Here is a 237,825-nt window from a genome sequence, read left to right on the forward strand (position 1 = left end):
CATCCCCATTCCGAACCTTATGATGGAGCAAAAGTAATTGAAGAAGCAACTGAAGTTTGGCCGCAGACACTACCCTGAGAAACTTCTTTGGAATTCAGTTTTTTTGCCCATGGTTGGACAAAATCTATTGCAGCAGAAGTGCTGATCCAAAATAATCGTTAGTAAGTGCTGTTCGATACCACTGTTAATGATGCACCCTTCACTTTACTATCAATTGACACTAGACCTGGGGTCTGGTAACCGGCCATTTTGGTGGGCAAATTTTCCAACTTGTTGAGGAAATGTCGGTGTTGTGACTGCACTGAAACAGCTTGGCTAGAGGCATGGATAGTTCAGGGACATAGGCCTTTGGCACTAAGGCTGGGATGGTTTGGGCACAATGCCTTTGTTGCACCAAGGCCACTTAGCCGTTTTCTCGTATCACTTGGAAGACGACAAATTGGTGAACACTGTCATCTGCATTCAGGTGCAGGCAGAGGTAGATCATCCAGCTGGCACTTCTGGCTGAAGATGTTAGCAAACACTTCAAACTTGCCTTTTGCAATTTTGTGCTGGGCTCTGATTGAGGATGGGGATGTTCAATGAACTTCTTTCTCCTGTTAGTTTAATGGTGCAATGCTGTTATGTTGTGGAGTCTAGCATCATGAAAAGATTTCAGGCTTTGTTTAGAACAAAAGGTATTTATTGATAAGCGGAATTGGTACAGGAATTTGTAGCTCTCGGCTGCCCTGGAGCAGAGCTCCAGTCTTTAGGACGTTAACTACATGGCTGAAAAAAGATTCTGACTGAGAGATGACTCCACCCTCTGGGGTGATCACTTACTCAGTTCCAATTGGTCCCTCAAGTCAGGTAATCCACTTCTGCTGTACTGTCTTAAAGAGAACGACACCATATGCATAATAAATGCCATTCACAACTGCATGTGTTACTATTGCAAAGTTTTGATCTGTGTCGGAATACAATTCTGCTGCTTCTGATGGTCCACAGTACAACAGGGATGCCCAGTTTTCACTTGCCAGATCTGCTCTGTATCTATCCCATTTAGCACAGTAGTGTGTCACCCAACATGACAGAATATGTCCTCAGTATGATGGCAGAACTTCATTTCCACAAGGAAAGTGCGTTGGTCACTCCTACTAATACTGATATGTGCATCTGTGACAGGTGGATTGGTGGAGATGAGGATAAGTAAGCTTACCATACCATAATAATCTTAATGATGTGGAGTTGCCGGCGTTGGACTGGGGTAGGCACAGTAAGCAGTCTCACAACAGCAGGTTAAAGTCCAACAAGTTTTTTTTGGTAGCATGAGCTTTCGGAGCGCTGCTCCTTCAACAGGTGAGTGCCTCAGTGCTCCGAAAGCTCGTGCTACCAAATAAACCTGTTGGACTTTAACCTGGTGTTGGTGAAACTACTTACTATAATAATCTTATAAACCTGGTAGTTGTAAACCATGTTTTGAGCACATGTATATATTATTTTATACATATATATTCAAGTATTAAAAAGGCAAAGATGGTTTCAGTTTCATGAAAGGTTGTTTGAGTGTCTTGATACCTGATAGCCTGAATGTGCCGCTGACTGAAAGGTCAGGTCTTCTGGGTTTGTTTGTATAAATACAGTTTTACTGAGGTTCTATAACTCCTGAAGGTAAAGAGATGTGTTAAAAGTTTAGTGATTGAGAAGAGGAAAGCACAAAGTAAAAAAAAATATTGTTGCCTATGGACTGTGGTCCAGGGACACAGAGAAAAAAGACAAAAGTGTGTGTTCAGCATGTGTCAGAGTGAAGACAGGGATTTTAAGTTCTGTGAGAAGAAAACATTACAAGGCTATCGGGAAAGTTGTTGGTTGAATAGTCAGTTATAGAACACAGTAAAGTGATCAGTTTAGCAGGGATGCTTCTGGAAGACTGAGTTTAGAGTGTTTTTTGGGGGGGATTCTTATGGAGAAATGGGAGTTAGGTGAAAAGCATCAAGTGAATGCTCAGGAATTTATTGGAAGAATACAGTTTGCAACTGTGCCAGTTCCAAGTGAGGAATCTTTGTGTGACAAGTTAGTGATAACACTTTACTCGTTTACGTTTCGGTAAAGATATTACTGGGCTAACAGAATAGTGTGAATTCTTGTGTTTGTGTTGAGATCTTTCCAATCATTTTGTCTAGTGTAATAAAGCTCATTTTCTCTCATTTAATAAATATTTCACTCTTCATGTTAAAAGTTCATTAGCAGACTCCTGTGAATTTGCTCAGTAACTTACCACCATGGTTTCTAAAAAGATGTTAAGATCGCTCAAGCCAGGTTACACTCCAGGATCTGACTTGTCCAGCATTGATATGTAGCATATCCAAAGATGTGCAGGTTAGGTTGATTGGCCAGGTTAAAAATTGCCCCTTGGAGTCCTGAGATGTGTAGGTTAGAGGGATTAGCGGGTAAATATGTGGCGATAGGGCCTGGGTGGGATTGTGGTCGGTGCAGACTCGATGGGCCGAATGGCCTCCTTCTGCACTGTAGGGTTTCTATGATTCTATGATCAGGTAGTAACAAATCTTTGCCTGCTTAAAATTAACCAAACAACCAATCTGGATACTGGTAATCAAAGAGGGACTGCACTGGTAAAAGAGAGTTCAAAAACTTTATTGAGCCATGACCTGATTAGAGTATGCCAGATGATAACCAATATTGTACAGAAAGTTGTACATATTTTTACATAGAAAACTTTACATGTCTGTACCATATACATTTTAACCTTCTCCAAATATTTATTTTCTACATCCACAGTGACTAGGAATGCTTGGAACTCTGTGTATCCATATCTTTTTCATTAAAGCCCAGTTCACAGCTTCTTAATAATTAGATTTCAGTATATTTCATTATCCCAACCCTAAACTGATTCATTATTCATATATTTAATTTAACATCAAATTTTATACACAGACAGTAGAACCTACATCAAACATGGAGACAGTTTTATGTCAGTGCAGATGCACCTCAGATCAACCTGCAGTGATTCTAGTTCCAGTTGACAAGATCAATCCTTTTTTTTTAATAATAGGCCCTAGTCTGCAATATACAGTTAGGGGAAAACTTACCTTTATTGACAGGGTAACCATTCCGCTAATTACATTAACACAATGGTCTTAGTGCCTCTTTCCTCTAATAATTGTCCATACATCCCAGGTTCCATCACAACTGCATGAGCAACGTTAAAGAAAATTTAAAAATAAATCACAAAGTCAAAAGCAAAACAACCCAGTGCACACAATGAACAATAGAGTAGCTGTGACTGCAACAAATCAACATAAAATATTGAAATAAAAGAAACCCATTCTGGAAGAATTACATAGTGTTAATATTGTATTTTACAGATTTGTATCTCTGTACAACAGATTTCACAGAAGGATGGTCATTGTATCTTTAATGGTCATGAGTTGTGCAAACAAAAACATAGTTACGTTCAACTGATCTTTCCTAGTATCTGTAACAATTGCAATTTAATTATATCTTCCAACCTGCCTGTAAGATGCTACACGATTAGATTTCCCTTATAGCATATATATTACTCATGGTGTCAAATTCTTCTGCCCAGAAGTTTAAACTACAGTACTCATTTAAATATTTTCTCTACTGTACAATATGCACTGCATCCTGTCCATGTTTGAGTTTGAGTCACCGCATTCTTCTCCACACCAAACTGCATTTCAAAGTGTGACCAAACCATGAAATGCCAAAACCATGCTCAGCACGTGTCAGCACTCAATGTTTGCCTTGAATCATTCAGATAATTAATTCAATGGAATAGAGCATTTTAAACTAAGATTACAGTTCACTCATCTGCATCTTTTAGGCAGGTTACAAACCAACAGAGTTAAAGCACCATCCTTTACAAAAAGATCAAGAAAGGATCGAGGCAGGAGTGAGTAAGTCAAAGTAGCCAACTGCAGCCTGGTCCTTTTCAGATTTATAAACAGAATGCCTTAGCTAAGATGTCAGTCATCATTACTGCTTGGTGGATCCATGCTCTTGGTCTGAAGGATGAGATATCTTAAAGACTATACCAATGCGGAGATAAAATTTGCGTAGAACAGCTCTCAATTCAGGAATCAGATTAAATTGCATAATTTCACACAAAAGGGGGTAGTACTTTGATGCATGGGCCTTGAACTGTAAAGAAAGCAGACAAATGATAGCTAATTAGAATATTGAAAAAAACTGCCTATATCATTACATGGGTCTGCATCCGATATATAAACTTGCCTGTTCACTCTACAGGTGCTACCTGACCCACTGCTTATTTTCAACATTTACAGTTTTCTTCCCCTTTCCTGTTTCGCACTTCTGACAGAAATTCATTTTTTAAGCAATTAGCAGCATATACCTCACTCTGACAAAGCAAACTGTGGCATCAAAACATTGTGGGAATAAATGAGCTTCATCTTCAAAATTAAGCAAGTGATTCGCAAGCCAATGTTGAAAATTATTATTTCAAATTTAGTCTCGTCAGAGACATATCCATTAAAAAATTTTTGAAAAGATTATTTGTTCAAGCAAAAGTTCAAAAAATAAATAACTGGAAACGAGTGGTATTATTCATTTTTGACTTTTCTCATGTATATCGTCCATTAATTAGATCGATTGCATTGATTCTGAAGAGGAGAATCCAAAGATATCAAAAGGAACGGAATGTTAAATTGGGTGGTTATTGGCTGAACTGAAGTGAATAATTGGAAATGAATAAAATAACTGACTAAAAACAGAAAATGCTGGAAAAACCCAGCAGGTCTGGCAGGATCTGTGGAAAGAGAAACGAGTTAACATTTCAAGTTCAACGTGACGACTTCAGTTCCAAAGGAGTCCCACTGGACCCAAAATGTTGATAACTACAGATACTGTCAGACCTGATGAATTTTCCAGCATTTTCTATTTTTATTTCAGATTTCTAGCATCCTCTGTATTTTGCTTTTAGAATAATTCACTATTCTGGTCCACTTTCTTCCTCAATGGGGCTATTTGCTGTCATGTCAATTACCTTAGTAAATAGCCGGATTGTAATCTTTGATTGAGAATTCTTAAAAGCGCCTAACCAAAACAGTTTCTGCATGGTTTCAACAAATCCAGTGATCAATTTACATTTTAAATAATGGTCTGCAGGTAAATGATGTTGAGAACAACATTTGTTAAATGTGTCAATAATTCACAATTCTATTACAGTTGTGAAATATAGATTCACTGTGCGTATTAGTTAAAGCCACTGATTTTTGGTGGCTAGAATCATAAAATCCCTACAATGCAGGAGGCCGCCATTTGGCCCATTGAGCCTGCACCAACAACAATTCCACCCAGGCCCTCTCCCCATAACCCCACATACTTACCCGACTAACCCCCCTGACACTAAGGGGCAATTTAGCATGACCAAATTATAAATAAATAATACAAATTCTACTTCATTAGGGAGGAATATTGGATTTTTCTCTTGTCATTTTGGGACTGTGATTGGATTATTTTATGAGACAGCTGAATATAACTGACCTAGATTAAAGCCTGATGTTAGCACAAAACATATAAATCATGACGCTAATACATCAAAAATGGCTCAGGAAGTAACAATGATTCTCTCTGGTACTTACCTTCTCTCTCCATGATTCACAATTATTCCTCTATTCCTAATAGGAAAGGTTGATGTTTCAGCAAAACATGGACTTTCTTGTAAGTTAAATAATTGGAAGGTAATATATGTGAGATCAAAGTCTTGGAAATAACTGGAGATTAAAATAAAAGCTTACAAATTTTGTAGAAGGAAAAATCCTATCCCAATTTAAAAATTTGTCTTTCAATTGTTCAACTTACAAGAAAGTGTGCCTCAAGTTCTAAAGTCCATGTTATGCTTAAACATCAGCCTTTCCCCCCAGAGGAATAGCCTCACTTCTCTGGCCTAAATCCTGAAAGGGGCCTGATATCTATTTGGTCAATTTATACTATATAACAGGATCAATCTGCTGCACTGATTTTTGACACATATTTAAGTGAGTCAGAATTCTCTGACACATTTCAGTGCAGAGGGGAAGATCACAAGTGAGCTCCAATAATATCATTTACAATCAAGACATAGCTTGAAGAAGCAAGTTTAATTACAGGTTGATAAAAAATTGCATGCTACAAATCAAATGCCAAAAATGTAATGCTGCAAGTTTAATAGTGTTTGAAACTGCTTATAACAGATATGTTTTCAAAATTCAGAAGGCCTCAGCTAAAGGTATTTTTGAAGAAATTATTGCAAGCTGTAATTTAGACTTGTAGATTCTTTCAAAAGGAAACCAAAAGTTAAAATTGAGGACAAGAGAGTTATGACGTGTAGTCAGAGTCAATTTTTTAAAATTCTAAAGCTGATTCTAATGCTAATATATATTTAAAAAATGAATAACTTGCATGTGATCAGTGACACTCTAATGCATGCATAAATAGGCATTTTAATTCTGATTCTTACCCTTTCATCATTTATTTTAAGAACTTTAGTTAAAAAAAGGAGTAGAAGATTGGTCCAGGCTTCCCGGTGACTTTCTGAGGTAAGTGTCAGGAAGTAGCTGAGAGCTTCACTGCAAACACTATTAAAAAAAAATTGCTGGTATCAGTTATAATACACAACATCAGAACACTATATTTAAAAACATATATAGAATGCAGTTGTAAACCTAAAACTCTCTTTGGGTCTACAAATTGAGCTCAACAAAGAAATGTTTGTTGTCCAAAACTAGATTTAGATAGATTGGAAAAATGGGTCAAATATTAGCAAATATCCTTCAATGTAGCTAAATATGCAGTTATAGACTTGATATATTGAAGGCAAAGGGATACAGTACAACAAGGGCAGGTGTGAAAAAAAGGCGGATGGAAGTGACAGATATTCAAGTGTGAAGGGATCGATAACATTCAGGTAGATTATTTGAGGTGATGGGGCCAGTTGTAACTGGAGATTATTCATTTAAACTGTGAAAATAGGGAGTACGGTTGGATGTGTGAAGTGAGGGCTGAATTTTTGCAGCCCTCCCAGGTGAAAGCACATTTTTGGGAAACAAGATTTTGCAGAACTAAATTAAGATTTGGGGTGATATAAGGCAAACCGACTAATGATCAGTTGGGGTCTTCTGGACCTTTGCTGGTCTTTGGTGACTTGGAGTTGAGTTTTTCCACAGAGGTTTACCAATAAGTTGTGTTAGTTTTTTGCCTCTCCTTGGAGATTGTGACTTGAGGGAGGGAAGAGAAGCAAAGGTGAAAATCATGACGAGTCATCCAACAAAAGGTGGGGTAAGTGCATAAAGGATTATTCACCCTGATTGCATAGCTTGCCACCAGCAAGCGAGCGAGCAAGGGAGAGAGAGAGTTGGCTCGGATGATTATGCCCATCTAAAAGCCCTTCCGCCATATTGGGTAGGGTATTTTGTGTCTTAAGCTTTGGCAGGTAGCAAAAGGAAAATGAAATATGGTTTTAGTTTGTACTGTTAGGGATACTGTGTATAAATAAATTGGCAGTAGAAATGATGAGGAAAATAACAGAACAATCTTTATATACACAGGGCCTAGTGACATCTACATTTATTGAGAGCCTTCAATGTAGAAAGTGTCAGGTGCTTCACGGAAGCATAATCAGACAAAATGGACACGGAGCTAAAGGAGATGGTAAGGAGTGGTCTATGCAGTTGGTTTATGGATAAATTTGGATGGGGGAGATGAAAACACAAAAGTACATGAAGGGAATTCCAGAGTATGGAACTTATAGAGTCGGATAGTGGGGTGAAAGGACATGTACAAGAGCACAGAGTTGGAGGAATGGAAAGTTGTTAGATTAGGCAATGTTACAGAAATAGGTAGGGGCATAAGAAGAACATAAGAAATAGGAGCAGGAGTAGGCCATCTAGCCCCTCAAGCCTGCTCCGCCATTCAATAAGATCATGGCTGATCTGATAGTGGGTTCAGTTCCACTTACCCGCCCACTCCCCATAACCCTTAATTCCCTTAATGGTTAGAAATCTATCTGTGACTTAAACATATTTAACGAGGTAGCCTCTACTGCTTCATTGGGCAAAGAATTCCAAAGATTCACTACCCTCTGGGAGAAGAAGTTCCTCCTCAACTCTGTTCTAAATTGACTCCCCTGTATTTTGAGGCTATGCCCCATAGTTCTTGTTTCCATTGTAAGTGGAAATAACCTCGCTGCTTCTACCCTGTCGAGCCCCTTCATTATCTTATATGTCTCTATAAGATCTCCACTCAACCTTCTAAACTCCAATGAGTACAGGCCCAGTCTACTCAATCTCTCCTCATAAGCTAACCCCTTCATCTCTGGAATCAAAGTCATGAAGGGATTTAAACATGAAGGGAAGAATTTTAAATTGGAAGAGACCAGCAGCCAGTGTAGGATATCAGTGACGAGTGAATAGAACTTGATGAGAGATAGAATACTGGCAACAGAATTTGGGGCAAATTGAAGTTTAGAAAGAATGGAAGATGGGGGACCAACTAGGAGGTCGTTGGAACAGTTAAGCCTGAAAGTGACAAAGGCATGCCTGAGAAGGACAATCACAGAGGAGTATTTAGATAAGATGCAATGAGCTTGTGTCTTCACCACTGATGTGTACCTGCACTGTGAAAGATAGAGGTTTTCTTTGGGACGATGAAACCAGTCCCAGCAGAGAAATCATCGCTGGAAACATCAAATTAAAGCAAAAAAATGAAGACATTTGAAAGGACGGAAAATTCTAAAAACATAAAACAAGCGATCAGCATCGGAAGGGGAGATAAAAATATTAAAATATCCTCTTTCAGCCGCTGATCAACCTATAGTTACAATTTGACCAAAAATATTACATCAATCATCCCACAAACCAAAACCTCAACAAAATAAAGCAAGCCTGAAAATTGAAAATACATTATCTTAAGGATATTAAAAATAAAACTTCAGGTTTGATGATCTCCCCTCGTTCCCATTAGTTTTCAAAGTTCTTTCATCAGGATAACAAGCCTCAATGTTGACAGCTGTGCTTTCCAATTACAGTCACAGGAATTGCTACTTACTTTAGTAATCGCTGCTGAACTTCCATCCAAGCATCACGACGATTTTTATCTGTATACATTCGGAATAAAATTCGCAGGCCACAAGCAACACTACTGGTTTCTTGTTTCAAAAGATTAGGCTTTGATTTACCTTTGAATCCTGCATGGATAGAGGAAAAAGAAACACTGGTTTTAAACAAAACTTCTGAACATGCCAATCAAAAAGTTCTGAAAAGAATATCAGTTGCAGTAATTTCCAATTAATCGCAATTAACTTGTGCATCATACCAATGTTCAATGTTTATTTTACAAAGGTCAGTTCTCGAGGCTTTTCCTTGCCTGGTTGATGCTGTGCAATTTTAAAGTTAAATTTTTTTTATTAAGGACTTCCATCTCGCTGAGTGTTTACAGAAATGCTTTTATGCATTGTGGCTTGCCAGTCATGTGACCTCTCTCATCTTTCGTGAATAAGGGCTTTAGGGCTGTAGCTGTTTTACTTGCCAAATGGAACATGGTGTCAGGAGTGTACAGATAACTGAGTGGATTTTGATAGTTGCGAGAGCGCCAGTTGCAAAACGAACAGAAGACAATAATTGATGTTTTAGTCTGCAACTTTGTACAGGAAATTGTCTGCTGGTTAAGTCCACATGGCTTTGGACATTCCAGTACCTGCTTTGATGGGGTTTAAAAGGAATTGGAAATTCTTCCTGTCTCATTGGCAGAATTATGAGGTTGCTGCAGAGTTGAACAAGAAACGTGAGCAAATATTAGCAGCAACTCTATGATCAATGTTGGGGAGTGTTACAAGCTGTATTGTCCTCCGGAACACACTGAGGAAAGAAAAGCCAGACTTATGAAATATTGGAGGCCTTGAAGACTCACTTTGAACCCACTACTAACTTTATTTATGAACACTATGTGTTTAGCAACAGAAGTCAAGAAGAGGGGGATACTGATCAGTAGGTAACTGTTCTCAAGATATCTAGCTGAATCCTGAGAGCTTGGACAACTGAAGGATGATTAAAGATAGGCTTGTCTTAGGGACAAGAGACCCTGCCGTGACAGCATGTCTACTGAGAAGAGAGACTTACTGTGAAGAAGGCTATTGACATTTGCAGAAGCTCTGAGGTGGTGAATCATCAGCTGACGAGTACTGATGAAGCTTTTTAAAAATTTCATGGTATGTGGGAGCCATTGGCTAGGCAGTTATTTATTTCCTATCTCTAATTGTCCTCAAGAACATGGTAGAGAGCTGCCTTCTTGAACCACAGAAGTCTATGGGGTATAGGTACACCCACAGTGCTTTTAGGGAGGGAGTTGCTGAGAGGCAGTCTAGGCCTTCCAATCACAAGACAATGGAGAAAAGGAAGAACAATTTACAAAAAGGCCAGTGGAAATATCAAGGCCAAAGTACTGGATGTAACTATTGTGGAGGATATCACAAGAAATAAAAGAAAGCATGCCCAGTATGGGAAAAATACTCCTCTAACTGCATGAAAGTGAACTATTTTGCTGGAAAGAATAAAAACAAGCATTCAAAAATGGTTGTTGGAGAGATGTTGGACGATGATTCTGACAAATCACTCTATGCCCTGGAATAGGTTGGCACCATTAAGTCTCAAAGTAAAAAATGGTTTGTGACTATTGGAATGATGACTGCATAAGAAGAGCACAAGTTAATGTGAAATGTCAGATAGACACTAGAGCTATGTGCAACATTATGGGCTTCATAGATCTGTGTGAAGTTGTTCAAGGAACCCAAAATGAATCCGTCAGAGATAAAGAGACTGTATGATGCAATGATGCTCATCCAAAGAGGACAAGCTAATCCGAGAGCCCAACGCAACAGAAAGAAGGAAGAACTACAGTTCCAGATAGAAGACACTCAACAAAATCTCCTCAACTCAGCTGAAATGAGTCAAGAGCTTGGACTGGTAACCCTACACATACCAGAGACGACTTGGTGTTTCAACAGCCGTTGACTACAGAACAGACCCTGACAAATTACAAAGATGGTTTCACAGGTCTTGGATGTCTTGGTGAGTATCATCTTAGTGAGGGTTCTTGCTTTCATTCACACAGGCTACAAGAACCTTGTAACAGTTGGATAAGTGCATGACAAAATCTCTTCCAGTGGTCCCTTCTGGATCCTCATACCTGTGACACTCGTGGTCATACCGTTGTCCCTGCCCATCAACCAAATCTGAAGTTCTTTTGTGACTTTCTCCTGTAATAAAGTGTCCAGGCAACTTTCTCCTTCCCTGGTGCATTAATGTCCAAAGCTTGGACTCTTGCTCATCAACTCTGAGTTGAATCCTTAAGCTGTAGATATTGCAGATGTGCTTGTTGTGAATCACACTGATATCCATCGGCTCCCACAGTTGAAAAATCAACTGCCATCTCTATTTTTTTTAACCAAATAAGGCTTTTAGTTTTTAAATACTCAATGATTATTTATATTAAGTACTTTAGTTAGTTAAGCTATAAATTGAAAACAATACGCATATCTCACGGTGCTAGTTTAAACTGCTGTCCCACTTGCCAACCACCTAGCTGCTTAGCTAAGACTTCAGCTTTCAGGTGCTCCTGTCTCTTGCTTCCCCTCTCGGGCTACACCTGGTCTTTATAAAAGATCAGATCAGCACCTCTCCCTTCATTCCTAGAATTCCCTCATTCACCAAATTCCCAAGTTAAGTACTCTGACGAAGCAGTACTCTGTCAAGTTAGTTTAAATGCTACCTACTCCACCTGTGAGCAAAAGCCTCCTATTTTTATACAAATGAGAATTCCAAACACTTGAGACAGACCCTGCAGATCAGATAACCAGTTCCAAGTAGTCACCTAATTTGTAGCACTGTTCAACACAAATTCCCGAGTTAACTATTGTGTCAAAGATGTACTCTGTCAAGCCTGTGAAGTAGACCTTCACACTACTTTTCATTACAAGGCAGCTATTAACTCGGTTAGAAACTGCTCAAGATCGAGGTTGAATAAGTTTCAAGGTATTTATGCATTTATTTATAAGTTTATGCATTTAGATGAAACACCATATATGTGCTTAGAGGCAGCAACAAATGATTATAAAATCAGGTTTGAGCAGATTATAATTGTCATCTCGATCTAAAATTAAGGCAATTGCTTGTAAATCCACCAAAGATTATTTTAAATAGCTGGGATCTTCCATGACATTGCTCATGGTAAGTCAGAGGATATAGAACAAAGAACAAAGAAACGTACAGCACAGGAATAGGCCCTATGACCCTCCAAGCCTGTGTCGATCATGATGCCCAAACCAAACTAAAGAAAAAACCTTTTGCCCTTACTCGGTCCATATCCCTCTATTCTCTCCCTATTCACATACCCATCCAGATGCCTCTTAAATGTTGCTAATGTGCCTGCTTCCAGGCACATTAGCAACATTTGTGCCTGGAAGCAACGCGTTCCAGGCACCCACCAGTCTCTGTGTGAAAAACTTCCCCCACACATCTCCTTAAACTTTCCCCCTCTCATCTTGAACCTGTGCCCCCTTGAAATTGACACTTCCATCCTTGGAAGAAGCCTCTGACTATCCACCCTGTATGTGCCTCTCAATCTTGAAGACCTCTATCAGTTCTCCCCTCAGCCTCCGTCTTTCCAGTGAAAACGATCCTAGTTTATTCAACCTCTCCTCATAGCCAACACCAGGCAACAAACAAGAACAAAGAACAATACAGCACAGGAACAGGCCCTTCGGCCCTCCAAGCCCGCGCCGCTCCCCGGTCCAGGATTGAGTCCTGAATCCAGGATCCCCGCCCAATTTTCCAGCCTATCTACATACTAATATCCTATCCACCGAGCTGTCCCTCACAGCTGCGATGCTTTGTTCATCACAACCTATTAACTCACCCCCACCCCCCCATTCCAGACCATGTGATCTCCAGGGAGAGGCGAAAACCCAGAGTGAAAACCCCAGGGCCAATATGGGGGAAAAAAATCTGGGAAATTCCTCTCCGACCCCCTGAGGCGATCGAAACGAGTCCAGGAGATCACACTGGCCCTGATCGGAAAATGCTTCCCAACCCTATTCATTTCCACTTCCACGAACACCATCTGAATTCCCTGCCCCCGAGACAGGTTCCCAACTATCCGCAGTCTCGCTCTGTACTGGCACCAGCAAGATGATCATAGAATGAAGCCTTGAAACGAGAAACAAAGAACAATTAGCCCGCGCCGCTCCCTGGTCCAAACTAGACCACTCTTTTGTATCCCTCCATTCCCACTCCGTTCATATAGCTGTCTAGATAAGTCTTAAACGTTCCCAGTGTGTCCGCCTCCACCACCTTGCCCGGCAACACATTCCAGGCCCCCACGACCCTGTGTGTAAAATATGTCCTTCTGATATCTGTGTTAAACCTCCCCCCCTTCACCTTGAACCTATGACCCCTCGTGAACGTCACCACCGACCCGGGGAAAAGCTTCCCACCGTTCACCCTATCTATGCCTTTCATAATTTTATACACCTCTATTAAGTCTCCCCTCATCCTCCATCTTTCCAAGGAGAACAACCCCAGTTTCCCCAATCTCTCCTCATAACCAAGCCCCTCCATACCAGGCAACATCCTGGTAAACCTCCTCTGTACTCTCTCCAAAGCCTCCACGTCCTTCTGGTAGTGTGGCGACCAGAACTGGACGCAGTATTCCAAATGCGGCCGAACCAACGTTCTATACATCTGCAACATCAGACCCCAACTTTTATACTCTATGCCCCGTCCTATAAAGGCAAGCATGCCATATGCCTTCTTCACCACCTTCTCCACCTGTGACGTCACCTTCAAAGATCTGTGGACTTGCACACCCAGGTCCCTCTGCGTCTCTACACCCTTTATGGTTCTTCCATTTATCGTGTAGCTCCTCCCTACATTATTCCCACCAAAATGCATCACTTCGCATTTATCAGGATTGAACTCCATCTGCCATTTCCTTGCCCAAATTTCCAGCCTATCTATATCCTTCTGTAGCCTCTGACAATGTTCCTCACTATCTGCAAGTCCTGCCAGTTTTGTGTCGTCCGCAAACTTACTGATCACCCCAGTTACTCCTTCTTCCAGATCATTTATATAAATCACAAACAGCAGAGGTCCCAATACAGAGCCCTGCGGTACACCACTAGTCACAGGCCTCCAGCCGGAAAAAGACCCTTCCACTACCACCCTCTGTCTTCTATGACCAAGCCAGTTCTCCACCCATCTAGCCACCTCCCCCTTTATCCCATGGGATCCAACCTTTTTCACTAGCCTACCATGAGGGACTTTGTCCAACGCTTTACTAAAGTCCAGATAGACAACATCCACGGCCCTTCCTTCGTCAACCATTTTGGTCACTTCGTCAACCATTTTGGTCACTTCTTCAAAAAACACCACCAGGTTAGTGAGGCATGACCTCCCTCTCACAAAACCATGCTGACTATTGTTAATGAGTTTATTCCTTTCTAAATGCGCATACATCCTATCTCTAAGAATCTTCTCCAACAACTTCCCCACCACGGACGTCAAGCTCACCGGCCTATAATTACCCGGGTTATCCTTCCTACCCTTCTTAAATAACGGGACCACATTGGCTATCCTCCAATCCTCTGGGACCTCACCTGCGTCCAGTGACGAGACAAAGATTTGCGTCAGAGGCCCAACGATTTCACCTCTCGTCTCCCTGAGCAGCCTTGGATAGATTCCATCAGGCCCTGGGGATTTGTCAGTCTTTATATTCTCTAACAAACCTAACACTTCCTCCTTTGTAATGGAGATTTTCTCCAACGGTTCAACACTCCCCTCAGAGACACTCCCAGACAACACATCCCTCTCCTTTGTGAATACCGACGCAAAGTATTCATTTAGGATCTCCCCTACTTCTTTGGGCTCCAAGCATAAGTCCCCACTTTTGTCCCTGAGAGGTCCGATTTTTTCCCTAACAACCCTTTTGTTCCTAACGTATGAATAAAATGCCTTGGGATTCTCCTTAATCCTGTCTGCCAAGAACATTTCGTGACCCCTTTTTGCTCTTCTAATTCCCCGTTTGAGTACTTTCCTACTTTCTTTGTACTCCTCCAGAGCTCCCTCCGTTTTTAGCTGCTTGGACCTAACATACGCCTCTCTTTTCTTTTTGACCAGTCCCTCAATTTCCCTGGTTATCCACGGTTCTCTAATCCTACCCTTCCTATCCTTCTTTTTTACAGGCACATGCTTGTCCTGTAGCCCTAACAACCGTTCCTTAAAAGACTGCCACATACCAGATGTGGATTTACCCTCAAACAGCCTCTCCCAATCAAGAGCTGCCAATTTCTGCCTGATCCCAATAAAGTTAGCCTTCCCCCAATCCAACACCTTACCCTTGGGACACCACTCATCCTTTTCCATCACTATCCTAAAGCTAACAGAATTGTGGTCACTATTTGCCACATGTTCCCCTACCAAAACTTTGAAGACCTGGTGAATCTTCTTTGCACTCTCCAAATCTTCCACATCCTTCTGGTAGTGCAGTGACCAGAACTGCATGCAATATTACAAATGTGGCCTAACCAAGGTTTTATATCGCTGCATGATTTTCCAACTCTTGTACTCAATGATCTGACTGATGAAGGCAAGTATGCCATATACCTTCTTAATCACCTTGGCCACCTGTGTTGCCACTTTTAGGGAACAGTGGAACTGCACGCCAAAATCCCTCTGTATGTTAATGTTCCTAAGGGTTCTGCCATTTACAGTATAATTCACACCTAAATTTGATCCTTCAAAATGCATCACCTCGCATTTGTCCGGATTAAACTCCATCTGCCATTTCTGTGCCCAAGTCTCCAATCTATCTATGTCGTGTAGTATCCTCTGATAATTCTCGGCACTATTAGCAACTCCACCAATCCTCGTGTCATCCACAAACGTACTAATCAGAGCCCCCACATTTTCCTCCAGATCATTTATATATACTACAAACAACAGAGGTCCCAGCACTGATCCCTGCAGAACACCATTAGCTACAGATCTCCATGCTGAAAAATACCCTTCCACCGCTACTCATTGTCTCCTATAACCAAGCCAGTTCCGTATCCATCTAGCCAGCCCACCCTGAATCCTATGTGATTTTAGTTTTTGTACCAGTCTGCCATGTGGGATCTTGTCAAACGTCTTACTGAAGTCCATATAAACTACATTCACAGCCCTTCCCTCATCCATTATCTTTGTTACCTCTTCAAAAAACCCAATCAAGCTGGTGAGACATGACTTTCCCATACAAAACCATTCTGCCTGTCACTAACTAGTCTATTTTCGACTAGATGTGCATAAATCTTGTCTTTCAGCATCTTTTCCAAGAGCTTCCCCATCACGGACTTCAAGCTCACTGGCTTATAATTTCCTGAATTACCCTGCTTCCTTTCTTTAACAAGGGAACGACATTGGCTATTCTCCAGTCCTCTGGAACCTCGCCTGTGGTCAGAGAAGATAGGAAGATGTCTGTTAAGGCCCCAGCTATTTCTTCCCTTGCCTCCCGCAGTAACCTGGGATAGATTCCATCTGGCCTGGGGACTTGTCTACCTTAATGAAAGTTAGGATACTCAGCACTTCTTCCTTCAATATAGTGGTGTAGATTTTCATCTTCATCCATGCATGAAAGATTTGTCAAATTTCTCTGACAGATATGAAAATCCAGACTGACCTATTTTCCTTTCAGTGTAAATGTAACTTTATGCCCGATCTAGTCCCTGGGATTTTGGGGGACCACAATATATGAAGTTTGGTAGCTTGATTGTTATTCTATTTTCTATCTTAATTTTCAAGATTATTTTAAGTCACGGGATGCCTTCAACATACAATTCATAGAAATCATAGAAACCCTACAGTGCAGAAGGAGGCCATTCGGCCCATCGAGTCCGCACCGACCACAATCCCACCCAGGCCCTACCCCCACATATTTTACCTGCTAATCCCTCTAACCTACGCATCTCAGGACTCTAAGGGGCAATTTTTAACCTGGCCAATCAACCTAACCCGCACATCTTTGGACTGTGGGAGGAAACCGGAGCACCCGGAGGAAACCCACGCAGACACGAGGAGAATGTGCAAACTCCACACAGACAGTGACCCGAGCTGGGAATCGAACCCGGGACCCTGGAGCTGTGAAGCAGCAGTGTTAACCACTGTGCTACCGTGCCGCCCGGGTTTCTGCAAAACACACAATGATGACTTGTACTACAATTGTGTTAAACGTTTTGGTCATCGTTGTTTGTCTTAGTGGGCAAAAATATATAGCTAATTCATATGCCTATAATTGCAGTCACTTTTAAATGTCTCCTGTACAGGAAAAGTATGCACTGCATATATTAAAAATCAATCTCATGACTTGATTGATTGTTGGAGCAGGCTCAATGGGGCATATGGTTTACATATAATAGTCTGCTCCTATTAAATTCTGTTACAATTAGAATTGAATATGATTGAAATTAATTTCACAAAATATGAGAGAGTAAACCCAACAGCTTATTACTATTATACCATATCATCGTGCAAATATACTGCGCCAGAGATGCTGAATCATATACTTATTTTCAAAGATTGGACAATAATTGCTTTCAAAATTAAATTCATGACACAAGCCATTTCGACTGTGCCTGCGATGCTGGGCATGTATAGCTAACTTTGGCATAATCATTAGACACACATTACTCACCTGCTTTCCATAGTGCAGTCCTTTGCTCATTGTTAGAATTGAAGGACTTGGCAAATCGATGAGATTCGAGTAGGCAGTCCAGGAGCTTGAAAAGCTGTTTTGAAGTTAGGTAGTGATACATTCCCTGGTCTTGTTTTTCAATGTGCACATCAGTATCAATTGCATCTCTCTGTAAATGGTAAAGGAAAGCAATTAATTTGTGCTTTCTCTTATTAGTACTGATCTCGCACATTAACACAACACTTTGCAAGACTTTGAACAGCAACACAAACTAAGAATGAGATGTACCAATGACTGGAGTGTTCATATCTTTCATCTGGGTTAGGAGGATTTGCCATGTTAAATTGCCCCTTAATGTCCCAAGATGTGCAAGTTAGGTGGATTAGCCATGATAAATGCATGGGGTTATGGGGGATAGGGTGAGGTGTGGGCCTGGGTAAGATGTTCTGTTGGAGAGTTGGTACAGACTCGATGGACCAAATGGCGTCCTTCTGCACTGTAGGGTAGGAATTCTAAGTCATCTCCATTATACACTAAGTCACTAAGTCACCCCACAGAAGTAGAAACTAGAGCCACGATTTACTGAAAGTGGCAAAAATGTAGTAAAGCTATCCCATGAAATCTGTACGAGGTCATGCCAAATTTCCAGGTCAGATTTGTTGTCCCCCTACTGCCAATTTGAATAAGTTACTGGCACATGAAATTCTTATCCAGAAAACTTGACCAGTAGAATGGTTGAAAGGTACAAAATCCAAATAGCTAGCAGTTCATCAACAGCTGCAGCTTGCTACAGGCTATGTTGTGGTGGTGACATAAAATTGCTGTTCGTGTGAGGTTGCTGCACACAAACTGACTTCCTTCATTTCCCATCTTTTAACAGTACTTTATTGTCCATGAAGCATTTTGGATGTCCTGATTCATGTACCAGGACACCCAGGTCCCTTTGTACCACGGGGTTCTGCAGTCATTCTCCATTTAAATAGTGTACTACTTTTCTATTCTCCCTGCTAAAGTGGACAGGTTCACATTTTCCCACATTCTACTCCATCTGTCAGATTTTTGCCGACTCACTTAACCCATGGATAAAAGCAAATTACTGCGGATGCTGGAATCTGAAACCAAGAGAGAAAATGCTGGAAAATCTCAGCAGGTCTGGCAGCATCTGTATGGAGAGAAAAGAGCTGACGTTTTGAGTCCAGATGACCCTTTGTCAAAGCTCAACTTTGACAAAGGATTATCTGGACTCAAAACGTTAGCTCTTTTCGCTCCATACAGATGCTGCCATACCGGAGATTTTCCAGCATTTTCTCCTTTGGGCCATGCTTTTCCCTTTGTAGACTCTTTACCTCCTCTTGATAAGTTACCTCCCTACCTATCTTGGTGTCATCAGAAAATTTAGCTAACCTACATTTGGTCCCTTCATCCAAATCCCTGACTTGTACCTCTGTTCTTACAGCGGTCTGAATCAAACCCGTTTATAAAAGCGATTATAAATTTTCTACCCTGTTTGCCATGAGTTTGGAGAGGAGCCATTGCAGCCTGATTAGCCTGATTAGCCCTCACTTTGTACAAGATTTTCTACCATAGCATAAAATATTTTCACTCAGAAAAATAATGAAACAACCTGAGCTGAACCAATGATTTAGTTAGAGTTTAAAAGTAATGTCAGTTGCTACCAGTGACTACATTCCCAAATTATTCTTCCGCTCTTGTGACACTGTATACCCAAACCACTTGGTCAGAGGCCTCAAACTTTCTCCTTCGTCATACTTTGGAGAAAATTTAACTTGGAGGCACAATAGCTTCAATATTAAATAATCTAGAAATTAAAGGATGGTGGAGTTGTACTCAAGATTGTACAATTACAAAATATAATTCAGAATGCTAATGATGTTGTTCTCACAACACAACTGTTCACTAATCCTGTGTTTAAAAGGCTTTGTAACGGTAATAGAATGCCTGATCAGAATAAGGATAACAAATTTGATCACTATTAGGAATTCAAATAATAAAAATGAATAGTCAACAAAGATTACAAGAGAAAAAATCTTGGCTTGACCAATCTTATTGATTTTTTTTCTGAGGAGGTAACAGAGAAAGTAGACAGTGCTAATACCATACATGTAGTTTATCTGGATTTCCAAAAGGCTTTCAAAAAGGTGCTCCATAATAGACTAATAATATCAGAGAATATGCAATCAGGAGACAAGTGGCAGAACTGTGGACCTGTTCGGGTACACTGAGGGGGAACTTAGCATGGCCAATGCACCTAATCAGCACGTCTTTCAGACTGTGGGAAGAAACTGGAGCACCCGGTGGAAACCCACACAGACACAAGGAAAATGTGCAAACTCTATACAGGCAGTGACCCAAGCCAGGAATGGAACCCGGGTCCCTGGCGCTGTGTGGCAGCAGTGATAACCACTGTGCCACCATGCCATCCATGCAGGTTAGGCCGAATGGCCTTTTTCTGCTGCATATCCTGTGCAATCCTATGCACAATTTTTTCTAAACTTACAGATTATTGCTATAATTTGAAAATAAAAACTTTCAGATGACATAATTTCCATAAAAGTGAATTTTAGACTGTTGTATTAACCCAGAATATACCAAGAAGATAACGTTCACAGATAGTGAATTTTTTTTAACTTCCTTTTTTTGTAGGTTAGTTACCATGAAATTTCCAGTCACCTTGACATTGATTAAAAAACTTCACTTCACGAAGAGTACATTGCTGGCCTATACCTGAGCTGCAGCCAAGTTCTCAGCATCCTCCTTTTTGCTTGTTGCAGGAAAGAATACAATATTGTCGATTGTCTGAATTAACTCTAGTTGGACGACACATTTAATGAGAAGTGCGGCGAATAGCTTCTGCTCTGATATTTCTGGAAGAAAGGTTTATTTTATCAATTATCATTTCTGTTTTTGAACTCAGGCAACTGGAAATGCAATGGGTTTCTTATAATTGCTGGCTATCTGGATTATTTAACCAAGTGAATTGTTAAGAAAACAGTAATAAATTACTTAACACAAGGTAAATTCTATGATGTGATCCTTGGTTTAAATAGCTGCATACTGAGTGTAAATCAATTGTTATGGAAAAAAGCTATCATTGTAGTTCATTAGTTTCAGGGGCATGCAGATTTTATTACTATAACCTAGTCAAAGTTTGTTTCTCCCCTATCCGATGGTTCCTCTTTTTTTTGCCTATTCCTCATGTACAAGTCTAAACAGCTGAGCAGCAAAGTAATTTACACCTGAGAGAGAAGTTAAATGCAAGGAAAATTAGCCCAGAAAATTACGTGCATATCTTTACAGCAGGTTGTCACATATTGGCAAAGGTTTGGACATATTTTGATTTCAATATCCTGCACAGAACATTTGAAGAGGTATGATTTTAAATTAGACAGGGATTCCAATATTTAAAACTGTCAAAGTTACAACGTTAGACAGACCCCGTTTCCATTTCTTTGTCAAAAACTTACTTGATGGTGTCTTAGCTTTAGTAGCATCATCACTAACATTGGATACAAGACTAAACTGGCTTTGGCGCCAATCTGAAGGATTCCTCTCGGCACTGGTCACAGACTGTTGGTCATCACCCTTACTCAGAATGTCCACTGACTTTTGAGAAATGGCATCCTAAAAAGGCAACATAAACAATTTTAAATAAAATAATATTTTTACAATAAGGAATCAAATAAACTATTTCATTTCAAACTTCAATTTTGTTACACAATTTTTTATTTTAAACAGTTTTATTTCATGTCATGCACAATTATTACTCAGGCCTAAATGTAGCTAAATGTTCCTTCTACACTAGTAACACATCATTGTTCTGAAGCAATTGACAATGGTTCTACTGAAAAATGAATGATTTAGTATCAAGTTTTGCACACTCATGGAGGAACACCAGCATTGTTGATTATCTGTGAGATGTTCTCTATATTATGTTGGGTTTCTCCGACATAGATACAGAAACCCAACTTTGTATATCTTTAAAAATTTTACCCTGATCATTATTTCTTACTTTTAAATTACATTTCCTCTCAACACTTAACTCTTGACAATTAACATGGTTGACCCTCTGTCTGGTCTCCAGAATAAGAAAATTTTCTTCAGTTTTGGGAATGTGTCCTCATTATGCCAAAGGAGTTTCAAATAGACCACCTGGGACTGTATAGGCCAACATCAAAGGGAGCTACATGAATGCTATTTGCATTTGATAAGCTAACCTTGCTAGGAGGGTCCATGGGTCTGTTAAGATAGTGGCTTCCTCACCAAACCCTCAACATGAATGGCTCCCCCTTCAACCCATAATGGCTGAGACATTAATAGTCCTGCAAACAATGGCAAATTCCAAATGCTGGATAAACATCTTTTGCTGAAGTCACTGTGAAGGAAAGTAGGTCACATGACCCAAGACTCTGGCTTTTTCGACAGTTTACTGTTACCCTTCTAAACTATGCAGCCAGTTTGCTGTTTAACACTCATTTGGCAGGCCACACAGAAGTGAGCTCCGTTCAGATTGGATACTGGTCCATCTAACCAGACTCTACGAGTGTCAGTTCTGTAGATGGTGTCATCTACAGAACTGACACCATCTCTCTGTGCCTACTCCATCTTACAATATCAATACCACCGGAAAAAGTGAATCTCACACCACTGGTCTCCAGCCAGTCGATCGAATGCCTACATGAAAGACTTCTTCATTGGATTCTGATTTTGGGACTTTGGAACTCATGTGAACTAATATTCAACTTTTTTCTTGTGGTCCTTGTACTGTAGACCTACTTTCCTCCATGCCTCCCTTTACTCCGTAAATACAGAGTGAGAAGTTGCGAAGACTCCTTCCTTTTCATGGTTTTTTTTAATATGTAGAAATAAACTAACCTTCTCAGTTAATCCGACCTCGAGTTTGCTGTGAGGATATGAATAAAATTTGGATCATAGAAAAACTGAAGTTAGGAAATAAGATGCACCGCTTATTCTTCAATATAAAAACACCTTCTGTTTACAGACAAGTGGTAAGAGGAAAACAGTGCTGTTTGAACTGACCTCCCTCTGTCTGCACCAGACATTGGGAGCTTACAAAATTTGACCAGAGTCCAAATTTAAGACACAAGCCCAATCTGATACGAAAGGGTCAACCGGATGCCCAAAGGAAAATTTGGTGGCTGGAATGATTTTTTTTCGAAAAACACAGGATATTACCACAGCAAATTCCTTTTCCCTAGCTTTTGATGCACAGATGTAGGTGAAACAAGGAGGCCAAAATGGCAAAACATTAGTCTCCCTAAGCCCAGAGCAACTGAAAGCTGTAGCTCGGAAGAGTTGAAAAATTGAAAAAAAGTGAACTTATTCAGTTGCTGGCAGAGCATTTGGAGCTCACATATCCAACAGAGCCGGTAGATGGGGACCTCAACCCTGACTCCGAATCCCTTTCCTTAGCCAAATTAGAGCCTCAGGATGCAACTAGAATTTCAGAACAGAGAAAAGAAGGGGGAAAGAGAAGCTCAAAAGAGAGAAAAAGAAGCTTGGGAGAGAAAGGGAGAGAGAATTACAGCTTCAAAAATTGGAAATGGAGCTAGCAGCTCAAAGGGAGAGAGAGACCCGACAGCTGGAAACTGCAATGGAAAATCTCTACCCAGTAGCATCCACTATCTCCTTACCGCAGAAACACTATCTATGGTCAAGTATACTAGATTCATTCCCAAATTTGAAGACAGACATGAAGTCATTTTTTACCACTTTTGAAAAAGTAGCAAGACAGCTAAAATGGCATTCAGATGTCTAGATCTTTTTAATTCAAGGGCAGCAGTCAGAGAGAGCCCAAGAAGTCCATGTTGACTCCCAATGTTTCCTCTAATTATGAGCAGACCAAGGCTGCCATCTGAAATGTCTATGAGTTAGTCCTGGAGGCAGAGCGCCAGCATTTCCGAACACTCATATTCCTAACATGCAAAAGAAGCTCACACAGACCTACATCAAGTTTGTACAGCTGAAACAAATTGCGTACCACTGTTGGATCCATTCTTTAAAAATCCCAAGCACCTAAATTTGATATTGTTGGAGGAATTCAAACATTGTTTAACATCTGACCAATGGATGCATAGAGGAGCATAGAATCCTCCCAGCCAGAGGTGCAGCTGTCACAGCAGACTGCTGCTATCTCACCTACAGATCTGGACACTCAGGCAGACCCTTACCAAACCATCCCCATGACCATTGGAAAGATAAGTAGGGTGACTGTTGGAAAGGCCCTCTACCCAGAAAAGGCAACACAAGTGAGGGTGCAAGAAGCCTCTCCACAGCGCGAAAAGAGAATATCCAGAATCAGTGCGTTCTCATTGTATTCAAATAGGCCGCTCCACATGAGTGCTGGACAGTGCAAGGAAAGTCAGTGGATCTCATAGGGCTCCACTGGAGAAATCCCTAAAGGTCGCTCCAATGAGTAGTGCAGCAGAACCAGCAGAGACCCTCATTGAAGAAACTTACCCCTTGGGAGGGCATGGTTCTGTGTGTGTTTGAGCCATACAAACGCCCTAAGAGTTTTCACACATTTGTCCTTTCAGGAACATGCCCCATACCTGTCCCAGGATGTGAGCAAGTCCATGATACTTCTCCAGGGCACAGGGGCCACTCAATCCTTAATGTTGGAGCGCAACATAAACTACTCCCCAAGTCATCTCTGAAGGCCAAGGCACTAATCATCCTTGGAGTTGGAGGAGGATCTGTTTCTTCCCCTCTAGCTATAGTGTGACCTAGTTTCAGTCACTGTAGAGGATTTGTCCCCAAACTACCAGTAGCAGGAATTGATTTCCTCATTGCAAACAATTTGGCTAGCAACAAAGTGTTGGCCAGTGAATGAAAAGAAGCCAACTTCAGTCTTGATTTGATTTGTCACATGTATTAGTATACAGTGAAAAGTATTGTTTCTTGTACACTATACAAACAAAGCATACCATACATAGAAAAGGAGAGAGTGCAGAATGTAGTATTACAGTCATAGCTAGGGTGTAGAGAAAGATCAACTTAATACGAGGTAGGTCCACTCAAAAGCCTGATGGCAGTAGGGAAGAAGTTGTTCTGGAGTCAGTTGGTGCGTGTCCTCAGACTTTTGATTCTTTTTCTCGACGGAAGAAGGTGGAAGAAAGTAGGAATCTGAAAACTGCAAAGAGTTGGAGAATGTTCTGAGGCCCAAAAAGGTGAAACAGAACCCATAACCATTGAGCGAGAGCTTCTAGAATTTAACAAGGTCAAGGTTTGGCCAATAGAATTAAAATAGATCCAGGAAGGGCCAACAGAACTTAAGTCAGACCCACAGAATATCCCAGAGTTAAACATGGACCAGTGCATGGAAAGATAATGAGGGAGATACCCCATGTAGTCAAAGAATCTGAAGGGAAGGAAAATTATTAAAATGGGAAAGCAAAAGGTTAAGGAATTGCCTGAAGACAGGCTGGCAGAAACCTGCTTTCAAAATTTAAACAGGGAGGAAGGAAGTTTCCAAACAGACAGGCAGATAGTGAGTGAGACACCTCATCCAGTTGAAGAGTCACAAGGGAGCTGAACCTCCTCGAGGGCAGAAGTGTTTCAGGGGACATGGACCATGTTTGGGTGCGCCCACTCCCAAGCCAAAAGCATGGAGCCAATGATTGGCTTTAGCCAAAACCTTTACAACAAATTTAAATGGGCCTGGGGAAGTTTCCAAATACAATCTGAGAGTGAGGGTGATGCCTCACTTTGTTGCAAATTAACAAGGAAATACAGTGGGAGCTGATCGTCCACCAGAGTGCAGTAATGTACCTAAAGAAATGGAACAGCTTCGAGGAAAACCCATTTCCAAAGCAAAGGAGAATCCATGAAACAGTAAGTTGAGACTGTAGTAAAGCCAAGCCAATTATCCAACTAACAGAGAAACTACAGAATTAAGGCAGAATTGCAAGGCAATCTGACAATTTAAAACCATCTGTAAAAGCACATCTGGCTACATCACTGTAGTCTGACCTGGTAAGGATGTAGGAGAGACCCCATTCCTAAGGCAATTTCTTTATCATCCAACTCCAGAAAGGCTGGCCCAGGTTCTGGAGAAAATCATGCAGTTACTACAGTGCCAACGTATAGTGCCTAGCAACAGCACTGGAAATCCCAGTTGTGCTCACGCCCAAGCTGGACACTGAAATGACATCCCTGAAAGGCCAAAATTGCCTTAATAAATCCCAATCTTCTGGCAATCAGCTTGGCCACAGTGTCTGAACCCAAAGTTACCACGGTGGACAGGAAAGATTTAAGCTGGATGGAACCACTCAACCCTATGATCAAAAGACCTTCCAAAGCAGGCTGACTGTTATTAACCACTTGGATGCTAACCACCAGACCCTTTAGAAAATGCTTACTGAGGATTTGGATAGGCACTGAGTTCTGAAATCAATGAATCTGCATAGGCCTAATCCCCATGAGCGGCACGGTAGCACAGTGGGTTAGCACTGCTGCCTTACAGTGCCAGGGACCTGGGTTCGATTCCTGGCTTGGGTTACTGTCTGTGTGGAGTTTGCACGTTCTCCCCGTGTCTGCGTGGGTTTCCTCCGGGTGCTCCGGTTTCCTCCCATATTCTGAAAGACGTGCTGGTTAGGTGCATTGGCCTGAACAAGCGCCAGACTGTGGGACAAGGGGAATTTCACAGTAACTTCATTGCAGTATTAATGTAAGCCTTGTGACTAATAAATAAACTTAACAAGTGAAAAATTCAGAACTCTAACTCCCGAATAAACCTTCCCAATAAAGACAGACTTTGAATGCCCCCAGGTCAATTTAAATACTACCTACATTGCACAGAAGGACAATGCCCCTGCTGATGCCCTATCCCAGGTTTAAATTCCAGAAATGCAGCAGGGAACTGACATAGCTGTGTTTTGACTTTCCAGTGTGAATGAGGGAATGACTCCATACCTCTTCACTTCTTTACTGACTGGTTCTGTTTCACAAGATTACACAGGAAAAAATGAAGTAGAATTAATTTTATAGGACTTTCCCTATGCATCGTCCACCAACATTGAGTTCTCGCTCCTCACTAATGCGGTTACGTTAGTGAGGTTTAATGTTTACAGCATGCTTTAAAAAGCCAAAGCCAGGCAAAGGGAACCCGCCAGAGGGTATAATCCTGGGGGTGGGGGGAGAGAGAAGAGAGAACATGTCCAGGCAGTACACCCTAGCACTGCTCTCCCCTCAAGGGAGCTCCATGGGGTGGGGGGGGGGTCCCCAGTGTATGTTTGGAGGTAGGGTTCCTTTGTGTGTGTTCAGGGAGGTCTCCATGTGCGTATGGTTTCATTGTTTTTAAACCAGAGATCAGGGCGCCCTTTAAAAACCACACTCCAATCTCTAGAAACCCGGCATTGCCAGCTTTTTCAGTCACCGCCACCAGTGTGATAGCGTGGGATAAGCCTCTGGGAATTTTTTCTTCGAAGTCCTGGACAATATGGTCAGAAAGGCCGGCTGTGCAGTCGGTGACCTGCACTGGTTTTCTCACCTGGTCCAGCACTTAGGAGAAGAAAAGGAAAATACCGCCCTGCGCCTGTGCAATTTTCCCAGAATGCCTCCATACCAGCCAGCCAAAGCTGTCAGGAAGATACATTATCTTAGATCAAGAGGTTTTCATAATTATTTACAGAAGGGCCTGAAGACAAATTTCACTTTTTCAACAAAATTTACATTATTTTTTTTCAAAACACAGAAAGGCTACGAGTGAGAAAGAAGCAATAGGGCTCTCTGATTACGTACCTGTTGGAGTTTTTTCTGTTCTCAACTTTAGAAAGGGCTTCAAGTTGAGACAAGGTGGTGAGAGAACAGGATACAAGAAAAAATACACATCATAGACGATTTAATGTTAAAGTTTATTTATTAGTCACAAGGCTTACGTTAACACTGCAATGAAGTTACTGTGAAATTCCCCAAGTTGCCACACTCCAGCGCCTGTTCGGGTCAGTGTTAATTGATTTATTGTTCTTAAAAAGTTGAATTTTGAAGGCAGCTAATTATCTCTGACTGTGACAGCTACAAAAGGTTAATAATATTTGCATGGCATGTCCTTGTAGAGATTTAAACGCTTAACAACCATGAGAAGGAGAAATAACAGTTTCCTTTCTCATTCTAATTTATTTCGAATTTTAAAAATTGTTTTTTGTAAGAAAATTAGCTTCTTTCAGGAGAGAGAGAGACAAGTGGAGGAAAGGAGAAATAAATTAAAAGAGAAGGCGCCATTAGTCTCCTGTAACCTGCTCTTACACAGAATCAATCAGGTCAGAGAGTATATAGAAGGTTAAAGATGACATGAGCGAGGAGGAGGGCATAGACTCAGTAGCAAATTGCCATTTTGCAATGTTGAGGATTTGCAGGGTCAAATGTCCTGCAGTCCTGTCGACTCTAGTTATTGCTCACTCATTTAAATAATAATAATTAATTCAAACCTCATTTGAACAGATGAATTAATTACTGTCCTGTAACTCAGTCATTCATGGCTTGAAGCAGTCCATGTCCATATGCAGCGAGACCAGGACAACATTCAGGCTTGAACTAGAATCCCTACAGTGCAGAAGGCTATTCGGCCTATCAAACCTGCACCGATTCTCCAACAGAGCATGTCACCCAGGCCCAATCACTGTATCCCACATATTTGCCCTGCTAATCCCTCTAATTTACCTATCTTGGGACGCTAAGAGGCAATTTAGCATGGCCAATCAACCTAACCTGCACATCTCTGGACTGTGGGAAGAAACCGGAGTACCCAGAAGAAACCCACGCAGACACGAGGAGAACGTTCAAACTCCTCACAGACAGTCACCCAAGATCAGAATTGGACCCAGGTACCTGGCTGTAAGAGAAATTCAGAATAACCTAAGACTAAAAGACTAACAGATTAGGGTAGATTAATTTAGAGTGAAGTCACAAAGTGTCTGGAATATATTTTACAAAGGTACTGTTTTCATAGAGACACATATAATCACTGTTAGAGAATTTAAACATGTATTTTGAAAACATATTATATTCTGCATTAAAAGCATACACGTTGGCTAATGACACACTGCTTCAAAGCATGATAGGATGTAGTCAAGTAAAAAGAACCACATTCCTTGGAACAATGTGGCTATTGAACAAAGGAGAAAAAAAGCTCTTATCAATGTGGGCTCCAGACAGTGCTAGAGGTCCCAGGCAGTTAATGAATTGAACACACATTCCACCCGATAAGAAAGTATTAGGTGACTGTGAGAAAGACTTCCAAAATCCACGAACGCATGTAGTCCCATGCCGTCAGAGGGGAAATGTAATTGGCCAGAGTAAACAATCCATATTAATAATGATTGGCTCATACCCGGCAAGTGGCTTTTGAAAATTTAAAATTGTAATACTGAGAGTGATGTCATTTCAGGAGTAGATTTTACTGCCCCAAATCTCTCTCCCACGTGCATGGATCAAGCTTGGGAAATAAAAAAAATCTTTAACCAGAATACGGTCTCCGCGAGTCTTGTGTTAACTGAGAAAGCCAGCATGACATGGTCTCTGAAAAAAGCTCCACCACTGGCACTGTGAGGCAGCAGTGCTATCCACTGTGTCACCATGCTGCCCCAGCTTATAAGTGGCATGTTACATGTGCAACACACTAGTGCCAGACAATGACCATCTGCTACAAGAGACCACCTCCACTTTACATACAATATCATTACCATGCTGAATCTCCTACCATTAACATCTTGGGATAACCATTGGCCAGAAACGGAATTGGCCCAGCCATATAAATATTGCGGTTACAAGAGCAGGACAGAGGTTGGGAATTCTGGAGTAGTTAACCTCCTGACTCCCCAAAATATGCCCACTATTTAAGCCAGGTGTATGATGGGTGATGAAATACTCTCCATTTGGCTGCATGCGTGCAGCTCCAACAACACTCAAAAAGCTCACCCAGAAAAAAGCAGCCTGCTTGATCAGCACCCCATTCGCAAACATTCACTCCAGCCATCACAAACACAGTGGCAGCAGTATGTACCATTTGCAAGATACACTGCAGAAACTCACCAACATTCCTTTAACAATACCTTTCAAACCCACAACCATCATGGACAAGGAACATCACTACCTCCAAGTTCCCCTCCAAACTTGACACAGTCTTGACTTGGAACTATATTTCTGTTCCTTCACTGACATAGGGTCGAAACCCTGGGACTCATTCCCAACAGCACTATGGGAGTAGCTTCACCACATGACTGCAGCTGCTCAAGAAGGTTGTTCACCTTCCCAAGAGCAATTAGTTATGGGCAATAATGGTGGACTAGTCAGTGAGCCCACATCCACAATAGAACTTCCAAGATATGGGTTAAAAAAAAATTGAATAATGTATTTTTAAAACACACTTGTATTTATGTTGCAGCTTCAATGCAGTAAAACATTCCAAGGTGCTTCACAGAGGCATGATTAATCAAAAATTTGACAGTAAGCCACTTATGATGATACTGGACTAAATTCTTCTATCAACAGCGAAGCAACAGTAATTGCCATTGACCTCAGAGAAAACTGCCCATAAAAGCCTGTGTGTGTGTGTGTGTGTGTGTGCAGGCTTACCCTTTCCTGCATCATTTAAAATCTGGCATCATTAAGGGGATTTCCAGGTGTCCAACAACAAGTGATGATATTAAGTTCAGAGCAGCCAATCACATAGAAATATTCTCACAGATAGCAAGCCAATAAGTAAAAACCACTGAACCCCTTCAACTTGCTTATTTAATTTTAAATATAGCTAAATAAATTAATGATTGTGAGACAAGATCATAAGAAATAGAAGCAACAGTAGGCCATTTGGCCCATTGTGCCTGCTCCACTATTCAATAAAATCACAGTTGACCTGATTGTGGCCTTCACTCTAATTTCCTGCCTGCCTCCACAACCTGGTTCCCCCTATAAATCAAAGATCTGTAACTCAGACTTGAATATATTCAATGAACAAGCCTTCACTGCTGTCTGGAAAGAGAGTTCTAAAGACAGCCCCCTGGAGAAAAAAATCCTTGACATGTCTATCTTAAATGAGACAATGACCCCCGAGTTCCTCCAAGTGGGGGCGCGGGGGGATCGTATCTACCCTATCAAGCCTCTTCAGAATCTTAGATGTTTCAATATCATCTCACATCTTATTCTAAACTCCAACAAGTACAGGCCTAATCTGCTCAGCATTTCCTCACAAGCCAACTCTTTCATCCCAGGAATTGGCAGACTGAACCTTCTCTAAATTGATTCCAAGTACATGCCTCCTTAAGTAAGGAGACCAAAATCGTACACTGTACTCAACAATGCCCTGTACAGTTGTAACAGGATTCCCTTACTTTTATATTCCATCCTCCTTGCAATAAATGTCACCATTCCATTTGCCCTCCGAATTATTTGCTATACCTGCATGCTAACCTTTTGTGTTTTATATACAAGGACACCCAGATCTCTCTCTACTACAGCATTCTGCTGTCTATGCAAAATCTGGGCAATGGCAGATAATCAAAAATCAAATAGTCAAAAAGCTTGGTCAAAGAGATAGAGTCTAAGAAATTACTTAGTAAAGGAAAGGTAGGTAAAGAGGTAGAGTGAGGGAACCCCAGAGCTTAGCGCCTTAGCAGCTGAAGGCATGTGCTTTGATGGTGGAAAATTGGAGGAGCACAGATATGTTGTCGGGCTGGAGATTACAAAGATAGGGCGAGTGAGGCTCTGGAGGGTTATCGAGATAGGGATTTTAAAATCATGGCAAAAACAGCAATGCAGGAAAAACTCAGCAGCTATGGCAGCGTCTGTAGAGAGAGAGAAAAAGCGTTGATGCTTCAAGTCCAATAAGACTTCTTTGCAACTGTTCCAAATATGACTTGTTTGGAACAGTTTCAGGTCAGTGAGCAAAGGGGCAATAGGTGAACTTGATTTGATGCAAGTTAGGATATGGGCATCAGAACTTTGGATAACCTTTATTTACAGAGGGTTGAACATAGGAATTAGGAGCAGAAGGCGGCAAATTCAGCCTTTTGAGCCTGCTCCACCATTCAATCAGATCATGGCTGATCTCTCCCTGGTCTCAAATCCACCTCCCCACCTGGTCCCCATATCCTCTTACCCATTTTTTATTAGAAAAATGTCTAATTCCCTCTTGAAACCATTCAACGATTCATGCTCCACCGCGCTATGAGGCAACGAGTTCCACAAATTCTGCATCCTCTGTGAGTAGTAGTTCCTCTTCATCTCAGTTTTAAATCTAATGCCTCTCAAACTATACCTGCGACCTCTTGTTCTAGATTGTCCCATAAGAGGAAATATTTGGTCTACATTTACTTTATCAATTCCTTTTAAAATTTTATATACCCCGATCAGGTCCCCTCTCATCCTTCTAAACTCCAGCAAATACAAGCCCAAATGGTTTAATCTCTCCTCATATGTCAACCCCCTCATTCCTGGAATCAATCTAGTGAATCTCCTCTGAACTGCCTCCAATGCCACCTCATCCTTCCTCAAATAAGGAGACCAAAACTGGACACAATACTCCAGATGTGGTTTCACTAACATCCTATACAATTACAACAACACCTTTCTACTTTTATACTCCAGTCCTTTTGCAATAAATGCCAACATCCCATCTGCCTTTTTTATTACGTGCTGCACCTGCATACCGAATTTCTGCGATTCATGGACGTAGACACCCAGATCCCTCTGCCCGGATGCATTTTGAATCTGCTTTCCATTTAGGTAATAATTTCCCTTTCTATTTTTTCTGCCAAAATGCATAACCTCACACTTAACGACATTAAACTCCATCGGCCAAATTTGGCCCTTTCTCCTCGCCTATCTATATCTGTCTGTAGAATCTTTATATCCTCTTCACCGCCTGCTTTTCCTCCTATTTTAGTATCATCTGGAAATTTTGCTATGTTACACTCTGTCTTTGCTTGCAGATCATTTATATAGATTGTAAACAGTTGTGGTCCGAGGACTGACCCCTGCGGCACCCGCTAGTTACATTGCGCCAGCCAGAAAAGGACCCATTTATCCCAACCCTCAGTTTTCTGTCAGTCAGTCAATCCTCAATCCAATCTAGTACTCTACCCACAATCCCCTGCAATCTCACCTTCTGGATTAGTCTTTTATGTGGCATCTTGTCAACATCTTCTGGAAGTCTAGATATACCACATCCATAGGCTCCCCACTATTCACCTTGCTGGTTACATCCTCAAAGAACTCAAGCAGGTTTGTCATTCATGACTTTCCCTTCATAAAACCATGCTGACAATGGTGGATTGAGCTTTGCCTTTCCAAATGCTCAGTCATCTCGTCTTTAATGGCTGATTCCAGCATCTCCCCACCACAGAGGACCAGCTAACTGGCCTATACTTTCCTACTTTTTGCCTCTCCCCCTTTTTGAATAGGGGTGGCACATTAGCATGTTTTCGATCCATCGGGACCTGACCAGAATCCAAGGAACTTTGAAATATTACGACCATGCACCCACTATCTCTGCTGCCACCTCCTTTAATACCTTGGGGTGCAGGCCATCGGGTCCTGGAGCCTTATCTGCCTTTAATTCCATTAGTTTATTCAATAATCTCTCCCTAGTAATGCTTATCGCTTCAAGTTGCTCTGTATTAACAGTTTTTGGAAAATCTTCATTATTCTCTACCGTGAAGACCGAGGCAAAATATTGGTTTAGTGCCTCCACCATCTGTGTGTTCCACATTAATAACTCACCAGTATCGTCCTCTAAAGTGTCAAAATATTTACTTTAGCTATTCCCTTCCTCTTTATATACTTGTAGAAGCTTTTGGTATCTGCGTTTATCTTTTCTGCTAATTTCCTTTTATAGTTCATCTTAGCTCTTTTGATTCTACTTTTAGTAGCCTTTTGCTGAAACTTAAAATTCTCTCAATCATCCAGCTTGCCACTAGCTTTTGCAGTTTGCTATGTCCTAATTTTTGCCTTTATGTCCTTTTTGACTTCTTTGTCTAACCATAGAATGTTTTTCGTTTTATAATTCCTCTTCCTCTCAGGAATATACTTTAATTAAGAGGTATTCAATATCTCCCTGAACATCCGCCATTGTTCCTCAATTGTGTGTGACCGGTCTAGTCGGGCCAGCTCTTTCCTCAGGCTTGTATAATTACCTCTGCTCAATGTTAAAACTCCAGTGTGGCACTCTGACTTCTCTCGCTCAATCTGAATCTGAAATTATAGCATGCTGTGATCACTCTATCCAAGAGGACCTTTGACAACAAGCCCATTAAGTGTCCCAATATGCGTAGGTTAGGGGGATTAGCAGGGTAAATACATGAGACTGTGGGGATAGGGGCTGGATGGGATTGTCGTTGGTGCAGGCTCGATGAGCCAAATGGCCTCCTTCTGCACTGTAAGGTTTCTCTGATTCTATGAGAGGCTGAATAAACTAAGACTATTTATTAATCCTTCTTCTTTACATAATACTAAATCTAAAATACTAATAAAATAATACTAAATCCCTGGTTGGTTCCGTAACATATTGCTCTAAGGAATAATCCCCCATATACTCTATGAAATCTCCCTTGAGGCTATCTTTGCCAATTTGATTAATCCAGTCTATATGCATGTTAAAATCACCCATGATTACCAATGTGCTCTTTTCACAAACCCTCATTATTTCTTGGTTTATACTATGCCCCACTTTGGAAGTATTGCTCAGGGGCCTGTAAACTACTCCTACCAAGATGTTTTTTCCTTTGTTTTTTTTATTTCCACTCAAATGCATTCAACATGTTGGCTCTTAGTGCCAATGTCATTTTTTATTACAGCCTTGATGTCATCTTTAACCAATAAAGCACCTCCACCTCCCGTCCCATCTTGTCTATCCTTTCAGAATACCAAGTATCCTTGGACATTCAACTCCCAGTCCTGGTCCTCCTGTAACCATGCTTCAGTAATCCCCACCAAATCATACTCATGGGCGGCACGGTAGCACAGTGGTGAGCACTGCTGCTTCACAGCTCCAGGGTCCTGGGTTCGATTCCCGGCTCGGGTCACTGTCTGTGTGGAGTTTGCACATTCTCCTCGTGTCTGCGTGGGTTTCCTCCAGGTGCTCCGGTTTCCTCCCACAGTCCAAAGATGTGCGGGTTAGGTTGATTGGCCAGGTTAAAAATTGCCCCTTAGAGTCCTGAGATGCGTAGGTTAGAGGGATTAGTGGGTAAATATGTGGGGGTAGGGCCTGGGTGGGATTGTGGTCGGTGCAGACTCGATGGGCCGAATGGCCTCCTTCTGCACTGTAGGGTTTCTATGATTTGTTTCTTTTGTGCCGTCAACTTATTGACCTTATTCCGAATACTGCGTGCATTTAGGTAGTGTTTTTCAATACATCTTACTGATTTGTTTTTCCCTTGCAGGATTTTCTTGCGCACTATGTTTTGCACACATTTTGACATCCTTTATTACTATCTGATGGTCGTTAGCCTGGTCTTGTCTATTCATCCTATTAACCTTTATCTTCTACTCACATACTAACCTGATGCTTTGGTTCCCATTCACCATTATACTTCTTGTAGTTTTACCTTTCCCTTAGAAGTGTTGGAGTAGTCAAGTATAGACATACCAAATGCATGGATGAAGATTTCAGTACAGAAGAGCTGATGCAGGGGTGGAATCACCTATGTTATGGAGGTGAAATTTGGCAATCTGAGTGACTGAAGCCAGAATGACATCTCAGTGACAAATGTAACACCAGTGTTGTAAACACTGGTGTCACATTTGGCTCAGCCTCAGACAGTTGCTGAGGAGATTGATGGAATTGGTGGGTGAGAACGGAATTGGTAGCTGGGAAATGGAGCTTGTGGCATTGTTTCAGTTGGAGCAAATTTTTGTTCATCCAATACTGGATATTGGATAAGCAGCCTGACAATCTAGAGATAGCACCAGGAGTTGAGAAGAATTATGGTGAAGTAGAGCAAACAACATGCAGATGAGAAATATGAGGAGTCCAAGGATAAATCCATGAGAGACACCAGAGGTAACAGTGTCGGTAAGAAAAGAAGACATTGCAAGTGATCTGCTGGCTATGACTGAGTTGTTAAGAATGGAGGTGAATTCAGTTCTACCCAACTGGATAATGATGCAGGTGTGTAAGAGCAGGAAGACGTTATCAACTGTGACAAAGGCCATAAACAAGTTGAGAAGGATAAGGAGAGACAGTTTCCCATTGTCAGAATCATAATGGATGCCATTTATGATTTTGATAAGAGCTGTTTCAGTGCTGTGGTAGGAACCAGATTGGAGGGATTCTAACAAGGAGCTCTGGGAAAAATGGGCTCGGATTTGGGGTGTGACAGCACATTCAGGGACTTTGAAGAAAAAAGGAAGTCAAGATTTTTTTTTGAGGTTGATGCTGGCTGATTTGAAGGGACAGTTCCTGAACTGTATTTAATCGAAGATATATATTAATAAAAGCATTTTAAATTGACCCCTCACACAACATAGCCATCAAAATTCAAAGATGGATTGAAAGATCATGCTGATATTTAGAAAACTGGTTGACAGCAGAGAATCTCAAGCCAATATGCTAATTAGAGAAATAATGCAACGCATACCAACTGTTTTTCTCCAGCATCAGCCTGTAACGATGAGTCACTTTCAGTGTGTGAGGGTCGCCATGATAACAATCTATAATACACAAATGATAGCAGAATTAATTCTGTTGCAATAGAAAAATTTATTTTAAACAAAGCTACAACAAAAATATTCTGTTAATACAATCCTCACGCAAAACGGCCTGGAATATAAATGGACATCTTTAGCATTTCTATTCAAATTAGTATTATATCATTTAATTCTGGAATTCAGACAAAAGTGCAAATCTGAATGATGAAATACATCAATTTACGCAATTTACACAATGCAACAATATTTGTAAAGATACGGTGCAGCAAAAGTCATTAATATTGTTGCCCCAGGAAATATTACAATTTCTGCAAAATTACAATCTTTCAGCAAAGGAAAATGCAAATTTGATCTGCTTTCATTGAACACGTCTATCAAATTCAATGAAATCAAACTGGACTTCCACTAAAATTTATATATTGCACATAATGCATAGTGCATTATTTAAGAACCGTAACTTTGATCAGCAAAGAAATGTCCTATTTGAGTACAAATTGAATATTAGGAACTCCTCTCAATTCAGCACGTAAATGCACCAGCTAGTGTGACATTGAGCCACATAAACAAAGATTCAAGGTCTCGACACTGGTTGTGCTAAATTAGCCCCGATCAGCCAAAGTGATAGCACAGACATGGGCTTTAATATTTCTATACTAAGTGGGAATCACCACAAAAGTCAGTCCTGCAAATGGGTTTTAAAAGCTTTATTTGAAGTATACTAACCTCATGCATGTCAGATCTACTAAATCCAACCTAGTTTCTTCCTCATCACACCCATTCTCTACTTGAGGGAGGATAATGTCCACAATAATGTCCACAGTTGGCAGCTAAGTGGCACAACAGAATAACCAGAGTGGACATTATCTTTTTGATTTGTCTTTAGCTTGTGCAGTGACAAGTGCTTTCTAACGGCAATGCCACTCAGATTACTAGCTCGGAGAAAGGAAAATCAACTGCATTGCTACTTCAATGTATTGCAGCACCTAGAATTAATCAACTTTGTACTACTCAGTTTGCATAACTTGGATTAAATTAATAAATATTTTTCAAATTTGAAGAAGGTGAAATACCAACTGCACATAACCTCATGGACAATTTCTACCAAACCAATAAACTTGGTTGACCATATTGCAGGCGGTGGCTACTAAGCAGCAGTATTCTGCAAAATTTCGTAAAGTAAAATCTTTTTTCTTATATTGGCCCATTTCTTCAAGTTTATAAACTCACCTTCGATAATGAGTCTATTGCCATAGCTGCCTTGTATATCAAATTTATGTAATGAAGAATAAATCTTTTACCGAGTGAATTGCTAAATGGTATAGACCAAGAAAGTACCAGGTTCAATGCATAAGCTGAGCGATTGGAGTTGGGGTAGTGGTCCTACAATTGACTTCACTGGCACAGTGGTTAGCATTGCTGCCTCTCAGCACCAGGGACACAGGTTCAATTCCGGCCTCGGGTCACTGTCTGTGTGGAGTTTGCATGCTTTCTGTCTGTGTGGGTTTCCTCTGGGTGCTCCGGTTTCCTCTCACAGTCCAAAGATATGCGAGTTAGGTTGATTGGCTATGCTAAATTGACCCTAGTGTCAGGGGGATTAGCAGGATAAATGTGTGGGGTTATGGGAATAGGGCCTGGGTGGGATGTGGTTGGTACAGGCTCGATGGGCCATTGGCCTCCTTCTGTACTGTAAGGGTTCTATTAAAATCTCTGGGTTAGGTACAGGAGAATTGGTTCATGATTTCTATCCAGCATTCATTACTGAAGTGTACTGTTGGATGAGTACGAGAATAGTTCTTTCAATCATAGCTGAGATGCAACCATTCTTAAATAAACTACTAACACTAACTGCTGACTTCAAGAATGAATATCTGCCAATGGGCTAATCGACACTGATAACCCCGAACCATACACAGCCAAGACTTCGATTCTTTGAGAAGAGGAAAGGGGAGTAAACCAGCGATAAGGAATAAAATCTGTAAAATCAAACATTTAATATTTTAACCATTGGAGACGACACCATCATATTTTCTTTTGCTAACAAATTACTGCAACTTCATGCTGTAAGAAAACCTTTAAGCAGTGATACAAAGTACTTTAAAATCTAATAATACATTTTCTAAAGCAGTCATATAAACATCACGGCACAGGATACAGGGTAAGGAAAATTACAAGCTTTTCCATTAAAGAGATCGCTTACGCATGAGGAATTGTGGTCTTGAAGATGTCCAACATACAGTTGCAAGTTTTGTCCCATGTTTCTGGCAAAAACTTTTCCCCATTGAGAATTACAACATTCTCCAGACAATTAGTACCAGATCGAGCTAGTTGTTCATTATCTGAAAAAATGAGACTTATTAATAAAATATTTTTCCAACAATTTCTGTTTGGTTGCATTCATATTACAGCTATGGCATAGGTGTAAAGCAATTTGACTGTCACAAGAGAAAAGTACAGCAACGCTCCTACAGGAAGTTTCATTTTGCTTCATTTCACAGTCAGGTAAGGTACTTTCTCTGAATTTAAACTACTGTAAAGAGGTGCAACTGATAACATTCCAAACTGATAACTCAATTGCTGTGCAAATTTAGACTTCAACTTAAGCATTTTTTTTTCAGACTACAAGCCACCATGCACCATCCCTCCCGTCTAGATGGTCTATTCCCAAACTTTTCCATAAACTTCATTAATGTCCATCTTTGATCAGCCAGAATGAAGTGAAATTTGAGTAACTTCTGCATCCCATCATCAGGAAGAACAATTGCTTTGATGTTAATTTTAAGTGACAGTGGAGGACCTCTGGTCGATTATGAAACCCTTGGTCTTTAAAATCCGCAATTATGCAGCCACTTACATTTTTAATCAAAGTAGATATGGGACTGCACCTATAAAAAAAGTATATTATACCTTGGAGATTAGATCAATCTGACTCCTGTGCAGACAAAATCATCTCCAGCAAAGTAGCTTGGACTTCACACCATATGGCTTTGAACTTAAATCTGATGGGAAGTCAGGTTTAAAAAGTACTTAGGTAACTTTTCATCCCATGAAAATACCATTGCCTGCATGTACAAAGGGTCGGATTTTTTTCCCTCTCCGTGGCGTGTTTGTCAGTGGTAGGATGTGGCCCGCCACTCGCTGGCGGTGAGATTTTATGGTTCTGCTGTTGTCAACATGGTTTCCCGTTGAACACACCCCTCGCCACTGGGAAACTCATGGAGGGGTGTGCTATTGGTGGCATCATAAGATCCTGCTGGTGTGAACAGCAGCAAGATTTCAATGATAGTTTTTTTCCAGGAATTTAAAGTATGAGGCACAGCTTGTGGTACAACTCTAGAATTTTCTGCTTCACACTTTGATCTCGGGCCATTTGGGTAGTTTAAAAGCCTAACACACCTGGTTATTCTTTAAGTAGTGCAGATATTCAGACATATTTATTATTCCAAATAGGCAAATTTTCAAATTATAAAAACAATAATCCATTACATTACAGGTGATATACAACTCTTGAAATTAAAATTTAAAATATTAATTTTCTATATATATAATACAAACAATACTTTGTCTTTTGAGGGAAGATAGCAAAAACTACCCCTTGCGCTTGTGTTAATACTTATCTGTTAATCTTACCTTGCTGGACACACCAATATAATTGTGCAAATATATCAACCAGAAGGACATCATTGAGTACCTCAAAGTACTGAGTGAATACATCACAGATAGCATAAAGTGCATGGTTACAAGTGGTGGTCATCCACTCAGCTTTCTGAAAAATAAAAATGTTATGTTAATAAACCAAACTCTCAACTGCCCCACACCTTTTGTACCTAACTATTCATGTTGCATATCAGCTGTGTATTAATGGTTACCTCTATAAATCACAATTGTAAATTTGAACAGTAATTTTATTTTGTATCAAATAAGTTATGTTCAATATTTTCTAACTTTTGGATTAACAAGTAATGTAGAAAAAATCCTGTTATCACAAATGTAAGTTTGTAGTTTGCATGTAGGAATTAATTCTATAAAAAACAGAAGTAAGGTTTGGAGACACCAGAGCGTTGGGAGAAATAAGAAATACTACAGTAAAGACCGAAAATTCATCATGCTGCCCCTGAGGAAAACAGAAACATCCCAAAGGAAGGTGTGACCTCTACGATGCTGACCTAGAAGAATGACTTGTAAAAGATCAAACAATCATTGTTAATGCTATGCGTTTATGAGCAATAATCATAACTAACAGTTTAAACATCCTGCAAACTTGTTATTACAAAGTGTTAACTTATCAGTTACACAAGGAATCTAAGCATAAGCTCTCACAATTGCTTTTACTGATCATGACAATTGGACACAATGGAGACCAGCTGATGCGAGAAGTTACTTTAAGACACTTGAATTACTTTTGAGATGTTGAGTTTACTAACTTCAATGGGGCGAACGGGATCAAAGGTTATGGGGAGAAAGCAGGATTCGGCTTTTAAGTTGGACGATCAGCCATGATCGTGATGAATGACAGAGCAGGCTCAAAGGGCTGAATGGCCTCCTCCTGCTCCTATCTTCTCTGTTTCTATTAAACGCATCTACCTCAGCACCTTCCAACAATCAGGATTAAAATGCTGTTACTTCATTATGAAAATTAATAAAGGAATGTGCATGCTCCAGTTCATGGTCTAAACTTTTTAAAAATGTATGCATAGGTGAGTGTGTCACTGGCAAGAACAGCATTTATTGTCCATGCCTAATTGCCCTCGAGAACGTGAAATACCTTCTTGAATAGCTGTAGTCCTGATGGTGAAGCTACTCCCCTTGTGCTGTTTGGGAGGGGGCACCAGGATTTTAACCCAGCAACTTTATATTTCCAAATCAGGTTAGTGTGTAACTAGTAGGTGATTGTGTTCCCTTGGGCCTACTGTTCTGTCCTAGACGATAGAGTTAGTGGGTTTGGAAGATGCTGTTGAAGAAATCTTAGCGAGCTGCTACAGTGCAGCTTTTAGATGGTTCACACTTGGCAGTCACAGTGCATCTGCGGTGGAGGGAGTGAATATTTGAAATGGTGGATGGGGTGTCAATCAAGAGTTTTGTACTGGATGTTGTCCAGCTTAAAGGCTGTTGAAGTTGGGTTCATCGAGGCAAGTGAAAAGTATTCCATTATGTTCCTGACCTGTGCCTTGTAAATGAAGGAAGGGTTTTGGGGAGTCAGAAGATGAGTTACTTGCTAATAGCCTAACCAGTCTCTTGCCTGCTCTTGTAATCACAGTATTTATCTAGCTGGTCCAGTTAAGTTTTTGGTCAATTATGACTCCCAGGATATAGACAGTGGGGGTTTTGGTGATGGTAATACCACCAAATGTCTAGTATTGTTGGCTCAACTCTCTTGCTGGAGAGCTGACAATTGTGTAGCACAAATGGTAGTTGCCACGTATCAGCCCGAGTCTGAATGTTGTCCTGTTTTTGCTGCATGCATTCATAGACTGTATCATTTATCTGAGGAGCTGTGAATGGATTGCAATAATCCACAAACATCCCCACTTCTAACCTTACCATGCAGAGAATGCCACTGATGTCCTGGGGTTAAGATGATTGGCTTCCCACAACTAAAACCATCTTTCTTTATGCCACACAGTGTTGAGATTCCCCCCTATTCACAATGATTTCAATGTCACTAGGGTTCCTCAATGTCATACTCAGTCAACGACTGCCTTGGTGCTAAGGGCAGCCACTCTCACCTCATCTCTGGAATTCAGCTCCTTTGTCCACATTTATATCAAGGCTCTCATGAGATCTGAAGCTGAGTGTTCCTGGAGGAACCCGAAATGAAGATTGCAGAGTCAACATCACTTTGCTGATGACTGAGAGCAGACTTTCCGGGTGGTAATTGGTCGAATTGGACTTGCCTTGTTTTCTGCAGACAGGGCATACCTGGGCAATTTCTGCTTTGTCGGGCAGTGTTGAAGCTATACTGGAAACTTTGGCTACAGGTCTGGTTAGTTCTGTAGCAAAGTCTTCAGCATGAATCCTGGCATGGTGTCAGGGTCCATGGCCTCTACTGTAATAACCAGTTCATTTCTTGGTATGGAGTGAAGCACAAACAAGGTCGTATGTAACTATGACAACAGTAAACTTTCCTTCTTTATCATTCTCAATCTGTCAGCAGCCTTTGGTACAGTTGATCACACCATCTTCGTCCAACGCCTCTCCATTGTTGTCCATCTGGCTGTGATCACACTCTTATCTATCTAATCATAGCCAGAGAATTACTTGCAATTGCTTCTCTTTCTATGCCCACACCATTACCCTTGGTGTCCTCCAAGGATCGATCCTTTGCTCCTTCCTATTTCTGATCTACCTGCTGTTATTTGGCAACATCATCGAAAGGGTTCTGTTGGTTTTCACATGTCAGCACTACATCTCTCAACTCCTCCACTGTTGCTAAATTTTCGTACTGCTTATCTGACGTCCAGTACTGAATGAGCTGAAATTTCCTCGAATTAATCATTGGGAGGACTGAAGCCATTGTTTTCTATCCACAATCCAAGCTCTGTTTCCAAACTACCAACTCCATCCCTCTCCCTGGCAATAATTGGAGATTAAGCCAGTCTGTTCGCAATCCTGGTGACACATCTGATCCCTTAGAAGAGCTTCTGACCTCATATTCGTGCTGACTGCCTAATTCCACTTCTGCAACATCATTTGACTTCACCCTGTTTCAGCTCATCTGCTGCTGAAACATGCATCCATGCCTTCATTAACTCTAGATGTTACTGTTCCTGGTTGGTCTCCCACATTCTACCCTCTGCAAATTTGAGGTCATCCAAAGCTCTGCAGACCATGTCTTAACTTGCATCAAGTTCTGCTCCTCTGTCACCCCTGCACTCATTGAACTATAGTCAACCAGCATTTTGATTTTAAAATTTGCATACTTGTTCGCAAATTCCTCCATGATCTTGCTCCTCCCTATCTCCGTAATCACACAATCCTCCGTGATATCTGCTCCTCTACCTCTGGCGTCTTGTGCATTCCTAATCATAATTACTCCACCACTTGTGGCTGCACCTTCAAATGCCTATTCCCCAAGCTCTGGAATTTCCTCCCTACAGCTCTCTGCCTTCCTCATTTTCCTTTGGAGACACTCTTTAACCAAGCTTTTGGTCATCTGACTTGATAGGTTAAGTGTCTCTGTTACTGCTTCAGTGAAGAGCTCTGGGGCGTTTCACGTTCTTGTTGTTGAATCAAATTAACTAAATACTGACATTTGTAATGGTGGTGCCTTGGAAGGATACCGAGATGGATCATTCACTTGGCTTCTTCTTTCTGTTCATTATTTAATTGTGCACCACTACGGGTTGGTGGTGGTAGTGGGGGGGGGTTGCTAGTTTGCACAACTGTTAATGCAATTTGTGTTGCATAAAGCAAGCTAAATTTTTGGCATTCATGCATGGAAGGTAGTCCCGGGCTGGCCAGCGATCGAGATGGTCACAAACAGGAGGTTGACAGTCCAGGGCCATTGCGCACGCGCGAAGGCTCGCTGGTTTCAGCCTCCTGGGCAGGAATAGGTCCCGCCCCCTGAAATTAAATGTGATTCACACTGGTGGCTTCTGCATTGCACAGAGTGTGGGAGATTCTAGTGCGAATTCTCACTGAAAAAAACAGCGTGAATTACTCCGGTTTTCGTGCAAATTTGACACTTCGAATTTTTTTGGGAGAAACATACAGGAAAGGAGCAGGAGGCGGCCATTTGGCCCTTTCTGCTCCGCCATTCATCACGATCATGGCTGATCGTCCAACTCAATAGCCTAATCCTGCTTTCTCCCCATAACCTTTGATCCCATTTGCCTCAAGTGCTATATTTAGCCACCTCTTGAATACATTCAATGTTTTGGTATCAACTACTTCCTGTGGTAATGAATTCCACAAGCTCACTACTCTTTGGTTGAAGAATTATCTCCTCATCTCCATCCTAAATGGTCTACCCCGAATCTTCAGACTGTGACCCCTGGTTCTGGACTCCCCCACCATCGGGAACATCCTCCCTGCATCTACCCTGTCTAGTCCTGTTAGAATTTTATCAGTCTCTATGAGATCCCCCCTCATTTGTCTGAATGCCAGCAAAAACAATCCCAGCCTAGTTAATCTCTCCTCATACATCAGCCCCGCCATCCCTGGAATTAGCCTGGTAAACCTTTGCTGCACTTCCTCGAGAGTAAGAACATCCTCCCTCAGAAAAGGAGACCAAAACTGCATACAATATTTGAGGTGTGGCCTCACCAAGGCCTTGTATAGTTGCAAGAGCACATCCCTGCTCCTGTACTCAAAACCTCTCGCAATGAAGGCCAACATACCATTTGGTCCTTCTTTACCGCCTGCTGCACCTGAATGCTTACCTTCAGCAACTGGTGCACAATGACACCCATGTCCCTCTGCACGTTACCCTCTCCCAATTTACAGCCATTCAGGTAATAATCTGCCTTCCTGTTTTTGCTTCCGAAGTGAATAATCAGGCAGCAGATGCTGTATGTCTAGCGAGATGCACTGGGAGATCTGGCGAGGATCCACGAGGGTCTGCGTGCCATGGCTTCCGTCACTGAGGAGTCCATGCAGAACATGAGCACTGCATTGACCCTGAGCATCGAGTGCACGTCCTCCTCCACTGAGGGAGTGGCAACTGAGAGGCTGCTTCTGGAGCACACTCAGGGGTTTCGACCTGCAAACCGGGACACCGGCTGTGACCTGTGGAGGTCACTGCCAGTGTGAGCGACTGATAAGGCACCAGGCCTCTCTGTTAGGTGTCTGTCCATTTCTGATGAGCAGGGAGGTGCAGCCGCACCTCAAGCTGGCTGACGAGCTTTCTGTCATCTCTGTGGGCTTCTCTCAGGGTGCTCCAGATGAGGGTAGCAGCTCCTCCGTCCCTTTGTCAGTGACCGTTGCGTCTGAGGATGCCGTGACATCTGAGGGGTGCCCAGCAATGAGGCTGAATGTTCCTTCCCAGCCAGTGCCAACTCAGGCAGTGCTGGTCAGAGGATGCCCACTAAGATTATTAAGCTTTGACGAAGGGCCACCTGGACTCGAAACGTCAGCTCTTTTCTCTCCTTACAGATGCTGCCAGATCTGCTGAGATTTTCCAGCATTTTCTCTTTTGGTTTCATAAATAACATTATTTGCCTTCATTACTTCGAGTTTTCTGTTAGGTCTAGCATATTTGAATGTTGTTCTTATGTCAAGTCACATAAACATGTTCCTCAATTTAATGGGCTGAGTTGGCTGCATGTTTTGTACACTGGCCAGTTGTTGTCCAGGCTTGTAAACTGAGGCCTTTATGTGGTGCAGCATTTTGGGGTGGGCTCTGAAGGAAAGTTTCATTGCTAGTAAGACATTGTCATTGGATTGAGATGGCCTCTGTGCTTTGGATGCCTGGCTGAAAGATCACTGGATCAATGTATCCCTCGCATCCCTGCCCCCGTGAATGTTCATATTGTCTGCCTCGAAGTCCTCACTCTGTGTAATCCCAGGCTCATCCTCAGACCCATCACTGGAGTCATTCTCTGGCAAGTGGTCTCGCCCAGCTCTCTTCAACCTCCACCAGGCTCTCCCTTGTCAGAACTAAATTGTGCAGCACATGACCTCTATGAGGGACACCCACTCTGGAGAATATTGCAACGGTCCCCCAGATTGGTCAAGGCATGGGAGTGCATCTTGCTCGATAGTGGCATCTTTGGCTCCTCCCACCTTAGCTTCCCTACTGGCCCTGCACCAACTGATCCTATGTCTCTCCTCTTAAAGGACTCTGCCTGGGATGGTGCCTGCACTCACCTAGCCTCTTCTCCCTCCTGCCCCTCTCCTCATCTTCAGAGCTATCAGCAGAGTACACTATTCCCAATGGATCAGATGCAGATGACCAGTGCCTTGCAAATGATGGAATACTATGCTCCAATCCTCAGGAGTCTTTGGACAGGAGGTTGGGAATCCAATCGAAGGGAAGGGTGGTCTAGGGGCAGCATTTCTGCTCCTCCTGGCTCATAGCGCTTTAAGGATACTTACCTCTTCCCCCAAAGCTGTCCTCACTCCCTTGAGCTGCCAAGGAAACCCAGCCAGAGTAAAATCTGCAAGGGAAGTTAAATATGCGAGGCCTTGAGCTCATTTAAAATACCAAACGGCTTCATGGAAGCAGATTGGCTGCCTGCCCTCCTGTCCTGTTAACTGGCCAGGTTGGGGGCGAGTTTGAGATTTTCCAAGATTTTACATCCCTCCCTGTCCTAATCCAGTTACATTGGGGAGTTAAAATTACCCTAATAGACTCAAGTGTTATTCTAAGAATGAAGGGTAAATTAGAAGCATTTTTCAAATAGTTATGAGAACATGGAATGCCTTCCCAGAAATGGCAGAAACAATAACATTATTTAAAAAGATTTGAGCAAATATTTGAAAAGGAATATAAACCTACAAGAAATAAGGCAGGAAACTTGACAGAGTTGATTAAAAATGAGAGGATTAAATTTTTAAAAAGTCCCCACTGGCTGAAGGATTGATAAGAGGGTAATGATTTGAAACAATTGGCAAAAAAACCCCAGATGTGATGAGAGTTAAAACTTTTTGTTACGCAAAGATTTGTTAGGAATGGGAATGAACTGCCTAACAAGGTTGGGGAATACAGATTCAATAATAACCTTCAAAAGGGATTTTGAAAAGCACGTAAAGGAGGAAAGAAATTATAGGAACATTGGGAATGAGTGTTGAAATGGGGCTAATTCACTGGCACTAACCCGAAGGGCCAATGGCCTTCTTCTATGCTGCATTGTTTCATGATATGACTTTTGAGTAGCTTGAAGAACTAGAATTAATGCTGTGATTATGTTTGAATGACTTATTTCTGTACTGAAAACTACTGAAAAATGTAAGGCATACACTCAGAGTAACTGCAACTGCTTACCTCGGTCTGCTGTTCTGGAAGTTTCATATTGTCAAAGATTCTAAAAACAATCCTGAACAGATCTTGCCACCAGTGTTTCTCAAAAGTATGACCATAAGTTTTCATTATTTCAAACATCACAGTTAATCCCCTGTGTTAGGATAAAACAAAACATGACACATTATGCTGATCCTGCACATTTCTAAAAGATATCGTTACATATGTGCAGAGACCTTAATTACAGTGACAACTTTATCTATGGCAGTAAAGTTAACTGTGTCTCCCATATGTTACACCAGAATCATGTAACAAAATCCACAGGCTAGCTACAACACAAGCAGTGCTAACCATATGGCTTATAGTCTTTTCAGCTCTGACCTCCTCTCCAATTTGAGTATTTTTAAACATTACTCTTTACTCTCCATTTTGAGCAAAATTAAAATTAAATAGCTCACGTGACCAAAGGTATGGGCAAGCAAGGCTATGGATAATTATTTATAAAAATATCAGGTCAGTACCCTATGTTCTAATATTTACCAAATTGCAACCAAACTATGATTTCAATATAAGATAAAAATATTTAACCTACATTGAATTTTCTCAATTGGCTGTCTTATTCTTAGAAATCATCTAAGATGAATATGGTGAGGTGCATGGGCCATGCTTAATTGCTTCTTAGTGTGCAAAAATGTGTAGGTTAGGTGGATTGGCCATGGTAAATGCATGGGGTTAAGGCGATAGGGCAGGAGGGTGGTTGCTGGATTAGATGAGCTTTCGAAGAGTCAGTGCAGACTCAATGGGCCAAATGGCCTCCTTATGCACTGTAGGGATTCTATGGTTCTTCTTTGGTTCTATGAAGCTATATATTTACTGGGGATTTCATCATAGATCTTCTTTTGTAAAGCTGCAGGGAGCACAAAAACTAACCTTAATGTTCCAAAACCAATATAAATATGTGCGCTTAAAAAGCCACCTTTACATTGGTGTCAGAGATGTATCCCAAACTTCTGTTCTGTACAGGTGACAGCAACCAAAATGAAAACATGCTACAGTCATTAACTCTGGAAGCCCCATTTTTGTATAAGGCAGGACTGTGTGGACACTGTCCAAAGCAAATCTGATAGATTGCACAATTAAGGCAAACACTCAGGAACCAAAAGTACATACACCCCATCAGCACAACTATAAAAGCAGCCTCATTTCATTAATATTTCTTTCATATTAGGTTTGTGTAATTCTAATTTTACTTTTATTAAGTCTCCAATTAACCCAACTGTACAAAAATATTTCTGAGATAGGTTACTAAAATGTTCTAAGACATAGAAAAAACACCCATCTTTTAACATTGATATAATTTAATCCATCCTTCAGGTATCAAGACTTAAACTGCTCCTTCATTTTTATCCTTCAGAATAAAATAATTTGAAATGCTAATCAATAGATTAAATAATTTTAAGTTGCGTTCACAGTCAAAATTGATGAAAATATGCTTGCAAGCTACATATACAAAAAGACCCCAAAGAAATTCTGAATAAAACACCTAAGCAGCTATCAGATATGAAACAGTGGAATGAAAGTATAAACTGCCTATTGGCCTTCATTTTATCAAACATGCACAATCTAGCGCTGGTGCAAATACTGCTTTATTACTCAGAGAAAAAAGATTCTTACCGAGTTCTTACATCTAATTTGCATCTGTTAATTATGCATGACAACTCGAACAGAATTGGAAACCATCCTCTCACCCAAACTCTGTCTTCAGCAGCTACATTCATATCATCGCTGGTGTATTCTTTGAATGCCTGTAATATATATTGAATTTCACAATAATTTAAGCTACTTATGAAAGCACCTATCCTGAATCGCATTATGGAAACTTTTCACCCCAAACAAAATAAAAACGGCAACAAGTTCATCTTTTCATTGATAATTTTTCAATCTCACTTCCCTATCCAAATTAATCTTCGCCATCTTCCTCAGTTAAGACCTTATAAAACTTGAAGCCATAACCAGCCCCTACTCAGTGATGCATCATATTCACAAAATTAGTCACATTATAATGCAGTCTTCAATAGCTTGTTTCAACATTACCATCATTAGTATATCAATGTTATAAATTTGTAGTGACCAATGTTTCACCTGTGGTCTCTCTGATACATATTTTGCACAATGACGAATGAGGCGGATTGCTTCCATACTTGTATCAGGAAAGGCGGCATTGCAGGCAAATTCCGACAAACATTTCACTGCATCTTGAAAGGAATCTATTGTTGCAGGAAAATACTTTGCAAACACGTTCACTGTGAAAATAATTTCAAAAGTGAAATTTGAGTTGAATATTATAAAACATGTAGGTGTACTAAAACTCATTAATAAGTTACTTTCATAGAAATCATCCGGAGCACCCGGAGGAAACCCACACAGACACGAGGAGAATGTGCAAACTCCACACAGACAGTGACCCAAGCCGGGAATCGAACCCAGGTCCCTGGAGCTGTGAAGCAGCAGTGCTAACCACTGTGCTACCGTCAGTACCCTATGTTCTAATATTTACCAAATTGCAACCAAACTATGATTTCAATATAAGATAAAATAAGAAGATACTTTCAAATTGACGACTGATGTCTTGAATACAAAACTCAAATAAAAACCTAAACAGTCACTTACAAGTAAAATTGGATCATTGTGAAAGAAATGTGTAATTTCACTCAGATGAAAACAAGGGGGTTATTATTAAAAGCAACATTTTGGTAGGATTGGGGTATCCTGCTGTAATCAGGAGTTGCTGAACCAATACAACGAAATAGATCTTTCATCCGAATTGTGTTACAAAGATGCGATATATGGAATTAATTTTATATCTCATCAGTTGGTTTCACATATTAACTTTTTTTAAAAAAAGGAATGTTTCACTCAAAAATGAAGACACTGACTTAAAAAGCTGTTAATTGCATCACTGTACTATTTCATGGAGATGTAGGATCTACAGAGACTGCAACAGATGACACCCCTGTAGTGGTGTGAAAAACTTTCCTTCCATCTCATCCAAATAGAAAAATCAACCATGAAGGAATTAACTGCGGAAACATTAAAACTTAATCACCTAGGCCATCACAATGGCCATGAGGAGCTGTGCCAGACATTAGTTGATCAACTTCCTTTTAGAATATACAACTGGCACAGTAGGAGGTCATGTGATAAAACCTTTTATATGGATACTTGAATTTAGGATTGAGCATAGATATTCTAGTTACTGGTGAGTGGCTGTCCCTTGCACACTCTCTTTTTACAATATTATAGCTAAGGTTTGAACACTATTCTGCAGAGTTACAAGCATGCCTACATTCCTACAGCAGATAAAGACTCTCAACTAAAAGTCACTGGATTTCTACAACAGTGTTTCCAGGAGAAAAACTGTTTCCAGCTGAGAACCAGCACAATGAACTCATTCATTTTTTAAAACTTGAAATTTAACTTGGCCAATACTCTCAAAGTTGTATTTCTTTCTGCATGCTTTGAGTTTGCATGCATTACGGGGAACTAATCCCTAAACATAAAGAAAACACAAAGCAGGTACGAGTTACAGTGCTGTCATATTAACAAAATGACCACTTTAGAAGCTAGTGTGTTTTTGGGAGAGAGTGAGACAATTGGGAAGTAACAGCTCCAGTAACAGATGTCTACGAGTTAACCCACAGATGCCTGACCCAAAGTAAACTGAGAGTTGCTATTTCTCGCAAAGGATTGAGAGAAGGAAGATGGATGAAGCTGACAGACATTCTGTAAAGGGGAATATGGAGGAAGGACAGAACAGTCCCCAGGGCTAACATGGGTGTGATCCCAAAATTATTCATACAAGGGGTAGACATTTTGCTTGGGAACAACCTGGCAGGTTGGGGTGTAGTACCCACAAAAAGTCAGGGACAGTCCAAAGAGGCTTAACAGTCTGGAGAAGACTCGCAGAATTCTGTCAGGGTATAGAAAGCTGAGAAAGGTTCAGAGGTCTTATAGGGGGCATTACAACCCAAGAGGATGCGGTGGCCAAGGAAGGGCCATTTAAATTAAAAGAGGCCAACGCCAGGCCAGCAGTATTAGGAAGAGTTAGAATAGAACCTGATGCTAAGTTCACAAGGTCAAAACCAGGCCAGTCAAGTTAAGTCATCAAGGAAATGCTGGCGGAGTTTTTAAAAAATGAAGGGAGTTACTTGAACATCCAGTTGGCAAAAAGAGTTATCCACTGGTATATCAAATGAGCAAGCTCAAATTTTAAACCTCAACAACAGCAGTGTAGATGCAAAGTCTACTAAAGAGGAGAGGTATAGGAGGCAAGACCAGACACCATACCAAGGCTTAAAATCAAGTTACAACCCACTGACTTCCTAGAAATCTTCCGAGAGTGTGAAATTCACAGGTTGTAGAAGTAATCACCAAAGGGTTAGCACTTGTAAGAACAGCCCAGTCCTGAAAATTTCCATAATAACAATTTTGCTGAGCTGCCTGTGTGCACAGATAGTTGGAACTGCAAATTTTCTCTATTCCCACAGGTAACCAAAAGCTAGTCACTAGGAATCTGAGGCTAGTAAAAACTAGTAAAGTCCAAAAGTCCGAGACTATACAAAATTAGAATTCAAAGGAACAGGCATCAGTTTCATTATCATTCCTTATGCCTGACCCCAAAAGAACAAATAAATCCGAAACCCAAATGCAAGGTTAATCTTTTCCAATGAAACCTGGGTTTTGTTTTGTAACAGCTACCAGAAAGGAAACACCCCCCCCCCCCGCCGCCGCCGCCGATCACCCCCTGTGCTGGTCTGCCCCACAACCCATGGACATTGAACCCCATAAGACATAGGAGCAGAATTAGGGCACTCGGCCCATTGAGTCTGCTCCGTCATTCAATCATGGCTGATATTACTGTCATCCCCATAACTCCTGGTCCCCTTATAAATCATCTATCTATCTATCTCTGTCTTAAAGATACTCAATGACCTGGCCTCCACTGCCTTCAGCGGCAAAGAGTTCCACAGATTCATCACTCTCTGGCTGAAGAAATTCCTCCTCACCTCTGTTTTAAAGGATCGTCCTTTTAGCCTGAGGTTGTGCCCTCTGGTTCTAGTTTTTCCTACTAGTGGAAACATCCTCTCCACGTCTACTCGATCCAGGTCCCGCAGTATCCTGTAAGTTTCAATAAGATCCCCCCTCATCCTTCTAAACTCCAACAAGTACAGACCCAGAGTCCTCAACCGTTCCTCATATGACAAGCTCTTCATTCCAGGGATCATTCTTGTGAACCTTCTCTGGACCTTTCCAAGGCCAGCACATCCTTCCTCAGATACGGGGCCCAAAACTGCTCACAATACTCCAAATGGGGCCTGACCAGAGCCTTATACAGTCTCAGAAGTACATCCCTGCTCTTGTATTCTAGCCTTCTTGACATGAATGCTAATATTACATTTGCCTTCCTAACTGCTGACTGAACCTGTATGTTAACCTCAAGAGAATCTTGAACAATGACTCCCAAGTCCCTTTGTGTTTCTGATTTTCCCATTTAGAAAATAGTCTGTGCCTCCATTCCGCCTTCCAAAGTGCATAACCTCACACTTTTCCACATTGTATTCCATCTGCCACTTTGTCCACTGTCCTAACCTGTCCAAGTCCTTCTGCAGCCCCCCTGCTTCCTCAATACTACCTGTCCCTCTACATATCTTTGTATCATCTGCAAACTTAGCAACAGTGCCTTTAGTTCCTTCCTTCAAATCGTTATCCCCACTGATCACCACCGTCTGCAGAGTTCCCCTTCCCCCTTGGCAACCGTCCGTCCCCCCCCCCACCCGCGGAGCTCCTCCCTCCCCGACTGCTGCAGAGTTCCTTCCCTCCCAACCTGATCGCCACCCTGACAAAGTGCAGAGCTCCCTCCCTCCCACCCTGGCAGAGTGCAGAGTTCTCACCCTCCCACCCTGCAGAGCCCTCTTTCCCTCCCTTCCGTCATAGCTCCAGCCCACTCAGGCCCCATCCCCTTGAAAGTGCCCTGGCACAGTTATGGTGCCCAGTGAGCAGTGCCAGGCTGGTCCTGCCCCAGGGGCTTTAATGGCCTCCAATCGCCCTGGCGAGGCCATCATGTCTGATCTCCTGCTGGTGGAGACCATCTGTGATTCTTGCCAGTGAGAATTGCGACCGGCGAGCAGGTAAGGTCAAGTGAGCCCAGACAATAGCATCTGAGACTCACTAGTAACATTTAAATTATGTCATTAATATTTAAAATGGGACCAGCATGATCGGGGGAGGCAAGAAACTGGGCGCGTTTCTTGGTTTTCACATCTCACCCGATTGTACCATTTCAGCTCGTGAAAGTCAGGCGGGACAAGGTCATAAGATCGTGCCCACTGACTTAAAATACTGGTAATTGCATCTGTTCAGCCACATTCCACTTCATGGAGATGCACGATCTATGGGGGCCCAAAAAGACAATGAAAAGCCTCCCTGGAGGTTTGAAAAGCTTCTTTCCTATCTCATCTAAATGGAAGAATCAACCATTCAGGCATCAATTACTGGAACATTAAAAACTAATCATTTTCGCTATCACAAGGCTAACAGGAGCACTGCAAGACAGTACCAAAGCATAATGCCTCTTAATATATTCTTCATTTCCACACATCACTTATCAGGTTGTAACCTACAATAAACAATTCAAGTGCTAATTATTCATCAGTTGGAGAAGATAGTTATAATTCATACTGTTTCCAGGAGGTTCTTCATTGGTAAGAGTGGTTCATTTTTACATCACCTTCTATCCCAAATAAGATCAAATTTTAAATCCTCATCATAGACTCCCCAGTGTTGAAGGAGGCCAAACAGCCCATCGAGTCTGCACCGATTTTCCGACAGAACATCTTATCCAGGTCTTATCCACGTAACCCCATGTATTTACTCCACTAATCGACCTAACCTACACATTTTTGGACACTAAAGAGCAATTTAGCATGGCCAATCCACCTAACATGCACATCTTTGGACTGTGGGAGGAAACCCACGCAGACATGGGGAAAACATGCAAACTCCACACAGAATCACCCAAGGTTGGAATCAAACCTGGGTCCCTGGTGCTGAGGCAGCGGTGCTAACCACTGTGCCTCCCTTATTTAATAATTGCCAGTTACCCTGCCAAGAGAAGTTTCTGGTTTTAAGACAAGGTTCCTAAAGCTTTATCAATCCCGTAACAAACTTATCACTACATGCAAAGAATTTCAAAACATAAGAATTTTAAACATTGTAATTAAGAACCAATTAATTTCCCACTGCATTGAGTTAAACCTGAATGCAGGTCTCAGGTAAAACATGGGGTTAGAACACAGGGCATACAAATAAAACACAAATTTGTGCAAGAGCCTAATATTCCATTTTCAAACATACATGTTATCCTTTAATAATACTTTGGCAAAAATCTATGACAATTTGGGAAGCAAAGAAGTAGAATTGATTGCAGCATTGGGATTTTGTGGCAAAAATCAGGAATGATAGCAACACCACTTGTGCAAAGGTGCAATTACAATGTGACCATAAGACCATAAGACATAGGAGCGGAAGTAAGGCCATTCGGCCCATCGAGTCCACTCCACCATTCAATCATGGTTGATTTCAACTCCATTTACCCGCTCTCTCCCCATAGCCCTTAATTCCTCGAGAAATCAAGAATTTATCAATTTTTGTCTTGAAGACGCTCAACGTCTCGGCCTCCACAGCCCTCTGTGGCAATGAATTCCACAGACCCACCACTCTCTGGCTGAAGAAATTTCTCCTCATCTCTGTTCTAAAGTGACTCCCTTTTATTCTAAGGCTGTGCCCCCGCGTCTTAGTCTCCCCTGTTAATGGAAAGTTATAAATGCAGACACCAGAGTCTGCAAAGGAGGGAGACAATACAGGAAAGGCATACCAATGGGGCAGCACGTGGCACAGTGCTTAGCACTGCTGCTTCTCAGCGCCAGGGATCTGGGTTCGATTCCAGCCTCTGGTCACTGTCTGTGTGGAGTTTGCACATCCTCCCTGTGTCTGCGTGGGTTTCCTCCGGGTGCTCTGGTTTCCTCGCACAGTCCAAAGATGTGCGGGTTAGGTTAATTGGCCATGCTAAATTAACCCTTAGTGTCAGGGGGATTAGCAGATTAAATACATAGGGTTCACAGGGATAGGGCCTGGGTGGGATTGGTGTCAATGCAGGCTCAATGGGCCGAATGGCCGCCTTCTGCGCTGTAGGGATTCTATGTAGCATTTTCATCCTAACTTGATTGTCTGTTTAATAAGCAGGCAAATATAGCAATGACAGTAAGAGAGTCTTGCACATCAAGATGCCAAGTAAGGAGACAACATGAAAAGGAGTAATGAATTGAAATTCGAAGAGTTAGACCATTTAAATTGGGCCAATACTGATGAAAAGAATAAATCATTAATGTCTATCATTGTTGAATGTTCTATTGACAGGAATTGCCTGTTAAAAATCAAACCTATATCATCTTATACAAATAGCTTTATAATGCATGATGGAAGTACTGTTTAAATATATAAAATATATAGACACATTTTCATTACAACATTAATATCTGCATCATCTCTGCAATGCTATGCTTGAGATGTAATGGTTTAAGTTGCAAAACTGTGATATGTAGCAGCAATGTGCAGTATACTACCTGTAAATAAGTGCCAAATTTAGAAGTGCAATCCAAACTGGTTAAATTGGGACCATTTGGATGGACTTCAGAGTCCAGTTCCTTCAGATAAAAATGACATAATTTACAAATTGCCTGATCCAACATAAACTTTCCATAATGTCAAACATTCCATAATTGGGCAAGGATTTTGTGGTTAGACAGGGTACTACACTATCAAAAGCGAGCAATAAAAAAATCCTTCATCCGGGGGGGGGGGGGGAGGGGGGGCAGTTCAATAAAAAGGTTTTATATTTTAATTTGGGATTGAGAAGATCTGAATTTTCTATAAAAAGAATTCATTGAAAAACTACATTCAAATGAATCAATACTTTAGATAACCCACTGAAAATTTCAAGCACTTAATTACACTGAAAATATACTCACTGACAATGTGTCCCGTGGTTTGAAATGCTAGCTCTACTATACTCTCATCTTGATCGGAGGCCGCCAGGTGAAAGACAGAGAAGATATTCTTCCACCCAGAACGAATATTACCAGCCTGCGAGTTAACCATCTGGGCAATGCAGCGAACCACCATGTCTCGGATTGTTGGCGATCTTAGGAATAAAAATATGTTTTATAAAAATGCAATTGAAAGCATGACATATGCAACTATAAAGTTAATAGGCGTATGGCCAATATGCATTTTTTGAAAACATAAACAACATTAAGAGGGGGAAGAGTGTATTGTAGAAATCTCTTAGCTACATGCTGTTCAAGATCATTCAGACATCTATCCTAATTTCATGACAATGATTTCCAAACAAAATCTAAAATATTTTAGCAGAAAATTGAAGACAGACAGCTTTTACATAGAGAGTATCTTCACCAATGTATCTTTCTTGTTAAACTATTTAAAAAATATAGTGATTGCACAGTGGCTAAACCAAACCACATATAACACTTTGGTACAATGCGCGTTCACTGCTTTTCAAACTTAAGCGACTCTTTTTTATTTTTGTTCATCAGCTACAATAGTTTCCACAGACTTTTGATGTGAAACTTGACTACAGAAAGGAAACTTTAAAAAAATCTTATTACCAGGATATAGGATTACCTGTTCTTTTTCATTATGTGTTCAAAAGGTCTCAAGAAATCCTTCTGAAACCTGAAGTTAGCAAGCTCTCCTTTCTCCAAAAACTTCATTGATAACTGCCTTAGAGAGTCTACTGCAAAAATGGCAACATCTTCATTGGGATTGCAGCCAACCTGGTAATAAATGGGAACAAAATTCACAGCATCAATACTGCGAATAAAAAACTATTTCAATCAAATTGTGGTATGTGGTTAAGTAACCACAAAACTTGACAATTCTACATGAAAAAATCAAACATGTCAATGCAAGAATTTTGTGCTTCAGTAATGCACACTGGATATTTCAATTAGAGAATTTTGTGTGACACTGCAAACAAGACTTAATTGCAGGTTACATGATGAGAGCACCAGACCATGGTTGAGAAAGAATTGTTATGACAGAGGGTAGATTGGGTTATAGGGAAAAGCTAGAGCAGTATAGAAGCCAGGAGAAGACTCAGGAGAATTAAAAACCAGAACAGGAGGGATGGCTGGTCGAGTACAGTGAGAAGTTGGGGACATTTGGGTAAAGTAGTTGGACTGATAAGAACAGGTTTAAAGACATGAGAAAGAAAAAGGATAGGTGAGGGGGAAAGGAATGTCAAGGGAAAGGGAAGACAAGACCAGACAACCATATTAAGTTGAAGGATGGCAGGAAGCAGAGCTCAGCAGGAAGTGGATTTCCAAAATACCAGTCCAAGAGATGTTGGCTAATTAAAAGACACCAGAACTGTCAGGGGCAGGGTGGTAAAAGAAAGAGTAACAGTATGAGCGATATTGCAGGACAAGCAGCATTGCAGGATCCGGTGTTGAGATGCAACAGCACAAATCAGGGAATACAAAGAGGCACATGGTCAGGTGCAATGCAGCAAATGCATACTGGATGATCCAAAAGTGATTGGACAGCAAGGTGGAATATGTCAACTGGTGTTATTGCTCAATGACATTGCTTGCAAATGTACAAAATGGTCTCTATTTTTTATGTAAAGAATTTTTTTAAAAATGTAGTGCATTTTAGCGTCTATGCTAATGGCTGCTGTAGATATAAAGGGAACAGGCACTGGTAGGCCCAATAAGGTTAATATTAAAAGCAGGGATGGAGAGCTTGTGGGGAGGAGGAGCAAAACAGATGAGTTGAAAAAATAGCTGAAGTATACAATATATAAAAAAAGTTACAATTGTGAGGTTTGTAAGATTTAGTGTTACAGGACTGTATCTTGTGGTTTATACAATTATCATATTTTGGGACTGTAACTTTAAATTTAGGGTAAATGAAGGAGGTAATGTGACCTGTGCTGCATTCTGCCTCAGTGGTTTGATTGTTAGAGGTAAAAGGATGGCTTAGATTCTTTTATTGAGAAGGTGGTGCAAAATATTTATGCTTGCGGACAATGAGCAAAGTCTCTGAGTTTACAACAAGCAGACTTTGATCTCCCAAGTTCCAGAAAGGTGTTATAGGCATCGAGTTGTAAACAGTCGAGTTGCAACTATCCATTTGCTTCTGAGATGAAAGGGAGTTGGAATCAACTAATTAACAATTTTACCTAGATGCAACGCTTGTGTCATGAAGAAGAGTGCAGAGGGAGCCATTTTCAGCATTAGATTACAAACTTCCCTACAAGCAGGTAGATGGCAAGTTGCCACTTTTGTCTTGTGTGATCTGCAGCCATCTTAGAAGTAGTAACAAGAGATAGAAGCAGCCAGGCCTGTACTTCAAGCCAAGAATATGCTGACTCCTTTTTCCACCATGCAGAATGCAAGCCAGAGCTCGTGCTCAGACTGAAGGCATGACAAAAAAGTCAAGAGGCTTAGAAACAAAAACAAATGGAATACATTTAAAGTGAATTTTAAAATATCCAGATATTTATTTAAAATAGCATTTTTACCATATAATCTCAACATAAAATATTAGCTAATACGTGAAACAGTAGCCAGGGTTAACCTGTGACAGGCAAAGTATAACACCTTTAACTTTAGAAGCTCCTGTCACAACACCACCTATAAATGCAATAAGCACCAAGTGTATGACCGAACATGTGCCTATGTACAAACATTAATATATGATAAAACACAAACATGCCTCATATGTAATTTACCACACAGTAATGAGTGCGAGTTGTTCACATTATCATTTAAGTTAATAAACCATAAAAACTAAACAATTATGTAGACATCCTAAAGTACTTCATTTAGACAATAAGCACACTTAAAATGAAGTCATGATGCATTAATTACTTTCAGAAAATTACCTTATTAAAATGATCTCCAATGACCTCCCATATTCTGGACCATTGTAGTCTGATACGCCCCATGTTGTAATAGGATATCTCAACTATCTTCTGAAGGCTGAACATTCGTGGGTGTGTTGGTGAGGCCAACTCATCCATAGAGACAGCACAAAGCCAGCGCACAAAATCAACTGCAAATGAAAAATAAATACAATTTTTTATCTAATGTGCCAATAGAATAAGCTGACAAGTTAATATTAAAAATGTTGTAATGTTAAGACATACCAATGGCATTTCCATCCAGTCTTGTAGATCCTGTGAAAATTCTGGAATGCAAAAAAAAGTTTTCCATTTTGAACATTATACATGAAATCATGCACACATGGCTCTCAGAATCATGTGCATCTTCAGCTCCAAATAGTGGGAAGAAGATCGAGCTGGCATATTTTCAGAAACAGCAAGAACTTTACTGCGGTGGTAACTGAAATTTCCAATATCCCAATATAAACCAAAATAACAAGCATATAGGGAATAAAGGGAGAGGAATTCCTGAAATTCATACAAGAGAACTTTTTTGATCAATAGGTTTCCAGTCCTACAAGAGGAAAGCAATGCTGGATCTCAGTCTGGGGAACAAAGTGGGACAAGTGAAGCATTTTTCATTGGGCAACATTTGATAAATAGTGATAACAATATTAAATTTAGAATAATGAAAAATTACAATGCAAAGTCGAATGTGAATAAACTCTACTGGAGGAAGTATAATTTTAGTGAGGTGAGGGGGAATCCGGACAGGAAACAAAGATTGCCAAGTAATAGAATAAATGGGAAGAGTTCAAAGCGGAGATAATTCAAGTACAGACTAGACATATTCCCACTGGGGGGTGGGGGAGGAAGAGAAAGGGCATCCAAAGCTGGAGTTCCCTGGATAACTGAAGATATAAAGAGCAAAATTACACAGAAAAAGGAGGCGCATGATAAATATTTCACTCACAATTAAGTAGAGAATTAACATGAGCACAAAATGTACAGGTTAAACAGATAAAGTATATGAGGGACAAAGTATGAGAATAAATTAGGAACGTAAAAGGGAATACAAAAATCTTTTACAAACAAATAAATAGTAAAAAGGTAATCAAAGAAAAGATAGGATAGATCTCAGACCAGAAATGACACATTCTTGTAGAGGTAGTGGGTTTGACTGAGGTAGTAATTTAATATTTTGCATCTGTCTTCAGTGAAAAAAAGATGCTGCCAACATTGCATTAAAGGAGCCAATAGGGAAATTGGAAACATAGAAGAGATACTGAAAAGGTTGGTAGAGCTCAAAATAGAAAAGCCACTGGCTCTGGTTGAGATGCAAAATGTATTGTAGGTGGCTGCTGAGGAAATTAAGAGTGAAAATTATGGAGGCTATGTCCTCAATTTTTCAGTCTTCTTTACATATGGCAGTAATGACACAGGATTGAAAATGTTACTCCATTGTTCAAAAAAAAGGCGAGAAGGATAAATGCAACACAATGACATCTGAATGTCATTTGTGAGGAAATCATTAGACATATTGATACAAAACTGACACTTGGAAAAATAACAGCTAATAAATGAAAGCCATATTGTGTTCAAGACAAATCACGTTTTTCATTGAGCTTTTTTGATTGAGATTCATTTCGATAGAAAGAATGAAGAGAGGTATAAAAACAATTTGGTACAATTTTAAATGGAGTTTAGGAACAGAGGTGGCTGGGGATGTCTGTACACAAATCTTTGAAACTGGCAGGACAAGGTAAGAAAGTTTTTAAAAGGCATCGGGGATCCTTGCTTAATAAACAGGTACTGAACGCAAAAGCAAGAAAATTACACTAAACTTTTATATAACATTGGTTCAGTTCTAGTTGGAGTCTTGTGGCTGATGGTAGCTGGCAAACCTTAAGGAGGATGACAAGAACTGTAAATAGGGAAAAGAGCAGATTTACTAGAACGGTTGGTAAACATTGGGCACAAATTTAAAGTAATTGGGAAAAGAATCAGAAGTGACCTGTGGAAATGTCTTTTTCTACAGCAGTCTAATTACACTGCCTGAAAGACAAGAGGAATCAAATTCAATAACTTTTGAAAGGAAATTGGATGATGCCTTGAAGTGGAAAAGATTTCAAGTGCGTGGAAAGACTGGAAGAATGGGAGCTGAAACCAACATACATAAAGGATGGAGAGGGTGAAAAACTAACAGCTTTTTCCAAATGATTGTCATTTCATTAATAGTGTCATGTAGTTCTATTTCTGTCTTTCCAAGTAAATAATGATTTACTTCTGCTTCGCACTCAAAAACGACTTAATCTACTTCTTGGCTCTGCTCACATTCCAAGTTGCAAGAACCAAACTAAATAATACACACTAAGAATCCAATAACATTGTAATTGAAGCATAATTTAATTTTTGTCAGCACGTCTAGCAGATTTAAAATTTCTTTGTAGCAATTTAAAAATTATACAAAATTAAAAATGTAAGTTTGCAGAGACTTATATTGCTGCTATCAAATACATCCAAAACAACAGTGGCCTAAGTTCTAAAAACAATTCCCCAAATCTCTCTGCTTCTCAACATTACTCTCCTTCAAGATACTCTTAAAATCTACTTCAAGCTTTTGATCATTTGCCCTTTTTGATCTTTTGATCATATCTTAACAGGTTTAATGTCAAATTTGAATGACAACCTTTGAAGTGCCCTGGGACATTTGATTATGTTAAAGATGTGACATAAATATGTTATCTTTGCTACGGATGTTATAATCTTGCATTGTTAAATCAAACATCAGATCGTAAATGTAAGAAAGTCAAAGTACAAGGTGCACAATGTAAACCAAATGAACTACAAAAAAAATGTAAATCTGAAATAAAATTGGTCTTACCTGTCAACTGCAACAACAACACTCTGAGAGCTTGTCTCACCAATGGATTCCTGGATACTAGCTATTTGCTTTCGGTCCACAGTCCCACCAACCAAAGTGCCTGAGTAGGCATAGAAAGAAGGACCTTGGGTTAAATTTTTAAGTGATGCATTTGTAAAACAAAGCTCAATCTGTACTTCCAAACAATTATAGGGAGAAGTAGCAAGAATTGTAAATAGAGTCTGATTAAACAGATAATCACATCAAAATTAACAACAAATAGCTGCAATGGAAATAGGTTTGGTCGGTCTCAATTTGTGCCTCAGAACAAATCAATATGGAATAAACTAGCCCAGATTCAAATGTTTTAATGCCAACAGGAAATAGTTAAATGTACAAAACAATTGTAGATTCTGTAGTTAGAGAAACTATTTACAGAGTACCTTATTGGAAAATTTGAAGTGTCAGTTTGCCTCAGCTGGGTAGGACTCCTGCCTAATTTTAGGATGTCCTGAAGACATGAGAAAATGCTATGCAAATACAAGCTATTTTTTTTCAGGACAACTTTATTAAACCATTCCTCCAATTTACTGCAGTTACTACAGTCTGATACTATATATTGGTTCCTCAAAAATAAAACTCAGCTGGAAACTTATTTCAAGATTTATTCTTCTGGAGTCTCTTAAGCACTCTAACCTGGTCTCAAATTACTGTCTTTTTCCTCCTGCTGTTAATGGGAGAATTAGATCAAGACATGGATGATGAAGACCAAGAAAAATATGAAGACAACAAGAATAAGATTTTGTTGTTTGGGGAGTAAATTCCAGAACAGGCTGCATAAAAAGCACCAGGAATGTCAGGCAGTGAACATGCAACAGACAGCCACTGAAAATGCAGGATTGCACGAAAGGTTAAGTTTCAGTATGCTGAGTTTGATAGGGAAAGGACTTGCCATAACCAATATTCCCATCAAGCTCTATGGGTACTCAATCATACAGAAGCCTGCAAGCCTTGCTCCATGTTAAATACTCTGCATACGGGCAAGCAAAAAGATTTAAAGGTATCATGCATTCAAAAATCTGTCTTTGCGCAACAACAAGGAACACTGGCATAACAGCAAACCCAAAGAAAGTGGGATGTGGTTGCAGTATGTTTATTACAAGCATATCCAAGTGATAAAGCAAACCAACTTACCCAGTCCTAGACTTAAAAACTCATCGGCTGACTGATCTCTAGATCCAGAAACCGATCCTTCTCTACCTCGAACCGTCCCAGAAATGTAGCGTGCTTTTACTCCAGTGCCTATTAACTGGGCCAGTTCCAGCTGACTGATACATTTTAAGATCTATGAATATTTACAGGTTAAGAAAAAAGACAAATTTACAAATTATTTCCAGTGACTCTCAAAATTAAACGACGACACAAAATGAGGTAGTTTAAATGTTTTGAAACACTCTCCAAATTTGCTTTAAAGTCAGTTGAATTACACTGTATAATCTAGCACAGTTAATGTACATTTATTAAATATAATTAATTCATACTATATACATACAAGAGAAATAGAATTTCTACTGAGTAGTCATGATAAAAATGCCTTTGCTGAAATGGGGCGGCACGATGGCACAGCGGTTAGCGCTCCTGCCTCACAGCGCCAGGGACCCACGTTCGATTCCTGGATTGGGTGACTGTCTGTGTGGAGTTCGCATGTTCTCCCCGTGGGTTTCCTCTGGGTGCTCCAGTTTCCCCTCTCAGTCCAAGATGTGCGGGTTAGGTGCATTGGCCATGCTAAATTGTCCCTTAGTGCCCCAGGATGCATAGATTGGAGGGATTAGTAGGGAAAATGTGTGAGGATACGGGGATAGGGCCTGGGTGGGATTGTTGTCAGTGCAGACTCGATGAGCCGAATGGCCTACTTCTGCACTATAGGGATTCTATGATCATTCTATGAAATATCGGACACTGTCATCATACTTGGGGTTGCCATTGACCAGAAACTCAACTATCCAAGTCATATTAATATTGTGGTTATAAAAGCAGGTCAGACGCTAGGAGTCCTGTGGTGAGTAACTCACCTCCTGACTCCCCAAAGCCAGTCCACAATCTACAAGGCACAAATCAGGAGGGTGATGGAATACTCTCCATTTGCGTGGATGAGTGCAGTTCCAACAACACTCAAGAAATTCAACATCATCTAGAACAAAGCACTTGACTGGCACCTTATCCATCACCTTCAAAATTCACTCCCTTCACCATCAACGCATAGTGGCAAAAGTGTGTACCGTCTACAAGATACACTGACTCCTTCGGCAGTACTTTCCAAACCTACCACACTGTCTCTGGTTCAAAATGCTGGAACTCCCACCCGGGCAGCATTGTGGGTGTACCAAACCATATGGACTCACCACCATCTTTCTCAAGGGTAATAAGGGATGGGCAATAAATGCTGGCCTAGACAATGACACCACATCCCAGAAATGAATAAAAAACTTAAACGTACATGGTGAGAACCATAATTGAAAAATGTATAAACTGAGCTAAAACCCAAAAGTAACAATGAACTTATGGCGGATTAGTAATTGCCAAACAAATATCTAAGTAAGCCAGATATTAGAACAATCCTTATCTACTCAAATCAGTCTTCAATTACCCAGAATTTAAAAGATAATAGTGGTGCTTAGCTTTGAAAATCTACGTGTTGGTCCAGGATTCAGCACAAATGTATGGTGCCACAAAATAGTAAAAATATAGTTCATTGCAGACTTCCCCAATAGCAAATTCGTATCCTCAAACTTTCTTATATGTAGGATAATAAACTCTCTGATAACAAGAGAAGGTCGGAGACAAATCAACATAACCACTCTAGCACCTCCAAGCAGTCAGAGAGCTACTGGTTCTCTTTTGGATTTGGAGGTTTAGATGGGGAGCAATTTGTTAGCTATGTCCAGGATGGGTTTTTGAAACAATATGTGGATAGTCCAACGAGAGAGGGGGCCATACTGGACCTGGTATTAGGGAATGGGCCCAGCCAGGTGATCAAAGTTTCAGTGGAGGAGCATTTTGGGAATAGTGACCATAATTCTGTAAGTTTTGGACACTTATAGATAAAGACAAGAGTGACCTTTGGATGAAGTTATTAAATTGGGAGCAGGCCGACTATAACCAAATTGGGCAAGAATTGGAGAATGTGGATTGAGAGCGGCTGTTTGAGGGTAAATCCACACCTGACATGTAGGAGTCTTTTAAAGACCAGTTGATTAGAGCGTAGGATAAGCATGGTCCTATGAAAATGAAGGACAGGAATGGCAAGATTTGGGAACCTTGGATGACAGGGGAAATTGTCAGCTTAGTCAAGAAAAAAAGGCATACGTAAGGTCTAGGCAACTAAAAGCAGAGTCTTTGAACGATATAGAGAAAGTAGGAAAGAGCTCAAAAGGGGAGTTAGGAGGACTAAAAGAGGCCATGAAATGTCGTTGGTCAACAGGGTTAAGGAAAATCCCAAGGCATTTTATACATATATTAGGAGCAAGGGGGTAGCTAGGGAAAGAGTAGTCCCACTCAAGGATAAAGGAGAAAGGTAATGTGTGGAGCCAGAGGATGTGGGTGAGATCCTTAATGAGTACTTTTTTGCATCTGTTTTCACCAAAGAGAGGGACACGAGGAATGTTGAGGCGAGGGAAGGGTCTATGAATACTCTCTGGCAGGTCAATATAATGAAGGAGGAAGTCTTGGATGTCTTAAAGTGCGTAGGGTAGACAAATCCCTAAGGGCCAGATGGAATCTATCCCAGGATACTGTGGGAGGCAAGGGACTAACTATCTGGGCTCTTAATGGATATCTTTGCATCCTTTTTGGCCATAGGCGAGGTTCCAGAGGACTGGAGAATGGCTAGTGTTGTTCCTTTGTTTAAGAAGGGAAACAGAGATAATCCAGGTAATTACAGGCCAGTGAGCCGAACATCAGTGGTGAGGAAGCTTTTGGAGAAGAGTCTGAGAGATGGGATTTATTCGCATTTGGAAGTGAATGGAGTTAGTGATGGGCAGCATGGTGTTATGCGTGGAAGGTCATGTCTCACCAACTTGATTGAGTTTTTTTGAGGACGTGTCAAGAATGATTGATGAGGGAAAGGCGGTGGATGTTGTCTACATAGACTTTAGTAAGGCATTTGACAAGGTTCCTTGTGGCAGGCTGGTACAAAAGGTCAAGTCTCATGGGATCTGGGGTGTGCTGGCTAGATGGATACAGAACTGGCTTGGTCATAGAAGACGGAGTAGCGGTGGAAGGGTGCTTTCTCAGAATGAAGATCAGTAACTAGTGGTGTTCCACAGGGATCCACAGTGCTGGGACCTTTGTTGTTTGTAATATATATATGTGATCTGGAGGAAACTGCAGGGGGTCCGATTAGTAAGTTTGCGGATGACACAAAAATTGGCGGTGTTGCAGATAGTGACGAGTATTGTCAAAGGATACAGCAGGGTATAGAAAGATTGCAGACTTGGGCAGAGAAATGGTCAAGAAGGCAGACAGCATGTTGCCTTCATTGGCCGGGGCAGCGAGAATAAAAGTTGGCAAGTTATGTTACAGCTGTATTAAACTTTAGTTAGGCCACATTCAGAATATTGCGTGCAGTTCTGGTCGCCACACAACCAGAAGGACGGGGATGCTTAGGAGAAGGTGCAAAGAAGGTTCACCAGGATGTTACCTGGTCTGGAGGGTTTTAGGTATGAGGAGAGGTTGGATAAACTCAGACTGTTTTCACTGGAAAGATGGAGGCTGAGGGGTGACCTGATAGATGTCTACAAAATTATGAGGAGCATAGATAGGGTGGATAGTCAGAGGTCTTTTCCCAGGGTGGAAGGGTCGGCTACAAGAGAGCACAGGTTTAAGGTGGGAGGTGGTAAGTTTAAGGGAGACATGCAGGGAAGGTTTTTCCACACAGAGGGTTGTGGGTGCCTGGAATGCACTAGCAGTGGAGGTGGTGGAAGCAAGCAGTTAGCAATGTTCAAGGTGTACCTTGATAAACACATGAATGTGAGGCAAGCAGAGGGATAGAAACCATGTATCGGCACAGGCTGGGTGGGCCAAGGGGCCTGTTTCTGTGCTATATTGTTCTTTGTTCTCAGGGAGAGGCCAGAACAGTGTGGTCTGGAGTGTTGGGGACAACACCTTATGAATTGTTTTCTTGTTTCCTGCCCTTTAGAGATTTTTAAAATTAACAGATTGGCCAGTTGCTGGCTGAGAAAACCAGTGGCAAGCAACTCTACTCATGACCCTCAGAGAAAGTCCCAGCTATCATGATCAAGGGACATGCTATCAATTGTAACAGATGCTAGGAAGAATCCCTGATCATCACAATGGACATCATAGGTTTCTGGATGCAAGAACCCCTCCCCTTCGAGGTAGGAAGGAGCGACTAACGCAGTTTCGGAAGATGGGTCACTCATTGTGATATTTTAATGTGGCAGCATGCCCCCTTTTTTTCTTCATTCCAGTTTTAACACTGGCCAGCTGGTTTTCCCAAGCCTCAGGAAACCCAGCAGCCAAAGAAAGGTCATAGAATCCCTGCAGTACAGAAGGAGGCCATTTGGCCCATCGAGTCTGCACCGACCACAATCCCATCCAGGCCCTTTTCCTGTAACCCCACATATTAACACTGCTATTCCCCTGACATCAAGGGTCAATTTAGCATGGCCAATCAACCTAACCTGCACTGAGAGGCAATTACTCGTGCATGGAACAGGCTAAGTAAAACATTGATAATGAGGAAATGAATGGAACTAAAGAGTGACAAATCCTCAGGAACTGATTACTTCCATCAGAAGGTATTAAAGGAACCAGGGGCACACATTGTTGATGCTCTAACTATAATATTTTAGAGTTGCCTAGATTCAGGAGTTGTCTCCCTGGATTGGAAAATTGCTCATGTCATTCCACTTTTTAAAAGGGTGAAAGAGAATATCCAGGGAATTACAGACCAGTTAGCCCAACATCTGTGGTGGGAAATCGTTGGAGTCTAGAATCAAAGATAGGGTAACTGAACACCTCAAAAATTGTGTTAATCAGAGAGAGTCAGCATGGTAGGTCATGCCTGACAAACGTCACTGAATTTTTTGAAGAGGTGACTAAGGTAGTGGACAGGGGAATGTCAATGGATGTTATTTGTATGGACTTCCAGAAGGCCTTTGATAAAAACCCACATAAGAGACTGTTAACTAAGACAGAAGCCCACCGAATTGAGGGAAAATTACTGACATGGCTGGAAAACTGGTTGAGTGGCTAGCACCAGAAAGTAGGAATAATGGGTAGGTACTCAAATTGGTGGGATTTGGCTGGTGGTGTCCTACAAGGGTGTGTGTTGGGGCCTCAATTGTTCACATTATTTATTAATGACTTGGATAATGGCATAGCAAGTCATATATCTAAATTTGCTGCTGATACAAAGTTAGGCAGCACTGTGAACTGTATAGATGTTAGCGTAAAATTACAAAGGGATATTGATAGACTGGGTGCATGGGCAAAACTGTAGCAGATGGATTTCAGTCCAAGCAGGAATAGGTCCCGCCCTCTGATTTCTGGAGTGAATCATGCTAGTGCACAGAGTATGGGAGATTCATTTTGAAACTCTCGTTGAAAAAACCAGCGTGATTTACTCCAGTTTTTACGCAAATTCGACACTGACAATTTATTTGGGAGAATCACCCCCAAACTATTTCCACTGTTTGGAGATTCTAGAACTCAGGGGCATCATCTAAAAATGAGGATCAGACTGTTCAGAAGAGATGTTAGGAAGCACAACTGTCAGCGGATGCCAGATTGGTTCCTAACTTTATATCTGAGATAGATAAATGTTTGTTAAGCAAAGGTATTAAGGAATATGGGTTAAAAGCAGGTATTTGGCATTAGGCCATAAATCAGCCATCATTTCAGTACATTGTGGAACAGGCTCGATGGGCTCAATTGCCTCCTTCTATTCCTATGTCCTAAGTGCTTTTGTAGCACTGCCTGTGGAGTAAGAGGAGCAGAAAGCTCTGCATTAACCACTCCATGATCCATTGCACTCCATGGCATGTGCTATCCTTCCAGCACTGCACAGCCCATGCCCTCCATAGGCATCTCCTGCTATCTTCACCCCTTCCCCTCAGATCGCTCAGGGCATCCCCATCAATTCCCAACACTTTTCCACTGATCTTTTGAGGCCACACATCAGTGCTTGGCACTCTGGTTTTTACCAGGACCCGAAGGAAGCGCAGACTTTCAGATTTCCTTACTACAAAACTATTTTGCTTCTCCTCCACCGCTCCATTAATATTGTGGTCTTAAGAACAATTTCTTGTCATAGATCGACTGTTAAGCATTTTGCAGTATGTAAATATAAAATAGGATTTTGTTCCATTTATGAAAGTCGTAAATTTTCTGAATTTGCTTATGTACTGGATGGTTCCAAGGAAGGGTGCAGGTTACTGACTGACAATAATCCGGTGTAACTGCCTAGATTTATTATGTTAACAAGCATAGGATGAGACATGTGAAAAGTAATTTTAGAAATTACTGCACATCTAGCACAAATGGCAAAACCATGTTTGAAAGCAGTATCCTAGCCAATCATAACTCTTAACAATAGAAAAATCAGTGATGACAAGCAAATCAATTAATACTCAAAGCAATGAAACAATTATAGCTGTTTGAAATTAGAAAATACCAGGCAACTGACTTCCTTTCATATAAAAATCAGCCAGAACATCACATTATTGTTTTGTTAATGCTCCAAAGACTAAACATTTTGTATAACACCTATTTAAAAAGCCAGAACAATTTAATAAATAAATATTGATGAAAAGCAAACAAGTTTAGAAATTCCATTTCAAAAGCACATAATCTCAATAGAATTAGACAAGCTTCTCCCAGTCTGAGAGAGTAAACATGGTAGTAAATATAAAGACATTTCATACCTCATGCCAGGAGGTCCCAAGATAGTTACCATCTGTGTGAGCCACTGTGATGAGAGTTTTGATAGTATCAATGTTCTTCTGCTTCATTTCAGTGATGCCAGAACTGGCTGTTAATAAAGTAAATCGTGCAAGAGCCTGCACATACGCATCTCTTTCAAGCTGTTAATATAATTGGAGTAATTAAAAGACATTTACAATGCAAAATAAAACATGAGAAATTTTAGTTCAAAGTATCAATGCTCAGAATTTGTCAGCGGCATTCACATCCCATGAATGAGTAAAAATGTAAAATACATATTAGAAGTTATGGTTCCCCAAAAATAAGATATTTTCTGGAAAGATGAGTTGTCAGATGAGCACATCTGTATAATGAATAATTGAGTTTCATAAAGCACAGATTTAACTATTGTAAATCATGGTGGTGTCTTTTTTGCAATCGAAAATCTTAATCTTTTTATCTTGAAAATACTGCATTTAATATGAATAAATTTTAACCTATTATCAACCTACTTAGCAGCTCTGCAATTAATCATAAAATCATAGAAACCCTACAGTGCAGAAAGAGGCCATCTGGCCCCTCGAGTCTGCACCGACCACAATCCCACCCAGGCCCTACCCCCATATCCCTACATTTACCCGCTAATCCCTCTAACCTACACATCTCAGGACACTAAGGGGCAATTTTAGCATGGCCAATCAACCTAACCCGCACATCTTTGGACTGTGGGAGGAAACCGGAGCACCCGGAGGAAACCCACGCAGACACGAGGAGAATGTGCAAACTCCACACAGACAGTGACCGAAGCCGGGAATCGAACCCAGGTCCCTGGAGCTGTGAAGCAGCAGTGCTAACCACTGTGCTACCGTGCCGAAGATTTTAGAATCTTCCAATCCAAAAACAAAACAAAAACAGTTAATGTAGGGTGGACGCAATTTATACATTTTTGTTTTGTTTTACACAATTGTTTTCCTGGTAACAACGTTTTAGGGCAGTTTGAGTAGCTTTAAAATTGTAGTCCTATCTTTTAAACAAAATATTCTGTTGGTGAGAAGAATTTGCAATCTTGTACAAAGGGGTGGGGGGAGGCACCATTACATGCTCAGAACAAACATACTTTAAACAGGTGACTTTTTATAAGGCTAAAAGCAAACATGTATTATTGCTGGACATTTCATTAACACCATGGCATAAAATGTTGTTTAGTTCAACTCAATACCAATTTCTGGTGATGTCATAAGCACAACAAATGGCCTGACAAATATTATCCATATTATTAAATTTTCTTGGCAAGGAACTGATTAGCTTATATGAGGGTGCTGAATATTACCTGAATATTGAAGATACAAGCTGTCCGAATAGCACACCGTATGCCCTCTAGGCAAAGAAAGGCCACCTCTGTATCATCACAATCTTGTAAGCCAACACTGAAAGCTGCCAAAAATGGTGTCCAAGCCAACTATGAAACAGAAAATTTCCTCTTAAAAACTTTTCTGAAAAAATAAACAGCATAGTTCGCCAGCTGATATTCGTAATGCACCATTTCCAGCGCCAAGCTTTTCAGACATATAACTGAACGGCACTGCAATAAAGTAATTCCTTCTTTCTAGTCCTTATTTCACACCAGTGTTAAAATGTACTTTTCCATATATATCAGCAATGAGAGGAAATAAAATCAGCACAAGCTAGAATAGCTCAGCTGTTCAGACAGCAACAGGGAGAGAAAAATATAGTTAACTTTTCAAATTGAGACTTTTCTTAGAATTTAACAGTTTATAACAAAGAACTGCTAGCTCTCAAATATTATATGCTTTTATTTCAGATTTCCAGCATCGGCAGTATGTTGATTTTGTTTTGAAGAATGTTACAAAAGATATTTTAAAGAGACCCCAGGAGTAAAAGATAAAACAGGAAAAACAAAGGGATTGCAGAAAAGATTAAGAGGCAAAATCCAGCTTTTTAAAATGCTGAGAGAAATGGAGACACAGATGCAAGATTCTTATAATTTGAAATTTGAGTGTTGACAGAGAACTTCAGTAGAAAATAATGAAAATATGACCCAATATTATGTGAGCTGCACAGAACTGAATATATTCAACAGGCTCACAGCAAAAGACACTCATGTTGTGTGCGTCAAATCTTTAATGAATGAATAGCAAGCTTGAGGTTGAAGGATAGGTTCAGATGATCAAACATACTATGGGACACAATGGCGCTGAGCTGTTGAGGCCATGTGCATACTAAAGCGAAGATGAATAATTCAAGGTTAGATTTTCTGGTTGTTTGCTCAATTTATTTTGGTGGGGTGAAATAAAGAACAGGGGAAATATGTTGCAACACCTTTCTTCCAGATACCTCAATGGTGATTGGATTGATAATAACTTTCACAAATTTACTTGAAATAATATTTTTGAACTGAGATTTATTCAGATTATAACAAGTCTTAACAGCTTATAAATACATAACAGTTCGATTCTATGGAAGTCTTATTCAAATTACAAATTGACTCAAGATTTAATGATTACATCACAGTAGTAAAGAAACTGAAAAGGTTCAGTCCTCAATGGCAAGTTCAAATTTCTATCACTTGTTCTATTTTGCTCACAGCTCATCTTTGTGTTAACTCAGGGTTATTACTATTATGCAACTCTTTCTCAAGGCTTACTCTATAACCATAAAGCCGGAAAATATATTGAGTTTCCAGATCACTGAGGAAGCTTCACGTCTAACAACCTGCTCTGAAAATTCTGCTCACATTTTGACAGCTGAGACAAACAGCACTGCAACAGCTAAAGACGATCCACAATATTCTAAAACAGCCACCAACATTCTAAATCAAACTACCCACATTTTAAAAAATCAATTCAGCCCATTTCTCAATGTTAACAGATCTTTTAAAAAAATACGAAGATCCAGATTTAAATCTGAAAAACGAATCAGTTCTTCATTGGGTCATACCGAGTACCAAATTTCGTTGAAATTAACTCATTAGCTTTGGAGATATATTGTTTACAAATAAACATACTGACAAACAATAAAAAAATTACCTCCACCCACAGTCTGTGGTGGAGGTAATTATAGAGAAGTCTGTTGTCCAGGGTGTGGGGCAAGTAAATTGCACTTGGGTGGGCTGAGAAGGGAACTATGCCCTGAGAAGAAAGAAGGTAAAAAAGTGACAGGGTTTACTCGACAGAATAAAAAACATTTTGCAATGCATTTCTGTTAGAGACTAATAACTTACTTTAAACATTGGCCTAACATGATCCAAGTGTGTAGCACTGGTAAAAGGTGCTTGCACATGGCTTACAGCTTCCATAAGGGCCTTAGCAGTTTTAGCCATTTGTTCCATCTCCAGGTTATATAAAAGTCTCCGCTGTTTCTCACTGGCTACATCTGCAGAAAAAAAATTCCATTGATTAAAAATGTTAGATATTGGGATCTTGACGAGATTATCAATTTCTCTGTTTGGAACTATTTCATGAACAGTATCACTGTAAGAAACAAAAAACATTGCTTCAAACTCCAATAATTGCAAATGATAAACACCTGAACATTTTATTACGGCATTTGAACCCAACAGCTACATCATAGCTTCTTTGGACACGGGTGAGGTCCCTGAGGATTGGAGGATAGCGAATGTGGTCCCGTTGTTTAAGAAGGGTAGCAGGGATAACCCAGGAAATTATAGGCCGGTGAGCTTGACGTCCGTGGTAGGGAAGTTGTTGGAGAGGATTCTTAGAGATAGGATGTATGTGCATTTAGAACGAAACAATCTCATTAGTGACAGACAGCATGGTTTTGTAAGAGGGAGGTCGTGCCTTACAAATTTGGTGGAGTTTTTTGAGGAAGTGACAAAAACGGTTGATGAAGGAAGGGCCGTGGATGTCGTCTATATGGATTTCAGTAAGGCATTTGACAAAGTCCCACATGGCAGGTTGGTTAAGAAGGTTAAGGTTAAGGCTCATGGGATACAAGGAGAAGTGGCTAGATGGGTGGAGAACTGGCTTGGCCAGAGGAGACAGAGGGTAGTGGTCGAAGGGTCTTTTTCCGGCTGGAGGTCTGTGACCAGTGGTGTTCCGCAGGGCTCTGTACTGGGACCTCTGCTATTTGTGATATATATAAATGATTTGGAAGAAGGTGTAACTGGTGTAATCAGCAAGTTTGCGGATGACACGAACATGGCTGGAATTGCGGATAGCGAAGAGCATTGTCGGGCAATACAGCAGGATATAGATAGGCTGGAAAATTGGGCGGAGAGGTGGCAGATGGAGTTTAATCCGGATAAATGCGAAGTGATGCATTTTGGAAGAAATAATGTAGGGAGGAGTTATACAATAAATGGCAGAGTCATCAGGAGTATAGAAACACAGAGGGACCTAGGTGTGCAAGTCCACAAATCCTTGAAGGTGGCAACACAGGTGGAGAAGGTGGTGAAGAAGGCATATGGTATGCTTGCCTTTATAGGACGGGGTATAGAGTATAAAAGCTGGAGTCTGATGATGCAGCTGTATAGAACGCTGGTTAGGCCACATTTGGAGTACTGCGTCCAGTTCTGGTCGCCGCACTACCAGAAGGACGTGGAGGCATTGGAGAGAGTGCAGAGAAGGTTTACCAGGATGTTGCCTGGTATGGAGGGTCTTAGCTATGAGGAGAGATTGGGTAGACTGGGGTTGTTCTCCTTGGAAAGACGGAGAATGAGGGGAGATCTAATAGAGGTATACAAGATTATGAAGGGTATAGATAGGGTGAACAGTGGGAAGCTTTTTCCCAGGTCGGAGGTGACGATCACGAGGGGTCACGGGCTCAAGCTGAGAGGGGCGAAGTATAACTCAGACATCAGAGGGACGTTTTTTTACACAGAGGGTGGTGGGGGCCTGGAATGCGCTGCCGAGTAGGGTGGTGGAGGCAGGCATGCTGACATCGTTTAAGACTTACCTGGATAGTCACATGAGCAGCCTGAGAATGGAGGGATACAAACGATTGGTCTAGTTGGACCAAGGAGCGGCACAGGCTTGGAGGGCCGAAGGGCCTGTTTCCTGTGCTGTACTGTTCTTTGTTCTTTGTAATGTCATGCTAAAATTTTGTTTATGTTATGAAGCTCCTTGTGTTTGCTATTTCACTTTCTAGATTATTTTGCCTCAAACAGTATCATGTTGAATGGCAATTCCTACTGTATTCAGATTGAATGCTAATGCCCATCCTGATAGCGGACGGTGCGGTGGCACAGTGGTTAGTACTGTTCCCTCACAGCGCCAGGGACTCTGGTTCAATTCCCGGCTGGATCACTGAGTGTGTGGAGTTTGCACATTCTCCGTGTTTGCATGGGTTTCCTCCAGGTGTTCCGGTTTCCTCCCACAGTCCAAAGATGCATGGGTTAGATGGATTGGCCATGCTAAATTGCCCCTTGGTGTCAGGGAGATTAGTTCGGGGAAATGCATGGGGTTGTGAGGATGGGGTCTGGGTGGGATTGTGGTTGGTGCAGACTCGATGGGTCAAATGCCCTCCTTCTGTACTGTAGGATTCTATGATTCTATAACTGATTAAGTTTCTCAAGAGCTCAGTACTATGAATTCATAGTCAGAACAAATCCTAATTTCAAAAAAGCGCAACAATCAAAAAAATACTGCTGTACAAACAACACAATATGTACAATCTGCTGTGAAATGTGATGAGGATTTAAAACATATTTATGGAAAAATGTTGTAAACATTGTTGCAATATACTGTGGTATTAAGCAAGATGTTGGTAAAAGCACAACACTATCTATTTTCTGCACACTTTTCCATTAAATGATGAGAAACATTCAACTGAAACAGTTGGTACGAGTGGATGAATAAGAGGGAGAAGATATTCAGGTCCTCAGTAAGACTGCCTTTTGCAGCATCATAGTGTTGCCTTACTGTGCCCTGTCTTAGCTCATGCTGCTGAAATCCTCATTTCTCTCTTCATTGTCTTTAGACTGGATTCTTTCAAAGCACCCCTGATTGGTTTTCCACACTCTACCTGCCCTAAACTTTGCTGCTTGCAATTTCACTCACACTAAGTTCTGTTCACATGCGCTCGCTGACCTACAACGGCTCAGAGTCAAGCAAAATCTTGATTTTAAAATTCTCGTTATTTTCAAATTCTTCCATGACCCAGTCACTGCAATCACTCCCAATCACTGCAATCTCCTCCAGTGCCAAAACCATCTAAGATATTTGAACTAATTTTCCCCTCACGCATCCCTGACTTTAATTATTCCACAGTTAGTGGTCATGCCTTCAGCTACTAGATCCCAAGCTCTAGAATTTCATCCCTATACCTCGCTTCCTTCCCTTTCCTCCATTAACATTACTTAAAACCGACCTCTTTGGTCATGCCTTTGGCCGCCTGGCCTATTATCTCCTTTTGTGGCTTGAGGTCATGCTTTGTTTTATAATACTCCTGAGAAACACCTTGGGACATTTCATTACGGTAAAGGTGCTGTGTAAAATGTAAGTTTTCATTGTTATATGACATATCTCTAGCAAGAACTGTACACATCAAATGACAACAGACCTGTTCACATTAAGCCTACTGAAGTCCTTGTATAGTCTACTAGCAGTTATCATACCAACTCAGGTTCAGAAGATTTTAACATTAATTGATTAGAATGTAACTTAAACCCTAAGTGAAGGTTAATTGCCAAATGAAAGATAATGGACAGGATTTTCTGGCCTCCCGCGGTGTCTCTCTCATGGCAAGAGGTGGCATGCCATTGGTCGGCGGTGGGATCTTCTGGTCCCACTGCTATCAATGGAATTTCCCTTTTATATCCACCCCATGCTGCTGGGAAACCCACGCAGGAACACGCTGTTGGCAGGACCAGAAAGTCCTGCCTGTGTGAACAGCCAGAAAATTTTGGCCCTAATCTTGGGAAACATTTTTCTTGAATATACGGGTTGATTTTCAAACAAATATCTTACTACTGAATGAGGATTTTCCAACATCACTGTTTTAGTACTAGGCTGATTAGTGACATTTTGATTGCTAATTCATTCACCTTAAATTACTTAATAAAAGAATCTGAGATAGGTACTCATTTATGAGGTAGTGCTAAGTATACTTATTTTCCAATTGGATCTCAAAATTCTATCCATATTCAGCATCAGAAAAATTAATTCCCAGGGTAACAAACAGTATTTCTTTCAACAGTAAGCCATCACTTTGAGCTGGTCACTTGGCTTCATTTTCCTCCAGATGCAAGTTTGTTTTGGTTCACATCTGATGGGTCTTAAGTGTTAATCACTTATTCACTCCAGAAGACTTGTTTTTGCAATTCATAACATCTTATGCTACTGTCGTAAATGACCCACATTGGTGCCAATTCACCCAGCATGACACACGACTCTGAAAAGCAAAGATCATACTAAGGTTGGACCTTCAACTTTCAAAGCCACTTATTAGACTTTTAAGACTTTGAGCATGGAAATATCTGAACAGAATCCTTTTTGATTTGCCCATGGGATGTGTCACTGGAAAGGCCAGCAATTGTTGCCCATTCCTAATTCTTGAGAATGGTACAGCAAGAGCATGATGGCCTCATTACCCAAGGGTTCATGATCAAACCAATTCTTTGCTAGAAGCCAATTTTATATCCAGTGTTCCATGATGGATCTCCTTTGTACTGTGATTCCAAGAAAATAGAAGAGCCCATGTTTAACTGAAACCTTCAGAAGCTGACAAATTCAGTGGAAAGAGACTCTCAGGCAAATTTTGCAGTTCTGCCTGCCTTGGGAATCATCACGGGCAGGACACAAAATTTGACGGAACATTTTAAGGTCCGCTGATCTCAGGTGGGAATTGTCGGCCTTGGGGCGGGTGCAACCAGAAAATCCCACCCTTTATCTTTTTATGTTTTCACAGTAGCCTGATAAAGGAAGTCAGCTCATTTGAGATTATAGTGAGTAAATGAATGGTTGAAGACTATGTTTAAAGAGAAAACACGTTCCATCTTTATTATTTTCAATGTCAAAGCATGTGGGGAAAAACATATGCTTTTTGCTCATCTATCTTATGTACATTAAACTCTGGTTCAAACCCTAGTAAGATTTATTTATGTAAAAATATATACAGCACAGGCTAAGTTTCTCTGGGTCATGCTTTCATTTATTAGGTATTGGACAGCAAAGTAATACGATCTGGATTGGAGGGGACACAAGATCAACTTATAAGAGTGACTGGGGATATGGAAGCAAAGAAAATATTTAATATAAGAAGCTAAAAGCTCCACTATTACTCGAGGAGAGAAACTTCCCAGTGAAAGGCATATTCAATGCAGCATTTCATTTTGAAAGGAAAATCATAGGTCTACTTACTCTGTTTGGAGGACTTGATTGTTAGCTCTTTTGTCTCCTTCATTGAAATTTTCTTTCCTGCTATTTCATCATAGATAGCGGAGAGATATTCTTCAGGTAGATCTTTGCTGTCATTGATTCCTCTATTCATCTTAATATACTGATCTTTTGTCATTTTATTCTTCACCTTTTTAAAAATAACAAGAACAGAAAGGAATAATCTGAATTACTTTTCACTGAAGTTTTGCTTGCAAAACATACCTATCCAGAGCTACATTACTTAATGGCCACTATAATATACCAAAGTCCTTAGTCTAATTCCATGTATATGCATCAAATTTATCAACATCCTTAAGAGCACCAGCAGAGAGACTTAGAACTTCCTTTGGTTCTTTTCAGGCAAGGAAAATGGCAAGGATAGGATGGGCAAGGAAAGGAGCAAATAAAAAGTAGGATGAGTGACAGAGAGAGAACGAAAGAGAGAGGGTGTGTGAGAGAGAGAGAGAGAGAGCGAGTGAGCAAGCCAGAGAGAACATACAGGAAAGAAAACATGGTGTGTTCAAGAGATGGGTGGCAGATGGAGAGATTAATTTTTGAGCTCAGTTGCGGTGTCCTTGGGATTGAACAACATGTGAACACTGTTTAAGCTCACAAGAAAAAGCCACTTGATTGAGGCAGCTAAAGAACCAGCAATTACTTATCACTTTGCAGCATGTATCAGTATTATAGGGAGTATAGAATAAGTGAGTTAGAGTGTAATATAAGAGGGAAAATTGAACCAGCATTACACTCGTGCCACCACACATTCATCAGGTTGCATTGCTTGAAGTTTAAGTTTGATAGATAAAAATCCATTTAGAAATACTTGGGGGAATTATTACTGCATTGATTTCATACCAAACAAGAGTCAACCAATAATCATCTCCAATAAGATAAGAGTCTAACCATCTATCCCTGACATTTAATGGCATGGCGATCATCAATGTTCCCCAATTCAACATCCTGCAGAGCGACCAGACCAAAATCTCAAATACTTTTAATTTCTATTTTTAACATTAATTATAGTCAGCATATGTTTTGCATTGATACAGTTAAAAACACATTGGGCGGAATTTTATGACTGCGACGCACCCAAAAACACGGTCGTAAAGTGGAGCGTGAAGCAATTAGCGCTGGTTTTCGCGACCGACGCAATTTTACAATCCCAGGATTTCCGGCATGGTCAGCCTCTCACTGGGAACGGGTGAGATGCTGGTTAATTTATTTAAATTTACTAAAATGCTCATTTCAATGTGATTAGCGAGCCTGGCAGTCAATCGTCCAGGCTCGTTGCCTTTATGGCCTCTCCGGCGAGGAAAACATCTGCTCCTCAGGAATGGGAACAGTTGTGTTGGCCTCATCGGTGGAACCGGAGGCCATTAAGGCCCCCCCCCCGGGGAAGCAAAGGGCAAGGGGAGGGTGCCCCTTGGCAGTGCCAGACTGGCAGTGTCACCCTGGCATCATGGCACTGCAAGCCTTGCACCTGGGCAATGCCAGGGGGTGGGGCCAGTAGAGGGAGGGTGCCTGCTGCCATTCTGCAGACCACGATCGGTGGGGGTAGAGCAGCAGGGCCACAATCGGTGGGGGAGGGAGGGGGTCCGCGATTGGTCTGGGTTGCGGGGGCTGCATCTCGGGCCGAGGGCCCCTGCGATTGCGAGTTTGGGGGTACTTGAGGCAGCCTGCAGAAGCAGGGGCCTGGCAGCGAACTTTGTCTGTCAGACCCCTGCTATTGTTAATGTGCATGTGCAGCATCAGAGGTCTGCACATGTGCAACACTTCCCTCTACAGGCTGTCAGGCACATTAAGCCCCGCCCACAGGCTTCTGCAGCGAGCGATGGATTCGGTCGAAATTTTGCAGCAAAGTGCGTATTGGCAAGGGGGGTTGGGGGGTGGGGGTGGCTCACACTATATATTTTTCAGTGCTCTAAATTCTATCCAGCACATCCAGTAAAATATAAGACTAAAAATAATGACATAAAAAGAGTTATGCAAAGGAACAACCTTCACCATTCAGTTAAATTACTCCAAAAAGGAGAAGAATGAATTAGTACTGGCAATTTCTTTAATTTGGTTTCTAAACTTAAATATTAAAATGCAAACCTTCTAACATAATTCTGCAAAAGAAACACAGTGTAACTATTAAAATGGGAAGGAAAACAACCATAGTTTTCAAAACCTATTTAGCATTACACTTTGTAGTGTTACAGTATGCTAAAGCTTTGAATCATCCCAAAATACTTCTTATAAACAACACAATGCTACAATTTTCATGAATTTACCTGTGAGCTGTGAAGATCTGTTGTCAGCATTATGATTGAATACGCCAAAACATAAGCTGTGTCTGCACTAGCAAAAAGTGTTTGCCTGAAAAAAGCAATATAAAATATGATTTGTATTATCAAAGCTTTTATAATTTTGAAAACCAATTTATTTACACAATATAAACACATTGCATTGCTAATACTTAAACTCTAACTTACCCTTGGTTACACTCCAGATACCTGGCTGCAAACTTTTCCATCAATCGATCAATTTTCTGAGCTTCTCCTGGAAGACGGAAGCCTTCCAGAAACATACGGAGAGCCGAGACAAAATCCTTCGATGAAAAATCCAACTGGTCCACATAGGCATACATGACCTCTTTATTAAACTTGTCATTATCTCCTACATATTCACCCACTTGAGTCTAAAATAAATAAAAGGTAAATTATTGTTCTATACAGATGTCCATATCTGGAATAAAAACATATTTGTGCTTTTCAGCAGATTTTTAATGAGAAGGTAGCTTTTTCTCTTATCCCTCTAATGCTCCCTCTGCTCCATATCAAAACATGCATCTTTCACTAATTCCTCTCCTAGCTTCTCTCATTCTCTTTGAGTTTATCCTGTTCTTGAAACTCACCTCCTGCGCCCTCAATCCTATTCCCACTAAAATGCTGACCACCCAACTCCTCCTCCTGGTTCCCTGTTGACAGATATTGTTCACTGTTCTTTCAGGCGTTGTCACTTCACCCTTTAAATCTGTCTTCATCACCTCTCAACTCAAAAAACAACTCTTGACCCCAAAACCCTGGCAAATGATTGCCCAATCTCCGACCTCCTGTCAGGAAAAGAGGTAGCTTTAAGTAATTTATATTTGCATTTGTAGTTATGAGAAATATGGTATAGATTTAAGTAAGTTTAATTTTGTATTTGAAAAGGTTAATTACTTCAGTTTAGTTTAGATGCATGCACAGTAATGAGGGTTTATGAGGTAAGCAAACAGTGCTTGAAGGGAAACTAGGTTGTTTCTGAGCAACCAGGGGCCAGTGTGGAACAGAAAGTTAATTGTGAGCTAGAATTAGGAGAAGCTGGACAAGACCAGGGAGTTGCAGAAGGCAGCTTTCCAAAAAAGAAAACACAAGAAAGTCCCAAAAAAATCCAGGAGTGGGGACAAACAGAATGCCACAGGAAGACAGTTAAGTTAAAGGAATGAAGAACAGGAAGTCGAAGGTCCTGTTCAGGAGAATTCAAATGAAAAGCAAAGAAAATGCTCTCAATTAAAGAAAAAACTGCAAGAACCAGATTTAAAGTCAGCTAGATTAGAAGACAGACATTTAAGGTAAATCAAAAAGGTTGGTGGCATCTTAATATAGCCTGTGAAGCAGTGGTGAGATGTTGGAGGGACTTGGTCCCTGAGAAATTGTATTGACGCTTGAATGCGTGTGATAATCCAAGGCAGAGGAATAATGAAAGGAGAGATTGAAATCTTGGAAGTAGATCCTTGGTGAAGGCATCAAAGAGAAAGCTTTATCTGGGGGAAGATTCCAAGTGTATTCTTCAAGAGTGGAGTTTGGAAACCCTCATGTGCAATTTAGAGTTCCAGTGAGGTCATTTGGCTCATAGTGCAACAAGCATCTTGGGGGGAATTTGATGAGAAATCCACGGAAGTTGTTTTGGGTATCATTTGTCACCTCATTTCTGAGTGTGGTGTATCTGACCACATTTCACCTGTTGGATTGCATGGACTTCTGAGAACATTAGAGTATAAGATTGATTTTGTAACTTGTTTTCCACGTTGCTTGTCACTTTCTCAAAGAACGCCAATAAATTAGTCAAACACAATTTTCCTTTCCAAAAACCAATGCTGATTCTGCCTGATTTGGAAAATCATAATGCAATGTCCTGGTATTGTCTCCTTAATAGTGGATTCTAACATTTTTCAATAACAGATGTTAGGCTCACTAGCCTATATTTTCTGCTTTATGTCTCCCTCCTTTCTTGAATAGAGGTGTTACATTTGCAATAAATAGAGGTGTTACAGGTGCCACAGTGTGGCGACTAGGGGATTTTCACAATAACTTATTTACAGTATTAATGTAAGTCTACTTGTGACACAAATAAATAAACTTTTAATTTCTTATCCCCTGCAACCTTTGCAGAATTTAGTGAATTTTGGAAGATTACAATTAATGCATCTATTATCTCTGCAGCCATTTCTTTTAAGGCCACAGGATGATCCATCAGGTCCAGGGTACATGTCAGCCTTTAGTTCTAATCATTTTCTCAGTACCCTTTCTTGAGTGATTGCTTTATGTTCCTCTCTCCCTTTTACTTTATTTTCCAAGTATTCTTGGGATGTTTTTTGTGTCTTCTACAGAGAAGACAGACACAAAACATCTGTTTAACACTTCCACCATTTCTTTGTTTCCCATTATTAATTCCCCAGTCTCACCTTCAAAGAGACAAATGCTAACCTTGGTTATTCTCGTCCTTCTAAACACTTGCAGAATATATTATCGTTCCATCATTTCTCTAATTTTTAGTAATTTGTTTCTAGTTTTTAAATATTGTTCAATCTCCTGACTTGCCACTAATCTTCTCGGTGTTGTATTTTTTTCTTCAATTTGATACTATTCTCAACTTCCTTAGTTAGCCACAGAGGGGGAGGGGGGGGGGGTAGGGGAGGGGCATCCTTCCCATAAAGTCTTTCTTTGTTAATGGAATATATCTTTCCCAAGAGCTGTGAAATATTTTCTTAAATATTTGCCAGTGCTCTTGTTATCCTACTTTTTAAACCTATTTTCCCAGATCACTTCTTGCAGCTGTGCTCATACACTTCCAAGTGTCTTCCGGTTTAAGACACCATTCTTCTCACCCTTAAAAGGAATGTGAAATTCTATCATGTTATGATCACTCTTGAGACTCCTTTACCATGGGATCATGAACTAATCCCATCTCAGTCTAAAATAGCCTGCTCCATGATTGGCACGAGAATGTACTAGAAATTGTCCCAAATACACTCCATGAATTCATAGAATCATAGAAGCCCTACAGTGCAGAAAGAGGCCATTTGGCCCACCGAGTCTGCACCGACCACAATCCCACCCCGCCCTACCCCTTTATCCCTACATATTTACCCGCTAATCCTGCTAACCTACGCATTCAGGACACTAAGAGGCAATTTTAGCATGGCCAATCAACCTAACCCGCACATCTTTGGACTGTGGGAGGAAACCGGAGCACCCGGAGGAAACCCACGCAGACACGAGGAGAATGTGCAAAGTCCACACAGACAGTGACCCAAGCCGGGAATCGAACCCAGGTCCCTGGAGCTGTGAAGCAGCAGTGCAACCAGGTTACCTTGCCAATCTGATTCATCTAATCTAAATGATGATTAAAATCACCCATGATTATTCACCCTTCTTAATAGCCCCCATTATTTCTTGCTATATATTCTGTCCCACAGTGACTTCTTACCTTTGTTATTTCTTATCTTTACCCAAACTGATTCTGCATCTCAATTTTCCGAACTAAGGTTATCTCTCACTACTCTACCAATGTCATCCTTCATTAACAGAGTTACCCCACCACCTATTACTAGAATCCTTAGAAAATAAAAGCAGAGCTGACATGAGGAGAGTTTTGATGATTTAGAATGCACTGACAGAAAAGTAGGTCTAAGCCATGGACAATTACTTAAAGGAAAAATAATTTGCAGCATTATGGGAAAGAATAGGTGAGTAGGACTAATTGGATAGCTCTATTAAACAGAAAGTACAAGCATGATGGACTGAATGTCTCCTCATGTGCTGCATCATTCTACCCCATTTTATCAGCTTATTTACATGATAAAAATAACATATTTGACTAAAACACTGTGGGGCACTCCAGCCAATAATCACTATGTCAAATCATTACCTTTATTCTTTGTGTATTTTAATTCACTGCAAGAAACCTGTGCTGTCTTCAACAAAGAGAAATAATAGTTCATCGGAAGGAAATGTCATGCCTTTCAAAAGCACAGTTTAGTGTAAAAATATGAAGCCAAACTACAATGAATGATTATCCAATAAATGGAAATATTGTAAATCTGCTAGAAAAGGTTTCATTAACCTTTCAAATAACAATTGTAACTTCCTACCGTGTCTAATCTTTCTTCTTGATGCAGAAATTGGGCAATATCCTCGGGTGTAGTGCCAAGCATTCCTTGTTCCTGTAGATACTGTATCCCTCTCTTTGGTTTCTTATTGAACCTGAATGTAAAAAATAGCTGTCTCAAATTCTAAGCACATAAATGGCTGACTGCTGGATTACTAAACATTTCATGTTATAAATTACTAGCTTTAAATTTATCAATACTTCCATTAAAAGATAGGATTAAGAGCAATGAGAAAGAAATATTCATCTCTTTTGTAGGCAGTGGGAAAGGTTTCCACATATTGTTGAAATGACATACAAGCAAGCGGTTTTAGTCCACTCCATGCATCTCCAATATACTATGGTAAATTTTTCACAATTTGCAGAACACCCCCCGAAGACCTAGACAGCCTGGAAGATTTCTGCAACATCAAGCAGCCAGGAAGAGTTCCTGAAAACGCTGGTGTCCTTCAGAGTAGAAGTCATTGCTGCTTCAATAGGCGCATTAAGTTTTGGTTGGGAACATTTGGGTCGAATAATAATGACCCATGGCACCATTGTGCCTGTGTCCAATGCCAATGGGGCCACAAAAAGGGAGTGTGACTGCCACTGATTCTCAAGAGTGGCAGTCACCCAACTATCCTAAAATTTCTTCAAATAACCTTCACAGGAAACTTAGAATCATACAATGCAGAAGAGGCCCACTGAGTCTGCATCAACACGTGACTTCCCACCTAATCCCATTAACCAGCATTTGGTCCATAGCCTTGAATGTTAAGACATACTAAGTGCTCATCCAGGTACTTTTCAAAGGATACGAGGCAACCCACTTCTACCACCCTCCCAGGCAACACATTCCAGACTGTCACCACCCACACCCCCCTAAACCTCCTGTCCCTCTCCGCAAACCTACTTGCACTTCTGACTGGCCCTTCAACCAAGAGGAACCACTGTTCCTTATCCACTCTGTCCATGCTCCTCAATCTTGTACACCTCAATCAGATCACCCCTCAGTCTTTTCTGCTCCAACAAAAACAATCCAAGCCTATCCAACCACTCTTCATAACTTAAATGTTCCATCCCAGGCAGCATCCTGGTGAATCTCCTCTGCACCCCATCCAGTGCAATCACACCCTTCTGATAATGTGGCAACCATAACTGCACAAAATACTCTGGCTGTGGCCTCACAAAAGTTCTATACAACTCCAAAATGACTTTCCTGCTTTTGTAATCTATGCCTCGATTGATAAAGGCAAGTGTCCCATATCCCTTTTCCACCACTCCACTAATATGCCCTTCCAAGATCCCTTTGTTCCACAGAACTTCCTTGTGTCATGCTGGTCATTGAATACTTCCTTGTCAAATTATTCCTTCCATAGTGCATCACCTCACACTTTACAGGATTAAATTCCAACTGCCACGTATCTTGTCATTTGACTATCCCGTCTACATCTTCTTGTAGCTCAAGACACTCAGCCTCATTGTTAACCATCCGGACAATCTTTGTGTCATCCACAAACTTACTAATCTTACTAATACTTCAGATAGGTAATACGGGCAGATTTCCCAAATCATATATGCATCAGTAGTTGATGTTGTTGTCTGTTCTACATAACTTATTCAATTGGTGGTGGAAGATGAGGAAATGAACATTGTGACTCTCTTTAAAGTGAGGTGACAGTGACTGCCCTTGACATCAAGGCAGCATGTGGCATCAAAGGACCCAAGTAAAACTGTGAGTAAATGGAATCAGGGAAGGGGTGGAATCTCTGCTGGTTGGAGCCATACCGAGCACAAACAAAGCTGGTTGTGGTTTATGCAGGTCAATCACCTCACTTTCAGGGCATCAATGCAGGAGCTCCTCTGGGTATTGTCCCAGGACTAACCATCTTCAGTTGCATTATCAATGACTTTCCATCATAAGGTCAGAAGTGGGGATGTTTGCAGGTGATTGCATAATGTTCAGCAGCATTTGTGACGACTCAGATACTGAAGGAGCCCCTGTCTAAGTGCAGCAAGATTTGGACAATATGCAGGCTTGGGCTGACAAGTAGCAAGTAACATTCGCACTGCACAAGTGTCAGGCAATGAGCATCTCCAACAAGAGAGAACTTAAACATTGACCCTTGACATTCAATGGCATTACCATCACTGAATCCCCCACTATCTATATGCTGGGGGTCACCATTGACCAGAAACTGAACTGCACTAGTCATATAAATACTGTGGCTACAAGAGCAGGTCAGAGAGGAGGAATATTGTGGTGAGTAACTCATTTCCTGACTCCCCAAAGTCTATAAGGCACAAGTCAGGAGTGTAATAGAATATAATCCACTTGCCTGGATGAGTGCAGCTCCAGCAACAATCAGGAAGCTTGACATCATGCAGGATAAAGCAGCCTGTTTGATTGGTACAGCATCCACAAATATTTAACTCCATCCACCACCAGCACACAGTGGCAGCTGTGTGTACCATCTACAAGATGCACTGCAGGAACTCACCTGACAGCCAGCAAGTCCAGGAGGCAAGCTGTGGGGGTTACTGATAGTGTGACATAAAGCCAACATCTGTTTAGGCCGTCCTCATGTGTGCGGAACTTGGCTACCAGTTTCTGCTCAGCGACTTTGCGCTGTCGTGTGTCGTGAAGGCTGCCTTGGAGAACGCTTACCCGAAGATCAGAAGCCGAATGCCCGTGACCGCTGAAGTGCTCCCCAACAGGAAGAGAACAGTCTTGCCTGGTGATTGTCGAGTTATGTCACACTATCAGTAACCCCCACAGCTTGCCCCCTGGACTTGCTGGCTGTCCTGTCTGGAGACAATTCACATCTCTTTAACCTGTGCTTAATGCTCCCTCCTCCATTCACTGTCTGTATCTTTAAGAACTGGTTGGCTGTAGAGATTTGCATTCTAATCAGTATTCTGTAACTTGATTTTGTGTCTCTGTGCCCTGTTTGAGAGCAGGTTTCCACTCCATCTGACGAAGGAGCAGCGCTCCGAAAGCTAATGGTATTTGCTACCAAATAAACCTGTTGGACTTTAACCTGGTGTTGTTAAAACTGTTACCGTGGTTTAAGGCGGCAGCTCACCACCACCTTGAGGGCAATTATAGATGGGTAATAAATGCTGGCCTAGCCAATGATGCCCACATCCCATAAACGAGTTAAAATAAGTTGCTGGGATTCTATTTCAATTGAAGACATTTGCTATTATTTACACGTCCATCAACAACTCTAACTATCTACTTTTTGTAAGAATGGAGATAACAATAGGTGAAGACCAAACGTTCTTGAATGTAGAATTTGAAAGGCATTAGATATTACAATATACCAGTTTATTTTGACTTAGATCAGATCTTCTTCTCAGTTTTTCATGCCACTGAACTCAACAGTAAACAGTAATCAGAATGAAGCAAATATGTTTTGTTTTATCAAACTTACAGCTCAATTCCTTGTTCTATGATTTCTTTCTGCTGCTTCAAAACCTCATATTGTTCTGGATTATCTGCACCAGATGTCTGAGTGCTATAGCTGCCAATCCCCGATGATGCTGTGGAGTCTAAGGAATTGATACTCCCATATCGATTTATTGTGTCAGGGTACTTATTTTCATTGTTGTCTTGTTCCGAAGTTTTTTCTTGGCCTACATCCACATAAGATTATTCAAAAGGTTAGAGATCAGTTAATTAAAATATACAATGCAGAAAGCCAACCTTCACAAAACACAATATTAATCTAATCCAAAGTCTGTGGGCTATTTGGAAAATGATTTATAATCTAAAATATTTTTATTTTATTTTCATATGGGGCATTGGAAGAGGTATAGACTCCGTAAATTCTCTCAATTTAAATCCATAATCTGATTCTAGAAGGGCATTAGTAACAGTACACAAAACTAATACACATAAAAACAACTAAAATCGTGACATACTCATTTACACTAATCCTATTCAAGAGGTCCAAACTAGGTAAGAGCTACATTTTTACATACCTGCCCTTCCTGATCAAGATAGCCATTAAGGAATAGTAAAATATGGGTCATATTAAAAGCAAAACAATTGTAACTAAATAATTAAGTTTGGATTTATGTTAAGGATGGTAAATGTTTATTGCAGTCAATGAAAATGCACAAACAATATTTCTGAATGTTAAACAGTTACTACTGGGAATTCAGGTAAGAAAAAATATAAAGCAACATAGGCTATCTTGTGAGAAAGGCCTATTTTTTGTAATTAGCAAATTGACAGACATCATAGTCAGAATTCCAAGTTTGCAAATATACTCAGCATTGCTAAACATAATGCACAGCTCCCTCTGCTTCAGCCCAACCCAAGAGGATCCTGACTGAACTAGCATCCCAGATGAATTGTCAGACCTTTGTCATTAACAAACGAATGTAGTTTTGTTCTACAAATCTATGTCCAGCAACTGACCAATGATATTTCATATCAGACCTTGTCAACTGGGTTCCAGGTAAAAGGTCAGTTTTTATCCACTGCATTGTTCAGATCACATAACACTTAAAGATAATGGCCTAGGTTTTGTGGTCATTAATTCACCTCATAAAAAGCTGCCCACAAGGTTTTGTTGGGTTCCAGAGTGTAGACTTCCTCTTTTCCAGGCAGAAGTTTGAATTTGGTGCATTCTACAAATAATCATAGAATCATAGAATCCTACAGTACAGGAGGAGGCCATTCAGCCCATCGAGTCTGCACCGACCACAATCTCACCCAGGCCCTATCCCCATAATCCCATGCGTTTACTCGAGTTCGTTCCCTTGGACACTAAGGGGCAATTTAGCATGGCCAATCCACCTAACCTGCAAATCTTTGGACTGTGGGAGGAACCGGAGCTCCTGGACGAAACTCATGCAGACACGGGGGGAATGTGCAAACTCCACACGGACAGTGACCCAAGCTGGGAATCGCTGTAAGGCAGCAGTGCTAACCACTGTGCCATCCGTTATCTATGAACAGGGTGAGCAACAAAGGAGCTGATCAATCATACCGAAGAATCCTCACATACAGCAGAGCAGGAAGTGAAAAGGCAAGAAATACAAATTAAATTTAAATCACTGAACCGAAAGTGAAACAAAGATTGGATTGTACAGATGGGACTAAGGGAGAAACCAAATAGAAAAGCACAAACTTTATCTATTTTAGAAAACCTAGAGTATATTTTCTTTTGCGGGAACAAGATCCCCTTGTCTCAAATTAATATTTCAGGACCAGAGAGTTTATAGAATCATAGAAACCCTACAGTACAGAAAGAGGCCATTCGGCCCATCGAGTCTGCACCAACCACAATCCCACCCAGGCCCTACCCCCATATCCCTACATATTTTACCCGCTAATCCCTCTAATCTACGCATCCCAGGACACTAAGGGGCAATTTTAGCATGGCCAATCAGTCTAACCCGCACATCTTTGGACTGTGGGAGGAAACCGGAGCACCCGGAGGAAACCCACGCAGACACGAGGAGAATGTGCAAACTCCACACAGACAGGGATCCAAGCCGGGAATCGAACCCAGTTCCCTGGAGCTGTGAAGCAGCAGTGCTAACCCACTGTGCTACCGTGCCGCCTTATTCAGCAATAATTATGATTTACTACTCAGTTAAAAAATCAGTTATGATTGAACAAAGCTAAAATCTTTCATCCTTTCTCAGTGCAATAATTGTGGGTAATTAGTCTATTAATCTTATGATTACAATCTGTGATGATTCCATTGGCAAAGACTGCACTACGGCAGCCTGTAACAGAGTAGGGTATCAGCAACAGTAATTTTCAGTTTTCCACTTTTAACTGTGTAAATGCATCAGATGCCAGCAATTTTACCCAATAGCAACAGCAAGAATTGACATTCACTATTATTACTAAAGCAAATTCCAGGCCAGATTGAAAGAAATATGCCATTCTTAACATTTTCACTAATTTCTGGCCACACAAGCAATGCATTCGAAGGTGGACATGACCATAACATGTCACCCTTATTCAGCTGCAAAAGAAGATACATAAGAACATATTTTTTCAACTTTTGCGGTAAAACTAACTATTAAAGGCATATCAACTTGCAAATATTCAACATGTACTAGGTACTGCCTTCTCTCACACTCAGGAACATATGAACATCCAAATTAGGAGCAGAAGTAGGCCACTTGGCTCTTCGAGCCTGTTCTGATCATTCCTGATCTAATTGTAACCTCAATTCCACATACTATCTACCCCGATAACCTTTCACCCCTTGCTTATCAAAAATATGTCTAGCTCTGCCTTGAAGATATTCAAAGACTCTGCTTACCGCACCTTTTGAGGAAACAAGTTCCAAAGACCCTTAACCCTCAGAGAAAAAAATTGTCATCTGTCTTAAATGGTCATTTTTAAACAGTGACCCCATTTCCAGATTTGCCCATAAGAGAACAGAGCTACTCCACATTCACCTTGTCAAGACCCCTCAGGATATTATATATTTCAATCAAGTCACTACTAAACTCTAGCATGACCAACCTTCCCTCATGAGAAAACCTTCCAACTCCAGGTATTAGTCTTGTAAAGATTCTCTGAACTAGTTTCACCGTATTGACACTCTTCCTTAAATAAGCAGACCAATACTGTGCACAGTACTCCAGATGCAGTTTCACCAATACCCTGTATAACTGAAGCATAACCTCTACTTTTGCATTCAATTCTCGTTGCAACAAAAAATAGCATTCTATAAGCTTTCCCACTTCCTTACTGTACCTGCATACCAGCCATTTCAAATCATGCACAAGAACAATCAGATCCTTCTGCACCTCCAAGCTCTGCAATCTCTCACCAATTAGGTAATATGCTTTAAAAAAAAAATTCTTGTTGTTACAATCCCAGCTGACATTACTACTGGGTAGAATGGATACCCAGCTGGATAGATTGCAACTTTTTAGATACGTGGATGAACAGTCGTTGGACTGTCAGTGAACTTTTAACAAAGGAATAAAATAATCAAACAAGAAAAAATAATACACTCCTTTTACCCCAGCTATAGCTTCACAGATGTACACAAATTTGTACGGCTAATGCAAGTTACAATTTATCTTACTCTAATGTTCTCAGTAAGTACATAGCCCATGTAAATCAATAGGCAAAATGTGGTCAGACACACCACACTCTGAAACCAAATGAAAGATGCCACCCAAAACAGCTTCTGTGGATTTCTCATCAAATTCCTCCAGTGGCTTGTCACACTGTGAGCCAATTGGCCTCACTGGAACTTTGGCTTCTACACAAGGATTTCCAACTCCACTCTTGAAGAACACGCTTTGGAATCTTCTTTCGAATAACACTTTCTCTTGAATGCCTTCACCAAGGATCCACATTCAGAATTCTAAGCTCCCCTTTTTGTATTCTTCTGCCCTCAAACTCCACATTATTCAAACTTCAATGCAATCTCTCAGGTACCTAACCACGCTAACAGAATACCACTGTTTCTCACGCTGTATTAAGGTGTCAGCAACCTCACGATTATTTTGAACGTCTGGCTTCTTGCTAGACAACTTCTCCAAGCCTGCAGCTCTGTCTTTAACTGGGAGCTTCTCACTGTCCTTTCTTTCACTTCAGTGAACAGTACCTTGTTCAGATTCCGGTTCCTTTTCCCTTTCGTTGCAGACTCTCTGGGATTTTTCCATTTTCATTCCCTTGTTTCTGGAACATTCAGTTCTTTAACTTCTGAGATTTGCTTTCTGTCCCTTACTTCATTATCTTGCCTGTATGGCAGCAGCTGATCTAGCTTCTGGGTTACCTGATTCAAACTGAACTCTTAACTGCTTCCGCTTTTCAGTTTGGGCCTCTGATTGCAAAGCAACAGCTTAGATTTTTTACTCCCTGTAATTATTCTTGTGTCATAAACCCTTAATTACAATGCAGGCAAAGTTTAAAGAGAAACTAAAAGTCATTGACTCGCAGGCACCTGTGTTTAACATGAGGCTGAACTGAACTTTTAACCTTTTCTTAGCACACAAATACAGAAACACAAATTGTGTACCTTATTTCTAACACAAACATAAATTATTTAAACTGTTTCCTAACACCTGTCAAAATGGACAATTTCACATTTTCCCCATATTATGTGCTATTTGCCAGATCTTTGCTCACTCATTTAATCATCTTTTGCCTCCTTATGTCCGCTTCACAACTTACTATTCTATCCATCTTTGTGTCATCAGCAAATTTAGCAACCATCCCTTCAACCCTTTCACGTAAATTGTAAAAAGCTGAGGCCCCAGCACTGATCCATTTGTTACATCTTGCCAACCAGAAAAAGACCCACTTATGCCTATCTTCTGTTTCTTGTCAGCTAGTCAATCTTCTGTCTATTCCAATTCTCTCTCTGCACCCAGTGGTGCACTAAGGCAGACTTTCATCTGTTTCTATAACTTGTAATTTACTGTTGCTAGTTTGTCACCAATCTTCCATCCATACCAATATGTTATCACCCACATCATGAGTTTTTTTTTACAATAACCTTTGATGTGGCACCTTATCAAATGTCTTCTGGAAATCCAAGTACAGTACATCCACAGGTTCCCCTTTATCTGCAGCATATGTTACTTCTTCAAAGAATTCCAATAAATAATGTCTTTATATTATAATGTCTTTAAACATCCTTAGTGGCAGAAGATCTTGCTTACACTACAAAATACAGATATATGACGTTACATCCATTGAAAATGTCACTCTGATGTCAGTCAAAATAAATCAAAATGGTCATTTATATAGCTGCTGAAAACATTCATTTTGCCATCCAATTAGTATTTTTAAGAAACAAAAATCAGTTGAAAGTGATACAATTTCTTCTGATTCTCCCAGAAAATTGCAACTATTCTTTATAGGTTTGCAGCTGAGTGATCACTGTTACCTTGAGAAATGCAAAAACGTTCTTTCCCCAATGAAAGTTAAAAAAATCCCTTTACATAGACAATTGCTGTAGCAATCCTTGATTCCCTAATAGAAATGTTTTAGCACATGTACAAGTGGATTCCCATTATTAAATTTCCATATCCTCCTTCCCACGCCAACCATTTTTGCAAATGTTACTGCTAATAGCTCACACCAAGTGCTGCTCATCCTGTGTCACTGACCTACACTGGTTCCCAGTCCATAAAGACCTCCATTTTAAAATATTTATCTGCATGTTGAAATCCCCCCATCGCCTCACCCCTTATATCTTTGTAACCTCTTCCAATCCAACACCTCTAGGCAACAAGCTGAATTTAAATAATGCCTTGAACATACAACAAAGAGACATTACATTCAGAAAGAAAGATACTATGAGAAGGATGAGCCATCTAAGGGAGTTAAGGATGCATCAAATTGAAAGAAAAGGCATAAAATGCCGCAATGATTAGTGGTAGGCCAGAATCATAGAATGCCTACGGTGCAGAAGGCGGCCATTTGGCCCATCGAGTCTGCACTGACAACAATCCCACCCAGGCCCTATCCCTGTAACCCTATGTATGTATCATTCTAATCCCCTGACACTAAGGGACAATTTAGCATAGCCAATCAACCCAACCCGCACATCTTTGGACCGTGGGAGGAAACTGGAGCACCCGGAGGAAACCCACGCAGACATAAGGAGAACACACACAGACAGTAAACTTGAAGAAATTTAGAAACCAGCAGAAAGATGTCAGAAAAAATATTGAGACCGAAATTAGAATATCAGAGTAAATTAATAAGAAATAAAAACAAACAAGAGCTTTTTACAAGTATATAAAAAGGAAGAGAATAGCTGAAGCAAACATTGATCCCTTAGAGGATGAGACCAGGAAAGTAATAATGGAAAACAAGGAATCAGCAGAGACTTTGAAGTAGTATTTTGTATCTGTCTTCATGGTAGAAGACACTAAAAGCATCTCAATAGGAGTTGAAGAAAAAGGTGCAAAAGGGAGGGAGGAACTTAAAACAATCACTATACCTGGAGAAAAAGTACAAGGAAAACTAATGCAACTAAAGGCTAGATCTAATGGCCTGCACCTTAGGGTATAAGGAGTGGCTGCAGAGATAGTTGTTGCTTATAATCTTCCAAAACGCCCTTGATTCTAGAAAGGTCCCAGCAATTGGAAAACCGCAAATGTAAAGTCTCTAATCAAGAAAGGTGGGAATCATAAGAAGTTAGCTTAACAGCTGTCATTGGGAAAACACTGGAATACATTGTCAGGAAGTAGTAAAAGAACAAAGTAAAGCCAACGTAATTTATGAAGGGAAAGTCATGTTGGACAAATTTATGATAGTTCTTTGAGGATGTAGCAAGTAGGATTCATAAAGGGAAATCAGGGGATGCAGCGCATACGGATTTCCAAAAGGTATTTGATAAAGTGTCACATAAAGGTTACTACACAACATAAGAGCTCATGGTGTTGGAGGTGGTGTATTTGCATGGATAGAGGATTAGCTCACTACCAGAAAACAAAGAGTTGGGATTAAAATGGTCATTTTCAGACAGCATAAAATTCTGTAGGTTGCAGAATTCAGTGATATAAAGGGATCTGGGTGGCTTTATACATCAATAATAGCAAATTGGATTATCTAAATGGAAAGAAATTACAACATGCTGCTGTGCAAAGGGACCTGGGGGTCCTTGTGCATGAGACGCAAAAACACAGTCTGCAGGTGCAACAGGTGATCAAGAAGGCAAATGGGATGTTGGCCTATATCGCAAGGGGGATAGAATATAAATGCAGAGATGTCTTGTTGCATCTGTACAGGGCATTGGTGAGGCCGCAGCTGGAATACTGTGTGCAGTATTGGTCCCCTTATTTGCGGAAGGATATATTGGCCTTAGAGGGAGTGCAGAGAAGGTTCACCAGGTTGATACCAGAGATGAGGGGTGTTGATTATGAGGAGAGACTGAGCAGATTGGGTTTGTACTCGTTGCAATTTAGAAAGCTGAGGGGGGATCTTATAGAGACCTACAAGATAATGAAGGGGCTGGATAGGGTAGAGGTGGAGAGATTCTTTCCACTTAGAAAGGAAGCTAGAACTAGAGGGCACAACCTCAAAATAAAGGGGGGTCGGTTTAGGGCAGAGTTGAGGAGGAACTTCTTCTCTCAGAGGGTGGCGAATCTCTGGAATTCTCTGCCCACTGAAGTGGTGGAGGCTACCTCGTTGAATATGTTTAAATCACAGATAGATGGATTCCTGATCGGTAAGGGAATTAGGGGTTATGGGGATCAGGCGGGTAAGTGGAACTGATCCACTTCAGATCAGCCATGATCTTATTGAATGGCGGGGCAGGCTCGAGGGGCTAGATGGCCTACTGCTGCTCCTATTTCTTATGTTCTTTATGTTCTTATAATCACAAACAAAGCAGTTTGAAGGTGCTGCAAGTAATTAGGATAGCAGATGGAATGTTGGCCTTTACTGTAAGGGGGTGGAGTAGAAAAATAGGGAAGCCTTGCTCCAACTGCTTTGTTTTAATTCTGGAGTTTCATCACTAAATCTCTCCAACTTTCTCTCCACTTTTCATACCATCCTTGAAACACACCCCTTAGATTAGTCACCCAAATGTCATGCTCAACTAGACATCCATTTGTTTTTCCAAACCTCTGCAGGCTCCAAGAACCAGGTCAATGCCAAAAATGCCCTTTTCTAGTACTAAACATGACCTTGAGAAAATTCATTCACCTGGGCCTGAGTCTCCCTGGCAAGGTCAGTATTTATTGCCCATCTCTAATTGTCCTCGGAAGGTGGTGGTGGACTGCCTTCTTGAATACAACTGAGTGGTTTGCTTGGTCAATGTAGAGGGCAGTTAACAGACAAGAACATTGCTGTGCATCTGGAGTCACAACAAACCAGAATAGGAAGGCAGCAAATTTCGTTACCAAAAGGATATGAGTGAACCAGGTGAAGATTATAATAATCCGGCAGTTTCACAGCTAGATGCCAGCTTTTTATTTCAGATTTTATTGAAGTATTGACACAGTGGTTAGCACTGCTGCCTCACAGTGCCAGGGGCCCAGGTTCAATTCCAGCCTTGGGTTACTGTCTGTGTGGAGTTTGCACATTCTCCCCGTGACTGCGTGGGTTTCCTCCGGGAGCTCCGGTTTCTTCCCACAGTCCAAAGATGTGCGGGTTAGGTTAATTGGCCATGCTAAATTGACCCTACTGTCGGTGGATTTGCAGGGTAAATGTGTGGGATTATGGGAATAGGGCCTGGGTGGGATTGCGGCTGGTGCAGACTCAATGGGCCGAATGGCCTCCTTCTGCACTGTAGGGATTTCATGATAAATGTAATTTCCCCAGCTGGGGAAATTTGACCTCCTGTCTCTGGATTATTAGTCCAGGCTCCTAAATTATTAGTTTAGTCACACAATGTTACTTTGTCCTTTCAAAAATTAAAGCAAGAAAAAATAGAAAAGGCAGCAACATTACCACTAAATTAGAGCTAATAACCAGAGTAAAAAACAATGTATATCGGTGATATCTAAAGCAAAACAAAACAAAATTAAACATTAACATTATAATCAAAGTATAAATTCAAAGGAGAACATCAGAAATAGTAGCAAAGTCGAGCTTACAACCCCTCGAGCCTGCTCTGTCATTCAATAAAATAATGGCTGATCTGATTGTGGCCATAACTCCATTTTACTGTCTGTATCCCCTAACCCTTGACTCCCTTGTACACAAAAAAAATAGTGTAGTACAGCCTTGGAAACATTTAATAACTCGTTGTGACAGATCTCTGGGTTAGAATTCCAAAGATTCATGACTCTCAGAGAAATAAGTTCCTCCTCTAGCTTACATTTACAGCCCCTTATTCCGAAACTATCATAGAATTACTATAGTGCAGGAGGCGGCCATTTGGCCCATCGAGTCTGTACAGACCACAATCCCACCCAGGCCCTATTTCCGTAACCCCATATTTTTACCCTGCTAATCCTCTGACACTAGGGTCAATTTAGAATGGCCAATTAACCTAACCTGCACATCTTTGGACTGTGGGAGGAAACCGGAGCACCCAGAGCAAAGCCACGCAAACATGGGGAGAATGTGCAAACTCCACACAGACAGTGACCTGAGGCTGGAATTGAACCCGGGTCCCTGGCGCACCGAGGCAGCAGTGGTAACCACTGCCACCGTGACGCCCCACTATGGTGTCTCCTTATAAATTCCCCCACGGGGGGGAAAATGTCCCTTCAGAATCTACCCTATCAAGCGCCTCAGAATCTTGTACATTTCAATCCGATCACTCATTCTTCAAATCTCCAATGAGTATTGGCCCAACCTACTTTTTTCTTCATAGTACAACCCTTGCATCTCTGAAACCAACCTAGTGAATTTTCTCTGAACTGCCTCCAATGCAATAATATCACTCTTTAAAGAAAAACAAAATGGTACATAGTGATCTAGGTGCATCTTACTCTAGGTGCAGTCTCACCAACAAGTATGTTACTGCAAGGTCAGAAAACAAATGCAATGGAGCAAAAGCAAAATATTGCAAATGCTGCAAATATGAAATATTTAAAAAATGCCAGAAACACTCAGCAAATCAGGCAGCATCTGTGGAAAAATGAAGAATTATGTTTGAAGTTGATCATCTATGATCAGAATTTCAGACAAATGCTGCCTGACTTGGAGTTTTTCCAAGCACTGCTTTTATTTCAATTGATTTTATTCAATTGATTTTATTTCAACTTTTGATCCGGACCTTCAGAACACCCTCCATGCTCTCATCCCACGTACTCGCCGCGTTGGAGGTCTCTACTGCCTCCCGAAGATACACAAGGCAAACACACCCGGCCGTCCCATCATATCGGGCAACGGGACCCTGTGCGAGAACCTCTCCAGCTATGTCGAGGGCATCCTGAAACCCATTGTACAAAGAATCCCCAGCTTTTGTCGTGACACTATGGACTTCCTATAGAAACTCAGCACACATGGAGCAGTTGAACCAGGAGCACTCCTCGTCACAATGGATGTCTCAGCACTCTACACCAACATCCCCCACGATAATGGCATTGCTGCAACTGCCTCAGTACTCAACGCCGACAACTGCCAGTTTCCAGATGCAATTTTACAACTCATCCACTTCATCCTGGACCACAATGTCTTCACCTTCAACGACCAGTTCTTCATCCAGACACATGGAACAGCCATGGGGACCAAATTCACACCTCAATATGCCAACATCTTCATGCACAGGTTTGAACAAGACTTCTTCACTGCACAGGACCTTCAACCGATGCTATACACTAGATACATCGATGACATTTTCTTCCTTTGGCCTCTTTTAAGGTCAAACCAAATAAACAAACTCAAATTAAGTCAGGACAAAGTAAAAGGGGCAGCTCCCCAAAAGGAGGGGGAACAGCCCGAACAAAAATCAAAGTACAAAGGAAACTTAAAGACATCAAATTAAAATGTGATTATTAGGGTCGATAACGCATCCCAACCCCTGCAGTGCCCAACGGGCATGGAAGGCATCAACCGTGCCAGTGGACACCGCATGCTCCCTCTCCAGGGACACCTGGCTGCGAACGTAGCCGCGGTAGAGGGGCAGTCAGGATGGACGTTCCCCTCGATCGCCCGCTGCCTGGACCTGTAAATGGCGCGTTTCGCCAGGCCCAGGAGCAGGTTCATGAGGAGGTCGCCATCCCGACCCTCCCCTCTCCGCACCAGGTGTCTGTAGATCAGGAGCGTGGGACTGAAGTGCAAACAAAACATCAATAAAAGGTTCTTTAGGAAAACAAAAAGGGAGTGCAGCCTAAGGCACAAAGCATAGACATGGTCCACGGTCTCCACAAGGCCACAGAAGGGGCAGTCTTCGGAGCCAGTGAACCACTCATGGTGAACAATCACTGAAACAACTATATGATGACATCAACAAGTTCCATCCCACCATCAGACTCACCATGAACTACTCTCCGGAATCGGTTGCATTCTTGGACACACGCATCTCCATTAAGGACGGTCACCTCCGCACCTCACTGTACCACAAGCCCACGGATAACCACACGATGCTCGACTTCTCCAGCTTCCACCCTAAACACGTTAAAGAAGCCATCCCCTACGGACAAGCCCTCCGTATACACAGGATCTGCTCGGATGAGGAGGATCGCAATAGACACCTCCAGACGCTGAAAGATGCCCTCATAAGAACAGGATATAGTGCTCGACTCATCGATCAACAGTTCCGACGCGCCACAGCGAAAAACCGCACCGACCTCCTCAGAAGACAAACACGGGACACGGTGGACAGAGTACCCTTCGTCGTCCAGTACTTCCCCGGAGCGGAGAAGCTATGGCATCTCCTCCGGAGCCTTCAACATGTTATTGATGAAGACGAACATCTCGCCAAGGCCATCCCCACACCCCCACTTCTTGCTTTCAAACAACCGCACAACCTCAAACAGACCATTGTCCGCAGCAAACTACCCAGCCTTCAGGAGAACAGTGACCACGGCACCACACAACCCTGCCACAGCAACCTCTGCAAGACGTGCCGGATCATCGACACGGGTGCCATCATCTCACGCAAAAACACCATCCACTAGGTACACGGTACATACTCTTGCAACTCGGCCAACGTTGTCTACCTGTTACGCTGCAGGAAAGGATGTCCCGAGGCATGGTACATTGGGGAAACCATGCAGACGCTACGACAACGGATGAATGAACACCGCTCAACAATCACCAGGCAGGAGTGTTCTCTTCCTGGAGGGGAGCACTTCAGCGGTCATGGGCATTCGGCCTCTGATCTCCGGGTAAGCGTTCTCCAAGGCAGCCTTCACCAGACATGACAGCGCAGAGTCGCTGAGCAGAGACTGATAGCCAGGTTCCGCACACATGAGGACGGCCTCAACCGGGATATTGGGTTCATGTCACACTATCTGTAACTCCCACAACCTGCCTGGATGTGCAAAATCTCACGAGCTGTCTTGTCTGGAGACAATACACATCTCTTTAACCTGTGCTTAATGCTCCCTCCACTCACAATCTCTGTACCTTTAAGACTTGATTAACTGTAAAGGCTCACATTCCAATCATTATTCTGTAAATTGAGTTTGTGTCTTTGTGCCTTGTTTGTAATCAGAACTCCCACCCACCTGACGAAGGGACAGCCTGTTCCGAAAGCTCATGACTTTTGCTACCAAATAAACGTGTTGGACTTTAACCTGGTGTTGTTAGACTTCTTACTGTGTTTACCTCAGTCCAACGCCGGCATCTCCACATCATTTATTTCAATTGCCAATGGAGACCTTGTGCAGTGTTCATTCACGAAAAGTTGATGTACTATGTTCACATGAGCAAAAGAATAAAGACAGTAAGAAGTCTCACAACACCAGAATCATAGAAACCGTACAGTACAGAAAGAGGCCATCCGGCCCATCGAGTCTGCAGCGACCACAATCCCACCCAGGCCCTACCCCCATATCCCTATATATTTACCTACTAATCCCTCTAACCTACGGACACTATGGGCAATTTTTAGCATGACCAATCAACCTCACCTGCACATCTTTGGACTGTGGGAGGAAACCCACGCAGACACGAGGAGAATGTGCAAACGCCACACAGACAGTGACCCAAGCCGGGAATCGAACCCAGGTCCCTGGAGCGGTGAACCAGCAGTGCTAACCACTGTGCTACCGTGCTGCCCAGGTTAAAGTTCAACAGATTTATTTGGTAGCACGAGCTTTCGGAGCGCTGCCCCTTCATCAGGTGAGACTTCTTACTGTGCCTGTCCCAATCCAATGCCGGTATCTCCACATTAAGAATAAAGAAAATGCCTTGTTCTTGTGCACTTGCAGTCAGGCAAAGTCACATGCACAATTGCCAAACACATCTTGCAGTTTTGGTCCAAATATTGTCAGAAGCATTGAACTCAAGGGGTGAGATGAGAGTGGCATCAAGGAGTCCTGGCAAAACTGAAGTCAATGAAAATCAGTGTGAAAACTCTCCACTGGTTGGAGTTAGAACTAGCACAATGAAAGATGGTTGTGGTTGTTGGAAGCCAAACATCTCAATCCCTGGACATTGCTGCAGGGTTTCTCAAGGTGGCGTCCTGGGCTCAACCATCTTCAGCTGCTTCATCAATAATCTTCTCTCGATTATCAGGCCAGAAGTGAAGAGGTTCACTGATGATTGCACAATATTCAGTACCATTTGCAACTCCTTGGATGCTGAAGTAGTCTGTGCCCATACGCAGCAACATCTGGACGACATTCAAACTTTGGGCTGTTAAGCAGCAAATAACATCCATGCCACCCAAGTACCAGACAATGACCACCTCCAACAATTGAGAGATTGTAACTATCCCACCCATGACATTCCCATCACTAAATTCAATCCCCACCCTACCTCACCATCCTAGGGGTTACCACTGAGCAGAAACTGATCTGGACTAGCCATTTAAATATGTGGCAACAAAAACAGGTTAGGGCTGAAAGTGCTGCAGAGAGTAACTCTTACCTCCTGATTCCCAAAGGCCTGTCGACCATCCACAAAGCACAAGTCAGGAATGTGATATAATACTCTTCTTGCCTGGGTGAATGTGGCTCCAAAATCACCCAAGAAGCATGACGTCATTCAGAACAAAGCAGCCTAGGTGATGGCACCACATCCACCATTTTGAATATTCACTACTTCCACCACACAGGGGCAGCAGTGTCTACCATATACAAGATGCACTGCAGCAACTCACTAAGGCTCCTTTGACAGTGATATTCCAAACCCATAACCTTAAACCACCTCGAAGGATGAAGGCAGCAGACTCACAGGAACACCACAACCTGCAAGTTCCTTTCTATGCCCCACACCATCCTGACTTGGAATATCGCTGTTCCTTCAGTGTTGCTGGGTCAAAATCCTGGAGCTCCCTAACATGTACCGACGACACCAGATGAACTGCAGCAGTTCAAAATGGGGGCTCATTTTCTGCAGGGAGATTGAGGATGAACAACAAATGCTGACCTTGTCAGCAACACTCATCCCATGAAAGAATAAAAAAATCTGAAGGAGAAAATTAAATGACAATTGTAATAGGCTTTGGCACAATTACTATCGTACAGTATTACAACATACTTGTGGCTTCAGAAAATTCAATTCAGTCTTCTGCTCAATTTCAACTGCCTTAGAATAACATTTTAAGCCTGAAATTCACATATTCACATCTGCTTTCCTTGCATGTGGACTTATTTATGTGAAAGGATACAACATGTTAAATTCAAAATATGTCATTTCAGATTTAATATAAAGACAAAAATATATTCGACTTCTTTAAACCTTTTTACATTTCCTGAATTAATCCCTATAATACATACAAATTTAACACGTAAAATTCAAATTAACAGGCAGTATATAGATTATGCCACAGCTTAATTGATTAGCTTCTACTAACAAACTAGAAATACATGTAGATTTTAAGGACCAAATTAAAAGGCTTCAGACAGAATAAAACAAAAATATCTTACCAAGACTGGTCTGAGAATTTGGATTCACATACAGATCCTTACTCCATTCCACCATACACTTCAAAATGGAGACCAAGCACTCCAAGCCCTTCTTCCTAAGACTGAGCTCCTTAAAGAAAACAATTTGGATACTTATCAGATTCTGACTGAGTAAATCAAGACTTTACATTTTGAATCAACAAGCAACTTATGGTGAAATAGTTTCTTCAGTGTACTGTAATTCATTTATTAAAAAAATATCAGGGACAATTTGGCACCCATATTCACTCTCAGCGAGAACGGCAACGAGTGCAAAATCTCATGAGAACTGGGAAACGCAATTCTTGCCAGTGAGATCGCATTTCCGAATTTCCCCGCCTCTCAAGTGATGTAACAAAGTTCCTCCCCAGGAAATACATTTACACCTGTTTAAAGATCCTCCCCTCCACATTAACCCCACTCAGAATATTGAACAGGTTTAGGAAGACGGAAAACAGTCAAGGGGATCCCACCAGGGCGCCAGTGGGAGAGGGACGTGTCCTGGCACTGCCCCCTGGCACAGGTTGACATTGCCAGGTTTTTACCAACCTGTGCTGGGGCAGTGCCGGGATGGGTCTCTGGGCAGCACCTTGGGAGTGCTGATGCCTGTGAGGGTGGAGAGTGCCCCCAAGATTATGGTTGTAGCGGGGAGAGGGTGGAGCTTGTAGAGAGGGAGTGGAAAATGTCCCCAAAACTGTGGTGGCGGTGGAGGGAGCAGAGAAGATTGGGGAGAGGAAGGAGATAGCCCTAAGACTGCAGTAGAAGGGGGAGATTGGGGAGAAGGTGGGGTTAATGACTGTGGTGGTTGGGGGAGGGTAGAAAGGAGGGAACACCCCCCTGCCTGCGGATGGAGGAGGGGGGGGTGGATGTGGAGCCCTTGATGCTTGTGAGGAGCGGTCCTCTCTATCCATGGGGGTAGAGCTTTAACTCCCTGTTCAGATCAGGGCGCCCTTTAAATATAGTGTCCTGAACTCTGTGGAACCAGCTCTGCCCATAACATTTCCAACTCTAGGGAAATCCTCATTCATATCTTCAAGCACTTTCAGGCTCAACTTCGCCAGCATCCTTTTTGTCAGCCTCCAAACTCCACCTTGGATAAACTAGAAATATCCAAAATACCAGCATTCATATCCTGTAATGCCTGACTGTTGGTTTCACGTGATAACCATTGTCAACTGACACCCCTTTCCACAACAATTAAAAATTCATTTTGATCTTCAAATCCCCCTTTGCCTTAATCCAACCTATCTCGACACAAGCTTCAGCCACATGTGTTTGAGTGCATCCATATCCAGAGTCTGGCCTATTTTATATCACCACCACCCTCTATCCCTTTGCACCTGCACTGCCTTCAACCACTGGCCTTAAACTCTGAAAGCTACAGTTAAATCCTTCTTCCTTGCTAACTTTCCCACCATGGACTTTAGTAAAGCATTTGACAAAGTCCCTCATGGTAGGCTAGTGAAAAAGGTTGGATCCCATGGGATAAAGGGGGAGGTGGCTAGATGGGTGGAGAACTGGCTTGGTCATAGAAGACAGAGGGTGGTAGTGGAAGGGTCTTTTTCCGGCTGGAGGCCTGTGACTAGTGGTGTACCGCAGGGCTCTGTATTGGGACCTCTGCTGTTTGTGATTTATATAAATGATCTGGAAGAAGGAGTAACTGGGGTGATCAGTAAGTTTGCGGACGACACAAAACTGGCAGGACTTGCAGATAGTGAGGAACATTGTCAGAGGCTACAGAAGGATATAGATAGGCTGGAAATTTGGGCAAGGAAATGGCAGATGGAGTTCAATCCTGATAAATGCGAAGTGATGCATTTTGGTGGGAATAATGTAGGGAGGAGCTACACGATAAATGGAAGAACCATAAAGGGTGTAGAGACGCAGAGGGACCTGGGTGTGCAAGTCCACAGATCTTTGAAGGTGACGTCACAGGTGGAGAAGGTGGTGAAGAAGGCATATGGCATGCTTGCCTTTATAGGACGGGGCATAGAGTATAAAAGTTGGGGTCTGATGTTGCAGATGTATAGAACGTTGGTTCGGCCGCATTTGGAATACTGCGTCCAGTTCTGGTCGCCACACTACCAGAAGGACGTGGAGGCTTTGGAGAGAGTACAGAGGAGGTTTACCAGGATGTTGCCTGGTATGGAGGGGCTTGGTTATGAGGAGAGATTGGGGAAACTGGGGTTGTTCTCCTTGGAAAGACGGAGGATGAGGGGAGACTTAATAGAGGTGTATAAAATTATGAAAGGCATAGATAGGGTGAACGGTGGGAAGCTTTTCCCCGGGTCGGTGGTGACGTTCACGAGGGGTCATAGGTTCAAGGTGAAGGGGGGGAGGTTTAACACAGATATCAGAAGGACATATTTTACACAGAGGGTCGTGGGGGCCTGGAATGTGTTGCCGGGCAAGGTGGTGGAGGCGGACACACTGGGAACGTTTAAGACTTATCTAGACAGCTATATGAACGGAGTGGGAATGGAGGGATACAAAAGAGTGGTCTAGTTTGGACCAGGGAGCGGCGCGGGCTAATTGTTCCTGGTTTCTCGTTTCAAGGCTTCATTCTATGATCATCTTGCTGGTGCCAGTACAGAGTGAGACTGCGGATAGTTGGGAACCTGTCTCGGGGGCAGGGAATTCATATGGTGTTCGTGGAAGTGGAAATGACTAGGGTTGGGAAGCATTTTCCGATCGGGGCCATAGTGATCTCCTGGACTCGTTTCGATCGCCTCAGGGGGTCGGAGAGGAATTTCCCAGATTTTTTTTCCCCATATTGGCCCTGGGGTTTTTCACTCTGGGTTTTCGCCTCTCCCTGGAGATCACATGGTCTGGAATGGGGGGGGTGGGGGTAAGTTAATAGGTTGTAATGAACAAAGCATCGTAGCTGTGAGGGACAGCTCGGTGGATAGGATATTGGTATGTAGATAGGCTGGAAAATTGGGCGGGGATCCTGGATTCAGGATTCAATCCTGGACCGGGGAGCGGCGCGGGCTTGGAGGGCCGAAGGGCCTGTTCCTGTGCTGTATTGTTCTTTGTTCTTTGTTCTTTGTTCATTGTGAAAAGCTTGTTCAAAATTTACTTTTAAATTGTGCCTTTGATCAGGTCCATTCAATGTTGTATTTGTTTGTTTTCACCTCTGTGATCCACCTTTTGTTCTTTATATTTAAGGCACCTTATAATTATTTTTGTTACACTAAATGTGGAAACCTCCCTAAACAATTTCTTATCAGTTACAGAGAGTGAAAAAAACTCAAAATATTTACAGTCTATTACCAGAAACACTTGATCAAATTGTTAACTTGAACGTTTTGACAGAACTATTTTATATAAACAAACATGACAATTATTTGGGGGAAAATGTTACCATACATATGCTTCTGTTATCCCATCAGATTAACTGCCTTTTCTAACATTTCTGTACTGGTTCTTAAGCTGATCTCTGCAGTTGGGGAACGGGATTTGCCTCGAGGGAAGACTTTGCTGGTATGTCTTCACCTGCTGTATTGAGTGCAGAGCATGAGGGTGATGATGTACATAGAGATTCAGATGATCAATATATATTTCTCATTATGGTAGGTTGTTATTATGCATACTGCTCCACATTTAACTTCTAACAGATAGAAGACAAAAACTCTATAAAATGCAAAGCTGGTCATCTACAGAGACTTGGAGCAAAAACTCAACATCTAAGACTTCCATACTTAGGTCCCAGGGGCACCCAAGTGTTGAATGTAAAAAAATACTTGAGTAGTTTTTCTAAGGAGATTTTAAGCACAATGGTTGAATCTCCCGGAGAAGAAACAAGAATGTGCTCTCAAAGATGCTGGAGGGATTATCATCACAGACAAAGCCAGAGTAGACATATGTATCTATCGGGCAACAATGTTGAAAATCTTATCTCCATATGTTAAAGGGAACTATCAGTTTTGGTTGTCAAGTTCAGACAACCTTGCAAAGACTCCCGTCAATCAATTTGAAACTGCACCAATTGAGTTCCCACTGGAATGTAGGACCTGCAAACTAAGGCCACGTTAAATCCAGTAAATAGAAATTCTATTGAAGCCTAATTTACATGATATTTCTGTTCTACTGTCATGTAGTCACCAACAGTTTCACGTTTATATATGAAGTATGTTTTTCACAATACCTGCACAGGTGTCATCCCCAGCTCATGACCACCCCGACCTTGGGCTATCTTAGACAAGTCGTTAACCAATCTTTCAAAGATGTTAGCAGCATTTAAGTCACAATCGTAATTTACATAAATGTCCACCACACTTTGAGCATCTGCAAGTTCAATGAAGATTAATTCAAATGATTAATGTCTTTATATTAAATTCCTCAAAAATAATAATGGCCTCAAAAATAAGCAATTACAAATAATCATACCTGCACATATTCTGGTCAGAGTCTGAATTACCATCCATTTGTGATCAAATGAACTTGTAGAAGTTTCCAAAATATAAAGAAAGATTTCCTTGAAGAATACCTAAAATAATAAATACATGTAGTGAAAAGGTGAATCTGTTACAGTATTGGCATCAAACCAAAGAGGGGAAAGCACACGTAAATTTTGTATTCAAGCACCCAAACAAAACTTGGGCAACCAAACGAGTTAAAGTCCTACCTTGCTCATGTAGTTCATGAGTTATGAGATATTTATACAATGTACTGTTTTTCAGAAATACTAAGGGCACAAGTATGTGCTGAGGTCAAAATTCTGGTCTACCAGGATTTAAACTCACATGATAGAAGTGCGGAAGTTAATACTTTACCTCAATCTGCATCTTAAGATGAGTCTTGAAGTTTGACAAGAGAGTGAGGAAGATGGAAAGTGACAATTCAAATACTTCTGGCACTGAAGAGACGCCATTTTTTGATAAAGCCACACAAAGATATTGCTTTATTGCATTGATGAACATCTCATTTGTTCGAAAAATTGGTCCAGCATTTTGCAGAATCGATAGAAGAAGCTGTAGTGAAAGGATCTTTGAGCGTAATTCGTGAGACCTAAAATTAATATTGGCAGAAGTGAAATTGAGAACCCTTCTCTTTTTGAAGGCACAGGTCAAAAATGGCAACCTCATTAGAAACACAAAAATTGACATGTATTACATCACAATTTTTAGTAAAACAGATCTTGCGAAAAAGCAACAATTTACATCCTTCTAAATAAAACTAGATAAAAGTTATTTATTGGAGGTTTGGTCCAAAATAAACCTGCAGACATCCAGATTCTGGAAATACGATCTAACATTTTCTTCGAAAATATATGATCTTAGTTATATTGATCATTCACAATTGGTACTAGCAGAGTTGTTTTCACAATTTCACTGCTTAACCCATGTCTGCTTTCTTCTGCTTGAATTTTGGCCATGTTGTACAAAAATGAACAATTATTATTTTCTGGTCTGATTGAAACTGGCAAAGTGAACTACTGTAGTTAAAGTAAAGGAGGTCATCTGATTTATAATGATTGTTCCGTTCTTTGTTCGAGCACTCCACAACCAATTCCACTGCCTTCTCTTCCCGTGGCTCTGTATCTAACCTTTCTTGAAATATTCATTAAGATTTCATTTAAACATGGAATAGTCTCTACATCAACTAAATACAGAGGTGAAACATTCCATCTTCAACAATTCACCACATAAAAACACTTTTACTAGCCTCCATTCTCAATCTATTTCATTTTTAACCTCCCACTGGAAATGCTCTACCAAAGCCTTTCATAACTTTAAAACCCTTCAATAAATTACCACTTAGATTTCTCACGAGTAGAAAACATGAAGAATATTAGTCTATGTTTTTCGCATCCTCATGATGTCCCAATGACTTTACAACAAATGAACTAAATAATGAAAAGGATAGCCATTATTTCTTTGTAGACAAATGCAGCAGCTAACTTGGGCATAGCTCCCACAAAAAACATCAAGATGAATGGCTGGTTAATTTGCTTTCTCGGTTGAGGGAAAATGTTTGGCCTGGACACCTGAATGTCATGGAAGGATTTTTCTCACATCAGGTTTACCAGGCAAACAAGCCATTGGTTTAATATTTCATCCGAGATAGCACTTTAAAAAATGCAACATATCCCTCAGTCTTGCAGCAAAGTGCCAACCTAGATTACATGCTAAAACCCTGACTCAAGAGGTGAGAATGCTGTCACTGAGTGAAGGGTGACACCAATTTCAGTATCTCCTTGTAACCAGGTTCCTACTGCTTGTGAACCCTGCTGGTAAGTCTACACTGTGCAAGTTTCAATGTACTTTCTGTAATGAGGCACCCAAAACTGTACTCTCTGCTCTCCGCAACATCTGTACAAATGTATTGCTTCTTTGCTCTTATAATTTTTGATTTATTATTGTCACATGTATTAGTATACAGTGAAAGTATTGTTTCTTGTGCACCATACAGACAAAGCATACCTTACATAGAGAAGGAAAGGTGAGAGTTGAGAAAAGGTGTTACAGTCATAGCTCGGGTGTAGAGAAAGATCAACTTAATGCGAGGTCCCTTCAAAAATCTGATGGCAGCAGGGAAGAAGCTGTTTTTGAGTCGGTTGGTACATGATAGCAGACTTTTGTCATAGAATCCCTATAGTGCAGAAAGAGGCCATTCGGCCCATGAAGTCTGCACTGACGACAATCCCACTCAGGCCATATCCCCATAACCCCACATATTTACCCTGCCAATCTCCCTGACACTAAGGGGCAATTGAGCCAGTCAACCTAACTTGCACATCTCTGGACTGTGGGAGGAAACTGGAGCACCCAGGGAAAACCCATGCAGATGCAAGGAGAACGTGTAAACTCCACACAGACAGTTACCCAAGGGCGGAATTGAACCCGGATCCTTGGTGTGGTGAGGCAGTACACCGATGACCATATTTTCTCAAACCTAAAATGTGTTGCAATGTTCATGGCTTGACCTGCAATTCCACTTTCAAGTGGAATGTCGAAGCCAGGAGGAGGAAAGTTAAAGATGAAAAAGACAGGACATATTAAGCTAAAAGTGCAATTATAGTTCGAAACAAAAATCAAAGAAAGACAAATATGAGGGAGAATATTAAAAAGTTTACAACAACAATAATATGTTTCAAAACAAAACCACAAATTGAAAAATGCACCAAGCTACTTCACAATGCAATCAAAAGAACAGATGCCCAGGGGAAAATGTGAGACCAAAAGCTTGCTTTATGTGGTAATTTTGGAAGGGATTAAAGATTGAGGTTGAGATGAAAAGGTTGCGAATTGGGCCTACATTGTTACGAATGGATGGCTATAACTGATGGAAAAAAGAGAAGGAAATGTACAAGAGGCCAGACACAGAGGAATGCTGCAGATGGGGGGCAGAGGGAATATGAGGGGGCGGGAGGATGAGAGGGCGGGAGGACGGTTGGGGGGGGGGGGGGGGGGGTGACTGAAAGGATGTAAATGGGAATATGAGATGGGGGGGGTCTAAAAGGATGTAAATAGGACAATGAGAAGTTTAGAAGAGGCTTTTGAGGTCCCAGAACGATTATTGGACAGAGCAATGGATGAGGAGGATTTTGTGCAGGATACTGTGGGGCAGGAGTTCATAAACTGTGTGTTGGGACAATCAACTGGGGTGATAAATTCCTTCTCCTCTGAGGCAGTAATAGCATCTGTGGAGCATTCACTCTGGATGGGTGAGCCGTCATTCAGCTCCAAGGCACCATGGCATGCACACAATTTTTTTTCTTCCTGAGGTTCAGTGGGCATGGCCTAATGAAAGGAGCTCTGATCACTGCATCCAACAAGAACCTGCAAAATGGTAGGAAAAAAAGCATCACTGCCTGTTCTCCAATTTCCCCTCCCACCTGCTCTCAAGCTTTACCCCCAACTTCCGCAGCACTACCCTGTCCCCTACAGCTTTCTTTCCCCCTCACTTTTCACAATTCAATCCGTTCCACACAGCTTTCACAGCTCTTCGTTCTGCCATCCCACAGCTTTCATAGATCTACCCTACCCCCACATTTCTCAAAGCTCTACCCCACACCCAGTTCTCTTAGCTCTACCGCACCCCCCCAAAGCCTTTACAGCTCTATCCACCCTTACAGCTCCCAACTCAACTCTCCCCCCCCCCCCCCACAGTTCAACATCCTCCCCCACTTCACAGGTCTACACACCCCCCACCCAACACCAAATTCTCTCCCTCTTTCTCTCTGGGATCTCACCAATTTTCCAATGTCAAAGGAGGGTCACAGTGGGAAAACGCTTGGGAAGCACTGCTGTTGGGACAGCTTGCCATCACTCATTACTGATATTTGATTAAAAATGGCTGTGTGAATGAAGAACTGGCAAATAATTGGAATTGCTGGAATTGCTTTAGGTTGAATTTTTTTTATCTTTAATTGTCTATGCTAGTTTTGGTCCATAATTACAAGGTCACAACTTTAAAAAATCAACTAGCTAATGCATACTATACTCAAGTGTGACCTTTCACAGACAAGAGATACAGACAGGATACTGCAATCGTACAAAATTTATATTAAGTGAAGAATCAATTAAAGATGCAGATTATGTTGTTATAATCAAGCACTTGATCCCAGGTGCGAGGCTCAGTATCTAGTTCCCAAACTACAGTACTCTAGACCATTTAAACATTGTTTGGAAAGTTAATAAAATAGATAAGTTTAAAAATAGCTGTTTGGTAGTATAGAACTTGAATATTGGTGAAAGAAGAGACATGCCGTCAAATCTTTTCATCTTGTGCTCATCAAGACACATGCAAGACTGACAAATTTCAAAGGGCACACCAATTTGTACTGCATGATTGGCAGAGAGGTTGCCATAGCAAATGCACCGAAGAGCTGTTGTCCTCCATATTGTTGCTTGTTCAAAAAAGGTGCAATGTCTGGACATATTCCTTTTGCCAAAAATAGACAGGCACATGTACATGATATATGCAGCTTTGATCAAGCGCAAGTGAGCCCGATTGATAATTTTAAATTGGTTGCTAGTGTAATTCTTAGAACACTTTGGCAAGTGCTATCCAACTGCATCTAACTTCAGACTTTATGTTCTGAGTTTTGCAAGCATGGGTTAGTTGAGTATGATCAGTACTATGCCTATTGTGAACAGCCGACAGCATGTGCTGCTTAATATGATCCGCCAGTCATTGGGATGTATGGGTACGTACCTGCATCACATCAGCAAGAAATAGTACAAGATGAAATGCTCCAACAGTATGTCTCTTTTTTCAACAACAAAATTAGAAATTTAATACATGTGAGGTATGCTATTTTTCTGGTCATTGAAAGACAAAGCCACAAGTCAAAATCATCAACTGTTGTCCATCTGCAATACAGCCTATGACATAGAATATACAGCATAGCAATAGGCCATTCAACCTAACACATTCAGGCTTGAAGACAATGCAGTTTTTGTAATTGCAGTTCAATTATACTAGAAAAAATTACAGGAGAATGTTGAATTTTTCAAAATACTAAATTGCAGGATGGAACTGAGTCTTACAGACTAGTGAGATTTCAAATACAATTCCTGGTTTGTGTTGTGTTGGCTGATCCCACCCAGGTTTATAGTGGTGGGAAAAGAAAACAGTCAAGGTTCATTATCTAGTGATATGCTGAAAAGTAGACTTTAGGGAAGGCCATATATCAATCTACAGTCAACTGGAGAAGGTCCTCCCATAATAGTGGCTTTACTATCATTTACAAACAAATCAGACAGTAATGCAGGGAAATTCTGAAGTTGCTATCTGAGATGTGCTACACTTCTGTAAACTGTGCAAAAGCTACATCTCGCCATCTCGCTCCCCATTCAAATATACTGGACAACACAAAATACTTGTATTGACATTGTAGATATGGACTAAACTCGCTACAGTTTGAATTTGTCTGTTCCAGTTAATTGCACTTTTAAATGGTATGGCAAGTCTTAGTTCATGCCAAAAAATGCTCCTTGATACTGAAAATTTACTTCTTAAAGGGTTGTCTTATCCTTTCAATTGCTGTAGATCCTTTTTTAAAAAACGCATTTGTCTTTATCTTTTCTTTCTTTTTGAATCCAATCTTTTTCTCCAAGTTTATTTACTTGTTATACCTGATTTGACATTGAATTAACTTTTTGTTTTAGTCGATCAAGGGGTGCAAGTGTTGCTGGCAAGATCAGCATTTATTGCTCTTCCAAATTGCCCCCGAGAAGGTTTTGGTAAATTCTCTTCTTGAACTGCTGTAGTAGATATGACTCCAACCAGTTGAGAGCTTTCCCTAACTGTCTTGATTTATGCAAAGGCTCCTTGATGTTACACTCATGGCATATTATCAAATGCTACTTTGATGTTAAGGGAAGACATTTTAACCTTGTCCTTGGAGTTCAGTCAGCTCTTTCGTCCATTTTTGGATCAAGGCTGTAAAAAAAGGTCTGGAATCAAATAGTGCTAGCAGAATGCAAACTGAGCATTGATGAGCAGGTTATTGCTTGTCAATGACACCTTCTATCACTTTGCTGTTTATTGAAAGTTGGCTGACGGGGCAATAATTAACTGAAACTGGATTTGTGCTGCATTTGGTGGACAGGATATACCTAGGCAATTATCAATGGGGATAAAATAGAAATGGTCGAGAGCTTCAAGTTTTGAAGATGTGCAGATCACCAACAACCTGTCCTGGTCCTCCATGCTGATGCTATAGTTACGAAAGCCCACCAATGCCTTTACTTTCTCAGAAGATTAAGGACATTTGGCATGTCAGCTACGACTCTCACCAACCTTTACAGATGCACCATAGAAAGCATTCTTTCTGGTTGTATCACAGCTTGGTATGGCTCCTGCTCTGCCCAAAACCGCAAGAAACTACAAGGGTCACAAATGTAGCTCAGTCCATCACGGAAAAGAGCCTCTCATTAATTGACTCTGTCCACACTTCCTGCTGCCTCGGCAAAGCAGTCAGCATAATTAAGGACCCCATGCACTCCAGACATACTCTCTTCCACCTTCTTCCATCGGGAAAAAGATACAAAAGTCTGAGGTCCAGTACCAACCGACTCAAGAGCAGCTTCTTCCCTGCTGCCATCAGAAATTTGAATAGACCTACCTTGCGTTAAGTTGATCTTTCTCTACACCCTAGCTATAACTGTAACATTACATTTTACACTCTCTCCTTTCCTTCTCTATGAACGGTATACTTTGTATAGCGCAAGAAACAATATTTTTTACTGTATACCAATACATGTGACAATAATAAATCAAATCAATTTTTCAGTGTCGGATGGATGCCAGAGCTGTAACTGTACTAGAATAGCTTGGCTAGGAGCATGGCTAACTCTGGAGTACATGTCTGAGGTACTGCAGCTGTAATATTGTTAGAACCCACAGTTTTTGCTTAATCCAATTATTCTAGCTGATTCCACGAGATTCCTCGTTCAGACACAGTGCTGCTTACTAAAGATTCTTCAATCTGAATGGTTAATGCAGAACAGTTGTTTTCTCTCTTCATACATATCCCTGCTGAGGACTGTTGTTTCGCTGACAGCAATTTATCCTGCGAAACCCCACAGAAAGTCAATATACAAGTGCAATTCCACAGCTCACAGCAAAATTTGTCACTTTATATAAAATGAACTGCTTTTATGGGTTATTTAGCTCAATCAAAATCACTTTTGCAAAGGATGAGTAGAAATCCAAAAAATGTCTACATTTGTACCAAAATACACAATGACAATCATCCATTTATTTCAATAGTGATTAATTACATGAAAACATTCAAAATTTCCAAGATTCCTACAATACACACTTGGCTATCTACAGATGCACTGAACTACAATAGTGAGTAAACAAAACCAAACCAGTCTGCATAACTGGTTATAAAGCGGTTTAAAAAAAATAAAACTTGACAAGAGCTACGAAGCCTATCCTTGCGTAATTCAAGTCAGTTGGGGGAAACTCTCAACTGGTTGGAGCCATTTTGTGAATATTCAGCTATTTTGTATTGCAGCAATTAAGTTTGGCTTTAGTTGATAGATTAAAATCAAGAACATTGGAGAAACAAAGCACAAAACATTATCTGCACATCCTTGCCGAAATTATGCAACACTTGCCTCGATCAAGAGCGAAGGAAGTACTTTTGCAATTTGAAAGAGGTCTAAATGATTAAAGTAAATTAACCTAAATAAGATTTAGCTCAGCAATACATTCACCCAGAGCTGCAGAGCTAAATTAAACTTAGCTTGCATTAATTTGTTTCCCTTTAAACAATAATTTGATTTATTTACACTGATGAATCCAGGAAATAGGTGTTACTGTCTGTGTGGACTTTGCACATTCTCCCTGTGTCTGCGTGGGTTTCCTCCGGGTGCTCCGGTTTCCTCCCACAGTCCAAAAGACGTGCTAGTTAGGTGCATTGGCCATGCTAAATTCTCCGTCAGTGCAACCGAACATGGGCCGGACTGTGGCGACTAGGGGATTTTCACAGTAACTTCATTGCAGTGTTAACGTAAGCCTTAATTGTGACTAATAAATAAACTTTAACAGGTTTATTCATTTGTGAGCAGCCATTCATTCCCAACACTAATTCAGTAATAAAAGGCACATTAATCATTTACTTAACGCTCAGCATGATACATAGCGTCAACATACAGAGTAATTATGCAATGCAGCCATCAACTTAGTTCATCTTTCTGAAGCACATACACACTAAAGTCTACATGGCCAGAGGCAGTCCAAGCTACTTCAACTTTGACAAGAACATTTTGCAATTATCTGGCATTTTGCTGGGTTTGCATGAGCCTTGCTGTTCTAACCCTCAACACACAATACCTTGTAATTATATCCATAAGGAACATTGTTTTCTAATTCTACCATAATTTCATGGACCTTATGAAATTTTTTAGAAAATCAATTTTCTAAAGATCTGTAGAGTTAATACTGCCAATTGATAATAGTAGAACAATGAAGAGCTTTGAAATGAATTTGCCATAGTGTTTAAGTCTAATCATGTACAAAGGACTTGTATATGCATGCAGATTATGATTAGAATGTCATTTTAGTTCAAGAAAAATGGCATATGTATTTCTGAATATACATTCATAACCTGCATAATATAAATCACGTTTCACAAAATAAACATTATTTGAGAACATAAGAAAATGAGCAGGAGTAGGACTTTTGATGGAGTCAGCTCCACCTTTCAATAAGATCAGGGCTGATTTTCTTTCACAACTCCACCTTCGTGCGCTATCCACATATTCATCAACTTCCTTAGTGCCCAAAATGCTATTCTCCTCTCTCTTCAATATACAGAACAAGTAAGAATCCATAGCTCTCTGGGGGTAGAGAATTCCAAAGATACACAATCCTTTTGAGTGGAGAAATTTCTCATCTCAGTCCGAAATGGCCGACCCCTGATTCTAAGACTATAACCCTGTGTTCCAGATTACCACAGTAAGGAGTCTAACAACACCAGGTTAAAGTCCAACAGGTTTATTTGGTAGCAAACGCCACTGGCTTTCGGAGTGCTGCTCCTTCGTCAGGTGAGTGGGAGTTCTGTTCACAAACAGGGTATATAAAGACACAAACTCAATTTACAGAATAATGAATAATGATTGGAATGCAAGTCTTTACAGCTAATCAAGTCTTAAAGGTACAGACAATGTGAATGGAGAGAGCATTAGCACAGGTTAAAGAGATGTGTATGGTCTCCAGACAGGACAGCCAGTGAGACTTTGCAAGTCCAGGCAAGTTGTGGGAGTTACAGGTAGTGTGACATGAACCCAAGATCCCGGTTGAGGTCATCCTCATTCCAGATTACCCAGCCAGAGGTAACATTTTTTCAAGCTCGTTAAGGATTTTATATGTTTCAAATAGGTTACCCCTCAATTTTCTAAATTTTAGGGAATATAGCTGATATCTACATGCTCTTTCCTCAAGGACAATCCTTTCTTGTGAGGAAACTGTCCAGTGAATCTTCATTGCACTATCTTGAGGGCAAGTCCTTCCTCAGTTCAGGAGACCAAATGTGCACATATTACTCAAGGTGCAGCCTCATCAAGATCCTGCATATTTGTAATAAGACTTCTGCACTTACATTCCAAGCCCTTTGTAACAAAAACTAACATTTGAATTCTGAATCACTTGCAGTTCATTCATGTTAACTTTTGATTCATGTACAATGAGATCCAGGTCCCTCCAAATACAAACATTTCCCAGTCTCTCACCATGCACTCTGGGATCTTGAGCCCACTCTGTCCACGGAATGACGACAAGGGCTCGAGATCAGCATAACCTGGGAATAGCGAATCTCGCCGGTAGCAATGTAATCAGGAATCTGATTTCAATACATTTGAATATAATTTTAGTATAATTAAATACACTCGCACCACCCAAGACCGATATGGACCCCTCACTGACGCCCAGACGTGAACCAGTCGTGAGATCTCCCTGGGAGCATGAAAATGAGGATAGCCCCCAGGGGAGAGGGACATGGCCAGGCAGTGGCCTGACAATGCCCCCTGGCTCAGGTTGACACTGCCACATTGACACAATTCCCATGCCAACTTGGCAGTGCCATCTCGTACCAGGGGGCAGACCCTAGTGGAAGCTTTATGTGGGAGGGGGAGGATCTCATTTATTTGCGGAGGTAGGCAGGAGTTGATGTCGGAGCTGGGGGATGCCAGTGATGGCCGTTGGGGGGTGCGGGAGGGGGGGGGGGGGGTAGCGAGAGATAGAGCCTTGTGGAACAGTGGCTGGCACTGCTGCCTCAGTGCTAGGGACCCAGGTTCGATTCGGCCTTGGGGTGACTGTCTGAGTGGAGTTTGCAAGTTCTCCCTGTGGCTGCGTGGGTTTCCTCCAGATGCTCCGGTTTCCTCCCATAGTCCAAAGATGTGCGGGTTAAGTGCATTGGCCATGCTAAATTGCTCCTTAATGTCAGGGGGATTAACAGGATAAATATGTAGGGTCATGGGGAGAGGGCCAGGGTAGGATTGTTGTCGAGGCAGGCTTGATGAGCCAAATGGCCTCCTTCTACACTGCAGGGATTCTATGAGCGAGAAAAGAGAAAAGAGAATGACGGCTCGGATCGCGGGCGGTGAGGGAGACTGCCAGCTCTGACTGTGTGGCCAAATTCCATTCCAACTCTATTTTCAAGTTTGCCGATGACACCACAGCAGTAGGTCTGATCTCAAACAAGGGCGAAATGGAGTACAGGAAAGAGATAGAGAATCTGGTGAAATGGTGCAATGACAATAATCTCCCCTCAATGTCAGTGAAAGGAAGAAGATAGTCATTGACTTCAGGAAACGCAGTGGACAACATGCCCCTGGGGATGAAGTGGAAATGGTCGAAAGCTTCAAATTTTTAGGTGTTCAGATCACCAACAATCTGTCCTGGCCCCTCCACACAATGCTATAGTAAATAAAGCCCACCAGCACCTCTACTTTCTCAGAAGCTTAAGGGAATTCGACATGTCCACTACAACTCTTACCAATTTGTACAGATGTACTAAAGAAAGCACCCTTTCTGGGTGAATCACAGCTTGGTATGGCTCCTGCTCTGACCATTGGGGGCGGCACAGTGGCCGGCACTGCTGCCTCACAGCGGCTAGCACTGCTGCCTCACAGCACCAGAGACCCGAGTTCGATTCCCGGCTTGGTTCATTGCCTGTCTGGAGTTTGCACTTTCTCCCCGTGTCTGTGTGGGTTTCCTCCGGGTGCTCCAGTTTCCTCCCACAGTCTGAAAGAAGCGCTGGTTAGGTGCATTGACCCAAACAGACGCCGGAGTGTGGTGACTAGGGGAATTTCACAGTAATTTTATTGCAGTGTTAATGTAAGCCTTACTTGTGTCCAATAAATAACCTTTACTTTTTTACTTTACTTTGACCGCAACGAACTACAAAGGGTTGTGAACGTAGCCTGGTGCATCTCACAGACCAGACTCCCATTCATTGACTCAGTCTATGCTTCCACTGCCTTGGATAAACAGTCAGCATAATCAAGGACCCCACACACCCCGAGCATACTCCCTTCCACCTTCTTTCGTTGAGAGAAAGAGAAAGAAGTCTGGAAAATGTACCAACTGACTCAAGAACAGCTTCTTCCCTGCTGCCATCAGAGTTTTGAATGGTCCCATCATATATTAAGCTGATCTTTCTCTTCACCCTATCTGGAACTGCAACACTATATTCTGCACCCTATCCTTTCCTTCTCCCCTACGTACTCTACGAACAGTATGTTTTGTCTGTATCGCACGCAAGAAACAATACTTTTTACTGTATCCCAATACATATGACAAATATATATCAAATCAAATGTATTCCATCTGCCATGTTCTCGCCCATTCACCTCAATCTGTCTGTTTCCTTCTGTGCTTGTGTTCTCCTCACTGCTTACCTTCCTACCTTCGTGAAACCAGGGGAACATTACACTCAGTCCTCTCATCTAAGTAAATAGTATAAATTACACGTACTGATCACAGCATTGCTTCATTTGTTATAGACTGACAAGCTAAAAATGTTTTGTTTATTCCTACTTGTTGATTTCTGTCCATTAACCATTTCTCAATCTGTGCCCAATATATTACCCTCAATTTCATGAGAGCGAATTTTGTGATAACCTTACAGAATTCTTTTCAAAAATCAAAATACATGACATCTGCTGGTCCTTCATTATCTATCCGACTAGATATGTATTCAAAAATCACTAACAGATTTCTCAGACACAATTTCTCTTTCATAAATCTGCAATTAATTTGCTGAATCATATCCTGATGTTCAAAGTGCCCTTTCACCATGTCCCTAATAATAAGATTCCAGCATTTTGTCAACTACTGATGCTAGGCTAATTAGTATATAGCTCTCCACTTTCTCTCTTCCTCCATTCTTAAAGACTGGGGTTATGTATGCTACATTCGAATACCAGGGAAAGGATCCAAGGAATTCTGAAAAGTCAAAAGCAACACATTTAATATTTATACAGCAATCTCTTTTGAAATCCTAGAATGCAGGTCATCAGATCCGGGGATTTTTCAGTGCTTTATCCCATTATTTTCTGTAATTTCCTCATTCTTGCCCAACCATTGTGTCCTCATCGTTTTCAGCTTTTTTTGGATTATATTGTAATCAGTATAATATAAAGCATACTATACCTGCACACCAGCACCCATTTTGTTTCTGCTAAGAAGAGTTGGTGAATCTCTTGCATTAATTCTCTATATTTGTGAAAATCATTATTTTCTGATCTAAAATGCAATACAAGTAACCAACTGGGAAATATACACGCAAACTAAATAACATTGTTAGAAATTACTTAACAAATATATTTAAATTGTTTTTACTTCCAAATGGTACATTCTTTAATAGTACCTTCGTGAACCTAACTTACTTTGGATCTGGAGGACCATCAGAAAGTGGCTTCATAGAAAGTTTGCATAATGATCTAAAGACCAGAAAAGCATCCTTCTGCAGAATATGAGAGAACTTAGCACTGGAAGAACCTCCTGGGGTCATTCCACATTCCTACAAATGAAGCAAAACCATTACAATATTTTAGTATTTATTTTCTAAGTCTTTTTCGCTTCACAGCTTCATAATTACATGAAGTTATTATATGTCTTGAGAAGAAGGATTTGAGGAATACTTTCTGTACAAAAGTTTCGCAAGATGTCTATTTTAAAAATAAATCACAACATCCACTATTAGTGGGTGTCATTATTGTACATGCCCACAAAGATCCTGCTGTGATACAAAAGAAGCATTTTAATCAACATATTGCACCATTGGCTTCTTTCCTTTCATTTGGGATCAAAATAATTTTAAAGAGAAAAAAAGACATCAATTGATGTAAAGGCAGTTTCTGAATACACTGGTGCTGTGGCTACAAGTAGCTGTTATGAAGTTCATGCAACAACAGCAACTTGTACTGCATGACACATGGATTAATGACCCAGTGAATGTCAATATGTGTAAATGAGCAAGTTGTTTAATTCACATCTACTTATTCCAAGTTGTTCAAGGCCCCAAATATTGCCCATTTTCAAATGCAACCAATCTGATGTAGTTAGTGATTCATTCTTTGTTCAAATATATCTTCAGAAAAACTGTGATGGGCATAAATGCTTTGGGCACAGGCAGCACAGGGCAGAAATCCAGGCACAGGATGGCAGGCGGAGCAGGGATTTGGACAGGGGTGGGGGCGGGGCAGAAATCCAGGTGGGGCAGAGATCTGGGCACAGAGGGGGCGGGGGCTTTTTTTTCTTTCTAACTCATTCAAGAGTAACTATGAACTACCTAAAAAGTTAGCGATTTCAATTGCTTTGTCAAATGGTTCCCAGCGCAGTGTAATTTTCCAGTGCAACTTAGCAGTTCTGGATAAATGCTGGATAAACGCTTGTGTGGGAATTTCCAAGAGGGATTCCCCATCGGTCTCTCCCACCGTCCCTCACTGGGGAGCCGAGATGTTATGGCCCAATGCCAGATGCTATAGATTCTATACAACTCCTGTTTAAAGAATTTGTTGCAAGTGCTTGTTTTTAATTTTCAATTACATCTGAAGAATTCTTCCAGTTTTGTCAGAGATGGGATATACATTAGGATATGTACTTCAGGACCCTGTGGAAGCTTGGCACAGAGACACAAGTGGAAACTGTCCGTAAATTTAACTTCAGAGGGACTGATTTGCATGGCTTGGGACCCTCCATAACCATCTCTGATTCTGTTCAGGGTGGAGACTTGGGCCAGAGAAGTAGGACAGCATACTTAGCCTGGAAATGTTAGGCTGCTTAATACCTGGTCTAACTGTTGTGTAACTCAACGGAGCATCACAACCCTCCCAATCATCCCCCACCCAACCCACTAATCACCACACCTCTGACCGTCTATCTACCCACTCCCAACCAGTCAACCACTCCTCCTACCTGACTATCTACTGACCCAAAAAAATCTCTTCTCAGGCCACACTACTAACCCTATCCCTCTTCCACTGACCAGACCCACTGCACCCCCACCACTTGACTACCCACCACCACCAGCCGGAGAGACTGTGCTGCCCATTTCTGCTTCAGTTGGAATCAGGAGATACAGCTGAAAACAGGTAATATCATCTGGTCAGAGAAAACTCTGTAGGCAGTGGCAGTGCCGCTGACCAGAAAATCTAGCCAATGTGTCTAGCACTAGCCTTCAACAAGCAGAGCAGCCTTGTATTCTATTCAAAGTCAATACTCTAAAAATGGTAGTCACAATTAAATGTTACTTAAATGGATGCAGCATTCTGACTCATTAATTTTGACAATTTATAAACTACAACACACATTGGCTATTCCAAATTTTGCGAACATTTAGTTCACGTTTCATATATTTTGGAATTTTTTTTAGCTTTAAGAGTTAAAGTTTATCTGTGAAAATAGGTGAGATGCAATTAAAGCAAGCTTTGAAACAATTACATTTAAAAAGGTTGGGGCCATGTTTCCTTACATGGGAACATCTGGAAAAGCAACGTATTTAAAATATTGGACCTTAAAAGAAAGGTTCTCTGGTTTCAACTTATCAAGATGTTTATTGAAAAGGTTTGCTGCAGTTTAGACTTTGTGTGGTTTGCAGCTCAATGAAAGAAGATAGCCAAAGTAAATGATAGTTAGATAGACCAACACTGGAAGCAGAGTAAAAAAAAAACCCATTCACTGTGTGGAGTGTGGGTGAGGCTTAATCTCAATTTGAATTTGAGGGAACAGAACATGAAGATTGCTTTGCTTGAAACTAGTGGACTAGTGACTACAGTCATCTCCACAAAGTCTTGTGCCAAAGAAAGCAACAAGCAGTTTAGCTTGGAAGTACTGGAAAATAACTAGAAGGGACTCAGGCATCCAGTTCAGAGATGGTAATTGAGAGTTCTCTCTTTTTAAAATTTTTTAACTCCATCCTTAAAATTACAAAGCTAATACTTAGAGTGGACCAGGCAAACCCATATCCATGCCTTGCTTGCTCCAAAAACCAAATTCAAACTCCAAATCTCCAGAGGATAGTGCCATACTTATGGGTGGCCCCTTATGCAAGTAAATAACTTCAAGAAACCATATTATTATTATGTGATTTGTTTTGTTTAATTAGTTTATATACAATGAAGTTTATGTTGTTTTTAAAAGCCAAATCTTGTGCTGTAGTTCTATTGGTTAAAACAAGATGTTCAGATTTCTATTTACATGTTAATAGTCCCGATCTGGATAGTAATACAGGATAAAGAGAGGAAGCAGATATTTTATTTCAATACATACAAATTCAGGTTTAATAACTCATTCTGTGCTCCATCTGTAAGAAGTCATTGATAGAAGACATTGCTCCAAGCACCCAGAAGTAATACTTGATAAATCTCTGACTTGTCAAAACAGTAAATCAAACATCTTTTAAAATAGGAAGTTATACAGTTAACATATAACATTATAATATCTCAACTGGTTAATGATTTGTGACAACTATGAATTCTAAATGCAGAAGTGAATGAGTTTAGGTACTGGAAAACTAGACTACAAATAGTCGCCTGGATGACAGTGATTTTATGAAATCATAAAATCTACTTTCTAGCATTTGTTTAAAGTTGATATTCTAATACCCAATCAACAGTTATCCCAAAATATCAATTTTAAAAAGGTCTATGAAAAGGGGTTAATCTAATTTTGTATTTGGCATTACCTGAGTGTCACTGGACGAAATTGACAATCTGTCATCAGTCAGAGATGGGGTATATGACACAGAGATTGGAGTCCCTGGAATTCCATTAGAATGAACATTGTCTGTGTCACTGACTGCTACACTTTCATCTTCGAGGGTGCCAGTAGTACTTTCAGAACAACCATTCCCACCTGGCTTCTCTTCTGAATCTGAAAGATAATATTCCAGTTAAACACCACACAAAGCAAAACTTTTCAAAGACTGGGCACCACTTTGAGGAAATGCATGTCAGTAGAATTTATGAGGAAGAACAGTTCTGAACAAAATTACCGTATGGTACTAAATTACTAACAATGTACATTTAATTTCAAAAAAATCAGACATACATAAAAAGATTTCAAACATTCTAAAATAGTGTGAAGCAATTTAAAGCTGTTCTAAATATTGCAGCTAGCAACTTCCAAAAATGGTCAATAAAGTAAAATCCAGTCAAGTCTAGCAACTACAACTTCATGATTTGAAGGCTGCTGCCTTTACTCAAAACTGTGATTGAGTTTCAGGTTCAGCTGGTTTTTAAAAATATATTTTTTGAAGGAGGGGTAGGAAAAACTGGCACTGCCTCACCCACCTTCAACTGCACTTTTTAGTGGCCAATCACAGCAGCATTGAGGATGGTAGTGGGGAGGTCCAAAGCCCACATCGTCCCATCCTCCCAGATGCGTGGTAGGGAGAGTTCCTTTGAAGGAAGAAAATGGGGGCGGGGGATCAAAAGTAAAACAAACAAATTATTTGGCAAAACATTATGACCGAAATCCTTTGCCACGACAATAGTTCTCCATCAGTCAATGAAAGCTGTAGCTTCACTACAAGTGTTCCCAAATTCCAAATGGATAAAACCGCTTTCCCCTTGCTCCAAAAAGTAAAGTTGTGCTGAGATTTCAGTCTCACTTGCACTATCTGGAAAACCTGATTGTGAAGCCATCACATTACAGCCAAGTTGTAATTTACAAGTTTCACCTGAACATATAGTGAAGGCATTTTGAAACCTCAGTGATATTAAAAGCTTCCTACTTGTTGGCTGACATTTTTGCTGACTGAGGTCGCTTTCTGCAGATAAGTATTCTTCTTCAGTATTAGTAAATTTAGCAAAAGGCACATCAAAGCACACATTGAAAGTTACACATATACAACTGTTTGCTATAATGTAAAATTTCAGCTATGATCTATCCACCACCATATTTACTGATATATTTTACCACACAAAAATAGGCAGCATTGTAAACTGTGTAGATGGAATCACAAGATTATAAAGAGATATTGGTAGATTAAGTAAATCAGCAAAATTAAGGAAAGTGGATTTTAATTAAGGCAAACACGAGATCATCCACCTTGAATCTAAAAAGGATAGAATTGAGTACTTGCTAAATGGTGAAAAGCTAAAAACAGTGGAGGTCCAGAGAGATTTGGGCATTCAGAAGCACAATACAGAAAATATTTAAAAAGTTCAATGGAATGCCAGTCGTTGTTGGATATGCAACGCAGAAACAGTGTATGCCAGCAATTAAGCTCCACTCACGTCTCCTTCTGTCTTTCCTCATCTAACTTTTGGCTTAATCCCTTCTCTGACATGGGCTTTTCTAGTCTCTTGTTAGCATCTCTACTATTTGCTTCAATAGTGAGTTTCACATTCTCACCAAAGAAGTTTCTTCTGCATTATTTGAGTTCTTGGTGCTAGTTCATATTAATGACGTTTTGGTCTTCCCAACACTAGGAAATATTCTCTGAGTTTACTCTAATAAAACCTAATAAGTCATCCCTCAGCCTTCTCTTCAAGAAATGAAAGATCTAGCCTGTTCATACTTTTCTGACAGGAACACCCGTTTTTCTGGCATCATCCTTTTAAATCTCTTTTGCACCCTCTCCAGTGCCTCTGTTTTTTTATAATATGGCAGCATAATTTTCTAACAATATTTTGGCTGTAAAGCCAATAGAAACACAGAAGTAAGAAAGCAAACATTTCTGCTGTGGTTACTGATGGAGAAAAGGTGGTCAGAAGGAATGATGCATTAAGAAGAATGAGTCGCAGTTGGATGGGCATCTTAAGAGCAAGAGAGAGCATGCAAAACAGATGGCATTAAGAGTGTTTAACATAGAGGAGAGGCTGATGCCTCAGGTGTACAAATCTTGGGAAGCATAGACTAGAATAAAAGGAGATAGAAATCATACTGCAACAATACAAGCCCTGGTTAGAAGAGTATATTGGCCTTAGAGGGAATGCAGCATAGATTTGCCAAAATGATACCTGGGCTCCAAGGACTAAGTTACGAGTAGAGAATACACAAGCAAGGCTCTTGTCCCTGGGAATTTAGGTGTTTAAGGGGTGATTTGATTGAAGTTGTCAAGATATTAAGGGGAGTAGATAGGTTAGATAAAGAGAAAGGACAAGATTTAGATGGCCAACAATTGGCAGTGGGATCTTCTGGTTCCGCTGCTGTCAATGTGGTTTCTTGGAATGCACCACTTGCTGCCAGGAAACCGCTGGCGGGACCAGGCGATCCCACAGCGAGAACAGCTGGAAATTTCTGGGCAAATTATTGATAGATTAGAATGGTTAGGAAAACTAAGGGACATTAATTGGAACCAGATCTTTCAGGAGTGAAGTTAGAAATCACTTCTACTCAAAATGGATGATAAAAGGTTTGACCTTTTTCCAGCAAATGACAAAGGATGCTTGATCAACTGTTAAATTTAAATCGGAAACTTTTTTTTAAAACTGAAGGCATTACGGAGTATGGGGCAAAAGGTAGGGGTATGGAGTTGGATCACAGATCAGTAATAATCTCACTGAATGGTGGAACAAGCTCAAGGGGATAAATTGCCTAGTCCTGTTCCTATAAATAAATACACTTCATGGTGTGTTACTGAAACAAGGAAATCAAATGGTTCTAGGTTTAATCTACTGGTTTATCTAAATTTTCTCATTGGCACCTTGAAAATTAAAAGATAAATAAATATCATTGCATTAGATGTGTATTGAAAAAGATCATTTAAACCAACAGAAGTCAACAAGTTAAACATCAAGATGAGTTGTCATATGCAATAATTTCAAGACATTATATATTGTTGATTATTTTCCTAATCCAAGGCTCATAAGATTGCAATTAGCTCTCCAAACATGATAGAAAATATGACACAGTACCACATTTATGCTGTAAAATTCTGTCTTGAAACTTCACATACATTGTCTTCCTTGTAATTTGCCTCTGTCCCCATGACAGCTTGGTAGCTTTCAATTCTACCAAATGATTCTACACATTACCTGGTAGTTCTGTGTAACGATGTGGAGATGCCAGCGTTGGACTGGGGTAAATACAGTAAGAAGTTTAACACCACCAGGTTAAAGTCCAACAGGTTTATTTGGTAGCAAAAGCCACACAAGCTTTCGGAGCTCCAAGCCCCTTCTTCAGGTGAGTGGGAATTCGGTTCACAAACAGGGCATATAAAGGCACAGACTGCCTGGACCTGCAGAGTTTCACTGGCTGTCTTGTCTGGAGACAATACACATCTTTTTAGCCTGTCTTGATGCTCTCTCCACTCACGTTGTTTGTATCTTAAAGACTTGATTAGTTGCAAGTATTCGCATTCCAATCATTATTCATGTAAATTAAGTCTGTGCCTTTATATGCCCTGTTTGTGAACAGAATTCCCACTCACCTGAAGAAGGGGCTTGGAGCTCCGAAAGCTTGTGTGGCTTTTGCTACCAAATAAACCTGTTGGACTTTAACCTGGTGTTGTTAAACTTTGTTCTGTGTAACATCAGTGATATTTAATTCTTTGTCTGCCCTACATTTTAAATTTGCTTAGAACAGATGCCATTTTCCTGCTGCATTATTACAATAATTGTATTGCTCCAACTTTACTAATCGCATAACGGTCATCTGTAACCTGTAAACTGTGTTTGACTAGAGATGTAAAATGTACAGTTAATTGCAAAAACAAACTTTAAAATAATCTATACACAAGAAATCATTTCACTTTATAGCTCCTCTATCCAAATTAAACTCATACCGGCAGAAATGAAAAAAAAAACCTCGTGAGGCAAAGGAATCAAAGTAAATGAAGGAAAAACAAAATCGTCATGAGGACTTACATATGTACAACAAAATCATGAAAATAAAGTAATAGATGAAAATGAATACACTACCTCCAACAACAGTGGTCACCAACTCTTGTAGAATGTTCTGTACAATCTCATGTACATTATCCTCAAATTCAAGACCCTCCCCATGACTGCTGCCTGCAATCCCTTTTGCAATACCTTGTATAAGGACAAAATATAAAATGCTCAGAACAAATCAGCCAGCCAGCACTAAATCAAAGAAAAAACAAGCGTGGATAAAACATGCTGCAACATTCTCTCAAGTTAAGGAAAATGAGGCTTAGAGGAAGATTTTTTCTAATGTGGAATCGTAGTAGAGTTTAAATTCTACTTGCATATGCCTTCAGGAATATAATATTGTGACATCAATATAAAACATCAATTCTCATTTTGGTATATGGAATTACCTTCAGTTACACTGGCTTGTCATAGCCAAGTGTTCAGTATCAGTGCAGCTGAAGTGCCTTTGGAGAAAATCCGTATCAGCATATTCCTCCTTCTCTATAACATCTTATCTATAACATCATTTTATATAGAACCTACTGCAATAAAATTGATTTTTCTTCTTCCTTAGTCAATAGATTACAGTAAGGGTCAAATGAAGAGTTGTCATCTCTGTCAGCCAAACAATGGTCCAGATTGTGAGTCAGCAGCAAATGAAGAGTGCTCACCATCCATAACACTTACAGCTGTCCAGAGTTTTAGGCGGCTTTTGCACAACTTATGGAAACTGAGTGTAGCACCCTCAATAGGGGATCTGGGAATTGTACAAACAGGTTGCTGTTTGAAGCAAAAACATGCCTCTTCACCAGACTGATGTATGCTTACTGAAATATGCAGTCTAATCCAGAAAGAACAGGACATTTAATTTAATGTAAAATCATGTACAGGAAGTGAAATAAAGATGGAAAGGAAGATGGAATTAGAGAAATGAGACAAAGAAAAAGTTTAGAAAATACAAAAATCTTCAACCATTATTAAAATCTACAAAATGAGACTCCACACTAATATGTGTTGTTCCTTTCCAGATTGCTGATAAACAATTAAGTTATCACATCATTAAAATTCAGTTACATTTGAGTGGACAGCCCCAACTTTTTCTGGCACATTTACTGGATCACATTTACTGGATCACTGTATTGTGACTTTACACCCTTCATGCTAAATTTCTCGACAAGAAGAAGAAGCTCGTGGAGAAGGGAAAATAATTTGACAACATCTCCCTGATTTCCATGTTGAATTGGCAATTGTTGCTGTCTATTTAGTCCTCAATAATGATGAATACTCATAACTTCGCCATAATTCAAACTATAAAATCTGGGCCAAAGTATTTCAAACCAAACTTCATACGCACTCATGACAAAGTTTGAGTCCCTTTCTAGATTGTAAAAGAAAACATGTGGCACTTTTGAAAGTATAAATGAATAATAAATACATGAGAAGTACAAGACAGATAAAATTATAAGGTCTTAGGTTGCATGAACAAGAGAATTTACTAGCCACTCATTGGTCTTCCTGCCCTGAAAGTACTCAGAAAAAAAGGTCCCGTTGAGTAGCAGTCTAAACATTAATAAAAGGCTCTTACAAAAAAAAAGTGAAATCACTGCCAATCATTATAGTGGTGAACTTCAAGGAGAAAAGACAAAAAAGCATCACCTAGGGTTGCCACTCAGGTTCCTGGAATGGTGCTCCTCTTTTCCCTAAAGACTTTCTGCCTAGGTAGACTTGCTCTCTTTTATTCACTCCTAATAAAGGTAATCTAGGCAAAACCTCCACTGTCTACCTCTTTAATGAAGACACAGAAAACAGCAAATATTATGACAACAGTTTCTAGACAGAAAATAGTAAGTGAACTTTAACTTTAGAAGAGACTTCTATGTCCTCTGTTCAATATTTAATCCCTTTCTTATGTTCTTATGTTCTAAGGCTGGGAATCAATAATACATTTGCCTTCAGTTTTATCAACATACTACTATATGTTTTAGGAGCCCATACAGAAATTCAGACATCCATCTCCCACAATTTTCCATCCAAAAAAAAAGAATAAAACATCATGGAGCAGGGTGTGCCCAGTTCCTCATTTACTCTTCCAGGACACCAAGTTATGTGACAGGCATAATGAAGACAGAAAGTTCTCAGGTCTTATTAGAATGATTCACAACTTTTGTGGCTTTCACACTGAATTATAGTTTAAGTAAAGATAGGGACCTGATTTTCTGCATAGGCACTACATATAGTGGACAAAGTCTTAACAATTACAGTAAATATGGTAAATTAATCATATTAAGGAAAATGTAGCATCCCTCATAGAATTCATTGGTAACTTTGATTTTTTAAAAAACATTTGTGCATATCTATTTGCTTCTTCATAAATATCTTTAAAATATCTAGGCAAAAACTAATTATATCTGAACATCCTCAATCTATTCTATACACTGTGCAGTGTTCTTTCCATTGCCACATAGTATTTCAGTTTTTCACAATTGAATTATCACTGATGCAACATTTTTTGATCTTGATTTATTCAAATCTCAGAGGCAAAGTCATGATAGGCCACCTACCTTCAGTATAGTCTTCCTTATTCTTACAAGTTCAGTTTTCACATATCATAGCATGCAGTCCAATTTTGGGAAAAATCACCTGGATATTTGCTCTTCATGAAACTGGCCTTTGAGCTTTTCAATTGTATTCTCCTACTCTGTTTTAATAATTACCTTAGACTCTTTGTCCAGGGAAGGCAGAAAATAGCAGAACATTGAAAACCAAAAATAAAAGGAAAATGCTTCAATCACATCTGGTCAAAGTAGTAGTATAGTGCAGCCTGAAATGCAGAATGAATTTGAATGCAAAGGTTGTACTTCAAACAAAATGGAGGGGAGCAATACTGAAATTAGGGAATGTAACATTTTCTTCTTATATTCAATCTTCACATGTATAAAACAGTGGTGAAAGGATTTCTGGTCGTGTTTCTAAAAACGTAGCTTCAGAGCAGTTTGCAGCAAATCACCCAAGCAATCAGGACATTTTGGAAAATATTTTTGATTCTATGTTGTTGCCTTCAAGATAGCCTCAAGTAGAGCCGCCATATGTTTGACCAAGAAATAAACACCAGTAGAGAGCTCAAACTTCCTACAAATCCGATATCTATATGCACTTGCACTAAGTAGTGTAATCTTGTACTGGCAGATATCAGAAAAGGGCTCAAGGCACTGGACACAGCAAAGGCTAAAGATCCTGACAACAACCTGCCTGTAGTACTGAAAAAAATTGTGCTCCAGAACTAGCTGTGTCCCATGTCAAGCTGTTCTGGTACAGCTGCAATATCGGCATCTACCCAGTAATGTGGAAAATTACCCAAGTATGTCATGTCCACAAAACGCAGGACTGGGTATCGAATTGAGCCAATTACTGCCTCATCAGACGACTCAATCATCAGCAAGTGATGGAAAGTGTCATTAACAGTGTTATCAAGTGACACTTACGCAACAATAACCTGCACACCGTGCTCAGTTTGAGTTCCACCAGGGCAACTCAGTTCTTGACTTAATTACGGCCTTGGTCTGAACGTGGACGAGAGAATGTCACAGGCAAGTTAAGCGTGTCTGCCGATGACATCAAGGAAGCATTTGACCAAGTGTGGCATCAAGGAGGCCAAGCAAAAGTCAATGAGAATCAGCAGGAAAATTCTCCACAGGTTGGAGTTGTTGCTAGGACAAAGGAGGATATTTGGATTGTTGGAGACCAATCATCTCAGCCCCAGGATATTGCTGCAGGAATTTCTCAGTGGAGTGTATTTGCCCAATCATCTTCAGTATTTTCACTGAACTTTCAATCAGCATTAAGATTAGGACTGAAGATGTTCACTAATGATTGCACAGTGTGCAGTACCATTTGCAACTCCTCAGATACTGAACCAGTTCATGCCCACATGCAGCAAAACTTGGACAACACTCAGGCTTGGGCTCATAAGTGGTAAGAAACATTTGTGCCATGCAAGTGTCAAGTAATGACCAAAAGTAGCATTATTGTCACTGAATCCCACAATATCAGCACCCTGGGGGGGGTCACCATTAATCAGGAAGTTAATTGGATGAGCTACATAAATACAGTGGTTACAAAAGCAAATCAGAGGCTGGGGATCATTTAACACGTAACTCACCTCCTGACTCCGCAAACCAAGTCTACCATCTACAAAGCGCAATACAGGAGAGATGGAATATTCTCCACTTGTGTGGACACTTGAAGGTCCAATAACACTGAAGAAGCTCACCACGATCCAGGACAAAGCAGCCATTTGATCTGTCATCCATCCATCACCTTAAACATTCACTCCCCCCACAACTGGCACACAGTGGCAGTAGTGTGTACCATCTACAAAATGTACTGCAGCAACTTGCTAATGCTCTGTCAGACATCCAAAACTGCAAACTCTTAACAGCTAGAAGAACAAGGGCAGTATACACTATTTGCAAGTTCTCTTCCAAATCACATGCCATTCTGATTTGGAACTAATTGCATTTCCTTCACTGTTATATGGATTGCAGTGGTTCAACAAAGCAACGCACCACCACCTTCTCAAGGGCAAATAGAAATGAGCAATAAATGCTGGCCTTAACAAATGCTTATATTCCATGAATGAATAAAAAAAGGTAATGTTTTGAAATTTTCTGATGCAAGGGAAATTCAGGAATAGGAACAGGGAAACTGCCTACATACCAACTAGTACAAGTTGATCCACCATAAGCACAGACTGCTCACCAACAATGCTTGTTGAGCAAAAGGCAGCTAAGGTCCTAACGTTAAGGGAGAAAAACCTAAGATTTCTAAATTCCAAGGATTGCAAGCCATTTGATATCAACTTGTTCAGGACTAATTCCAGAATCAGAACAAGGCATGGAAGTTTGTAGTTGCCAAATGTTTCATAAATCATGACATGAATGTGGACTATCTTCAATTAATCATGATCAGAAACAGCTGTTCGTAAAACACATGTATTGTAGCTTCACAGTGAGCTTGGAGAGAATGCCCAATCTGTGACATCTTTAAGCTCGATAAGATTATTTGATGTTACTCTTCATTGGAATTTAACTTTGACCTCATCTTCATCTTCAAAAGAAATCATAGCACAAGCTAGAAAGCTCCATCAGTCCCTGCTGAAGCCAATTTTCTTTTTCCTCAACATCCATTATAGCTTTCATATTGAGGGCCTTTTCAGCAAATCTTGGATTACTTTAAAAAACTTCACCTATCACACCCACCTGCTATTGCCAGGAATTTACCTGATTCCTCATAATAATCAGACTAGTAGTAATTTGATTTTGGTGTGCAGTGTACACGAAAGCTTGATTTAACAAACCTTGGAGCAGGTGAGGTGCATTTACTCTAAAGAAAGTTACTTGGACAACTTCTGAACAACAACTAGAACATTCCTCTAGATAGGTGACTCACCATACTTTCAACAACAAATGTGTCACTAAGTGACTTTGAAAACCATGAGGAGCACAGAATATAGCCCTAGGAACCGTTGCAGCTGCACAAAACAGAACTTATTAGATGATGTCCACTATGATTCATATTCAGATAGGAAGATAAAACCTTGTAAAAAAAATGGCTAGCAGAAATAGCTACACAGGAAAATGCCCTGGTTTACTGCAAGCAGTAACTGAAGCACAGCTTTGAATTATGAGGCAATTCAGGTATTGAATGGATGGGTGTGTAGTGATCCGGCACCTTTTCAGCTGAACTTAACTGTTAAGTTTTGGGATAAGTCCTTGAGAGAACCTAAACTGCTATCTGCACTTGACAGTACAAGATAATAATAATCCAGATGAAATAACTGAAAGCCTTGGAAAAGTTAGTCTTTGTGCCTTAATGACAACTGGGGAAAGGCCCCTTGCTGCAGACAGACAGTGGACCAAAGTCTATTCACCAGAAATATGGTGGGACAGGCTCCCAATAGCTCAAGATACAGTCATGATGTAAAGTACTGTGAGCTGTCCTTGGTTAAAATTCAAAGTAATCCTGATGATGTCACCACTTCGAGCTGGAGTTCAGTGTCAGAATTAAATTGTTCTGTGCCTGCTTCTACAATAGAAGGGGCAGGTCTTGGTTAACAACCAAAGTACTTCACCTCTGAATAGCTTTATAACCATCGACAGAAATTAAATGCTTATTCAAATTTTTCCATTGTGTGGAACTCTACAAGGATCTTTGGAAGGAAAGAATTGCAAGTACAATGTAGGGTAAGGCATCTTAACTAAGTAGAGCAGAAAACTTTAAGGGAGGTACTGGCCGACATTCTACTATATATGGAAACTGAACTGAGAAACAATATTGTTTCCCAACCTTATAGTGCACATCTAAGGAAACAAATGATTAATTTCTTTCCTTTAAACTAGTACTTCCCTAAGTCATAAAATGTACAAGAGGCTATAAACAAACTTATTTACTTTTTGCTGCTGTGGCCTGGTCAACTTCCGTTTGTTCATTTTCGGCATTACAAATGTCCGTCCCATTTTCTGGTTCTGCATCCTCTTGAATATGCTTATTCACTTCATTAATGTGGCCTGATTCAGGCACCTGTGCCACCTCAAGAATAGGCTGTTCCTCAAGTCGGCTCAGTTGTGGGGATTCAGGTTCATATTGGTTCACATTGGACTGCTGGAGATGATGCTGTTGCCGAAGTCTCTCTTTCTCCATTTGTTTTACTTCCTGCAGCTGTATGCACAAAGACATGGTTTAGGACTGAAAATGTAGCGCAGTCTTACATGGCTAAGGAATACTGTGTTAGATTTGACAACTTCCTAGCTCAGACAATCACCGGAATTTTACTGCCTCACCTGCCATGGGAATCGGAGAGGACCATGTTAAGGTCCATTGACCTCGGGTGGGATTTTACAGTTTTGGGATGAGCTAGGCTGCAAAATCTCGCCCAGTGTTTTATGAAAGGTGGGCACAAATTTTAGAGGCACGTTCAAGAATTTGAGAGGAAAGAGAGAAAGATGATAACTTTGTTTTCAAAAACAGAGTGGTTGAGAATTTGTTTTTGAAGGATGATGGTAGTTTAAAACGGAAAGTGACAGAGTGCTTGAACAGGGAGGTCCATTTTCAAGGAGGGTAATTGGATAGTCAGTAACTTTGTGGAATAGGATTTAGGAAGCAAGAAGTTACTCTCATGGATGAGATGAGTTTGGAGAGCACAAGAGGGAGGACAAAACAAAAACCAGAGAAAGGTGTGGGATCAGGACAGAGGGGGAAGACCTTTGGGGAATTCTATGCTTTGTGAACAAGAGTTTATAGGGAAACTGCAGAAGCTACCATTGAGGTTTCCACACCTCTTACACACGTAAAAGGCACTAGCTGAAGTCACAAATGAGACTGCCATCGCTGGGTTCCAACACTCTGATTGTAACCAGAGCTTATTCAGCAGTAACACATGCCTCCACGTCATGGACACTATTCCTAGAAAGTTTTATCCTTGGCCCCATCATCTTTTTTTTACCATTTATACTTTGATAATATCCACAAAAAGGTCAGCTTCACGTTTACACTGACATGGCTTAGCGACACCTGTCCATTACCGCTTGTAACCCCACTACTGTGTGTTTTATTTTAAATTGTGGGTTGCAATTGGCTAGTGCGAAGGAAAGGAGACATACAAGAGGTCAGAGAAACAGAGTGTTGAGGGTTTGTAAAATTGGAGAAGGTAAAGATAAAATGAGTGAGGCTATGAATAAGTGAGTGAGAATTTGAAATTTGAGATGTTGAGGGACTGGCAACCAATATAAATTAATGGCTACATGGATGGTGGGTGAGTTGGTCTTGATCTGGAATGAGTTCACAATGCCCATCTACCTCGTTGTGCTTGGTTGTCACATTAGCACCCAATAAGATAAAACAACTTTCTGCCAAACAGGGACGCTTTGCGACGCTGGCCTAAGGCAAAGATGAGCAGCTGAAACAATGGGTTGAATACTCCCATCTGGGGACTCATGCTGGTGTGAGGATGGCAGGAAACCATGCCATACCTTCCGGCCCCAACCTCATTAATTATGCAACCGGGGGTTTTGCACCATATTCCATGGTGGGACAGGTTTGATGGCACAAAATGAGAAGGCACCTAACACCACTGATCATTATTGAGGAAAGATGGATCTCCTAAAAATGACAGATCCCTGGGAATACTCTGAGGCTGGAAGATGGACATCTCGATGACAATGAATCTGGAAGATATGCCTGTAGATGCTCTCCCCCACCCACTGCTGTGGTGTTCCAGGTCCAGGGTTGCTGGCAACCTCCATTCCAGTCAGGCCTTCACCTGCAGGATGCAAATTAGTTTCATGCTGGCCTGCAATGGGTTTCGTAATCCACCATGGCAAGGCGCCAGTGGGAAGATACCGTGGAAGTTCATGCTGGCATGAAACCAATTTTTTGCACACCCTAAATTTGCATTCCTGTCAGCGGGGCCATGGAGAATTCCTCCCAATATGCCCGAATGGTATAGAAGTTGTTGGTTGGGGAACTATGTTTATAGGTTTTTAAAAAATGATTCCAAGAGCTTAACTGCACCATATAACAATGATAACAGATCAGGAGTGACTGAAATGAAGTGCATCTTCTTGACTCCACGTTGTTATTCAGATGCCGCTTCTACGTGCCTTTTGATATGCTGCAATTTGGTGGTCATATACAATCATACTGGATCATGGAGTATGATGTAGCTGAGTACTCATGTTGGGTCGTTTAATAGAAATTTATTAAATACCTGATTCTTCATTATTACAGCTGGTGTCTATGCACACTGGTCTTTAAAATAAGAAAATGAATTAGGACAAAAAAAGTTTTAATGATAAGGTTTTTGGAAGGTCCATGGAAGCGGACAAGAAAAACACTAAACGAGAGTCTGGAGAAGACAAAGTCAAGATTGAGAATTTCAATATCAGGAGGGTTGAAGTAGATGTGGAGATGGGCGATGTTACAGAGGTGAAGACAAGTGGTCTATGCATTGGAGAGAGCTCAACATCAGAAATACCAAAGAAACTATCCACGGTTCCTCCAGCACAAATTCTGTCAATGTGCCTCCAATTCTAATTCCCTCCCCACCCACTGTCGCAATCTGAAGTACGATTTTTTTGTAGCCCCACTGTCCCATTCAACAGAGTTCAGATTCTAGTGCCATACCCTTTTTGTCACAAAGGCCAACTACATCCTTGTCCAGATATATAGAACATAGAACAGTACAGCACAGAACAGGCCCTTCGGCCCACGATGTTGTGCCGAGCCTTATCTGAAACCAAGATCAAGCTATCCCACTCCCTATCATCCTGGTGTGCTCCATGTGCCTATCCAATAACCGCTTAAATGTTCCTAAAGTGTCTGACTCCACGATCACTGCAGGCAGTCCATTCCACACCCCAACCACTCTCTGCGTAAAGAACCTACCTCTGATATCCTTCCAATATCTCCCACCACGAACCCTATAGTTATGCCCCCTTGTAATAGCTCCATCCACCCGAGGAAATAGTCTTTGAACGTCACTCCATCTATCCCCTTCATCATTTTATAAACCTCTATTAAGTCTCCCCTCAGCCTCCTCCGCTCCAGAGAGAACAGCCCTAGCTCCCTCAACCTTTCCTCATAAGACCTACCCTCCAACACAGGCAGCATCCTGGTAAATCTCCTCTGCACTCTTTCTAGCACTTCCACATCCTTCTTATAGTGAGGTGACCAGAACTGCACACAATATTCCAAATGTGGTCTCACCAAGGTCCTGTACAGTTGCAGCATAACCCCACGGCTCTTAAACTCCAACCCCCTGTTAATAAAAGCTAACACACTATAGGCCTTCTTCACAGCTCTATCCACTTGAGTGGCAACCTTTAGAGATCTGTGGATATGGACCCCAAGATCTCTCTGTTCCTCCACAGTCTTCAGAACCCTATCTTTGACCCTGTAATCCACATTTAAATTAGTCCTACCAAAATGAATCACCTCACATTTATCAGGGTTAAACTCCATTTGCCATTTTTCAGCCCAGCTTTGCATCCTATCTATGTCTCTTTGCAGCCTACAACAGCCCTCCACCTCATCCACTACTCCACCAATCTTGGTGTCATCAGCAAATTTACTGATCCACCCTTCAGCCCCCTCCTCTAAGTCATTAATAAAAAATCACAAAGAGCAGAGGACCAAGCACTGATCCCTGTGGCACTCCGCTAGCAACCTGCCTCCAATCCGAAAATTTTCCATCCACCACCCTCTGTCTTCGATCAGACAGCCAGTTACCTATCCAATCGGCCAACTTTCCCTCTATCCCACACCTCCTCACTTTCATCATGCCAACCATGGGGGGACCTTATCAAACGCCTTACTAAAATCCATGTAAATGACATCAACTGCCCTACCTTCATCAACACACTAAGTTACCTCCTCAAAAAATTCAATCAAATTTGTGAGGCACGACTTGCCCTTCACGAATCCGTGCTGACTATCCCGGATTAATCCGCATCTTTCTAAATGGTCGTAAATCCCATCCCTAAGGACCTTTTCCATCAATTTACCAACCACCGAAGAAAGAATAACCGGTCTATAATTACCAGGGTCATTTCTATTCCCTTTCTTAAACAGAGGAACAACATTCGCCATTCTCCAGTCCTCTGGCACTATCCCCGTGATGTGGAGATGCCGGCGTTGGACTGGGGTAAACACAGTAAGAGGTTTCACAACACCAGGTTAAAGTCCAACAGGTTTATTTGGTAGCAAAAGCCACACAAGCTTTCGGAGCTGCAAGCCCCTTCTTCAGGTGAGTGGGGATTCTGTTCACAAACAGAGCATATAAAGACACAAACTCAATTTACATGAATAATGGTTGGAATGCGAATACTTACAACTAATCAAGTCTTTAAGAAACAAAACAATGTGAGTGGAGAGAGCATCAAGACAGGCTAAAAAGATGTGTATTGTCTCCAGACAAGACAGCCAGTGAAACTCTGTGGGGGTTACAAATAGTGTGCCATGAACCCAATATCCCGGTTGAGGCCATCCTCGTGTGTACGGAACTTGGCTATCAGTTTCTGCTCAGCGACTCTGCGCCGTCGTGTGTCGCGAAGGCCGCCTTGGAGAACGCTTACCCGAATATCAGAGGCCGAATCGGGGCTTGCAGCTCCGAAAGCTTGTGTGGCTTTTGCTACCAAATAAACCTGTTGGACTTTAACCTGGTGTTGTTAAACCTCTTACTGTGACTATCCCCGTGGACAGCGAGGACCCAAAGATCAAAGCCAAAGGCTCTGCAATCTCATCCCTTGCCTCCCAAAGAATCCTAGGATACATTTCATCAGGCCCAGGGGACTTATCGACCTTCAGTTTATTCAAAACTGCCAGGACATCCTCCCTCCGAACATCTATTTCCTCCAGCCTATTAGCCTGTAACACCTTCTCTTCCTCAAAAGCATGGCCCCTCTCCTTGGTGAACACTGAAGAGAAGTATTCATTCATCACCTCGCCTATCTCTACTGACTCCATACACAAGTTCCCACTACTGTCCTTGACCGGCCCTAACCTCACCCTGGTCATTCTTTTATTCCTCACATAAGAATAAAAAGCCTTGGGGTTTTCCTTGATCCGACCCGCCAAGGACTTCTCATGTCCCCTCCTAGCTCTCCTAAGCCCCTTTTTCAGCTCATTCCTTGCTAACTTGTAACCCTCAATCGAGCCATCTGAACCTTGTTTCCTCATCCCAACATAAGCTTCCCTCTTCCTTTTCACAAGACATTCCACCTCTTTCCTGAACCATGATTCCCTCACTCGGCCATTTCCTCCCTGCCTGACAGGGACATACCTATCAAGGACACCCAGTATTTGTTCCTTGAAAAAGTTCCACTTTTCATTAGTTCCTTTCCCTGACAGTTTCTGTTCCCAACTTATGCCCCCTAATTCTTGCCTAATCGCATCATAATTACCTCTCCCCCAATTGTAAACCTTGCCCTGCCGTACAGCCCTATCCCTCTCCATTGCAATAACAAAAGACACCGAATTGTGGTCACTATCTCCAAAGTGCTCTCCCACAACCAAATCTAACACTTGGCCCGGTTCATTTCCCAGTACCAAATCCAATGTGGCCTCACCTCTTGTCGGCCTATCCACACATTGTGTCAGGAAACCCTCCTGCTCACACTGCACAAAAACTGCCCCATCCGAACTATTTGACCGACAAAGGTTCCAATCAATATTTGGAAAGTTAAAGTCCCCCATGACAACTACCCCCCCCACACATATCCATAATCTGCTGAGCAATTTCTTCCTCCACATCTCTATTACTATTTGGGGGCCTATAGTAAACTCCTAACAACGTGACCGCTCCTTTCCTATTTCTAACCTCAGCCCATATTACCTCAGTGTGCAGATCCCCCGCGAAGTGCCTTTCCGCAGCCGTTAAACTATCCTTGATTAACAATGCCACTCCTCCACCTCTTTTACCAGCTTCCCTACACTTACTGAAACATCTATACCCCGAAATGTCCAACAACCATTCCTGTCCTTGTTCTACCCACGTCTCCGTAATGGCCACAACATCGTAGTCCCAAGTACCAATCCACGCCCCAAGTTCATCTACCTTGTTCCGGATGCTCCTTGCATTGAAGTAGATACACTTCAACCAACCTTCCTGTCTACCGGTACCCACCCTTGACCCTGATACCTTCCCCAATACCTCACCACCCTCACTGACTTCTGGACTACAACTCCTGGGGCTGGGACAAGGCTGGCAAAGAAGAAGAGCACTCTGGGGGAGGACGACCTCACTGAGCCTGGGGGTCTGGAGTGCTTATACTTCAATGCAAGGAGCGTAGCAGGTAAAACAGACGAACTTGGGGCCTTAATGCGCACGAGGAATTTGGATGTGGTTGCGGTGACAGAGACTTGGTTGAAAGAGGGACAGGACTGGCAGCTGAATATTCCAGGGTACAAGTGTTTTAGGCGAGACAGAGGAGGGGCCAAAAGAGGTGGGGGAGTAGCGGTATTGGTTGGAGAGCATATTACAGCGGTGCAGAGGGAGGACAATTCGGAGGAGTCGTGTAGCGAGTCACTCTGGGTGGAGCTTAGAAACAGGAAAGGCGCAGTCACTATGTTGGGGGTGTACTACAGGCCCCCCAACAGCCCAAGGGAAGTGGAAGAATGGATATGTCAGGAGATACTGGATAGGTGCAGGAAATATAGGGTTGTTGTAGTGGGAGACTTCAATTTCCCTGGTATAGACTGGAAATCGCTGAGGGCAGGGACTCTGGATGGTGAGGCATTTGTAAAATGCGTACAGGAGGGTTCGTTGGAACAATATGTGGACAGCCCAACTAGAGAGGGGGCTATACTGGACCTGGTGCTGGGGAATGAGCCCGGTCAGGTCTTCAAAGTTTTGGTTGGGGAACATGTGGCAAATAGTGACCACAATTCTGTTAGCTTTAGGATAGTGATGGAAAAGGATGAGTGGTGTCCCAAGGGTAAGGTGTTGGATTGGCGGAAGGCTAACTTTATTGGGATCAGGCAGAAATTGGCAGCTCTTGATTGGGAGAGGCTGTTTGAGGGTAAATCCACATCTGGTATGTGGCAGTCTTTTAAGGAACGGTTGTTAGGGCTACAGGACAAGCATGTGCCTGTAAAAAAGGATAGGAAGGGTAGGATTAGAGAACCGTGGATAACCAGGGAAATTGAGGGACTGGTCAAAAGGAAAAGAGAGGCGTATGTTAGGTCCAAGCAGCTAAAAACGGAGGGAGCTCTGGAGGAGTATAATGAAAGTAGGAAAATACTCAAACGGGGAATTAGAAGAGCAAAAAGGGGTCACGAAATGTTCTTGGCAGACAGGATTAAGGAGAATCCCAAGGCATTTTATTCATACGTTAGGAACAAAAGGGTTGTTAGGGAAAAAATCGGACCTCTCAGGGACAAAAGTGGGGACCTATGCTTGGAGCCCAAAGAGGTAGGGGAGATCCTAAATGAATACTTTGCGTCGGTATTCACTAAGGAGAGGGATGTGTTGACTGGGAGTGTCTCGGAGGGGAGTGTTGAACCGTTGGAGAAAATCTCCATTACAAAGGAGGAAGTGTTAGGTTTGTTAGAGAATATAAAGACTGACAAATCCCCAGGGCCTGATGGAATCTATCCAAGGCTGCTCAGGGAGACGAGAGGTGAAATCGTTGGGCCTCTGACGCAAATATTTGTCTCGTCACTGGACACAGGTGAGGTCCCAGAGGATTGGAGGATAGCCAATGTGGTCCCGTTATTTAAGATGGGTAGGAAGGATAACCCGGGTAATTATAGGCCGGTGAGCTTGACGTCCGTGGTGGGGAAGTTGTTGGAGAAGATTCTTAAAGATAGGATGTATGCGCATTTAGAAAGGAATAAACTCATTAACGATAGTCAACATGGTTTTGTGAGAGGGAGGTCATGCCTCACGAACCTGGTGGTGTTTTTTGAAGAAGTGACCAAAATGGTTGACGAAGGAAGGGCCGTGGATGTTGTCTACATGGACTTTAGTAAAGCATTTGACAAAGTCCCTCATGGTAGGCTAGTGAAAAAGGTTGGATCCCATGGGATAAAGGGGGAGGTGGCTAGATGGGTGGAGAACTGGCTTGGTCATAGAAGACAGAGGGTGGTAGTGGAAGGGTCTTTTTCCGGCTGGAGGCCTGTGACTAGTGGTGTACCGCAGGGCTCTGTATTGGGACCTCTGCTGTTTGTGATTTATATAAATGATCTGGAAGGAGGAGTAACTGGGGTGATCAGTAAGTTTGCGGACGACACAAAACTGGCAGGACTTGCAGATAGTGAGGAACATTGTCAGAGGCTACAGAAGGATATAGATAGGCTGGAAATTTGGGCAAGGAAATGGCAGATGGAGTTCAATCCTGATAAATGCGAAGTGATGCATTTTGGTGGGAATAATGTAGGGAGGAGCTACACGATAAATGGAAGAACCATAAAGGGTGTAGAGACGCAGAGGGACCTGGGTGTGCAAGTCCACAGATCTTTGAAGGTGACGTCACAGGTGGAGAAGGTGGTGAAGAAGGCATATGGCATGCTTGCCTTTATAGGACGGGGCATAGAGTATAAAAGTTGGGGTCTGATGTTGCAGATGTATAGAACGTTGGTTCGGCCGCATTTGGAATACTGCGTCCAGTTCTGGTCGCCACACTACCAGAAGGACGTGGAGGCTTTGGAGAGAGTACAGAGGAGGTTTACCAGGATGTTGCCTGGTATGGAGGGGCTTGGTTATGAGGAGAGATTGGGGAAACTGGGGTTGTTCTCCTTGGAAAGACGGAGGATGAGGGGAGACTTAATAGAGGTGTATAAAATTATGAAAGGCATAGATAGGGTGAACGGTGGGAAGCTTTTCCCCGGGTCGGTGGTGACGTTCACGAGGGGTCATAGGTTCAAGGTGAAGGGGGGGAGGTTTAACACAGATATCAGAAGGACATATTTTACACAGAGGGTCGTGGGGGCCTGGAATGTGTTGCCGGGCAAGGTGGTGGAGGCGGACACACTGGGAACGTTTAAGACTTATCTAGACAGCTATATGAACGGAGTGGGAATGGAGGGATACAAAAGAGTGGTCTAGTTTGGACCAGGGAGCGGCGCGGGCTAATTGTTCCTGGTTTCTCGTTTCAAGGCTTCATTCTATGATCATCTTGCTGGTGCCAGTACAGAGTGAGACTGCGGATAGTTGGGAACCTGTCTCGGGGGCAGGGAATTCATATGGTGTTCGTGGAAGTGGAAATGACTAGGGTTGGGAAGCATTTTCCGATCGGGGCCATAGTGATCTCCTGGACTCGTTTCGATCGCCTCAGGGGGTCGGAGAGGAATTTCCCAGATTTTTTTTCCCCATATTGGCCCTGGGGTTTTTCACTCTGGGTTTTTGCCTCTCCCTGGAGATCACATGGTCTGGAATGGGGGGGGTGGGGGTAAGTTAATAGGTTGTAATGAACAAAGCATCGTAGCTGTGAGGGACAGCTCGGTGGATAGGATATTGGTATGTAGATAGGCTGGAAAATTGGGCGGGGATCCTGGATTCAGGATTCAATCCTGGACCGGAGAGCGGCGCGGGCTTGGAGGGCCGAAGGGCCTGTTCCTGTGCTGTATTGTTCTTTGTTCTTTGTCCTTTTCCCACTCCCCTGACAAATTAGTTTAAACCCCCCTGAAGAGCCGTATCAAATTTCCCTCCGAGGATATTGGTGCCCCTCTGGTTCAGGTGCACAATTTAAAACAGCTTTTCTGTTACAAATATTAACTTGGAAAGTATACATTTCAATTATAGTTAATTTTCACATATTAGATTTAAATGCCATGATAATTTATTTTTTAACACTATCAAAAAAGTTGGAATAAATTAGATAGTGGAATTGAGATATGCAATTCGTCAAAGTAAATAAAGACCAACATGCACTCTTGGCCGATAGATTAACAATTTTTGACATTCTGTTTCATATTTACCTATCTATCTTAAATTGTCCCCTAACGTCCAAAGATGCGTAGGTTAGTTGGATTGGCCATGCTAAATTGTCCTTTAGTGTCCAAAGATGTGTAAGTTAGGGGGATTAGGAGAGTAAATGTGTGGGGTTACAGGGATAGGAAGAAGGGCCTGGGGAAGATGCTCTGTCAGAGTTGGTGTAGACTCGATGGGCTGAATAGCCTCTTTCTACACTGTAGGGTTTCTATTCTATGCTCTTGCACTAGTTATTTCTCAAAGTTTCCCACTACAACTTCCAATAAATTTCATTAAATTCAACTTAAATCAATTTCACATTGCATTGTTAACATTGGGCAGGAGGTTACACTGCTGTGGCAGGGGAAAGAAAGTGACAATGCTGGAATTTGGGTGTGCATGAAAAAAATTGAAACAAAGTTTGAGAGAGATGTGTTTCATGAAAGTAAAAAGATTTTTAGATTAGGTTTTAGAATATTTTTGTTAATGACAACTTGCATTTATATTGTGTTTAAATGTAACAAAATCTCATGACTGAAGCTGTGTTAGTATGCAAACTTTGACACCAAACCACAAGAGGAGTTATTTGAATAGTTAACCAAAAGCTTTCACAGAGGTAGGTTTCAAGAAGCATCTAAAAGGAGGCAGAATCTCGGAGAGGCTTGGGGAAGCAACTCCAGAGTTTAGGGCCAGGCAGCTGAAAGCCTTCAAAAAGTGGTGCAATGAAAATCAGATGTAAAAATGGCCACAATTAGACGAGCATAGGGATCTTTAATTCCCTACAGAGAAAAGGAGGTGCAAGGCCAAGGGAAGGATTTGAACACAAAAAGAGTGAGAAGTTTCAAATTGAAAAAAAGTTAAATTGCCAGACTAGGCGGCATTGAAGGTCAGCAAACAAAGGAGAAATGAGTGGATGGAACATGGTAGATTTAAGGCAGCAAAGTTGTATATAAGCTAAATTTTACCAAGGTGGAAGGTGGGAAGCCGAACAAGAAAACATTCACACAGTCAAGATCAACTGTAATAAACACATAGATGAAGATTTCAGATGAACTGAAACAGGGGCATGCAAAAGCATGTTGTGGATTAGGAAGTAGCAAGTGTTGGTGATGATGCAAATATCAGGTTTGAAGTTCATTTCAAGGTCAAGTCGGATGCCATGGACAGTCAACCTTCTGCTTCAGCCTCAAAGAGTGGCAGGACATCTGCAGCTAGGGAATGAAGTGAGCAGAGGTATCAAAGACAATAGTTCTGGTCTTCCTAATGTTTAGCTAGAGGAAATGTGTGCTCATCCAACACTAGAATTCAAACAAACAGCATGACAAATTAGACACACAACGGGGGCTGGGATGTTGAGAGGGGTGGTGGGGCAGAACAGGGTCTCACCAGCATATATGTGAAAACTGACTGAGTCTAAGAAAAGGGAGGGGGACAAAGATAGATCCCTGGAGATTAGACTGGAAAGAGAAGGAATTGCAGGTGATTCTCTGGGGATGAATGGATATGATGTGGAGATGCCGGCGTTGGACTGGGATAAACACAGTGAGAAGTCTCACAACACCAGGTTAAAGTACAACAGGTTTAGTTGGTCGCAAACGCCACTAGCTTTCGGAGCATGCTGCTCCTTCGTCAGGTGGAGTGGGAGATCTGCTCACAAACAGGGCATACAGAGACACAAACCCAATTTACAGAATAATGATTGGAATGCGAGTCTTTACAGCTAATCAAGTCTTAAAGGTACAGACAATGTGAGTGGAGAGAGCATTAAGCACGGGTTAAAGAGATGTGTATTGTCTCCAGACAGGACAGCGAGTGAGATTTTGCAAGTCCAGGCAAGTTGTGGGACTAACAGATAGTGTGACATGAACCCAAGATCCCGGTTGAGGCCATCCTCATGTGTGCAGAACTTGGCTATCAGTTTCTGCTCTGTGACTCTGCGTTGTCATGTGTCGTGAAGGCCGCCTTGGAGAACGCTTACCCGAATATCAGAGGCCGAATGCCCGTGACCGCTGAAGTGCTCCCCAACAGGTGCCTGGTGATTGTCGAGCGGTGTTCATTCACCAGGCCTCTGATCTTCGGGTAAGCGTTCTCCAAGGATTATCATTTATTTATTATAATTTACAACAGTCACACAGAATATCATCTGTGTATCAAAAAAATAAAAACAATTGCTATCTTAATTTAGAATTCATCAATCCATCCAATATATTGCATTGGTATACAGGCAAATCTTTTGGTCATCACATTTCGGACATCACTAACAAATTTACTCTCCTAAAAATGCAGAGAGAAATAAATAAGCATATACCATACAAAAAAAGTGCACACACAACTTTTCTGAGGCATTTCAGTGAGCAACTGTTTTGTTGTTCTGCAAATCAGTGTTTTCTTTTAAATTTCAAATCAACTTTACCATCAAGAACCCAATACTCACAGCTTGGTTCTCCATTCGTGCAAATATAACATTCAACATCTGTGTTAGTGTTGCCTTGGCTGTGGTTTGATTTATTAAGTTTTTGCTGGCCAGGTAAATATTGTAACATGTTCTAACAGCCTGTAACACAGTTCCTTCGTGTATTTCTATATGCTGAGACGTTACTGCAGTTAGTAAGGCCTAAACAGAGTGGGGAAAAAGAATAAGATAAAAATTATTTCCACTAAAATCCTTTGATAATAAAACTAAAATCACAAAAAGGTATTTTAATGACAGTCCATACTCACATACAACAAGGCCTGGACAATATTCATGTTTAGGTTGATAAATGGCAAGTAACCTTGGCACTCCATAACTGCCAGGCAATGACTAACTCGAATAAAAGAGAATATAATCATCTACTCTTGACTTTCAATCATCGCCAACAGGAGAGAATCTAACTGATATCTATCGACATTCAATGGCATCGGCATTATTGAATCCCCCGCTAACAACATCCTAGTCATTACCATTCTCCAGAAACCAAACTGGACTAGCCACATAAAGCCGCAAGAGCAAGTCAGAGGCTAGGAGTTCTGCAGTAAGTTTCCACTATCTACAAGCATAAATTCAGAGTGTAATGGAATACTTCCCTCTTGCTTAGTTGTGTGCAGCTGCAACAACACTCAACGGGCTCGCAACACAATCCAGGATAAAGTAGACCACATGATTAGCACACCACCCATGACCTTAAACATTCACTCTCTCCACCACCAACATACAGTGGCATCTGTGTGCATCATCTACAAGATAAACTGCAACAACTTGACACATTTCATTCAGCAGCACTTTTCAAACCCATGACCCGATCACCTGGTAGAACAGAGGCAGCATAAGCATGGGAACACCACCACCAGCGAATCCTCGTTCAAGTCACACATCACCCTGACTTGGAAAGATATTGCCATTCCTTCATTTTCACTGGGTCAAAGCCATGAAACTCCTCCCTAAGAGCATTGTGTGTGCATCCACACCACATGGCCACTGTGGTTCAAGAAGGCAGCTCTCTACTAGCTTCCATAGGGAAATAAATGTGGCCATGCAAGTGATGGTCACATCCTATGGGCAAATAAGTTTTAAAAAGAACATAGAACAGTACAGCACAGAACAGGCCCTTCGTCCCACGATGTTGTGCCGAGAACAAAATCTAAAAACAGCTAATTTGGCCATCAAGCCCACTACATCCAGACTCCTGATTATTTTATTGAGTTTTTTCTCTTCCTCCTCTGCATTCGGTTTATTCCCTAAATTTTTTAATTCTTTCATGGGATGAGAGCATCGCTGGCAACACCAGCATTTGCTCCCTATCCCTAACTGCTTCAAAGTTGTAGTCAGTTGCCTTCTTGAACAATTGCAGTCCATCAAATGTAGGTATACCTATAGTGCTGTTGGGAAGGGAGTTCCAGGTCTTTGAACCATTGACAGTGAAAGAACAATGAACTAGTTCCAAGTCTAGATTGTGCGTGACTTGGAGGGGAACCTGAGGTGGTGCTGCTCCCATGCATATGCTGCCTTTATTCTTCCGGGTAGTTGAGGTTGAGGGTTTGGAAGGTGCTATTGAAGGATGTTTGGCAAGTTGCTGCAGCATATCATGAAGATAGTACATACTGCTGCCTCAGTATTGTGGAGGGAGTGAATGCTTACTGTGTTGGATGAGCTGATGAAGGCGGCTGCTTTGTCTTGGATGATGTTCAACTCCATGAATGCTTGTTGAGCTATGCTCATCCAGGCAAGTGGAGAATATTCCATCACACTCTTGACTTGTGCCTTGTGGATGGTGTTGGGGTTCAGGAGGTCAATTACTCAATGCAGGATTCCGAGCATCTGATCTTGTAGCCGCAGTACTCGTAGGACTGGTCCTGTTAAGTTCCTGGCCAATGGTTACTTTCGGATGTTGGTAGTGGAGTATTCAGTGATGTTATTTTTGTTGAATGCCATGGGGAGATCTTAAATATTCTTATTTTGGGGATTATCATTAGCTGGCACTTGCGTAGTATGAATGCTATTTTTGAATGTTGACCAGTCCCTGTTGTATGTGGTCTTGAACTGCTTCATTATGTGAAGAGCTGTGAATAGAACTGGACTCGGTGCAGTCAATGAACATTCCCACTTCGGACCATAAGATGGAAGGAAGTTTCTTGAAGCTAAACTGGTTGGTCCATCCTGAGGAACACTACCCCGAGGAACTCCTGGAGTGATGTCCTGAGGCTGAGATAATTGTCTGACAACCATAACCATCTTTCTTTGTGCTAGGCATGATTCCAACCAGTGGAAAGTTCCCTTTCGAAATATCAACCTCAATTTTATTAGGGCTCCTTGAAACTACACTGTTGCCTTGATGTCAAGCACAGTCACGAAAACGATGCCTTGATGTCGAGCTCTCCTTCACTTGACTATAATTGTTACAATCTTATGCATTTATAGGCAGCTGTTAAATGTGGCTACTACTTTGTAAATTATGTACAGCTGGGTACTACATTTAGAGGCACAGTTGGATTAAATATATTGTTAAAGTAAAGTGGATTATTTACTAAATTTAAAATTACCCAATCCAAACAAACCATGTTGCATCGCTGTTCTTTTTATCAGTCCAAAACATAAAATACATTGGCAATATTGATACCGGGTAATGAAAATAAAGTCAGAAACAGAATTATGAAATGACCTGGACTTTTCCATGTTGCAATTAAATCAGTTATACATCTTTGACAGCAAATGCAACATATTCACAGGTGATAGTCATTGAATTAATTTTTAAACTTGATCAGTGTCAAATCAAAATTAGCTGTTTCCTTAACAAATGCTTGATCATTTCCATACACGTATTTTAATTCTAGTAGGAACTGTATAAACCAAAAAGCTTATTTTGTACCATGAATTGCGCAAGGGGCCAAAAGGTTTACTCTTGCTCCTATTTCTGATGATTTTTGAAGACTGGAGTGTTATACTATAAACCAGCTGAGAACACCAATTATCACACAAATTCTGCCATTAGTTTTCTTAGTACACCAATGCAACCTTTCAGCAAGCTATGGGCATTCAGACTTGCCTGCGAGTGTGATGGAACGAAAAACGAGCACTGAAATAACTTAAGTCTAGAAGTTTTGAAAAGAATCAAAAAAGTAACCAAGGGTCTAATGAGGAAAACAAAGTTTCTTTTATAAAAAATGAAATTCAGATTTCTGAATGCAATTAAAAAGCAACATTTTAAAAACAATGCACCAAAGCTTTGCAATGGGATCAGGATTATGTCATGCGACAAGAACAAAGCAATGGTCTGCATAGCCAGTGATCAATTTTGAAGGTAACCTCATATGCAGGGTGAAGCAACCAAAATAGCTCATTTCAAATGCATGGTGCTAAATGCGGACATGTCTTTTAATTAATGAATATTATAGATTTATAGAAAATAAACATGATTTTTATTTAAAAAATAAAACTTCTTAGTCAAGTTATCATTTTATTGTACGAGCACCTCATCTTTTCTCAGCTGCTTTGAAACCAAGACAACTCTCAATTTTTTTAAAAAGGCCAATATGGAACACTTGATTGCGATATGCAAATTCTTTCCATATCATTCCTTTCTGCAATAGTGCAGTGCATCCTTTATGATTAAATTTTAGTTTCGCAAAGAAAGCCATGGGAATTAGTAAGTTAGGTTAAAATAATGCACAACAAGAAGTCAAAGACTATTTACTTTGGTTTTGTTCACTTGCACGTCTTTATTTTGTTCCTTGCACTCTCAATGGTAGCACAGGATGGAATTCACTGTTTTCTAATATAATGTTTGGGCAACAAAGCTATATTGTTGCAGCTACAACTTTGTTGTAATGGATTGCTAGCAGCCAACTCATGGAAACATTCATGAAAAATTAGCCTAATTAGTGCTAACTCCACACAACTCTCAAAAAGCTTAAAAGAATTTATGCACGTGCAGCATGGAAGCCAATTATAACTCAGTTGTTATAGATGCCACAAAGCCAAAGTGCCACACTCTTCAAGACCATACCTGTCACTGTCATTCTTTCATTCAAAATTTTCCGTTCAGTTCCAACATCTTTATTGCTAGAACACTTTCATCAATTACACAGGCTAATTTCTCAACCAACTCAACACTTGCATACCCAACACATTCTTCCCATAGCTATGCCCTTTAATTACTAACGTGGGAGAAATATGATTTACATGATGGTCACTACTGTCCAACTGAATATTTTAGATCCTACTTTCACATATTTTTTAAAAATCTAGTCTCAGATTATGTGCCTTCACTGGGATCCAGGGATCAGTAACACAGTCATATCTTTTCTAGCTCACATCACATGTTTCTCCATCTCTATATTCAAGAACATTTTCAACCAGAACAATGTCGCGATCACACCTAATGTATTCAACCTGGTGTATTAACCTGGTGCTGTGAGACTTCTTACTGAATTCAAAAAGGGAATAAAACTAAATGCAGAAAATTAAACCAAAGGAATACAAGTTGAAATAAAGACAGAAAATTGCTGGGTTAATATTTACATCCTCTTTTGAATAAGAGTGTAACATCTGCAATTCTCCACCGAGCTTTTGAGGTCCGAGAAAATTAGCTTGAATGCATATTCAAGAAGCTTTGATAGGAGTTAGTCTGGTGTTCCTAATCGATATGAAAATTCAAGTCTCCCATTAGAACAACTTTGCTTTGTGCCACAAGTCTCAAGTTAGGGGTGATTTTATAGAGGTCTATAAAATAATGACGGCCATAGATCAGCTAGATAGTCAACATCTTTTCCCAAAGGGAGGGGAGTCTAAAACTAAAGGGCATTGGTTTAAGGTGAGAAGGGGCAATCTTTTCAGAGAGGCAATTTTTTCACAGAGGATGGTGTCTGGAACAAACTGCCAGGGGTAGTGGTAGAAGTAGGTACAATTTGGTCTTTTAAAAAGCTTTAGACAGTCACATGTGTAAGATATAGAGGGATATGGGCCAAACGCGGGCAACTGGGACTAGCTCAGTGGTTAAAAAAGGGCTGCATGGGCAAGTTGGGCCGAAGGGCCTGTTTCCATGCTGTAAACCTCAATGACCCGATGACATGACTCTAAACAATATATTTTTCCTCCTTACATGTCATAATGGATTCTAGTTCTGGATAAAACATTGGTGTTGCAATGATCAGAGAGGTTTTTCCATTAACAAGTTTCTAATGAACAGCAACTGAATAGTTATCTGCCACGGTACTAGTTTGGCTGACTTCAGCTGCGATTTTTCATGTCAGGATCAAAATGCCTCATTATTGCCCCCCTCACTGACAAAACTTATTCCCATAGGTTAAAATGTTTACATACTGGCTTCAACTACAGACAATACTGATTTTTGGTTTTCATTTTTGTTTCTTTCCCTATTTAGGTCTCAAAGTTGTTTTTTTGTAAATTTATCTGGTTGTTAGCCTGCAATGAACAAGGTGAGAAGTAATGTTCCCATTTTGAACTTCTCAGACACTTTGTTTCCCAGCAACTAGAAATCCTAGAAAACCTGACTTAGGCCAGGTCAAGTTTTCAACTCAAGCTCTCGGCTCTGGACAAGAAGCAAGGTGCAGACAAGAATTTCTGCCTTTGAAACCAAATATTATGGAAAATGGGGATTTTTCAAAACCCTGCAATTTTTGTGTGTGTCAAATGTATTTCACTGAACGGTGTCTTTGGGGAAATTTAAGAATTTGATTCCTCAATTTTCTGCTGGTCATGTGTTCCTCATTGGTACTTTCTGGTCTACAATCCATTTGCCTGGATGAGGGCAGCTCCAACAACACTCAAGAAGCTTAACACCATACAAGAAAAAGGAGCTCACTTGATTGCTAAAAATAAGAGAATAATGGCACAATGGAATATCAAATTGACGAGACCCGATCACTTCTATCTAAGGGTTTTAAAGGAAGTAGTTGACAACACTGGAGTTGCCCTAACTACAATCTTCCAATGTTCACTTGATATAAGAAATCCAGTGTTCACCTATATAAGAAAGGTGACAGAAGGAAACCAGGGAATTATAGACTAGTAATGGACAGGGAAGTGTCCATGGATGTTATTTCGACTGACCTCCAGAAAGCTCCAGGACAAAGCCCTTCAAAAGAAAATGTCAGCTAAAATTAAAGCTCATGAAACTGAATGGGTCAGTCCTCTAATTAGCAGAATTTAACTAGTGGCATCACTCAATGATCTGTGTAGGGTCCTCAACTGTTCACCATATTTATTACTTAGATGATGGGACAGGAAACTACATATCCAAATTTGCCAATGATAGATGCCATTATAAGCAGTGTAGACAGAAGGATAAAATTACCAAAGCTGTGAGAATGCTTGGATTCATTCATAGAATCATAGAAACCCTACAGTACAGAAAGAGGCCATTCGGCCCATCGAGTCTGCACCGACCACAATCCCACCCAGGCCCTACCCCCATATCCCTACATATTTTACCCACTAATCCCTCTGACCTATGCATCTCAGGACACTAAGGGGCAATTTTTAGCATGGCCAATCAACCTAACCCACACATCTTTGGATTGTGGGAAGAAACCGGAGCACCCGGAGGAAACCCACGCAGACACGAGGAGAATGTGCAAACTCCACACAGACAGTGACCCAAGCCGGGAATCGAACCCAGGTCCCTGGAGCTGTGAAGCAGCAGTGCTAACCACTGTGCTACCGTGCCGCCCATTATAGCACAGAAGGTCATCATTCGGCCCATCAAGTCCATGTCAGGATAAAATGATAGCAAATGGATTTCAGTGTTGAAAAATGAGGGGACTTGGGATTGCAAAAGAATGAAGGAGTTTTTTTTCTAAATGATGAAAAGATAGGACACAAAAGAGACTTGAAAAGGCCAGGTACATGGACTATTAAAATGTCATGTAGAGGTACTGAAAATAATTAGAAACACAAATGGCAGGTTGGCTTTTATATCAAGAGGAATAGAATACAGTAGGATATAAGTTATGTTTCCACTATATAAAGTTCTGGGTAGACCACATGTGGAGAACTGCAAGTAGTGCTGGGCACGACACATTAGGAAGAGGGGTGCAGCACCAATTTACCATTTATCACTTTAGAATAATACCTGGATTCCAGAGTTAGCTTACAAGGAACGATCACACAAACCAAGGTTCTATTGGGGTGGTATGGTGGTTAGCACTGCTGTCTCACAGGACCGGGGTTCAATTCCAGCCTTGGGTGACTGTCTGTGTGGAGTTTGTACCTTCTCCCTATGTTTGCATGGGTTTCCCCCAGGTGGTCCAGTTTCCTCCCACAGTCCAAAGATATGCGAGTTAGTGTCAGAGGGATTAGTAGGGTAAATATGTGGGATTATCGGATAGGGCCTGGGTGGGATGGTTGTTGGTGCAAGCTGAATGGGTCAAAAGGCTTCCGTCTGTACTGTAGGGATTCTATGATTCCTGGAATTTAGATGATTGCGGGTGATCAATTGAAATTTTAAAGATATTGAAGAGAATAGATCAGGTAGGCGCAGGGAAACAATTTCTGCTGGTTGCCAAGTGATTGGGGTGGTATAAAATGAGGCCCTTCTTTTAGTTATACTATAATAAGTAGACTAGGTTCAGGTAATTATAAAGTGCCTTAAATATAGTAAGAATTCACAATGTGCCTGGAACAATATATGCAAAGGTACTATAAATTGCAAAGGTATTATAAACTATATATCCACAAATTAACCAAGTATTATAAGCTGAAACTGTATTTTCAACCCTGTATTGTGCACCTTGGCCAACTTTGTTCTGAATGCAGCATGATGGGAAACACAGTGGTAGACAGACCAAATTATTTTAATACAATGGAGCACAGAAAGGCAACTTCTCTTATCTGTTTTTGGATACACGAAAACAAGTTGAATCAGAGGCCTGCTATTTAAGGGAGTAAATTCGTTCATGGGGAACAGTCTCTCAAGCTGATAAAGGAGGCCGAGGTTCCAGCGAGTGACTCCTTTCACCAATTAAAAATCATTTTAATAATGGCCTTGGTTACTGGTAATGATGTGGGCTTGGTTTCCTAGGTAAAGGGGGAAGGAACTTCCATGGGCAATAAGCTAATAAGAACATAAGAACTCGGAGCAGGAGTAGGCCATCTGGCCCCTCGAGCCTGCTCCGCCATTCAATAAAATCATGGCTGATCTTTTCGTGGACTCAGATCCACTTACCCGGCCGCTCACCATAACCCTTAATTCCTTTACTGGTCAAAAATTTATCTAACCTTGCCTTAAAAACATTCAATCAGGTAGCCTCAACTGCTTCACTGGGCAGGAAATTCCACAGATTCACAACCCTTTGTGTGAAGAAGTTCCTCCTCAACTCGGTCCTAAATCTGCTCCCCCAAATTTTGAGGCTATGCCCCCTAGTTCTAGTTTTAGTTTCACCTACCAGTGGAAACAACTTCCCTGCTTCTATCTTATTTATTCCCTTCATAAGCTTGTATGTTTCTATAAGATCACCCTTCATTCTTCTGAATTTCAATGAGTATAGCCCCAGTCTACCCAATCTCTCCTCATAAGTCAACCCTCTGAACTCCGTAATCAACCTAGTGAATCCTCTCTGCACCCCCTCCAGTGCCAGTATATCCTTTCTCAAGTAAGGAGACCAAAACTGTACACAGTACTCCAAGTATGGCCTCACCAGCACTTCATACAGCTGCAACATAACCTTACTGTTTTTAAACTCCATCCCTCTAGCAATAAAGGACAAAATTCCATTTGCCTTCTTAATTACCTGCTGCACCTGCAAACCAACTCCTTGTGATTCTTGCACAAGGACACCCCGGTCCCTCTGCACAGCAGCATGCTGCAATTTTTTACCATTTAAATAATAGTCCATTTTCCTATCAAAATGGATGACCTCACATTTACCAACATTGTACTCCATCTGCCAGACCCTCACCTACTCACTTAGACTATCTATATCCCTTTGCAGACTTTCAGCGTCCTCTGCACACTTTGCTCTGCCACTCATCTTAGTGTCATTGGAGAATTTTGACACACTATACTTGGTCCCCAACTCCAAATCATCTATGTAAATCGTAAACAATTGCGGTCCCAATACTGATCCCTGAGGCATACCACTAGTCACTGATCGCCAACCAGAAAAACACCCATTTACCTCCACTCTTGGCTTTCTGTTAGCTAACCAATCCTCTATCCAGGCTAATACATTACCCGTAACACCGTGCATCTTTATCTTATGTAGCAGTCTTTGGTGCGGCACCTTGTCAAATGCCTTCTGGAAATCCAGATACACCACATCCACAGGTTCCCCATTGTCTACTGCACATGTAATGTTCAAAGAATTCCACCGAATTAGTCAAACATGACCTTCCCTTCATGAACCCATGTTGCATCCTACCAATGGGACAATTTATATCCAGATATCTCGCTATTTCTTCCTTGATGATAGATTCAACCATTTTCCCAACTATAGAAGTTAAGCTAACTGGCCTATAGTTACCCGCCTTTTGTCTACCTCCTTTTTTAAACAGTGGCATCACATTTGTTGTTTTCCAATCTGCGGGAACCACCCCAGAGTCCAGCAAATTTTGGTAAATTACCACTAGTGCATTTGCTATTTCTGCCACCATCTCTTTTAGTACCCTGAGATGCATTCTATCAGGGCCAGGAGACTTGTCTACCTTTAGCCCCATTAACTTACCCAACACTACCTCTTTCGTGATAGTGATAGTTTCTAGGTTCTCACCTGCCATAGCCTTCCTGTCATCAATCTTTGGCACGTTATTTGTGTCTCCCACTGTGAAGACCGACACAAAATACTTGTTCAATGCCTCAGCCATTTTCTCATTTCCAGTTATTACATCCCCCTTCTCATCCTCTAAAGCAGAGGTCTCCAAACTTTTCAGTACGAGGGCCACATCATATATTTTACACATTTTCGGGGGCCAAAGAAAAAAAATTAGTTTTATAAATGAACTGGCGATGATTAAGCCCGAGAGATCGAATTAAATTCACTGTTGAAACAACAGGTTTCAGAACGCAAGACATATCCACATATTTTCCGCACAATGCTTGTTGATGGATAATGCAATGCAGAAACATGGGCTTTGAGAATCCACCAACCTCACAAGCTTCTGTGATTTGTCCAACCAAATCTTTCTTCACCCCAGACATGTTCTTTCCTCCATCAATTGTCATGCATTGCATTTATTCCACTCCAGGTTATATTCTAACACAGTTTTTTGCAATTCTTTGAAGATGTCTTCTCCAGTTACTGTGCTGTGCATGCTATGCACTGATGCTAATTCTTGTGTGACATTAAATTCACTGTCAACGCCACAGATGAATACTAGGAGTTGTGATGTGTCACACACATCAGTCGATTCAAGTGCGAGAGAATACAACTGAAAATGTCTTGATTTGTCTGCAATTTGATGAAATATATTGCTTCCTATATCCTCAATTCTACGAGCAACAGTATTTGGTGCAAGACTGATGATTTTGAACAGATTTGCTTTTTCTGGGCATAACTCTCCCACTGCTTCCATCATACACTCTTTGATGAGATCTCCATTGGTGAATGGCTTTCCTCTTTTAGCCAACCCATAAGCTAGTTTGTAGCTGATTCAAATTTTTCCCGAACGCTGTGTTCCTGTGAATTGGGAATAACTTGGTTCATGTTTGGTCTCAGAGCCGACGTACATTGCACTCCTTCAAAACTGCAACAGTTTTGTTGCATATGACACACAAGGCTTTATCACCTGCTTGTACAAAGAAGTACTTTACACCCTATTCTTCATTAAACAGGCGGCACTCACTGTCCACTTTTCTTTTCTCCTTCCATAACTGAATTGCCGCCATCATTGTCATTGTTCTTGCTCATTTCAGACAGATGGAGCTTACGGATTGGATAAAGCAGCTGTCACTCAGTCAATGCAGAGCGGCAATTGGATAACAGATGTCTCAATTGCTGATTCATTTAATGAACTGTCAGTCACAGGATGGCAGCTCTGACTGGACAATAGGCCGGTAAAGAGGGCGGGGATTCCCATGGGTCCATCAGACACCGCGCGGAGCGGCAGCAAATGTCCGGCCTGTGGCTTCCGTCCCCACGTCCGGATCCTGAGTCAGCGGTGGGGTTCCGGACGCGGGAGTGTTTTCGGCAGCGGGAACCCCGTAGCCCGCTGCGGGCCGGATGTGGCCCGCGGGCCGTAGTTTGGAGACCCCTGCTCAAAAGGACCAATGTTTACTTTAGCCACTCTTTTTCATTTTATATATTTGTAAAAACGCTTGCTATAAGCTCCTATTCCTGTTGACAGGTGGAACATTATTGGCTAAGGTAATAATGTTGAATATTGTGATTGGGCCTTTCAGTCTGATTGACGAGACGAAGCAGGATATTGAAATGTTACGAATAATATAATAATTTTTTACCTGGAAATATTAGGTAAGAGAGCAGAGTCAACCCTCAATGACTGTGTCTCTCTTCTGATGCATGCATTAGCAAATAAATTCCTTTTCGTTCTTTAAATATATGCTGTCTTTCGCAGTCTATGTATTGGCTGAGTGAGCTTCAACAAATACAGAGCACCCCAAGGGGAACAGCCTTCAGAAAATTCCTCTTACACCAAGTCTAAGAGTGGGAATGTAGTCAAAAAGATTAGAATCAGACCTTTCAAGAGTGAAATTAGGAAACAATTTGAAACACACTTTTGCAAAAGGCAACTGATGCTAGATCAATTCTAATCAACACCTTGTGGTGCCTAGACATAGTTACACTGGAAAGTTTCTGCTCCCCAGACCTAGAATACCTGATGCTAAAATGCCCCCCCTACTACCTTCCATGGGAGTTTACCTCTGTTATCCTGACAGCAGTTTACATCCCACCCCACGCGCACGTGAAGACTGTGCTGGACGAAATATACACCACCACAAAGAGCCTTGAGACAAAACATCCCGAGGCCTTGTTCATCATGGCCGGGCTCGTCAATCAAGAGCGTTCCACCAAGATACCACCAACACATCTCCTGTTCCATCAAAGGTCCATATGTCCTAGACCACTGCTACATAAATATCAAAAATACCTACTGCTCTATCGCTGCCCACACTTTGGCAAATCATACCACAAGGCTGTGCTCCTGCTCCTGGCTTACAAGCAAAAACTGAAACGGGAGAATCTGTCAAAGAAAGTCGTGCAATGTTGGTCTGCGAAATCGCACGATCTCCCACGGGACTGCTTAGAGTCAGAAGACTGGTCAGTATTTAAAAACTTTGCGACCAGCCTGAACAAGTATGCCACTACAGTAACTGACTTCATTAGTAAGTGTGTAGAAGACTGAGTGCCAAAGAAGCAAATCCGCATGTTTTCCAACAGGAAACCATGGATGAATAGGGATATTCACTGCCTGCTGAAGTCCAGGACTGAGGCGTTCAAGTCAAGTGACCTTGACCTATACAAGAAATGATGTGGGGATGCCGGCGTTGGACTGGGGTAAACACAGTAAGAGTTTTAACAACACCAGGTTAAAGTCCAACAGGCTTATTTGGTAGCAAATGCCATTAGCTTTCGGAGCGCTGCTCCTTCGTCAGATGGAGTGGAAATCTGCAGATTTCCACTCCATCTGACGAAGGAGCAGCGCTCCGAAAGCGAATGGCATTTGCTACCAAATAAGCCTGTTGGACTTTAACCTGGTGTTGTTAAAACTCTTACTATGCAAGAAAGCCAGATATGAATACGGAGATCCATCAAGGATACCAAAAGACAGTACCGGACCAAGCTACACTTCCAGGCGAGCCACACGGATTCTCGCCGACTATGGCAAGGTCTGCAAGACAGAACAGGCAACAAGATGAAGATAGGTAAAATCGCCAGCTCCAATGCACCCCTCCCCGATGAGCTCAATGCATTCAATGCCCGTTTTGAGCAAGAGGTCAGCAGGAGCACGCCCTCCATCCCGGAAGCCTTGAATGAACTTGTACCCGAGGTCATCATTGCAGATGTCAGAGTGGCTTTCTCGGAGGTCAACCCACGGAAAGCGACTGGCCCGGGTTGGGTACCCGGACGAGCACTCGGGTCCTGTGCGGACCAGCTGGCGGGGGTATTCGCAGACATCTTCAACCCCTCTTTACACAAATCTTGGGTGAACCTGCTTCAAGAAGCCGCCCATCATCCCAGTACTAAAGAAAAGCCAGGCAGCGTGCCTTAATGACTATCGTCCAGTGGCTCTGACATCTATCATTATGAAGTGCTTCAAAAGGTTAGTCATGGCACAAATCAATTCCTGCCTCCCAGACTACCTAGATCCATGACAGTTCGCCTATCACCGCAACAGGTCCACAGCAGATGCCATCTCCCTGGCCCTGCACTCAACCCTGGAAGAATACCGAGATAACAAAGACACCTATGTCAGACTCCTATTCATAGACTACAGCTCAGCCTTTAACACCATTATTTCTAAGAGACTCATCTCCAAACTTCACGGCCTGGGGCTCGGCTTTTCCCTCTGCAACTGGATCATAGACTTCCTAACATACAGGCCACAGTCAGCAAGGATAGGCAACCAACACCTCCTGCACGATAATCCTCAAAGCTGGTGCTCTGTAAGGCTGAGTCGTCAGCCCCTCACTATACTCCTCATACATCTCTGACTGTATGGCTAAATTCCCCTCCAACTAGATTTTCAAATTTGCTGATGACACCACTGTTGTGGGTCGGATCTCAAACAATGATGAGACACAGTACAGGAAAGAGGTAGAGAATCTGCTAAACTGGTGCCAAGAAAATAATCTCTCCCTAAATATCAACAAAGCGAAGGAGATAGTCATCGACTTCAGGAAGCATAGTGGAGGGCATGCCCCTGTCTATATCTTTGGGGACGAAATAGAAATGGTCGTGAGCTTCAGGTTTTTAGGTGTCTAGATCACCAACAACCTGTCCTGGTCCCTCCATGTGGACACTATAGTTAAGAAAGTCCACCAACACCTCTTTCTCAGGAGGCGAAAGAAATTTGGCATGTCTGCTACGACTCTCTCCAACTTTTACAGATGCACCATAGAAAGCATTCTTTCTGGTTGTATCACAGGTTGGTGTGGCTCCTGCTCTGTCCAGGAGCATAATAAACTACAAAAGGTCGTGAACGAAGCCCAGTCCATCACTCAAACTAGCCTCCCATCCATTAACACTGTCTACACTCCCCGCTGCCTCGGAAAAGCAGCCAGCATAATCAAGGAACACACACAGCCTGGACATTCTCTCTTCCACCTTCTTCCATCGGGAAAAAGATACAAAAGTCTGAGGACACATACCAACCAACTCAAAGACAACTTCTGCCCTGCTGCCATCAGACTTTTGAATAGACCTATCTTGCATTTTGATCTTTCTCTACACCCTAGCTATGACTGTAACACTACATTCTGCACCCTCCCCTTTCCTTTCCTATGTATGGTATGCTTTGTCTGTATAGCGCTAAAGAAACAATACTTTTCACTGTATACTAATACATGTGACAAAAATAAATCAAATAAAAAAAATTGTCAATTTTAAAACAGAGATTGATGAATTTTTGTTAACCAGAGGTATTAAGGGACATGGGGCAAGGAACGGGTCTGTGGATTTAGGTTGCAGATTAGCCAAATATCACAATGGTGGAACAAACTCAAGGGGCTTTAAGTGGTCCACTCTCATTCCTATTTTATGTTCTTAACTGATAACAATAATGTGAAAAAAACTTAAGAAAAAATCATTTAGTAGTACGGAGTAATCGGGGGACACGGTGGCAGAGTGGTTAGCACTGCTGCCTCACAGCGTCAGGGACCTGAGTTCGATTCTGGCCTGGGTAAGATGCTCTGAGAGTTGGTGCAGACTCGGTGGGCCAAATGACTCATTCTACACTGTAGGGATTCTATGGTTCTGCAATTTTATGATTCTATGGTTGGCAAATGAACTCTGATTGGAGGCATTGCCATGGAGAATGCAGCATGGAGTAGATTGCTGCCCAGCTTTATTGAAATTCAACTGGGCAGTTCAATCCTGGTTGGTCATGGAGTTATCGCGGGGAATGAACAGGGGCTCACTGATCCCTAAGCTCTTGCTTTAGATGAAAAAGGCGCAAAGTGTGCACATGTTTCTTCTGTCTGCAAACTACAAGGTCCTGTATAAGAACATATGTGGATTCCAGCATGCATAATTGAGCTATACTGTGAACTTGACTGACAATCTTAAATTGGCTTTCAGTGTAATTCTTGGCATAACCAGGATTGTTTTGCAGATGGTGTTCAATTGCAGAATCTCTTCAGATTCTTGTTGAAGAGATTGGTATTTGTTCTAGGTCCAGAGAAGAGCAAGTTTATACTGAAACTCACTTCAAGATTGGTTGGTAGAGAGGCAGAATCTTCTATAATGATGTGAATTACTGAATAAAAGGCAAGTTTATAGAAGGAGGGAGGAAAAGTTAAAACAAAGCATGAAAGAGCCTTAAACAAATATTACACGCTCAGATGACAGAGGATAAATGTTTTTATATGTAAATACTTGGGATCAGGAGGTTTTAGAAAGGGAAGAATATGGTTGCATGAACCCAAAGCTGGTTTTGTAAAGTAGTTGATAAACAGGACAAAAATACTGCTTGCATTTTTCAGTGAGGTCTAATATTTTTAACCTGTGTGGGTTAAATGAGAAAATTACTTTCACTGATTTGCGATACTGAAGTGAGGACAAATTGTTCAGTGTTTAGCTTGCAAGTGGACCTTGGTAAACCTAAGAACAATAATTCAAGGTACTAGACTATCAATGAGATTACCAAAGTTAATTCTGGAGTACCTCTGCAATAATTTTTTAATGAAATTATCACTTATTTCTAATTAAGACAATTAATTTGGAAGACCTGGAAAAATTCACTGCTGGTTTTCCATTAACAATTTGGGGAGGAGATCTTCCGACTAACATGCACTCGCGGTAATAAAGAAATGCTTTTTCAACTTGATGATCATCATCAGCTTTTATTTAATTTGCTTTGTTTGCTCAATAACCATATAAATCAGGGATGCCCAGGCTTTAGTGACTTGTGGTCGGTTTTTTCAACAGTCATCCTAACATGATCTACTAGCACATTCTTCCCACCCTCCCCCGACAGGGACATTCAAACATGTTGCACAATATAGACCCCATACTGCCTATGGATAAAAAGGAGAAAAATGCTCCAAGAACACTCGTACACAGAATTATGCAAACAGTTCCTCTCTGCCCCTTTCCCCAGTATTGGGTGACTGAATGAAAGGACATTAGTAAAGCCCACTCTCCCATTCCAAGAGATCGCGGCTGATCTTCTACTTCAACACCAAATTTCTCTCTCTCTCTCTCTATGTATTACCCCCACTTTGGAACTCAACAAAGGTCAATTTTACATCTCTTACCACCACCTTGGTTGAAACCCATTAAGTCAGCATAGCTCCTGATAACCAATGTCTCCTTCTTTGGTTTGGTGTTCACTTTTATCTGATTACACTGGTGTGAAGTACCTTGGGATAATTTGCTATATTAAATATGCTATCAAAGTCAAAGTTGTCAACTGATTTCTTCCTGTTGAGCATCATATATTGGATCTGGTTCTTAACCATTATTCCAGTTTTCACATTTCATAATTCTCTCAAATATGAAAGCGTACAATGGACACGCACCAGCTTCATGAATGTGCCTGATCTGTGCAGGCGCAGTGAGCAGAAAGCTCACATTGCATATGCAACGGCATAATGCATATGCAGTACACAGAAAGCACACACCGCACGTGTCAAGTGTACAATTTGCAGAAAGCATGCTGTCGACCAGAAACTAATTCCTAGTCAGCCGCAATCGAGGTTTTGGGCATCTCTAGTATAAATACTGAATTTAATTTCGTAAATGGGTTGACTAAATTGTTTCCAAATAAATGACAAATTAAGGCACATATGTAGAACTCTGTATCAAGACACTGAAAACATTCATAAAAATCTCTCCAAATATTTCATTGATCACTGGACAGTTCAAATATTAAAATATTACCTTAATTATCTGTAACTGAACACCTTCATCTGTTTGTGGGCCTTGAAAACAGCCACATATTGTCTCTATGATTCTATCAATTAATTTCTTGCCAGGCGTTGTACTGTCTGGGGCATTACCAGTGAGGTGCCCATAGGCAATTAATTTCTACAGAAGGCAAAGACAAGTTAGCATTAGATCAAAAAGCAATCAAAATCACATTGTATAGTTTTGTCTTTTTCACCATCACACAGATCTATTGCAATCATGCAGGCGATCTCAACATGGCACTGTGTTAGTTAGAAAACTACTATTAAAGCCTGTAGTCTGTAGCCAACTGAGAAGCAAAGGGTGAGAGAGAGAAAGGGTGAGAGAGAAAGGGTGAGGAGGATCGCAACAGACACCTCCAGACGCTGAAAGATGCCCTCATAAGAACAGGATATGGCGCTAGACTCATTGATCAACAGTTCCGACGCGCCACAGCGAAAAACCGCACCGACCTCCTCAGAAGACAAACACGGGACACAGTGGACAGAGTACCCTTCGTTGTCCAGTACTTCCCCGGAGCGGAGAAGCTACGGCATCTCCTCCGGAGCCTTCAACATGTCATTGATGAAGACGAACATCTCGCCAAGGCCATCCCCACACCCCCACTTCTTGCCTTCAAACAACCGCACAACCTCAAACAGACCATTGTCCGCAGCAAACTACCCAGCCTTCAGGAGAACAGTGACCAAGACACCACACAACCCTGCCACAGCAACCTCTGCAAGACGTGCCGGATCATCGACACAGATGCCATCATCTCACGTGAGAACACCATCCACCAGGTACACGGTACATACTCTTGCAACTCGGCCAACGTTGTCTACCTGATACGCTGCAAGAAAGGATGTCCCGAGGCATGGTACATTGGGGAAACTATGCAGACGCTGCGACAACGGATGAATGAACACCGCTCGACAATCACCAGGCAAGACTGTTCTCTTCCTGTTGGGGAGCACTTCAGCGGTCACGGGCATTCGGCCTCTGATATTCGGGTAAGCGTTCTCCAAGGCGGCCTTCGCGACACACGACAGCGCAGAGTCGCGGAGCAGAAACTGATAGCCAGGTTCCGCACACACAAGGACGGCCTCAACCGGGATATTGGGTTTATGTCACACTATTTCACATAAATATTTCTGCTTTTTTCCTCCTGAGTCTTTATCATGCGATCCTAGAATCAGAATTTATGTCACACTATTTGTAACTCCCACAGTTGCGTGGACCTGCAGAGTTTCACTGGCTGTCTTGTCTGGAGACAATACACATCTTTTTAGCCTGTCTTGATGCTCTCTCCACTCCCATTGTTTTGTTTCTTAAAGACTGGATTAGTTGTAAGTATTCGCATTCCAACCATTATTCATGTAAATTGAGTCTGTGTCTTATAAGTTCTGTTTGTGAACAGAATTCCCACTCACCTGAAGAAGGGGCTCAGAGCCTCGAAAGCTTGTGTGGCTTTTGCTACCAAATAAACCTGTTGGACTTTAACCTGGTGTTGTTAAACTTCTTACTGTGTTTACCCCAGTCCAACGCCGGCATCTCCACATCGAGAGAGAACAAGGCAGGGCTCAATGTTTATCAGAGAAAATGCTGACTCTATTGTTCACCGTGTAGAACGCGGGTGGAAACACAAGCTCAGATCAAAGATCAGAGTTAAAGAAAGCTGGAAGATCTGCCTAGACTGGAGCTAGAAGAAGAAATCTATAGGGTAATCATCACAGTGACAGATAGCTCTGGCATTAGAAGTTATCCTGTTGGGAAAGCAAAAAGGAAATAACCCACTGGAAACTGGGAGTAACCATGAACTGTTTGCTTTAAGAACCGGAATGCTGTGGACTGTGTTATGTGATAATAGGGAACTATTTATTTCTACATTTTAAAGGATAAGTTGCCTGGATTGCAACAGTTACCTTTATATAAATATTCTCAATGCCTTTCCCCAACCTCACAGCAAAAGAAATCAGACACTTCTTCCCTCCCAATGAAAAAGACTCCACTTAGTGCCTCCCATAGTGATATCATTGAGATTGGGAAGTTGGTAGAGTGCAGAACTGAACTGTATCCCACCACTGCACGGCATAATGCATTGATTCTCCAATATGTTCTTTTTCTACAACTCATGTGTCAAGAAACATTTATTCACAAAAACATTATCATGCAACAATATGAATCTTTATAATTTCAATCTTTTCAACTATTGGGAAAAATAGTTTCTTAAACCTTTAAGCAAGCAATATGAAGGGTATAGAAATAATGAGCAACATATCCATGAAAGGATTTAAACATTAGAGTGTGAATTTTGAAGTAGAAACATCAGGTGAACCAGGACCTCAATGCAGGTCAGTGACTACATGGGTGATTGGTAAGCAGGACTTCATGCAGGTTAGAATTGAGGGCAGCAGAGTTTGGGGTGAAAGGACATTTGTGGAGATGGGAGGCCAACTAGGACAATATGGAATAACTGAGTCCACTAAGGATTTTGGTACCAGTCTGGCCAGTTTGATTAAGGTTTGGGCAACGAAAGGTTGAGATGGAGCAGAAACAGGCAATGTTATAGCACTGGAAGTAGGCAGTCTTTATGATACAGACAGCAGGGGCTGGGAGCTCTGCTCAGGGCCAAATGTGACACTGAGGTTCCAAAAGTCCTGCTACAACCTAAGACAACAGGACAGTAGGATAGAATTGATGGTTAAGGTATGGAGTGTGTGGTGGAATCAAAGATGATAGTTTCAGAGTCCCGTTCAAAGAGTTCAAAGGACAGTTTATGTATAGGTGATGTCAAAGTTCTAAATAGTTATCCAAGTTGCATCCTAATTCAACAACAGATGATGGAATTTTGTGTGTATATATTATACATATATAATGACGTATAACATTCATATACATTGATTTGACATTAAATTAAATTCTCAACTTCTGTTCAAAACATCATGTTTGCAGCAAACGCCAGGATAATCTTACATTGCTATTTATATATCTTTTTATCTCTGTCAACATATATTTCATTGAGCGAACAGCTGCAATATGAATACTACTTGCCAGCATTTTATTCAAAGCATACCTTCATGTAAATCTAATCAATGCAAAGATGAGGAAATATCATGATTGTCAATGATGTCTCAGCTGCCTAAGTAATGACTAGTTCAGAATAGTAATATTCTATGTTTTTAAATCAGACTCCTACAATGAAACAGCGCAGGGGATGGTGGTTCAGTCGGTTCTTTGAATGAGTTATCTAATTTGTCCCAGTTCCTTCCTCTGTCCCCATAGCACTATACATTCCAAGTATGAAGGGTATAGATAGGGTGAACAGTGGGAAGCTTTTTACCAGGTCGGAGGTGACGATCACGAGGGGTGAGAGGGGCGAGGTATAACTCAGATAACAGAGGGATTTTTTTTTTTACACAGAGAGTGGTAGGGGCCTGGAATGCGCTGCCAAGTAGGATGGTGGAGGCAGACACGCTGGCATCGTTTAAGACTTACCTGGATAGTCACATGAGCAGTCTAGGAATGGAGGGATACAAACGAATGGCCTAGTTGGACCAATGAGCGGCACAGGCTTGGAGGGCCGAAGGGCCTGTTTCCTGTGCTGTACTGTTCTTTGTTCTTTTCGAACCAAATTTCTTTGGAAAGTTACCAATCTGCTTGCACCATACGTTAGTGACATGTTGTACAATGCTTTTATACAAGGATTATGTTTTGGGACTCTCTTTTAATTACAGGTCAAGTAGAGGTCAGATGGGGATCCTGTGATCTGCTCCAAATTCTAGCTGTCTGGGTGGTGAAGACACAAGGACACTGGTGAACAATGGTAAATGCAGCTGTGCTGACTGGACAGACTGTCAGTATCCAGGTTTAGGCAACAAGAGGCGAGCGCAGGGGTGGGATCGGAAGTGCCGGCGGGGGACGGAATCGGAAGCGCCGGGGTGGGGGGGGTGTTGGTAGCGCCGGGAGCATGGGTTCTAACAAGAGTCTACCTACCTCTGCCTTAAAAATATTCAATGATTCCTTCTCCACCGCCTTCTGAGGCAGAGAATTCCAAAGTCTCCCAATCCTCAGAAAATATTTCTCCTCATCTCTGTCAAAAAGGGCAAATCCTAATTTTAAAACAGTGCCTCTCAGTTCCTGACTTACCCACAGGAGGTAACATCCTTTCCACATCATTCAGGATCATATATACTTCAATCAAGTCACCCCTCACTTTTCTGAACTCTCGTGGAAACAAGCCCAGTCTGTCTAACCTTTCCTCATAAGACAACTTGCTCACTTCAGGTATCGATCTCAAACATCCTCTGAACCACTGCCAAAGCATTTTCACGTTTCCTTAAATAAGAGGTTGAAACTACACACAGTATTCAAGTTGTGGTCTCACCAATGCCCTGTGTAAGGGAGATATAACATCCTTACTTTTACGTGCAATTCTTCGCATAATAAAGGATAACATTCCATTATCCTTTTTATCCTTGGTGTACCAGCATACTAACTTTCTGTACCTCATGCTGCAGTAACAGAATCTAAGATTCCTCTGCACCTGGGAATTCTGCAGGCATTCTCTGTTTCACTAATACTCAGCTTTTTGATTCTTCTTGTTAAAATGAACTTAATTTTCCTACATTATACTCCATCCACCAGATTTTTGCCCACTCACTCAACCTATCTATATCCATCTGCAAGCTCCTTATGTCCTCTTCACAACATTCTTTCCTACCTTCCTTTGTGTCATCGGCAAATTATGCTACCATGCCTTCACTCCTCATTTAAGTCACTGAAATAAATTGTGAAAAGTTGAAGCCCCTGCACAGACCCATGTGGGTCTCCACTCGTCACTTCCCAACAGTCAGAAAATGATTCATTTTTGCATACTCTCAGCTTTTGGCCAGCCAGCCAACCTTCTATCTATGCTAATATGTTGCCCTCTATACCATAAGCTTTTATTTTCCACAATAAATTTCAATGTCGCCCCTGATCAAATGTCTTCTGGAAATCCAAGTACATTAAATCTCAAAGCTTCCCTTCACCCACAACACTATTACCCCATCTAAAGCTGAGAGAAGTTCATTGCACAGATTTCAGGAAGTTAGAGAGACCAGAGAAGAGGGATCACAAGCCATCTGTAGCCACTACAGTCAACGGGAAGCAAGAATCATCTGAACAAAGATACGATTGCCTTGATTTGAGTACAATTTTGTTGCTTTTGCTACCATTGCATCAAGTGTCTCCTTTTCCAAAATTTACTCTGGCTTTTGATCCACTTAAACTGTGTTTTTCCAGCATTTTCTGTTATTATTTCAGATTTTCCATCATCTGCACTATTTTGCTTTTGCTTTCATTAAATCACCTCTGCACATTCTCCACAGCCATGACATACTCCAAGGTTTGATGTCCAAAATTGCATACAATACTCCAGCTGAGGCCTAACCAGTGTTTTAGAAAGATTTTGCATAACTGTCTTGATTCTGTACAATATCATCCACTAGTAAGACCAAGGATGTCATTCGCATTTTTTAAAAAACCAGCCTTTTCAACTTGCACTGTGACTTTCAAATATTTTTTACATGCATCCCCAGGTCGCTATGCATCCACTTCTATATTGCACTTTTTAATCCATAATGTCTCTCCTCATTCTTCATGCTTCTCGGTGATAAATTTCATCTGCTGTATGTCTACCCATTTCACCAATTGATCTATGCCCTCCCAAAGTCAGTTACTTATCCTCCTTGCATTTCAGGGTTTTAGTGTCATTTGCAAAAATTTGATGGTATGCCCTATATGCCACATTTAGGTCATTAATGTATCAAAAACAGCAGTGATCCTAATATTAACCCCATGGGAACATCACTGTACATTTGCCTCCAGCCTGAAAAACAACCATTCATTACTGCTCTGAATACCACCCCTTCACTAATTTTGTATCCACATAACCACAGTCTCTTTAATCCTTTGGGTTTCCATTTTATTTTAGTTAAATGCCTTTTGGAAGTCCATGTAAATACCAAACGAATTACCCTGATCAACCCCCTCCAATTATTTCATCAACAAACTCAACCAAGTTAAGTCTTTTTTTGTCTTTAAAGTGTTGACTTTCATAACTAAACCATAATTTGCCAACAGCAATTAATTTTTTCATGAATTATCAAAGCTTTCCCCATTACTGACATTGGGCCATAATTGCAAATTTATCCTTCTCCCCTTTTTCAAACAGGGTGCAACATTTGCACTCCATAGTCCACTGGCACTATCCCCACATTTAAGGAGGATTTGAAGATCGTAGAGAGCCTCTTCAATTGTCGCCTTTATTTCCCTTAGTAACCTAGGATACACCCCATCTGGATCATGTGACACTGCTACTTTGAGTAGTGCCAATTTTTGATTCGATTCATTATTGTCATAAATTGGTATACAGTGAAAAGTAATGTTTCCTGTGCACTGATCCTCCTTTCCAATGCCAGAAGGATCAGTAAGTTGGGGATGCCATTTTAAAATAGTTGGCCGGCATACCAGTGTGAAGATCAGGGGATATTTTCTTCTGCACAGTGAGTTATGATCTGGAATTCACTGTCTGAAAAGTTATGAAAGCAGATTCAACAGTAACGTTCAAAAGGGAATGATATATACTTCAAAACAAACACTTTTTGAATTCCGAGGAAGAGCAGGAGAATGGAATGAATCACTTTTTTTCCCCAGAGGTAGCATAGATATAATGTATTGTTTGCCCTGTGCTATAAGATTGTAATTTTGAGATATCTCAACGAGAAAGGATAATAAACTTTCCCAATAACAACCATCGCCAAATAGACATATGCCCAAATCCTCCATTTTCTTTCGCAGCTGGGATTTTCCAGTGACACGGAAAATGAATGGAGTATTGGATGGAACACCAAATCTTTGGTTCTCGCTCATAACTGGTCTCACAACAGACAAGACCAGAGAATCCCACTGATAATGGTAAAAGGCAAGCAGCACATAACCAGGATTTGGACGGAGAGTAGGCACAGGTCTAGCACATCTTGCTATGCAAGTCAACTTTCTCTGTATCCTTCTGATAAAATAGAGTTCCACTTGCAGCAGCTGTCAAAAACCAAGCTGCATAAATATGCAGTAAGTGAAACAAATTCACATTAAAATTCTAAACTGATTAAGAGAAAGAGATGAATGTTTGCATTGAGTGGTAGTAATTTAAGTAAATATACATGAGAAGTACATTTATCTGCATTGTACGCAAGAATTTTCTACTAAAATTGTCACCCGTGGCTAGTCAGCAATTTCTAGTGGACAAAAATGAAAGTGAGCCAACCGAGCCACACCTCTTCACATATTTACACTGCAATATAAATTGCATTGAACAAAAGCTTAATTTCAAAAAGCGTTACTTGTAGCCTCCTTATATAACATGTTTAGAAAAATAATTAACTTTACATACAATTCAGACCCAAATACGATAATACAAACCTGTAAACAGTCAAGAGACGTGCTGACTATGCGGGGACATTTCGACTGGCATGCCAACTCAAAAGGGAGAAAATACTTGTCTGCTTCAATAAAGTTTGCCTTGGATTTGACTGGTGGCAAGGTCCCAGAAACAGCCTTTGCTTCTGCATGGGGAGGACTGAATGAAACACAAATATTATTCATATTCAACATCTGTTTTAAAAAATGATAGGAAGGATTATCATAATGCATTGTTTATTACTGCCCAAAATACTTCATTACCATTTCAGTTTTCTAAAAAAAACTTTAACAGAAGTTACTCAAAAAATCTGGTGGCCTCAAAAGCTTTAACTAAATGTCTGGCTTGCTTTTTACTAATTTTTTCTCTGCAGAAAGAACAAAAAATAAAGGAAACCAAAAGGTTGACAACTAAGTTACAATATAAAGCCTATCTGAATTATTCATATTGCTGCAGTGATGCCATCTATTTCAGCTTTTACTAAAATAGGAAAGTAACTAAATGCTCTAATGATGACAAATAGTCAAAATATCACCAGGCATCAAAAACCTGCATGCAACATCTGGCAATTTGAATTAATGCATTAAAATACACAGCAATGGAAATTATAGATGCAATTACTTTTATAGTGCAATTTGATGGATTAATCTGAAAAATAACAATTAGGAAGAGAAGTATAATTACACATTTGACGTATTAAATATTCATAATATTTCTGACATGAAGCCTAGCTCTAATAGTCTTTAGGCATGTCCTGAATGTGTTATTTGGTCTAAATGTGATTCATTCTGCAGGAAGAATGAGGAGATGCAATATAAACTCAGTGATACAATATTAAAGGTGGTGCTGGAATAGAGAAACTTGAGGATGCATGGGCATAAATATTTGAATTTGACAGAACAAGTTCCAAAAGCTGTTTACAGAATCATTGGCTTTATAAATAGAAGGTACAACAATAAAGAGGTTATGTTACAATATTGCAAAATATTGGTTTTGGGCCTAGCTGGAGTAGTGACCGACTTTGAGCATCACAGTTTAGGAAGGGTGTCAAGACCTTAAAGAGGGAGTGCAAAGACGACTTATTAGAAGGCACCATGGATGAAGTACTTCAGTTACATGGAGAGACGAGAGAAACTGGGATTGCTCTACTTTGAAAAGATACAGAGACATTAGATAGAGGTGCTGAAAATCACAACGGGTTTTCAGTGTAATAAAGGAGAAGCTGTTTCTCATGACCCTCTTGTTGGTAACAAGACGGCACAGATTTAAGATAACTGGTAAAAGAGCCAGATGTAATATGAGGAGGGTAAAGAAAATTACACAAAGAATTATGATCTGGAATGCACCACCTGCAAGGGTAGTGGAAGCAGATTCAGTTTTGGCTTGGATGTCCGCATGCGAACAGTTACGCACAGCAATCCAGAAGTTGATGTCAATGATTCCAACAGGGCACACTGCTAAAGTCCTCACAGATGGAAACCAATTAAATTTCACTGAATTTGCACAATTCTGCCTATTGTAAAAAAAACCCTTTAAATGTTTACACCTTGTTGAATGAGGAAAACTGAATTTCTATGCTTAAGTCATAATCACGACTGAACTACCTTTCTGGCTCCAAAGGGCTAATTTTATATTTTTGTACACGGCAAATGTTTAACCATTTTGTAACAAAAAAATCCATAGATTTTATAAATAAAAAAGCAAACTTTAAAATAAAAATATTTCACCTCTACCTTAATCCCATGTGTATGTCCCAATCTTTATTTTCCTTTCTGTAAAATTATAAAAAGTAAATAATAAATCTTGCTGGTTGCTTCTTGCTTTGCTGTCTGTGAGAATTTTTCAGTGAGATTGAGTGCTTAGCCTTCTTGATAAAAACGACGTTACTGAATGCCAGAGATTCTCAATAGCTCGTTTCCAGAATGAAACTAACATCCGGAAAAGGACAAATCCATAAGGCAGCTTTCCTCAAGTCAACAGCAACTACTGCTAGGTAGCCACTGATAGCAAAATCTGGACCAATATCTTTCAAAAGGAAATTGGATAAATATTTTAAGGAAGAACAAATTGCATGACAAACCAAATGGCCTCCTTCTGGGTTCAATCATTCTATAATAAAAAGATTACTAAATGTGTGGTCCATATTATAATAGTGTTAGTCAGTCTACATTTCAAGTCACAGTATCGAAATACGTTGTTTCAGCTGGATAAATCCAAGTCATTTATTTTCATGCATCACCATTTTAAGTTAGTTAGTTAGTAAGGTGTCTTTCTCGATCACAGCAAGAGGACTTAATTGAGAACAGCCTGTATCTCTCTCATGCAAATTTCACCTACAACAATGATGCATCAAACTTCATTTGGCACTAAGGAGTTTTATCGGTACCTTATGCATCCCTCAAATATAGAAACTACTTTTAAGCTTAGGTTATTTACAACCCTGTTTACTGTACTCTACACCACGTAACATCTTTAGCAGAAAGTGCAAGTGGGCAGCCTGCTTCTCAGTTATTCTCAATACCACTTTGTTTATACTACTACATTGTCTCATTCAAATTCTAAAAGCCTGGCAGCCAATCACCAATTCTTACTGTTAAGTGAGTTTGCCAAAATTTACTGACAGACAGATTAAAGTAAACTCATGTCTACAAATCTGCCATCAGGCTTTGCGAAACAAATGTAACTGGGTAGTTCAAGGGCCTTTGCTCCCAAACTTCAATAATATTAATGTAAGAATGCCTTCAAAATCAGCTACTTAATAGGTGCTTGCTAGTTTTCCCCCTTCCAATGAGGAATTCTCTAAATTCTGCTGACCATTGCCAAAAAAACTGTATTTAGTGTATTTAACATAAAAAGCATCCATTTCCTCAGGGACACAATAGTTAAAAGGTGAGAATAGAAGAGGCAAATTAAAGCATGGTCAAAAAGGTTGGCTTTAAGGACAGTCTTACAAGAATAGAGAGAGCTAGAAGAGCAGTGGGAGGGATTCCAGAGCATGGGAACCAGAAAACCAGAAGCATAGGAAATGGGATATGCACAAGAGGCTGGAATGGACAAATCAAATTGGCAAAAGCAGTTTGGAGTCATTGTCCAGGGAATGCATTTGAGCCAGTTCCCGAGAATACATCATGGACATCTCATCTTGTGTCATGCAACAGGGTTAGTTGGTAATCTCATCCTAAGGGATCTGCTGGGGAATACCGATCATAATGTCATAAAATCATAGAATCCCTACAGTTCAGAAGGAGGCCATTCAGTCCATCGAGTCTGCATCAACCAGAATCCCACCCAGACCCTATTCCTGTAACCCCACATATTTACTCTGCTAATCCTCCTGACACTAGGGTCAATTTAGCATGGCCAATCAACCTAACTCACACAGCTTTGGACTGTGGGAGAAAACCGGAGCACCCAGAGGAAACCCATGCAGCCACAGGGAGAATGTGCAAACTCCATACAGTCACCTGAGGCCGGAATTGAACCTGGGTCCCTGGCGTTGTGAGGCGGTAGTGCTAACCACTGTGCCACAGTGCCACCCCTAATATGATGAATACCACCTTGATTGATATACACAAGTTCCAAACTAGAGTATTAAACTTAAATTAAGCTAATTACATATGAATGAAGGGATGAATGGACTACGCTAGAATGGGAAATCAGATTAAATGATAGGACATGAGATCAGAAATGATTATTTTTCTTTTTAATTTCATAATTCTCTGAATACATATTCAATTGTGAAATAAAGGCCCAAATCTTCCAGTCTCTGGATCATTATAGTCTAGGTGTATAACAGAAGATGCACAAATTTGTGGACGTCCTAACACAAACTTGCGTTTGAATTGCCCAAGAAATTTAAACTTCTGAAGGGCAATTCTCCACTGTCCAGAATCCTGCACGAATGTCTCTAATCTTGATCCAGACCAACCTTGATAGTGACTCAGGAAAAACCCAACAACAACCATCACCTCCCTAACCATCTGACTAACCCCTTGACCAGACCCAACTGCCTCCCGACCACCCATACCCACTACACGACACAACTATTCTTGGGGGACTGTGTTAAATTGTCTTAGTGTCTCAAGATGTGCAGACTAGGGGTATTAGCAGGATAAATACCGTGGGGTTACAGGGATAAGGCTTGGGTGGGGTGCTGTGTCAGAGAGTCAGTAAAGACTCGGTGGGCCAAATGGCCTTCTTCTACACTGTAGGAATTCTATGATTCTATTCCAACATCCCCCCCCCACCCCCCCCCCCCCCCCCCCCCGCTCCAGACCCAACTATCCTCCCTATCCCAATTATCCCCTCCCCGAACAGACCCAATGATTCCCCTGCCATCTCCCCCCACTCCCCAAGCTAGACCTGTCTACCAAACGTCCACCACATCCAAAGACCTCCACCCTCCCCCGACAACTACACAAGCTACACAAACTCATGCTTGCTCAAAATTGGACCTTTAACTGCTTAAAAGAATATGACAGCTGGTGTCATTAAAAAGGGGACAGTCACTTGTTCCCTGGCTCTACTGCGATCTGACAGAGTTAGAGAGATGTTGTGCTATGCAATTTCTCTTCAGCCAGGATCAAAAGATCCTGGCAGATATGTGAAGTAGTGTTGAGTAGGGACAATCTGTGCAGCCTTGCCGCTAACTGAGAGATGCAGGACAAAAACACTATGGGAAAAGTGATCGATTTGTGGCTAACTGAAGAAATTAGGGGTAGCATTAGATTAAAAATGAGGCTTATACTACTGCCAAGAAGAGTTGAGACAAACTGTACTTTGCAAATGTTTGTATTTGTGAGATATCCTTTTGAATCCAAAGTGAAGCTAGAGAGGAAAGGGGTGCATTGGAATTCCTGCCCATCAGGTCATTATACTTCTGAGAAGTTAGAATCTGGCTGAGGTTGCTGTGGGATGAAAGCTGGAAAAAAAAGTGAAACCAGTTAGGGTTTAGTTACAGCTCGTCTTTAGCAGCAGTGCACACAGAATTTGTGCAAGGAAAACTTTTCTATTGTGATGATACTGTGCCTTTAAGAAGTATATTTGTAGCATGTTTCTTGTAAGAGACAGTGTTTTGTTGCAAGGAGTCGATTTGTTTGAAAAAACATGCAGCTCCATGCTGAGAGTACAGGATAAAAAGTTATTTTAGCTAATGGTGTGTTTGTCTAAACAGAGTTAATGCATTTGTGTTTAGTTGACAAGAGTCACGTGCTAATGGGAAGCACTAAGCTTGCAGGGAAAAAAACACAGCTTCTCTTTCATTTTAAAACAACAGTTCTTGCCTGGTTCTGTAATAAACAAGAGGTGTCTTTCTCTCTCTGGCTGGAGGTTGTCTGGGAACCAGGGCTGGCAACCTAAGTACAATCATGTAAACCTGTGTTTTGCTAATTTATTTTGAAGAGGAATTTAAGTTTGAGGGGGAAAATTGCTCGATTTGGAGCTCATGGGAGAGGTTAGCAGTTAAGTATAGTATCCTCTCTTGTTTAAGTATTGTTCAATTGTTAAATGTTAAGCTAATTCATTTGTTATAGTTAAACTGTGTTAAATAAAGTTTGTTTTGATAAAAGCTTCCCAATTTGTCGAAAAGCACCTGGAATGAAAGAAACATCACATCCTCACATTAATGCCAAAATAGCAAATCGCAGAACTCCAGGAGTTCTTCATGAAGTATTGTACAGGTGAGCTTAAAGGGACAAAATCCTAAAACCAGTATGAATAGCTCTTCAGCATGCCTGAGCTAAAGATATTTTAAAATGAGACTATGACAGGGAGCTGTTGATCAGTTGGTTGTAAATTATCTCTGGAAAGCTACCCCATCAAGAATGGTGTGACTGGAGTGAAGATTTGTAGACACGCACCTTGCCGGTGTTAGTCCTATTTGCAGACCTCTGATAGAATCCAGCTGCTGCTGAATGTGACTTGATGTCCAAATCCATGAGTGGGAAAATTGAGAGATGCTGCATGCCAGAGGTTGAGTTGGAAGGAACATGAGATTGCGTGTGTGGTACCACATCTGAGGGAAGTGAAATGAGTACTTACAATTATGTGGTGTGTATCTTTGTTGTATTAACTATTGAAAGTGAAACTTAATTTTGAGTGAAATAAAATTTAGAATGCATTAACAGACAAACATTGTGTCAATTTTAGGTTTGACTGTGATAGTAAAAGTGTTAAAAGGTGAAATCTTTTGTTGGTGTTGTTTGGAAAGTCCTTTCTTTTTCAATATGAAAAGAAAACTTGCTGAGCAAAAAAGTCACAACAATAAATTGACAATTTAAAAAATTAGTAAATAATGACACACCTTAGCATGGGAGTGCGTGTCCAGCTCACACTCACTCACTGAGAGACTGGGTTAGTGCCTGTTGGTGTATGGGGGTGAGGGTGAATGAGAACCCCATGACTGAGAAGTGAGCTTGACACCTCTCCCTCACCCACCCCCTCTCTCTCTCTCTCTCAAACCCATCCACTCCTCATCATCCAGTCAGTGTGGATGCTCAATTGTTGACTATAATCAAGGCTGAGATCAACAGATTTTTGGTGTCTCAGGAAATTAAGCGATATGGTAATTGGGTGATTTATAGAATTTGAAGTCAAGATCATATTGCACTAAGAAACAAGCTCGAGGGACTACGTGGCTTACACCTGCTCCTGTTTCTTGTGTTTTTAATGTGCTCTCTCCTTGGATTCCATTCCTCTGGCCTTCAAATCTGCCGTTATTACCCCTCTGCTTAAAAAATGCTCAACCCCTGTCTCCTTGCAAACTACCACACCCTCTCCAACCTTCCTTTTCTCTTGAAAGTCCTGAAACATTGTATCCCTTGCGTCCATGTTTCCTGGAACTCCATGTTTAAATCCTTCCTATCAGGTTTCCAACCATGCCAGTGCTGAAATGGCACAAATGAAGATTACAAATGATAGTGACTATAACAAAGGCAACTCCTCAGCCTGTCTACTGCATTTGCACAGCTGCTCATACTGTTCTCCAGCATTCACTGGATTTCATTCTAACTAGCAGAAAATTGCCATCAATGGCATCACTTCCCATTCCTGCACAATTGCCTCTAGTGTCACCAAAGGACCAGTCCTTCGTCCCTTCCTGTTTCCCATCCATATGTTGCTCCTTGGCGGAATCATCTAAAGAAAAATCAGTTTTAACATGCATGTTGATGGTAATCAATTTTAGCTCACCAGCACCACTCTTGACTCTCCATTTTATATTGTCAGACTGTTTGTTCGACATCCAGTACTGGATTAGCAGAAATTTCTTCCAATTAAATGGGAAGGCTGAAGCCAGTACCTTCGGTCCCTACTACAAACTGTGCTCCCTTGCCATCAACTCCATCTCAGTCTGTGGTAACTGTTTAAGGCTGAACTATTTGCGCACTCACTCTCATATTTGACCCAGAGATGAGCTTTCAACCACATGTCCATGCCATCACCACAACTGCTTTTTCCAGCTGTGTAATATTCCCTAATCCTGCACCTGCCCAAACTCTTATGCAGTTGAAATCCTCATCCATGCCTTCATGAACTGCAGATTTGATTTATCTATTGCACTCCTGGCCATCCTTAACATTCATGAAATTGAGGTCATCCAAAACTCCGTTGCCTGTGTCTTAACTCGCCTCAAACCCCATTCACTTTTGCACTCAATGATCTACAACGTCTTCCAGTTAAACAATACCTCGATTTTAAACTTCTCGAGTTTGTCATCTCATGGCCTCCCTCCTCTCCATCTCTGCAATCTCCTCCAATGCTACAACCCTTCAAGGTGTCCATTCTCCTCTAATTCAGGCCCCCTGAACATCCCTGATTTTAATTGCACTGCCGTTTGTGGCTGCGCCTCCAGCTGCCTGGTCATAAACTCTGTAACTCCCTTCCTAAACTCTGAGGTAGAGAAGCACTTTCCACCTTTAGGTCAGTCCATACAACATGCCCTACTACCTCTAGCATCATTTTTTATTTTATAATGCTCCATGAAGCATCTTGGGATGTTTTACTATGTTAAATGTGCTGCATAAATATAAAATTTTTTGTTGATGAAGTTAGAGGAATAAAGAGTTCAGGGCATTGTAAGGATCGAGGAAGTTACATAGGCAGGAAAGGGATTTAAACACAAGAAGAAAAGTTGGAAGCATTGTGGTCCGAGAACCACTGTAGGCTGACAAGGACAGGAATAATAAGATGAATGGAATAGAGACAGTCGTGTGTTGGATGACCTGAAGTTTGTAGAGCATGGTGGTTGGGAGGTCAGCCAGAAGAGCAATGGATGAATCAAATTTGTTGATGAAGATCATGAGGATTGTTACAGCTGCAGTTGAGGGAAGACAACAGTGCAGTAGAAATTAACAGAATTTCTGATGAAGAGGATGGGCTTGAAGCTCAACTCAACAATGCAAAGAGGATGCTGAAGTTGCGAAACAGTCTATTTCAACCTGATGTAGAAAGGGGAGTGGAAATCGCTGGCATGGGTAGAGTTTATGACCACTTGCATTTAAATGCTAAAAAAAATACACAACTTTACAGAAGGGTTTCATTTGCTCATCTATGCTACCCTTTTGAAATTAGAGAATTATGCACACATTGACATATCAGTCGCTCTGAGCAATTTAGCTTCCTTACCCACATAGAAATTCCTGATACCTTTGCTCTCCCACACAACCCCTATCAATCATCCCTATGGCTCATTTGAACTCGTCAACATTTTGCCCAAATCCATTCTTACTTCCTGTAGCATTGTTCCATAGGCACTGGTTATGCTCCAACAACTTCCCAAGGTGCCATGTGTAAGATCAGTGAATATATCCAAACATTGAATTGTCAACATATCAGCCAAATCTGGTATTATTCTAACCAGGATGCATACAAATACAAAACCAAATGGAGGTATCCTAAATCAAAGCATTGGCACCTCTTGAATTATGTCATTCAGGGCAAATATCTGAGTGATGTCTATATCATTTGATCCATGCAGGGGGCTGATATCTGCTGGACAGATCATCAAATTGTGAGATCAGTGCTGGAGATCCACCTAGCACCAAGACATCACAAGATCCAAAAGCCCAAGAGGAAAATGATTGATGCTTCAACCCTAAAACAGCTCAAATGGAGAAAGGAATTCCAAGTGTAGCTTAAAACCAATCTGGAAAATCTTCAACTCATTCCAGAACAGCGCAATCAAATAAAGTCAACTTTACTCAACTCCTGCACCCAGACCAGGACTGGTTCAATGACAACAATGCTCAAATGTGTGACCTTCTTGAACACAAATGTGCAACCTTTATTGCATGGCAGAACAGCCCTAGTTTGCAACATAAGGCAGCAGCCTTGGTAAAGGCTGACATCCAAAGACAAATCCAGAAGATAAATTACATTCAGTGGAAAGAGAAAGCCCAACAGTATTCTGACTATCATAGCACACAAACCTTTTCTGAAGCCTCCAGGACCATCTATAAACCAAGATTAAAAGGGCAAAAAAATCCTCTCAGAGTGGTGGTCCTCTTCTTCAAGAAAAAACATTTTTAACTTGAGCATGAATTCACAGTAGCAGCTCATACTCTCCAAGCTATTGTCCAGCATCCTGTGGTAGAACCCATGAGTGAATCACCATCCAGGAAGATGTAACAAACATTCAGATGGATAAAAAACAACAAAGGGTATGGGGCGGCACGGTAGCACAGTGGTTAGCACTGCTGCTTCACAGCTCCAGGGTCCTGAGTTCGATTCCCGGCTCGGGTCACTGTCTGTGTGGAGTTTGCACATTCTCCTCGTGTCTGCGTGGGTTTCCTCCGGGTGCTCCGGTTTCCTCCCACAGTCCAAAGATGTGCGGAATAGGTTGATTGGCCAGGTTAAAAATTGCCCCTTAGAGTCCTGGGATGTGTAGGTTAGAGGGATTAGCGGGTAAAATATGTGGGGGTAGGGCCTGGGTGGGATTGTGGTCGGTGCAGACTCGATGGGCCGAATGGCCTCCTTCTGCACTGTAGAGTTTCTATGTTTCTATGTCTGAGGCCCAATGGTATACCAGCTGGAGTCTTAAAAGCTGGTAGGCCTTTTCTCGCATCAAGACTTTATCCATATATCCTATGGATTTGGGAATAAAAAGAACATCCTATCCAAATTCAAGAATACAACAATTGTACCCACCTTCAAGGAGGAAGATATATTATCTTGTGGAAATCGCAGCAGGCAGAACCTTGATATGCATTCTGCTGAATTGCCTACTTCCGGTGGCTGAGGACATCTCTCAAAGACACAGTATAGCTTTAAGCCCTCCAGTGAAACCTCTGAAATGGTCTTTGTTGCCAGACAAATTCAAGAAAATTGACAAGAACAACAGCAGCAACTCTTCATTGTTTTAATGACCTGACCAAAGCATTTGACTCAGTAAATCATGAGGCTCTATGGATTGTGCTCCAACGATTTAGATGCTCAAGAAATTTCATCACAATCCTGCAATTGCTTCAAGATAATATGGCTGTAACTGTGTTGAATGGGAACTCTGAAGCAGACGCCTTCAAAATCTGGCTTACGGTCAAGCAAGACTATGTGATAGTCCCCATACTATTCACAATCTGCCAGTTGCTGTTTACCTCATGAAAAATCAAATGCCCTCTGGTGTCAGTATTAAATATCATCTATATTGCAAACTCTAATTTTGGTGGCCATACTGTCAAAACTAAACTGACAACAAAAAATATGAACTACTGTTTGCAGATGACTGCAATGCTGTTGCCCACTCTGCACCAAATTTGCATCCAACTCTTGATGTGTTTAATCCTGTACACAAATAAATCCAGCCTTTGAATTTTGCCAAACAAAACTCATATCAATGTACACCTGGGCAGCCAAATATTCCACCTTGCACATAAGTTGAAGGAGAGATCCCAACATATGTGGAGCGCTTCATATCTTGACAATTATCTCTCTCAAAAGGCCACCACTGATGAACAGATCCAATGCTGGATCAGCTACACCAGTTCAGTCATATAAAAATTGAGCAGTGAGCGTTTGACAACAAAGACCACTAAGTCAACAAAAATCTTAATGTACAAGCAGTTGTCATCATCATGCTCCTGTACTGCTGTGAGACCTGAACTGTGTATCAGCGAAACACAAGAGCGCAAAAGAAATTCCATCAGCAATGCCTTGCCACATCCTCTGGATGCAACAGGAACAAATACTAGTGTTTCCTAAAGCTAGATCTACCAGCATCCAAGCAAAATCTACTACGATGGACCGGTCACTATGTCTGAGGCAGAGCAAAGGCAGAGAAGGAAAGAAAAGGAAAGAAATCCTGCACTCCAGGTTCCACTACCTCGTGGGACATCCTGCACCCCCCTCACTCCCCAAAGTCGAAAATCAGCCTGCTCAGTCACATGAAGATCCATAGCAGAAATTCGTCATCCTGAGTATGCTATCCTCAAATCAAAAACTGGCAATGAGACAAACACAGGCAATTTCCAGCCTGTACCACCAGATATTAAGGGTATTCTTATTCTACTGCTCCAGATTGCCCTGTAAATCAAAACCTCAATGAGCAACAGGAGGCTAACCAGTACTAGAGGCAAAAATCTACACTTTTGACAATGAGGGAGAAATGCAAAAGGTAGGGAGGCAAGACCTTCAACATAACCACTTTTAGTTAAAAGCACAAATGTCAAATCAAGATCAAACACTGTAAATACCATACTACATCTCAACCAAGTTCCACAAACTTCATAAATTACCAACACAAATTGCATATTTTTGGCTGGTAAAATTCCTGGACACCCGACACATTTGAAGATCTCTTGACTCTGGATTTCTGAAGACGTATGTTCTTGGAAAGCCAGTTTGAAGGGAAAAATAGAGACATGTAAACACCATAACAGAGAGAAAATAAATTAGTGCAGGGAGGAAGAGGACATGGAAAGGTCAAATGGGAAAGCAACTCTATAGTATAGATGCAAAAATAAAGAGGTGAGTAGAGAGCCCCTGTGGGATGAAGCAGTAAGCAGCAGGGGAGATGGTGGCATAGTGGTATGATCACTGGACTAGTAATCCAGCTACCCAGGGTAATGTTCCGGGGAACCTGGGTTGGAATTCCATGGTCATTATTAGCAATAACACCAGGTTAAAGTCCAACAGGTTTATTTGGTAGCAAAAGCCACACAAGCTTTTGGAGCTCCAAGCCAAACAGATATTAAGAATTCCCACTCACCTGAAGAAGGGGCTTGGAGCTCCGAAAGCTTGTGTGGCTTTTGCTACCAAATAAACCTGTTGGACTTTAACCTGGTGTTGTTAAACTTCTTACTGTGTTTACCCCAGTCCAACGCCGGCATCTCCACATCATTATTAGCAACTCAGCCCAAACATTATACATATCACATGCCACACAAGCTCCACAAACTTCATAAATTACCTACGTGAATTGCACATTTCCAGCTTGTTAAAACTCTAACAAATCCCTAACACATTTAGAAGGTCTCTAGGGCTTGGCTCTGCCAAGCGATATTCTGGACATGATAAATGAGGTTATGGCCTAAACAGAGAATAGTGTTCATTATTTATCAAACAAATTTCTCAGTAGCTTAGAGATTTGGATACAGTGATGGAATTCCAGATGAATCCAAAACTAGCTGCCCTAAAATAAAATGCATTTAAATTTTTTTTGGAAAGCCCAGGCAACAGATTTTAGTCATTTTTATAGGGAAAATAGTGAAGTTATGAAAATTAACTTTCAACATGACCACCTGCTGAAAAATGCCTAATGAGCATTCACATACCATATGTACAACATCCTGCACAAGTCCCATTTTGGAGATTTAGGAAAAAAATACAATACTTATTCAATATGGCACATTTTAAAATTAGTAATGTGAAAATTATTGGATAGATCATAATCAGAACATAAGAAATGAAATCACAAATATTAGGATTTTTTTGTCTGTGCTTCTGTCTCACATTAAAATATTAATGTTACAGGTGTACACAAGTCAAATTCCGCACATCTTACTTTGGAACTCTACATTAAGAAGCAATGAAACTATCTGGAATAAACATGACAAATATTATAAACTGTTAAAACAACAAAGCTTACCTTTGTTTCTCTGTTTCTGATTTGATCTCCTCTGTTAAAAAAGAAAAACACATTCAATAAATATCAATACTTCACAACACCAATTAAACAGCAGACTTAACAATAGACAGCAGATACTGAGATGGCAGAGTCTCAATCCAAAATAAAAGCTAAAAATGCAGGAAATACTCAATAATCATGCAGTATCTGTTGAGAGAAAAAAAGAGTTAATAGTTCAGGCCTGTGACCTTTCATTAAAAAAACTGGGAAAAGTTAGAAATATAATAGCTTTTGAGAAAGGTGTGGGTAGAACAAGAACATTAGGAAGGCCTGTGATAAGGTGGAAGACGGGGGGGGGGGGGGGGGTGGGGGGGTGCAGAATGACAGAAGATTTAGTTTTACAAGGCCAAAGGGAATGATGATGGAGCAAGAAAAGAAACAAAACAAAAGAAGTGCCGAGAGTAGGTGTGCTCCTGTCCAAATAAAAAAATAAGACATGCAAAAGGAAATTGAACTCAACTTCGAGTCTGGAAGGCTATAAAGTTAACTTTAAAGTTAAAGCCTAATCAAAAAAAAAGAAGTACTGTTTCTCAAGCTTACATTGAGCTTCACTGGAGCAGACCAAGGACAGAGATGCCAGCATAAGACCAAGGTGAAGAAGATTGGCCACTCAAAGCTCGGAGTCATGTTTGAAGATTGAAAGAACTTGTTCTGCAAAGTGGTCACCCAATCTGTGTTTGGTCTCCCCAATGAAGAGGACACCACATTGTGAGCAGCAAATACTATAGACTCAATTAAAAGTACAGAAAAATAGCTACTTCACCTGAAAGGAGTTTTTGGGGCCTTGTACAGTGAGAGAAGGGGAGACAAAAGAGCAGGCGTTACATCTCCTACTTTTGCACGGAAAAATGCCTTGGAAGGGGATAAGATATTAGAGGTGACTGAAGTGTGGACCAGGATATCACGGAGGGAAAGGTCCCTTTAAAATGACAAGGGGGGGATGGGGGATGTGTTTGATGGTGGCATCAAATTGGCAGAAAATGATCTGTTTAATACAGTGACTGGTGGGGTATAAAGTGAAGGCATGAGGAACCCTATTGTGGTTCTGGAAGGAGAGTGTAGAAGTGCAGGAAATGTAGCAGAAATGGTCGAGGGCCTGTCAACCGTGGAGAGGAGTTCTCAACTGAGGAAAAAAGGCATCTCAAATGCCAGTGTGGAAAGTTGCACCAGTGGGTCAGATACGACAAATGGTGGAACTGGAAAAATGGAATGGAACCTTTCTGGGTGTACGGTTTGAATAAGTGTAGTCGAGGTAGCTGTGGAAGTTAGTGTTCGAGTGAAACGCAACATGAGCCTGAAGCACAGCATCTCATGTTTTGATTCGGCACTTCAGAATCTTCTGGACTCAAAATTGAGTTCAACACCACTTCAGACCATAAACTCTGCCTCCCTTTTGTATTTCCTTTTCTTTGCATGTTTCAGTTCTTCTCTATTTTCACTTTCAGACAGTAGCTGAACTACTCTAAGCATTTTTTGTTTCTTTTCTTGCTCCATCACCATTCCTTTTAGCCCTATAAAAACTAAATCTCCTGTTACTCAATCTCTCTCGTCTTCTACACCATCACAGACCTTTCTGTCCTTGTCCACTCATCCCTTCTTCAAAACCTATTACATCCCTAACTTTTCCCAAATTTAATGAAAGGGCATCAACCTGAAACATTAACTTTTTCTCTCCCCACATACGCTGCCTGTCCTGCTGTGCATTTCCAGCATTTTTGTTTTCATTTCAGATTTCCAACATCTGCAGTATTCTGCTTTTCACACAGTCAATACAAAATTGCCCATACCCTTGTTTCCTCCGTTTCATTTTTTTCTAATTTTCGCTTAAAAGATAATAATCTCTGCAGCAACGATTTACTCAGTAAAAACAAAATGACCACAGCAGATGTTAATTGCTGTGCAAGTCAAACTTTGCACCTTACCCCATCACAGAGTTGTCCCCCAAAGGTCTTCCCCACACAGCCAACACAATATCTTTTCTCAAATATCCTTTTACTTTTTCATCTTTGATTCCATTGTCCTCAGCACACCACTGAACTTAACTTTTCCAATTTTTCTTAGTTTTCCTATTGCTTCCCATTTCAGGTAAAATAAAATTCGATAACCTTCCTGTTTATTTATGAAACCTAAAGTTAAAGTTAATTTATTAGTCACAAGTAGGCTTACGTTAACACTGCAATGAAGTTACTTGGAAAATCCCCTAGTTGCCACACTCCTGCACCTGTTCGGGTACACTGAGGGAGAATTCAGCATGGCCAACTCACCTAACCAGCACGTCTTTCGGATTGTGGAAGGAAACGAGAGCACCCGGAGGAAACCCACGCAGACATGGGGAGAACGTGCAGACTCTACCCAGATAGTGACCCAAGCCAGGAATCAAACCCAAGTCCCTGCCGCTGTGAGGCAACAATGCTAACCACTGTGTTGCCCCTTGACAAACTATAAAAGCCTTACACTCTCCTTTGAAGTTTAACACCTGTAAAAACAAGTCCCTCTGTATCTCCTGATGCAGATTTCTGAACTTAACTTATTTACTTATAACCCCACTTTGCCATAATGCATACATTAACATCTCTGCTCCTTTTATTGTTCAATTCTCCCATACAAGCCATCTCCATTAACCTTTCCCCAGCTTAATTAAATCCTTCTTAGCCAAACACAATATTTCCCAAAAACATTTTATAAAATAAGTATCCTCACACAAGGATCCAACAGCTCTCTACATAAACAATTTTCCACAATCTTCATTCATTCAAACTATTCGCCCACCCACTGACACTGTTTACACTTCCTGCTGCCTCGGAAAAGCAGCCAGCGTAATCAAGGACCCCACGGATCCCGGACATACTCTCTTCCACCTTCTTCCATCAGGAAAAAGATACAAAAGTCGGAGGTCACGTACAAACTGACTCAAGAACAGCTTCTTCCCTGCTGCCATCAGACTTTCGAATGGACCCATCTCATACTAAGTTGACCTTTCTCTACACCCTAGCTATGACTGTAACACTACATTCTGCACTCTTCCCTATGTACGGTATGCTTTGCCTGTATAGCGCAAGACACAATACTTTTCACTGTATATACTAACACATGTGACAATAATAAATTAAATCAAATTTATCATTCAAAGACAATTTGAACTGATACTCTTCCCCAGCTAGTAATCAACAGCCCCAAAGGATTAATCTTTAACATTCACCCCATCAAAACACAATTTTAAAAGTTTAAAACTTTATTTATTAGTGTCACAAGTAGGCTTACATTAACACTGCAACAAAGTTACTGTGAAAATCCCCTAGTCGTCACGTTCCAGCACCTGTTCAGGCACATTGAGGGAGAATTTAGCATGGCCAATGCACCTAACCACCACGCTTTTCAGACTCTGCCTTGCTTCCTAAATCACTCTCCACAATCTGCTGTTGAATTGGTCACCTTAATGTTTGTTGCTTCAGCAATTTAATATTACTGTGGCCCTGAAGTTTCCTTTATTCAACACAATTGGGAAAACCTGCTCTTTCGGTGAAAATAAACTGGCAGAGAATAAGCCCAGATAAACGGAATGTGATATGGATGCAAGTAGACACAGCTCAGAACAAAGGATTTTCTGGGGTTTGTGATGTTAGTGTATCTTTAAGAAATGTTTTTTTTAAATCATGCTCTCTGCAGCTCTCACAGCCTCAGCTTACTTCATTGTTGCCGAGTTATCATAGAATCCCTACAGTACAGAAGGAGGCCAATCGGCCCATCGAGTCTGTTCCGACCACAATCCCACCCAGGCCTATTCCCGTAACCACACACATTTACCCTGCTAATCCCCCCGACAACTAGGGTCAATTTTAGTATGGCCAATCAACCTAACCCACACAGCTTTGGAAAGGGAGAGATAACTGGAGCACATAGAGGAAACCCTTGCAGACACAGAGAGAAAGTGCAAACTCCACACAGACAGTGACCAAGGCCGGAATCGAACCCGAGTCCCTGGCACTGTGAGGCAGTAGTGCAAACCACTGTGCCACGAATTGTCTGTAGAAGTCCTTTTATTGCTACTTCGGTGGCTTAAATGGGGTTTTGTTTATTTTTACTATGTGCCTCAGGTACTTTCTGGAATTGTTTTATGACCCTGCATTGTTAGGAGGAAGACTGGCTGGCAGGTCATGTGTTTTGGACAGTTTTCTTTCCCTTCCTAGTGAATTTAAGGTTTTACTTTCTGTTTGACTGCTGGCATCAGTTTAGTTTAGAATGGAGTGGACATCAGATGGAAAGCAGTGTTTCTCTTGCTCCCTGGTATTGGAAATTCTGCTGGTTATCTGAAAGCAAGGCTTCTTGCCTCCCTGGAGTGGAAAAGCTGCTGCTGGTGGCTCACTTGCTGAGAGTCTCTCTCTCCCCCTGGTATTTTGGGAAGCTGTTCTGACTTCAAACTGTTCTGGGTGTATCCAGAGGGCTGCTAGAAGTTACAAGGCTGAGAAGTCAGGGTTTTAATTCTCCAACCAAAGGACTTGGTTCCAGTATCCCATGAGCATTAGTCTTTGCTGTATTAAATCCTCGGAAAGGGTTTTGTCTATGGGAAGTTTTGTTTGACTGGAACATTTTAGATTTATTAAGGGTTATACATTATCGTGGTTGTTTAGTTTGTAATTGATAAAAGCTATTGCTAATTTTCTTTCTATACATGTTAACTGTATTCTTAAATAAACTTTGTTTGATAAAAGTTCCCTAGTGGGTCGTTTGAATCATACCTGAAGTGAAACATCATGCTTAATGTAGCGTCCTAGCCACATTCAAAGTGCAAAATGTATGATCCAGGCAGGCTTCATAAAACACTTTGGAGTTTCTAACCTGAATTATAACAGGTTACACTGAGACATGCGAGCAGGTAGGCAGTCGTACATTAATGCCAACAGCAATGAAGGAGCCATGAATAAGGCAACAGGTGTGAACAGTGTTTTGGAAACAAAGTGTAAAGCCACAGGATGGCACCAAGTCATTAGATTACACATTTGGGGAGATGTTGCAGCAGGTCCCAGCAGTTTGGAGCTTGTCAGAAAGTTTGAAAAATTGGGGATTTAGGAAAGAGCAGGTAAGATCAGGGCTCAAATATCAGTGTCAGCAGCAACACAAGCCAGATGATTCAGGTAGCAGACAGAATAATAGTTCTAATTGGATATTGCACGGTGTGGGAAGGGGAAACCATGTGGCAAGACAGAAGAAGGGAGGAAGAATGTCAATGAGATCTGTAAGGAACAAAATATTAAAATATAGATTTAAATGTAAACATTCCTACCTAAATATTTCACTTATCTTTGGCAACAAGCTTGGTGGCGAACACAAAGGAAGCTTTGAGTGGGACATCCAAACAGAGACAATTTGTGGATACAGCCAGCAGCACACAGACAGACTAGCTGCCATCCTATACTTAAGTGTTTATGCTTTTTTTAAAAAAAAAAGCTATCTTAGCTGCTAAGGATTATTAAAAATCTTGTCAGAATGCTGCAGACAGATTCAACAGGTATTAGAAGTGGTGATATTCTTAAAACTATTCTCAGTGGCAAAGCATATAGAGATGGAATATTGTGTCTTTCCAACAGTGATGTCAAATTAACAAGAGATAATAATTCCCATAGTTACAGGACAGCAAATTGATTAATTTTAGCACTGATAACAAACATGCATTACCATAAGGGCCCCAGAGGATCCTTCATAATTAATCCCAGTCGACTGACCACCCCCCACAGTCTACCAAAGACCAAGGCAAGATCCTTTATGCAAAATAATACACACAAGACTCTGCCTTTGATAACCAGATGCCTCAGTAATCTTGCAGATGGTTTGCGAGGTTTTAATTAAAAACTAATAAATGAGATATTCACGCATTTTTACAGAAGAAACACCAGATGAGATAGAACCATAAACAAAGGAAACAGCAGGATGTGGCACTAGCTCACTCAATTAGACTATTTCATTTCAAGCTCATATAACAGTGTCAGTGCACCTATTTATGGAGGGAGAAAGACGAAAGACAGAGAAAGACAGAGGTGGGTGGGGAGGGGCGGGGGGAAAGAGGTGGGGATCAGAGAAGAGGAGGAAAGAGAAAGATTGAACCTGTGGAACAAAGAATGGAAAAGAAGCATTACTGAACCAGACAGAAAGAAAGCAGAAGAGAATGCAAAGGACAGGCCAGCTGCAGTTTCCATATTCCTTCCCACATGGTCTCAGTTTTTTCAACAGGATCACTTGGCTGTTATTTTCTCTCCATAATAGAGTTCATATTCGATATTACCCTCTTCATTCATCCCACCAAATGGCTCTCCAAAAACATTGTTCTCCCTTCCCACACATATGTTCCTAACGTCTATGTTCTGTGTGTGTCTCTCTCTTTCTCTCCATGATCGACTGAAAATTTTCAAAATGTTCTGCCACCCCATCATTAATTATAGGCTCCAGTAATTTTCCAACATCAGATATTAGGTTAACAAGTCTATAATTCCTTGATTCCCCTCCCTCATCATTCTCATCCTCTACAAGAGCAGGTCAAAGGCTGGGAATTCTGCGGTGAGTCTCCTGACTCCCCAAAACCTGTTCACCATCTACATGGAATGCTCTCCACTTGCCTGCATGAGTACAGCTCCAACAACACTCAAGAAAGCTCAACACCATTCAGGACCAACCAGCCCCCCTCTACTGGCACCCCATCCACCACTTTCAACATTCACTCCCAACACCACTGACATACAATTGTTCACCAAGGCTCCTTCAACAGCATCTTTCAAAACCACAACCACTACCATCTAGAAAGATAAGGGCAGCAAGATGCAATTTCCCCTCCAAGACGCACATCATCCTGACTTGGAAATATATTGCTGTTCCTTCACTGTCATGGGGTCAAAATCCTGGAACTACCCCCATTAACAGCACTACATCACAGGACTGCAGCAGCTCAAGAAGGCCGCACACCATCAACTTCTCAATAGCAATTATGGATGGGCAAATGCTGGCCTTGCCAATGACTCCCACATCCTGTGTAAGAATAAAAAAGCAGTGACAGGGGTAATTTTCCAATCTAAAAGAATGGTTCACAATTTGAGAGGCTTCCCTTAAAACCTGCGAATGGAAACCATCTGGTACATAACTGTCATTTTGTTCACTAATGTTATTTTGCTTATGTTAATTTTGGCGAGTCCCTGTCCCGATTCAATATTAGTTTGTAAGGATGTTAGGCATGCTGATTCCCTTCCCTCTACTGAATACTGATGCAAAGCAATTATTCAACATGCCCACCAATTCCTTATTTGACAGTATCAGCAATACTGAAGGACATCACAGACTCTGCTGGGAAAGCAGGGCAGGTTTCGAGTAGGCCTTAATGGACTGGTGGTTTAAAAAATGTTCCAAATTACTCTGTACAACAGCCTATGATGGGCCATTACCGAGCAACAGTCTTCCAACTCATTGATGGGACCAAGAAAAAGCTTCAATTGACCCCAGCAAGTAGATGTTTTGCCTTGCAGCTGCCTCATGCTAGAATGGTCGTGGTTGCATCCTCAGGGTTAGAAGATAGATACATTTCAAGCCGCAAAAGAGAGAAAGAATAGGTGAGCAAAGCAAAATGATCAAAAGGTCTGTAGTAGAGGGGAAACTTTCCTATCTACCTCCTATTACCTTTGACTTCCTTGCTAGTCAAGAGTCTAATTCAGCCTGAAAAATATTCAATGACTCTGTCCCCACTGCTCTCTGGGGTAGAGAATTCTAGAGACTAAACAACCCACAGAGAAAGAAATTCTCCTCATCTCCATCTTAAATGGGAGACCTCTTATTTTTAAACAGTTTCTCTAGATCTAGTCTCTTCCATTTGTATCCTTTTAGCATCCACCCTGTCCACCCCATCAGAATCTTTGTGTTTCATTAAAATTATCTTTCATTCTTCTAAATTCCCATGAATACAGGCCCAACCTGTCCAGCTGTTTCCACCTTCATAGCATCATATAGTTCAATCTCTACCTGAGCCTACCTGCAGCTAAATTATCTCCAGAACATACTATTTCAGTGCTCTCCTGGCCATCAGTCCACCTTCCAAAACTATATCAAGTCACTTAAAACCTCACTGCCAGCAGACTCAAAAAGCTATTGAATTATCTGGACTCCCATCCATTGACTCCGTCTGCACTTCCTGCTGCCTCGGAAAGGCAGCCAGCATAATCAAGAGCCTCTCACACTCCAGACATATACTCTTCCACCTTCTTCCGTTGGGAAAAAGATACAAAAGTGTGAGATTACATACCTACCAATTCAAGAACAGCTTTTTCCTTGCTGCCATCAAACATTTGAATGGACCTACCATATATTAAACTGATCTTTTGCTACACTCTTGCTATGACCGTAACACTATAATCTGCACCTTCTCCTTTATGTACTCTATGAATGGTATGTTTTGTCTATATAGCGTGCAAGAAACAATACTTTTCATTTTACCCCAATCCATGTGACAATAATATATCAAATCAAAAACTTGAACTCTAGCCTCTTGTTTGTCATTCCTCTCTTCTCTCCCCACCATTGGCAGTCATAACTTCAGCCACTTAAGCTCCACATTCAGGAATTCCCCTCTCCCAAACACCTTCATCTCTACTTTAAAATCCTTCATAAAATCCCAACACATTCAGGAAGCTTTTGATCATCGCTCAATGTCTGAGTTCAATATTTTGACTAAGCCTTTGTGAGGGTGCATTGGGATATTTTTCTTAACAAGCATTGTAGCAAATACAAGCTGTTGCAAATGACTCCAGAGTTTTCTCATCCACTACTCTGCATGGAAGTCTATCTGACATGTTGATTCCTCAATGTGAAGCTCCTGCTATTCATCCTAAAGTTACCTTTGGCTGGTTTGAACCTGCCTCTTTCACAATGCAATTTTCTAGCACATAATATTCAGTTATAATGCACCAAATACAGGTCTGATTGGTTAACTTACACTTATAGAAATCAGCACAACTCAAATATCCAAACTGTGCTGAGATAACTCTACATTCACAATGCTTGCATTAGTGTAAATTTTTCTTAAAGTAAACTTAAAATTTTAGAGGAACTGGGAATATTTAAGCAATTCAGACTTTTGATTGCTACTTTACCATAGTAAAGCAGGAAGGTGATTTGAGGCAGCAGTTATATAACAGGCAAGCAGACAATACAAAAGCAAAATTCTGCGGATGTTGGAAATTAAATAAAAACTGAAAATGCTGGATAAACTCTGCAGCTCTGATAGTATCTGTAGAAAGAAGCTGAGTTAATGTTTTGGATCTAAATGATCCTTCTATAGAACCTTTTACAATATGACAGTTTGGTCCTTTTCGTATGTTGCCATTCCAGATGAAATTATATCTTCACTGATCTACTATCTCAAATTCAAGTGTTCTGAACACCTGACGTTTGATAAACTTAGGGAGTGGAACATTTTTCTGAAACATGAAATTGTGAATGCAGGTCGTATAGAAGGAGCAGGTACAGCCAAACTGATGATAAATAGGAAAAACAACCTTTCACACCTGGATCTGGGATTCACATTTAGGACCGAGATGAAGAGCAATGTCTTCACACAAAGGGTTGTGATTCTCCTAAATCGTCTATCCCAGAAACGTGTAAATGCTCTATCGCTAAATATATTTAAGGTTGATATTGACAAATAAGCACCAAACATCACAGTCATTACAGTTATCGAAAATACATGAATCAGGAGACACAAGGGCCAAGATTTTCCAGCCCCGGTGCTGCAGATCCACCACGGTGAATGTGGCAGGCCATTCAAACTTCCATTCACTTTGGTGGGACCAGAATATCCCACCGGCTGTCATTCCATTAACTTGTTTTACTGCCATTTTGTATTGGTATTTTCATGTAGGTGAACCTTAGTTGAGGCTGATTTGATAATACTGTTGATCTGATAGAAAAATTAGATTTGGCAAAAAAAGCTAGTCAAATTCACTTGCAACCTCTTTTTCAAAATCCCAACTTTTTAACCTTTGGCCCTCCATTCATCACATTTCTGCATTTATTGATTTGCTGAACCACAACTTCACTTCGACCTCTGGTGCCATAGTTCCCAATTGAACCATTACTCTCTCATCTTGGCCATTCAACCTCCAGTACAACCTTCGTTTCCAAGGGATGCAGACTTAAACAGATAGGGTGGAAAATTGGTTCAGTCATTCATCACAATATCTAGATGGACAAGTAAAGCATTATTGCTACTGCTCTCATATTCCAAATGAGCTCACTGTTTCAGGATCATTCTGGAATACAAAGATAACCCATGACTTCTTAAACCAAACTGTTTTGTCTCCTCCATCCTTACCTCGAACAATAAATATGAGGGGCTCATGCACACCTTTGTCACAAAGACTAGGACTATCTGATACAGTCGCCTCTCATCCCCTAGTTCATTGATCAAACTTCCTCTCAACTTCCCCCATGCCCTCATCCTGAACTCAACAGTTTCCATCTCCCCTCATGCCCCTCCTCAGTTCAACTTGTCCACAAGAGCCACCTCCACCTTTTCCCTCAACCCTATTCCCAATAAACTGGTTGTGACGTTAGTGTACCTTTAGGAATTCTTTTTTTGAATCATTTTCTTTGCAGTTGTAAGCAGATCTTTTCCGTTTTTTCTCATTGTTGCCATGCCGTCTGCTAGAAGTCCTTTTATTGCTACTTCAATTATTTAAATAGGGTTTTGTTTATTTTAACTCTGGGATCTTTTATAACCTTGCATTGAGGGGAAAGATTGATTGACAAGTCAAAGTCAGGTGTTTCCTCCCCAGGAAAAAATCTAAGGCTTCATTTTCAGTTTTAGTTTAGAAGGAGATGATCATCAGACTGTAAAGCAGTGTTTCTCTCTCCCTGGTGTTTTAGGAAACTGTTCTGGTTGCATCAAGAGGGCTGCTAGAAGTTACAAGACTGGGAAGTCAGGGTTTCAATTCTCCAACCAAAGAACTTGAGCTGTTCTGACTTCAAGCTTGTCTGTGTGTGCCTCAAGAGAACTGCAGCATTCAACCAAAGGACAAAATCCAGCATCAAGTGAGCATTCATATTTTATGCATTAAACCTGTAGCAACTGTTTTGTGTATGGGCTTTGTTTGATTGGAACATTTGCTATATTCATTAAGGGTTATACTATATCATGATAGTTTTTTTCTTGTTTGTAGTTCGTAAACGTTATTGCTAATTTTATTTCTATACATGTTAATTGTATTCTTAAATAAGCTTTGCTTGATAAAAGCTCCCTAGTGGGTCATTTGAATCATACCCGAAGTGAAATACCTCATGCTCACCCTAGCCAAATTCAAAAAGCAAAATCTATGATTCAGGCAGACTTCATAAATCACTCTGGTGTTTCTGACCTGAATTATAACATGGTGACCACCCAACTTCCTTTCCTAGTTGCCATGTTAGCTGTGATCGGTACTGGCTCTCATCTCAGGTTCTATCTCTGTCTCCTTCAAATATGTCATCAACCCTCTCCTCAAAAAGAAACTTCTGACCCGTTGATCGATCTAATTCCATCCTCCCTTTTCTCTCCAAAGTTCTTGATTTGTCACCTCACAAATCTGTACCCAATTTTACTGGAACTCTGAATCCCTTCAATCAGGTTTCCACCTTGCCACAGTACAAGAACATCTGTTATCAAAGTCACAGATGACATCCTTCGTGACCATGAAAAAGATAAACTATCCTTCCGTGTCCTTCTTGACCTATTTGCAGCCTTTGACACAGTTTAATAAACTACATTCTTCCGATGACTCTCCACCATATTTCAGCTGACTAGGACTGCAATCACTTGTTTCCATTCTTGTCACCCAGCTCCACTTAGCACCATCCCTCTCAACTCCTCCACTGTCCCTAAATTATCATACTGCTTTGCCAACATTCAATGACTGGATGAGCAGAAATTTCCTCCAAATAAATATTGAGAATAGCAAAGTCATGGCAGAATGTTTTATCCGTGGAGGAGGCAGGAGGGCTGGTAAATTGGCTTCAGGAATTAGCATGTCAGTCTACCATCACATTCCCCCCAATTGGGCTATTTTAAAATATGAATGATTGGGAAGTGACCAATTTTTAAGATGGCAGTCAAGGACCCAACGCACCCAAACTCCACAGGGGTCATAACATGGCACCAGGTGATGGAAGCAGTCTCTTGGTGGCAGACTGGTGGCATCCACCATGTCACAGCTGTAGCCACTAGCAATGAAGGGATTGCCATTCCTACAATGATGGCCCGAAAACTGTGATTTTTTAAAATTTTAAATTTCATAGCTTGTCTTCAGAGGATTCTCCCCCCCCGGCCACCCGTCGGTTGCTTTACTGCTGGAGCCCCTCGCATCTTTCCTCTAACCTCAGGAGCCTGGTCACCATCCTTTATTGTCATAGGCCATCTACTTCCGAATGCACCTTCCCTACCATTTTGAATACAAAACTAGTGGATAATTATCCCAGGTTCACGTTATTACAGCAATTTCAGCAACAATCTTATTGGCAAGGACTGCAACATGGAGGAGCAGGGTATCTCTGACTTCAGTATTCTGGACTTCAGCGATTGACGACATGTGCAGACACTGGAAATTGCTGTCAGATTTCTCCTTCAACAGTATCCTCACCATTTTTACCTCAAAATTTGGATCATAATCTTTGAAACAACTCCTTTTTGTACAAAGCACTGAAGGTGTAATTCAAGACAGAAATGGGAATTGTATCGCTGCAATGACTGTTGCCTTTCAAAGTATACATTTACATTCTATTTCAATACAGTGAAGAAACAAAGGCCAAATTCCTCAATGAAAACTGAAAACTTATAAAGCAGTAAAATTGTTCAAGCAAATAAAGAAAATGACAAAACCCGAGTCTGTAAACTTATACTATTTTGACAAGAGCATATTCCAATGGTCCAGCTGTCTGATACCTACTCAGTGAAAAGGTGTCTGTTGATTATTTATGAGTTTGGCACATCCATGGTAACAATGTCACTGAACACCAATACAGAAAAATTTCACCTGAAATAACTTTGTTTAATAATTAAATCTAATTGCTAAGTAGCTTCAACTAGATAGGCGTTCCCCCACAATATTTTCATGGTTCCAGCTTTGAATCCTACCCTTCCCTACTATTTCTGGACACACCTGAACTGTTCAACATACTAGCAGGGTAATTATTAAATATACCCATGTGACTTGTAACTAGTGCTGTTCTTTTACCAAATACATTAATTAGCCGACTAAAAACACACTGCCTGTTGCTCAATGTATTGTACTATTGTACAAGCATTATCATACGAGTATTAACTATTCCTTAATTAAGCCTCATTAACTACATCATTTAATGAACACTAAATCTCCACTAAATGCTGTCCTGTTACTAATTTGTTCAATCCAATAAACTGCAACACACATTCACGACTGCAACTTAAACCTCATATCTACCCCTCCAATAAACGAGCGTCACAATAAAAATCAAACAGCTCTTTGACATCACATGTTGTGTGCTGACCTGTAAAATTGGAACAGCAGTTCGAAATTCACATATATGCCTTACACCAGGAAACAAAGAAAGTGAAGAAAATATACTGGTGCAAAATCAATTCATAATTGCAAAACATCCTTCAATTGAAATCAGTATCCTCTGTCACAAACAACATTACTTAATCGGTCACTGCAATGAAAAGAACGGTTTAAGTCATAAAAGATAACTGATTAGTCCATGAAATTTGAGAAGTTTCATACCACTTAAAATCCTTGAGGCATTCAAAATCAATTGGATGTCAAATATTTTGAAACAATTTGAGATGTGGATAAATTGGATTGGACAAGCTTGTTTTCAGTTTATATCAGTATGGGGCGAATGGCATCAAAGGTTATGGGAAAAAGCAGGATTAGGTGATTGAGTTGGATGATCAGCCATGATCGTAATGAATGGCGGAGCAGACTGAAAGGGCCAAATGGCCTCCTCCTGCTCCTATCTTCTATGTTTCTATGTTTTCATGAAGATACATTTTTGTTCCATGATGCCAAAATCCCACACAGAAATAGAAGCAGGCCATTTGGCTCCTCAAGCGGATAATGGCTGATCTTCTGCCTCAACTCTACTTTGCTGCCCATTTGCAACATCATTTAATTTCTTGTTAAAATCTCTCGCTCCAAGCTTTGAACACGCTCAACGACGGATCATCCACAACCCTCTTAGGCAGAGATTTCCACACATTCATAACTCTTTGGTGAAGAAATTTCTCCTCACCTCAGTCATAAATAATTGGCTCCTTGTGGTGAAGCTGTGGTCCCGTGTTCCAGATTCGCCAGACAAGGGAAATAAAATTCCCAGTTGATACCCTTGAAGCCCTTTCACAATTTCATATGCTTTAATGAGATCACTCCTCATTCTTCTAAATTCAGAACAGGCTCTGATCATTGGGCAACTCTTCCATCGAAGGAACCAATCTATTGAACCTTATCCTGCCCTCCTCCAAGGCAAGTATATCCTTCTAATTCATTAAAACTGTGCACAATACTCTGTGTGGTCTCAACAAAGCCTTATACAACTGTAGCAAGTCATCCCTGTTCTTGTACTTCAGTCCCCTGTAATAAAGGCCAACATGCAATCTGACTCCCTAATTATTTGATGCAGCTGCATGCCAACCTTTATATGAATGTATCAACATTTACGAGTTTCACACTTCAAAAAATATTTCTTATTCCCCTAAGTCAGTGGTTCCCAAACTTTCTTCACTGGGCCGCACTTTCGGAATAAAAATTTGCTCACGCCATACCGAATTTTGTATTGATAAGAAATACATTCAAAAACAAAAAAGAAACTAGCAGTGCTTGATTCATAACATAGAACACAACTGCTTTATATTATGATCATGGGACACCCAGAAAGTATAAAACAATGCTTGTTTAAACCATGTTTAAATGTTTCTTTGATTGTCTTTGAATCTTCCCGCCACACTTGCCATCCTCACCATTGCCCGAAGTGAATTACCTCATACTTCTTCACATCATATTCCATCTTCTACATTATCTTAATTGTTGCACACTTAGCCTCTTTGTATCTCTTTATATCTTTTTTCAGCCACTGTGTCCACCTCACCAAGCTAGGTGGGAACATAAGCTGTATCCATCAGCAACTTTGGATACATTACTCACAGTCTCTTCATATAAATCATTAATAGTTGAAGCTCCATCCTAACGGCACTTCACTAGTTAGGGGACATGACTTTAAAATTAGGACTAGACGATTCAGGGCTCATGTCCTGAAATACCTCTTCAGGTAGAATATGGAACTCCCCTCTCCCTAACACCATTCAAGATAGATCAATTGAAAACGTCATAACAGGGACAGACTTCAGTTACGCTTGGGTTTTAAGGGTTATAGCACAAAGGAAGTTAAGGCAATAGTTAGCCTATTGCAGGTCCATTGTTCCTATTTCTTTTCCATATACACTACAGTGATAAAGTACCCAGTCCAGTTTCAGGTCACAGTGCTACTTAACTGAATCAATTTTTAAGACTATTCATTTTGCACCTATTCTTTCAATTTGACACAAGTTTACTTCAGTTAACACTCCCTTTCCTGAGCATGATGATTCATATCCTGCATTATAACTTAGATTATCAATGAACTGCCATTGTCAATGAACTGCCAATGTGCTTGAACAGATTTGGACTGATGCCACCTGCATTCTCCATGAATGACTCAGTAAAATGTTACAAACAGAAAATGTGTATGTAATAGTAAATCATTATGCTCCTTTAAAAAAACTGAAAAATTCACACGGGATAATGATTTTTTTTGTCGATCTTCTCACATGGTAATTATCAGATTATCTATAGCATTCATTAATAATTTGAGTTCTTTTATTTGCCTAGACTCATCTCAGGACAAATGGCAGCCCTTTTCCCATTTGTTGGGCACTGTTGTATCTTGCAACATAATGTTCATTTTGATTGTACTTAACTTTAAACTTCCACTGTTCAGTAATCTGCATAAAATTTAGATGAAACTGACATTCAACTGTTTTCATAGATGAATTGTGTCTTTCTGGAAGTTTTTATATGGAAAAATTCCTTTACCATATTTCAAGGTATCTGGATATTTTCTACTGTGTAAAACCTACTGTTAGAAAAATTAGTTTCAATCATTATTTGCTGCAAGAGAAGCACAGAATTAGGGAGTAGCAACAGAAGAAAGTTGCTCCTGGAATTTGGAACAAAAATTTATTACCCACCCATAGGCACCATCCTCACAGCGCCAGGGACCTGGATTCGATTCCCGGCTTGTTCATTGACTGTGCGGAGTGTGCATGTTCTCCCAGTGTCTGCGTGGGCTTTCCCCGGGTGCTCCAGTTTCCTCCCACAGTCCGAACAATGTGCTGGTTGGGTGCATTGGCCATGCTAAAATTCTCTCTCCGTATACTTGAACGGGTACTGGGGGGTGTGGCAACTAGGGTATTTTATTAGTGTCACAAGTAGGCTTACATTAACACTGCAATGAAGTTTTGGGCCTCTGGCTCTTTTAGGATCAGATGTGGCATTGGGCCAGACATCTCTGGATGAACAGCACTTAACATGCATCTCCAAATGACATGGAACTTGATGTTGCTCTTTGGGTATGCTCAGAGCTGGGTGCTGTATGTATGGGGTAGCATTTCAAAGTAGTGAAGGACTTGCTGGATCTCCTGAACAGAAGCCTCTCAGAAATTGATCTTTGGTTTTCATAATTGCATAAGATTAGATAAGAACAGAACACAGGACAAGTCATAGCTCTTATTATTCTGGCATGGAATATTAACCTTTTTATTGTTGCTTTCACTGCTTTTTCTGTTGACAATGCCAGAAAAAGTTTGAGCAGGTGTAACCATCTTACAGCTGATACCTAATAGTCTAAGTTGAAATAACTCTTGAACCTGACAAGGTTGATCCTTGGTCCCTTTCTTACCTCACCTCTTCAGGGCGGCACGGTAGCACAGTGGTTAGCACTGCTGCTTCACAGCTCCTGGGACCTGAGTTCGATTCCCGGCTTGGGTCACTGTCTGTGTGGAGTTTGCACATTCTCCTCGTGTCTGCGTGGGCTTCCTCCGGGTGCTCCGGTTTCCTCCCACAGTCCAAAGATGTGCAGGTTAGGTTGATTGGCCATGCTAAAAATTGCCCTTAGTGTCCTGAGATGCATAGGTTGGAGGGATTAGTGGGTAGATATGGGGGTAGGGCCTGGGTGGGATTGTGGTCGGTGCAGACTCGATGGGCCGAATGGCCTCTTTCTGTACTGTAGGGTTTCTATGATTTCTATGATTTCTACGATGCTCCTTAGTGACATTTCTGACAGTTACAGGGCTATCTTTTGATGGTTACAGGGCTATCTTTCGACGGTTCATTGCAGTGTTAATGAAAGCCTACTTGTGACACTAATAAATAAACTTTAAAGCTTTAAACTTTTCTCTTCCCGTACCACAACTATTGAGAAAATAAGGTGGCCCCGTAACTGTTGGAAATGTTACTAAGGAGCATCGTGCGTGAAGAGGTGAGGAAACAAAGGGACCAAGGATCAACCTTGTCAGGTTCAAGAGTTATTTCAACTTAGACTATTGGGTATCAGCTGTAAGATGGTTACACCTGCTCAAACTTTTTCTGGCATTGTCAACAGAAAAAGCAGTGAAAGCAACAAAAAGGTTAATATTCTATTCCAGAAAAATAAGAGCTACGACTTGCTCTGTGTTCTGTTCTTATCTAATCTTATGCAATTATGCGAACCAAGGATCAATTTCTGAGAGGCTCCTGTTCAGGAAATCCAGCAAGTCCTTCACTACTTTGAAATGCTACCTCATACATACAGCACCCAGCTCTGAGTGTACCCAAAGAGCAATATCAAGTTTCATGCCATTTGGAGACACATGTTAAGCGCTGTTCATCCAGAGATGTCTGGCCCAATGCCACATCTGATCCTAAAAGAGCCAGAGGCCTAAAACTTCAGGGGGTGTTTGCAGCATCGTGGCAGTACTATTAGCACATGGACAGCAACATTTCAAGAAACAACTTTCAAGGGCAATTAACAAGAGAAGACTTTAAATCCTGGCCCTGTTGGCAAATTTATATTGCAAGAATGAGCAACAAATAAATGAGTACAAAACATCCACTTTGTGACCTGATATGAACCAATGATATTTGAGCATTGTAACTCTACGGAGTCACTGGAAAAAATACCAGAATGTAAGAGGAAAAGAAGCAAGCTTGTGCACAAGGAGTAGACAGAAGAAAACTGTCAGAATGATTGCAAGTCAAAACATAAGTATGTCTGGACTGTATCTTATCACTCAATTTCATCCTTGAGCATGAAGATTAAAATTGTGACACCTAATAGAATCAACCTGTACAGAAATCTGGGGGAAAAAAACTAAACTATTTCTCCTTCCCATGTAGAGACAATAACAGAAGAATCAGAATTGATCAGCAACTCTCCAATTGGTACATTTGTAATTGAGATTTGCAACAGGCTGCAAAATCAATTCCATGATCTCCATGCCTCCAATTTTGTACTTAAATTGTTCTTATCTAACTGTGCAGAACTGGCAAGTAGAATTAACTCTTCACAACTGAAATGTCATTGGCAAGGCAGAACAAGCTACTTAAAAAATATATAATTTAAATTCAATAATTCCAAATATTACATACTTTCAAAAAAGTTTTAAACGACAAAAGTAGCTCTCCTCTGTGCCTGAAACACATGTTACAATCCACATTTCTGAATTATTCAGAACAAGCATCATCAAAGCTGTTCTATATTGGAACAAAATCAGTGTGTGTGATTAACATTGCAGCACTATGACGTAATTAGTCCATCACATTTATAGCCCTATTATAAAATTAAACTGACCTAAATTGCAATGTTTTAAATTTGATTTTAATGTAAAATCTTCATAGCATATCAGTTTTGTTTTTCCATAAGTAAAAGACTGTCTGAATGGCAATATAAATGTCAGTCAACCTGTTTACTCAAAGACTATTTAATTGATGATGCAGCTGCAGTTACATCCATAAAACTACAGCAACACTTAACTCGTTGCAAACTTTGCCATGCTAACAAAGCATCTCTTGATCATCCAGCTTATTAGCTGTTTCAGCACCTGCCAAAAATGACTAGATTAGAAACCTTCAGTCATCAAAGTGTAGACTACATAAAAATCTGCTCTGACATTCAATATGTTACTGGTTGTTCAACAGTTATAGAATAAATGCTGCTGCATGAGTTTACTCCCTCCTCCAAATGATAGTCATAAACACATATTGCACATTTAGCCCTCTTTGTGCTCCTAGCCAACCACAGCTTCTGTTTTCTAAATATAGAAATCATAGAAACCCTACAGTGCAGGAGGCCGCCATTCGGCCCATCGAGCCTGCACCGACCACAATCCCACCCAGGCCCTACCCCTACATATTTACCCGCTAATCCCTCTAACCTACACATCTCAGGACACTAAGGGGCAATTTTAGCATGGCCAATCAACCTAACCCGCACATCTTTGGACTGTGGGAGGAAACCAGAGTACCCGGAGGAAACCCACGCAGACACGAGGAGAATGTGCAAACTCCACACAGACAGTAACCCAAGCCGGGAATCGAACCCAGGTCCCTGGAGCTGTGAAGCAGCAGTGCTAACCACTGTGCTACCGTGCCGCCCCAATAGATTCTTTTCCTAGATGACTCAGCTGATTAAGCAGTAAAGCATACAACAGTCCAGTTTTCTTCTCCAGACTAAGTTCAGTCAATTCAGCTCAGTGGTATTACAATTGGGCTCAGCCGTGAGACACACAATAACAAGCAGCTTGCTGATCTTCAAAACTGATTTTTTTTCCCCGAACTGGCTATTACAGGTAAATTTTCAATAGTGTAAAACAGGCAGGAGTTCTCTTCAGGAACATTGCGCACTTTGTACCATGGCATAATTTACATGGGTGGGTGGGTGGGGGTGGTGCCAATACTGGAATCATCACAATGACTCTGGGAACATTTCTGTCCTGCATTCACTTTCTGATATTCAAGCATGCAGCTCATAAACTGTAAATGATGTATATCTGAAATAGTTATCCAGGGATAGTAGGGAATCAACTGCAGTGTACCTATTTCAAAAGTCAAAGTGACTAAATTAAATTTAAATATGGCTTTTTTTTTGTTTTTCTTCTTTTGGTCCAGTGGATCTCTTTCGTTTTGGTGCCAACAATTGTAAGTATTTTGCCTTCAACTTCACGACTAGAACAAAACTTTCCCAATAGGAATTCCCTCAATGTGAGGTGTTTGGAAGAAAAGAAGGGCCTAATAAGAAATGGAAGGCCAGGATGTATGATAGATACACTGGGAAGATGATACCATTAAGGATATGTGAACTGATGTCTAACCATAATTTGAATGCTTTCTCAGAAGCACTTCAATCACTATTTAAAACAGCAAGATAAACAGCAGGACATCATTTCAATCAGTGCAAGGAAAAAGTGACTCCATTTAACACAAAACACGATGAGAGAAGAGCACCATTTAAAACAATGCAACAGGAGTGGGGCACCATTTAAAAAAGCTAGGAGAGTCCATGGCTTCAGAGCAGACTGACCATGTTCTGCAAAAATCAAGTGTGATATTATAGGGAAACATGCAAGTGTTTTCCTCCATCTTCCAACACTTGGGTAATTTATTAGTAATTTTAAAGTTTTATCAGATGCAGTAAGGTTTACTAGTGGTAATGTAGATTATTAGTGGTAGGGTTTATTTATTGCAAATTAAGAAAAATCAATAAACGCAAAAAAAGATGGCGGGGCACGTGATGTGTTGCAGCTGCAGTATAGGGAAGCTGATGGCCACCATCCTTCCACTCTTTTTGTGCCACAGTTGTCACATTGAAAAGTTCTGCAAATGACACATTCAGAATGGAAAGCTCAATCCAATAACTGGAAAATAAAAGTATCATGGTGAACATTGAGTTATGAGCTAGAGCAAGGTTTGAGTGGAAACTAAATGAAGGTATTTAATTAAGGAACAATTTAATGTGCAAACTTTGATTTCGAAATATATAATGCTTTATAATTTTATCCACCATACAGCTTTATTTTTAACCCAATGGACAGGATTTTTCCAAAACACATTTGAGTAATTTGATTAATCCAACAAAGTTGACAACAGAATAATCTGGAGAAATGTCAAAATGTTTAATGGATTCCCATTAGAAATGTTTATATGCTGATTTGCCACTGTGCCATTCATACATATTTAGAATATAATTCAAATCATCTGGGATCAAATTTATCAAATTGTCCTGGTGGCACTTGTAATGATGCAGGGTAATACATTTATAATTTAAAATGCCTGCAAATGAAACATACAGCTGCACCATTTTAGGTTGCATGTGTAAACATTTCTAATGGAAATTCCAATGTTAAAATGTCACTAATCTGTCGTAATTCCCTGTCATGCTGTTGCAGTCTTTTAATGATAATTCTAATTAACAGTTCCATTAACCTGATTCTACGTCACACCACAGGATGGCACTACAGCTTTCCAATCCACTGTATTTCTTATGTTCAGTGGGTAAAACATTTAAAATGTTGTTAGATTTCACAGTTCTAAGACACCAGCTTGCAAAAAAATGCATAATTCAGTGACACAAAGGTAGAGTTGCATTTAAAAGCATCTCCCACTTTAAACAGCCTGACAATGACACGGCATCTGCACCCGTGCAATAATTGTTCCCCCTCGTGTTGCAAAAAGATTTGTTTTGATGTGTACTTACTGTTGCAGTATAGGAAACGCGACAGCTCATTCGCACACAACAAACCCGCACAAACAGCAATGTGATAATGATCAGATAATCTGTTTTGTGTGATGTTGATTTAAGGATAAATATTGGCCAGGTCTCCAAGGATAATTGCTGTACTCTTCGAAATAATTCTTTTGGTTTTTTTATATCCACCCGAGCAGATTAATGTCTCACCCAAAAGACAGCACCCATGGCAGAACAGCACCTATCAGTAATATAGCCTAGATTTTTGCACTCAAGACCGAGAGTTGGATTTGAATTTGAATGGTATGATTTCGAGAAGTGTGTGCGACCAATGAGCCATGGCTGACACACTATAATCACAGAATGCAAGACTTCAATGCAACTCCATCCCTAATCCAATTATTGCCGACCCTTTTAACCCAGTTTCATCTGGACACTATGTTTAATCTCAACTCATGCAACACCCCACTGGCATATGGAAAACAAATTCTAAATTCTCAAATTTAGAGTACAATCTTGGACCAAATTATTCTTCAATTTGACTTGAGCATCTGAATGGAATCTTAGCTCTCACAGCAGCAGCAATAGCACTTTTTATCTAACTGTAAAATAGCTATAAAGAGCACAGTTGACATGATTGTTATGCTCTTTAGAAAAACTGAAAAGTGCATAAACTCAACCTTACTAATAGCATTCTTTATTCTATGGATGCAAAGATCTTTGTTAAACTTTAACAATGGCATGAAAAGAATACCTCAAAAAATACCAACAAGGGCAATACTTGAACATCATTCGGCATTAATCCATTTTATGGAAATTATTTTTTGAAATTATGACTGTTTTTCTTTTGATAACATATTATAAAATTACTAATGCCCAGAATTGCCAATTTTGCTACATTTCCAAAGTTGAATTCCCTTAAGCTCTGTTTCTAACACTATACGCTGAAAGCAATGGACAATGTAATTTAACAATAATGTTGTACAAGCTCAAATCATCGAACTTAGGTGCTTCCGCTTCTAATGCTATGAAAATGAAGTATATACGGGATGGTTTTCTTGACCAATATGTGGAGGAACCGACTAGAGAGCAGGCCATCTTAGACTGGGTACTGTGCAATGAGAAGGGATTCATTGCCAATCTAGCTATACAAGACCCCTTGGGGATGAGCGACCATAGTATGATAGAATTCTTTTATCAAGATGGAGAGTGAAGTAGTTGATTCGGAGACTAGGGTGCTGAATCTTAATAAAGGAAACTATGAGGATATGAGGCCTGAGTTGGTCTTGATAGATTGGGGAGAATTACTAAAAGGGATTACAGTGGATAGGCAATGGCAAACATTCAAGGAATGCATAGGGGGACTGCAGCAACTGTTTATTCCTGTCTGGCACAAAAACAAAATGGGTAAGAGGGCCAATCCATGGCTTACAAAGGAAATTAGAGAGAGTATCTGATCTAAGGAAGAAGCATACAAATTGACCAAGAAAAATAATAGATCTGAGTATGGAGAGTAGTTTAGAATTCAGCACAGAAGGGCCAAGGGATTGATTAAGGGGAAAATACAGTAAGCTTGCAGGGAACATAAAGACTGACACGAAGAGTTTCTATAGATACGTGAAGAGAAAGAGGATGGTGAAGACAAATGTAGGTCCCATACACACAGAAATGGGAGAATGTATAATAGGGGACAAAGAAATGGCCAAGCAACAGAATATACACTTTGGTTGTCTTCACAAATGCCAGAAATGTTGGAGAATGCAAGATTTAGTGAGAGGGAAGAAAAGAGGGAGATCAATATTAGTAGAGAAACGGTGCTGGGAAGACTGATGGCATTGACGGCGGATAAATCCCCAGGGCTTGATAATCTACATCCCAGAGTATTTAAGGAAGTGGCTCTAGAAATAGTGGATGCATTGGTGGTCATCTTCCAGGATTCTATAGATTCTGGAACAGGCCCTGCAGATTGGAGGGTAGCGAATGTCACTCCAATATTCAAAAAAGGAGGTAGAGAGAAAACAGGGAATTATAGACCAGTAAGCTGAACATCGGTAGTGGGGAAAATTCTCAAATCCATTATCAAGGACTTTATACAGAGCATTTAGAAAGCAGTGGCAGGATTAGACAGAGTCGGCATGGATTTAAGAAAGGTAAATCATGCTTGACAAATCTGTTGGGATTCTTTGACGATGTAACTAGTAGAGTTGACAAGGGGGAATCAGTTGACGTGGCATATTTGGATTTTTAGAAGGCCCTTGACAAAGTCCCACACAAGAGATTATATTGCAAGATTAAAGTGCATGGGATTGGGCGAAGTGTATTGAGATGAATATAAAACTGGTTGACAGAGAGGAAACAAACAGTAGGAATTAATGGATGCTTATCAAATTGGCAGGCAGTAACTAGTGGGGTGCCACAGGGATGGATGCTGGGACCCCAGCTATTCACAATATATATTAATGATTTGATGAGGGAACAAAATGTAACATCTCAAAGTTTGCAGATGATACGAAGTTGGGTGGGAGAGTGAACTGTGACGAGGATGCAGAGATTCTTCAGAATGATCTGGACAGGTTGGGTGAGTGGGCAAATCAATGGCAGATCAGTATAATTTGGATAAATATGAGGTTATTCACTTTGGAAGCAAAAACAAGGGGGCAGATTACTACCCGAGTAGCTGTAAATTGGGAGAGGGGAGTGTGCAGTGGGACCTGGGTGTCCTTGTGCACCAGTCACTGAAGGTAAGCATGCAGGTGCAGCAGGCGGTAAAGAAGGCAAATGGTATGTTAGCCTTCATTGCGAGATGTTTCGAGTACAGGAGCCGGGATGTGTTGTTGCAATTATACAGGGCCTTGGTGAGGCCATACCTAGAGTAGTGTGTGCAGTTTTGGTCCCCTTTTCTGAGGAAGGATGTTCTTGCTCTCGAGGGAGTGCAGCGAAGGTTTACCAAGCTAATTCTAGGGATGGCGGGACTGATGAATGAGGAGAGATTGACGAGGTTAGGATTGTATTCGTCTGAACTCCAGCGAAGGGGGGGGGGATGTCTCAGAGACTTATAAAATTCTAACAGGACTATACAGGGTAGATGCAGGGAGGATATTCCCGATGGTGGGAGAGTCCAGAACCATGTCTGAGGATTCACGGTAGACCATTTAGGACGGAGGTGAGGAGACATTTCTTCACCCAAAGAGTGGTGAGCCTGTGGAATTCATTACCATAAGAAGCAGTTGATGCCAAAACATTGAATGTATTCAAGAGACGGCTGGATATTGCACTTGGGGTGAATGGGATCAAAGATTATGGGGAAAAAGCAGGATTAAACTATTGAGTTGGATGATCAGCCATGATCACAATGAATGGTGGAGCAGGCTCGAAGGGCCAAATGGCCTCCTCCTGCTCCTATCTCCTATGGTTCCATGGTTCTATGTTTCTATATTTCTATATTTCTAAATGACCGCCCAATTAGGAAGTCAATCATTGTATTTTTAAAAAAACATATAGATATGGATGTTATTCTTCATGGAAATGATCAAGCTCAATGTGATTATATAGCTTCCTCCTGAAACGTTTCTTCAAATTATGGACTATGGGGGATTATGCTATGCATGAAATGATTTCACCGTATGTGAACTTATAAGGTGGAAAATTATCAGACTGAAAAACAAATTTTGAAAAATTGCATTCCGAATTTATGGAAAATCTGAAATATATGCAGAAAACTTTGGAAGTAACAGGTCCATTAGTACCTGAAAAACATGAAGTCATGTTAATGAAAGTTCTGTGGTGTAATTTCCAATTTTCGGAAGTACATAACTCTGGAACATATACTCTGATATTTAAAAAATATATTCATAAGAGCGAATAACATCAGATGAATTTAATTGCCCTCAATAAACAATGTCACCGTAAGCTAGGAATTTCCTCAGTGCTGCCCCTATTTGGCATCTGTAACTTCGTAAGAGTTTTAACAACACAGGTTAAAGTCCAACAGGTTTTTTTGGTAGCAAATGCCATTAGCTTTCAGAGCGCTGCTCCTTCATCAGATGGAGTGGAAATCTGCTCACAAACAAGGCACAGAGACACAAAATCAAGTTACAGAATACTGATTAGAATGCGAATCTCTACAACCAACCAGGTCTTAAAGATACAGACAATGTGAGTGGAGGGAGCAGTAGGCAGAGGTTAAAGAAATGTGTATTGTCTCCAGACAGGACAGTCAGTGAGATTCTGCAAGTCCAGGAGGCAAGCTGTGGGGGTTACCGATAGTGTGACATGAACCCAACATCCTGGTTTAGGCCGTCCTCATGTGTGCGGAACTTGGCTATCAGTTTCTGCTCAGCGACTCTGCGCTGTCGTGTGTCGTGAAGGCCGCCTTGGAGAACGCTTACCCGAACACCCGAAGACCCTGTGCCCAATGCTCCCTCCACTCACATTGTATGTATCTTTAAGACTTGATTAGCTGTAAAGATTCGCATTCTAATCAGTATTCTGTAACTTGATTTTGTGTCTCTGTGTGCTTTGTTTGCGAGCAGATATCCACTCTATCTGACGAAGGAGCAGCGCTCCGAAAGCTAATGGCATTTGCTACCAAATAAACCTGTTGGACTTTAACCTGTTGTTAAAACTCTTACTGGGTTTACCCCAGTCCAACGCTGGCATCTCCACATCTGTAACTTTGCCAGAGAGTTTACAATGGCAGAGCAAGAACAGCAAAAGAAGAATTACCTCCATAAGCAACCTCCTTTAAGCCACAGAAGGGCAGGCCCTCCCTTTTCCCCCAGCCTCTCCACCACCACCCCTATACTCATCCCTCTGGGCCTCACTTCCTTTCCCCACACCATCCAGAGACCCCTAAAACTTACTCTGGTCCTTGAATCCCAGGACTTGGGCTCCAGTACTGCATTCAGTCTCAGTCCTGTTCACTGCAGCTTCTGGCACTGCAGGTGAATCAGATTGGTCAGGAGTTCTCAGAGGTGGAACTTCCTCCTAAGCCAGGGGTGGAAGTCCTGTTTCCAGCCAATTAATGCTCATTTGACCATGAAGTGGCTGTGGGGCATCTAGTATGGACGGGAATGTGTTTGCCAACAATTTTTGAATATGATGGACTAGAGAAGGGAAATTCTGCCAATCTAAAAATGCTGGCCATGATTTTTAGGGCTGAAAAAAAAATAGGGTCGTCTTTATTAGTTGGGTTGATTTATACATTGTGATCTATGGTATATGTCAAGCTATAAATTATACACTGTATATTACTATGCTTCTTTATTGCCGTTTTGGTAGCATCTGGGGTGGGGGGGCATAAGCAGGGATATAGGCGAGGCTGCGGGTGGTGGTGGGGGTGAGGTTGAGGGGTTCAGGTGAGAGAGTGTGCGCTCCCATCAAAATGACAAAAGGTAAGACTAAGAAGTATTTAGAAACATAGAAACTAGGAGTAGGTCACTCGGCCCTTCAAGCCTGCTCCGCCATTCATTCTGACCATGGCTGATCATAGAATTAAATATCCTGATCCCCCCTTTTCTCATATCCCTTGATCCCTTTTGCCCCAAGAACTATGTCGAAATTTCTTCTTGAAATCACACAACGTTTTGGCCTCAACTACATTCTATAGTAGTGAATTCCCTCTGGGATGAAGAAATATTTCCTCACCTCAGTTCTGAAACTATAACCCCTTGTTCTGGACTCCCTCGCCATTGGGAACATTCTGAATCTACCCTGTTAGAATTTTATAAGTTTCTATGAGATCCCCTCTCACTCTTCTAAACTCCATTGAATATAATCTTAACTGACTTAATCTTTCATAGAATCATAGAATCCCTACAGTACAGAAGGAGGTCATTCAGCCCATCGAGTCTGCACCGACCACAATCCCACCCAGGTCCTACCCCCACATATTTTACCCGCTAATCCCTCCAACCTACGCACCCCAGGAATCTAAGGGGCAATTTTTAACCTGGCCAATCAACCTAACCCGCACATCTTTGGATTGTGGGAGGAAACCGGAGCACCCGGAGAAAACCCACGCAGACACGAGGAGAATGTGCAAACTCCACACAGACAGTGACCCGAGCCGGGAATCGAACCCGGGACCCTGGAGCTGTGAAGCAGCAGTGCTAACCACTGTGCTACCATTCCTCATATGACAGACCAGCCATCCCAGAAATCAGCCTGGTAAACCTTTGCTGCGCTCCCTCTATAGCAAGGACATCCTTCCTCAAATTAGGACACCAAAACTGCACACAGTGCTCCAGGTGTGGCCTCATCAACGCCCTATACAATTGCAGTAAAACATTCCTACTCCTATACTCAAATCCTCTCACTATGAAGGCCAACATATCATTTGCTTTCTTTACTGCCCGCTGTACCTGCACGCTTACTTTCAGTGACTGATGCACGAGGACACCAAGGTCTCACTGAGTATCCACCTCTCTCAATTTACATCCATTCAAGTAATAATCTGTCTTCCTATTATTGTTACAGAAGTGGATAACCTCACATTTATTCACATTATACTACATTAGTAATGCATATGCCCACACACACAGCCTGTTCAAATCATGCTGAAGCATCTCTGCATCCCCCTCACACCTCATCCTTACACCCAACTTAGTATCATTTGTCGAATACCAGAAATTATAATAAACGCATACATACAAGACATAAAAACATTTAAGTTTGTTTTTGTATGTTTGTACAAACTATACAATAATCATCATTTTGTAGAGCTTAATTTTTCAATACTAAACGGTTTCTTCAGTATTCATGGGAGGTCAATAGGGTTTCACGGCTGGAAAGGTTGGGGAAACCCTGTGATAGATCATCACATACAATAGGTGTCTAAGCTACAGGCTCACTTCCCAATATAATGAAGGTAAATTTTAATGGCCATCCACACCTTTCACGCTTGATATCCAAGACTCTGAACTGTGGGGTCCCAGCATTGATAGCAGCACTTCTGTTACCCACCTACGCTGTGTTTGATTCTGGATGTGGAGATGGATGTGGAGATGCCGGCGTTGGACTGGGGTAAACACAGTAAGAGTTTTAACAACACCAGGTTAAAGTCCAACAGGTTTATTTGGTAGCTAATGGCATTTGCTACCAAATAAACCTGTTGGACTTTAACCTGGTGTTGTTAAAACTCTTACTTTGATTCTGGAAACAGGTATCACAGAAAAGCAGTAGTCAGGTGCATAAACAGCAAAAGATAAAGTCATAAATCAACCACTAACACCAACTTTGGTTAGTCCCAAGTCCATTTCCACTGACTTACTGCTCTGCTAGCCAAATTAAAAATGGCTGGCAGAACAGTAGCTTGCAGTTTGTCAGGAAAAGAACCCACAGCCAACTGTCATTAATGGATTTAGAGGAGAGGATTGCATTTCCTCTTCTCCGACATCAGTGGCAGGGGCACCACAAAATCAGTCCAGCGGACTAAATTAAGATTTCTTTGGAGGTGGGTTAAAAACTACATTGAACCTTTCAAGGTCTCATTCTTAGTAATAAATGACAATCAGTTTCATATATATTTTATTGACCTTAGTCACGCAACAGGATTTTTAAAAAAGGTTGTATTCCTGAAAGTGCTGATATGCAGATATGCAGATCCCGAGGGAGCCACATAATGGTTCAGAGAATCTATGGCAACATTCCAATCTCACCCATGCTGTTACGGGAGGACATTGCTATTTCACTATTCGGACTGGAAATGCAGCGCAAACTAACCAACATTCTTCTAATATATCGCTGAGCAGCAAGCTAAACTCCAGACAGCTGATGAAGCAAATCTTTACTTACATTTTAGACTTATTCAGAAAGTGAAACATTGTAAGTGTATAGATCCTAACTCTACTCCTATACTGGTGTCAATAAGTGTATCTTTGTGTTCATGTAATTACCCAATCAATGCCTTACACATATATAATGTCTACGACTAACTCATGATGTTACAGTATAAAGGACAGAATCCTGGGGATCACCAGCTAATCTTTATGGTAGAGAATTGAACTGAAACAAATTAAATGCCCTGAACAAAAATGGAAACAGAAGGAGAAGAGAGAAAACAAATTCTTATGTCCTGCAGCTAGCATCAAAATGTGAGAACTTTCACTTACATTATCCTTCCATTATCGATATGGCCCAAGGTATTTTCCTGCAGAAATATTTGACAGCAAGCAGACAGCAGGGGAAAAACTACAGAGGATGACCAAAGTTACTGTATAAAATGCAGGATTGAGGAGGAATTTTAAAGTGGGGGAGAGGTGGCACAAAGATGAGATTTAGATATAGATTTCCACAATGTGATTGAAGACTCTATCAACAATAGAATGGAAGGAAAAGGATACTCATCAGGCCACAGTCAGGCCAGCAATAGGAGCATGCTGCAACGTGGGACTGGAGAAGATTGCAGTGAGGACGAGACGTTGCACCTTTAGTCCCACCAAATGCTTTCTACTAGAGCTCTGTACCTCAGAATAAAATGATGTGGAGATGGACTGGGGTAAACACAGTAAGAGTAAATAAAACCATGCAGTAAACATTTGACTAGAAACGGAACACAACCTCTTCACCATCATGCAATATATTTTAATACATCGACCATAATAGACTTTTGAATGAATCCAATTCCAACTTTAAATATTCAATTTTTCTTTTCTTCATGTTCCCTTTGCCAATACATGGTTCAAGCTTTCCCAAAATGGAGGCTGAAACACTGAGATTTTGAATGGATACAATTAGTACTGGACGACCAAAATGAGGTCATGAATTCTAATCATGGCAAACTGAAATTGAATTTAACAAATGTGGTAACTTATTGACAAACTTAAAGAAAAAAAATAAAGCTGTGGGTTGTTGAAAAATCCCTCTGGTTTATTAACCTATGCAAAAGTGCATCTACCATGTGACTCAAACTGGTTAACTCTTGATGCCCTGACAAATAATTCAGTACTGAGGCAAAATTGCTAAGAAGCCTCCAGACAACTAAGAACAGACAAATTTTACCCTGTCAGCATTGCTCAGGTCCTTAGAACAAATAGAATTAAGAAAAATTTAAACAATGAGAAAATATTTTAACAAAATACACTGGAATCGCTGCTTGCTTAGCATAAAAGGTGAAATACAGAAAAATATTCACATTTATTAAAACAACTAAAACCAAAAGAAAACTGTAAAACTAAAACAGATTATAGACTATGTACCCAATAGAAAAATACAAATAACAGACTTTCCTAGTCAAGATACAATTTTCATCAAATTTCATGTCACATCAATTTTAAATGCATAGGTCCCCAAAGAAAAGAAACTTTACATGCCTCCATATTTTGATCCACAATAAAATCTGTGCATCTCAGGAGGATATCTAGAATGATCTTAGACAGCCCTTTTTGTGCAAAAATGATTCTTACACATCACTATCACAAATTTGCCAATACATAATAACTCAAAATATATTGTTTCCCAAGCATAACAAAATATAATCAAACTCTCTAATACTGGTTTAAATTATAGTACATCAAGATTAGTACACAAGATTGTAGCCAGTAAAACCAGAAAACAATTTGTTGCAACAAAAATTTTAGATTTGTAATAAATATTGTAAAAGTAATAAATTGGACTTTCACTGGCAACTTTCATCATATTGCTTGACCTTGTGTTATCTTTCAATATGCTATTCCGTGGACAGAATTCCTTATCAAAAAAAAGAGAGAAAATATCAAAAAATGAAATATTTCAGACAACATGGATTATGACGGTGAAGAAACAACTAAAGCTTGATGCTTCCCTATGGGGAAAGGGAGGAAAGGGGGGAAAATAACACCCAACTCACCAAAGCAACCTTAACAACTTTTTGGCAGTCAGTTTTCTAAACGCAGCTTCAATTTTTACTAAAATGTATCACTGGTCATTTCCTAACTAAAAGACTCATATCACTTCTGAACATTTGTTTATACAGGAGGATAAATTAGTCAAGTGCGGTAGAAGGACAATTTAACAAATGTATTGACATTACAGTGGCAATGTGTAGTAAGTAAAGCTCAAGTTCTGTACTCTGCACATATCTTTTGTGTGTTGCCAAGTTATATCATGGACTGAATTGTTTCTTATCTGGACCTAGAGATGTGCTATGACTGGAAACAAACTCAAAAAACATAATATAAATACCTACTTGATGAAATTCTAATGTACAGATCAACCCCAAAGTAACTACTACACATCTACAGCAAAGGCTTTCTGACATGTTCCATCACCTAACGTCTCCCTCATCCTCATCTATACTCAGTGACAGCCTCCACAATTCACGTTAATAACACACACCATCTCCCCAGCTAATCATCGCTTTTGACCCCCACTTTAACCTCTGCTCCCTTACTAATCTCACAACTCCCCACCCAACCACTCAATTTGGTGAACTGAACCATGATGTTCTACTCAACCCAGGACTAAGCTTCAAATCCAATAGCTTATCTATTGCCAAATATTACTTATCTCTATCTGTGTAACATCTCCCACCTATGCTTCCAAAATTGCTATCCATGCTTTGTCAAGAGTCCATGCTTTCCTTGCTGGTGCCCCACCCTTTGTCCTCCAAAATTTTCAATTTGTCTAAAATACAACTGTACACACTCCATATCCAGCTTTATACTAAGTGCCCATCAATCCCATGTTAATTTATTTGATCCTGATTACTTGTCCACCTATATATTAAACTTAAAATTCTCATACTCACCCAAAACCTTACAAGCAATATTATTGTCAGTCTTGGCTCAATGATAGCACTCTTTCCTCAGAATTAGATGGACATCAGTTTATGTCCCATTCCAAAAGCTTGAGTACATAATCTAGGCTAATATTCTGTGTAGTATCAACTGAGGTGTGCTGTCTTTTGATGAGCTGTTAAAAGGACTTGACAGCTGGCCTTTCAGGCAGATGCAAAACTTTCCAGGGCACGTTGCCCGGTTTCCTCTGCAACCTTTATTGCTCAACCAACAATAGGTGCAGAGATGATGGCCACACTGGTTTTAGTTTTCCAGAATTCCTTAGATTCTAAAACAGTTCCCAAGGATTGGGAGGTAGCAAACATAACCCTGCTAATTTAAGAAAGGAGGAAAAGAGAAAACAGGAAACTATAGACCATTTAGCTGATCAGTAACAGGCAAACGGGAGTGGGTTAGATCAGTTGGCTGGATGGCCGGTTTGTGATGTAGAGCAACGCCAACAGCATGGGTTCAATTCCTATACTGGCTGAGGGTATTCATGAACGCCTGCCTTCCCAACCTCGCTCATGTGGTGATCCTTAAATCAGTTAGCTCTCTCCATCAAAGGGGAGAGCAGCCTATGGTCATCTGGGACTATAGCATTAGTTTAATAGGCGAGAATCTATTATTTTGGACATGATAAAAGGCACTATGAAAATAATATGATTAAGTAAAGTCAACACATTTATCAAAAAGAAAGCATATTTCACAAAGCTGGTAGCGTTTTTTTTCTGAGGACGTAACCAGTAGAAAGGACAAGACTGAACCAATGGAGGCAGTGTTTTTAGATGATTAAAAAGCACTCGATAAGGTGGCACAAAAGATGTTTTACATAAAATTAGGACTCATGGGATTGCAGGTAATGTTTTCGCATGGATTGAAGATTGGTTACTGGACTTAGACAGTAGGAACGTACAGGACATTTTCAGGTTGGCAGGCTATAACTAGCAGAATACCACAATGTTCAAATACTTTTGGCCTTGGCTATTTACAATCTATATTAATTGCTTGGGTGAAGGGACTGAAGGTAATGTATCCAGGTTAGCTGACAATACAAAGTTAGGTGGAAAAATAAATAGTGAGGTGAATGCAGAGGCTGCAGAGGGATTTGGTGAATGCGCAAGAATGTGACAGATGGCATACAACATGGGGAAGTGTGAAGTTATCCATTTTGATAGAAAAGATCATAAAGCAGAATATTTTTTGAATGGTGAGACTAGGGAATGTTTACATTCAGGACAGACCTGAGCATCCTTGTATATGGATCATAGAGAAAGGCAAATGTTATGTTAGCTTGTTAGCTTTCTTTCCAGCCTCACTCCATCCTCTGCAGTATCCTCCAGCTTCATATCCTCATCTGCAGCTTTTGATGATTTTGTGAACCTTTCCTTTATTGACCCCCCAACACTGCTGGTCAAGCCCAAAGTTATTTTGGTCCATTGCTCCAAAAACTCTCCCCATCCACCACATCTTTTCATCTCACTTTCCCTGAAAAATCTTACAAGAAAACCCCAAATTTTGAACCAAATATTTACATATAAACATACAAATTAGGAACAAGAGTAGGCCATTTGGTCCCTCAGGCCTGTTCTGCCATTTAACAAGATCATGACTGATCGGCTTGTGAAATCAACTCAATTTCAATTTCTTTCTGACCACCTATACCTTTTCACTCAATTGTCAATCAAGAACCTAACTCAGCCTTAAAAATCTTCAATAACCTTACCTTCTCCATTCTTGGAGGATAAGGTGAGCCCTCAGGGACAAAGATTCTCCTAATCACTGTCTTATATGGGTGATCCCTTAGTTTTAAACTATGTCCCCTAGTTCTCGTCTCTCCCACAAGGGGAAACAGCCTTTCAGCATCCACTCTGTAAAATTCCCTCAGGGTCAGATATGTTTCAATAAGATTGCCTCCCATTCTTTCGAAACTCAAACTTCTAAATTTGCTCACCCATTCTAATTTGCCATTCCATAACATGCTAATTGTTTCTCCACCTTTTTTCCAGTTGTGAGGTGCCTTGGAATATTTTGTTATTGTAGCTAAGTGCCCAAATATCCTAATTTGCAAACAAAATGCCTTAAATTGTTCAAAGTGTTGGAAGACATTCATTTCATTTTATTAGAGAAAACAAATATTTCATTCACATAATAAAAATGTAATTCTTTAAATTCATTCTTGGGATGAGGGCATTGCTGGCTAGGCTAGCACTTATTGCCACATCCCCAATTGTCCTTAAGATAGTATTGAGCTGCCTTCTTAAAACACTGAAATCCATGTGGTGTAGATATACCACAGTGCTGTTAGGGAGGGAGTTCCAGGATTTTGACTCAGTGACAGTGAATGTTTCCAAATCAGGATAGTGAGTGGCTTGGAGGGGAACTTCCAGGCAGTGCTGTTCTCCGATATGTCCAATGGCCCTGCACTTCTAGATGGTAGTGCTTTTGGGTTTGAAAGGTGCTGTCTAAGGAGCCTTAGTGAGTTCCTGCAGTGCATCTTGTAGATGTTAGCGTCTGCTGCCACTGTGCACCAGTGGTGGAGGGAGTCAACGTTTGTGGAGGGAGTGCCAATCGAACAGGCTGTTTTGTCCTGGATGATTCAAGCTCTTTGAGAGTTGTTGGAGCTGCACTCATTCAACAAGTGGACAGCATTCCATCATACTCCTGACTTGTGCCCTTTCGATGGTGGAAAGGCTTTGGGGAGTCAAGAGGCAAGTTACTCACCACAGATTTCCTAGCCTCTGACCTGCTTTTTCAGTCACAATATTTATCTGGCTAGTCCAGTTCAGTTTCTGGTTCAATTTGATTTGACTTATTATTGTCACATGTATTAGTATACAGTGAAAAGTATTGTTTCTTGTGTGCTATATAGGCAAAACATACCATATGTAGAGAAGGAAAGGAGAGAGTGCAGAATGTAGTGTTAGAGTCATAGCTAGGGAGTAGAGAAAGATCAACTTAAATGCGAGGTAGATCCATTCAAAAGTCTGATGGCAGCAGGGAAGAAGCTATTCTTAAGTCAGTTGGCATGTGACCTCAAACTTTTGTAGCTTTTTCCCAGCGGAAGAAGGTGAAAGAGACCATGTCCGGGGCATGTGGGGTCCTTAATTATGCTGGCTGCTTTTCCGAAGCAGCAGCAAGTGTAGACAGTATTGTGAAGATCCCTACTTCTGATGTAATGATGGAAGGAGGGTTACTACTGATGCTGAAGATGGTTGGGCCTAGGGTAGTGGCCTGAGGGGCCCCTGCAGTGATGTTTTGGAATTGAGATGATTGACTTCCAACAACTACAACCATTTTCCTTTGTGCTAGGTATGATGCCAACCAGCAGAGTGTTTTCCCCAATTCCCACTGACTCCAGTTTTGCGAGGGCTTCTTGGTGCCATTTTCAATCAAATGCTGCCTTGAAGTCACACCCACCTCTGGGGGTTGGCTCTTTTGTCCATGTTTGAACGAAAGCTGTTATGAGGTCAGGAGCTGAGTAGCCCTGGCGGAACCCAAACTGAGTGTCTGTGAACAAGTTATAGAGTCATAGAGGTTTACAGCATGGAAACAGGCCCTTCGGCCCAACTTGTCTATGCCATCCCTTCTTTTGTAAAACCCCCTAAGCTCGGGGGAAGAAATAAACAAAATGCATCAACTCAGATTAAACAAACACATCCCCAGCTAAAATCAATCATTCGCCCACATTCTTAACATGTGAGCTGCCTATTTTGCAGACAAATTAGCACTGTGTAAAACAAAGGGCGCCGTTACTGTTAAGGGTGGCACGGTAGCACAGTGGTTAGCACTGCTGCTTCACAGCTCCAGGGACCTGGGTTCGATTCCCGGCTTGGGTCACCGTCTGTGTGGAGTTTGCACATTCTCCTCGTGTCTGCGTGGGTTTCCTCCGGGTGCTCCGGTTTCCTCCCACAGTCCAAAGATGTGCGGGTTAGGTTGATTGGCCAAGCTAAAATTGCCCTTAGTGTCCTGGGATGCGTAGGTTAGAGGGATTAGTGGGTAAATATGTAGGGATATGGGGGTAGGGCCTGGGTGGGATTGTGGTCGGTGCAGACTCAATGGGCCGAATGGCCTCTTTCTGTGCTGTAGGGATTCTAAGAAAGCTGAACTTTAAACATACCCCTCGCAAGAAACACGATATAAATATATTTCTTAAGGTAGATGCTCTAGGTAGATGCTAGTGTTCTAGCTGTACTGGAACAGTTTGGCTAAGAGCGTAGCAAGTTCTACAGCACAAGTCTTCAGTACTACTGCCAGTTTGGTTGGGTCCATTGTCTTTGCAGTATCCAATGCCTTCAGCTATGTCCTTCAGGATTCGACCAGCTTGGTCGGTAGTGGGGCTACCGAGCACTCTTGAAGATGGACGTTGAAGTCTCCCAGCCAGAGTACATTCTGCACCATTACCACCCTCAGTGCTCAGAGTGGTGCTCAACATGGAGGACTTCTGATTTATTAGTTGGGAGGGGGAGTTTACATGCCAATCAGCAGATTTCCTTGCCCATGTCTGACCTGATGCCATGAGACTTCATGGGTCCAGAGTAGATGTTAAACAATCCCAGGGCAACTCCCACCCAACTCTATATCACCTGCCACCTCTGCTGGTTTTGTCCTGCTGGTGGAGCTGGACATGACAAGGAATGGTGATGGTAGTGTCTGGGACATTGTCTTTAGGTATGACCCTATGAGTATGACTATGTCAGACTGTTGCTCGGCTAATCTACCAGACAGCTGTCTCAATTTTGGCACAAGCCTCAGATGTCTGTAAGGAAGACTTTGCAGGGTTGACAGGGCTGAGTTTGCCATTGTCATTTCTGGTGCCTAGGTCGATGTCGGGTGATCCATCCAGTTTCATTTATTTTAGGCTTTTTAGTGATTTGATACAACTGAGTGGTTTGCTACTCCTTTTCGGAGAAGAGTAAACCACATTGCAATGGGTCTGGAGTCACATATAGGCCAGATCAGGCAAGGATGACAGATTTCCTTCTCTAAAGGACATTAATGACAAATTAAAATGACAAATTCTCAATTACGCAGTGACAATTTGATGACTGGACTATGGCTTTTATTCAATTCTAGCGACTTCTTTTTTGCACCACACTATGAATGCATTTCTTTTAGAAAGTAAAATTAGCAGTCATTTAATGGTAAATAGAAATTTAAATTTGTAATAAGAGTTAATCAATTATAATAAATTAAGTTAACTTTTCAGCTGGAACTAGAGTCGCAGAAACACGTTTCATTTTTTGATTTGTTCTTGGTATGTAGATGGCCTTAAAAAAGCTGAATTTATTGTCAATCTCTAGTAACCCAGAGTTTTCTTTGAACTCTTTTGGCACATGCTGAATGCAAATAACAGAAGCTAGGTGCATGCATCGAAGATGGCAAATAACCATAAGAAAAATATTAGGCAATATTCCCCCTTCCTTGTTTAATGTCAGCAATTTATCTCCAGGGTAAATGTGCCTGCTTTGAGCTATGCAATAATAGTTGGCAAGAAGCAGCGTACCAGTGCAATCGCTGCAACTTACAATATAGGTAGCACAGAGATAAAAAGAAATGAGGTGAGGCAAAACATATTCCAATACTGGTACATTCAAAAAATGTCTTTACTAAGTTCCAATTTAATTTCAGTCTTATTTCAATATCTATGTCAGTATTCTTCATAATACTACTGGCAAATCAAATTGCAGTAATTCTTGTCAATTCCAAGTGACAATATTTATTTTTTTACTCCATTCTTAAAAGTTACAAAGCCAATGCTCAGAATGGGCCGGTCAAACCAAACTCCATTTCTTGCTTGCTCCAAAAACCAATTACAAAATCCAATTGAATCCAATTCCACAAGGAAGACAAACAAGATCCAAGCTTACAAGCTGAGGCATTGCACCCCATCCTGGGCTTGATCTTAGTCAAAAGGCTGAGAAGCAATACAATATGTGCATAGCTTTTCTCCTCTGACCATAATCTCAGAAGTCACCAATATCCTTAGTTCAACAGATAAACTGCCACACTAAAAGCCTCCTTACTGTGGCTGACAACATAAAATTAGGTGGGGATATATAACCTGCAAGGAGATACAAAGAGGCTGTAAAAAGATATAGACAGGTTAAGAGAGTGGGAAACAAGGCAGCAGGCAAAGTATAATGAGAAGTGTGAAGTTATTCACATTGGTAGTAATAGGAAGGGAGATTTTTTTTTAAGGTGTAAAACTTTTAAACATTGATGTCTGACAGACAGTTCCTCTTACAAGGAACAAAAAGTTAGTATGCAGGTAGACTGACAATTAAGGCGGCAAATGGCATGTTACATTGAGTTGGGGTACAGGAACAAGAAAATCTTGATACAATTGTATAGAGCTTTAGTCAGACCACACCTGGAGTACCATTTGCAATTCAGGTCTTCACATCTAAGCAAGGATATATTTGCCTTGGAAGCAGCACAGTGAAGGTTCACTAGAATTTTTTTCTGGGATTGAAGATTTAGTTAATAAGGCCTATATGCTTTGGAATTTAGAAGAATGGGAGGTAATTTCGCTGAAATATACAAGATTTTCAAGCAGCTTGACAGGGTAGACAGTGAGATGTTGTTTCCTGGGTTGGGAAATCTAGAACACAGGGTCACCATCTCAGGATAAAGCTCAATCATTTAAGACCAAGATATGGAGAAATTTATTCCCTCAAAGGGCTGCGAATCTTTGGAATTGTTGTGGAAGCTCCTATCCTTGAATCTATCCAAGACTGAGGCAGACAAATCTTTGGTCTTGCAGGGAATTAAGGGATTTAGGGAATGGGCAGCAAAGTACAATTGAGGCAGATGATTAGCCAAGATCTCATCAAATGACAAAAGCAGACTTGAGTGATCATATGGCCTATTCGTGCTTCTGCATTTAAATTCTTGGATTTACTGGTCAAAAATTCCCGTTTTTCAAAACTTTTTAGGTAGTTATTAGTTATTTAAACACAAGTGTAAACAGTGTTTTGCATAACATATAAACAAAAGTCCACAAGCACAAGAAAAGTCTGATTTAAGATCAATCCACCACCTTAAGTATTCACTCCTGCCATCACTGGTGCACAGGAGCTTCAGTGTGTACCATCTAGAAGATACATTGCAGCAATTCACCAAAGTTCCTTCAATATTGTTTGAGCCTGGGATCTCTTCCACCAAGCAGAAAAAGGGCAGCAGGCATAAGGGAACACTACCACTTGCAAGTTACCCTCCAAATAACATATCACCTGACTTGGAACTGTATCACCTTTCTTTCACAGTGGCTTGGTTAAAATCTTGGAACTCCCTCCCCAATAACACTGTGGATGTACCTACATCACATGGACCAGAACATTTCTAGAAGACAGTTTACTACCATATTTTCAAGGGTAATTAAGGAAACCATATCTTCCATTATGTTTTGATAGGAATGGATTAGTTAAATCTGACACAATTCATTCGCTAACAATAACTATTGACAAATTTTATTCTCAATTGTTAATAATCAAATCCTGAACCTGCCCCACATTCCAATTTTTACAAAAATAAGTGAATTGGCTAGTTCTAATTAAAAATACAAATTCATCTTTACTGAATTATTCAAATATTTACAGTTTTATGACCAATGAAATAACATGACAAGTAGGATCAACAGTACCTTAACTAATTCTAAAATTATTTCTCCTTTAATTTAAAAGAAGTGTTTAACAAGTCACACTGTAAAATGCGATAGAAACTTCAACTTAAACATATAGAAAGCTACAAAGATTATTTTCACTTAGCGAATAAGTAATTAACAGAATTAAAGCACAGTCATCACCTAGATTAAGTACTTATCTTCAGTTTAGTGCTTACACCATCAAACGAGATCAGCTTATGTATTAATATTGCACTAGCTTTTGCCTGTATTACTGGTGTTTTGAGGGGAGGATGGAGGGGAGAACATACTGTACTCCCAATCATAATTAGCAGAATTATCTCCTTGCATCATGCAGTATAACAATAGCCCACTCAAAGGATGCACCATCCTTTAAATACAAGCAAAACAAGTCAGGTTCACCCATCTTCATTTAAAATGAGGGCCATGCAAAAATGTAGCTGACTTCTTCTAAAAGGCATTATAAGGCATTATGTTTTGATCATAAATTCATGGTTCAGCTCGGACACAGTTTGTAACACCCTTGTCTCTTAGTCAGAAAGTTGTAGATTCAAATCTCACTCCAGATCTTGAGCACAAAGTCTAGGCTGACACTCCAGTGCAGTCTTGAGGGAGTGCTGTCTTTCAGAGGAGACATTTAAACAGGAATCTGCTTTCTCCAATGGACATAAAGGATCACACACCTTTTTCAATAGAGCAGGGGAAGTAAGCCTGATCTCCTACCTTATATTTGTTTCAATCAATATCATAAAAACATCAAAATGAAAGCAAAATACTGTGGATACTGAAAATCTGCATTAAAACAAAAATGCTTGAAGAGCTCAACTGGTCTGGCAGAAAGAGTGGAAAGAGAGAGGAGTTAATGTTTCATGTCCATATGACTCTTCCTCAAAGCTGAAGAGAGATAGAAACATGATGGGATTTATACCACTGAAGAGAGGGGGTAGAGCCGCTGCAGCAAAATAGAAGGTCAGGGATAGGTGGGAGCTCAGGAGAGATGTCTTGGATACAAGACAAAGGGAATAGTAATGATAGTGCTAAAGACTAAGGCAGGTGCTAATAGTGGCATAAAGATCAGACAGCTGAATTCCCACTCATTCCTGATCTTCTATTTTGCTCCACCCCTTCTTCAACAGTATAAACCCATTTCTACCTCTCTTCAGCTTTGAAGAAGTTATACGGAGTCAAAATGCTTCTCTGTCCACAGATGCTGTCAGACCTGCTGAGTTTTTCCAGCATTTTCTGATTTTAATCACAAAAACATTATCTGGTCATTTCCATTGCTGCTTGTTGGGAGTTTACTGAGCGCAAACTAACTGCTGCATTTCCTACATTTCAAGTACCTCAGTGCCTGCAAAGTACTTTAGGACATACTGAAGTTGTGAAGGCTGCTGGATAAATGCAAATGTATTTTGAGATTTGTTACTTTGTAACTCACTGCCTTTAAAACAAAATTGAAGGGACTATTTGATTGGAAATCATTGCAATATTTGAAATAGCCTGACAGTATTTTAATGCGGCATGTTGATAAACCTCTACAGTATCGAGAGCTTTGTAGATATTTCCCCTTTGTTTCTCTTCTACTCTTATGGGTAAAAGCGAATACACTTGTGGACAACACAATCGTACCGATGCAGTTAACAATTTTAGGTGGGATTTAAAATGTCAAGAATCTACAAAATCTAGATACCCGATTTAAAAACAGAGAAACCAAATAATCCAGTAAACAGAGAAAGCGAGATTTTTTCATGCATTTTATTGCTACACCCGGAAGTAAAAAGTGAACCGATTAAATTACTCTGTACCATTCCAACATCTCTCTATTTCGATAATGGTTCACCAACATCAACTACAAAAAAGTCTCCTAACCACTTAGTGCTATCTGCTTGTGATTTAAATACCTGACTAAATAATATTCCCATTTAAAAACAAACGATTACATTTTAAAACAGTCAAAGCTGGCGATAAGCAAGGATCAAAATACCGTCCGAAATGCACGCCAGCAGATGCTGATGTTCTGACAAACCAATTTGGTGCAGACCAAGTACAGCAAAAGATTCAACAGACTTCGTCGCCCCCCGCCCCACTATCGGTTACATGACAACGCATAATTTACCTGTTTAGCTCCAGGAAGCCACGGGAAATCGTCCCTGCCAAGCCCTTTAACAGGGAAAAGAGCCGTGCATTCTAACTAAATACGAGAGAAGGAGGCGCTTATAAATTATATTAACAGCAAATATATTATTCTGAGTGGACAAGGAGAAACCACCCCACATGCTTCCCATTTAACTGCAGCAGAATGTAAAATACTATCTTTCATGAGCTCCATAATCGGAATGCACAGAAATACTAACAGACGAGAGACAGCAATCATGCTCCTGTACCATATCAAATATATTGAACAGAGTAGATTTCAATTCTAAAGCGGATAGTGAAATATAATTACTTTTCAAAAGCTGCTCCCCTTGGTGCAATATAATGTGCATTCAACAAATAGCTGTTTTTATTTTTAATCTGTTTATCACAATCATGTTGACTACCATAAATTATAACTTCAAACTACAGTACTACAGACTTAAAACTGATAGCGAGGTTGGATAAATCATGATATGGGAAGCTCTAATCTCGTCAATATTCGTGTACTCCCTGCTGTGCTTTTGAAGAAATTGTGATAAGCAGAGAAGTTGCAGCAAAATAAAAGCCCAAATATTTGGGAAAGCAACGAATACAACTAAAACAAACTATACCGCGTTATAGAATGTTCTAGTGTTAGACTGAAAGGCTGATTAAATGAATAATTAATTTAGCTAAGTTACATCTCCTACAATTTCCACACGCACCAGACTGGGTCAGCATGTTGCTCAATTAATTTGTACATTCGATTTCAGTTCTTCAGTATCAAACCAACCCAAACCAGACAAACAACTCTTCATTCTCTATGTTCAACATACTTTGCACATCAACCAAGGTCTTCCCAATCAAATATTAATTTACTACAATTCATCATTACTTCAAGATCTATTCTCACTGGCATTAATCTAAAACGTTAGCACGTTTATAAATATCTTGGTGGTATAGTAAGCCCATAGCCTTCTGCTACCTCCTCATTAAAAGATCCTTAAATCCAGTGAGTCACAAAAATTAATATAACAAAAATTAATCTAGCCTGTGCCTGTGATCAGCAGCAACCTGAATGGAGAAGAAACGCAGAATGAGTCACTCCGAACCCATGTGGGTGTACACTGTGTACATAACTGGAAAATGTCATGGATGAGCATATGATATTCTGCTTCAAAGATGAATTGTACTCCTTAACATCAGTTAACATATTGTTTGCAGTAAATTAGTTCAGTTACAGTAGTTGTACAATCTACCACTATGACGTGAAAAGTAATGTCAAATTCCAGAGTGACTATAAACAACTTTGTTATATAATAAAAAAGTTCTCAATCATCTAAACATATATACATATGCCTTGAGTGAAAAACCAATTCCCTCACTGACTAAATAAATTTATAACCTCACATATTACTCAATCTCTTTACACTACTGAAAAATAATTGTTCAATTCTCATTTCAATTTACAGTAAGTTATACATTCACCAACTGACATTTCAGTTTCTGGGCAATTAATAACCTTTATGATAGGTAGCCTCTATGAAACAAAATTCATTTTCTATTTGTCATCTTGTCACCTGGTCCACGTTCCATCCCCACATCAACTGACAGTAACTAGAATTTTCTCTCTCCCTGTCATCCTCCCCACAACACATGCAGAGTAGGGAGGCATGTGCCATCTATTATGTTTATCGCACTGACTTTAAACGTACTGAGTGTTATCCCTATTATGGTGCACTTCCTACTTGTAAACAAAGCTTACAAAATACCCTTGCTTCCCTGTAGTGTCATCTGGTCCGAATGCAGGCAGCATCCTCCATCCAACTTTTTTTTGTTCTTTTATGCTTTAAAAGTACTGAAACGTCGATGATGTTTGTTTTGTATTTATAAATACCTTGAAATTACCTGATATAAGACGACTTGAGCCCTGTACTTGTTTGACACAAGCCTACTCATGTAGCACAAGAAAATATCCTAGACATAAAGTATTTCCATTGTAATTAGACATTGCTTCGTTAATATTCGCAGTGTCTTTGTAAATTGAAACCTCCGCTCCCTGTGTCTATTATAAATATATAAAAGATGCCTCTCACCCAGTGCCACCTCACAGGCTTTGCGCAGCTGAGAGTGATGCGCCTTCTTCACCTCCTTGTCGGCCAAAATCTTCTCGAGTGCCCGAGTGAGAAACATGTTCTTCGTCTTTTTCCCCTCATACATGACGTGCTGCCCACTCGAAACACGGCCCGAGGCTCTTGTTCTCCTGCTGGATTTTCCGAATATGATTAATTTATATTTCTCTTTTTTTTACGCCTGAAGAACAGTTCAAGCAGCGGCGGGTGCCGGGAGGGAGGGGGGAGGAGAAGAAGAAGAGGGGGAAAAGTCAAGGATGCCGGTGACCCGGACGGAGCTTGCCGGCTCTTGGGTCTACGTGAGTGGCCTGGGTTTGACGGCTGCTGGTGGGGGAGAGGGCTCCTGGCGGTGGCCGAGCTCCTCCATTAGCGAGCCTCCGCCGCCATGTTGGGAGGAAGCAGCGTCAGAGGCCGGGCTGCAGCAGAGGGCGGAGCGCGAGGCGGCCCCGGGCTCCCGGCAGCGCGCGAGCGCTCACTCACTTCCTCATCCCGGAGCAGGCGCTGCACAGGGGGGCAGAGAACAGGGCGCAGGGCACGCTGCTGCTGTCACCAGTCACCACACATCTATTAATGTGCAAGCAGGATGCAAACCGCAAAGTTTCCGAATGGAAACCCTCCTTCTGCAGAGTGCACCCACCGGCGGATCCTTTGTGGATCGGTTTCAGTCTCAGAAAGAAGCTGGCTTGAGAACAATACCACCCCGGTGGCCACCATTCGTTAAGATCATAAACCAGTGATTTCACATCAATACAGTTCAAAGAGATTTCCAACAGTTGGACATAAAATAATTATCGTTGCGCTGAACCAGGATTTTATTTTTAGAAATGGGTGAAAGCGCGGTGGCAATGCAAATATTTGAAACAGGGTGGGGTGTGGAAGACGTAACATTGAAAGGTAAATTCGATAAAGCAGCAGATGAGATAAGGCAGGGGCGGGACGAGGCGATATTACAAAGGTGAAAGTAGGCGGTCTTAAGTGATGTCTTGGCGATGTGGCCGGAAGCTCATCTTCCTGTCGCCAAGGTGCAAAAAATGGACACGCTTCTCAATGACTACATCTGGTTTCTTAAAAGAGGGGAACAAAGCAGACGGTGTAAGGAGTGTACAACATTCAGTAGGATATATACATCGTGAGGAAGGAAAAGTGCTTAACATCTTTGAAAGGGGGAGGTGGTGGTGTAATGGTATTGTTGCTGTACGAGGAATCCAGAGACCAAGGGGTCGGGGTTTGAATCCCACCATGGTTATTTTATTGTAAAAATCCAACTAGTTCACTAATACCCTTTAAGGAAGGAAATCTGCAATCCTACCCAGTCTAGTCTACATGTGACTAAGTCTACATGTGACTAGGCCAATAACAATGTGTTGACTCCTAAATGCCCTCTAAAAAGGCCAAGCAAGCCACTGATTTGTATGAAACGGTATAAAAAAAACCCTTAAGGAATGAAACCAGAAGAGACCACCCAGCAACAGCATAGGCAGCAGAAACAACAAACTCAATATTATCGCTCCTGCAAAGTCCTCTTTACTAGCATGTGCTAGTGGGCTTGTGCCAAAATTGGGAGAACTGTCTCACAGACCAATCAAGCAATGGCCTGACAGTCATTGTTATGGAATCATAACTTATAGATAATGTCCCAGACATCACCATCCCTGGGTATGTCCTGTCCCAACAGCAGGCACAGTGTACACAGTCGGTGGGGAGTTGCCCTGCAAGTCATCAACGTTAACTCCGGACTCCATTAAGTCTCATAGCATCAAGTCAAACATGGCAAGGAAACCTCCTGCTGATTTCCATGTACCCTCCCATGATATCATCAGTAGGGGTGACCACCGCACAGTCCTTTCGTAGACAAAATCCCATTTTCACATTCTGGCATTACCACCATGTTAAATGGGATAGATTTTGAATAAATCTAACAACCCAAGACTGGACATCCATGAGGTGTGTGAGCCATCAGCAGCTGCAGCATTGTACTCAACCACAATCTGTAACTTAATGACCTGGCATATTCCCCACTCTGCTATTCTACCAATCCAGAGGATAAACCATGGTTCATTGAAGAGTGCAGCAGGGTATGCCAGAAGCAGCACCAGACATACCTAAAAATGAAGTGTCAACCTGGTGAAGCTACAACTCAAGATGACTTACATGCCAAACAGTATAAGCAGCCAGCAATTGACAGAGCTAAGAAATTCCATATCCAATAAATCAAATCTGAGCTCTGCAGTCCTGCTACATCAAGTCTTGAATGGACAATTAACTCACCTGAGGAAAATGTTCCATAAATATCCCCATCTTCAATGATGGGGGAGCCCAGCACGTCATTTCAAAAGATAAGCTGAAGCATTTGCAATAATCGTCAGCCAGGAGTGTTGAGTGAATGATTCATCATGGCCTTCTCCAGAAGTCCTCAATATCACAAACCAGTTTTCAGTCAATTTGAGTCACTGCACCTAATGTCAAGAAATGGCTAAAGGCACTGGATACTGCAATGGCTATTAGGCCCTGACAGTATACTGGCAATAGTACTGAAGACTTGTGCTCCAGAACTTGTCACACCCCTAGCCAAGCTGTCCCAGTACAACTACAACACTGGCATCTCATTGCGATAGGCAGCATGGCTTTGTGCAGGAGAGGTTGTGTTTCACAAATATGGTTTGAGTTTTTTGAGGAAGTGACAAAGTGATTGATGAGGTCAGGGCGGTGGATGTTGTCCATATGGACTTTAGCAAGGCCTTTGACAGGGTCCCTCATGGTAGGCTGATACAGAAGGCGAAGTCACATGGGATCTGCAGTGAGATGGTAAGATGGATACTGAACTGGCTTTGTCATAGAAGACAGAGAGTAGTGGTGGAAGGTTTTTCTGACTGCAGATCTGTGACCAGTGGTGTTCCGCAGAGATCAGTGCTGGGAGTCCATTTGTTTGTAATATATTTAAATGATTTAGAGGAGAATGTAGGTGGTCTGATTAGGAAGTTTACAGATGACACAAAGACTGGGAGAGCTGTGGCTGGTGAGGATGATTGCCAGAGGATACAGCAGGATATAGATAGGCTGGAGACCTGGGTGGAGAAATGGCAGATAGAATTTAATCCAGGTAAATGCAAGGTGATACATTTTGGAAGGAGGGAAGTACACAGTAAATGGCAGAACCCTTCGGAGTATTAATATACAGAGCGGTCAAGAAGCATATGGCATGCTTGCCTTCATCAATCTGGGCATAGAGTATAAAAAATTGGCAAATCATGTTGCAGATGGACTTCAACCCGGATAAGTGTGTGGTGATCCATTTTGGCAGATCCAATGGGATGAAGAAGCAATATAATATGAAGGGTACCATTCTTAGCAGTGTAGAGGATCAGAAGGACCTTGGGGTCCGGGTCCATAGGACTCTTAAATCGGCCTCGCAGGTGGAGGATGCGGTCAAGAAGGCGTACGGCGTACTAGCCTTCATTAATCGAGGGATTGAGTTTAGGAGTCGGGAGATAATGCTGCAGCTTTATAGGACCCTGGTTAGACCCCACTTGGAGTACTGCGCGCAGTTCTGGTCACCTCATTACAGGAAAGATGTTGAAGCCATTGAAAGGGTGCAGAGGAGATTTACAAGGATGTTGCCTGGATTGGGGGGCATGCCTTATGAGGATAGGTTGAGGGAGCTTGGTCTCTTCTCCCTGGAGAGACGAAGGATGAGAGGTGACCTAATAGAGGTTTACAAGATGTTGAGAGGTCTGGATAGGGTAGACTCTCAGAGGCTATTTCCAAGGGCTGAAATGGTTGCTACGAGAGGACACAGGTTTAAGGTGCTGGGGGGTAGGTACAGAGGAGATGTCAGGGGTAAGTTTTTCACTCAGAGGGTGGTGGGTGAGTGGAATCGGCTGACATCGGTGGTGGTGGAGGCAAACTCGTTGGGGTCTTTTAAGAGACTTCTGGATGAGTACATGGGATTTAATGGGATTGAGGGCTATAGATAGGCCTAGAGGTGGGGATGTGATCGGCGCAACCTGTGGGCCGAAGGGCCTGTTTGTGCTGTGGCTTTCTATGTTCTATGTTCTATTAACTGTATAGAACTCCAGTTAGGCCACATTTGGAATATTGCTTACAATTCTGGTCACCACACAACCAGAAGGATGTGGATGCTTTGGAAAGGGTTCAGAAAAGGATGACCAGGATGTTACCTGGTTTGGAGGGTATTAGCTATGAGGAGAGATTAGACAAACTTGGTTTGTTTTCACTTGAACGTCAAAGGCTGAAGGGCGACCTGATAGAAGTTTACAAAATTATGAGAGGCATGGATAGCATGCATAGCCAGAGTCTTTTTCCAGGGTAGAAATATCAATTTCTAGGGGACATGGGTTTAAGGCAAAAGGGGGAAAGTTTAAAGGAAATATGTGAGGCAAGTTTTTTACACAGAGGGTGGTAAGTACCTGGAATGTGCTGGCAGAAGAGGTGGTAGAAGCAGATACAATAGCAACGTTTAAGAAGCATCTTGACAGATACATGAATAGGTAGGGAACAGAGGGATATGGACCATATAGTGGCAAAAGGTCTTTAGTTTAGAAAGGCGTCATATGTGGCAAAGGGCCTGTTCCTGTGCTTTACTGTTCTTTGTTCTCTTGCTTCCTGACCTGCGTGACTCTGGTCAAAACGCATGAGTTTGTGTGCCATCACAAATATTGCATCAGTGGTCTTGTGTGTGGAGGCCTACAAAATCCCACAGAGGTCACCTTGGAGACCGACACAGAGCCAGTTGTGTTAAAATTGAGTGCGCGGTCACTTTGAGCAGCACTCACAGTGGATGCCCTCCCTGTGTGCCAAATCCTGCTGATGTCAGATGTAACCAACCAGCACCCTGGACACCATTTTCTTTGGTGGTGCTGATTTTCAGACATCGGCAGGTATGTCAAGTGCTGTCTGTGGATCTTGGGTTCACAGCTATGTGAAGTTCCAGATCCATACGATGCTCTGAGTGAAATTTGTTCTCCTCGACTCTCTCCAATCCTTCTAATAATTATTTTAAATCTATGTCTCATGGTAATTAATCCATATGCTGAGAGAAATAGGTTCTTTCTATCGCTCTATTTCCACCCCTCAATTTTATATACCATAAATAAATCTCCACTAAGTCTCTTATGTGCCAAACAATCCCAATCTTTTCGCATAGCACAAAAAATTCATTCCTGGCGCAAGCTCATAAATTGCCTCTGTACCTTGTTGGGCATAATGGGAGGAAGGACCAGTGTGTGAAAGAGGAATGGACCATTTGTGGATGGGGTGGAAGGTGAGAACAGGGAGTTTTGGAAAGGGGGTTGAGGTGAGGACTGAAGTGCAGGAAATAGATGGCCCCAATCGACAACTCTTTAATGTGGTGAAGGGAAATCCTTGGATGAGGAAGGTGTGACTGATCAGTCATGACTGATTAGAGAATCAGGGAGAATGGCATCACGTTCTTAAAGTAAATGGGGTGGGAGGAAGTGGTTGTGGAGTTTGATGGGCTTTGCTTGACAGCCTATTCCCAGAAATTGAGATAAAGAAGTCAAGGAGGGGAAGGGAAATGTTGGAGATAGATAATGTGGATGTGAGGGAAGGGAGGAAGAATTCACAGCGCAGGTGGTGGTTTTTGTTTTGCTTCCTTTCTTGGGATTGGGGTTCCTCCATAATTCCCTAGTCTCCTGAAGTACAGTGACCTATGTATTCTTACAGAAGGGCCCGATTCTACAAAGATTGCAGGGAGTGGAGTTGGACTCCCCACTTCAGCAGTAGAGCTGGCAATGGCAAGAATGTTGCAAGTAGGCTGGTTACCCACACCCTTATCCTGCCCTGGTAAAAAATAGCTGGAAACGACAATACAGGCGGGTCTCCCAGAATCAGATTCCCATCATTTTTAAAGAGCTTCCAAGACTCGGCAAATATGTGAACCAAAATTTTTTGAATGCTGTACAATTTTTCCAAAAGTACCTTTCAGAGATCTTCATGAATCCACTAATGAGGGTTGCTATACATAAACACTGCAGTTCTGCAACATTGCAATTGTTTCCAAACAGGCAGATTAATTTTAAGTGAAATTACTTACGTGACATTACTTCCAGTGATTGGGTGCTTCACCATTCGTTCGAAAATGCAACTTCAAATCTCAGTGTTTTAAAAAATTTCCTGACCCCCTTTGGAAATGTTACTTCTGCAACTTTGCATGATAAAACACCCTATTTGTAGGTTACGGCTAGACTTGTGTCAATATTCAAACCTTTCAAACATTTGGACCTGAATTTTGTTGATTCGGCAGACAGCCTGACATTGGCAGGAAATAAATGTCACCAATATGCACAGGTAGCCCGTGAGACTTCCCCGTGAATTTCACAGGCATAGAGCGATGGCCACTTCTGGGGCAGGCAGGACCTCGACAGCCTACGGAAGGTAGACAAAAATATATTTTTTAAAATGCAGGGTTGAGTGCTGAAGGGAAACACTGGCGATATAATTGGTGCAGTGGGTCTGCCTTCTCTACTTGCAGCCACCTTTTTGCTTTGAAAAAACTATCCCCCCCAGCTGTCACTGGGAGGCCACCTCGATTTAGCTAGTGTCCCCTCAAAAGACAGGTGTGTTGATGGCCAACAGTCCCATTAAATGGCCTCTGATTGGGCCTTTATTATGGAAATTAGCTGCCCTCCAGGAGCAGGTACCCTCCCCAATTCCAGTCCTGCCATCTGTAAAATTTCCAGATGGTGGGACATTGTCAGAGAGCCAATCTGATATAGCTACCTATGATCTTATCTATCCTGTGATTCCTTCCCAACCTCCTGGGGGTCAGTAAAAGTCCTTGTTTTTTTGTAGTTGGATATTGCCTCCATATTTCAAGCTTACAATTACAAAGGTAATAGTGCTGAAGACAATGTAATATGTTGTAATTTTTATTTATTATGACGTTATAGACAGTCTCAATCAAACAAGCAGTTTCTTTTGCAATACAGAGTTTCCATTGAAATTAAAACCAAGTATACTGAATTATTATATAACATTGCAACACATTTACTACAGTAATCTCAATGTGGTTATATAAATAGCTTAAAAATTATAATGTCAAAATTCCATTTAGCTAAACAAATATGTTGTCTTTACCAACCATGTAATATCTCATCATATTGTGCTTTCCATATAATTTGAAATTCCTACCTCTGCATAGATAATTGAATCCCTACAGTGCAGAAGGGGGCCATTCAGTCCATTGAGTCTGCACTGACTCTTGTCCAAGCCCTATCCCCGTAACCCCATGTATTTTGCCCCACTAATTCCCCTGACCTCTATATATCTTGGGACACTAAGGGGCAATTTAGCATGGCCAATCTACCTAACCTGCACATCTTTGGAGTGTGGGAGGAAACCGGAGCATCCTGAGAAAATCCATGCAGACATGGAAGAACATGCAAACTCCACACAGTCACCTAAGGCCGGAATTGAAACCAGGTCCTTGCTGCTGTGAGGCAGCAATGCTATCCACTGTGTCTGCTTAAAAAGTGACTGCATTTCTTTATTTGTTCATAGGATTTGTGTATTGCTGGCAAAGTAAGCATTCATTGCCTATTCCTAATTTCTTATAAATAGGTGGTGATCGCAAGCCACATTCTTGAACTTTTGTTTTTTGTGTGGTATAAGTATACCCAGGTAGGAAGTTCCAGAACTGTGACTTAATGATGATGAAGAAAAGGCATATATTTTCAAGTAATGGTGTGTTGACTCGGAAGAAATTTGCAGGTGGTGGTATTCCCATACAGATGCTGCCCTTGCCCTTCTACATGGTAGAGATTGTTGGTTTGGCAGGTGTCATCGAAGAAGGTTTGGCGTGTTGCTGCAGTGCAACCTCTGGATGGTACACAGTGTAACTATGGTACATTGGTAGTGGAAGGAGTGTTAATCAAGCAGACTACTTTGAACTGGATGGTGTTAAGCTTCTTGAGTTATGTTGGAGCTGCACTCATCCAGGTAAATGGACCTGCATGCAGGTAATTCTCATTCATGTTCTCTTTGGCTGTCCGCAGAGCCCACTCCTCTGGGTCCCTGCACATGGAATGTAAGAATATAGAACACCCCTGAGTTGTGCATTGTAGCTGGTGGAAAATATTTTTTTTATTCATGGTATGTGAACATCACTGACTGAGCAGCATTTATTGCCCACCCCCTAGGGCATTAAGAGTCAACCACATTGATGCAGATCTGGAGTCACTTGTAAGCCAGACCAGGTGAAGGACATTGGTGAACCAGATGGGAAGTCAGGAAGTGAGTTATTGAAACTGAAAGTTGTAACATTTTCAACAATGGTTCTTATTAAGTCCTTGAGAAGTTTTTATTAAATAAACTTGTTCAATAAAATCTTATTTTCCTCCTGAATTTTGCAGCTATTCTAGTAATTACAATAAAAGTATTAAATAATTTATTTTCATTTGACAATACTTCGCTGGAATATTATGGTCTTCTTCATAGAGTAATAAAACACCTTATTAGTAAGATAAAAGATGAATAAGATAAATTATTTTCTATGTTCTTTTCATTGACACTTGTTTGAAAATTTGAAGTTCATGAGAATCATTTGTGACAATCCTGTCTAGATTCATATGTGATTTTAAAGCTTTACCGGAAACGTTATAGACTCGGATTTTGCGGTCAGTGATCAAGCATTCAATGCTCAAA

The 237,825-nt window shown here is 41.1% G+C and overlaps 1 protein-coding gene across 6 annotated transcripts; it reads right to left on the reverse strand.

Moving 5' to 3' along the window:
• Nucleotides 1-2,614: 2,614 nt before the first annotated feature.
• arfgef1 (ADP-ribosylation factor guanine nucleotide-exchange factor 1 (brefeldin A-inhibited)) lies at nucleotides 2,615-229,549 on the reverse strand. 6 transcript variants are annotated; one of them, XM_078216285.1, is made up of 41 exons: nucleotides 229,108-229,367; nucleotides 184,667-184,697; nucleotides 173,322-173,360; nucleotides 171,591-171,747; nucleotides 164,121-164,267; nucleotides 147,061-147,240; nucleotides 134,611-134,878; nucleotides 128,207-128,320; nucleotides 124,631-124,738; nucleotides 124,024-124,211; nucleotides 120,725-120,858; nucleotides 108,146-108,380; nucleotides 107,760-107,859; nucleotides 107,518-107,657; nucleotides 103,353-103,461; nucleotides 88,343-88,544; nucleotides 84,910-85,021; nucleotides 80,987-81,192; nucleotides 80,786-80,870; nucleotides 78,489-78,654; nucleotides 73,391-73,542; nucleotides 71,480-71,608; nucleotides 70,152-70,310; nucleotides 63,400-63,550; nucleotides 62,227-62,326; nucleotides 59,607-59,647; nucleotides 59,343-59,512; nucleotides 57,077-57,228; nucleotides 56,404-56,576; nucleotides 49,460-49,620; nucleotides 48,992-49,122; nucleotides 47,342-47,471; nucleotides 40,048-40,183; nucleotides 38,618-38,756; nucleotides 36,351-36,423; nucleotides 21,225-21,381; nucleotides 20,485-20,624; nucleotides 17,740-17,908; nucleotides 9,067-9,205; nucleotides 6,482-6,599; nucleotides 2,615-4,161 (listed from the first exon to the last, which is right to left on the reverse strand). In XM_078216285.1, exons 1-41 carry the CDS (start codon nucleotides 229,229-229,231, stop codon nucleotides 3,997-3,999), a joined length of 5,730 nt encoding a protein of 1,909 aa, XP_078072411.1. In that variant the 5' UTR covers nucleotides 229,232-229,367; the 3' UTR covers nucleotides 2,615-3,996. The 6 variants fall into 6 exon arrangements, 5 of the variants coding, with proteins under 5 accessions (XP_078072411.1, XP_078072412.1, XP_078072414.1 ...); XR_013498335.1 differs by lacking the exon at nucleotides 9,067-9,205 and having other exon boundaries at nucleotides 17,731-17,908; XM_078216286.1 differs by lacking the exon at nucleotides 173,322-173,360.
• Nucleotides 229,550-237,825: the final 8,276 nt, after the last annotated feature.

This window comes from Mustelus asterias, chromosome 7 (assembly GCF_964213995.1).
Source record: "Mustelus asterias chromosome 7, sMusAst1.hap1.1, whole genome shotgun sequence".
Taxonomy (NCBI): domain Eukaryota; kingdom Metazoa; phylum Chordata; class Chondrichthyes; order Carcharhiniformes; family Triakidae; genus Mustelus; species Mustelus asterias.

Coding starts and splice junctions, on each gene's coding strand:
- arfgef1 (XM_078216285.1), bottom strand. CDS start 229,231: ATGTATGAGGGGAAAAAGACGAAGAACATGTTTCTCACTCGGGCACTC. Junction 81,193..84,909: donor AAGAAGAAAGATTAGACACG/GTAGGAAGTTAC, acceptor TATTTATTTTAG/ACTCAAGTGGGTGAATATGT. Junction 20,625..21,224: donor TAAAGCTAAGACACCATCAA/GTAAGTTTTTGA, acceptor CCTTTCTTCCAG/AAATATCAGAGCAGAAGCTA.